Source organism: Tamandua tetradactyla, chromosome 10 (genome assembly GCF_023851605.1).
Source record: "Tamandua tetradactyla isolate mTamTet1 chromosome 10, mTamTet1.pri, whole genome shotgun sequence".
In the NCBI taxonomy this organism is placed as follows: domain Eukaryota; kingdom Metazoa; phylum Chordata; class Mammalia; order Pilosa; family Myrmecophagidae; genus Tamandua; species Tamandua tetradactyla.
In genome coordinates, this window is record NC_135336.1 from 13,640,972 (window position 1) to 13,929,329 (window position 288,358).

Below are 288,358 nucleotides of genomic sequence, written 5' to 3' on the forward strand. Positions count from 1 at the left end.
AAACAGGAGGCAGTGAGATGAATAAGCATAATAAGATACAATTAATTCAGTTCAAACCCCGGGTGTCCCAAATTCAAGCCCGAGGTCCCTCCATTTCAACTCTGAAACCTGGTTTGGGTCTATATGGAGTTACTTTGACAGGGGACAGGGGAAAGAGTGTTTTCCCAGGTTACAAAAGGTTAGAATTTGAACCCACTTCTGGATTTTATAAGGAAACAAAGATAGAGAGTGGGTTTTGGAACCCTGAACTTAGTCATGAAGGGGCCCAGCTGGGGTGGATGGAGGTTGCATGAGGATGGGGTGCAGCCTTCTCTCTCCACCACCCCATGGCAGAGATGGCAGAGAACTCATTGGTCCCCTGATCTCTCTCTCCACTCTCTGTGGCCTGAGATACCCTCCCTTCACATCATTTCTCTGCTCAATTCTGCTTGTTAACCCTCATTAGAACAAAGTAACCTGCATATACTGTATTAGCACAATGCTCACCAGTGTAACAAATCTCCAGGAGCTTAACCCTCCCCCCCCCAAAAAAAAAACCTGGTTTTCTGTGCCCACCCACTCAATGGTACCTCTCTTGACTCTTGCTGATCCTGCCAACTAAGTCCCAAGCACTGCCCTGGGCCGATGACACAGAAGGTTCAGGGATCCCGTGCTCTCCATTCCCTGCCCCTTTGTTCTCTTGTCTATAGCCTTGGCAAAGACACAACAGACTCCCCTCCCTGTTGAAGAGTGGTTTGTCAGTTCCCAGAGGCCAGAGACAAGGCGGAGACTCAGAAGCTAACCTTCAGTCTAACCTGCAGAATGATTTTGTTTTCCTCCTTTCTCATTCCAGAGACCCCCTATGGGGCTTTGTTTTTTATTTGCCCACCCGTGGCGCCAGGTCTCCCCATTCACACCTAGGCATGTTTGAATAAGAACCCAGTTGTTGGCTTTGGCAGCTCATTAAATTTTAGTAAGTGGAGGGGAAGAATCCAAGACTCTCAGGCAGGGAGTAAAGCTTAAAGGATCAAATTCTCTATCCTCCTGCCCATCCTTGGCTATTCTTTTCAGTATCTCGGTCTAGTGGGTTTTCTACCCCCCTACTTAAATACCTCCAATGATGGGGAGCTCACCACCTTCCTGGTTATTCTGTTTTTTCCTGGTGCAACTCAGACCAGGGCAGTGACCCCCAAGTTTGAACTGCAATCAGTCCCCCTGGACTTGTCATGCCTATAGTTCATGTTCCACCGTGTGGGGTCACAGGGAACAAATCTACCAGTCTTTCCCATGACAGCCTCTCAGGTATGTGCAAACAGCTCTCCTGTTTCCTGAGTCTTTTCTTCTCCAGGCCAAAGGTCCTCCACTCCCACCTATCTTCTCTGGGTGACATGGTTTTAGGTTCCCTCAGCAACTCGCTGCTGTTACCATGCCATCTGCAAACTTGCCTTTGCCTCCTGGGTATTCAGAGCCTTGACATTTTCCTAGCCCTCCCGGGGCCAGTCATTTCACGAAATTGGCTCCCACCCCCATAAAGCTGGCCATGCTCTTGGCAAATAGACACAGACCAGAAGCTTACTCAGCTGCAGCAGAGCAGAAAGGACTATGTCCGGTCCACCTCCATCACCTCCATGCCACTCACTACAATCGCTGGGGATTGGTGGGTGCTAAGGAAGTGTAGGGAAATTGAGTTGAATTAAGAGAGCTGGCTAGAAGCTTGCAAGACATTATAATTACATGGATTATAATCAATGTAATTGAACAGAGAGCTTTTTTTTTTTAAGGCCCCAGTTCTCATTGCAAACATGGAAAATAGAGAAGGTCCTCTCAGCTAAGGCATGTCTGTGGAGAGCCTGCTATGTGCAAGTTTCTGTGTTAGGTTTTAACCTAGGAACGGCTTTATATCTTCCCTTCCTCAAGGAAGGCACAGGATCAACATCCTGTCTTGTTTATTCCATTTTTGAAACACGCGTCTCAGAAAAACCGTTTAAATAAATCAGTTTGGAGAGCCCATTCTTGGACTTGAGAGCCACATGTGTATTCGTGACTCCGTGGAAAGGCAAAAGAATTGGCACCCGCTTCCCCAAGAAGGTGGTTGTTTTCTCTGGAGATTTGTGGCTTGTTTGATGTCACCCCAAGTGCCACTGGCCCAGGCACCCCTCTCAGCCCACCCCACCACCCTGCTCTGGGCTCCAGACCTTGACTTTCTCTTCAAAATAAACTGCCAAGAATTTTAACAATCCAGGGCAGGTCCTCACAAATCACAGAGGGGAGGAAAGGCTGCCCCAGCGGGGAGCATGAACCTGAGGTCAGCCGCAGGGTTTGCCATCAATTTCTTTGGTGACATTAGGCATGTCTCTCGGGAGCCAGGGCCCCAGGGTTGCATGAGCCCTAGAGACTCTAATGAATCAGAAGCGGTCCCCTGATGGTGATTTAGTTAGATAGGGCTCTTGTTTCCAGAAGCACTCCAGGTCTGAGAAATGGGGGGAAAAAATCTCATCACCAAGATGAAGATTTCAGAACCAAAGGTGCTCATTTGTGCATTTACTTTTAAATCTTAAAAGTTGTGGCAAAGATGACCTACTACTATTGCAAGCACAACAAAATCTCAGATGCTAGCACTCCTTGCTCTGAATTTTCTGAATCCTCCCCCCGGCAACTTTACGGAGGGCATGGGGGAAATTCGCCGAGCCTCCACACTGGCACGTCAGAATTTGGAAAAGATCTACAGAAACCTAATTAAAATATAACACAATTGTAAGAAATAGGAGCCTGTGCAATTTCACACAAGTCCTTCTGTGCGAAGAGGTGACTCCAATCCATTCTCTCAGCAGAAAGTGATCTGGCTTAGTTTCACAGATCTGTGAGAGCAAGGGACCTGCTGAAGACTAGGCCAACCAGAGTCACTCAGCAAAGACAAATGCCCTTTGTGACATTCAGGTTGCATTTGTCTGGGGTTCCCACACACACCCATGGAATATGGGGGATTAACAGTGAAAAATGACCTATTTTAACAGGTGCGCACTTGTGTGTAAGTGGGATTTATCTGAGCGTGGAATTATTTTAACATGGAAATAAGTTGTGGACATTCAGAAACATTAGTCTTTTGACCACACAGAATCAGACACATGGTCAACATTTGGGAGTTTCTCAGGACTTGAAACGGATGTGTGGGTTGGATTTTTCCAGAGGAAGTTATAATATCATAGGGAAATAAACACGAATGCCTACAAAACATGACTGTTCGTGTTTGAGCTTCTTCTTCAGAGCATGTCTCTTTTCCCAAAGGAAGAGAAAGCAAGGCTTTAAACATTACATCTGGTTAGGAAAGATCATTTTGACCATACAAAATAACAGCACCTGGTCAATACCTGGTTGTTTCCTAAAACTGTGGGTAACTATGTGACTCCTGAGACTCAGAGCTAGCACTCTGCAGCTCTGAAAGTTAGCATTATCCCATAGAACAACTGCTAAATAAGCTGAAAAGGAGATTAGACTTCAATTAGAGATATGAATGAAGCTGATCTGGTTAGGACTAAGGTTAATCAGGCTAAAAGGTAAAGGATTATACTGACTGTGCTTTAAACTTCAATTTTTAGGTGAAACCAAAGTAAGAGATGTTTATTTGGTGCAAAATTTATATTTTATGTAGCACACTATCTAATTTAACTTGTATGGTCAGTTTATTTGAACACCATAATTACATGGAAACTTGAATAGGGAATATGATCTTGTTAGTTTGTACAGGTTAGTGTGGTGCCCTGATAAATAAAAATACATTTGCAGTGTCCCTTTAAGGGACTGGGGCAAAATAGGGAAATATTAAACTTCCCCACCTGGGGAATTCCGGATATTCTCACAAGCATTGGGGACTGCCAATTTAATGGACTAAGCCTTCAATCTTGGGGCTTGCCCTTATGAAACTTACTCGCAAAGGAAAAGCTAAGCCTACTTATAATTATGCCTAAGAGTCACCCCCAGAGAACCGCTTTTGTTGATCAGATATGGCCTCTCTCTCGAAGCCAGCTCTGCTGGTAAACTCATTGCTTTCCTCCCTACGTGGGACATAACTCCCAGGGGTATAAATCTCCCTGGCAATGTGACCATGACTCCTGAGGATGAGCTAGGACCCAACACTGGGATTGAGAAAGTCTTCTTAACTAAAAGGGGAAAGAAAAATGAAACAAAGTTTCAGTGGCTGAGAGATTTTAAATAGAGTTGAGAGGATATTTTGGAGGTTATTCTTTTGCGTTATATGGATATCTCTTTTTAGCTTTTAGTGTATGAGGATAGTTCGAAGGAAATACTTGAAGCTGTTGAACTGTAATCCAGTGGCCTTGAGTTTTTTAAAAATACTTTTATTGAGAAATCTTCACACACATACAGTCCATCCATTGTATACAACCAGTGGCTCACAACTGCAACACATAGTTGTGTATTCATCACCATGATCAATTTTAGGACATTTGTATCACTCCAAAAAAAGAAATAAAAGGAAAAAAGAAAAATCTCATACATTCCAAACCCCTTGCCCCTTCCTCTTATTGACCACTAGTATTGTAATCTACTCAAGTTTTTACTCTTTATCCATTCCCCAATTATTTATTTGTTTGTTTATTTATTTCTTTATATCCTTATTTTTTTACGCATCTGCCCATACCCTAGATAGAAGTAGTGTCAGACACAAGGTTTTCACAATCACATGGTCACATTGTAAAAACTGTGTAGTTATACAATCAAGGTGAGTAGTCTTGATTCTTGATTGAAAATGATTGCATAACTATATGGCTTTTATGGTGTGACCGTGTGATTGTAAAAACCTTATGACTGACACTCCCTTTATCCAGTGTATGAACAGATGAGTAAGAAAATAAAGACAGTAAATAAATAAATAATGGGGGGTGGATAAGGGGTATGGGATGGCCTGGATATCCTTTTTTATTTTAATTTTTATTCTTATTTTGTCTGAGTAATGAAAATGTTCAAAAACTGATTGTGGTGATGAAGGGACAACTATATGATGATGCTGTGAACCACGGATTTTACACTTTGGATGATTATATGGTATGTGAATATATCTCAATAAAATTGCAAAACAAATAACAGCAAATACGGTAAATCCACATTTCTCGGCAGTGTCCCCGAAAGGTGCAGGGGAAGGGGGTCTGGTCACAGCGGAAAGGAGACGCCTGTCATAGGGCCGGGCACGGACCCTGTCTGGGTCATGGCCTGTGAAATGAGGCCAGTGTGCTTGCCTGCAGCCCACGTTACAAGGTTACTGAAAAGGACAAATTAGGTGATGAATGTGGAGGTGCTTTGTGAATTCAAACCACCATCCAGGCGTGGGTGAGGGTTGTCATGGAACAGTGGACCTGTCACTGCTGTGAAAGTGATTGGAAGCTGCACGTGCAGCTGGGCAGAGGGGGAGAGGAGGACCAGTGAGTCCCAGCGGTCTCAGGGAGAAGCTCATCTTTTTTTCTGGGTGGCTGCTGTTCTTTTCTGTGACTTGACTTTCCCAGGAATTGATTCAGGGGATTTGGGTATGGAAGACATCAGGGTAAGCACAGGGTGGAGAGAAGCATATTTTCTTAACAGATAAAGAATGGAAACCCGCCTTTTCTAAAGAGTAAGATGATACCTTTGAAGAGGACATTCCTAAAATAATCCTAAAGGTATGTTTTCAAAGCTTCTGCATCATGTTTTGTCGTGAAGAAATGCCTGGAAGAAACGCTGACTTCTGATCCATTATTTTTGGAGAAACACATTGGCCATGTAAGTGTGAGCAGGTTGTTTAAACTTTGCAAGGCTTGGCATCCTCATCTTTGAAAGGAGGACCCTGCCCCAGAGGCTGTGTGTGTGTACACGTGTGCGTGCTTACATATACATATATACATGCACATAACTATATATTATAGAATAGGGGAAATGTGTTCAGTTTGCTGAAGGACATTTTTCCTTTGTTTCTTCTGTTCTCTTCTCCACACAGATTGAGGCCATGGCTAAGGCGAGGTTATTCAGAAAGGGCCTGTAAATGGAAAGTTGTTTTCTAAGGCTAGGCTTTAAAAGGCTGTGGGTGAGAAAGGTTTAATCAGGGATGATAACTATGTCTGTTGATTCAATTCCTACTATGTGCCAGGCCTTCAATAAACAGTGTCATTATTTAATCCTACAGCCCCCTGGCAAGTAAGTATTTCTGTTGTTTCCATTTTGCAAACAAGCAAACAGAGGCTCAGAGATACCCACCAACTTGCCCAAGGTCACACAGCTGTAAGGGGGAGAGTGGGTTCAGTGCTCTGCTCTGTGTCTTCTGCAGGGTGGTCTCTCCCCAGCCCTGTGGCACAGAGAGCAGGGGACAGGACATGAGTCAGGGGTCCCTGGCTGTTCACAAAGAAAGGCAAGCTGGGTCTGAGCTGTTCTGCCTATGTTGAGCATGTGTGGGTTTTGCTTGTTTTTCTGAGGTCACTTAATGTTTAGTCATTTCTGCTCAGTTTTCCAATTCCCAGGCCCATCACTCTATCACTACCCAGCCTCATGGCCCCCAGTGCAGAAGTTCCCAGCTCCTGGCCTGCTCACCCCCTCTTCCAGTTCAGCTACCCGGGGTCCCCTTGTACACAGGCAGAGTTTGCAGTACCTGCGGTGAGGCCGATGGGCAGTGGGGACCTGGCCCTGGAGGCACGCGCATAAGACTCCAGCTGCCCGGGTGAGGGTGGAGGGGCTCTTGGCGCTGGCCACCCGGAAGAGAGGGCCTGCCTGGGCAGGACGGCGGGCTCGGCCTCTGGGCCGCGTGTTTACCATGGTCAGCCCCCAGGGGCCCTGTCAGCGCGGGCGGGCGGCTGCCCTGGGAGGGGAGGAGGGGGAAGGGGGGAAGGGGAAGGGGGGAGGGGGCGCTCTCTGTTGCTGATGAAAGCTGCCGACACCTTTTCACAGGAAGAGGAGGAAAGGAGGAGAGGCTCAGAGAGACTGCCGGGTCGCAGGCGTGATTGGACTTGTCTCCCACTTGGGGAGATGGAGACAAAGCCGGCGTCATCCCCGGAGTGAGTGACTGTTTTCATGCGCGGCCTCCGCGCCCGCCCGAAACGGCCGGGTCAGAGCGACGCCTTTGCTGCCTAGCAGTGGCCCTGGCCGGGGCGGACTGTCCCCATCCGCACGCGGGACTCCTGCGTGCAAGCGGAGAAGCCGCACCGCCGGGTCCTGTCCAGACTAGATTTTTGCAATGCACGTTCCCAAGATGAGAGGGTACATTCTGAAGACAGGGCATCAATCAGCCATGCCAACAAGACCCACAGTCACCTCAGATTATTAATGCCTCTGGCCTCCCTCTGGTCCTCCGCCCGTGCCGCTGGAATCCACCTTCAAGTTCTGACAGAGCCACTTACGACATCGTGTGTGGCCTCTAAGCGGCCGGTCACAGGTTTCCATGCCGAGGGGCCCCGCGCCCCAGGCCGGCGTGTCCCTTCCCAGCTCCCCGCCAAGTTTATCCTTTCCCTGGGGACCTTAAAGGCACCGGCGACGCTGAGGACGGGCTCAGGGCGGGCAGAACGGGGCAGTGAGAATGGGCTGGGGAGGCTCAGCCCAGGCCGGTTACTAATTCGGTCTTGGCCGCACCCTCGCTCCCGCGCCCCGGGCCTGAGCGCAGCTGGTTTCTCAAGGATGTGGGAAGCGGCTGAGCGAGGCTGCAGACCGGGCCCCTCCCGGCGCCGCCGGCCCCGGGCGCCTTGGCCACTGGAGTTCACCGCCTGCCCAGTCACCCGGGGAGAGCAGAAAGGTCAGTGAACTTCTGCCCGGTCAGGTGGGTTCCGGGAGTTGAAAACCAGCCGCCGGGGAGCCAATTCCACCTCTCACCCAGGCCCGGCCCATTCAGACATCTCCGCTTGGGTGCTCCCTGGACATTTACACCTTCAGAGCACCAGGCTGGGTCACATCGCTTTATCTTTTGAGGCCTCGGTTTCCCCATCTTTATCAGGAGATGACTGAACTAGAAGCGACTTTTCAGATACCTTTCTGCAGAGTGCAGTGGGGAAAGAGTGGGGGTGAGCTTTGAAATCAGAACTATCTGTGTTTAAATGCTGGCCCGGCTGTGTGCCACCAGCAGGCTCCTTAACCGCTCCCACCGTCAGTTTCCTCACCTGTAAAATAGGAGTAAATAACATGTGTTGTCAGATAGCGTTGGTATTCCTCTAGGCCAGGCTCTGCTCTGAGTGTTTTGTATGCGCTGACACTTCTAAATAGAAAGACAGCCCTCTGTGGGGTGGCCACAAAGGTGGAGAGTGGCTACATGCCTTCCCATGGCCGTGTAGCCAGCAAGTCCTCGATCTGGGCTATGACCCACAGTCACACCTTCACTATTATTACACTGCGTTTCTTCTCTAAGAGGACCCCGTAAATGTGAGCCCCTTTCCTTTTCCTTCCCTCTTCCAGTTCTCTATGCGCTCTAATTTGGCGACCAAAAGTACCATCCCCCTATTCCATTCCTAAAGTTTACATGACCATCCTTCTCTTCCCACATAGTCCCCGGTTGGCCCCTGCCATTCCCCCCCAAACCCCTTTTATCTCCATGTTTAATAACGTTCCAGATATTTGCTTGTGCAAATATCCTGGGGCAGAAGGGCTCCTGGAGGGAGGACTGAGAGAGGGAGGCCCACGGTGGCCCCCTCAGGGCAGGCTGCAGCAACAGTGCCTTCCTATATCTCTGGGCCAAAGTTTCTCTGCTTCACGTTCAAGGCCTCTGTCCAGTGTCAAACGGGGGCATGTGTCTGGACTGGGAGTGAGGTGGGGGCCTCCTGGGTGTGTGGAGAGTGCCACACAGCCCAGAGAGTTCACAGACTTCAGTGCCCCTCTCCAATGGGCCCTTTCACCCCCTACCTCACAGTCCCCCTCTGTTCCCCACTCTCAGGTGGCCCTTCACTTCCTCCCACAAATCTCTAAAATGCATTTCTTTTCCATTAATTTTTAAAAATACCTCCAATCCGTTCTGATTGATCCTGCCCTCTCTGTTTATAGAGGTTAGATCTACATCTAACCATTCTGTGCTAACAAAGAGATTTTCTGAACACCTAAGCAATTGCCAGGTCCTGTGCTAGACTCTGCTATAAGGGGACCCAGCTCTGCCTTCAAGGCATGCACAGTCCAATGCTGGGGAAAGGAAACATCATGTACACAGGTCACTGTACAACACGGAGAGTGAGGGGAGCTGCACAGTGTGGTTGGGAGTTCAAAGCAGGTGCCTGGGGGGGAGGAGGAGGGTCAGCACAGACTTACTCTATGGAGGTGTTATTTGAGTTGAGCCTCAAGGGCAGAGCTGGACATTCATGCACGGAAGGAAGGACTCTCTAGATGCAGGGAACAACAGGAGCAAGGCCAGCTTTATTCAGGGGGACACAAACATTGCTGTGGGGCCACGAGAGATGAGCCGGGTTAGTACGTTATCACTCTCGCCTCAGGCAGAGCTCTAAGCTTTAGAGCTCCCACAAACTGTACTCCTCAACACAGTTTCAGCAGCTGGAATGTGATCTGAATGGCGTGGATACTCAGAAACGCTGGGAGAGTTTCACGGGCTCTGCCACATGGGTCCTGCGGGAGAAGGAAGGAATTGGACTAAGAAGTGGCGGGTGGCCCTGGGAATTTCAGACCGTTCCTTCCTTCTGTGGTTCTTTCCAGCCATCATTTTCAAATCTTCGTTCTTAAGTTCCAACTCAGAAGGTACCTCCTACAACAAAGTCTTCTCAGTTTCCCTAGCTGGAGGACATTGCTCCCTCTTTCAAACTTTGGAGCTTCTTTAGAACTATCCCTTTCTTCTCCTACACCACTAAACACTCCTACACGTGTTATTTGTTGGTGTACTGGCTCACTCTTCCCTTTAGAACTACAGGGTCCATGAGGCATCTCTCAGCACTTCGTCCCTTCCTAACATCCTGCCACTGCATATATTATCTGTACAAGAAGTGTGTGCTGCCTGAGAAAGGAGCTTTAAAAAGAGGCCTCCTGGAGCCCCAGGAACTGCGTGCTGAGAGGTGGTTCGAGGTCCTGGGTGGGGCCTTGGACCTGTTCTGGCATTTCCTGGAGCTGTACTTATCTGACTCTGTGCCTACCTGGCAACTACCTTCTCTGCCCTCCAGAAATGCCTGTGACTTGATGCTAAAGCCCTGATAAGATGGAGTGCTCTGTTCACCTGACTCCCAGCATAATAAAACCTGCTGTCACTGCCTGAGTCATTCAGTGCAGCATTTCCTCCTCGGGTGTGTGTGTGTGTGTGTGTGTGCTTTAACCTTTCCCTCACATGAATTGAAGGCAGTAAGACCCGAAAATACAGCCGTCAGAGAGCTGTATGGACTCACTGGGCCTGCTGGAAAAAGGGAACTTCTTTCTCTCTAGTATTTTGGAGTATTCTTTCTTGAATCTCCTCACTCCAAAGTGGGTGACATCAGCAACGTGAAAACCTCTTTCCCTACTGATTTGCAAATACCTTGACTCCTTCTTTACTTCTTGAAATTGGAGCACGGTATCGAATGACTTTATGAGGCATTTATTGCACATTTGTACTTGCCCAGCAATGTTCTTGGTGATTTCAGGTTTACAAAAGAATTATGGCCCCTACTACCATCCAATGCTCAGCCCCAGCACACCCACAAGGCTTTAGTTCTCTGGACCAAGGCCAGAAACAGCCGCAGGGAACTGCCATCTCTCTCCTACAATTGCCTACACCTTCCCATCTCCAGCCAGGTGCTTGTTCAAGCTGTTCCCTCCACCCAGAATTCCCTTTCACCCCTAAAGTGCTTATGAAATTCTAACTTATCCTTTTATGGCCTCGCTGTAGGTTAGTAGTCATCAGGAAACAGGAACCAGTCTCCCACAATCAGAATTCCTTCCCACTCCCCTCCTGGCTCTCATTGCAGATTTCCCCTCTTATAGCACCGATCGGTGCTTCTGTCAAATGCTCCTTCACACACAGAGGCTGTGCTCATGCCGTGAAGAGAGAGAGATAAGTATCGCCAGAAATGGAGAGGCCCAGCTTCTGGTCCTGGCTTAGCCTGGAGGTAGATGCACGATTCTGGGCCTGGAGTCTTCCTCAGCAGACTCAGCTGTCCCAGCCCCAGTGAGGGGCTTGCCAGATAAGGGCTTCCTAATCCTGCCTCTGCCTAACCTTCTCCTGGGGTACTTGTTAAAAATGCAGAGTGCTGGCTCCCCTTCCAAACCTACCACATTACACTCTCAGAAGGAGGGACCTAGACTTTATATTTTAAAAAAGTTTCCCAGGCAATTTGTATACAACCTGCCCATGCTCACCAGGTTGGAGTCACTAGCCTAGAGGACTCTTAAAATGCTGTGACCTGGGGGGTGCGAGGGTATTTTAGTGGTAGAATTCTCACCTGCCATGTGGGAGACCCAGGTTCGATTCCTGGCCCATGCACTTCCCAAAACAAACAAACAAGCGAAAAACAAATGAACAAACAAAAATTCAATGAATGCTGCTGCAATAATGGGATCCTCACATGGAAAAATAATGAAATGTGACCCCCACCATACAGCATACAAAAAAAATATGCTATAACCTTGTGGTTAATGACAGGGAGGGGTAAAGGGTATGGGGATGTATGAGTCGTTTCTTTTTTCTCTTTATTTCTTTTTCTGGAGTGATGCAAATTTTCTAAAAATAATCATGGTGAAGAATACACAACTATGTGATGGTATCATGAGCCATTGGTCATATAATATGGTTGAGCTGTATGTGTGTGATTTCTCAATAAAGATATTTAAAATAAAATCCTAAGACCTTGTGGTTTCTTGAATGATCAGTTTCCCCACCCCACCCCCTTTAATTTGATGATTCCTCGGAATAAAATACATCAAAACCACCACCATAAATACAAGTCTGATGCTTAAATGGGAAAACCCCAGGACATGACTCTTGTTTCATGTCTCTCAAGGGGCTACTTTTTTTTGTAGACATATAAATACATCTGGATCTGAAGATTACCTGTAGTTGAAAACACATGCCTACCACCATCCATCACTCTGTGACGTTTCAGAGAAAGCCAAGCTGATGTCAGTTGGAAGGCAAATTTGCCTATTTTTCCTGAAATTTGCCTATTACCTATTTTTCCTGAAAAGTTCCTGAGGAAGTTTCTGTGTTCTCACTTACCTGTGTCACTCAGTGCGTACAACCCAGGAGGACTCTAGTTGGCCCCTCCCCGGAGGTGATGCAGGTTCCAGGTGACATCCCGTTTGTCCTCCTGGAACAGTTTCAGACAATGTCTCAGTGTGATTCTGGCTCCCTCAAAGCACCTCATTCCTGTTCATTTCTGAGCTGAGTTTCTAACTTTTTTGCCAATTCTGTGGACAACCACATTTCCTCTTAATAAAAATCGTTTTAAGTCAGAGTGGATTTCTATGATTTGCAGCTCAAAAACCTGACTAATACATCTATCATATACATTGTAAATATTTGTCCTGCAGAATAGAAGTCTCAGGGAGTTGTGACCTATGTAATGATAGCCGAAGGCTGCTGTGTGGAAGAGAAACAAACTGCTTCTATTGGCTCCAGAAGGCAAAACTGTAATGGGGAAAGCTTTGGGGAGAAATGACTTAACTCCACACAAGGGAGGACCTTCAGAGCTAGCCCTCAGGGACACAATAGGGGTGAAGCGAGCTTACTTCACTTGGAAGGTTCAGTGGAGGCTGTTCTCTTTGGTGAAGGATGCTGAAAAGGAAGGGTCCATTCATTAGATAAAGGTGCCTCTGCTTTTAAGATACATCTCCCTTTATAATTGGGTTTCAGTACAACTAAGGTACACCATCCCAAACATACAGCAAATTACTGAGGAATGCTCCTTCTGTCAGTCAATAGGTACTAAGTGTCCAGCAGATGTGAGACACTGGAGGCTCAAGGACTCATGAAGTACAGCCGGGTGGGGAGAGAATTACATGCAAACAATTATAATGCATTATGAGGAAGCGATGTACAAAGTGCCATGAAAACACGGAGAAGAGAGTCGGCAGGCCAGGGGGCAGGAACAGCAAGAAAAGCTGCAAATGCTAGTAAGTCCCCAGTCTGTTCTTACTGGATTTCATTTAACTCGTGGCATTTAATCAGACAGGTTTTCATATACAGCAGTTATTCTGTAGCTGGGTCAACATATGAAAAATGAATGGAAAAGCTAAGCAATTAATAGAGGATCCTAATCGATACAGATGAAAAAAATTTTCTAACAAATGAGAATTTCTCTTTCCACACTAGCTTGTTATCATTGGAATTATCCAGACAGCAGGCAGGCAGCCCTAGTAAGTACAAAGGGAAGGCTCAGTTATTGGCTGGCTTTGAGAGTGCATTTTCCTTGTCAAGAAAATGAGAGGATAGAATTCAAAGACCTCAGGTTCTACTTCAGTTCTACCCTCACTGGTTCTTAACCTCAACTCTCCACTTTTCTCTGAACGGTCACCATTAATTGAGTCAGTACTCAATATGCCAGACACTAAGAGCCTTGCAGATTTTATTTAGTCCTATTAACACTCCTGCAAAGTAGATATGGTTGTCCCTATTGTATAGATGGGAACACTGAGGTGCAGAAAACCTTAGCGATTTTCCTGAGATTACACAGTTTACAGGGATGGAACCAGGTTTCCCTGATCCCAGCAGCTCCTAACCACTGGATTACGCATTATGCGGTGCTGCTTTCCTTTGTGAGATACTGAATTCTCCTTGGAGGAGAAATGGGACAACCAGGAGGATGGGGTGGGAGATCGTAGATCAGACTGAAGGAAGTGTGAAGGATGCTTGGTGACTACAGCATAAGGACGATGGTGGAGGTTGGAGTCACAGAGAAATAATCTTGGTGGGGCAGGCTGATGCCCTGGAAAACTGCGAATGCTGGATTGTGGAATTTGGGTTTTATTCTCAATAAATGCCAATCTTTCAAGAATCTGTATGTCAGCAAATGATATAAACATGGCTATGATTTAGGATATTAGAAGAGTGGATTAGAGATGGAAGAGAGGTTAAGGCAGAAAGTATGAAACCAGTTAAGAAGCCCTTTGAAGTTGGAAGGACGTTGTTCTCCGTCTCTCTCCAGTGCCTTTCCCAGGGCTGGTGCTTAAACTCCCAAGAAGTTACTCCTCTCTGAGATGACTTCATGGAGACATCTGTCCTCATTCTCTGTGGGGAGACATCACCGATTCATAGAAATGCTTCCTGTTCTCATCAGATTCTTATTTAAGGGTCAATACTATGCTCTCTGACATAAGAATGGTGGGTGAGGACATAAGAGGTACAGGACACTTCCCACATGTCAGGTCCACCCCACCCAGCACCTTGGCTCTGTGGAGTCTCACACAGGCCCTGGGCCCTTTAATTCACAAGAGGATCAGAGAGTTCCAGTAAGCAACTCACAAGGGCTGCAGGGCTTTCAAAACTCAAAATTAAACGAGGGTCAAGGAAAGGATTTCTGTACCCAAAAAGAGGTTCAGCTCTGTCTCATCCTCCATTGAAAATATTCAGGACAGCTGATGCTCCCCAAAGAGGATGCAGGTCCCCAGAATCTGGAGCCAACAGCCAGGAAGTTGTCCTAGGGCAAGCAGACAGGGCCCCCATTGCCAGGGGCTTCCACCACAGACACTGTGAAAGCCGTTCCATGGAAAGGAGCGCGCCCGAAACCACTCCCTATGTACATGCGCTGGCTGCCTCTGTTCCCCATCCAAGCCCTGCCACCCATGGACCTTCCAGGGATCTGGTACTTCCAGCGTCACAGCTCTCACCTGGGAATCCTGGCCAAGGGTGTTTGCTGAGGAAATACATTCCTAGAGAAGTGCCTCCCTAGAGGCACTTGGAGACACTCAGACTCTCTGGGCTTAACGGGTGTTTAGGGGACAAGCCTGATCAGCTACCCCAGGCTTTGACTTGTTTTGCTGCGTCATTTAGCCTCTGTTTTAACAGCCTAGGTCACAGAATACTTACTGCTTTTCAAGAGTGCCAGTTTCATTGTTGGGAGGGAAGCATTTCTGTATTTTGAAGTTTCCCTACAGTTTCACCCACTATTAGCGCTGCCTTACCTCTCTGCGGACACAGAGGAGATCATCATTTGCCTCACTAGTACAGCATGAGCAGAGGGGAGGTGTGTCTGCTATCTACTGCTGAGTAACAAGACATTCCAAAATGTACTGCCTTAAAACAACAGTCATTTACTGTTATTCACAAGTCTTAGGTGAGCAGGATGGTTCTAATCTGAGCCAGGCTTGGCCTATTTTGGTTGGGCTCCCACTTATGTTCCTTGGGGACTAGCTGATCTAAGATGGCTTTAATCACACATCTAGCAGTTAGCAGGTTGCTGGCTGCCATAGTGCGGTGAGTGGACCTCATGCCTTTCACCATTTGGCCTCTTGGCTGGGTTGGTTCACATGGCAGCAGGCGGGATTCCAAGAGAATGACCTGGGGCATGCAAGTCTTCTTGAGGTTAAGCTTGAAACTTGCAAATGGTTCCCTTTATCATGTTCCATTGGCTAAAGCAAGTCACAGGCCAGGAGATAGACCCCTACTTCTTGATGGGAAGAGTTCAAAAGTCACATCACAAAGGATGTCAACACAGGAAGGGATGAAGAATTAGGGCCATTTTCATAATTAATCTCCCAGACGAGAAAAGAAAGAGGAAGCAACAAAGAAAAGGAACCACCTAGGCTTTGCTTATTAATTTTTCATAATCTTAACTTTTATGATTGTAAAGGAAAAATAAACCATAAGCACTGAAGAAAATTTGGTAACTACAGAAAAATATGAAAAAGAAAATAAATATTATCTATAATTCACTACACATTTTGGGGTATTTGTTTCCAGTCTTTTTCTATCTATGTGCATGTATATATTTTTGTAACAGCTTTGTTATGATGTAATTGCATATTGTTCCAATTTTGCTAGCTGCCAGAATGCAATATACCAGAAATGGAATGACTTAAAAAGGAGAATTTAATAAGTTACTAGCTTACAGTTCTAAGGCCAAGATAATGTCCCAATTACAACAAGTCTATAGAAATGTCCAATCAAAGGTATCCAGGGAAAGATACCTCGGTTCAAGAAGACCAATGAAGTTCAGGATTTCTCAACCGAGAAGGCACTTGGTGAACACAGTCCCAGTTTCTCTCTCGGCTGGAAGGGCACATGGCGAGCAAGGCATCATCTGCTAGCTTTCTCTCCTGACTTCCTGTTTCACGAAGCTCCCCAGGAGGCATTTTCCTTCTTCATCTCCAAAGGTCGGTTCGTGGACTCTCTGCTTCGTGGCAATGCAGCATTCTCTGCTCTCTTAATCTCTCTGAATCTCTCATTCTCCAAAATGTTTCCTCTTTTATAGGACTTCAGAAACTAATCAAAACTCAAATGGGTGGAGACATGCCTCTGTGGCTTAACAACCACTCTTGATTGGGTTACATCTCCAGGGAGATGATCTAATTATATACAGTATTGAATAGGGATTATTCTGCCTTTACAAAATGGGATCTTGATTGAAACATGGCTTTTCTAGGGGACATATATCCTTTCAAACCAGCACACACATACATACAATTCATTCCTTGAGATTTTTTGATAGATTCAGAGTTGTGCAACCATCACCATAATTGATTTTAGAAAATGTCCTAACCTCAGAAAGAAACTTCATACCCTTCAGTAGTTACCCCCATTTCCCCAGCCTCTGACCAACCCTAGCTAACCACTAATCAACTTTCTGTCTCTATAGATTTGCCTATTCTGAACATTTCATGTAAATGGACTCATGTAACATATGGACTTTTATGGCTGGCCTCTTTCACTTAGCATACTGTTCTCAAGGTTTACTCATATAGTGTGTGTCATTGCTTCATTTCTTTGTAATGCTAAATAAGATTCCAGTGTGTGGATATACCATATTTTATTTATCCATTCATCAATCGATGGACATTTAGGGTACTTCCACTTTTTAGCTATTATGAATATTGCTTCTATGAATATTTGCGTACAAGTTTTTGTATGGATGTATGTTTTCGTTTCTCTTGGTTGTATACCTAGAGGTAGAATATCTGGGTCATAACGTAACTCTATGCTTAACCTTTTGAGAAATTTATGGATTGTTTTCCAAAGCAGCTGCTCTGTTTTATAGTCCCACCAGGAGTCACAGTGTATGAGGGTACCATTATTTCTGCATCCTCACTAACACTTGTTATTATCTGTCTTTTCTATTGTGATAGTGGTATCTTATTGTGATTTTGATTTGTGTTTCCCTGATGGATAATTGAGCATCTTTTCATGTGTTTATTGGCCATTTACATACTTTAATTGAGGAAATGTCTATTCAGATCCTTTGCCTGTTTTAAAACTGTACTATTTGTCTTTGTTTTATTGAGTTGTAAGAGCTGTTTATATATTTTAGACACAGGTCAGCTATATGATTTGCAAAAACATTTCTTCCGTTCTATTGGTTTTTTTTTTCGCTTCCTTGATAGTGTCCTTTGTAGCACGAAAGTTTTAAATAATGATGAAATCCAATTTATCTATATATTTTTGTTGTTGCGTGTGTTTTTTCTGTCATCTGTAGGAGTCCTTTGCCAAATGAAAGATTACAAAGTTTACCCCTATGTTTTCTTCTAGGAGTTTCATAGTTTTAGCATTTGTATTTAGGTATTTGGTCCACATTTTTTTTTTCTTTGCATGGGCAGGCACTTGGAATCCAACCTGGGTCTCTGGCATGGCAGGCGAGAACTCTGCTTGCTGAGCCACTATGGCCCACCCTTGGTCCACTTTTTATGTTACCTTTTGTCTGTAGTGTGAGAAAGGGATCCAACTTCATTCTTCTGCATGTGAATAACCAGTTGTTCCAGGAACATTTATTGAAAAAACTATTTTTTTTGCGTCCCCACCCCACCCCACCCGGCCTGCCCAGCGCGCGCTGGGCCCGGGAAGGGGAGGACCCCCCGCCCGCCCCACCCCACCCCATCCCTACCAAAAAAAAAAAAAAAGAAAAAAGAAAAAACTATTTTTCACCAGTGAATTATTTTAGTATCCTTGTCAAAAAATCAATTAACCATAAATATGAGGGCTTATCTCTGGACTCTCAATTCTATTACATTGATCTATATGTCTGCCGTTATATCAGTATCACACCATCTTGATCATAGTATCTTTGTAGTAAGTTTTGAAATTAGGAAGTGTGAGTCCTTCAATTTTGTTCTTTCAGAAAATTATTTTGACTCTGTTGAGTTCCTTGAATATCTATACGAATTTTAAGATTAACTTATCAATTCTGCAAAGAAACCAGCTGGGATTTTGATAAGGATTGCATTGAATCTGTAGATCAGTTTGAAGAGTATTGCCATCTTAATATTAAGTACCTGATCATGGAATATCTTTCCATTTATTTAGATCTTCTTTAATTTCTTTCAATAATTTTTGTGTATGTATGCTATAAGGCAGGGTCACGTTTCATTCTTTTTCCATTTTAGTATCCCGTTATTGCAGCACCATTTGTTAAATTTTTTGTCATTGTTGTATTTGGTTTGTTTATTTGCCTCAATAATTTTTTATAGTTTTTAGAGCATAAGTTTTGCATTTCTTTTGTTAAACTTATTCCTCAGAATTTTATTCTTTTTTGATACCATGATAAAAGGAATTATTTTCTTAACTTCATTTTGCTAAACTCATCTATTAGCCTTTTTTTAGTGGATTTCTTAGAATTTTCTATATACGAAGGTGTGTAATTGGAAGATAGAGATGATTTTACTTCTTCCTCTCCAATATGAAAGTGTTTTATTTCATTTTCTGGACTACTTGACAGAAATGTTGAATAGAAGTAAAGCAGAAGGACATCCTTGTCTTGTTTCTGATCTTAAGGGGAAAATTTTCAATATTTCACAATCAAGTATGATGCTAGCTGCAGGTTTTTTTAATAGATGATCTTCATCCTTTCCATTCATTGTTGAATGTTTTTGTTTGTTTGTTTGTTTTTTAAAATTATCATGAAGGAGTGTTGGATTTTGCCAAATGCTTTTTCTGCATCTATGGAGATATCGTGTGTTTTTTGTTCTTTATTCTATTATTATGGTATAGTATATTAACTGATTTTCAGATGTTAAAGCAACCTTGCATTCCTGACATAAATCCCATTTGGTTGTTACATATAATCCTTTTATATGTTGCTTGATTTGATTTGCCAGTATTTTATTGAGGATTTTTGTGCCTTTGTCCTTGTAGACTTCTTCTCTTGTGATGTCTTTGTCTGGTTTTGATATCGTGGTAATAATAGCCTCATACAATGAGTTGATAAGTGTTCCCTTCTTTCCTTTTTCTTGGCAGAATTTGTATTAATCCTTTTTAAAATGTTTGTTGGAATTCATTAGTGAAGGCATCTGGGCCTGAGGTTTTCTTCGTGGCTAATTTTTAAATGACCAATTCAATCTCTTTACTTGTTATAGTTCTCTTTAGATTTTCTGTTTCTTCTTGAGTCAGTTTTGATAGTTTGTGTCATCTTTTTGGTCAAACAAGACCAAGACTATATACACCAAGCGCTCCATAGTCTGAAATTCATACAGGAGAAAGGAAGAAGATGGAGAGAAATAGAAAGGGGACATGTAGCATGAAGGGAGGGGAAAGGAGCAGATCCAGAAGAAAAGTAAGAAGAGGGACCAGAAGGCACATGTTCATGATAGTGGGTGTTACCAACAAATGACCCATGTCCACAAAAGACACCTACCCCACCGACTGCTCATCCTTGCCCGGTTTCTTATTCATCTGCTAGCTCCTTCAACAGTTTCCTTCAGCATCCTGGAAGAAGCTGCGGGGTATAGTAATTGATCAGATAGGGTCCCAGCCCTGGAGAAAATCACTGTTTAAGGCATTGGACACAAATGACTTGAATACAATGGAAGGGTTGGTAAAAAATCCATGCTATTTGGAAGTTAAAAGACAAGTGGATGAGGGGGCAGGAAGAAACTTTCAAAGCAGAGGATAGGCAAAGGCAGGGGACCTGGAAAGCAGGGACAGGTCAGGAATTGTTGCAATTGAGTTTGGCAGGAGCAGGGAGTGGGGGTGAGGGGAAACAGGGGGCGACAAGCCTGGAGAAGTGGTGCTCCAGAGAATTCAGGCTCTAACCACGATTGCTCATTGTAGGATGTTGAGGGGCAGGCTGGGGTGTGTCCTGGCTGAATGCGGGACCTCACATTTACAGCTTCAGCAGCCTTCACAACTGGCCTGAGGGTCCACCTTGCTTCAATCTTGCAGCCGAAGAAGATGTGGGCTGACCAAGAGTCCCCACACACCTTCAAGAAGGAGTATCTGCAGGTGACTCCCAGAATCAAGCCAGCACCCCAATCTGGACTTGCACTGAAGGCAGTTCTGAATATTTCCCTTTCTCTCTTGGCGAGAAACCCCACTAGCAAACAGGTGCCCAAGCTTCATTTCGTTCATGCAAATTTTGCTATAGGAATACAACTGTGGCTGCTCCTTAGAGCTCAAGAAATATGCATGGGTGCATTTTCTCAAGTTTAGTGCGGGTGGGTGAGGGGTGGGAGGTGGGGGAAGGTTGCATTGTTGCTCCAGCACTCCATGGCCATGGGTCTGTCAAGGTTTCCATGCAGGGGAAAGCGGGTGGAGCCTGGAGAGGAGGATTCCACTGGCTGGACCTTGGGCCCTTGAGATTCTGAGAGAAAGAGGTGTCACCCCACCCCACTGGACCTTATGCACAGCCTCTCCCCTCTGGAGAACAAAGGCTGTGGGCAAGGAGGAAAACAGATTAACATTGTAAAAGCTCACTGGGTCTTCAGCCAAGGAACAGCAAGTCCCAAACAAACTTACACAAGGTTAACTGAAGGGAAGCAGACCACAGAAACCTGTTAACAATAAAGAGAAAGCCATCAGGGGACTAGCCACGTCCTGTCTACAGCTATGGGCGAATAGACTCAGGAGCTATCTCCTGGGAGGAGCCCCCTTTGGTGGAACATTTAGACACACAGGAAGAGCGCGCACTATGGGGCCTTCCTCTCCATAGCACCACCTGGGTAGCAAGACAGTAACGTACACGAATTCAGAAACAGGACGCTGGCAACCAGGAATATGCAGGGGCCTCCCTTCCCTAAGCCACAGTTTCCCGGATTCAAAATGGATGGCATAATGTCTTCCGCCCACCACCATCCCTCCCCCTTTTCTTGTAGTGTCCCTGTATCACCCAGTTCGGTCTGGTGACCTCATTGAGCAGGAAAACCCTCTTAAAGCAGGTAGAGCCAGCACTGCTTCCTCCCTGCCCTGCACCACCTAGCCTGAGGGGCGCAGTCCTCAGTGTAAGTAAGTCCCCCAAGGCCACATGCAGCCCGTGCTTTGCCCCTGGAAGAGCTGGGAGGCTTGGCTTCTAGCTCCAGCTTGGCCACAAACCTAATCTGTGGTTTGTCATTTAGCACCTATGGGCCTCAGTTTTCTCTCTGTAAAAATCATTCAGGGGGTGGGCCACGGTGGCTCAGCAGGCAAGAATGCTTGCCTGCCATGCCAGAGGACCCGGGTTCGATTCCTAGTGCCTGCCCATGTTAAAAAAAAAAAAAAAAAAAAACATCATCCAGGGTCATATGATATTTGTGAGTTGCAGGGGTCGTTAGAGATCTGGTATGGGGGTTGGCAAATAATAGCCCCCTGGCCAAATCCATCTGCTGCCTCTTTTTGTAAATAAGGCTTTATTAGAACACAACTCATCATTTACACATTGCTCCTGTCCCTACAACAGAATTGGGTTGTGGAGATGGATTCTGTGTGACCCTCAAGTCTAAAATATTGCTATCTGGTCCTTTGCAGAAAAAGCTTGTTGACCACTCTTCTAGGACGACACTGTCATCTTACCAGCACGGCAGCCTGGCAAGACAAGAAATTTGCCAAAGCTCATAGAGTGAGTCAGGACAGAGGTTAGGACAGCCCAGCTTTCCTGATTAGAGTCAGGAGAAAGCTCTCACCTGGTCCAAAACTCTCTGTCCAATTCTAAACCTACTGAGGAGCTGTCTGGGGGAGAAAGCCTGTGCTGACAGAGGAGTGGATTCCCATAAAAGAATTCTGTGGGGCTGGGGCAGGGACTGCAGGCTTTCACCGCAGGAGACCATCCTGTTGAGTCCTGTGTGGCAGGGTGTGAGATGGGGCAGGGAGGGGAAACTGTGCCTCAGGGATGCTAAGCCAAAGAGCGGGGCCAGGTGGCTCTCTTGAAAGGCAGCTATGCTTCAGGTGGGAATCAGAGGAGAGTTGGCCTCTGTGGACATTTTAACCACAGGTCACAGATCTTGGTAAACTTTCGTTGGCTTTTGAACCACAGGGAGACATTTTTCTTGCCTCTTTGGTTTACTGGCTGTTTCCTCCTTCTGGCATTTATTAATCTGACTGGTTAACCATTGAACCCAACTGCAGACACCTCTTGTTTCAAATCCTGTTCTCCCTGTTGGCTTCAGAAAAGAGCTCCCACTAAACAAACCCACTTTTCTTCTCTTTCTTTTCACAGCCGGAGTTAAGTGATAAAGAGGGTAGGGTCAGGGGTGCCATGTTTGCTATAAAAGACACACCCCAAAACCTGTGCCCTGGGAGGGGAGGGGGCCTGTCCAATGCAGACCCACAATGCTCAGAAAGAAGTTGATCAGCTGCAACACAATAAGACAAAAACAAGCTAACTTAATTGGTGTGGGGCACATTTTGGAGAGGACATTTTAAAAGCTTGTCTGATTTCTCAATCATTCAGGACGGTATTATCTCCCGCTTCTAAACTGAATTGCTATTTTGCTTTAATTTCCCCAGGTAAAGGGGAATAATTTAGGCAAGAAGGAAAATCAGGGAAATGGAGGAGGAAAGAGAGACAGTAGCTATGGGAGGGAAGAAAAGGAAGAGTCTGTAGGCTCTGAAGTGAAAACAATTTCAGAGAAGAGACTTCTGAACAGAAAGGACTCGGAGTTTGACATTAGCTCTAATACCACTTTCCTTTGCTTTTCTAGAATTCACTGGAATATAAGCCCCACGTGGGCAGGGATTTTATTTGTCCACTGTTGTGTCCCCAGCCCCTAGAACAGTGGCTGGCATAGAGTAGGTGCTCCATTAGTCACTAAATGGACCGATGATGCTGAATTCACAGCCTGACCACTGACCACTGCCCTTCAGCAGCGGGTGGAGGCTCCATAGCTGTTTACTGGTTGCCCTTTGCCCAGAGGTCCCCCGAAGCTCCTCCCTGATGGGGTCAGAAGCCATGGCAAGTCATAGTCTACTTCGTGAGGAAAAGGAAGGCAGACTCTCTCCTGGAGCATTCAGGCCTGCTCCAGAGAAACATCACCCCCAGGGAGGGTAGTATTTCAACAAAGCACCAGGAGCATCCACACAGCTCTCGAGACAGCCCTTTCCATGTGAATTTCTGCCTCTCCCTAAGGGGTCATCTACCTATGGATGTTTTATTTTGACATAATGCCTACTAATTAGGGAGGACCTATTCTGGGTCAGACATTTTACCACATTGTCTCACTCAGGCCTTACAACAGCTTTCCTGGGGAGATATTATTACTGCCCTCCCCCCCCCATTTTATAGTTGAGAAAGTAAGAGATTAATGGGTTTAACCAAGGTCATACAACTCTGGAGAGGAGTCTGGATTGGTCCTTGGCTGGTCGGACCCCAAATTGGGGTTCTTCCCCCCAAACCGCACCTTCTGCCTTGACCCAGCTCTGTGGCCTTGGGCAAGTCCCCTCTGTTGGGGCCTCCATTTCTGTGCCCTCAAAGTCAGGAGGCCAAAGCAATCATTTTTAGAAAAATTTTCCACACATGGTTCTGTGAACAGGAGACTTCGTTTTTTAGTGGGCCACAACATAGTTTGATTTTTGGAAGTTGAAATAGCAACGTACTTTATTGGGAGCAGCTCAAAATGTTTTCTATCACCTGCCATGCTAGAGGCCCAGCTTCAATTCCAGCGCCTGCCCATGCAGGAAAAAAAAAAAGTTTTCTAATCACTCAGTTTGAGGAGGTTTGGGGACACCCTGCTAATCCTGGCCCTACAACCTTTTGTAAAGGGAAAAGGGCCAATTTTTAATCTGGGCCCCAGCCTCAGCCAGGCTCCCAGCACCAGCCTTCTCCTCCAGTTACAAGTGTGCACAACAGTCTGATCTTCTCCATTTGTTCTGTGCAGAAAGTGCTGTGACAGGGCCTTCTGGAGAGCTGAACAGGGGGCTACATGCAGTCAGGTAGGTAGTGAGCACGTGACCTCAGGCAGCCTCTCGGGTCCTGGCAACAAGCTTCCTTCTAAAGCTGAGTGGGTGGGAGGAGGTGGGGCAAGGCTAAAACCCTGGGGAGCCACCTGTGTGCCAGGCAGGCCCAGGGGTCTTGATCTTCTTGTTGGCCAATTGAGGAGACAGGGGACCTACAGATTCTTAGCACTGGAAGGAACCATAAAAATAAGTCAATACATGGTTTTCAAGATTTTCTTAGCTGTGGAATCCAGTGCATAAAGCAGGTAAAAGGCTATTATTGTATGGGATGGTACCACAAATGTGGCAAAGTGCTAAAATTTGGGTTCTCTAGGTATCTGGTTGGGGGTGGTGGTGGTATGTTGGCATTCTCTGTATGGGTTTTGTATTATATTTGTGATTGTCCTATAAATTTGAAATTATCTCAAAATAAAATGTTAAATAAACAGAAGTCCATCAGGCTAACAGCTTTCTTCTCCCTTCCCTCTAACCCATCCTGCTCACAGAAGCCTCCCCAGAACACAACCGTATTCTATTTTTATTGACCAGAATCCCCCAATTTTTCAGATGGAGAAACCCAGAGTCCTGTGAAGCAAGCCAGTCTCCAAGCTTGAGCACCCACTGGTTGCAGCCCTGGAGCTCACATCCAGAACCAAGTCCCTGTGTCTTGGTATATCAATGAGGCAGTTAAGAAAAGAGTTAAAGGATTGTATTGGTCCAGGCAGGACAGAACATATTATGTGGTTGCTTGAGGGTCAGGCATTTCGCTTGGGCAGCACTGAGAACAGACCTCACTGAGAGCAGGGCAATTTGTAATATCTGTGCAATGCTTTACTTTGGGCATTTGTTGAACCACAAGATCCATCTTCTTATCACAGTTTTCTATCTGCCTACCACCTCGCTCTTTTGTCTTTATTGCATCTGTTATGAAACCTCTTCCAGACCTCCAGATCCTTGATTACCTCACTTTCTTTAAGTCTGTAGCCCTCTCCTGGTTCATTTCTTTCCATATCCAGCCTTAAGCCTGGGATTCATCACTCTAAACAATCTCCTGCCAGTATCCCCAACCCCGGGGCAGCAACGCTCTGTGTGGAGATGGCTGCCAGTTCCACATCTCTGGCCTTGACCTTGCTCTGAAGTTTCTGAACCAGAACCCAGTTGCTGAGTGGGGCTGACCAATAGGTGAAAAAACTGACCTTAGCCAACAGTCAGGCCGGTTCCATGACCAGACCCTTCCCTGCCTGTTTCTCCATCTTCCCGCCTGCCCACCCCCCCCACCCCCTATGGTGTTTCTCAAGTCCCCCTTTTCACTAGAATTACCTAGAGAGCTTCTGAAACATTGAAAAGGCTGAACTCCACTCTGAAAGCAATTAAATCAGAGCCTCTGGGTATGGAGACCAAGCACTGGTATTTTTTTTAATGAAATTTTAAATTCAAATGTAACAGAATTTAAAATTACATTAAAAGTGTGGTGAATTTTCACAAAGTGAGCACCCACATACAACCATCACAAGAAAAATAAAACACTGCCAGCCACCCGAAGCCCCCTTCGTGCTCCCTCAGGCCCTCTCATCTCTCCTCCCCAGAACAGTAAAGCTCTCCTGAATTCTAATACCATGTATTTGTTTTGCCTGGTTTTTTGTTTGTGGTGGTGGTGTTACAGATGTTGTAGGTTTACAGAAAACTCATGCACAAAATACAGAGCTCCCATATACCACCCCAACATTAACACCTTGCATTAGCAGGGCACTTTGCTACAATTGATGAAAGAACATTTCTACAATTTTACTACCAACTAGATAGTCCATGGTTTAGAGTGTAGAGTCCTATGTTTATTTGTTAACTTTAATTCTAGCAACATATATACAATCTAAAATTTCTCCTTTCAACTACTTTCAAATATATAATTTGGTGCTGCTAACGGTTTTCATGATGTTGGGCTACCATCAACACCATCATTACCAAAACCTTTCCATCGTCCCAAGTAGAAACTGAACAATTGAAGCATTAATTCCCAGTCCCTATCCCCACTCGTCCCTGGTAACCAATATTCTGGTTTCTGATTCTATGAATCTTCTTCTAATTATTTCATATCAGTGAAATCATACAATATTTACCCTTTTGTGTCTGACTTATTTCACACAGCATGATGTCTTCAAGGTTCATCCATGTTGCATGCATCAAAACCCCATTCCCTTTTATGGCTGAATAATATTCCATCGTACGTATATCCCACATTTTATTAATCTATTCACTGTTTGACACTGGGCTGCTTCCATTTCTTGCCAATTGTGAACGATGCCATCATGAATATCAGCATGCAGCTATCTGTTCAATTCCCTGCTTACAATTTTCCTGGGTTTATATCTAGAATTAGGACTGCCGGGTCACATGTCAATTCTATACTTAACTTTCTGAGGAACCGACGAACTGTCTTCCACAGGTGCTACACCATTCCACATTCCCACCAACAATGAATGAGCATTCCTACTTCTCCCCATCCTCTCCAACACTTATAATTTCCAATTTTTTCAGTAGTGACAATCTAGTGGGTGCAAAATGGTATCCCTTTGTGGTCATGCCTTGCATTTCCCCAATAGCAAGTGATGCTGAGCATCTTCTCATGTGCTTCTTGGCCATTTGTATATCCTTTGGAGAAATGTCTATTCAAGTCTTTTGTTCATTTCATTTTTCAGTTGTGTTGTTTTCTTGTTGAGTTGCAGGGTTTCTTTATATATTCTGTATATGAAACCCTTATCGGATATGTATTTTCCAAGTATTTTCTCCATTGGGTAGGTTGTTTTACTTTCATAATAAAGTCCTCTGGTATACAAAGGTTTTTAATTTTGATGAGGTCCCATTTATCTATTTTTTGTTTGTTTGTTTCCTGTGTTCGGGTATAAAGTCCAAGAAACCATTACCCAATAGGAGGTCCTAAAGATGCTTCCCTATGTTTCCTTCTAGGAATTTTGCAGTCTTGGTTCTTATATTGAGGTCTTTGAACCATTTTCAGTTGATTTTGTATGCAGTGTGAAATAGGAGTCCTCTTCATTCTTTCGCACATGGTCATCCAGTTTTCCCAGCACCATTTGCTGAAGAGACCACTCTTTCCCAATTGGGTGGACTCGGCACCCTTGTCAAAAATCAGTTGGTCATAAATGTGAGGAATGATATCTGAATTCTCAATTCTACTCCATTGGTCTATATGTCCATCTTTGTGCTAGCACCATGCTGTGGCTTTGTAACGTGTTTTAAAATTGGGAAGCATGAGCCCTCCAACTTCGTTCTTCTTTTACAAGATGGCTTTAGCTATTCAGGTCCCCTTATCCCTCATATAAAATTTGATAATTGGCTTTTCCATTTCTGCAAAAAAAATAAAAGCTGTTGGAATTTTGATAGAGATTGCATTAAATCTGTAAATCTCTTTGGGTAGAATTGACATCTTAAAAATATGTTGTTTTCCAACCCATGAATACGGAATGCCCTTTCATTTATCTAAGTCTTTGATTTCTTTTAGCAATGTTTTGTAGTTTTCTATGTTCGAGTCCTTTATGTACTTGGTTAGATTCTTTCCTAGGTATTTGATTCTTTTAGTTGCTATTGTAAATGGAATTTTTTTTCTTGATTTCTCCTTCATTTTATTCATTACTGGGTATAGAAACTCTACTGATTTTTGCATGTTGATCTGGTAGCCCACCATTTTGCTGAATTCCTTTCTGAGCTCTAGTAACTTTATTGTGGATTTTTCAGGGCTTTCTGTATATAAGATCACGTCATCTGCAAATAGAGAAGGTTTCACTTCATCCTTTCTAATTTGTTTTGTCTGTTTTTGAATCTTCCGTAAGTGGAATCATAGAATATGTACTCTTTGTGTCTGTCTTCTTTTATTCAACATTTGTAAGATTCATTTTTGTTGTTTTGGGTAGCTGTTGCTCATTTATTTTCATTGATGAGTAGTATTCCACTGTCTGGCAATGCACACAAAATATATTTAAATATCCTACTATAGATAAACATATGAATTATTGCCAGTTTTAGTTCTTACAAATAATGCTGCTGTGAACATTCTTGTACATGTTGTTTTGATACATGTGTCTGCACTTCTGACGGGCATATATCTAGGAATGGAATCACTACAATATGCATATGTTCAGCTTTAAGTAGGTAACACCAAATAGTTTCTGAAGTGGTTGTACCACACTGGTGTTTTGTGAAAGCTCCCCAGATAATTCTACTGGGTGGCAAGATTGAGAACCCCTATCTTTGCCACCCGTTGCTTACTAAGAAATTGCAAAACCAGACTTACTGCCATCCGTACCCTAATATCCCTCCCTACCTCTAACAAAAGGACTATGGAATCTGTGCCTTGGAAGAGAGAGACTCCTGATAGTGTGGAAGAGAGCTACACAATTCCTGCTGCTCCAAATGAGCTAGTGCAAAGAAGAGGAAGGACATATGCCATGGGCTGCCCAGTGGCTGCCAAGCGAGAAATACTCCCAACTGTAAGGAGCTGGGGACTTGGAGAGCCAGCAGGGGCCCATGTCTGAGGGCTGCTCTGTAAGAAAAAGACAATCATCCTCCTAACGAGAGCTGTATTGTTGGAGGCTCCCAGAAGCCTGAAAAAAACAGAACGAGGCCAGGAACTTCCTTACCTGAAAAGAGGACTATCGAAAGAACTGGCCTGGCCCCCTTTCCCATGCCAAATTCTTCAAGACATTAGTATAGCCAGCATTAGTGGGGAGGCAATCTGTCCAAGATGCCACTAAGGAATAGGAAAGAGGGAAAGCAGTGCTTTTCCATTGCCTGATGGGAGTGGAGTGAGGGGGACCAGTGCACAGACAATTTTATGGCAATCCTATGAATCTTTTTTTAAACATTGAACTTCTCCATTTGTATATCTCACAGACAACTGAAATTCATCATGCCACAGAATGAATACATTATCTTACTCCTCTACAATCCTCCTCCTCAAAAAAAAAAGGAGAAAAACTTGTTTCTTCCCTTTTATTCCCTATATTGGCAGCACTGCCATGTACTGATCACCCAAACCCAAATCCTGAAAGTCTTCCAGACTCACTTTTTTCCCTCACCCCCACCTCATGTCATTAACAAATTCTGTCCATTCTACCTCCTGCACATTCCCTGGCTGAGCGTCTCCACTCTGCTCCCACTGCTGTGGCTTTTGCTCAGAGCTTGGCCATCCCTCCTCTGGACTGCAGCAATAGGCTCTTCTCTAGCCATCCTCCATCAATCACAGGCTCTGTCCTGGGAGTTCTCCAAACCTGGCCCCACCTTGTCACTCGGCTGTCAGTGTAATTGTCACTTCCACAGCAAGGCTTCACCATCTACCCACTAACTGCCCACCCAGGCATGAGTCAACATATTTTAGTTTTTTCATACTGGCAGTTATATCTTTTCCCTACTACTTATCACAAACTGAACCAATCTTATTGATTGACTTATTTACTAGTTTATTATCAGTTACATTCCTTCAGTATCAGAATACGAGCTCTGTGAGAGCAGAAACCGCCCCTGTCATGTTCTCCACTGTAGCCCCTTCTTCTAGAGCTGCACTGTCAAGATGGTGGCCACACGCCAGAGCTTTGGAAATGAGTCCAGTCTCAATTGAAGATGTGGTGTAAGTATAAATATGAAAAAATTAAGTTCACCTGTTCCTTTTTACTTTTTTAAAGTGGTGACTACAAATAAGGGGCCCACATTACATTTCCCTTGCACAGCACTGCTCTAGACCATTACAGGGCTCAATCAACAGGATGCTCCATGAACATTTGTTGAATGAATGAAAGTATTTGAGTGACATTTCTAAAAGGTACATGTCATCATCTAATTCCCCTGCTAAAAACTCATTACCGATTCCCCACTTTTGGCTGAACCAAATTTAAGCTCTACACCTAGCATATGAGGCCTTCATGAACACATCTTGGCCTCTGCCCCAACACAGATACACTGTCTCTTTGCACATGCATCTCTCTCTCTCCTCTACTGTGTTAGCAGTGAGCTCCCAGGCTTTTTTCAAGATGCAACTCAATGTACATACAGGCAGGATCACCTCACTCTGGTGGAGCCAGGAGTCTACTGTGATGTTCACCACCCCATGTCTCCTATCACATTGGGGTCATCACCTTACGCGTGCACCCTCATATTAGATTATGGCTTCCTGGGGGTGAGCAGGGCTGGGTCCTATTCGTCTTTTATTCTTCAAACCCAGCACAGTCCCTATATAAAAGGTGCCCAGTAAATGCTTATTATAATCTAGAGCCTTTAATGTGACTAAAATACAAATTTTAAATGCTTAAGTGCCCAGCTATGAAGAAAGAATCAAGTTTTATTCTAATGATCTATTCCTCCATAATAGCAGTAGCTTTATGCCATGGTGGATCCCTGTCTCTGTCTGGCAGGTCGGTGAAATGGTTGGGTTCATCTGATGCATAGTTTCCAGTGGGTCTGGTTACAGTCAGATGGAGGTTGGAGCTGGAAGTGCCTGAAGACTCAACTGGGCTGGACATCTGTTTTAGTTTCCTAGGCTGTTCAAGCAGATACCACGAAATGGGTTGACTTAAACAATGGGAGCTTATTAACTTACTATCTGGGGTCTAAAAGAAAGTCCAAATCAAGACATCATCAAGGCAATGCTTTCTCCCCTAAAGCTGTGGCATTCTGGGGCTGGCTGCTGGTGATCCTGGAGCCCTGAATTTATCATATGGCAAGGCATGTAGCAGAATCTCCTGGTCTCTTCCTTTTGGGTTCAGCTTCTTGCCTCCTGTGACTGGCCGGTTTTCTCTCTCTCTCTCTCTCTCTCTCTCTCTCTCTCTCTCTCTCTCTCTCTCTCTCTCTCTTTGTTAGAATTTTATTCCACTTGTAAAGTACTCCAGTAATAGAATTAAGACCCATCCTGATTGATGTGGGCCACACCTTATTAACTAAACTAACCTCATCAAAGTTCCTACTTACAATGGGTTCACACCCACAGGAATGTGTTAGATTTAGAACATGTTTTTTTCTGGGGAACATACAGCTCCAAGCCACCACATGACTAGTTGCAAGGACCTCAAAGCATGATGGTCTCAGGGTAACCAGACTTCTTAAGTGGTTTTCCTCAGAGTGGGACTGTCCACAACTGTAAGCCTCCCTCAGCTTGCACTGGAAGTCACAAAGCATTGCCTCTCCTGCATGCTCTTGGTCAAAAACAAGTTACAGAGCAGATTCAGGAGGAGTGGGATACAAGGACATGAATCCCAGGAGGTGCAGCTCTTGGGAGGCACCATCTTTGGATACCAGCTACCACCAATCTAATAGTAAACTCAAACTGGGAAAGACCAACGAAACTTGCCTACCTTAAGTATCTCTGGGAACAACACAGAGCAAAAATAAATACTCAATGCAAATATATACCTTTAATAATATCCTTTACTTAACAAAATATAATGCTTTGGACCACAGCTGTGCATCATAGTCTACAACCGTACACATCACAAGGGGAAACTTGCAGTGATTCAGGGCAAACTAACAGGTGTGAGTCTCTACAAAAGACAAGACAAGGAGAGCTTTAGAGAGTGGTCAGGGAAATGAATGAAGACTGTTCATCCAGGGAAGTCTCTACAGAGCATTTGCCTGATGATTGAGCAGCACTTTCCACATTTGGTACAGAGTTTGATGCTGGTTTTCTTTCCAATTCCCTTTCTTAATATTTGGACAGCTACCTAGAATGAAAGAAATGTGGCTGGAATTTAAAGACGGAACAGGAGTATGTAAGAATGCTCAACACTGTTACTTATAATACCAAACAATTAAGAAAGAACCTTGGTAACCAACAATAGAGGACTTACTTGAGTTGTTATATAACCATATGGTGGATCACTACGCAAACATTAAACACTGCTTAATGATATGATATAATGGCAAAGTGCATAACAAATTGTTAGGTGGAAAAAGAACCAGGATACAAAACTTTGCATAAAGTGTTCCAATTATGTTCAAACCTGTTAGTGCACTGAAGAAAATAGAAGTTTATATATCAAAACTTCAACAGCGGATATATCCAAGTAGCAGAATCATGGGAAATGTCTTAAAAGTTTCCTTGTTTGTACTTATTGTATTTTACAAGATTCATACAAAGAGTGTGTATTATTTTTATAATTAGAAAATAAAATTAAGAGGGAGATGCAACCCCATTGGAAGTTTGGGGCTTCGCAATGGCCCCAAGGTGCCCCAAAAGACTTTTAACATAGGGCTGCCAGGGATCAGTGTAAGCATCACTCTTTAGATCTGAGGTTTTATAAGCTACTTCCTTAGATCAATATTGCATGGTCTCACGTAAATTTTCTTAACTCCTCTAGACTTGAGTTATCTCCTCTGTAAAATTAAGGGGTTGGACTATGGGATTAAATGTACAGATATCTGTAGAACTTCAAAATTTACAAGCACTTTTCCTTATCTTCCTTGAGCCCCACAAAGGCCTGATGGCAGAAACCAAGCAGGGCTTATTGTCACCATTTGACACATCAGAAAGCAGAGGGTCAGGAAGGTAAGGCCAGTAGCCCAGGGTCACACCCATAAGCAAAGGTCAGGAATCCAAACAGGGTCTTCAGACTTCATGCCCAGAGCTCTATCTACTAAATCAGGGCTCCTTTTCTATAGGAACTGTTATAAAATCCCAGTCACAATTGTAGCCTTCTGAATGTGTGTAGGGTTTCTGTCTGCAGTGAAGGTTAAATTCTGATAATGGATGGTGGTGAGCACACTGCAACATCGTGAATATGATCAGTTCCACTGAATGGGATGCTCGGGCAGGGTTGGGATGGAAGGATTTTTGTTGTATATATATTTCTACAGTAAAAATTATAGACATTAAAGAGGAGATGACAGTTAAATGTAATACATAATACTGGATATGATCTACGAATGGAGGAGAAAATGCTCAAATAGACATTTTTGGGACATTAAAAATAGGAATGTAGGCTTTATATCAATGCTAAACTTCTTGAACTTGATAACTGTACTTAAAGTGATTACACAAATGAATATCATTATTCAAAATAAATGTACATCAAAGTGTTCAAGAATAAAAAAATTCCTGCCTTCTGAGACCACATGTACTAGGACTAATCTTACCTTCTCCTTTCTGTTCTTTAAGTATCTTAAAGGCAGCTCCTGTAAAGCATAATCTTCAGTACCACCTGCTCCTCTTCAATGGGCATTGTTTGGGGGCCATGCACCATTTTAGAATCTTAGAATTTCAGAACTGGAACAGATCTTTAAAGGTCATCTGCCCCGAGCAGCCCCTGTCAGCCTTTTATAGACACTCCCTCACCCAGTGCTCCCGACAGAGTGCAAGGAGCAGGAGACAGGGTGATAAAGGTGCCCTTTCCTCTACTGAGACTACAGACATATGCCCACTTACCTCAATTCAAAAAGGGACTGTTGAGACTGCAAAGCGCAAGGCAGCATGACTCCGGCCTTTTAACAGGGACAGCAGGCACAAAGGAAGGACCTGAAAGTTCCAGAGGGAAAGAAAACCAGAAAGGCCAAGACAACCCTCACACAGAGAAAGTCAGCTTAGAACAAACCCCAAGGGCCAAGAAGAAGGAAAAAAAAACCCTCTCCTGAGAGGGCCCTATTGTGTGTGCTCTGAGTCAAAAGAGCCTGGCTCTACTTAGGGGCTCCCCCACCTGCTGGGAGTCTCCAGAATGAGTCCTTTTTCTTCTGAGTTCAGAAAACTTCCTGCTTCTCTGCCCTGGTGCAGGGAGTCCCTCACTGAGCCTGTCAGCAAGGGCAAAGGGGCTTGGTAGCAGCGGGTGGCAGCTTGCTGGGACATTGGCATGGAGTTACTTAGTAAATACCACGGCTTTGATAATTTCTTGCTTCACTGGCCTCTTGGGATTCTTTCCATTTGCATCAAGAAAAAGAAGTTTTGCTTCCCTCTGCCCATGAAGTCAGCTGCTTTTATTTTGTGTAAGACTTACAGAAAGGGTTGTCTATTTCTAATACCAACCCATGGAGTGATATATTTTCAATAGGGAGCAAGCAAAATTAAAAAAAAAAAGAAACCTGCCCGCACCCCCCAAGTCTCAATTAAAGTTATGTTAATGTGGACATTTACAAAGCAGAAAACTCGACTCAGTTTGAAATAGAAACACTTTATAGTGGAATCCCTTTTGACCAAAATGGTTTATACACATGAAAACCGGTCAGGCATAAAAATCTTTTTGCATAAAACATAAAAAAACTGTTTGCCTCTCCAAGTAAAACCCATCGGCATTAATAAATGTTCCTTTGTTTATATCCAGCTTTTAAGAAGCCCTCAGAGAGAGCCTCTGAGGTTGCAAACCTTTGTTTCTGGGATTACACGAAAAGTATTTCATTTATGTCAAGGAAAGAAATTCCCACTAAATATATGCATCAAACTGGAAACCTCAGACTTCAGAAGTTATTTAGCCCAACTTGACTGCCCTACCCTATCTGCTGTCAGAGCCCCTCTTTTTTTTTTTAATTTTTTTATTGAGAAATCTTCACACACATACTTTCTGTACATAGTGCACAACCAGTGGCTCACAATATCATCACATAGTTGCATATTCATCACCATAATCATTTTTTAGAACATTTGCATCACTCTAGAAAAAGAAGTAAAAAGAGAAAAGAAAAAACTCATACACACCATACCCCTTTGCCCTCTCTCTCATTGACCACTAGTGTTTACATGTACCCAATTTATTTATTTATTTTTATCCATATTTCTCACTCATCTGTCCATACCCTGGGTGTAAGGAGCATCAGACACAAGATGTCAGAGCCCCTCTTGAATCGAATGAGTACCAACCTAGTGCGTAGGTTGAGAGGGACCTTGATGCATTTTCATTTCATAATCACAATCCTATGAGAGATGCTATCTCCATTTTCAAATGATGAGCCCAAGTTAAAAGAAGTCAAGAAATGGGTTCAAGGTCATAAAGCTGGTTAGGAGAGTTGGGCAGAAAATCAGACTCCTGAGCCAAGGACTTCTTTTATATTAGACTCTCTCCTTTCTGTGTGGTCATGCAGCCATTTCTCAAACCCTTTAATGATCAGAAACCCAACTCCCCAGGCAACCCATTTCAGTTTGAGGCTCTTTGGGTTGTTTTAGAGTAGTCTTCCCTGTACTGAGCTGAAGCCTGTTTCCTTGTCATCTCCAACCCTCAGTCTGAGAGCTACACCTTGGGCAGAAACCAGACCTGTCAATAAGGATGCACCCAAAGGGCATTCTTGAAGGCTAACGCTGGTGACCCACTTACTAGGAAGCGTTTCCAAGCTCTGGGTCAGAAGGTGAGAGTGACCTATAAGGAAACATCTCCTAGGACTGTGCCAGACTAAGCCCACAGCTTCTGCAGCTGCCAAGAATAATGTACAATAGGTTTCAGGAAGTATTGGAAGGTGGTTAATAAAAGAGGGGGAAGCAGACCATAAGCCAAAGCACCCACATCACAGATTCAGTTCATAGAATGACAGCTCAAGAGGGAGAGAGGCACATGTTCTGATAAGAGGTAAACTTGAGCTCCCACCCTGCATTTATCTGCAAGTCATTTCCTGGTTCTTGGTTGGCAGTGACATGGAAACCCAAGCCACAAAGGTCATGATTCTAGAAAGACCGCCGTGGAGGCTTTGCCAAGTTCCCAGTCAGTTACACACTCAGCCGCACATGAGCTGTTGGTGTTAGTCTCTCTTTAGAGTATGATCTTGTAGAGCAGGGGTTAGCAAAATATGGCCCATGGGCAAAATCAATTCCATTACTGGTTTTCAAAAATAAAGTTTATTGGAACACAGTCACATCCTTTCACTTTCATATTGTGTATGATTGTTTTCTCTACAACTGCAGGGTTGAGGAGTTGTAACAGAGACTGTATAGTACACCCAGCCTAAAACATTTACTATCTGTCCCTTTACAGAAAAATTTGTCAGACCCTATTCTAGAGAGTAAGGACAAGATCTTGTTCATCTCTGTATCTCTAGTGTAATAGCCTTAATTTCTACATCTCAGTTTCTTTATCTGTAAAATAGGCAATGATATCTTCATGGCAGAGTTGTGGTGAAATATAAAGAAGATACTTGAGATAATTGTGCTAAATGCTTATATTTGGGAACTATAAAGATGTATTGAGATATATTTATACTAAATGCTTAACACTGTGCCTGACATAGAATAGTTACTTAACTGGTATTTTGTGAATGAATGAAGTGGATGGTCAATCCACCCAAAAGGCAAGTTGCAAACTGTAAAATGCTCTGTAAGAGTGTGGTGGCATTATTATCTTTTCTGCAAAGTATGGAAGTGTTTTGCTTCAAAGCCTGCATTCTCTCTGGATTTCCTGACTCCGAGTTTATGAGTACATTCTACATACAGTCTTCCACAATTTAAGCTGGTTCGTATTCCAAGTTTTCCATGGCTCCTGTCCACCCCCCTCTCTTACCAACTTCCTCTAAGTACCAACCCCTAACTAAATCTTACACACTTGAAATAAAAGCTACCTAATACTGACTGCTGTGGTGGTTTTGTCCTAGGTCAGCCCAGCTAAGCTCAAATAACATTTCCTAGATGCCTCTTCTCTATATGGTCTATATTGATTGCTATGAGATTCAGGAGGCAAAAGGGAGGTAGCAATCACTACATATAAAGGTGACTACAGCGTCCCTGGTGCCATAACAGCCTGTGCACACACACACTGTCACTGATCAACTCCCTTACCTCCTGGGCATGGAGCAGCAGTCAGCTCAGCAACTCCTGAAGTTTCTGCTGCAGCTTGGGTCAGGCGTGTGTGCAGCAACATGGCAAAAAGTATAGGATTCTTCTGTAGACCACATACATTGTCAGTGATAGATGGGATGGAGATTCCCTCCACTCTTCCAGCCTTTCTTCCTGACTGCCCGCCCTGCAGCAGCCACCAAACACAGAAGCAACAAGTCTTCCCCAGACTTCTTCAGTAGCTCCCCTTTGTGATTCTTGGTTAGTAACTTTTCTCTTCTAGACCTCACTTCCCCAGCTTGTCTCACAATTATATAAGGTTCAATCCCTATAATAAACTTATTTCTTACCATTCAGAGTGTTCTACTTCTCTGATTAAATCTCAATTGATCAAGAAATCGGTACCAGAAGTGGTTCTAGTGCAAGAGAACTATCAGGATGAATTTTCTAAATTTGTTTTGGAATTCTTTTCTAGCATTGGCTCTCTGATCTGATTGTAAATATTGAAAGGCACTAAGGACGTGTTGCCAGTGGTAAGGAGTACACAAGTAGTCCATGGTATGCAGTGGCAACAGTTAGTTAGATTATCACCTGCAGACATGTGTAATTACATGTCTATGGAAGGTAAGGCTCTAAATGACTACACGGTTGCTGCCAAAGGACAATTTAGTGCAAATAAGAAGCATAAAGAGACAGGTGTGTAACTGCTCCTAAGTGTGCCAGAAAACTTAGGGAAAGAAAATAATGAGCTCAGGTCCTTAAATTACAATACAAAGTCTGGCAAAAGGACTAAAAAGCTTCTATAATTATACTAAAAGCAACCCTTTAGGGCCTGTGGTGAGAGAGTCAAGATTTCTGAAAGTCAGATCCAAAGTTTAATCTTGAACGTGACTGAATAACACAAAGTGAAGTCATTACTTTGCAATTTATCTTATGTTAGGAAATTGATTGAGAAGGAATGGGACCCTGAAGATTGAGGTAGAGACATATGGGCAGATTCAAATGATTTGAGGAGCTTGAACTCTTGAATTTTGCTGAGCTTCCTTTGTCAGTAGCAGCCACACTTCCTCCTAACTGAAGAGGCTAGTCTTTCCTTGTCTGAAGAAATGTCAGTGGCCTCCCATGATGTAGGAAACTGCTGCTTTTCCTCACGACCTACCCCTACCCCTTCTTATCATTTCCAGACCTATAACAGGACTCATGTTTTAGGAGGCCCCAGAGTTAAGGTTTAAAGTGAGACCCATGAGGAAATGTCATATACACCAAAATGCCAATTTACATTCACAGAAACCTGAGGAACATACTTGGAAATGGATATTAATGCTGCTGAATCAGAGTAGAAAGAACATAACTCTGGTTCAGGCTGAATATGTCAATATAGGTACACCAAGCACAGATCCTGAACCCAGTGTGTTACTTCAAGTAGCGTAGAGTGGCTCTAATGATTTATTGTTTGACTGACTAAAACCAGGACCCAGTGATGCTCTAGAGTGCATGCAATTGCAATACTAGAACTTTCTTAGTATTCTGTAAAGGAAGGTATCCAAGTTTTAGGGAGATCACCCACCCTTTCACTATTCCCCCAGAACAGCCCAGAGGACACGCCCTTCCTCAAGGCCTTGGATATTATGGCATGCTTAAGGAGCCCAGTATATTTGAAGAGCCTCTATTAACTAATATCTGTGGACCAGTAACGACAGTAAAAACAGACACCATGGAAGTGGGCTCCATGAATTTGAAGGGGATGATGGGATCCCCAGGTGGCATACACCAAATGAAAGACACTTAACCAGCAGAGACAAGGTGGATTTGGTTGCTATAATCGACAGCAGAGTCAAAGCAGCAATCAGAATGATTTGACCTGCAGAGATCTTTGGCATTGGCTAATTTATCAAGGTGTCTCTCATATTGAAATTGATAGGTGACCTTCTCAATTCTTACTTGATTTATATACACCACAAAGCTCTTGCTAGAACTTACTCGGTGAATAGAGGTGACATGATCACCACAGTAGAGAATCATGGCCCCTCAATCAATTCTCAGACATAAGCCAGTTTTCAATCCCAGAGACCCTTCAGTAGAAGGGAATTGGGTTCCCTGAGGGAGAAAACTACTATTCAAACCCTAATTTAAATAGTAAAAATTTCCTAGCTTTTCCCAAAGGGATCTAAGGTCATTTGCCAGTGTAACTGTATATTGGGGAAGGGAACATTATCAGACCTTTCAGGGATTACTAGGCAGTGACTCTGAACTGACACTAGTTTTGGGAGGCTCCAAATTTATGTAGTTCAGATCATCAATAGAGTTTGGGCTCAGGTCCATAGCACAGTGGGCTCGGTGTGTTCCCAAATATCCTGAGGCTATTTCCCCAGTTCTTGAATTGGTGATATTAGGAATAGATAGACTCAGCAACTGGTAGAAGGGCCACAATGGTTTCCTTGTCCGTGGAATAAGGGCTATTTTGAGAGGATAAGTCAAGTAGAAACCATTATAACCAACTCTACCTACAAAATAGTAAGCTAAAAGAAATATCACATTCCTGCAAGGATTGCAGAAATTAGTACTACTGTGATGGACTTGTAAAATACAGGGATGGAAAAAAAAAAGAAAAAAAATGCAAGGATGATGAATCTTTCCACATGCCCATCCAACTTGCTTGTTTGGCTTGTACCAGGATGAATGAATCTTGGAGAATATCAATGGATTATCGTAAACTTAATTGGAGGAGACTCCAATTACAGCTGCTTTTCCAGATATAGTCTTGTTACTGAAAAAAAGTCAACATAACCTTTGGCAGCTATTGATCTGGCAAACGCTCTTTTTCTCTATACCTATTAGTAAAGACCACCAGAAGCAGTTTGCTTTCAGCTAGCAGGAACAGCAATATACATTCACTGTCTTACCTCAGGTCTATATTAACTCCCAGTCTTCTATCATATTCTAATCTCAAAGGCCTTGCTAGCCTCTCCATTCCACAGAATGTTACACAGGCCTAATATGATGATGACATCATGCTGACTGGTCCTGGTGAGCCGGAAATAGCATCTACTCTGGATACTTTGATAAGAGAAGTGCCAGTAGAGGGTGTAAAATGAAGCCCATAAATTTCAGGGGCCACCTGTTTTGGTGAAATTTCCCAGGGTCTAGTGGTGTGGGATATTACATCCAAAGTGAAGAAGTTGTTGCATCTGGCCTTGCCTACCATTAAGGAAATGGCAGAATACCCAGTGAACCTTCTCTGATTTTGGAGCCAACTGTACTTCATTTGGGCATGCTACTTCAACTCATTTATCACGTAACCTGAAAGACTACCAGTTTTCCGTGGGGTCCAGAAAATGAGTAGACTTTGCAACATATCTAATCTACCACCTGAATGGACCATATCATCTAGCAAATCCAATTGTCCTTGAAGTGTCCGTGGCAGATAGGCTCCTATAGGAAAATCATAGCGCAGATCTTAGGTATTTGGGTGCAAAACTATGCTATATTCTGCAGATAGCTATTCTCCCTTTAAGAAACAGTGTTTGCCTTGCTACTGGGCCCTAATAGAGACTGAATGTTGACGGGCCACTGTTGAGGATTGAATCATATCTCTCACAAAAGACATAAGACCTTTGGTGATGTGATTAGTTAAGGTGTGGCCAAACTGAATGAGGGTGGGCCTTAATCTAACACAGCTGAAGTCCTAATAAGCAAAGGAAATTGGACATGAAAATAGAAATCAGAGGAGACAGAAAGAGACAGAGAGTCATGTGAGGGAGGCAGAGACTGAAAAACCATCAGAACTTCAGAAAAAACTTGCCTGCTGATAGCTTAATGTTGGACTTCCAGTTTCAAAAAACCTGTTGTTTAAGCCAACAAGTTTGGGGTATTTGTCATAGGCAGCTCTGTCAGACTGAAACAGCCACCAAGTTTCCATGAAACCTGAGCTAATTAGGTTTTGTCCTTGCGAATTCCAGTTTGTCCTTGCTCTCTTTTGTTTGATATCCTACTTGTCTTCTTAACAGCCTTTACTACTGCTTTATAGTGACTTCAGGCTACCACCAAATGCAGACTCTTACATTGACTTCTGCACCAGTGTCACTTACTGGAACGTGCTTAGTGTCTTTTCTCTGAGCCCCCCCACTGTCCTCTCCCAGATCTTCATTTCCCTAGTTTCTACCACAATTGTGATAGTCCAATTCCTATTAAAAATCCTTATTCCATATCACTAGGAGTTGTTCTGCTTTCCTCATGGGCCCTTATTGATACAACTATCCATTTTATTCATGACTGTGTATCATTTTCATAACAATTCTGCTAGATAGGTTTAATCTCTCCAGTTTTATAGAGGAAGAGGCAAAGAACAGATGCAATTTACCTAGTGCCTCACCCCTAGTCTATGGCAAGCCAGACTGTCTGTCTGACCCCAGAATTGGGCCACATTGCCACCTCTGGGGCCTGAGAGGAGCATAAGATCTTTGCGACACTGCATCCAGGTCCACCGTGGGCATTTGTTGTCTCTGCAGGCTTCTGGCCAACTCAGCAAGTCAGACTTCGGGATCTGCTCTCAGCCCTGTGCCCTTTTTTTGGTTCTTAATATTAAATTTCAAAGCATGTTTAAGTTATGAAATAATTCAAACCTGCAGAAAAAACCATAAAATAATATAGAAGACATTCTTGTACTTGTCATCCAAAATGTCCATATTTAGCATTTCTGCTTAACTTTATTTCCTTTCTTTAAAATATATATAAAAACAAAAAATAAGTTTGATAGTTGTTTGCTAACATCCACCAATACAGAAATGGAGAAAGAAGGGTCAGGTTCAAATGCAAAGAAATACTATATAGTAATTAAAATTAATAAAGTAGGTAAATATTTTGGATAAAAAATGAGCAAATTACAACTAAATAATAACAGTATAATTGGACTCATGCACATTTTAAGTCAAATAAACCCAACCTTTATTATACTCCACAGTGGTTCCAAAATCTTAAACACTTTTCCAGAGCTGTCCCCTCAGGGCTTCTACCATGATTCAGGACATACATAATTCTCTCCATTTCCATCTCAAAGACTTTTCTAAAATACCATTTTATCTCCTTACAACTCTGCCTCTTGACACCAGCAATCCACCTGGAGTCTATGCTTCACTCCTACCACCTAGCAGCTCTGTTCTATAACTCCGCTCAGGGGTTTACAATGACCTTTTGTATGTGAACTCATAATTGCAGGCTTTCCCCCCAAAATGTCATTTATTAGTCTTACTTACAAATATATATATATATATATATATATATATATTTTTTTTTTTTTTTTTTTTTTGCACGGGCAGGTACCGGGAATTGAACCCAGGTCTCCGGCATGGCAGGCGAGAATTCTGTCTGTGGAGCCACCGTGGCCTGCCTACAAATATCATTTTAGACCTGAAATTGATCTGCTATTATACCAACTTCCATTTATTTGTCTAGGGTAGCCCTTCAGACCTCCTGTCATCAAAAACAGAAATTAAGAAAGACAAGCATGTAAAGGTGAAAACATGGGAATGCATTACACAGCGATCTTCTGGTGGATGATGAGTGTGATTAACAGTACAAATATTAAAAAGCTCTTTCATGAACTAGAAGAAATGCATGACACTATTACAAGTAGTTAATAATGGAGGGGTATATGGGAGAAAATGTACCTATTGTAAACTATGGACTATGACTAACAGTAATATCACTTTTTTAGACACTAATATCTTAATATTCGTTCATCAGCAGTAACAAATGCACCATACCAATACTAGGGGTCCACAGTGGGGGGGGATAAGGGATATGGGATGTCTGAGGTTTCCCTTTCTATTTTTATTTAATCTGATTATTATTATTATTTTGGGGGTAATGGAATGTTCTCAAATTGATTGTGGTGATGATTGTACAACTATGTGATGATATAGGGAGCCAATGATTGCATACTTTGGATGGATTGTATGGTGTGTGAATATATCTTAATACAATTGCATTATAAATAAAAAGGCAGATAGACAAGCACACCAGATGTTGGTGAGTGTGTAGACAGGTGGGAATTTGCAGACACTGCTGGTGGGAGGATAAAATGGTATCACCACTGTAGAAGACTGTTTTGCCGTATCTGCTAAAGATGAAGACATGCACACCCTCTTCACAGTGCCCCATTTAAATGCCATCAAGACCTTTAGACCCTCAGGGACCCTGTGGAATAACTGATGCCCAGAAATACTAGGCCTATGAATACAGTGAATTCCAACAGCTTTACTAGGTGATTTGTTCAGTCCCTTTTATGGATGAGGAAACTAAGGCATGGAGAAGTTAAGTAACTTGCCTGTGGTCACTAACTAAGAAATTGAAAACCCAGGATCTGGACAGAGGCCTTCTGACTCTACAGCCTGTGGGCGTAACCTGCAAGCATCTACCATCCCCACACATTGCCTAAATTGGGGATCAGCACATACTGGGGAATTCGAAAATTCTCTCTCTCACTGTGGTAAACAATGTATTTTTTTCTCTTCCAAAATGTCTCTTAATTCTGTTCTTTGCTTTTAAGCTCTTGGCCTAAGTTGGGCAAACTTCATCCCTCACCTGGTGTTATGAGTTGAATTGTGCTCCTCCAAAAGATACACTGACATCTTAACCACCAATAACTCAGAATGCAACCTTATTTGGAAATGGGGTCACTGCAGATACAATTAGTTAAGTTAAGATGAGGTCGTACTGGACTAGGATGGGCCTTTAATCCAATATGGCTGTAGTCCTTAGAAGAGGAGAAGAGACACAGACACAGAGACACAGTGGAGAAGAAGGCCACGTGAAGATGGAGCAGGAGAGTGGAATTAAGCTGCCACAAGTCAAGGAATGCCTGGGCTGCCAGAAGTTAGACAAGAAGAAATTCTCCCTGCAGATTTTGAAGGGAGCACAGTCTTGCCAACACCTCAATTTCAGACTTCTACCCTCCAGAACTGTGACAGGATACATTTCTCTTATTTTAAACCACCTAGCTTATAGTAATTTCTTACAGCAGCCCTAGGAAACTAATGCTCTTGGTTTATAGAAAAAACTTCCTGTTTTCTCAATATCCAACTCCTTTCCCTCCACCTATAAATCCTTCGATGGCTCTCCAGTGCCTGCATATTCAACTACAGACCCTCACCATGACTTCCAAAGTCCTTTGTGACCTGGCTCCTCTCTTCTTCCAGTATTATCTACTTATTTCTTTGCATATTCTACCTGCCAGCAGCCTCAGGTTATCAACAGTGAAGACACATGCAGGGGACTTTTTAACCACAGTTTCTTTCTCTGCGGGCCCTGCCCCCTGGGCCCTATAAGACCCAGTGCCAATGCCAGCTCCTCTGGGAAGCATTCCCTGATACCTTCCAGCCAGAACACATCTTCTCCATCTCTCTATAGCTCTCTTGTAGTCTTCATCAGATGATATTTGCACAACTGTCACTCCCACTAGATTGTAACCTCTTGTGAACAGGGACTGTGTCTTATTTACTTCTTGATCCCAAAAGTTTGGCATAGTGCCTGACACATATTAGCTAATAAGTTAGTTAGTATAAAAGGTTGCTGCACCACCCACTTCAGTACATCCAAGGGAGAGGACATATATGGCGTGATGGCATCCTCTAGTCTTGACATTTTGGCTGGTTACTTCCAGAAGAAACAGCTAAAGCAGAAATCTGGTGGACAGAGACTTTTCCTGGCCAAGAGGAGACAACTGATACTGGGAGCAGCACAGAGAACTATTCATTGAGATGTGATTCTGGCTGGCTGCCCACCTAAAACTAAGATTTTCCCTGCTCCAGTCTGGGATTCCAATGACTCTGCCAAGGTGAATTGGGTCAGGACATGGAGAAGCGGAAAATTCCTCATTCACATTTCACTGGGAAATTTGAACCAGAAATCAATGCTTCAGGTCCAGCATGTCTCATTTTTTAAGACGGGACTCCCTGATTCTCCAGTCTGCCCTGAAAGGCGCTGTAGCAGGGACTGCACAAAGCCACCATGTAGACTTTCATGTGGCTTCCACTGCTAGAAAAACATGGTGTCTCACTGGATGCCTTCAGAAGACAGCTTCATTTAAAATCTTGCTTTCCTTCAAGGCAGGTCATGGAGACTATTTTTCAATGGGGAAACACATGCATAAATGCTGGAGAAATATCCATGTTTAACATTTTTGTTTTTGAGTCCTTTGGGTTTTTGCCCTTAAACAAATCATCCAGCATGATCCCATGACCTGAGACCTAGGCGTGGTTTTGTCTTGGTACTGAGCCATGGCCTTTAGAGAGAGGAACTCTGTCCCAGTTGGATGCCCATGTGAACACACATGCTAAAGCCTCGCTCTTACACAAACCAGCAGACCATATGGTGTGGCTAGAGTCTGTCACCTGTGGAGTCATTTGCAAAGAGCTGAGCTGGTATCTGACAATCTGCCTGCCTTTTAAATTAAAGCAACTCTTTTGAGAGAGATAAAGAAGTCTCTGAACTTGGGCAAAGAGGTGGTATCGAAGCTTTTGAGACACCCTGTGTCAGCATTAGCAGGAACATTAGAAATTGCTTTTGATAATCTTATCAATTTAACCAGGGCACTGAGGTCCAAAGAGGAAAATCTTAACACCAGTGTTTCATAAGGTCCCCCTGTATAAAATTTACCTGGAGAATGATCATAAGTGCTAATTCCTACTTCCTATCCCAGACTCAAAGTCTCTGAGGATTCCCTAAGGAACTGGGCTTTTAACTGGCTCCCCACGTGATGTGGATGCACCCTGAGGTTTGGAAACCTCTGCATAAGCTTGCTGATCTTTCCATTTAGACATGGGCTGGGTCCAACCTGCTCCCATGCCTTGGTCATTCTGCTACCTGACTCTGTTTGCTCATTCCTCTAACTCCCATAGCTCATCCTGGGCTCTTCTCAGCTCCAGACCACCTCTCTTCTCTTACAACATTCCCCCCTGGTCCCTCTCCCTCACACCCCAACCAGGGTCCTCAGCCTCCCAAGGTGCCAACACTAAGAGAGAGGAAACAGTACACTGCCTACAGGAGTATTCGAGCTGGAAGGGGTCCCAGAAAGGATTCATTCCTGTCCTCCTCCTGCCCTGGTCCCCATCCATACTTGTTCCTTCTTCTCTTTCCCCTTGGGTATTAAGTGATGACATTGCTCATGGAAGCACTGGTGCCTGCTGTTTCCAGAAGCAGGAAGTACTGTGTGGTCTCAAAACACTATAAGCTAAGAAGGGCTTTTAAGTTTGGGGACTCATTCAGGGCTTATAAAATGAGTCCATGGGTTATTTAAAAACAGAAACCACTTTGCCAAATATCTCTGTAGGCTTCTGGTATGTGTAGTTTAGAGTTTTGCTGAAGCCAGGCAATGGAGCTTTCATTATAATCTATCCCTTTCACCTACCCACTTCTAGCTACCAGCCACTCACTTAAGTGAGCGTCTTGAAATTCCTTGTGAGTTAGTGGTATTTAGTTGAAGGCAGGCCTTAAAGGGTGCAGAGAAAGGCAATAAAACACAGGGCTATAGATAAACTGGGGCCACATTCCTGCTTCATTTCTTATAACTGTGGGGTCAAAATCTTTCCTATTCTCCCTACAGCCTCGTTTCCTCATCTGAAAATATCTCCCTCACAAAGTAGGTAATATATTTAGATATTAGTACATAGTGATTGTCCCTTCCCTGTTCCTTCACATCATAAAGTGCTATTTCAGGCGATGTGTTGCAAAACATCTACATCTAGTCCCCTGCATTCTACGACTCTTTTTGGAAATGTGAGGGCCCTTCTGGAAAGAACTACAAGTTGCTGAAGATAGTAGAATAGTTTCAGAGTCAATACCATTGACATGACAGTACGTCAAATAAGTCTTAGGGATATCGTCAGTTATGGTGGCCACCTAAGAGGAACAGGGACCAAATTATTTTACCCAAGTTGGACTAGATAAGGTTCTTGATAAGGTTCTTGTCATTCTTATGATTCCATCATAACAAATTTGATCTGGCATTCAAGCCCCCTTACAATGACACTTTAACCTGTTTTGCATACTCATCTAGCATTACTCCTCTAAACCACATATTTCTTCCAAGCCATGCAGTTTACTGTGTCCCACACATATCATGCATCTTCCTGCGTTCAGAATTTTGTTTCTTTTTTTTAAAGTAGTTTTATTGAGATAAATTCACAAACCATATGATTCATCTGAAGTGTACAATCAATGTCTTCTGCTAAATTCACAGAGCTGTACATTCACCACCACAATCCATTCTAGAAAATTTTCACCCTCAAGAGTGTTCTCTTTGTTGTACAGTTTCATCCTCTGACTTTCCTTCTAGGGACATGCATGACCCTAAACTTTCCCTTTCAAGCCAATCCCACCACATACATCGCTGTTAATTACACCCACTATTATGTACTACCAGGACCACTATTCATTTCCAAATGTTGTAAATCAACATTATTACATATTCTGCACAAATCAAGCATCGGGTAGGTTCCCATTCTCAGCCCACATTCTATCTTCTCGTGACCTGTGTTCTAGATATTGACACCAAGAGTTTTCTAGTTATATTTAGTTCATATTAGTGAAGTCACACGGTATTTTTCCTTTGTGTCTGACTTATTTCACTCAACATAATGTCTTCAAGTTTCATCCATGTAGTTATATGCTTCATGATTTCATTTCTTCTTACAACTGCATAATATTCCATCATATGTATATACCACATTTTGTTTATCCTTTCATTGGATGATGGACACCTTTGGTGGTTTCCATCTTTTGGCCATTGTGAATAATGCTTCTGTGACCATCAGTGTGCAAATGTCTGTTTGCATCCCTGCTTTCAGTTCTTTTGAGTGTACACCTAGTAGTGGGACTGCTGGATCATATGGCAGTTCTATACTTAGCTTCCTGAAGAACTGCCAAGCTGCCTTCCACAGCGGCTGCACCATTCTACATTCCCACCAGCAATGAATAAGTGTTTCTGTTTCTCCATATCCTCTCCAACATTTGCAGTTTTCTGTTTTTTTAATAGTGGCCATTCTGGTAGGTATAACAGATTTTTCACTCTTGTATTTTGCGTTTCTCCTTCCTCTTTCTAATAACATGAAATCCATCCATCCTGTAGGACCTCTTCTATTAAGTTCTTTCTGCTTCCCTAGCTGGAGTATACCCCTCTAGCCTTCCAGCTCCATTTCTCTGAGTATTGATGTTTAAACGCCTTGTACTGTAGATATGTGGGAACACAACCTACCACATCAGGGTATGCTTTGATGGCAGATACCAGGTAATAAATTCTATCAAAATCCCCACAGCATCTAGTACCTGGTGGTTGTTCAGAAAATATTTTTTGATTGAGTGAAGGAATTCCAAGGATCAATACATATACACTAAGTTTTTATTTTTAGCCTTTTCTTATCTAGGGCATGTTAGCAAGAAGGAACAGGAATTTGAAATTCTCAAACAATTTCAAATAAAAAGAGGAGTTACTAAAAGGATACACAGGATTACCACTGACTTCCAAGGACAGGATGTGACAGTAACATTGGGTCACAAGGGGAAAAAAAATGTCTCTTCTCTTTGTCCTCCAAGGGGCTATGAGTCTCTTGTCTCTAACTCCTTCTGTCGGCTATCTGTCAGCTCCATTCTACTCCTGGCAGACTTGACCTCTCTGTAAGACTTAATTTCCCCTCTCCCGTAATTTAGGGTTGCCTGTAGCTCTGGCTTTACCATGCACAGTACTGGGCCTTGCCCAGTATCCCAGGGGATTTGAGTTAAAGCACTCCTCACTTGAATCTCTTTGTCTTGTTGACCAGCCTGTAGCTTGAAGCTATGTGTCCATCCCTGGATCAATCAGCTGATTGGGAGTAGAATCACGTGATAACAAAATGTCTTCCCAAGCCCATCCTTTTGGCAAGAGTCTAGGATGGGGGTGGGGATGGGGAGATGCTTCCCATAACTGGTCACTGGTTGGACAGTCATGCCTAAATTAATCTACTACAACAATCTCTACAAAAAGCAATTAAAGTGTTGATAGTTTTTCCAGAAGACCTCTGGCAGCTGCAGAATATGTCTCTGGAGCCTGTGGGAGGTAAAAGACTGCATACAGGTTGGCTCAATCTCCTTCAGGACCTTCTACTTGTAATTTTATTGCTCTCCCAAGAAACACAGCGATGAGTAGATCAGGAAGCCCCTGACTAGATGGAGATTTCTGGTCTGTTCTCTCAGGAGCCAGTGGAGGTGATGCTGGGTTTGACAAGATCACGTTCAAAGAAAAGGGAAGAGAGGAGAAATGCAGGGTATGCCCAAGAATCAGGTGCACACTCCCTAAGACATGAAGGGGAGACTGGAAGAGGGCACTGGGTGTCAGTTTGGGCAGCTTCAGGCTGCTGCCTCAGGGCACTGCCCTCTGGGAGAGCTACCCACAGGCATATGTGGGATCAGTTCATACAGAAGCTGGTGTTTTATAGAACCTTCAAATTGCTAAACCACTGCCTCTGTTCTTATAGTCCTAATTGGCTTAAAAATTGAAGGACTAATACCCTATAGCCAAACAGGTAGAACCATGTGCTACTATGTCTCTCTGACAAGTCTGGGTGGTCTGATAAAAACTACATTTCATTCACCATCATATTGCTGGTATTTGCCACCCACCAGGCTTTCCGGATTTGTGGGTTCTTTTCTACCACTTACGCATAAGGGGACATTAGGCAAGACTCAATCTTCCTAACAGAACTGACCTCCACGCTGCCTACCCCAATGCCATGAGACAAATGGTGGCAAAAGCTTTGTAAATCATGAGGAAGTGCAGGAGTTTGTAGGGATTATCCTCGATGTCCACCGCAGGGTTCACAGGGACAAGCTGTGGGCCTGGCTCAGGAGATCCAGGGGTAACGCCATTCTACCCATACCTACTTGGGTTTAACCGGTCTGATCACCAACTGTGCTGGCTGTGACCCTGTGCACTGCTGCCAGGAGCATCCTCCCTTGCCCATATGGATCCCTCCTCGGGCCAGGGCAATGGCTACACAGTGGCTGCCTACAGCTTCACATGAGATGCCTAAAAATCATAAAAGGAAGAGCAGATTCAGAGCTATTTTCCTAGGCTTCCCGTACGGTTGGTCTCAGTACTAAGACTCAAGGAGTGCTAGTGTGAGGACCCTTCTTCTTTCTGAAGCCCTTCATTCATTCATTCATTCATTCATTCACTCGCTCGCCACCTCATGCAAACAAGCAGGCAAGCGCTAGGCAAGGCTTTGCAAAGGTTCCCGGAGGAGCAGAGAGGAGGCACACCCATGCCACGCTCCAGGGAGAAGCGTCCTGCCTTGGTAACAGCTGAGCCTCCTCTTGAAGGAAATGACCAATCAAATGCCCCAGAGGAGGGCGGGGAGGGCTTTCCCAGCTGACACAAAACCTGGAGGTGAGTGAGAACACCATGACCTCAGGAAAGAACAAACTGTTCAGAGTGACTGGAGTGTAAAGGGCGAGGGAGCGTGGGCAGAGATAAGGCCAGGGTAAGAGGAACAAGCCAGACCAGGAAAGGCCTTAGAAGCCATGGTTTAGGTCCTGTTCCCAAAGATGCCTGAAATTCCACTGTTCAAACTTGATGGAGGTCACACAATTAACCCATGGAAAAGACCCCCATCCCCATTCCGCTTGGAGCCCTTAGCCCATTAGCCCATTCACTGTTAACTGAGTGCCCCCTCACTCAGCTGCCTCTGGTCACACACCCGGTCCTGGCCTTGACCAGGGTGCTGCGTGCAGGAGCCCAAGCCCTGAGGCAGGTCTGGAAAGATGCCTCCAAACACGGGTTCTGCTGCCTCTGGGAGGGCCTTTGTGCTGGGATGGGAAGACTCGCCAGGAGGCTGGCAGCCCACCTGAGGGCGGAAGGCTCTCGGAAAAGCGTTGCCTCTCCAGCCTTCCGTGGTTAATTTCCACTTTCCATAAAGACGTGTTCATTTACGCGACCGGGAGTGGGGGAGAACGCCTGATGGGGAACACATGGCTCCGCCACGGCGGCCGCTTTGATTCTTGCGGAGGCGCGACTGCAAACATCTTGCCGGTGCCTGCACCAGACGCTGCCTTGTGAGGCTCGAGGCGTGGGTTTGCATCGTGTGCCGGGGGCCTCCTGCTCACATGAAAGGCCGCGCGGGGCCGGGAACCATCCCCTTCCCAGAGGAGCGACTCTGGAGAGCGGCCGCCGGCGCTCCCCGCCCCCAGCCCCGCGCAGCCCGCCAGCCAGCCGCACCCCACGCGCTCACGCTCCGGCTTTCAGGAGGAGCCTGCGAGCCGCACAAAGGAAATGGCAAGACAGTGAGTCACGCAGAAGCTCATCTGCTGCCCGGGCTGCAGGCCCACAACAAGATCTTTGTGCTGCGCTCCAGGAAGACTGGCTGGAGGGAGACAGCGCATTTCAGGGCCCTGAGTAATGCTCGGGAGAGGAGAACAATCTCCGGCCGGAAGTGGGACCCGACTTCTGAGCCTCCCCTACACTCTGTTAGGCCAGCGGTGGGGGGACGCAGGCAAAGCTAGGGAGTGTGCTACTGGCTGCCATCACAGTCTGCAGCGGCCACTGGTGCACTCTCACGGAGCCTTTCTTGTCCCCTGTGAGGATGCATCCTACCTCGTGGGGACACACTGCCAGGTCCTTGCCAAGGTGTGCATTTGGATGAGTGGCTGGGTGGGTGGATGAAAGAATTCACACAAACACCGCATGTGAGCACCTAGCCCAGTGTCCTCATTTCACAAATGAGAAATGGAGGCCCGGAGATGTGAATGGCCCACCCCAGTTCCCACAGTGTTTAGGTGGCGGCTCTAGAGCTTGGGTGCCATGCCAGGCCTTCCGTGATCCACCGTGCAGCTGTTGTTTGGCTCCAGGATCAATAGAGGGCATGACCGAAGTGTGGACAGAGTTCAGATGGTGAGACCCAAAAAGCATGGGTAAGAGGAGGGCAGACTTGGGTGGTAAGAACTTAGCGGGGAGTGAGGAGTGGTACCAGAGCAAGGAGAGGCAGGACTCCCCAGGCCTAAGCAGGAGGAAGGGGTTGACACAGTGGGGAGAGAACAGGTGTTTGTCCGGCACCTAGTGTATGCCAGTCTTTGTCATTTAATCATTTACGCAACCCTGAGAGAGGTGTCTTCACAGACCAAGAGTCTTGCTGGGACATCAGTGCCCTCTGGGATGATCAGCTGCCAGCTCTGGCAGGGCCTCTTAAAGAGGCGGTGACCATGTGTCAAATTCAGGTTCTTGGCCTGGCAGGCCCAGAAATTCAATGCTGTCAGTGTGTGCAGAAGGAATCAATAGCTCAGGACCAACTTACGTCCACTCACACTCGAAGAGTCAGATGTGTAAGGCACTGCTACCAACCGTAACCTGCCAAACCCCAACCAAAACCATTCCAGCCAAACCTAAAGAACATCTAATGGTGTTATATAAGATTCTACAAAGGTTCCATGCACTAGGGTAATTTTCCAGAAACCTACAACCTCCAGATGGGTCCCTGGACCAGATAAGATCTGAAATACAAAGGGCCCAGCCTCTCCAGATCATCAGCTAGTTCCATCTCCCATACCATATTATCAACAGCCCCTTCCAACATGAAAAAGTTAGAATGGGCATAGCCCCTATACCCCTAAAGAGTGGGAGAAAGGTCAAAAATGATGGTGGAGTTATACAGAGATGGTAGGGTTTAACAAACGAGTATGATTGCTGAATCATTATTTTGATATTTCTTCTAGTCTCCAGATCTTAGAGCAGCTAGAAGTAAAAACCTAAAATTGTGGAATTGTAACTCATACCAAACTCTGAAATCTGTTCTACAACTAATTATTGTTGATGTGCTCTGAAATTTATTGCTTTTTTTTACGTATGTTATTTTTCACACACAAAAAAGAAAAATATATATATTTCTCTAGCCTCCAATGTTTTGGAGCAGCTGGAAGGAAAAATATGAAATTGTGGAATGGTAACCCATAACAAACTCTGAAATCTGTTCTGTAACTTACTTGTTGAAGTGTACTTTGAAAATCATTGCATTTTCTTTCTTTCTTTTCTTTGTATATATGCTATTTTTAACACAAAAAAAGTTAAAAAAAAAAAAAAAAGAGTCAGACATAAGTTACAAAGAGGCTGGGCTGCCCGATGATTACAGCCTTTCTCCCTGTGAGAAGGTGGACACGGGGAGTCAGGAAGACTGCTTGGGGGCATAGAAGCAGAACCAGAAGGAACAGAGTTTGTATTGGGTTGAATGCATCCCCCAGACCTCCATGTCTACCTGGAATGTGACCTGATTTGAAGATAGAGTGTTTGCAGAAGTAATCAGTTGAGGGTCAAGATGAGATCTTACTGGATTAGGGGAGACCCTAAATCTAATGACTGGCAGCCTCATAAAAAAGAGAGACAGACAGACAGAAACAGAAAGAAGGTCATGTGCAGATGGAGGCAGAAATTGGAGCTATGCAGCCATGAGCCAAGGAATGCCTAGGACCCCCAGAACCCAGAAGAGGCAAGTAAGGCTCCTTTCCCAGAGTCTTTGGAAGGAGTACAGCCCCACCAAAATGCTGATTTCAGACTTGAAATTTCAGAACCGTGAGAGAATATATTTCTGTCATTTTAAGCCTCCCAGTGTGTGGTTGTTTGTTACAGCAGCTGTAGGAAGCAGGGAGCCCATGCCAGGGAGCTCGGACCATCTATGGCCCTAGTGCCCACTGTGGGGGCTGCGACATGTTGCACGGGTGAGCCGGTGAGGCAGGGCCCTCCTCCCTGGGCAGCATGGCACAGAGGGGGCCTTTCTCAGTGACCCTCCTCTCCACCTGTGCTGCCCACGCTCCCCCTACTCCTGAGTTAGAACAACCTTCTCTCAGCTCAGGAAAAAAGAAGAAATTAATTGAAAGCTTCAGAAAAGCGAATACAGCCACGCTCCGGAGAGCATACCCTGGATGCCCTGATCGGAATCCAGAAGGTCCAGATCATGGCTTAGGGCGGATGCTGCTTTTGCGTAGACGGGATCTTTCCCTACTTTCTGGTGTTTCCTCATTCATCAGCAGGAGCTGACTGTGATTAAGGATGAGAGCGCTGGATGCTAACTACCAGACTTTCTAAATTAGCCCGAGTTTAAATGTGAGGAGCATAGAGGGTCAGTATCTCTGCACAAGGTCACATGGCTAGAAAGTGGTGGTGCCAAGATGCAAACCCACGGCATCCCACTCTCCTACCCCTGAAACTTAACAACAACAGTAAAGGCTACCAGCTGCTAAGGGCTTGCTACGAGCCAAGCATATGTGCCCAGTACTTTATGTGTGCTTTTTGCACGTATTCCTCCAGCCTCACCAATACGTTGTTCTTGTCCCCATTTTGCAGGTGAGGGGTGAATTGCAGAGCAGTGAAGAATCTTGCACAAACCAGAGTGTCCCAGCTCCTCGGTGTAGGAGCCAGATCTCAAACCAGTCTATCTGCCTCTATGTCCACACTCTTAGCTGCCTACTCCATGGCACAGCAAATGAAGATATCTGCACTAACCCCCAACACCCCTGCGTCCTGCCCTGGGGAGAAGCCGTCTGCGGCTCTGAACAGGCAGAGGGTGTAACAGCCTCACCATGGGGTGACCCAAGTGGAGAGTCACGCCCTGGGCTTTGCCAGTTGAGAGGTTAGGTTTGTGTCAGCTTCCCAGGGAGGAACAGGTTCAGGCAGTCTGACTTACAAAGTGACTCACCCCTCAAGGGAGGGAGCCAAACGGAAAGATTTGATTCACCTGTGAGATACACCAGCCGGAGTAAGATTGCGGTTAAGCACGCTGGCTGGGAAACCAGACACAGCTGGGTTTGGGCCGTCCACCGCTTCCCAGCCCCGGAACTTTGGACATGTTACGCTTTGAGTCCCAGTTTCTGCCTCTGAAAATGGGAGGTATTATGCCTGTCTTGAGCAGCAGCTGGAGCTTAAACAAGATGTTGTGTATAAAATGCCTGGTACAGTGATTGACTGTAGGAACTGCACAAATTTGTAATTCTTATAATGTTCACTATTATTATTGTCTGAAAACTGAGCTTGATTACCTGATAAGGTTCCCCCTGCCTGGTGGGCAGGTCCTCTCTTTAAAAGCGAAACCAAATCCTGGCCCTGAAGGCTGCCGGGAGAGCCCAGATTAGAGGGAGGGGGCTGACCCCTCAGCTTCTGATAGCTGCTGGAGCCGCCAACCCCTCATCTCGCCCCGGGCTCTGTGTGGCTGAATGCCTGCTGCTTTCTTCTCCTGGACAGAGCTGCTCATAATGCCAAGCTCTCCTTGTATCAATACTTCCTTCCCACTAAAGAGGGTGTAACTGCCACGTCACCTGTGCAGCCCCTGACAGGTAAATCTTTTTCCCCTTCCAAGGCTCTGGCCAAATGTCCCTTCATCTGGGAGACCGTCCCAGCTCCCCGGCCCCGGCAGAGTTAAATCTGTGACACAGTGATCATGCCTCAAGCCCCTTTCATATAGTGGGGACACAGCAGCGGAGAGCATAAATGAGGCTCCTCTCTTTCTGAAGCCCGAAGTCTAAAGGGACAATAGGCAAGCAAACAGGGACCTAAACTGAGTCACTACAGCTCCTGACTGCAAAGAAGGACGTGGCCGGAATGATGTGATGGAGAACCCTCGGACAGGGGAGGGGTGACGGAAGGCCCTTCGTGAAGGTGGCATCTACCCTGAGGTCTGAAGGATGAAAGGGAGCCAGCTGCGCCAGGGCTGGGAACAGAGGGGTCCCAGCATCTTGAAAAGGGAAAAAACTTGGTGTGCTTCTCATTGATCAGAAATTCAGTCTCGAGCCCATTGGGGGCAGGCAGGGGGAGGCGTGGATCCATTGAGATGATGAATCAGAACCAGATGGAGAACTTGGCCCCCTGGGCATCCAGTGGGATTTGTGATGGTGATATTACCTTTCCTGAGCACCTACCATGTGCAGGCACTTTGGGAGGCACTTCACACAAACTTCCTCTCTGAATCCCTACTCCTCGAGCCCACCCCCACCCCACCCAGCTGTGTGATCTCTAGGTGCTCTTGCCTTACTTCTCTGCAGGTCTCCCTGCGTGGCACACACACCCATTTTCCTAGCCTCCCACCCCCTCACACCCATTTGACTGGAAGCTCCTCTAAGGCAGGGATAGACTCCTAGGCATCTCAGAAAACCAGCACACAGCCCTGGAATAGAGTGCTGTCATATCTGTGAAGTTTGTTTTGTTTTGTTTGTGCATGGACAGGCACCGGGAATTGAACCCAGGTCTCTGGCATGGCAGGAGAGAATTCTGCCACTGAGCCACCATCACGACTGCCCTGAGCCACCATCACACCACCCTCTGTGGAGTTTTTTCATCACCATCATCTCTCTTTTTCAGCAGTTACAGTTTGGGCAGTCAGTAACTGAAGCCTGTGAAGATTGTAAAAAATACACCAGTGCCTCGCTGTGATTATTTAAGAAATGCCTCAATTGTGTTGGCAGCACATGTAGAAGTATCACTTAGATATACTTGTGATACTTCAAGTACTTAGCCAGTTCTGGGGATACTCTGCACAAGGGGCTTGTCATCCCGCTTTGCGGGTGACCATCCCAGAGCTGCCCTCAGAAGGAGTGGCATGGTCTAGACTGGCTTAACAGACCACACTGCAGAGAGCAGGAGTGAGTCATTTCCATTCAACACACCGCCATGGGCACCCACCGGGTGCTAGAGCCTGCAGCAGATATTGACACAAAAATGAATTCAGTGTCCTCTGCTCTACAGCGACTTCATGGCAGGGCTGCTCAAGGCTGTAATAGAGGCACACAGCATCGCATTGGGGAAACGGGGTTCGGCACAGTGGGGACCAGATCACAGAGGGCCTTGAATGCCAGGCCAAAGGCTTTGGACTTGAGTGTGTAATAGGGGTCGGGAAACCTAAAATGTGTTTTTCAGTTTAATTCTTTTCTTTTTTCCTTTTCTTTTTAAAAGCAGGATATTGTAAATAGCTCTGTATTTGGGAAGGACCCTTCTGGGAGAAAGTGAAGAAAATGACTGATGAAGGGAGTGTGGCCAGAGAAAGCCATTTGGGGTTGGGGTGAGGAGACTTGGTGATGGGAGGGGCTCGAGGCAGCTCTTTCTGTCCGTAGTGTGAGCATGAGTGGGCTAGGAGAGAGGGAGGGATCCCAGAATCATGAAAACGTGAGGTGTTGAGAAATAGCTGGGGGTGGGCAGAGGCGGGGCTGTTGCTGGGGAGGTGACAATCAAAGTTGACCAGCCCAAGACTCCAGAAACCAGAGACAACCGAGGTATCAGGTCGAATGGAAAAATACTGGGCTTGTGTTGGTTTCAGGTTCCTGTCTGATCTCTGTCACTGATGAGTTATATAATTTGAAACAAGTCATTTCATTCTCTGAACCTATGTCCTCATCTCAGCGACGGGAATGACAACCTCCAAATCTCAGACTGTAATAGATTAAAAGATGTGTGAAACACCTTTTGTGGAGCCCAGGACCGTCTCTACGGTCTTCAGCTGGAATTAATCTCTACTTTCTCCTTGCTGGAACCTACCTTATGTCACCACATGACCTCAGACAAATGACAGGCCTTCAACTCTGTGATTTCTAAAGACCTCCCTAGCTCAAAACTTCTAGGTTTCTATGACAAATTTAGGTCTACAGATCACTTGAATGAAGATATTTCTCTACCTCTACATAAAATCATATTCAGGCCTATAAATAATGAAGCTGTGTTGCATATTTATATGATCTCCGCAGACTGTGCAATCCATTCTGGTTTGATTTTTGAGTAAAAATGTCATTTATTACTTAAAGACAGACAGTAATGAAAAGGCAGCTATGTTATCGAGTTTCCCTTCGGTAGGTCTGTTCACCCCTCCCAACTTGAAATTTCCTTCACTGAAACCAATTGAGATGGTTTATTTGGAAAGCGGAACACCGAGGCGAGAGCGCCATTCAGGAAAACGGCTGGGGTGAGGGAATGGAAGGCCAGCAGATGACTTTTCCAAGCCTGCTGGAAAGGCATAAGCAGCCTTTTGAAGGGACTCTTACGTGAGGGCAATGAAACTGTAATGACAGTATGTGGGAGTCCAGGCGGTTGGCACCAGCGCCTCTGTGCACGGAGCATGGTCTCGAAACGAGCGAACCACGTGTGGTCTCCACCCTACAGGGAATCAGCTGCAGCTGAGCCAGGCTTAGAGGCGCTCTTGTTTCTAGAATCCCCAAATCAGAGTTCAGGGATCTAAAATGGAGGCAAGATGATCCTAGTGGTAAAGGGGATAGTTTCCTTACAAGAATAGATGCTACCAACTGGAGAATCTATTATGTACTTTTTCCCCCTTTTTTCCTTTTTGTCTGAGCTGGGAGCAATTTTGGAAAAGAATAGTCAGGTTTATGAATGACTTCTTCACATTAGCAAGGAGAAGGAGCCCCAGGTGTGGGGACGTAGAGGGGAGACGGTTCCACTCAGGAAGGCTAAAAGAGAGAACTCCATGAGGACAACGGTTTCATCTCTCTGAATGAAGCATGACCTGAATCCGTAGGTCTGTAAGATGTCCGAACTCCACATTAGTTGTGAGGGATGATTTCTCACAGGCAGAGGTTAGCACAAAGCTTGCAAGCTGGTAGTTTATTTGAGGAAGTGATTCCAGGAAACAGGAGTGAGTGGCTGGGAAGAGGGGAAAGCCAATGGAGGATAAATTATTGAGCTGGGCTGTCCAGGAGGAAGCTGCTGCTTGATGCCACAGGGGACCCCCTGAGGAGCAGTGAGGGGTGCGTTTACCCACAGGCTGGAGCCATTCATCGCATTGCTGTGGATTGTTAGTTCTCCCCACCACACGTGTCAGAATGATTAAATGGGTTCCCTCAGGCACTCCCCATGGTGGTGCAGAAAATCTCCAAAGGCACAAAGTGAGAGAAATTAGGTGCTGGGTGCTGCTTGGTTAACTGGTGGCCAAAGCATAGCTGGAATAAAAGGAAGGGCCGAAATATATAAGGCTCTACAAAGGTTCCATGCACTAGGGTAACTTTCCAGAAACCTGCAACCTCCAGATGGGTCCCTGGACCAGATTAAGTCCTGAAACCTAGAGGGCCCAGCCTCTCCAGAACACCAAGTAGTTCCATCTCCCTACTCCGTATTGTTGACAGCCCCTTCCAACATGAAAAAGTTAGAATGGCCATAGCCCTAAAGAGTGGGAGAAAGATCAAAAGTGATGACGGAGTCATACAGAGAAGGCAGGGTTTAACAAATGAGTATGAATGCTGAATCATTAAATTCATATTCCTTTTAGTCTTCAGTGTCTTAGAGCAGCTAGAAGTAAAAACTTAGAATTATGGAATTGCAACCCATACCAAACTCTGAAATCTATGGTATAACTAATTGTTCTGCTGTGCTTTGAAATTTATTTCTTTTTTATATACATGTTATTTTTCACAAAAAAGAAAAAACGTCAGTTATAATGATAAAAAAAAATTTGTTCCTTCTAGCCTCTCATTTTCTGGAGCAGCTAGAAGGAAAAATCTGAGATGATGATATGGTAGCTCATGATAAACTCTAGAATCTGTCCTGTAACTACTTGTTATAGAGTGCTTTGAAAACTATTGTTTTTTTCTTTCTTTGCTTTGTATATGTTATATTATGCAACAAAAAAAGTTAAAAATAAATAAATAAATAAAAAGAGGGTGTGCTGAGAGGACATAAGGCAGGCATATGAGGTCCCCCACACAGCAAATTAGTTAAGTCAGCACTCAGCAGCAAGCAATGATACACTTGCTGGGTCGAAGCTGGGCTCCAAACGCAGGGATAGAGACCTGGTCTAATTTAATATTTACTTGATATTTTTAGAAGATTCTGGAAAGATCATTTTCTTAAGAAGAGAAGGAAGGGAGGGAGGAAGAAAAAAAATTGCTAGAACCTCAGGCAGATGCAAATTTATTAGCTTTAAAAAACAAAACAAATGTAGAATTTTCTTTCTGTAAAAATTGAAAAGCTTATTCATGCTTATAATAAAACATTCAAATACTTAAAACACTATATACAATGAATAAGTTTTTCTCCTGTCCCAGTCTCTCTCTGCAGAGGCAATCACTGTAAGTTTCTTGTATATTCTTCCAAAAATATTTTATGCATATAAACATAGTTATATATTCCTTTAAAAATCACTGATTAAGATACACACATTATGGACTGTTTAAAATTTTTTTTCTGCATTGAAATTTGCTTCATGTCAGCATTTTTTAAAATGTGTTGATAATATTCCAGTAGAAGGGCTTTCATAATCTATTTAACCAGTCTCCTTTGGATGAACAATTAAGGTATTCCCCACCTCCCAGTTTTTTTCTCCTGAGTTACAATGATTTGTTGACCATGCATGTATGTTCTTCTGCTTGCACATGTGTAAGAACATTTGTAGGATATGTTTCTAGGAGGGAAACCATCATAAAAACATGTGCAGTTAAACTTTGAGTGGAGATTGCCAAATTGCTCTTCAAGGATGCCGTACAAATTTACACCTCGACCCCAGCGAGAAGAGTGCCAGAGTCAGCGAGGAGAGTGCCAGTGTCCGCAAGGAGAGTGCCAGTGTCCCTACCTTCTCACAAGCTTTTCTTTTTTTTTTTGCATGGGCAGGCACCGGGGAATTGAACCCGGGTCTCCGGCGTGGCAGGCGAGAACTCTGCCACTGAGCCACTGTGGCCTGCCCAGTATATTTTCAATTGTAAAAAATGAATCCGATTATTTTAATTTCCATCTGTTTACTTGAGTGGTAGTAGACATGGTGCCACGTGTATCAAGTCAGCTGTTGTTCTCTTTCTGAGATTGCCTAAGAGACAAAATAGAGACATACACACACTCTGGTATAGGCTGTGCCTGAGGGAAAAAAGGTTAACCTAAAATTCCCAGTGCAATCTGTGGCAACCACTGCACCAGAGGCTGGGTGACAGCAGGGGGCAAAGACTCCAGTATGTGGATTCAAAAAAAAACCCAGCAATTGAAATAATGTGCTTCATTGTCACCCTAAGAGGGGCTACAGAATGCCCCACAGTGGGGGCCATTCATGCATCTGACTTGGAGTGTCCTGGGAGACATCCTGGAGGAAGTGACCTTTCAGTTGAGACCTGGAGCTGAAGCGGGATTTGGAAGTTAAAGAGGCCCAGGAGATGGGGCAGAGAGCGTTCTCAGTAGGAGGTGGAAAGACTGCAAGTGAGAAGACCCAGAGGTGAGAGACAGCATTTGAACAAATGAAAGAAATCCTGAGGGGATGAAAATAGTGTGAGATGGGGGAGGGGACTGGTGGCATAAGGAGAAGTGTAGGGTGACCAACCATCTCCCACTTGCTGGGGCTGAGGGGAGCCGAGGGGAAGGCGCTTTCGGTGCTACGATGGGGAAAGTCCTAGGAGGCTGAGGCCAAGTTCTGGAGCTGCTTATAAACCATGCTAAGGAACTTAAACTTTATCTTAAGGGCAATAGTGAATAATTAGTATTTTGAACGAGGAAGTGACACGTGCAGAGTTACATTTTTAAAGGTCCAGCACTGTACCACTGGTATAATTTGGAGGGGGTTGGAGGGGGGCAGTGTGGGTGAGGCTGGAGAGGGCAAGACCAGCGGGAGGCAGTTTGCTGTCTGAGAGCTGGGAGGTGTAGTGCCTCCGCATTGGAGAAACAGAGCCATGGGCAGATTTGAGAACTATGTGGGAAGTAAAATCAACAGGCTTTAGTGACTAACTTGTTGTGGGAGTGATGTACACCTCCTCCTCACCCTGGGTGGCTCCAACCCCCTGCTGTGGGCCACACAGTCCCTCCCTGACCAGGCGCAGAGGTTCGCCTTGCTCCTTCTAGCCAATGACTTCTGAACAGGATTGTTCTGGAAGAGAAGGGAAGGGAAGGGGAGAAAGCAAATTCCCTTTGCCTGATCCTATATTCCATCCTTCTCCCTTGTGGACATGGCCCCCTATTCCCTCGGAACCCCAACATATTCTGGCAGCATCTAGCTCTCCAGCTCAGTGATGTTGTCCCTGGGTCCTGCCAGGGCTCCCCTGCCTCTTATCCCTTTTCTGTGCCATCTCTGATAGCCTGGAGCGCTTCAAGTGCCAAAGCCACGTGGGTTCCTTTGGAAAATGTAGAAAAACACCTCAACTCACCACTCGGTTTCATTACCCTCTGCTAGATAAGTCCCCCAGCAGTTCTTCTTGGGCTCAACATTCTTCAGAGTTCTGAATGAAACACCTTTACCATCGTGAACCTGGAGCAACCCTGTTCATGCCCTCTTCCCTCCCTCCGCGACCTGGGTTGGAAGATCAATCTGGGCGAAAAGTGCCATATGCTGCATGTAGGAATCCCTCCTCTCTTTTGTCTTTTTTATCAACTGGATCAAGCCTGTAATGCCCTGATTCTTATCCTCTTATGCTAAGTGATCTCCCAGGAGGCTCTTCTGACCCTAGCAGGGACTTCTGATTGCCCACTCCCATGAAACTCCAGCCTTAGCCACAGCTTAGGTTCAAATTGGACCCACTTCAATGATCTGGCTAAGCTTTCTGTTTTTAGGCCATTTCCCTCTCTCCTAAATGCACACTATATACAGTGGAGTTTTATTACCCAACCCTTGACTAAGACTTCTGTAATGCTGAATGCCAAGGAGGAGCAAAGGCTCTGTGGCAGAGGCAGGCAGGAGCCCATCTGCTAAGGTTCAAGTCCTGGCTGCAACCAGAAAAACAGCCTGCGATGCATTTCCCTCCTATGCTTCTTAGCCTTTAGACAGCTCATTCAATGATAATTTAAGGAAGAATTAGGTGAAGGGACAGTTAAGCTAACCTACGACCAGGAAACATGTCTATGAAGAGAGGTTTATCAGACAGTGGATATGTCTCCAGGGAACACTGGGAAACCCCATTACTGAAATATACAATGGGGTTAGACCAGGTCTTAGAGAAACTATACTGGCCTGGATAACTCAACCGTGCTGTCTCATTTGCCATCCTTTAAATTCCTAATTCTACTTCAAACGAGTGGACTATTTTTAAAAGAGGAGTGATGGGACGAGAAGGAGCTCGTCCAATTTATCAGAGTGGATGGAAAGTTCCTGCTGCAGGAGGCAGGTAAGGCCTTTGCTAACATTAATGGCAATAGGAAGCTTGGGACCCAGCTTAACCCGGGCATTTCAGGAGGGCTCTCCGCCCGGTATAAGGGACTATTTAGGCCTTTTTAGGAATTCCAAGAAGTGGCTCACAACTGCTCAGGGACAATCCTTCCCTCAGTTCCCCCACGGCCCCTCAGTCCCATGTGCGCCACTACCACACGAGGCACTAAAATCCGGGCCAGGAGGGTAGTCAAAGTGGGTGTCTTAGTTTGGCTGCTGTTACAAAATACCTCAAACTGGTGGCTTAAACCAACAGAAATATATTGCCTCACAGCTCTGGAGGCTGGAAGTCCAAAACCAGGTGTCAGCAAGTCCTTGCTTCATCTGATGCTGCAGGAGAGAATCCTTCTATGTCCCTTCTAGATTCTGGAGTTTACCAGCAATCCTTGGTATTCCTTGGCTCGTAGATGCATCTCTGCCTCCATCTCCACATGGATTTCTTTCTTGTTTTCGTCTTCACGTGGTGTTCTCCCCTCTGTTCTTGTCTTTGTCTCCTTTCCCCTCTTATAAGGGCAGCCGTCATAATCTAGTTTGGCATCATCTTAATCAACAATGTCTTCAAACAGCTTATTTCCAAATAAGGTTACAGTGACAGGGCAAGGGTGGGACTTGAACATGTCTGTTTTGAGGACACAATTAACCCATAACAGAGGGGAAGCAGAAGGGATCGCATGTTCTCAGGTTCCAGTCTGCCAGTCCATATGCAGTGGTGGCATGTAGGATGAGGGGCACAAACGCATTACTTTGACCCACCCCAGTTTCCGTGTTACTCTCCCTATGCCAGTGCCCAAGCCCCTATACTAGCGCTGTCCAGTAGAACTTTCCACAATAATATAAATGGTCTCTCTCTGTGCTCCAGCAGGGTGGCTGTTAGTCAACTGTGGCTAGTGAGCACTTGAAATGTGGCTAATGTGGCTGATGAACTGAGCTTTTCATTTTCTTTTATTCTACTTACTTTAATTTGCAGCCACAGGTACAAACGGCTCCCATGTTGGACAGCCCCACCCCCCACGTTGTCCTGTTCTGCTGGGCACTGCCATCTCCATTAGACATTCCCACCGATGCCCTGAATTCCTTGGGGCACCAAGGAGGTGGTCTGTGGGAGGAAAACATTTCCTTCCCCGCAGTCATGCTCTGGGGTTGCGATCCACAAGTGTTTCTTGTGGCTTTTTTTCTTTTATTTAAAAAAAAAATTAATTCTTAATGTTTCAGTGTGGCTCTGTACTTTCCACTGGGTCAGTGAATCCAAAGGGTGTGAGCCGGGATGCAGTTTTCAGAGACCTGAGACTAAAGCTTTGTTACTGGATAGACATACCTGGATCTTCTCCATCCAGTAGAAATCCTCTCTCAAGAGCCTCCTCAGCTCCCTGTCACTACCTTTTTCTAATGCCTGAAAACCAGCCCCTTCCTTCAAGAAGATCACAGACTACAGGAAAGACATGCAAATTATCTGCTCAGCAAGTCAAAATAGAACAAATGCTGTAAGACAAGTGCAAGGAACAGGCCGGGGCAGCACAGAGGAGTACGCAATTTTCTAGAGTAGTGGTCTCCAAAGTGTAGTCCCAGAACCAGCAGCTTCAGTGTCACCTGAAACTTGTTGGAAATGCAAATTCTTAGGCCCCGTCCAGACTACTGAATCAGACACTCCATGAGTGGGGCTCAGTAAGCTGTGCTTGAACAAGCCCTCCCCAGAGTCTGATGCCCTCTGTGAGAACCACTGCTGTAGAAGACTAAGGGTGGTGATGGGGGGTGGCAGAGGAAATAGAGGCGACTTCTCAGAAGAGCCCCTCACGAGTTTCCCCTTAAGCCTGCCGAGCAGTCCCGCAGGGCAGACGACAAAGGCAGGGGCTGCTGGCACCGAGGAGCCGCACTGAATGTTCACCATTATTGTCTGAGGCCTGCTGCCTTCAGATATGAGTTTAATAATTCCAGAACCATGATTTTATCAGTATTATATTGTTTAGAGTAAATGACAAAGTACTCTTTAAAGAGTCTAATGAAAATACTTTGTTGTTTTTTTTTTAAATAAGTTCTTGATTGGACTTGATTTGGTGTTCTAAATTTAACCAGGGAAGACAGTTTACAAAATTTACTAGATGAAATCACTCTGACTACTTTACATCCTTTGACTCCTTTAAAGAAGGCATGCAGCTTTTAGTGCGAAACTTCCATTCAAAGAGATTTAAAACAAAAAATGAATGGCTAAGACACTGCTTATTTCATTATTCCCTTCTCTTGGACATATATTTGCTCTATCAACTTTATTTTCTCTGTCATCCACCTTCCTTCCCTTTCCCCTCCTGGCTTTGAACAAGGAAACCAGCTAACCAAGCTTGTTAAAGTTGTGCAAAGTTAAGGATGAAGTTCTAAGCCAGAAACTTAGTTGGGATTCAAGTTCTACTGCTGCCTATTATTTAGCCCACTATTAAACTCTGAGTCTCCGTGTCCTCATTTATGATGTGGGGCTAAGAATGTGTTGAGGGACTAAACGAAATAAGGTGTAGAGTAGCTGGCACTCACTCAGTGTTTATTTCTACCTTCCTTTCCTTCTTCTAGGGTAAAGGTGGAGTGTTAAGGGCCCCAGCTCTGCACCAGGCTGGATTTCAATCCAGCACAGCCTTTTCTTTATTAGCTGTGTAACCTTAGGTGCATTATTTCACTTCTCCATGTCTCAGCTTCCTCATCCTTAAAACAGGGATGGCAAAAATAGTACCTATCTCATCTTGTAAGGATTAAAAATCTTGCTACATGTTAAGTATATAGAAATGAGTGCCTGAAGCTTAGGAGGCACTCACTATACATTAGCTAGTGTAATTGATGGCGTGATTATTATTATAATTATTAGTAGTCTCAGCTCCTATGAGAAGTACAATTTCCAGAGGAGTGTCCTGCTCAGAGCTAGGTCTCTTAACCATCCGCTATTACCCTAGAAGAAGGAAAGGTAGAAACAAACACTGAGGAGTGCCCTGCAGATACTCGCATGCATCAAAACTTTGAGTCTCGATGAGCTATTCTTAGCACCCTGTAATTATTTTCATGAAATAAAGACTCATGTTCCCTCCAGAACATTTTTATCATTTTTTGAGTTTTCCTACTATGTTCTGATGATTTTTTGTGGTTCACTTGGCTTATATGACATGGCAGCTATTTCTCCACCGATTCTACAAAATGATTTAAAGAAAATAGTCTAGGAAAAGAGGCACAGATGGACCACTTTGCTCCAAAAAGTATTTATGATGACAAACTAAAGAATCTAATTTTATGTTAGTTCATTCTATTCTTTTTGGATTTTTATCTATAATCCCTCAAAATATTGGTTGACAGTCAAATTGCTGCATTAAGTAAATCTTACTTTAATCCAGCAGGTCTGTAGGTATAGATACTTTTCTGAATTAAATCCTACCTTAGGGGGGTGCAAGGGTAGTTCAGTGGTAAATTCTTGCTCATCATGTGGGAGACCGGGTTTAATTCCCAGCCCATGCACTTCCCCCCAATAAAACAAACACACAAGTAAACAAACAAACAAACAACCAAACAAGCAAAAATTCAACCAATGGATCTGCAATAACGGGATGCTCATATGCAAAAATAACGAAACGTGACCCTACCATACAGCACACAAGAAAAAAAATTCCTGCCTTAAGAGTGGGGCATGGGAAATTTGGACAGGAAATTGAAGGGGGCTGGGTAGATAAATTCCTGTTTACATAATCTTGTATTACTTTTCTTATTACCAAATGAGCTGGAATTGAAATCCAAGACATTCTCTGCAGAAGTATTTTCCATTTATGAGATTTTGCACCCAGGAATAGGAAGAATTCAAATACTTCACCTTGGAACTCTGGGCTCTCTTGCCTCACATTTTATTACTTACTCCTAATTTTGTTTTCTCTCCTTCTACCAAATCAAGTCCCTTAAGCGTGACTTGCTTATTTCTTGCCTCTTGGTCTGTGCATGGATACTTATACTTGCAGATTCATGCAATGCTGCAGGACCCTTTCCAGCATGAACCTACCAGCCCAAAGCTCTCCCTAAGGCATCTCCTCCACACTACCTGACCAGCTTGTATCTCCCGACATGGTCTTTGAATTGCTCACTTATAATATCACTGAATTTTTCACTGAATTTTTCAAACCAGAATTCTCTATCAGTGGTTCTCAACCCTGCCTGTGAGTGAGAATAACCTGGAATTCTCTTAATAAATGCAGATGCCAGGCTGTACCACCATGCCAAGAAGATCTGATTCTCAAAGGATGGGGCCGAGGCATCAATGTTTTTCAAAAGCTCACAAAGCACACCAGGTTCTGAGGTTCACTCCCCCAGAAGGACAAAGCCTAAGTGAGTGTGAGTGTGAGTGTGAGTGTGAGTGCGCCTCTCAGTGTGTGAGGAGCCTTAGAGGGAGTCATGGAGACAAGATGCCACATAGGGGGCATGGCGATGGCACCGAAGCATGACCAGATGGAACGAGCCTCTTGTATTGCCCGATCTGATCAGAACATTCCAGACAAGTGACCAGCCTCTTTGATTCTCTGTAGAATTATCCAAGGCTTCTCCTCCATGAACGGAAGAGACGAGGGTTTTAAATCTACCAAAGCGTAAGGCATCGTACAGGTTCAATGGTGAATGGAAACTGGGCAAGATGCAAATAAGCATTAATGAAATTTTTTCTTGAAGTGTAAGAAAAAGAATTGGGAAAACTACTTTGGCTGAGACTTGAGAAGAGGGCCTGAGACATGAAAAGTCAGAGAAAAATGGGCCCCCAGGCACCACTGAGTCCAAAGATCACAAACCGGCAGGGCTCGGGCTGGGTCCTGAATGCACAGGTGTGGTGGGTTTGGCCTGTACCAAATTTTTACTTTTGAAAAATGAATTAACCTATGGGGCGGGCCATGGTGACTCAGCAGGCATAGTTCTCGCCTGCCATCCCAGAGATCCAGGTTCGATTCCCGGTGCCTGCCCACACGGAAAAAAAAAAATTACCTATGTTTGATAACAGGAAGATTTTGTTTTAAAAATCTAGATATCTACCTTCTCTTGAAAACTCTGAAGCACTAGCTAGACTTCCCCCACCTTCACCAAAGCAGCAAATGGTCGAAGGTAATTGACAGCTGCCCTCTCTGGACAGGGGTACATGTCCTCCAGGTAGCACCATCCCCACCCTTTCCACTGTGTGCCTGGCCTAGATTTTCCATTTCCTTCCTGGACCCTAAGAGAATTCTCACTGCTGATCCAGTGCAATGGTTCCAAGTGGAAAAAAAACTGAAATCTGTACAGTAGTTGGCTAAAGTGATGTGGTAAGTCAGGCTGGGAACTGAAAGTAGGACCCATGTCACATGACTCCTTGTCCTGAGCACTTTTTGCTGTCAGCCTGATTAAGGTATAATTGTCATACAATTGACTAAACATATTTAAAGTATATAATTTGATGAGTTGTGACATATGTATACATCCATGAAACCATCACCTCACTCAGGATAATGAACATATCCAGCATGCCCAAAAGTTTCCTTGTGGAAAAAGAGAGAAAGACATGGGAAGCAAGAAGCTGAACAACAAAACTAGAAGAGAAGAGAATGTAGCCCGAAGAGGCCTCATGTCATCCCTTCTTCCCTTTCCTCACTGTCCAAGCCTCCCTACCCCAAACCGCTGTTGTCTCTGGGAAATCACTAGTTTGCTTTCTGTCACTATAGTTTAGTTTGCATTTTCTAGAATTTTATGTAGATAGAATCATAAGCATGTACTCTTTCTTTATCTGGCTTCTTTCACTCAACGTTATGTTGAGATTCATTTTGTGTTGTGTGTATCAATAATTCATTCCTTTAGATAAATTATCTAAATAGTAATTTATAGCTGTATATACTTCCATCCCATGGAATTAAAAATTCTACAATTTTTAATCCAGTCTTCATATTGATGGACATTTAGGTTGTTTCCCTTTTGGGACTATTGAGAATAAATTTGCTATGAACACTCTTGTACAAGCCTTTGTCAGCACATAGACTTTCATTTCTGTTAGGTACATACCTGGGAGTGGAGTGACTGTATCATATGATAGGCATATGTTTATTTACTTATTTTTACTTAAAAAACTATTTTCCAAAATAATTTCACAAATTTACATTCCCACATGCAATTTTACATTCCCACATTCTAGTTGCTTCACATCAGCAGCAGCACTTGGTTTGTTCAGACTTTTTAATTTTTCCTTTTCTAGTGACAAAGTATTTCATTATGGTCATTTGAAGCTGTGTGTGTCCCAGACAAAACATGTTCTTAAATCTAATCCATTCCTGTGGGTGAGAAGCCATTGTAGGTAGGACCTCTTGATGAGGGTTGGGTATGGCCCAGCCCAGTAAGGATGTCTTAATTCTTTATGAAAGAATGAAATTCAGACAAAAAGTGGGAAAGACATGGGAAGCAAGAAGCTGAACATCAACAAAACTAGAAGAGAAGAGAATGTAGCCAGAAGAGGCCATCGTGTGCCTTGCCATGTGACAAGCTAAGAACCAAGTTCACTGGCAGCTGGCCTCAGAAAACCACAGTCTTTGGGGAGAAAGCATTGCCTTGATAGTGCCTTGATTTGGATTTCTTCCTAACCTCAAAACTGTGAGCCATTACATTTCCATTGTTTAAGATAAACTATTGCATGTATTTGTGTGAGCAGCTAAGGACACTAAAACAATCACTGTAGTTTTATTTTGTTCTTCCCTAATAAACAAGCATTTTCCCCTGTGCTCATTTGCCATTCATGTGTCTTCCTTGGTGAAATGTTTGATTAAAAAATTTTTGCCCATTTCTTTACTGGGTTGTTTACCTGATTAGTATTGAGTTGTTGAAGTTCTTTATATATTCTAAATATGAATTCCTTATCACATGGATGTATTGCAATATATTCTCCAGTCTGTTACCTACATCTTTAATTTTGCAACAGCAAAAGTTTTTAATTTTGAAGTCCAATTTCTTAGGGTTTTGGTTTGTTTGTTTTACGGTTCATGTTTTCTGTATCAGCTTCTAAGAAAACATTGTCAAAACCAAGATTGCTAAAATTCTCTTCTATGTTTTCTTCTAGACATTATACAACTCTCACCTGATCAGCACAGGTGGTAAATACGAATCTCATGCATTTGAACCACTTGGCCCAGGTGACATGATGAGTTAAGACCCCCACACTGGAACCAGGACCCATGTCACGTGACTCCTCATCCCGACCTCCTTTCACTTATTATTTTTATTTTTTTGGATTGAACTTAGTTACAGAATTGAGTTTATCATACTCCTTAATTCATAAATGTCCCATCAGCAGTAGTCCAAAGCAAGCCTCTGATTTTATTATTATTTTTTTACTTTTATAGCAGTGGTTATAAGATAAGTGTTATTTCTTATCTCCCAGTCCAAGCTGAGATTTTTTTTTTAATGTTTTTGTTGCATTGTGGAAAATAACATGTACAAAAAAGTAATACATTTTCAAGTACATTTTAACAAGTAGCTATACAACAGATTTTAAAGTTTGGTATCTGTTACAGTTCCATGATTTTTCATTTTTTCTTCTAACTGCTCCAAGACACTGGGGACCAAAAAAAATATCAATATATTGTTTCAGCAGTCATATTCATTTGTTATATCCTATCTTCTCTATTATACGCTTTCTTCTCTTTTTTTCTTTTTTGTGAAAAATAACATATATACGAAAAAGAAATAAATTTCAAAGTACATTGCAACAATTAGTTGTAGAACAGATTTCAGAGTTTGGTATGGGTTACAATTCCACAATTTTACGTTTTTATTTCTAGCTGCTCGAAGGGTACCGGAGACTAAAAGAAATATCAACATACTGATTCAGCACTCATACTCATTTGTTAAACCTGACCTTCTCTGTGTAACTCCACCATCACTTCGATCTTTCTCTCACTCTTTAGGGGTCTTTGGGCTATGGCCATTCTAATTGGTTGTGTTGGAAGAGGCTATCAGTAATATGGGGTGGGGGATGGAACTAGTTGATATTCTGGAAAGGCTGGCCCCTCTCAATTTCAGGACTTATCTGGTCCAGGGACCCATCTGGAGGTTACAGCTTTCTGTAAAGTTACCCTAGTGTATGGAACCTTTGTAGAATCTTATATAATGCCCTAGGTGTTCTTTAGGACTAGTAGGAATAGTTTTGTTTAGAATTTGGCAAGTTATGTTAGTAGCAATATGTAACTGAAGCTTGCATAAGAGTGACTTCCAGAGTAGCCTCTCGACTCTATTCAAATCTCTCAGCCACTGCTATCTTATTTGTTACACTTCTTTTCCCCCTTTTGGTCAGGATGGCATTGTTGATTCCATAGTGCCAGGGACAGGCTCATTCCTGGCAATCATCTCCCTTGCTATCAGGGAGACTTTATCCCTGGATGTCTTGTCCCATGTAGCAGGGAGGACCATGGTTTTACTTGCAGAGTTGGTCTTAGAGAGAGAGGCCACACCTGAGCAACAAAAGAGGTTCTCCAGAGGTGACTTTTAGTTATGCCTATAGGTAACGTAAGCTTCTCTGCTACATACAGAAGCTTTACAAGAGCAAGCCTCAAGATCAAGGGCCTGGCCTATTGATTTGGGTGTCCCTAATGTTGACACAGTATCCAGGGATTCCCTGATGGTAAAGTTTCATAGTTCCATATTGTTTCTCCCATTCCTCAAGGGACTTTGCCAATGCTTTTTGATTATCTGCTTAATATACTCTGGTATGTGTCCAGGCATTACATTAAACTATACAAGATTAAAGGCCCTCATTCTTATTCTGGGTTCCCTGTGTTTGAATTGTTTAAATGATCTATCCAGACAGGTTGAGTTTGATCATGCGCTACTGAAAATTTAGGTTCTGGACAAAATAAACCTTTCTTCCTTTGATCTCAAATAGTAGGGGAAGTTCTAAAATACAATGTCTTCCTTACCCCTGTATTCTGAATTACCTTAATTCTGGCCTGATTGGCTTTGTTAGCTCTAAGTGCCAGGTTATACAAATATAAAACAACCCCTCAAAGTCCGGAAATAACAATTGTCACTCCAGATTAAATGTGACTGCTGTTAGAGCTTACATTTCAGACCCCTGTTTTCTTATAAGTACTTTCAAAATGAGATCATACAATATTTGCTCTTTTGTTTCTGTCTTAGTTTGCCTCACCAAATGTCCCACAGGTTCATTCACATCATTGCATGCCTCACAACTTCATTCCTTTTTGTAGCAGCCCCATGTTTGATCATCTGTATACACCATCATTCACCAATCTACTTCTCAGTCAGTGTGTTTTCAGCCCCCTCCATCTGCTGGGCTTCATGTATTAAGCCCAAAGTCAACAGTCCATCAGTTTTAGATAATTTCATTGTTCCCAAGAGAAAGATAGCCAATAAACACACCCTCACCAATAGAAAATCCAAACCTCCCCCTAACTCTTGTCCCTACCCCCGGTATTGCTGTGGTACTGCTGATGTTTTCCTGTTCAACATCACCTATAGCATGCAATATCATTTTTCTCCCATACCCCGAAATTGCACTCTCTGTACAAGATTCCTACCTTTGCAGTAGTTCAACTAATCTAAATTTCTAGTGTTAATCAGTGGGACACATGGGTCTGTACAACTCCTTTCAATCATGTTCACCTTCAATATGGTATTACTTATAGATCCACTAGTGAACTGCCTTCCCTTTTATCTATTTGGCAGGCTGAGATTTTATATTTTGCTCTATAATACTGAGGTATAGCCATTAAATTACTTTTCCCAAACTCTTTTGCCAATCAGCTTCCTGGCAGGCTCTGCCATTGGGAAACACTGTTTGGAGACAGGAAAGGAGGACGAATAGAAGGGCTCCTTTCAGTGTTCCAGCTCCTAACAGCATCCCGCCTGCCACAGAGGCAGTCGCAGCTCCAGTCCCAGCTTCCTTCAGCACTCCCAGCACCAGCCACCAGCGCCTGCTGTGCCCTCACCCAGAGACTGGGCACCAAGTCTATACATCTCCTCCGAACTCAGTTCTGGGAACACCACCTCTGCCCTTTCATTCCACTGGTCCTATAGGTGGCAGATTATGTCTGTAGTTACCATATTTCAGCTATATTCATGGCTCCTTCCTAATCTCTTAGCCTTCCAAAACCCTATAACCAATTCACTGTATTAAATCGCTTCTTTGAAATATCTAGAGTGGTTTCTATTTTCCTGATTAGGCCCTGATTGATATATTATCCCCATTTCTTGCTGCTACATGGATACCCAACCTAGTGTATTTGATATATATCCTTGGATATGAATGGATCCTTGTAAAATATTGGTCTTTTTCAGTTGTATTTTCAATTTCTATAAATGCTATTGTGAAGAAACTCTCATTCTGTTTTTTTCTCTTCTATTCAAAACTATTTTTTAAGATCTGCTTATGTTATTGATGTACTTCTAGTTCACTGTTTTTGAATCCATGGCATACATCCCCCTCATTTTATTTATTCACTCTCCCAGAGATGGGCTCTGATAACATCACCAACTCCCAGCTACCAAACAACACCTCTAGGATGTGAGAGTCTCTACGGCATTTACCCCTGTGGATGAGGGGATGGGTCAGAGGCCACCTGCTTTCCTAAGTTAAGTACACACACTCAGGTGGTTCTGTAGAATGACAGTACTTGCAGTGCTTGAGGGTTCCTTTGTCCTTATATACTCACCAGTATTTATTATCGCACATTCCAATACTTGCTAATTAAATTCCGCAATTTTAATTAGAATTTATCTAATTATTAGTAAGGTTGCGCATCTCTTTGGGTACTTGTTAATCATATAGTTTCCCTTAGGACTTAGCTTTGACCATTTTTCTGTTGGTTGTCTTATCTTTTCCGTGTTGGTCTACAGGTGTTTCCGTGACAATTCTATTTTCACTTCCATCAGTTTAAGGCATTGCAATATTTTCTCTTCATTTGTTGCCCTTTTTTAATCTTTATTGAATGTATTCTTTGTTGAAGAAACAAATTTAATATTGTTGTAGCCAAATCCATCAATATCTTTCCCTAAATTTTATGCTTTGAAATTTCTCCTTAGGTGTCTTTCCTCACCCCAAGGTCAGAAATATATTATCTTTTCTTCTCTAGCTTTATAAATTTACTTTTGCTATGTAGGTCTTTCATCCATCTGGAATTCCCCTTTTACCTAGCATAAAGTAGGGATTTTAAATTTATTTTTTTTTCAAAGGGTGACTCATATTCCCAACACATCTGATCACTTTCCATTATATAAGTAGAACAGCCAGTCTCTCTTTTTTGTGAGAGAATTAGACCTCCATGATAAACAACCTAAAATGTTTTAAGTGAGGTTTGACTAAACTGTGACCATAAAAAATAAAACAGGGAAATGATCACGTGCTTCAAGATTCCTCACGAGGTGGATCCCCCCCATGCTATATAACTCCTCTCGTCTCATTATTCCACATTGCAGCACCTGACCATTTCAGAATACACCTTTGACTTCCCTCCCAGGGTTCCTTTCCCCTGACGATCTGCCTTCACACATGCCAACCCCAAGGAATGCCCTCCCTAGGCTACTTCCTTCTTCCCTGTGCCACACTCATCTCTCTGCAGCCTGCCGTGGGAATCTCTCCAGATCTAATCCTTTCAATGCTTCATCGGCACTGAAGTCGACACTGCCTTCAACGTCCTGGGCTCATTAAGCCCAGAGAGTGTGTGCATGTGTGTTTGTGTGTGTGTGTGTGTGTGTGTGTGTTGGGGGGGTGGTCAGAAAGATCTCCTGCTTTTCCAAGTTTATAAAACCCTTTCAGGTTCTCGCTCATGAACCCTACAAAGCATGCAGAGCAGTGAATATTTATGCATTCACAAATGAGGAAACTGAGGGTCTTGAAATTTAGACTCTGCCTGAGGTCATGCTACAGGAACAAGGAAAGGCTGAGACTAAAAGCCAGCTCTTCTGGTTCTAGACCAGTTCTCACTCAACATGTCACACTCCCTCTTGGTAGGTATATGAGGCCTGGCCCTGCAATTCAATGGAGAGCTCCTCAAGGGCAATGAAAGATCTTGAACCTCCAGAAAGTACTTGCTTCCCCTGATCCAAATAAACGGCAAGCACGGAGGTCACTGCACTCAGATCCTGAGGCTTGGACTCCTGCCCTTTTGCCTGAGGCACTTAAACTCTGCCCAGCCATGGAGCTTTTGGAGCACTGAATGCATCTTTTTCATAGCGCTGCTCATAACTCTATTTAGATAATCCCTGTGTCATTAGCATTTAACACCTGCCTTCCTCACTAGAATATAAGTTCCATCAAGGCAGAATCTCTGTCTTGTTATAATTGTGTCCTTAGTGTCAAGATCTATATTTGTTGAATGAATGAATGAAGTACATTAATGAACGGATGAATGAATGAGTGCATGAACGTTTCCCATACCTTCTCATCCACTGCTGAATAAACTCAATGAACTGAACCCCCATATTAGCAAGACTGCAATACATCCAGTTTCCAGGTCCTCCAGTGCCCAAGACCCTTGCTAAAGTACACCCTTTCCAGGTGGCACCATTTGCCACATGCCTTTTGGTCCTGCATGCAGGGTGGTCTGCAGCCCAGCCCAGGAACCAGTCCTACCAGAAGCACATTTCCTCCAGCCCGAGTTCTGCCTGATTGCTGCTTACTCTCCCTCACTGACCCTCTGACCCCCAACTCTGCCCCCAAAATGTCCCAGCAAACCCCATGTCCAATAACTTCCATATTAGGGCCGTATGTGGCTCCTTCTAGGACCCAGCCCCAAAGTCTGCACAAAACAGACTCTCAATACATGAGGATGAATAATGAGGTCTTTATCCTCTTGGGAGCCCAATTCTTAATCTGTCTCATGGACATGAATGGAAAACACATCTGATTGGTAAATGGGAAAAAATGCTTCCGACTTCCAGTAATGTGCCGAGCCCTGCCTGTGTTCAGAAATGTCAGCCGTCAGAGAACAAACACAACAGTGGCAAACAATATTACTTGAGTGATTACTCTGGAAAGGAACCTGGCCTCTGAGTGCTCCCTAGGATGTGAGCACGGGTAAGAGAGCCACTAGAATGTTCTCCCAAAGTACCCAGGCCCTGCCTAAGTGAGATTTCCATTTAGATGAGATGAGCAAATGCTAAGACACATAAAGGAACACACACACACACTCACACACATGGCACACATACAGAATTAATTTAGAATGGCAGTGTGGTTTTGAGTGCAGGCTTTGGAGCCATACAGAACAGAGTTCAAATTCTGCCTCTAATTTTTACTAACTTCTTTATCTTGCTAAGCTACTTTTCTGAATTTTTTTCCTCATCTAAAAACTGGGGTCATAATACCTCATAGTTGTTGCAAGGATTAGGCAAGATAGATAAACACCACTCCAGAAATGCAGAAAGTGGGAGACAAGCAGTGGCTGCCATTATTGTCAAAACTGCATTGTTACTATTTCAGCAGCTGAGTGCCTACATGTGGAGATGCTACAGAATGAAGATGTCGGGGAAGGCACCCTGAGAGAGGTGAGCTCAGAGCTCGGTTTGGGGAAAAGAAAAGAAAAGGTTTGGGAAGAGAGACGTGAGAAGAGTATTCCAGTTGGGAACAGGGGCCTTTGCGGACAGGGAGTGGAGTAGGATCACCTCCGGGTCCCAGCTCTGACTGTGGTCACTGCTGCATATTCCCAGGGGGCAGTCTTGCATTTCCTCCAGGACAAATGCAGTAACTTCCTTTTTATTTTTACTTTAAATTTCCACTAAAGTAGTCTTGGACATTCTGCCCCTCAGCCTGCTGGGCTCAGCCAGGAGGTACCTGTGCCCTTGGACACATCTCCATCCGGTTCTCCTCTTGTCAGGGCCCCAAAGGGACAAATCATGGCTAATGACTTAGTGGGAGGCAGATATCCCAGAGATTCAAATTGGAAGGCAATACTTGCCTTGTCTCTTAAATTTTTTTTTTTTTTTTTTTTTTTTTTTTTTTTTTTTTTTGGCATGGGCAGGCACCGGGAATCAAACCCAGGTCTCCAGCACGGCAGGCGAGAACTCTGCCTACTGAGCCACTGTGGCCCGCCCTCTTGTCTTCTAAATTTTAACAAGCCAAAGGAGATCTTTTTGTATTACAGTCCCTCTTGCCTGGGAAAAAGAGGACTATTTTGAGGACCTGTTCCTCAAATAGTTCCTCAAATGTGGTCCTGGGATAAGCAGAATGAGCGTCACCTAGAGCTTGTTAGAAATTCACTGAATCAGAATCTCCAGGGTGGGGCCCAAGGATCCATGTTTTAATTTCTCCAGGTGATATACCCTAAAATTGGAGGACAGATTTAAACCATGGTTTAGATAAGTCAGCATCTCTAGAACTAACATGCTTCACTTGTAGCTACCCTTCGCCTTGTGATGAAGAAAAAGTCTATTTCTATACAGGGAACAAGAAGTTCATTCACAAAACAGTTGCCAAAATTTTCATTTCAAAACATGGAAGAATTTTTGAGAACTCCCATGTAGACCAGCCAAGAATTATCAAAATATAAATCGGGCTTACAAATGGAGATACCTGAATGAAACTAAAGGTAGAGTTCTTTGATCGCAAACAAGAGAAGCAGAATCTCCCCATCTTAGGTACAAAAGGAATGTAGTGACAGATGCAGGGTCTGCCTTCAGAATCAGGAGAACGGCTGGAGAATCAGTCTCATCATAACCAGGAACTGAGGCAGGATCTAGGTAGCAGGAACTAATGGACAGTCTGGATAAGATGCAAGTTAATCAACTGCAGGGAGTCTCAAACCCACCAGTCCATTCAACGTGCAGATTCCCCAGTGGGAATGTGGTTGGCTGAGTCATGGTCACATGCCCAGCCCTTGGCCAGTGGAGGGCAGGCCACACCGACCCATGTGCCATGGCCCCCCAAGAGCATGCAGAGGTGGGAAATCAGGCTCCAGGCACGAGGGGGTGGATACTGACAGGCACAATGGGTGCCCCCTGCTTCCCCCGCTAGCTGGGTGTGAATGAAATCTGCAGGAGAAATCCAGATGTGTAAACCTTAGGAGAGATGAAAGGAAACATAGAAGTTTTCTTAGAGAGACTGGAGGAGTTCAAATGCTAGAAGAAACGGAGAAGACAACGGTATGATTTGGTATGGTTGTGAAGGCCAAAGGGAATAGTCTTGGATAACGACTTCAAGAAGCCCAGCTCCTGGAGTCTGACAGAGGCAGGCGCACTGCGTGCCCCTGAGAGCGGGAGGGAGGTACGGGTTCAAAGAGGTCTGGGCTGGGAAAGGATGCCACAGGGGACATGCTTTTTGGATGCAGGCTCTGCTTGCTGCACGGCCCCTCTAACACATGCCTGTGATCCGAGCACCCAGCAAGAAAGGATACCACTTCGTTGGGAGAATAGTGCTGGGGTGGGGTGGCACTGGGGCAGGGGAAGGAGACATGCAACTGCAAGGAACTGAAAGAGGCAATGATGCCAGAAGGGTCTAGAAACCAGCCACCAATGGCCACCATGAAAGAGCTGCTTTAAAAGAGAAATGAAAAGAGAAATGTTGAAAATACCAACTTCCATAGTAAGGTAAAAACAGATTACAGCCACTGAACTCCATTTAAAGGCGTTGGAAAGTATGGAGAAGAGAAAAATCATCAACATTTACTGAACACCTATGTGACAGGTATAATGCTAACCATTTTATTCACACCATGTAATTTAATCTGCAAAACAACCCCAAGATTCCTGCTTTACAAATATAGAGTTTTGGCGACTTGCTCACAGTCATGCAGATACTAACTGCCAAAGTCAGTGTTTGAACCAGGCATGTTTAACTTCAAAACCTATGCTGAATAACATGTTTGTTATTATTTATTAGCAAATTGAATTGTAAATTAAAGGTTTGTATTAGATGCTATCAGAAATCAAGCTTTGTTAGCACTACATGCATACACATTGTTTACAAGTAAATAAAGGATAAACTTGCAGTTCTCTGTGATGTTTGTGTAACTTTTAGATTTACTTTTTAATGTACATGGTAGGCATTTAATATTCCTAGTTGTCTGATAATTATACATTCATAGAGATATGTCTGGTTAGAAATACAAAATATATATGGTTATTTTAGATTCTGAAGTCTAAAGAGGATCTATCTGTGGTGGCTTATATCATGTACCCTAAGAAAAATATTTTTTCATCCCTGTGGCTATGAACCCATCATAAATAGGACCCTTTGATGAATAAGGATGGGTCTTAATCCCATCACTGAGAGTAAAGCCAGGGACACAGAGAGAAGCTGGAAGTCAAGGGAACTTAGAAGAGAAAGAAGATGCTGCCATACGTACTGCCACGAGACAGAAAAGCCAAGGAACCCCAAAGATTGCTGGCCAGCCAGAAGATACAACCCAGGGAGGAAGTAAGTCTTTTAGCCTCTGAAACTGTGAACCAAGCAATTTCTGTTGTTAAGCCAACCCATAGTGTGCTGTTTGTTTTAGCAGTCACTAAACTTAAACACCTTCCAAAATTATACACCTAAAATACACTTCACCAACAGTAGCATAAAACACCATGAAATGACAAAACTTCTAAGAAAAACCACAGACTATTTCAATGACAGATTAGGTGGAGCCCACACCTTCGTGTTTATTACACAATCAATGAAGTATTGAGCTGAGCCACCAACTCAACACTGTAGTAGGCCTATTTAACATTTCTCATTGTGAAATATAACATATATACAAAAAAGCAATAAATTTCAAAGCACATTGCAACAAGTAGTTAGAGAACAATTTTCAGATTGTTACAGTTCCACAATTTCAGTTTTTTTTCTTCTGGTTGCTCCAAGATGCTGAAGACTAAAAGAAATATCAAACTAATGATTCACCAGTCTTACTCATTTGTTAAATCTTATCTTCTCTGTTATTACTCCTCCTTCTTCTTTGATCCTTCTCCCAATCTTTAGGTGTATTTGAGCTATGCCCATTCTAACTTTTCATGTTGGAAAGGGCTGTCGATAATATGGAATAGGGGGATGGTACTAGTATGTTCTTAGAGAGGCTGGCCTACTGGTTTCAGGATTTGTCTGGCCTAGGAACCCATCTGGAGGTTGTAGGTTTCTGGAAAGTCATCACAGCATGTGAAACTTTTGTAGATAAGGCCTTAGGTGTTCTTTAGGGTAGACAGGAGCGGTTTTGGTTGGGGTTTGGTAAACCCTGGTGATTAGCAACTTCTAGCTGAAGCTAGCATAAGAGTAGCCTCCATAATAAGTAGCAGACTGATTTAAATATTGAGACCACGGCCCTACTATTTACCCACTATGGAGTATTTGTCCCCTGTCACAAAATCAGTGAGATTCTGATGTCATTCCAGAGAAATGGGGACCCAAAGAGAGAAACAACCAATGCAAGGCTTCAGGAGGCCCTCTGGGTGGGGTGCACCATCAGCATTTCCTTAGGAAGCCTTTTCATTCTTGTCTGAGACTTCCATTTGGCAGGGAACTGAGGGTGGCCTTCCTTGACCCACAAGCCAAAGGCCTACAGTCTAAATAAGATCCAGGCAAGAGGCGCTCTCCTCCCTCAGCCCCAGCCTAGGCAGGATTCCCTAACAACTATCACGCTCCTTGGTCAGTATTTTTAAAGCATCTCCTTCCACACCAGAACCCTGACACTTCCACTTGATATTTAGAAGCTGACAAGGTCCAGCCTCAGTCCATGCCCAGGGGACCCTCTGTCCTGTACCTACACACAGGCATGCATATTTGCTCTCTAGTGGTATTTCTGCATGTCTCACCAACCCTGAAGTGATCTAGAAAGTACAGTCTCTGCAAGATTTATTTTCTTGCTCATGCCAGTGTTTCGCAATGCGCTTTACATTTAGCAGGGGCTGAATAAATACCTAGTAAGATACTAAACAAACCAAATCCTGTGAATAGCTGTATAGAAGGATTCTCAGTGCCTAATTTAGAAACTCTTACTGGTGAATGTCTTGGAGTTCAGATAAGCATCTGTTTTTTAACAATCACCTCAGATTACAAGGGTTTAAGCAAAGTGTCTGGCATATGGTAAATTCAAATAAATATTGGTTGAGTGAATTAATGAACTGAAGAATGAATGCAAGAAAAGGAAGACTATAATAAGCATTCAGGGGTCCTCGTATGGATATTGAAAATTGAAAGTGAGATTGTGATGAATAGCTCCATTTCACAGTGAAATTCTTTAAAAATTCACATTTCCACAAGTAGCAGGAACAACTAAAATCCTTACATATATCACCCTAGGATCATTTTTCTCTATTATCAGTGTATCGGGAAAAAAGGTACCTTTAAAACTTTCTCAAGTTCTCTTAACTTTTTAAATTACCTTTTTTTATTTTTATTTTTTAAAGAAGAGGCCTTCTTTAAAAGGGGGAACTCTGAAATAGGATCTAACTATCAATAAATGCATTTTAATTCCTTCTTCTAAATTGCAAAGGTCAGACTACTTTCCAAGGTCTGGGTGTTTTCCTTAGTGAGGAAGATGTGCAAATTAGGAATTAAACGGTGAGGCAGACCTCGCCGTCTGGAAGCGCGGCCTCTTTGCTTTTTAATAGGCCTCTTTTCCATTTGGTTTGAGATAAAGTGGCCCCAGTTATTTCAGATTCCTTTAAAGCAAAAGATATCCATAAATTAAGCTACAGTCCCCTCCTTATTTCCCAGAGAAATTAAATTCTTACCTTAAATGACTTAAATCGCATTTCACAGGACCAGACAAAACTCCCCTTCTGTAGTATCACAAAAGACGGACGCAGCAGCACAGAATTTTGGAGCTAAAAAGATAAATAGAAATAGATATAAACACACACCCCACTAGCAAAATTCAATAGTAAGATCAAAGCTAAACTTTCTCCTTCACAGAGTTCCTGTTAAGATTTTTTTCCCTCTTCTGTGCCATAATCTGAGTCTCGGATACTTTCGCTCCTATTCAGTCTCAAGATCAAACAGCTCACACACATCTGCTGGTTTTTGGTGTTTTTTTTTTTTTTTTAAGGCATTCAATAATTGGTGGGGGTGAGGGGAGAAGAGGAGTTTGAGCATCAACATAAAGGCATCAGCAAAATAAACTACAACACTCCTTTCGGCCCATGGAAATGAAGGGCCTGTTGGGAGGTATGTGTATGTGAAGGTGCAAAAGTTTTGTAAAAGGAAATGCCAATGTGTTCCAAAGAGAAACTTAGCAGAAATACTTGCCTGGTATTTAAATTATATTTTTCTCCCCAATGGAAAACAGCATTTTATCTGGTTTAATTTTGCAAAAGGAATCCTGTCCCTAGGTCTATTTTGAGAGCAAGGATGTCAGAAGGCTGGTCTCAGGAAGCACGGTTCTCATATAGGAGCCAGGAAGGTATATTTAGGGGAGCAGAAAGCAAACTGTGGTCACTACGGAATAGTGAGCTTCTGGGGAAGTGCAGAGGAGGAGATGCTCAGCCATGCTGAGGGGACAGAGAAGGCATCATGGAGCAAGTGGCATTTACACTGGGCCTTGAAGAACACGTCGGCATTTGCTAGAAAGGTGTGTGCAACGTGTCCCAGGCAGGGAGGCCAGTAGGAACGGAGGGGTGCTGGGAAAATATGGGGCATGTTCAGAGCCCGGAGTAACTGGAGTGCAGGGCTGGGCTGGAGAACGATTGTGGAGAAGATGGTCTGTGACCCCAGGAAAATCCCAACAACGGGCACGGAGAGTAAAGGACATGGCATATGGCAATGTTATATTTGCTTATTCTCCACCTTCATCTGCCCTCTGGTTCCACTTTCTCCCTGCAATACCATCCTTCTGTTTTGGCAGCAGCATGCTAGTGTCCTCTGCTATAAAGGATGCAGTTTAAGCAAAGCAATGGCTGACCATGAAAATATCAATAACCTGTGATGAACCAAGCCTAAACCACCACCGTGGGCCAAGACTTCCTAGTCTCTGCTTCCACCTTCTCTGTGGGTTAAACAGTCCCTCCTCCAAAAGCCACTGAGCCCAGCTCTTAAGGGACTGCAGTCCTGGTCTCTCTAACTCTCTCGTAGTCACCCTTGAGCCAGCCCACTGCATTAATTGAGGAAGGTAATATTAGAGTCGTAACAAACAAGCCCCAAGTGTCAGATGGCTCAGTACATGCAGCCTGTGGTGGTGTGGAGCTGTTTGTTCCCCAGAAAAACATGTTCTTAAACATAATCCATTCCTGCAGGTGAGCACCCATCTTTTGATGAGGTTGCTTCAGTTAGACCCACCTGACTCAGGCTGGGTCTTCATCCTATTGCTGAAAGCCTTATAAAAAGCCACAGAGAGAGAGAGAGAAAAAAAAAAAAACTAGGGGGAACAGCTAGAAGTCAAAAGTCAGAGGAAGCGGGAAGAGGAAGGAGAAGCTACCATGTGCATTTCCATGTGGCAGAAGAGCCAAAGGCCAAGGCTCGCCAGCAGCCAGCCCCAGAATGCCAGTGTTCGGGGTTCTGGGAGAAAGCATCACCTTAATAACATCTTGACTTTGGATTTCTCCTAACCTCAAACTTGTGAGCCAATAAATTCCCATTGTTTAAGCCACCCCATTGCATGGTATTTGCTTTAACAGCCAGAACCCTAAAACACAGCCTAAGGGACCCAGGCTGCTTCCATCTGCCTGTACCTGAGGTGTGACTAGGACAAATCACTTCCCTTTCATGGACTTCAGATTCTTCACCTGCTTTACAGGAATATGTTCACATGCAAAATTTAGTAAATAATAACTATGATAAAAGCAGTTAATATCTATTAAATTCTTACAATGCAACAGACACTGTGCAATGTGTTTTTACGAGCACGATTTCTTTTAGTCTTCAAAACATCATTGACACAAAATTCTATCACTATTATATAATCATTATGGTTATCTCTTTTTACACATATAAGTAAGATACAACTGCAAAAGGCTATTCCTTGAACATGTCAAGCACACTCCCAACTCAAGGCATTTGCGCTTGCTAGTCCCTTTTTTAGATACTCTGCCCCAGGTATCAACAAAGCTTTCATTGTCCCTTCATTCAGATTTCTACCCTCATATCACCTCATCAGAAAGAAAATCTCACCACCTCTCTATCCAAAGTACTATCTCTACCCCTTCATCCTTCCCTATCCCCAGACCCTGCTTTACTGTTCTTTATGACATTTAACCCTGTGACATATTATGAATCGATACACTTATTTACTGTCAGTCTCCCCCAACTAGACTGTAAGCTTCATGAAAGCAGGAACTTTGCCCAATATGTTCACAGCTATCTTCCCAGTGCCCAAAACAGGTCTTGGCACATAGTAGGTGCTCAGTAAATATTTACTGAGTCAATGAATGACTCAATGAATGTGATCCATCCTTATACAGCAAATTCATGTGGAAGCCCCTTGATTACTTGTTTTTTCTTCTTCTTTGTAGGAGCTGTACTAAAACCCAATTATATTATTTAGAGGGCACTAGGTCTAAAACACTGACACCCTTCAAGCTTAGGGCAAAGAAATCTGCCAGCTGCAACCTGTCAGCTCTCTCCTGGTGAAAGGTTGGAGTGAGAACATGCTCCCTTCAGCTAGTTCCCAGGCATCTGGGTCGCCTGCAAAAGCCTTAATCAAGTTATCATACCTAGCCAGTGTCTCCTGGACCCTGTCACTTCTGAATGAGAAAAAATTTGCAGACAAATTTCTAGCAGCAGGAAATTGGCGCTCTCCTGCAAGGCTGCCTGAAAAGCACCTGCAGCATCAGTAGCCTCCCACCCGCTCCCGCTGGGAGCCAGCTCCAAATTAGAGCCCTGTGACTTTGGGATGGGCGTCTCCTCTGCTCACTCCCAGCCTACCTGCCCCTCCAAAGATGGGGAAGTACTGGGGCCCCGCCACTGCACTGGGCTAGGGTCAGAGAGGCCAGAAGCCCACATGCAGGGCTGGAGTGACTCCCTAATGGACCCAGCCCAGAAATCAAGAAGCCTATCACCACCAGCAAAACCTGCCCTCCACATTATCCTCATGCTCAGGGGCATTTGATTAAGTGCCAGGAGCGTCCATTTTAACTTAAACAAGAACCATCATTCGACCTCTTCCAGGAAGAAAGGGCTGTGGCCAGCCTCTGAGCCCCACTCATACATGCCCAACCGCTGTCACTTTTTAGCAAAACCTGTGAGAGTAACAAAAAAAAAAAGCACTTTTCCCACCCTCATCAGAAAGGATAACTATTTTTTTCCCTAGGAAAGGGAATGTTTTGCTGGAGAAAAAGAGCTGAGAGGATAAAGATATTGGCAGAACTTTAATGCTATAAATCTGATTAATTTACCTTGTGACACCCTCAACAAAAAAGTTAAGGGTCAGAGTCTTGCCTGTGAACTGACCTTTCACCTGTAGCCAGAGCAGTCCCAGTGGGGGTCTGAGCCGCCTATCTCAGCTACCTGCTGCTTCCCACAATGAGATTGGACACAGTTTTCAACATGACAGAGAACACCTCCAGAGCAACCAGCCTTTGTTCTTTCTGCCTGTGGCGTGGAAAGCGTCCAGGCCAACATCTCCACCTTCCAGCAGTCAGATAGGATCAGACAAGAGCTGACATCTCTGGGTCAGAGAAGAAGGAAGATGAAAATGGAGAGCTTTCTCTACTGTTCATTGGGTGAACATATATTTAAAAACCTATAGAATATACAGATATGAATGTCTTGGTCCTTGCCCCCTGAGAAACACAAGGAGCCATGGCCCTTTCTAAAATAGGATGCAACCAGTGCCTAAGTTTCTGGAAGCCTCTCCACGCGTGCTCGCAGGGTAAATGATTGAGAGTGATTTATACAAAGGAAAATGCTTAAGAGACAAAGTCTGGAATTCCCAGATTGGGGAACATCACAGAATGGTGTTCACAGTTCACTCTTAAATTACACCAATGCACAGAGAAGATCAGGTGACCCTTTCCCTGCTCCTCACACTTTTATGTTAAAAAAATTCTCAGATGAGGCAAAACTTCACGAGGCGTGAATAACTCATGGTGTAGTCCCAGTCACAGCAGCTTTTTGGGGTGTATGTGTGACCCCATGCAGGACACTTCCAGAGATTTCTGTGTTCCTGCATGTTGCCAGCAATGCTTGCAGCTTTCTAGTTTTGCATTTCATCTCCGCCTTAGCGGAATGTATAAATGGAGGGGAACATCTGGCAGAGATGACATAATGAAATGGAAAGCAGACGCTCAGTCAAGCATCACCGAGAGCTGTTTACCCGTGGCATTAACCTTTTGTTCAGCATTTGTCTTGTGGTGGGGTTGTGCCATGTTTTTCAATGCGTGTTGCTCCCCTGCTCTCCTAGAGGCACTCAATTTTTGCTGATTCAGCACTTCACACGCCTGGCAGAAGGCAGTTTTGAACAGCTGGCAGCCACAGAGGCTTGAAACTATCCCTTGGGTAGTTGAATTCGGCTCCCCATAGATTTACTGCAGCAACAGATGGGCCCAGGTGGACCCACGTGAGAAGCCCAAGCAAGCTCAGCTCCGTCTGCACGCTGAAAGGGTGTCTAGACAGGAGGCCAGGCACACTCACCTTCTAAATTCACTTCGAAATGACTCTAAGTGTGAAGATGTTTATTGCTGCTGAAAGGTCTGGAACATGCAGGCGAGACACCAGGAACTGCTTATGAAGAAAAGAGAGGGAAGGAAAGGGCAGGGGAAAAGGGAAAGGAAAGGAAGGGGAAGGAAAGGAAGGGAAGGGAAAGGAAGGGGAGGGAAGGGGAAGGAAGAGGGGAAAGAAGAGAAGGAAAGGAAAGGGAAGAAGGGAAGGGAAAGGAAGGAATGTCAAGGGAAGGGAAAGGGAAGGAAGGGAAGGGAAAAAGGAAAGGGAAGGGAATGGAAGGGAAGCAGAGGAAAGGAAAGGAAAGGGAAGGGGAGGGAAGGGGAGGGGAGGGGAGGGGAGGGGAGGGGAGGGGAGGGGAGGGGAGGGGAGGGGAGGGAAGGGAAGGGGAGGGAAGGGAAGGGAAGGGAAGGGAAGGGAAGGGAAGGGAAGGGAAGGGAAGGAAAGGAAAGGAAAGGAAAGGAAAGGAAAGGAAGGGGACTTGTCATAAAATGCACATGCCCAATTAGCATTAGCGAGATTCTCCCACACCTCTCTGGCCTGACCCGGTGTTGGTGACGGGAGCCCCAGGTAATCCCCCATGGCTCAGGACTAGGAACAATAAACCTTACGGTTCAGCCTAGAAGGGGCCTCTAACGGATCATTTAATACCAGACATGGCCCAAAAGGACGATGCTGCTGCTGTTGTTGTTGTTTTGACTGGGTTTTCCGGGAAGCCCGGCATATATGAAATAGAACAAGGGGTTTTATATGTGGAAATAGAATGGGGTAGAGAATGGGGAGCTGACGCTTTATTTGTGTAGAATTTCTATTGAGGTTGATTGTAAATGTTTGGACATGGATAGAGGTGATGGGAGCACATTGCTGTGAGTATAATTAACAGCACTGAATTACATCTGTGAATGTGGATAAAAGGGACCGTTTTAGGTCATGTATGTTACTAGAAGGAAGACTAGAGGATAAACACGGAACTGTATTAACAATGAACGCTGCAGTGGATGATATGTGTGGTAAATAGTACACATATCAGAATGGCCTTTCATGAATTAGAACAAATGTGCAACACCATTATAAGGTGTTATGAAAGGGTAGTATATGGCGAAAAATGCACCTAATGCAAACTATGGACTATAATTAACAGTACTATTTTGGTATTTTTAAAATATAAATAAATCTATAGAGACAGAATTATATTAATGGTTATGTAGGGTTGGGGAAGGGTAGAGGGATTGAGAAGTGATAGGGTTTTTCTTTTTTGAAAACTGGAAATGTTCTAAAATGGATGTGGTGATGAATGTACAACTCTGTGATTATACTAAAAGCCACTGGTTTTACACCTGGGATGGGTTGTATGGTGTGTGAATATATCTCAATAAAACCGCTTTACAAAAAAAAGTGAAGTGGTTCAGGTTGGAATAGAGGTAAGTGGTGGCCAGGACGCCCACCAGGAGAGACATTTCTTTCTCTTTCCCTCATGCCCCCACCCCAACCAGCCCACAAAAGGCACTGAGGTTGAAACCTACTGATATACTCCTCCACTTGTCCCTATCTGTGATTTAGTGACAGCACTGGGAACACAAACAGGTTTTGTGTCTCTTGGCCAGGCACTCTCCCCTCACACCCAGGCTTGGACATGACCATTTCCTGACTCTACAGAAGTTCAAAGGCTGCTGCAATTACTGGAGAAGCACACATCCCCAGGCTGCAGCTGGGGACATGCACTGTGTGAGGCTGAAATAGTCTGACACTCCTTCCAGCCCTAGATTCAGACAACTAGACTACGTCTGGTTGCCATACGTCTGGCATCGTCGAAATTTCATTTTATGCTCAAAACGTAAATGTCATAATAAGGGGAAAGCTGAATCCACTTATTCATTCAATGCTTATTAAAGAGTTTACTTGTGATTTAGTGATTTTTTTTAAAAAAAATAGAAAAGTGAAAGAGAACAACAAAACAATAAATCTGAGATTCTCCACGTGATTTATGGCCTGATTCCAGTTTTAGGACTATCTCAAGTAGGGTAGCCTCGACATGTTGAAAGATATATTTCAGTAAAGAAGTCAATGAGAGAACATGATACAAGCTGAACAGATGAACAATGTGTGAGCAAAAGAAGTTCCCTGCCTCTTAGAAAACATTGTTTTGGAAGATTGTCCAGATGTGCAATTTAATACCAGATTGGGCATCTGGTGAGACCCTGATTTGACAGTTTGGCAGGAAATATGAAGAAGAAACAAATGGCAATTTTAAAAAAATTGTAGAAAAGCTTGGTGCAATGACCCAGTGGATAAGTCCTGGAATGTCAGAAAGTCAGAGTCTATTGCCCATGAAGTAGCCGGGGCCCAGGAAGGTTCCAGAAGGGTGAGAAAAGGGAAGTTTCTTTGGTGAGCTCCAAGAGGCAATAAATGGCCGGGGAAGGCAGGCCAGCAAGTATGGCTAGTTCCTCTGATGGGGCTACAAGGCTGAGAAGAAATGGTTCTCCCAACCAGGGGATGTGGTTCAAGCCCATCTGACAGCTAGGTGCTGGCGGAGAACACAGGAAGCTGGCTGCCACCAGCCATTAGCACAAGCGGGAATAGTACTTCTCCCAAGCCTGGATCTAGTACACACTTCTGCAAATTCATTCTAGAAGTCTAACTAGAAGTCTAACTAAGGATAGTGCAGATACCCTCCTCTCTACTAGATATGAGTGTTAACATTGTACCTTGCTGTCTGTGGCTAAAAAATCACTTAAAAAATTTTTGGTGGCATAATTTGTATGTATTGAAATGCCCAATCTTAAGTGTTTTATTGGGTTTGACAAATGAATATACCTATATTAAGCCATACCCTGATCGAGACACAAAATATTTCTATCACCCCAGAAATTTCCCTCACCTCTTCCCCATCAATGCCTACATACACACATGTGAAGCAACCACTGCTCTGCTTTCTGTCACCACAGGTTAGATCTTCATTTATAAACCATCATATAGATGGAATCATATAGTGTGTTCTCTTTTCTGTCTGGCTTCACTAGGCATAATATTTGTGATATATCCAAGCTGTTGCATGTATCAATAGCACATTCCTTTTTTATTCAGAGTAGTAATCTGAATAAAACAAGTAACCGCAACTTGTTGTTTAGCCATTCACCTGTTGGACATCTAGGCTGTATACAGTTTTTAGCTATTGCGAATAAAACTGCTATGAGCATCCTTGCACAAGTCATTGGGTGGACACGTGATTTTATTTTTCTAGGTAAATATCTAGGAGAGGAATTGCTGGGTCGTAGTATGCTTAATTTTTTTCAGGAACTGCCAAACAGATTGCCAAAGTTGTTGTTTAGAAGTTCACACTTGACGTACAAATAGTACAGTATTTGCAGCTTCAATGTGTCCAAATCACTTTACTGGTGTGAAGTACAGGTGGAAATGGTGTGTGCAGGGGTGAGCTCAAGAGTCTGGAGGTTGGGAAATCATTGGGTCCTGTTTCCAGGTCTCTATCCTTATCTTTGAATGAACAGGTGATGTCTACGGGTAATTTTAGTTTTATTCTGGCATAATGAATCTTCTATTTTGTCACTTTCTGGGAAAGCAGAATAAAACAAAAAATTTATTATTCCCTTTAAAAGCCAGTATCTAATGTGTAATCTCCTAATAGAGTTGTGAGGTTTGGCACCTACCAGCTGAAGGCCCTGGGTTGGTTATGATTCTTCCAGCTGTAAGTTAACAAGAAATCTAATTCAAACTGACTTACATAACAAAGAGGAGTTATTGATTCATGTAAACGAAACAAGTGCAGAGGTGGAAGACAGGGTTTGGTCATTGGATGACCAAGGCTCCTGCTCCATCTTCCTGCAGTTCTCTCAGCTTTGTCCTACTGAACTACAGAATGACTTCATCCTCAGTCTCCTAATGAGATGCTGGCATTTCCAGGCTTTGCATCTACACATGACAGATGAAGAGAAACTGTCCTATCCAGTGGTTCTTTCTTAAGAATGAGGATATTCCTTTCCCAGAAGCTCCTAGAAAATCTCTTTTCATGTCACTTGGATTACATACCCTTGCCTGGCCAGTCTTTGTAGCCAGGATAAAGTCATAATGAATTTATTGGCATGGGTTGGGGTTCCTAGGCCAGTCAGTGATAAGAGTAATGGAATTGCCAATCCGTTAGACTTACCAATGCTACTAATGAAGTTAGGATGAGGTCAGCTCACCCTTAAGCTTCTCCTGTGTGGAGAAGAAGTAGATACCTTAAAAAAGGGCAAAAATGGACATTTGGTAGACAATCAGTGTCCACACTAGATCCCTGCTTCACAGGCATGGAAATTCACCACATGGCCCTTATGAGGGGATTCATGGAATCCTAAGGGATCATCCAGAAGATTTAGAATCAGAGGCAGTTTGGAAAGTGGGATAGATCAAATATGGTCACAAATTCTCTGCAGCTCCTCCCATCAAGTGATGTAGTCTATTTCCCCATCTCTTGAACCAGGGCTGGCCTTTTTTGAGCCATCAGAATATGGCAGAAGTCATGTTATTTGTGTTCCTTAGCCTAGACTTAAAGGGACCTTGCAGCTCCTCCCCTGTTCTCTCTCTCTTTTTTTTTTTTTTTTAACTTTTTTACTTGTATAATATAACATATATACAAAACAAAGAAAGAAAAAACAATAATTTTCAAAGCACTCTTCAACAAGAAGTTACAGAATAGATCCTAGAGTCTGTCATGGGTTACCATACAATCATCTCAGATTTTTCCTTCTAACTGCTCCAGAACATTGGAAGCTGGAAGTATTTTCATTTTATCTTCACAATTGCAATTTTTGTGAAAAATAACATATATACAAAAAAACAAACATCATAACAATTAGTTGTAGAATTCAGAGTTTTGTATAGGTTATAATTCCATAACTTTAGGTTTTTACTCTAGCTGCTCTAAGATACTGGAGGCTAAAAGAAATATAAGTATAATGATTCAGTAATTATACTCATTTGTTAAACTCTACCTTCTCTGTATAACTCCACCATCACCTTTGATCTTTTTCCCACTCTTTAGGGGTATTTGGGCTATGCCCATTCTAACTTTTTCATGTTGGAGGGGGCTGTGAATAATACCAGATGGGGGATGGAACTAGCTGATGTTCTAGAGAGGCTGGACCCTCTAGGTTTCAGGACTTATCTGGTGCAGGGACCCAACAGGAGGTTATAGGTTTCTGGAAAGTTACTCAATTGCATGGAAACTTCGTAGAATCTTATATATTGCCCTATGTGTTCTTTAGCATTGGCTAGAATTGTTTAGGTTTTGGTTTGGTAAGTAATGGTAGGCTGAAGCTTGTGTAAAAGTGATCTCCAGAGTAGCCTCTTGACTCTTTTGAACGCTCTCAGTCACTGATACCTTATTTGTTACACTTTTTTCCCCCTTTCAGTCAGGCTGGCATTGCTGATTGCATGGTACCAGGGCCAGACTCATCCCTGGGAGTCCTCTCCCACATTGCCAGAGAGACTTTCACCCCTGAATGTCATGTCCCACATAGTGGGGAGGGCAATGACATCACTTGCAGAATTGGGCTTAGAGAGAGTGAGGCCACTTCTAAGCAACAAAAGCGATCCTCCAGTATGAGCTCTTAGGCAAACCTATAGGTAGGCTAAGCTTCTCTGCTACATACATAAGCTTCACAAGAGCAAGTCTCAAATCTAGGGCTTGGTCTGTTGATTTGGGTGTCCCTAATGTTTGACACTGTATCAGGGGATTCCCCAGTGGTAAGGTTTAATAGTTTCATATTTTTCTTTCCATCCTTCAAGGGACTTTGCCAATACTTTTTGATTACCCCCCTGCTCTCTTTAAACACTCCCACCAATATATATGGGATCCTGAGATAGCCAATTGGATGATAAGAGACCACAAAGAGAGACAAGCCCAGCTGACAGCCACCACCAAGGTCCTAGGTACGTGCGTGAGCTACCTAGAGCCTCCTGCTCCAGTCAAGATGCTGGATGATTTCAGCCACACGACTGACCCATAACAAGACCAGCCAAACCTCTCAGTTGAGCTCAGCCAATCAGGAGAACTAGGAGAAAGAACAAATCATTGTTGTTTTGAGCCACTAAGGTTGGGGTGGTTTATTACATGGCAATAGATAACGGAGTCAGGACGGTCTCTAGTCGCAGATTGTCACTGAGCTATCAAGTATCCTTGCTACTTTCTGAGATATCAAGCAGCCCGTGCCATTTTTGAAGAGTTCAATTATACTGTTTTCCTACTATAAAGGCAGGTGCAGGGTCCTTAATGTTTCCATCCTTCAGCTGTAGTCCAATCCCCACCACTCACTGGGGTCCTAGAGAACAAGTTCAACCCCTTGACCACTTGAAAGCACTTCAGCTATCTGAAGTCACGCTCATCTTTCCATAAGAGATCCTGAACAATTCTAGTTCTCACAACCTTTTTCTAACTCTGATGAAACAGAAAATGATGAACCTAGAGGGCTAGGTCAGTTAGAAGCCCATTAAAAAGACCAAATGATGCCATGAGGCATCCCAGAAGCGTGGGGTCAAGGTCAAAATGTCCCCCAGGTAAAGTCTGAGCCAGACCTGTGGAAACACAAGTCAAGCTGGTCGGTGCAAAGGTGGACTTTCAGAAAAGACAGTTTGCCAGGCTGATGGAAGTTGAATGGGGCCTCAAGGAAAAAGCACCAGGGCTTCTGAAGGGGAAAGGGGCTGGTTCTCTCTCTCTCTCTGTGTGTGTGTGTGTGTGTGTAGGTGTGTGTGTAGGTGTGTGTGTGTACATGGTGAATATAAATAGGGACAGAATAAGGAGGGGTTGGTCCAAAAATCAGATCAGGAGAGGCTGCAAAGAGGAAGGAATAAGCAAGCAAGAGGGCCTGGACTTTGGTTTTGATTTAAGAGGAATGAGGCCAGCAAAGAAAGCTGAGCTGCTGCTCACTGAAGGCTGCTCAAAGGCCTGTGCTGGGTTAGCTGGAATTAAAGGGCCAAGACCCAGCAGACAGACAATACCTGGAAATCCTGTGTCCTGGAGGAGTCAGGGGCACATAGGGCAAGAGAAGCCAACTGCTCTCCATAATCTGCAGGCTGCCCTAGCCACCCCTCTTGCCTTCCCCACTGCCTTTCCACGGGAGTCCTGGGCCATGGGCCACTACAAGTAAGCTCATGCCCCCCACCAGAGAAAGAGGCTGGGGCTCCCGGCCCCAGGCCCTCAGGTGCTGGTTGAGCATGTGAGTCTCCCCCCAGGTGCCTTTAAGTGCCCCAGGGACAGGACTATATTTCCTTCTCTTTCTGTCATGAAGCATACTTGAGCACAGGGCCTGGTTTTTATGAGCCCTCAATAAATATTTGTCACAAGAACTTAGCTGCAGCCAAACAGAAACTGCACATTAACTCTCCTGGACAGGATCTCTTCAAGCAACTCCTTCTCAATCCCCTGAGTCTCGGCGGCCTCCAGGACTCCGCCCCCCACGCCCAGCCTCAGTGGGCCTCAGCAGTTGAGGGGCTATTCTGGGGAGCCCCTCTCCCACTGGCTTATGCAGGGTAGCTCTGTTCAGGATGCAGTTTTTCTAGTGGGGGGAGGGGGAAGGAAATGGAAGGTATATTTAGGGCTTTCCCTTGTGCCATATTCCCCTGTTCTCTATGACCCTACTTCACCTGAAGGAGGGGAGTCCCCTGCAAGCCCCCAGACCACACTGACAGGCTCGGCGGCCCAGAAGCAGGCAGCTATGGAGAAGGAAGTTCTATCCCGCTGGCCATCACCAGTACTGGGGGGTGGCCACTGCCTTCCTCCAGACACGGGAGCTCCACATGGGAAAATAACCGTGGAAAGATTATCTGCAGAAAGCAGTAGTATTTGAGCCCTGAAGCTAACTCCCACCTACCTCAAACCCTTAGGCCTTGCTCATAAAAATGCCATGCCTTAACTTTTCTTGGTGCCCTTTGTCTTCCTATCACAGCCTTGGTGGTATATATTTTTCCTGAAATTTTTACATTTTTTCCCCTCTCACAAATTATCTCCACACACCTGGATCTTGGAATGAGAAAATAAATTATTGAGTTATTTACAGCTCTTGCTTTAGAAAGTATATCAGGAAATCATTGCAATTCCTTAGATAGGGATTAAATGAATGCATTTAGTTTAAAACTTAATGTGGTCACTGCTAACACTATTTGCCTAAAAATGTAAAGATGCCTTTAATAGAGACAAGAAATACAAAGCCAGCTTTTCACTTATGATGAAACTATTAGTTTTAAACTCACCCTGTAAAGTCAAAGCATTGTATATGACATGGAAGGGGAAAGAAATGGAGTCAGTAAAAGCTATGCCATCAGAATCTTCAATTATCAAGCCTGAAACACAATCTCTGAGAACAACTAAGAAACAAAAGCATTCCACCGTAAAACCAAAATCTTAAGAACTGCAGATAATTTGGTCCGCCTGCTCTCATCGTTGAGAGGGAGAAACGGAGACTTGGAGGGCAGACGTGCTATATCCAAAATTAAAGGTGCTTATTTGTTTTCCTTTTCATACCCCAGAACCATGAACCCTCCAATAAGGGGCACTAAAACCCAATTCATTTGTTTCAAGCAAGGGGAGAGCTGAGCCCTATCCCACAGCCAGGAAGTCAGAGGCATAATCTGCTGGCATCTAACTGCTTCCACTTCCTCTACCAGCCACATGCTGCAGCGCGATAAGGGTTAACTCAGACGAGTCCCTGCACTCTTACAGCTGTGTGTGCTGAGGCGCATTTGTGAGCAACCCAGGATAAAGGCCCCTCAACATGTTCCGTCTCTTATCTTGATGGGAGGAGTGTTTGGTGCCCTTTGTGTAACCCCCAAAGCCTTGAGTCTGGCTGCGTGGTTGGCAAAGATTGTCTCCAGGCTGTGGCCGTTGCAAGAACTTTTGCAAAGATTAGGCGGTTTGATAAACCGATAAACTTGGAGCTGGAAGGGACTTTAGAGTTTGTCCAACTCAGCTCTCTCAACTTCTCTTTTTTTTTTTTTCTAACAGAGGAGAAAGTTGCTACTTAGAGAAGAAGCAGGAATCTACCCAAGGACACGCAGTGACTTAGCAATATTGAAGACAAAAAAAAAAAGTGGGATAGAGAGACAGTTCCTAAGCAGAGAGTTCCCTGTGCCCTATCCCAAAGGAGGGGCCTGCGGAGCCTTATGTTCACTAAGCACTTCCGGTGAGTCTCATGAGCAGGCAAGTGTGGGAAATGCTACCTGAGGAGGTCGGGCAGCAATCCTTCTACTTTGTCTCCATAGCATGGCATTCAAGCCTTTTCACTGTAAGAGCTCCGCTGGGCTAATTTCCTACTATTCCTCCATCATATTCCACTGTTTCAGCCTCACTGAACTTCTTGATGTTCACTTGTAGTCATAACAGTGAACGTGCTATCATTTGCTAGGTGCCCACCGTGCAAAGCACCACACAGGGATCATCCCATTGCATGCAATACCCCTCCGAGGCAGATGACGATAATTATGAAGAATCTGAGGGACAGGGAAGTGAGGCAGCTGGCCCATGGTCACAGAGCCTAAAGTCCTCACTTCCAATCCCTACACAGCGCCATCTCTATGAACACAATCTTCAGTTTTCTCACATGCGTCTTTGTTCATGTCATTTTCTCTGCAAGACTGATATCCCTCTTCCCATTATTTCTGCTTGAGCATATCTGATCCATTCTTCAAGGCCAGGTCAAATGCCAGCGCTGTCTTCCTGTGCCTACTGCATGGCACCCGTGACTTCTAACCTTGTATGGGAGGTAACTGTGGGCACCTTTCCCACCAGCCCCTGCCCCAGGCCATGCCTGGGTGACTGAATGGCCTCTCATCTGGTCTCTGCCCTCACTCCCTACAGACTAGTCTCCACACAGCAGCAGAAGTGACAGTTGTCTCTCCAGTGTTCATAAGCTCCAAAGGCTCCCCCTCTCCTGGTAGTAAACTCCCTCACTGTGCCCCATGCCACTTCTCCTCCTTGCTCCCTCGGCCCAAGCACACTGGCCTCCCTGCTGTTCCTCCAAAATGCCATGCACAGTTCTGCCTCGCCAGGGCGGCTGCCACTTTTGTGGAAAGAATTCAATGGGGAGACCAAGTCTCAAAGAGGGAAGTGCATTGTCCAAGGTCACGTGTGAGCCAGCAGAAGAGTAGGATGGGGCTGGGATCTCTCAGAGAATTCAGTCCCTCCGCTATTGGCCTATCTGACCAGCAGGTCCCAGGACCCATTCTTCTTTGTGTATGGATTTGTCCAACTTCTGCCATGTGCAGGCTGTGGCTGTGATCACAGGCAGGAAGCTTCATTTCAAAGCCTTAACTTCCCCAGGCGCAGTGGAGAGGGGGTAGGGGGAAGTGAAGGGAGCCAGAGAGTAAGACTGTAGCTGTTCTCCAAGGCCCCTTCGGAATCAAATTAATATTTGATGAAGGATTAAGATTTGCCACCTGACACCCCCCGAAAGGTAGATCCAAGTTTTGTGGGTGCTAAAACACAGGCAATTTTGAGGGACTTTATCTTTTAGAAAAAAACACAAAAAGATTACAAATATAAAATTAGGTACATACAGATATTTATTCAGAAAGCTGGCAAATATAATAAACATCTCAATATCCAAAAAATGACTTAGTACTTTTAGTAATTATTAATGTGAGGTGATTGATGCACCTCTATAATACTTTTTTTTTTTTTGCACCAGGAAACGAACCCGGGTCTCCAGCATGGCAGGCGAGCACTCTGCCACTGAGCCGTGGCCCATCCTTTTTGTACTTTTTGACTGACTTCTTATTGATTACTTCTTTAGATGATGATTTAGTTACAGTTAGATATTGCTGATTCTGTTCCAACCACTGCAATAAAGTGAGTCATACGAGTTTTTTGGTTTTCCAGAGCTTATAAAAGTGATGTTCACACTAGACTGTAGTCTGTGAAGTGTGCCATAGTATTATGTCTAAAAAAAACAACATTCATACCTTAATTTAAAAATACTTCATTGCTAAAAGTGCTGAATCATCTGAGGGTCTTGCCTCAATGTTAATGGCTATTGACTGATCAGGGCGATGATAGCTGAAGGTGGGGTGGCTGTGGTGATTTCTTTAAATAAAACAACAATGAAGTTTGCTGCATTGATGGACTCTTCCTTTCATGAAAATTTTCTCCGTAGCATGCAATGCTGTTTGAAAGCAGTCTACCAACAGTAGAAGTTCTTTCAGAATTGGAGTTGATCCCTTAAACCTGTCTCTGCTTTATCCACCAAGTTTATGTAATATTCTAAATCTCTGTGGACACATTTCAACAATGTTCACAGCCTTTTCACCAAGAGTTGATTCCATCTCAAATAAAAACATCCACATTCTTTGCTCATCCATAAGAGACAACTCCTCATCAATTCAAGTTTTATCATGAGATTGTAGCAATTCAGTCAAATCTTCAGGCTCCACTTCTAATCCCAGTTCTTTTTTTTATTTCTATCACATCTGCAGTGACTTCCTCCACTGCAGCCTTGAATTCCTCAAACCCATTCATGAGGGTCGGAATCAACTTCTTCCAAACTTCTGTTTATGTTGATATTTTTATCTCCTCCCATGAATCCTGAATGTTCTTAATGGCATCTAAAATGGTGAATCCTTTCTAGAGGTTTTCAATTTACTTTGCCCAGATCCATCACAGGAATCACAATCTATGGCAGCTATAGGCTTATGAAATATATTTCTTAAATAATAAGACTTGAAAATCAAAATGACTCCTTGACCCATGGGCTGCAGAATGGATGTGCCAGCAGGCATGAAAATAACATTTATCTCATTGTACATATCCATCAGAGCTCTTGGATGACCAGGTGCGTTGTCAATCAGCTGTTATATTTTGAACGAATCTTTTTTTCCAAGCAGCAGTTCTCAATAGTGGGCTTATAATATTTAATAAACCATTTTGTAGACAGATATACTTTCATTCACGCTTTGTCTTTCCATTTAAAGAGCACAGATAGAGTAGATTTAGCATCATTCTTAAGGGTCCTAGGATTTTCAGAATGGTAAATGAGCACTGACTTCAACTTAAAGTCACCACCTGCGTTAGCCCCCAAGAAGAGAGTCAGTACATCTTTGAAGCTGTGAAGCCAGTCAGTGACTTTCCCTCTCTAGCTATGAAACACCTAGATGGCATCTTCTTCCAATAAAAGGCTGTTTCATCTACATTAAAAATCTGTTATTTAGTGTAGCCACCTTCATCAATTATCTTAGCTAGATCTCCTAGAAAACTTGCTGCAGCTTCTCCATTAGCATCTGCTATTCCACCTTGCACTTTTATGTTATAGAGACGGCCTCTTTCCTTAAACTTCATGCACCAACCTCTGATGTCTTCAAACTTTTCTTCTGCAGCTTCCTTACCTCTCTCAGCCTTCTTAGAATTGAAGAGTTAGGAGAGTTAGGACCTTGTTCTGGATGAGGCTTGGCTATAGGGAATGCTGTGGCTTGTTCGATCTTTATCCAGACCAGTAAAACTTTCCCCATATCATCAATAATGCTGTTTCACTTTCTTAACATTCATTTGTTCACTGGAGTAAACTTTTAGTTTCTTCCAAGCACTTTTCCTTTGCATTCATAACTTGGCTAAGTGTTTGGCACAAGAGGCCTAGCTTTCAATCTATCTCAACTTTTGACGTGCCTTTCTCACTAAGCTTTATCATTTCTAGCTTTTGATTTAAAGTGAGAGACATGCAAGATTTTCTTTCATTTGAACACTTAGAGCCCATCATAGGGCTTTAATTAATTGTCTAAATTTCAATATTGTTGCATCCCAGGGAATAGGAGGCCAAGGAAAGGAAGAGAGATGGGAAAGGGCTAGTTGGTGGAGCCGTAAGAGCAAACACAGCATTTATCGTTTACACTCACTGTCATTCCCAGGCACAGTTCACACTGCCCCAAAACAATTACACTGTAACAAATATAATAATATTGAAAATTTCAAAATATTAAAAGAATGACTAAAATGTGACACAGAGACATGAAGTGAGCACACACTTTTGGAAAAAATGGTGACAAAAGACGTGCTTGATGTAGGATTGCCACAAACTTTCAATTTGTTAAAAAACACCGTATCTGGGCGGGCCGCGGTGGCTCAGCGGGCAAAGTGCTTGCCTGCCATGCCGGAGGACCTCGGTTCGATTCCCGGCCCCAGTCCATGTAAAAAACAAACAAACAAACAAAATACAATAAAACAAGAAAATGTTTAAAGATGTTTCCCTTTCTTCCTCCCTTCCTTCCTTCTCTCTGTCTTTCCTTCCTCCCTCTCTCTTAAAAAAAAAAAAAAAAAAAAAAAAAAAAACACCGTATCTGCAGAACACGATAAAGACAAGCTCAATAAAACAGGTTCCATTGTGTCTATATGGTCTTTACAATAGAGAAGAAAGGAAGATAATTTAGTATCTCTGCTAGTACAGTTGCCTGAAGTTTGCTTCTTTATTATTGAAAAGTTGGGATGCAAAAAGTTCATGATTTCTTACTCAATGTAATTACTTTTATAGTACTTGTACAGGTCTGTGTTTATAAACATAGAAATGTTGATAAATTCCATCCTACACAATTCCCATTTAAAAAGAAAAAATGATGGTGGGCCACGGTGGCTCAGCAGGCAGAGTTCTCACCTGCCATGCAGGAGACCTGGGTTTGATTCCCGGTGTCTGCCCATGCAAAAAAAAAAAAAAAAAAGAAAAAGAAAAAATGTATGGTGCATTTATAATAATAATAAATACTGTTTTGTTAAGTACTGGTCCTGACCAAGTATTATGAAGTTAAGTCCTCCATTTATAATTATATGTATGTGATGATTAGACACATTTTCCACAGGCTGGCTTTTAGCTCCAAACCTTGCAAACTTGGTTTCTTCTTCATTACTTACAAATCTCCTGTGCCAGTGTCATGGTTTAATTCTTTGGCCGGCAATTTGGGGTCATGACAGCAGGTGAGTTGGCACAAAGGGAGGAGGTGGTGTTCCTGAAAGTTACTTCTGCATCAGAAAAGTTAGAGATAATTTAATTGTTCACAGAAGGTGCCAGTGGAATATATTCCACTAAACCCAGACTAAAGGATCCTCAACTCAGGGTTCCCTTAGCTAGACTACACAACTGCTCTGGGCATTTTAACACCCCCTGATGGCACTGGGTGAGGTGGGGGGGGGGGGTATGATGGAAGGGAAGTCAGAGTGGAAATATACAGTTTTCTTAACCAATTCTGATTAAGATATCTGATTTGTGCAAATTATATGAAGAAAAATGGCAATGAGAACACTTAAAAGGGCTGATGAGAAGCATAAACTTCCTTGGCCTCCCTGTAAATGTACCCCTGCCCTGAAGACTGATGGGACTTCCCACTCCACCTATCTTTGTGAAAGGAACTTAGCCAGTGAGTTAAATCAAGGGAGGGAAGCCTCCTTGATCCCATATTAGTATATTTTCCTCTCTATGAAATAATTTCAGTAAACTCTAGGCAAGAGTTCAGCCATACAACAAAACCTTGATGAGTTCACTTGCAAGGGATTATGCAGAGACCTGCTTAAAATATTTGCCTTGTATTTCTTTCCCTGTGTTCAAAGTATCTTACCGTATTTTATAATCCTTAATCCTCTTGATATCCTTGTAGGACAGGTTGGTGGCAAGGATCATTCTTTATGGTATTGAAGTCATCTTTCAATCAGAGCCAAAATCTGGCTAAACAAATATAGTCAGTATATTTCTTAAGAAAAAAATAAAATCGAACATCGAAATCTTCTCTTATGTTTTCTGCCTACCTAAATACCATCTGTTGCTTGTATACCTGATGTACACAGCTTAATAGCAATAATTTCACTGGGTAGGTGACAACTATTTTTGAACGGGCAAATTTTTTAAACATTTAAATACTACCTGCTACCTTCTTAATGTACCTCCTTTTATCTTCTCAAAGGGATCATCAGAGTAAAATAGCTTCAAGATGAAAGAATGTGATTTGTCATACAGGGAACAGTCTGCTGTTCCTGTTGTCCAAGAGATGGCTGATACACATCTGAAGATAAATAGTTAATAAAGGTGTTTGGATTGCAACATCTGTTGCCATTCTTGGAAGTTGGGACTTAATTGCAGACTGGAGCATCAAATCTTCAGAGGGTTTGTAAGACAGAGATTGATTGGGGTCACCAGGTTACCCAGAAGTAAAATCCCAATCCTTATCTTTAAAATGCAGTGTCCAATTGATTCTCTCTGGATCATTACACACAGTACATGGAGGTAAAGCTAAGGAGAGAAGTGGTCAAATATTATCCTTTTCAGGATACTTTCAAAATAAACCACTGTGGTGCTTTAATTTTGGTGACAAGTTCAAAGTGGAGAGTCAGTTAAGGCTTAGAGATGGAAGGCAATATTGTGTTAATTAATATATCTCTCAGATTTACATTCAGTGGAAAGAAATAACAGTGATGATCCCTATCTGCTTTCCTGGCTTGGTGTCTGGACCACAGTTGCCAAATTTGTTCAGCCAAGTGCAACAGGGGGAAACCTCATCCTATAAACCATAGAGTCCCCCTGTCATCATTAATGTATAAAGTCAGAAGAATAACTTGATATGCTTCTATGATTAAGATATAATTGGCATTGATAGTCAGGGGATGCTGTTCAATCAGAAGGGTAGATAGGCGCTAAGAAAACTGAGTCCTGGTTAGGCTCCATTACTAAGTCACCACATGACTGTAAACAAGTCACCTTTCTTCTTACACTGCCGTGGATCCACCTTTAAAATGATGGAACGGACTCAAACATCTTCATTGCATTTCTCAGAATTTGATCTATTATCTTTATTTTGTTTGGTATCCATAATCTGGGTTTTAGTCAAAGCTTTACTTGAATGATTCTCACAGTACACCAGGCTGGAACTACGACCTCTGAATTTAAGACACCCTCCCAAAGAAAAAGCCCATCAACAAGAAAGCTAAGCCCTATTCAGAGGTATCATGGACCAAAGGGCTAAGAAACATGTTTCTCCAGCTCTGAATTTTACACTGATGATCAGTGCTTAGTTTCTTAAAGAAAAGATCCCAGAAAATCCTAAAGGGATGGTGGCATCATCAAAGACAAAATGCTACTTCTGGACTTGTGGCATCCTAGAAAACTTTAGCTTCACCAGCTGTTTTAGTTCCCTAGCTGCTGAGGCAAATACCATGTTGGCTAAAACAAGGCAAATTTATTAGCTTACAGTTTTGAGGCCAGGAAAATGTCCAGTTCAAGGCATGATCAAGGCAATGCTTCTTCCCCAAGACCGTGGTCATCTGGGGTTGGCTGTTGGGTGACCCTTGGTTCTTAGCCTGTCAGATGGTGTGCTGGTTTGAAACTGTCATGTACCCCCTAAAAGCCATCTTCTTTAATCCTCATTCAATATTGCTGTTTGAATGTTTCCATAGAAATGTGACTCATCCAATTGTGGGTGGTAACTTCTGATTAGCTGGTTTCCATGGAGAAACATCTCCACCTGTTCAAATAGGGTTGCTTACTGGAGCCCTTTAAGAGGGAACCATTTTGGAAAAAACTACAGTGCTGACAGAGCCCACACTGCCACAGATCTTTGAAGATGCAGAAGAAAAACACCCCAGGGAAGCCCTATGAAATCAGGAGAGAAAGTTAGCAGATGTTGCCATGTGCCTTTCCAGATGAGAGAAAAACCTTGAACTTCATCAGCCTTTTCTTTGGAGTTAAGTTTTCCTTCTCTGGATGTCTTAGTTTGCACATTTTCGTGGCTTTAGAACTGTAAACTTGCAATTTAATAAAATTTTTTTTTTAAAGTAATTCCATTTCTGGTATATTCCAGCAGCTTTAGCAAACTAAAACAGACTTTGGTACCAGAAGTTGGGTACTGCTATAGTTTGCAATATTGGAAGAGTTGTGACGAGCTTGAAAGAGAAGGCCTAGAATGTTTTGAAGAGACTGTTGGTAGAAATGTGGACTCTAAAGATACCCCTCATAGGTTCTTAGACAGCAATGATGCATGTGTTATTGCAAACTGGAAGGAAGGGGGTCCATGTTTTAAAGTGGCAGAAAATTTAGCAAAATTAACTACTGGTTTTAGACGGAAGGCAGATTTCAAAAGCCATGAACTCAGATATTTGGCAGAAGAGATTTCCAAATTCAATATAGAAAATGTGGCCTGGTTTCTCCTTGCAGCTTATATAGTGAAATGTGACAGGAAAGAGATAAGCTGAAAATTGAACTCTTGGGTACAAAGAAGCAAGAAATTGATGGTCTGGAAAATTGTGGACTTCCTGAAAGTGGATTTCTGAGAATAGTGCCCCACATGAGAATTTGATCAAACATGGAATCAGTTAGCCATTACAGTACAAGCAAGGATTTGAGATGGAGTTGTCCAGAAAAGATCTGTGGAAAGTCCTTTGGTTTGATGGGCATAATCCCAGCGTACTGCATAGAAAGCCAGTAGGGGTATTATGGGATCTGTATAAATGGAGCCACTGCCAGTCTGGGCTAAAAGGGGAAGAAAAGGGACAAATTGAAGGAAAAAGAACTTCAGAGGCAGAACCATGGAAGCTAAGGTCTGAAGCCAAGAAACCTTGGGCCAGGAGAATGAAGCCACCCTAGCACTTGGAGAGGGTGAGTTTGCCCCGAAGTCAGAGGGTGGGCCCTCCACCCTGACGTTCTGGAAGAGTTGTGCCGCAGGCCTTGGAGAGGGTGGAGTACATTTCTTGGGGATTGGGAAGAGCCTATCTGCCACCACACTGTTCTGAAGGGGTTGAGCATGTGTCCCAGAGATGGCAAGAGCCTGGGTGCTGCTGCGATGCTTGGAGATGGTAGAGCCAAGAAAAAGTGGTCTTCCCAGTGTCTTCCAAGATCACAAACTCCACGTCAGTGTTCAGAGAGAGCAGGACCGCTGCCTTGGAAAGGGTGGGACTGACACTTTCTAAAGCTCTGAGGATAAATGACTTTCAGGCTTTGAAATCTAATGGAGTTTGCCCTGAAGGTTTTCAGAACTGTTTGGGTCCATTGACTCCTGTGTTCCTTCTAATTTCTCCTTATAGAAATGGGAATATGTACCCTATGACTGTTCTTCCTTTGTATATTGGCAGAAGATAATTTGTCTTGAGTTTTACAGGTCCAGAGCCAGAGGGGAGTTTTTCCTTAGGACAGACCATGCCAGTAACTGATTTTGATGAAATTTTGTACTGTTTCTGGCTGTGTATTGCATTTATGTTTTTACTGAAATGGTTTAAGGCTTTGTGATATTGTGATGAAATGAATATATTTTGCATTTGGAAAGAACATGTCTTTTTGGAGTCTAAAGAATGAAATGTGAATAGTTTGAAACTGTCGTATACTCCAGAAAAGCTATGTTCTCTAATCCTCATTTGATATTTGGGTGCGATCTTTTTTATTGTTTCCATGAAAAATGTGACCGACCCAATTGTGGGTGGTAACTTTTGATTAGATGGTTTCCATGGAGATGTGTCTCCACCCATTCAAGGCAGGGTTGCTTACTGGAGCCCTTTAAGAGGGAACCATTTTGGAAAAAGCTACAGTGCCAACAGAGCCCACACACCCAGAGATCTTTGGTGATGCAGAAGGAAAGTGCTCCAGGGGAATCCTTATGAAATGAGGAGAGAAAGTTAGCAGATATCGCTATGTGCCTTCCCAGCTGAGAGAGAAACCCTGAACTTCATTGGCCTATCTTTAGAGTTAAGGTATCTTTATCTGGATGCCTTAGTTTGGGCATTTTCAAGGTTTTAGAACTGTAAACTTGCAACTTAATAAATTCCCTTTTTTAAAGCCACTCCGTTTTTGGTATATTGCATTCTGGCAGCTTTAACAAAGCAAAACACATGGTAAGTCAGAGCAGCATCTTCTGGTCTCTTCCTTCTCTTCCAGGTTCCATTCCAGTCTCTTGCGTACTGTGGCTTTTTCTCTCCTATCTGAACTCATTCTGTTTATAAAGGACTCCAGTAAAAGGATTAAGGCCCATCCTGATTGAGGTGGGTCACACTTCAATTGAAGTAGCCTCATCAGTAAGTAACTCCACTTACAATGGGCTCACATTTATAGGAATTGACTAAATTTAAGAACATGTTTTTCTGGGGTACAACCCACAGCACTAGACTTCCCTTTCTGACAGAAAGATGAACAAAAAAGTCAAATTTAGAAGAGAAATCCTAGTACCTAGAACCCCAATGAAGCCTATTACATGAAACCACTCAAATGTGGTAGTTAAGAGAGCCAACAGTATCCAGAATAGGGTCCTCTTAGATAGGACAATGTGAGAAAATATCTAGATGAGCTTGGTAACATATTTTATATGCTTAGAAAAGAAGAGAGACATTCAGGGGAATCTATTCATAGCCCTCTCTCTGTTTTTTTTTTGTACATGAAAGATCAGTATTTAGAAGCTGGGATTCTAGAGACCAAGAAATATCAGAAAGGGTCTCCCTGAAGAATCCTGCAACCTCAAGGTACCATTGATTACCCTGTCATATTAGAAATAAACTATTTTAAATTCATTTATATTTCATAATTATCAAATTGGAAATTTCATATCTTCTAACAAGGACCAAAAAATATAATAGTCTATATAAAACAGAAAACATTTAAGCTGTACTGTAACACATTTTACTAAACCTACTTGTGAGATAGTTGTGATGTAAAGCATTAGTCCATCTTTTTAAATTATTTTTTAATTTGGAAATTTACCTTTGGAGTTTTTACATAACCTTATCGTTTGTCCCATGCTTATCCCAGCCTCACTTTGGAAAAAGAAGAAACATGAAATCCATTTGTGGCACAGCTCCTTGCTCCTTTAAACGCACACACTCACGCCCACATGTACCTATCAGGTTCCTCCATAACTATCCCAATTCCTCTGCTCCTTTCTGAGCATCTCATGTGTTTGTTGCCTTAAAAGCTCCTGTACACCTTCAGAGATTTGGAAAGACTAAAGATTGCTTGTTTCCATTTAAAGGCAAGCATGCATTCTGCTGCCTGTTAATCCAGTAACATATTTATGCTGAATTGCATTGTAGGTCAAGAAAGAAGAGACTCATACCAAGGAGGCAGCTTGACTGTAGCCTCTCTTTTTCCTTCTTCCCAGCCAGGATGCCTTTGGCTGGCCCAGAACTCAGTATGTAGTGCAAGGCAGTCAGAGAATGGACTCCTTGGTGCTTGCACTAATCCTCCTCTTTACTGAATGAGCAAGTCAAGCTTTGGGGGGTGGGGTGGGAAGAAAATTATATAATTTGAGTTAATTGGTTTGGGGCTACCTAAAGCCCCAGCTGTCTTGAAGGGAATTGTCTGGTTTTTAAGACCCAATTAGAGACATTCAGCTGATGTAAAATAGATTTTATTCTTTTTTTTTTTTAGTCATTGTCAAGAGATTCAGTCCCTATACTATACCCAAAATGTCCTTTAATCACAACCCCCCTGAAACATGTCTGGAAGTAGGCATATCTAAAGGCATGGGAGAATATAAAAGCATGCTAACTAACTAGTTTATTTTACAGGTTCAAGAATGCAGCCTCTAGTGATAAGACAAACTCCTTTTCAACAACCATTCAGGTACTTTAAATGTGTGTTAGCTAATCAAATCATTTGAACAAATGCCCCAGCCTCTACCTTTCCCCCCTAAATCAGGATTGGTTGGACAGATCGAGAACCTCATGTTTGATCTCCTAGATCTTTGACAAAGTCTTTGTGTAATTTCCATTTGAACGATTAATGTGTAGGGAATGGCCATGGTGACATTAGCTTGCAAGCACTAGCAGTTTTAGATACCTGGGATTCAGATGGAGCAAGAATTGTTGCATGTTTAAAGCAATCTGAGATGTGCCTGCTTTCAAACCAACAGCTTATGCAAATGATACCTAACATAGATTTTTGTTAATGAGAACAAAAATCATTCCTTTTATTAGGTCCATGCAACTCTGAAAAAAATTAGAAGCAAGAATTGTAAAGTGCAAAGGTCGCACCTATTTTTGCAGAATAACTAAATGTATTTATGTAGCAGTTGAACAATTTAACTTTGTACCATGTACCTTTCAGGCACTGTAAAGAAAATAGAAATTAGTAAGACCATGTCCTTATCTTCAAAGAACTTTCAGTCATACAAGGGTGGAAGTGAATAAGACAATTCAGAAACAATGGAAAAGAGGAGGAAAACAAAAGAGAGGTACAGATACACATGCTAGAGGAAAAGAGGAGGGAGAGTGCTCATCCGGTGAGATTTTTAATGAACAAATAATGTTCAAAAGAGGTGCACAAAGGTGAAGCAGTTTTGCAGGAGGCCATATGGCTGGCACAGGAGAGACCAGTCTCTAGAACTCACGTCCTCTGACTCCTAGGCTGGGAATCTTCCAATGACTCCTTAGGCCTTTTACTCACATATACTGGCAGCAGAGCACCTGGCAGGTACTAGATTTTGTGGGGCTAAAATGAAGGGCATCAAAACAACCATCCACCCACCTTTGCAGCCTGAGTCTGACACCAACTTCCCAGCATAGTCTCTGAGTGGGGCCAAGAAAGAGGGGCTGGAAAAGCAGGCAGTCATAATCAAATAACAAACACTTGCTTGAGGCTGCCTTGGGCCAGAACTTTCTCTGAGGGCATTGAGTGTATTCATGCATATAAAATTTACAGCAACTCTGAGAGGTAGGCTATCCTCAATTCCTTTTTAGATAAGGAAGCAGAGAGTACAGAGGTCGGGTAGCTTCCCTGAAGCCACGCAATCAGTAAGAAACAGAACTGGGATTCAGAGCCCAGAGCCCACTCATCACCACTGCCCCATGCTGGCGTATTGGTCCCCTGATCTGTGAGTGTCCCTGTGGGTCTCAGTCTCCCCGTCTGAGATGCGTGGTTATTGAACTCCGGTCTCAGCACCATCCTCTAATTCTCCAAATGATTCGGTCTGACCTCTTTTGAATATGGCCTACTGGCCATCCCACCACCCCCTCATATTTTTACTTATGCCTCTTTAGTATTAAGTTCTGAAACAGTTTCAAAATCCAAAAGCCCTAAAGAAACTGAAAAGGAAGTCCAGCCACAACTCCTCCGTATTCCGAAGCAATAGGTGAAGAGTCCCTAAATGCAACCCGCTGAGATTAATCCCATCATTAGAATGTGCCGGGGGAGGGGGGCGGAGCTGCCTCTGTGGGGTCCTAATCGGAGCCCTTGTGGGAGCTGCCGCTTCTGAGAATTTTTCTCATTAACTCCTTGCAGGTGCACTGCGCCCCGACCGTAATTGGGCTCACGTCAGCCCGGCCCATCGGGGACCCCCAGCTGGAGAGCTCAGCTCAGGCTCCCTTTTTTTTTTTTTTTTTTTTTTTTTACTTTTCTTCCCTTCTTTCCTATTTATCTATTTCCCAGGTCAAACAACCGGGAAGACTAAATTCTAAACAGCTTTTGTGGTTTCTGCCCCTTCATCCTCTTTAAGTCAAAGAAGTGGGATTCAAAACAAAGTCAGGAGGCATCCATCTTCTGGGAAGTTAAACAAGGACGGCTGGTCAGAGAAGGCGGATAGGGTGCGTGTGTCAACACACACGCAACGGGATAAGGACACAACTGGAAAACACACCGACACGGAAGCCTCAGACCCAGTGGGGTTTCACTGGAGGGTAAGCCCCTGACAAAGCGGGGTGCCACCTCGGGGGAGACAGCAGCAGCAAACTAGCAAGGTGTGCTTCCTGTCTTAGGTGGGAGGTGAGCTTTACTCGGTCCACCCCACACACCTCGATTTGATTCTGGCCCCATGACTGTGGGGCAAAAGCTGAACCTCAAGGCAAAAGAAAAATCTGAGCCAACTTCATTCATTCACTCTTTCAACAAAATTCAGTGAATGCCTGCTACTCTGTGCCAAGAGCTGTTCTAGGTTCTGGGGATATGACAGTGAATAAAGTAGGTTCTGGGGATATGACAGTGAATAAAGCAGATGAAAATCTCTGCCTTAATGGAATTATATATTAGTAGAGGACTTAGATAATAAATAAAGGTATACTACCAGGTGGTGGTGAGAAGCACGAGGAGGGAAAATAAAATCAGGCAAGGAGCAGAGAAGTGTTGGAGGATGAGGAGGTGATATTTTAGATTGATTGGTCGGGGAGGTGACATTTGAATAAAGTAAGAATTTGAGTTGTGCAGTCATCTGGGGATAGAGCTGTCTGGGTAGAAGGAAGAGCAAGTGCAAAACTCTGAGGCAGGTGCAGCCTTGCCATGCAAGGAGGCTGCTGTGGCTGCATGCAATGGGGGAGGAAAGAATTTAGGAAATGCCAACCCTGGACCCTCTACTCTTGGAACAAGTCACTTAGGAGAGATGGGAGCAAAGCATCATCCTCAGAGGCTGCTAGGAGGAGCTTCTGTTGCTAAAATCTTTGCAATCCTTGAATAAAGTGCATTGTGTATTATAAAGGAGCAAGCTATTATTCATTCAATTGTGTATCCCATGATCTGCTCCTCATCTGCTCCCGAGAGACCCTCTGGATCTGAACCAAATTAGTGCTGTGCTCCAGAAACCATTTCTTTCTGTTATGCGAGAGAATTATTTTTCTTCTTTGTCAATTTGCAAAAAATAAATGCCTTGGCTGTGGTGTGCTGGTAAATGTTTAACTGGGTCTCTGCCGAGGAAAATATACATATGTATGTATATTATAAGTGTTTTTGATATCACAAAGGTAGCACACATATAATAAATTATGCAATACTATCTATTTTGTAAGTTCCACACAGTCAATTCCATCTCAGGATGCTTTCATTGATCGCTACTGAAATCTTGGGTCTGTAGCCAATACATGACTGTAATTGACAAATGAGTATAAGATCTGACATAAAAGTTGGTTGATATTTTTGTTCCAATTCATGAGTGAGACAAAAGTGAAACAATGATCATATGTCAGAACTTTACTCTTTTGTTGAAGATGTGGAAGGTTCTTTGCTGAATTGGATTCTAATTTTTGAATACTGAGAGACTATTTCCTCAACTTTTTGTCTATCCACACTGTATTCAAACATAATGGCTATAGACATGACACGCTTTCACGGGTAATTGCACGATTAATGTAAATATTAATATTGTTAGTATTTTTTTCAAGATCTCTGCTTCAGTTTCATCCTTTCTGAAGGAACTGGTGTGAAACAGATAACCATTTTCTAAAGGTGTTGGTACTGGGAGGGCCCACAGTGTCTCATCGAGATACCAGAGCTTCCCAGAAGGACAAACAAGGCAGCTTGGGCCAGTGAATACCTAAGCTCTGATCCTGCCACTGGATGTATAACGTAACACGTCAGGGCTGGAACAGAATTTTGAGGTTTCCCTTGAGTCCATCCTCCCATCCAACACCCTCCTTCTGGACCCTTGACCTGTTAACTGTTATTAAATCTATTAAGAATAATATAGTAAAATACCACCTTGGTATTTTGAGAATCATAGCAGTCAGTGAACCATATGCTCACCATTATATTTGAAAAGGATCCCAGTGGAATATGTTCTCTGCTATTGGTCTGGGTATCTGGGGGGTATGACACGAAAAAGCTAATAAAAAATATATCATGGAATCTGTCTCACTTTGAAGTCCTGCCTTGCAGGTATATACTGTCACACCCATAATGAGAGCTGTACAACTTTCTTCTAAGCCCTGTATTCATCCTTGCTGAACTGAGTAACAGTTCTTAAATACTGGAAAACTATTTCCTCAGTTTTGTGTGCTGTTCCCAATGTAAGGGCTATAGACATAAGAGACTTTCAACTTTAATTGACATTTGTAATATTTTCATTACTTTCTTCAGTCTAGGCATCAACAAAACAACGAATCACTCCCTGATTTAAAGCATTTATCAGTTTCCATGCTCCCTCCCCCAAAACTGCCATGCCATGTTACACTTCTGTGGTTTTGCTGAGTGTGTTTCTTCTTTCCAGAGCTCCTTTTCCCTTTCTCTACCTGTGAAATCAAGACAGATTCAATAGACACCTTCCTGTTCCTCTCAGGAACTTCTCTGAACTTCCACGGGTCTCTCTATCTCTAGCACTCTGGTGGACTAATGCTAATTTCTGTCATGAATTCCAATTGTTTGTGAGCTTCCTGAAGATCGGAGTAATATTGTTTCACGTTTGGATATGGCCTCTGAGTCCCCCACAGTGAGATAAATGACACATCCAGCCATCCCAGCCTCCGGAAGAAATGGCAATGAGGTGGAACTTAGATGCAGCCATGCCTCAGAGGACGGGCCATGCTTTGCCATCACCATGCAGCAAGCATACCAGCGTGCACCTTCTGTATTCTCAGCAGAGCTTGGTTGCAAAAATCACTAAAGGGAAACCTGAGTCACCTGAAAATTCCAGAACATAAGTAAATCATGTCCAGACCACACTTACTTTCGAAAGGGACAGACTCCATTGCCTAAACTTGCACATCATGGGCTTTACCTGCACTGCCAGCTGCCTGCATAATGAGATGGCGGACGTCAGCGGGATGTGTGCAGGGTGAAAAGCTGAGTTTTCCCATTGACATGAGTGAGTCACAGCATAATGATCATCCCAGGAACATTCATGACCGAGTCAGCCCAAGGCAGCAGTGCAGTAGAGTCCACAGTCATGAACTCGGGAGGCAGATGGCCAGGAGCCATCATTGGCCAGCTGTGTGACCTTGGGCAAATCCCTGATCCTCTCCAGTCTTGGTTTTCCCACCTGTAAAGTGAGAATCATAAGCACACCTATCTCATAGGGTTGATGTGAGGATTAAAATAGGTCACTATGAGTAAAGGGCTTAACACAATGCCTAAAATAAATATTTAATGAATGGTAGCTATCATTTTCAATAATAGAGGCGTGGCAGTGTGGAGAATGGGATAAGACAGGGGATAGGACAGTGGAGTAGAAGAGAAAGAGCACTACTAATTGGACTAGCACGGCCCTATCACTGTTTAACTCTGGGACAGGTGCAAAATCACTTTCCTTTGCTGAACCTCAATTTCTCCATCTGTAAAATGAGGTAGATGGATTAGATCAGGGTTTCCCAAACCAGCCTAAGCATTAAAGCTTTGGGGGATGCTTTTTAAAAAATCTAGGTTCTCAGGCCCCACTTCTGGTTTACTTCATCAGACCCTCAGACTGCAGAGCCCAGAAACATGATTCATGTTTTAGGTTCCCCAAATCACCTATGATTCTGATGCATCCACTTACTGTTTGAAACCTATCAGAGTCAAACAAAAGTCCCAATCTCAGGGACTTTGCATTTGCTGTTCTCTCAGCCTGGAAAGCTCTTTCCCTAAATATTTCTTTGGTTTACTCCCCCATTCAAGTCACTGGACAAATGTAACTTCCTCAGATATTTCTTTTTCCCTATAGCATTTCTCTCTCTGTGACTTGATTGAATAATTGTTCCTCTTCCCCATTAGAATGTAGAATTAATGAGGACAGGGACTGAGTTTTGTTCACCATGAAATCTGTTCTAGTTTGCTAGCTGCTGGAATGCAATATACCAGAAACAGAATGGCTTTTAAAAAGGGGAATTTAATGAGTTGCTAGTTTACAGTTCTAAGGCTGAGAAAATGTCCCAATTAAAACAAGTCTAAAGAAATGTCCAATCAAAGGCATCTAGGGAAAGATACCTTGATTCAAGAAGGCCGATGAAATTCAGGGTCTCTCTCTCAAGTGAGACGGCACATGGCGAACACAGTCAGGGCTTCTCTCTCAGCTGGAAGGGCACATGGCAAATACGATGTCATCTGCTAGCTTTGTCTCCTGGCTTCCTGTTTCATGAAGCTCCCTGGGAGGCGTTTTCCTTCTTTATCTCCAAAGGTCGCTGGCTGGTGGACTCTCTGCTTCGTGGCACTGCAGCATTCTCTGCTCTCTCTGAATCTCTTTCTCCAAAACGTTTCCTCTTTTATAGGACTCCAATAAACCAATCAAGACCCACCGAAATGGGAGGAGACATGTCATCCCTTAATCCAGTTTAACAACCACTCTTGACTAAATCACATCAACCAGGGAGATGATCTCATTACAGTTTCAAATATACAGTATTGAATAGGGATTATTCTACCTTTAAGAAATGGGATTTATATTAAAACATGGCTTTTCTTAGGGGGCATACTTCCTTTCAAACCAGCACAATATCTTAGCATCTCTAGAATAGTGCTTTTATCATTGGCAAAGTTATTATTATCAGTTTGAATCAACAAATGAATAGCTGAATAAATGAATGGACTGAATAAATGAATGAGTATATATCAACTGCACATCATACTCTAGGGCTAACAAAGCAGCAAGGAGGAGAAGGCAGGTAGACAGTCAGTCTGCCTAGCAAGGGAATCAGCAAGAGTTTCTCCTACTAGGAAAAACTTGAAACTAAAGCCCACTCACTGTAGGATATGCTTCTTTCCCATCTGAGGCAACTCCTCCAGGGAGAGGTTTTTAAATCTAGCTAATTTCCCAGAACTATATTTTGGGGTTTTATTGCACTCACATTTTCCAGGTGCTTATTTTTTTTCTTTTTTTTTTTTTAACATGGGCAGGCACCGGGAATCAAACCCAGGTCCTCTGGCATAGCAGGCAAGCATCCTTGCCTGCTGAGCCACTGTGGCCCGCCCGCAGGTGCTTATTTTTAGGGAAGATAATGACAAACTTTTTAGCAGTTATTTTATGGTAGGATGGGGAAGCATTTTGATTTCCATTATAGAACAAATATATACCAACAGACATGATGTCATTTGGTCTTTAAAAAGTGTATGAGCTGGAAAGTGTTTCCAAAAATATTTTAGGAGAGGTTCATAAATGATTAATACAATTTTTATATGTGGGTTATCTAAAAAATGCAGTATATATATGAAATTCTTTTGAATAGCACTGTATTTCCAGATTTCTGGGGTTTAAAAAAATAAGCATGCTGATCTGAGTCCATCAGCTTTAAAGAAAAAGTCCTTTTTTCTATAACATCTTGTTTGCACATTTGACTTTGTATTTCAAACATAGACTTTATTGGAAAGATTTAAATTATTTAATTGCTGGCCCAACCCAAACTGATCAATTTAAATACCCTATAAGCAGCTTCTATTTTTGACCAATTACCAAGCTTAAAGCCTCTCTTTTTCCCTTCTGAGTAGTATTTTTCCAAAGATTTTGGAAAGATATATGAGGTTGGATAATCTATGAACCTAAGGAGCAAATATTTCCATGATTAGAAAACATTCCATGAGGAGAAAATTCTACTGAATCGATTGTATTTGGGAAATATTACCTAAGCGAAAAATTTCAACAGAACTTGTTGTCTTTAATATGTTAATGTGCACGTGACTCTCAGGAAGATAAAAACAGATATGACACTTCCCAAAACAAGTTGATAAGGAAAAACTTTGTTTCCAAAATACCTTTCAACATCTTCTGGAACTAGCATTCCTTGGAACACAGATTAGGAAATTCTGGCCTAGAAAGGAGCCCTGAGGGAGTGGCTCAAATTTTCAGATAATATTATGTGTGTTTGTTTGTTTGTTTTGTGAGGAAACTGGAAGGCAAGTGTTGTAAGAATCACCCAGTGATTTTGCTGACCTTATTGAGATACAGAGATGTTTGCCCTCTGCCAAGCTCATGAGAAATGAAGGAGATGATATAGGTATATTTTTGGTATGAAGGGCTGGTTTGGAAAATATATGTATTAGTGAAATTAATCTTCTGGCCATGATGAAGTAAACTAGTATAGGGCATGTCCTCCTACCATATGCAATGATTAAACAGAACAGAACATATGAAGCAACTCTTTTTATGTATTGAACAATAGAAAGCAGAACTGTGACCTTTTTGAGAAGTACATAAGTAAGCACTACAAGCAATCTGGCTTTCTGCCTGGGGGCAGTTACCAGTTCATTGTACATGCAGGTTGATCACAAGCAGAGTATGGTAATCATGCTTCTTTGAGGAGGCAGAGATAGGAATTTGGGGATGCTGAATTTGCAGAGCAAGATACTAGAAAAGAGATAGCTGTGTATGAAGGGTACCAGAAGTCCATATTAGGGAATTTTTTCTAGGTTCTTGACTGAGAGCAGGGCCGCACATGAACTGGATAAAACTCTACTAAGCCTATCAGAGCACAGACTCTATGGGATGGTGTCTCTATTCAGCTTTCAGAGTTCCTCAATTTTGAAAGACTTTGGAGTTGCAGCCATGCAGAACAGAGACACCTGAACGAGCGTCTCATTCATTAACCTGAGACTCCAGAAATTATACACTACAGGAGAAAAGAACATGCTACAGAATAAGGACCATGTCCTAGGACTACAAACAGAACTGAAATATACCCATCCTAAATGACCCTTAACACAAGCCTCCCATAGATCACTAGTAGATCCTTACCACAAGCCTCCCCAGGAACCACAAGTAATCTAACTGCTTGCAAGAATACCACTCAATATCTATTAAGGAAAAAAATCACATAGTCTACACTCCTTAAAATGTATTATTCATAGTGCCTAGCATATGATTTTTTAAAAATGAGTAATTAAAAGAAAGAGGAAACTGTGACCTATAACCAAGTAAAATATCAGTCAACAGAGACAGACACAGAAATGATCCAGGTGGTGGATCTGGTATACAAAGACATTAAAATAGCAATTATTAATATTTTGAATGACTTCAAGGAAAAGGTGGCTATAATTAGTGGATAGATAGGGAATCTCATCAAAGAAATGAAAATTATAAAAATAATTTTCCAGGAAGATGGTGGAATAGGGTAGGCTGGATTCACCCCTACTCCATAGAACAAAATAGGGGCAGGATAAAAATGACTGGAACTGCAGTTCTGGGGCATGAGTGTTTCAAGAGAGTCTTCAATATTTCATAGGGAAGAGAGAGGTGGGGAGATCAGGACAGGGAGATCAGGGTGGGTCTGATTGGCCATGACCCCAACAGAGGTGGGCAGCAGTGCATGGAGAAGTGCAGATCTGAAGGAGTGGACTACCACTTTGCTCCATCTTGCACAAGGGACTGGCCAGGGGAACCTCCCCATGTGGTCTTGAAGCCAACAGTGCCTGTGGGGAGCCCAGAAATGTACCTAGTTGTCCACAGTGAATTAATGTGGATTAATTGCCCCACTGGGAGCCATGAATAGCTGTCATGTTGGGTGTGGTGAATGGTGGATCCTTTGGTACTGGATGCTGTGATCAGCTGCTCCACTAGGTGCAGCAATTGGCACACCTGTCCCATGTGCCAGGATCGACCCTCCCATCACCACACACTGTGAGCAGTGCCCCTGCCACACACCATCTTCCCAGTTAGCTGCCGCACTCAGTGAAAGGTGGGCCTGAGGGGAGGAGGTGTCTCAAGAGCACCACCTGCTAAGAAGAACCAGTAAGTGCATCTGAAAAACTCCCAATCTGCCTAGTTTTTTAAATATATATATTTTTCCATTTTTTTATTGTTATTGTTTTTTATTTTCTCTCTCTCCTGTGAACACCAGTCTGAGTTAATTACCGATATATCTTGGGGTGTCTACTTCTGACTTCAGGACTTACAATTGCTGAGTTATGTTTTATTTTGTTTTTAATTCTTTTTGGGGGGGGGGTATGTGCATGGGCCAGGAGCCGAGACCAGGTCTCTGGTGTGGCAGGTGGGCATTCTAACACTGTATCTATCCATGCACCCCTGCCCAGCTTTTAATAGACCTTAAAGTAGAATTGTATCCCCTATGTGAGATCCAAGCCTTGGTTTGGCGAAGAATTACTGACAAACCAAGTGCAAAAGGGAACCTTCAATGCAAAACCAAGGATATACAAAACTTTAGAAGAGTGAAGGAAACCAACTTGCAAAATAATCATATTAAGATAATCAAATGCACCAAACACAACAGAAAATCACACAGCATATGAATATCCAGGCAGAAATGGCCCAGCCAAAGGACCAAATCAGAATGCCAAAGAGGACACAAAATACAGAACAACTACTCAAAGATAGCTATAGAGAAATAAATAAATAAATAAAGAGAGTTATAAAGAAAAAATTAGGAAGATGCTAGAAGAACATAAAGAAGAATTTGAAAAATTAAATAGAAAAATAGCAGATCTCACAGAGATGAAAGATACGGTAGCTCCATATTAGAACTATATACACAATAACAGATTCAAAGAACCAGAGGAAAGAATAAATGAGCTAGAGGACAGAACAATTGAACTAGAGCACACAAAAGAACACATGGCAAGGAAGATGGAAAAAATGGAACTGGATCTTAGGGAAATGATGGACAACAAAAGGCACACAAATATAAGAATCATTAATTTCCTAGTTTGAAAGTTGCTAGAATGTGATAAACCACAAACAGGGGACTTTTAAAAAGGGGAATTTATTAAGTTGCAAGTTTACAGTTCTAAGGCTGTGAAAATGTCCAAACAGGTACCAGCAAGAGGATACCTCTACTCAAGAAAGGCTGATGAAGTTAGGAGTTTCTCTCTCAGCTGGGAGGGCACAAGGGGCGGTCTACTAGTTTCTCTTCCAGCTTCTTCTTTCATGAAGCTCCCCTGGAGGCATTTTCCTTCTTCATATCCAAAGGTCTCTGTCTACATGGGCTCTGAAGCTTTACCCAAAATGATTCCCTCCTAAAGAACTCTAGTAAACAACCCACTTTGAACGAGTGATGACACATCTCCATGGAAACCATCTAGTCAAAGATTACCACCCACAGTTGGGTAGGTCACATCTCCATGAACACAATCAAAAGGCTCCCACCTGACAATGTGGAATAAAGATTAAAGAGCTTCACTTTTTGGGAGTACACAACAGATTCAAATTAGCACAAATTAGTATCCCAGAAAGAGAAGAGAAGGTAAAAGGCTGGGAAAGTTGGTTGAAGATATAATCAGGGAAAATTTCCCATCCCTTATAAATGATATAAATGTGCAAATCAAAGAGGCCCAGTGAACCCTAAATAGAATAAATCCAAATAGGCCTACATCAAGACATATACTACTCAAATTATCAAATGTTCAAGAGAAGCAGAATGTCTTGAAAGTAGCATGAGAAAAGCGACCTACTACATACAAGGGAAAACATATTAAAACTGAGTTCAGACTACTCAACAGGCACCATGGAGGCAAGAAGGCAGCACGTATGATATATTTAAGATCCTGAATGAGAAAGGCATACAGCCAGGAATTCTTTATCCAGGCAAGTGGTCCTTGAAAATTGAGGGAGAGATCAAAATCTTCAAAGACAAACAAAGACTGAGAGAACTATTCAAAAAGAGACCTGGCCTACAAGAAACAATGAAGGGAGTTTTGTCAGCTGGAAAAAAAAAAAAGATAAGAGCGGGATGTCAGGAGGAGGGCACAGAATTGGAGAGGATCAGTAATAGTAAGTTAAAGGATAAAAAGAGAGGGAGGGAAAAGAATATATAGATTTGACAAATAAAAACTAAAGGATAAAATGGTAGATTCAGGAACTGCTTTTACAGTAATACTTTGAACATTAATGAACTAAACTTACCAATTAAAAGATAAAGATTTGCAGAATGGATTTAAAAATATCATCCATTTATATGCTGTTTATAAGAGATGCATCTTAGACCCAAGGACACAAATAGATTGAAAGTAGAAAGACAGAAAAAGATGTTCTAAACAAGCTTCAATCAAAAAAAAAAAAAGCAGGAATAGCTATACCAATATCAGATAAAATAAGCTTTAAATGTAAAGACGACATAAGAGACAAAAAAAAAGACACTACATGTTAATAAATAGGACAATAATTCACCAATAAAAAATCAAGGAGCTCCAAAGTACACGAAGCAAGCATTGGCAAAACTGAAGGGAGCTATAAACATTTCAACAATAGTGGGAAAGTTCAATACACCACTCTCCACTATAGATAGAACAACCAGACAGAGAATCAACAAGGAAATAGAAAGCCTTAACAATGTGATAAATGATTTAGACTAACAGACTTATGTAGATTATTATACCCCAAAACACCAGGATATACATTCTTCTCCAGTGCATATGGAACGCTCTCCAGGATAGTTCATATGGAGCACAAAAACAAGTCTTAATAAATTTAGTAAGATTGAAATTATTCAAAGCACTTTCTCTGACCACAGCAAAATGAAGCTGGAAATTAATAATCAACAAAGAACCAGAACTTTCACAAACATACGGAGATTAAACTACACCTTCTTAAATAATCAGCAGGTCAAGGAAGAAACTAGTAAATACCTGGAGATGAGTGATAATGAGAATACAACATTTCAGAATTTCTGGGATGCAGCAAAGGCAGCGTAGAGAAGAAAATTTATTGTCCTTGATGCCTGTATTAAAAAACAAGAATGAGCAAAAATAGAGGACCTAACTGCTTATCTGGAGAAATTAGAGAAAGAAGAGCAAAGTAACCATAAAGCAAATAAAGGAAAGAAATAACAAAGATTAAAGCAGAAATAAAACAATAGAAAGAATCAATAAAACCAAAAGTTGATTCTTTGAGAAAATCAATAAAATCAATGGACCCCTAGCCAGACTGACAAAGAAAAAGGGAGAGAGGATGCAAGTAAACAAAACAAAGAGTGAGGGAGGATCATTACCATGGATCCTGAAGAAATTTTTTAAAACCATAAGAAATGATAGATGAACAACTATATGCCAACAAACTACATGCTTTGATGAAATGAACAAATTCCTAGAAACACATGAATTACCTATCCTGACTTGAGAAGAAATAAAAGATCTCAACAAACTAATTACAAGTAAAAAGATTCAGTCAACAAAAATCTTCCCACAGAGAAAACAGCCCAGGACCAGGCAGGTTTACAGGGGACTTTTATCAAACATTCAAAAAGAACACCAATCCCGCTCAAACTCTTCCCCAAAAAAATGAGTAAAAAGGAATGCTACTAACTCAGTCTATGAAGCGAACATCACTTTAACACCAAAATGAAATAAAGATGCTACTAGACCAATCTCCCTACTGATCATAGATGTAAAAATATCAACAAAATACTAGCAAATCAAATCTAACAACACATTAAAAAAATGATATACCACGGCCAAGTGGGATTTATACTAGGAATGCAAGGGTGGTTCAACAAAAGGAAATCAATCAATGTAATACAGCACATTAACAAATCAAAAGGGAAAAATTGCATGATCATCCTAATTGATGTTGTAAAACATTCAACAAAATTCAATATCTGTTTCTGATAAAACACCTTAAAGGTAGGAATCAAAAGAAACTTCTTCAATATTTTTAAGGGCATGTATGAAAAACCTATAGCCAGCATCATACTTAATGGTGAAAGATTGAAAGCCTTCCTCCTAAGATTGGGAACAAGATAAGGAAGTCCACTTTCACCACTATTATTCAACATTTTACTAGAAGTAACTGGAGAGATTAAACAGGAGAAAGAAACAAAAGGCACCCAAATAGAAAAGAAAGAAGTAAAACATTCATTATTTGCTGATGTCATCATCCTACACTTGGAAAACCCTGAGAAATCTATGACAAAGCTACTTGAGCTAATAAACAAATACAGCAAAGTGGTGGGATACAAGATTAATGTACAACAAAAATCAATAATATTTCTATACACAGGTAATGACCTATTTGAGGAGATTATTAAGGAAAAAATTCCATTCAAAATAACAACCAAAAGAATCAGGTATCTAGGGAAAAAATCTAACCATAGATGTCAAGGACTTGTTCACAGAAAACTACAAAATATTGCTAAAAGAAATTTTTGAATGACTTAAATAGATGGAAAGATATTCCATGCTCATAGATAGGAAGGTTGAATGTCATTAAGATGTCAATTCTACCCAAATTGATCTACACATTCAATGCAATATCAATCAAAACCCCAACAACCTACTTTGAAGATATGGGAAGCTAGTTATCAATTTTTTTTTGGAGTGGAAAGAGACCCCAAATTGCTAAAGATATCCAAAAAAGAAGAGTAGAGTGGGAAGACTAACACTTCCTGACTTTAATGCTTACTATAAAGTCAAAGTGGTCAAAGAAACATAGTACAGACACAAAGATAGAAGTATCGACCAATGTAATTGAATCAAGAGTGCAGAGATAGACCAAAAAATCTATGGTCAATTGATCTTTGATAAGACCCCCAAATCCACTGAACTGGGACAGAATAGTCTTTTCAATAAATGGGCATGGGAGAATTGGACATCAACAGCTGAAAGAATTAAAGAGGACCCTACTTTACACCCTATAAAAAAATTAATTCAAAATGGATTAAAGACCTAAGTGTAAGAGTCAACTTCTAGAAGAAAATGTAGGGAAACATCTTCAAGACCCAGTAATAGGAGGTAGCATCTTAAATTTTACACCTAACGCACAAACAATGAAAGAAAAAAAATAGGTAAATGGGAATTCCTTAAGATAAAGAGCTTCTGTGCCTCAAAGGATTTTGTCAAAAAGATAAAGTGGCAAAAAACTCAATGGGAGAAAATATTTGGAAACTACATATCAGATAAAGGCTTGATATCCTGTGTGCATAAAGAAATTATACAACTCAACAATAAAAAGACAAACAACCCAATTATAAAATGAGCAGAGGATATGAATAGATACTTTATGAAGAGTAAATATAAATGGCTAAAAAACACATGAAGACATGATCATTTTCATTAGTTATAAGAGAAATGCAAATCAAGATGACAATGAGATATTACTTCAAATTGTAAAAATGTCTGCTACTAAACAAACAGAAAATTACAAATGTTGGAGAAGATGTGGAGGAATTAGAACACTTATTCACTGCTGGTAGGAGTGTATAGTGGTGCAGCCACTGTGGAAAAGAATTTAGTGATTCCTCAGAAAATTAAATATTGAGTTGCCCTATGACCCAGCAATACCAATACTTGGTATATACCCAGAAGAAGTGAAAACAGTGACATGAACAGACATTTGCACACCAATGTTCATAGTGGCACTATTCAAAATTACCAGAACGTGGAAACAATCCAAATGCCCATCAACAGACAAGTGTACAAACAAAATATGGTATATACATATTGTGTTAGCATTCTGTAGCAAAACAGAACTAACAGGAGAGATCTGTAAATATGAGATTTATATAGGTGCCTCACACAACCATGGGAATGCAAGAGTCCAATATCCTTAGGGCAGGCTGTGAAGCTGGTGGCTCTGATGAAGTATCTGGACGAACTCCACAGGAGAGGCTCACTGGCTGAAGAAGCAGTGAAAGAGTCTCTCTTTTTCCTTACAAGCCTTCAGCTAATTGGATTACCTCATTGTGGGAGACACATCTTAGTTGATCACAGATGTAATCAGACACAGATGTAACGAACTGACTGGTGATTTAATACATCAGCCTTCTGGTTTATCACCATCCATGAAATATCCTTGCAGCAACAGTCTGGCCAGTGCCTGCCTGACCAGACAACTGGGCATAATCATTTGGCCAAGTTGACATCAGAACCTAACCATCACAAATATGATGGAATATTATGCAGCAGCAAGACAAAATGAGGTCCAGAAGCATATGACAATGTGGATGAACCTTGAGGGCATAAAGCTGAGTGCAATAAATCAGACACAAAAAGAAAGATACTATATGATTTCACTATTATGACCCTGGTATAGGTAATCTCAGAGGTTACACTATAGAATATAGCAGACTGAGAAGGGCACAGAAGCTAGAGACAGGGGTATATGGCACAGCTACAAAAGGGAAGGACATTGAGAGGCACACAATGAACTGAATAAACCTTGGGGACAATGTGTTGTGCATAATAAGCCAGAAACAAAAGAAAAAATATGCTAAGGTCTTTTTCAGAAAATACTTATAAGAAAACTGGACTCTAGACTGTAAGTCCTTTTACCAGCCACACTTAGTCTGAAGTTGTAAATGTATTTCTAGATTCTGAGACACTGAGCTGTATGCGTATCAGCTGGTATTCCCCTGGAATTTTAAGTGACCCTGTGACACCTAAGACCCAGAAATGGAGTGCTGCATCCTGAGAGTTAGCATAGCTACATCCAAGAACAGTTAATGTAACAAAAAAAAAGATCAGGCCTCAATCAGAGATTTAAAAAAATTAGTTAATCTGGCTGAGAGTAAGGTAAATCAGAACAGAGGGTAAAGATGATAGTGTATGTACTCTAGACCTTCACCTACTGTATAAGACCATAAGCAGAGAGGTTTATTGTGTTGAGAACCTAAATTTTTTGTAACACAAAACCTAAATCAACCTATCTGGATAGTTCATTTAAACAACTCTGGAGTCCAGAATGGGAATGAGGTCTTGTAATTCTGTATACCTTAATGTAATACCAGGATACATCTCAGACTGGGTTGATCATTTAAAAGTATTGGCAGAGTCCCTTGAGGGTCTGAACAAAAATTAAAAGGACCTATTAAACTTTCACATCTGAGTGTGGCCTCTCTCTCTCAGCCAACACGACAAGCAAACTGACTGCCCTCCCACTCTGTACCTGGGACATGACTCCCAGGGGTGTGGACCTTCCTGGAAATGTGGGACAGAAATCCTGGAATGAGCTGAGACTCAGCACCAAGGGATTGACAAAACATTCTCGACCAAAAGGGGGAAGAGAGAAATAAGACAAAATTGTCAATGGCGGAGAGATTTCAAACAGAGTCAAGAGGTTATCCTGGAGGTTATTCTTATACATTAAATAGATATCACCTTTTTAGTTAAGACATAACAGAGAGGCTGGAGGGAACTGCCTGAAAATGTAGAGCCATGTTCCAGTGGCCATGTTTCTCGAAGATGATTGTGTAATAATATAGCTTTCGCAATGTGACTGTGTGATTGTGAAAACCTTGTGTCTGATGCTTCTTTTATCTACCTTATGGACAGATGAGTAAAACATATGGATTAAAAATAAATAAATATAGGAGGAACAAATGTCAGAATAAATTTAGTAGATTGAAATGCTGGTGATCAATGGATGGGAGGGGTAAGGGGTATGGTATGTATGAATTTTTCTTTCTGTTTTCTTTTCCTGAATTGATGCGAATGTTCTAGGAAATGATCATGATGATGAACATACAACTGTGTGATTAAAAAAAAGAATTTTCATATTGTATGTTGATTGCTTTTATTAATAAAAAATAAAAATAAAAAACTTTCCCATCTGAGAAACCCTCTCAACCATTGGGGACTCCCAAGAAAATAGGCCAAGCCCTGGATTTTGAGGCTTGTCCTTACGAAGCTTATTTCTGTAGTGGAGATGCTAAGACTACCTATAACAAGGTCTAAGATTTGCTTCTAGAAAACCTCTTTTATTTCTCAGATGTGACCTCTCTAAGTCCAATTCTGCAAGGAAAATCCTTATCCTCCCCCTGCTTGGGACATGACATTCAGGGGTGAAAGCCTCCCTGACAACGTGGGGATGAGTCTGGCCCTGGCACCAAGGGATCGACAACACCTTCCTGACCAAAAGGGGGAAGAAGTATAATAAAACAAGGCATAAATGGCTAAGAAAGATGAAACAGAGTCAAGAAGCTATTTTGGAGGCTACTCTTACACAAGCTTCAGTTACATAGTGCTAATTTTATTATGGTTTGCCAACCCCCAATCAACGTCACTCCTGCTGGCTCTTAAGAATGCCTAGGGCTCAAACTGAGACTCTACCAAGGTTTCATGCACTAGGCTTGCTTTCCTGGGACCTATAATTTACAGAGAGTTCCTAGGCCAGATACATCCTGAAGCCCAGAGGGACCAGCCTTTCCAAGATTATCAAATAATTACATCTCCTTAACCTTTAATGTTGATACCCCTTCTCAATATGAAAAAATCAGGATAGGCAATCTAAAGATCCCTATAGATTGGGAAAAGGATCAAAGGAGAAGGAGGAGTTACAACAGAGAAAACAGGATTTAATAAGTGAGTATGACTATTGAATCACCATAATGATATTTCTTCTAGCCTCCAGTGTTTTGGAGCAGCTAGAAGTAAAAATCTGAAATAGTGGAATGACAACCCATAACAAACTCTGAAATCTTTTCTGTAACTACTTGCTAAAGTATACTTTGAAAACTACTGCTTTTTCTTTCTTTTCTTTGTATATATGTTATATTTCACAATAAAAAAAGTTTGAAAAATAAAGAATTTCTAAAACTGAAAAACACAGTAGTGGAAATGAAAAACTAACTGGATGAGCTTAACATCAGATTGGAGATTGCAGAGAAAAGAGTCAATGAACCTGAATACAAATCAATAGAAATGATCAAATCTGAAAAACAGAGGGGAAAAAGGCCTAAATAAATGAATTCAGAGTCTTCCTGACACATAAATTATATGAATCACATGAGTATTTGGAGTCTCAGAAGGAGAGGAGAGAGCAAAATGGGCAAGAAAGAAAAATATTTGAAGAAATAATAACCGAAATTTTCCCACATTTTGTTAAAAAAAAATAAAACCTAAAGATTTAAGAAGCTTAGTGAATGAATCCCAGGAAAACAAATACGAAGTATTACTACAGACAAAAAAAAAAAAAAAAAGAACATTATAAAATGCATTGTTTCATCAGGTAGATATAACTATCCTAAATGATAGGTACCTAATAACAGAGCTTCAAAATACAAGAAGCAAAAACTGTCAGAAATAATGGGAAAATTGAAAAACCCACAATCATAGTTGCAGATGTCAACACATCTTTTACTTACTGATTAAAAATAAGTAGGCAGACCAATACCTCTAATGAATATACACGCAAAAATCCTCAACAAAATTCTAGCAAACCAAATCCAGCAACATATTAAAAGAATTATACATCATGACCAAGTAGGATTCATCCCAGGTATGCAAGGATGGTTCAACATAAGAAAATCAATTAATGTAATACACCATATCAGCAAATCAAAGAAGAAAAATCACATGATCATCTCAATTGATGCAGAGAAGGCAACAAGATTCAACATCCTTTCCTGTTGAAAACACTTCAAAGGATAGGAATACAAGGGAACTTCCTTAAAATGATAAAGGGAATATATGAAAAAACCACAGCTATATCATCCTCAATGGGGAAAAACTGAAAGCTTTCCCCCTAAGATCAGGAACAAGACAAGGATGTCCACTACACCACTGTTATTCAACATCGTGTTGGAAGTTCTAGCCAGAGCAATTAGACAAGAAAAAGAAATACAAGACATCAAAATTGGAAAGGAAGAAGTAAAACTATCACTGCTCGCAGATGATATGATACTATATGTCAAAAACCCTGAAAAATCCACAGGAAAACTACTAGAGCTAATAAACGAGTACAGCAAAGTGGGAGGTTACAAGATCAACATTCAAAAATATGTAGTGTTTCTATACACTAGTAATGAACAATCTGAGGGGGAAATCAAGAAACAAATTCCATTTCCAATTGCAACTAAAAGAATAAAATACTTAGAAATAAATTTAACTAAAGAGACAAAAGACCTATACAAAGAAAACTACAAGAAACTTTTAAAAGAAATCACAGAAGACCTAAATAGATGGAAGGGCATACCATGTTCATGGATTGGAAGACTAAATATAGTTAAGATGTCAGTTCTACCTAAATTGATTTATAGATTCAATGCAATACCAATCAAAATCCCAACAACTTACTTTTCAGAAAGAGAAAAAACAATAAGCAAATTTATCTGGAAGGGCAGGGTGCCCCGAATTGCTAAAAGTATCTTGAGGAAAAAAAACGAAGCTGGAGGTCTCATGCTGCCTGACTTTAAGGCATATTATGAAGCCACAGTGGTCAAAACAGCATGGTATTGGCATAAAGATAGATATATTGACCAATGGAATCAAATAGAGTGCTCAGATATAGACCCTCTCATCTATGGACATTTGATCTTTGATAAGGCAGTCAAGCCAACTCATTTGGGATGGAACAGTCTCTTCAATAAATGGTGCCTAGAGAACTGGATATTCATATGCAAAAGAATGAGAGAAGGACCCGTATCTCACACCCTATACAAAAGTTAACTCAAAATGGATCAAAGATCTAAACATTAGGTCTAAGACCATAAAACAGTTAGAGGAAAATGTAGGGAGATATCTTATAAATCTTATAATTGGAGGTGGTTTTATGGACCTTACACCTAAAGCAAGAGCACTGAAGAAAGAAAGAAAGAAATGGGAGCTCCTCAAAATTAAACACTTTTGTGCATCAAAGAACTTCATCAAGAAAGTAAAAAGACAGCCTACACAATGGGAGACAATATTTGGAAATGACATATCAGATAAAGGTCTAGTATCCAGAATTTATAAAGAGATTATTCAATTCAACAACAAAAAGACAGCCAATCCAATTACAAAATGGGAAAAAGACTTGAACAGACACTTCTCAGAAGAGGAAATACAAATGGCCAAAAGGCACATGAAGAGATGCTCAATGTCCCTGGCCATTAGAGAAATGCAAATCAAAACCACAATGAGATATCATCTCACACCCACCAGAATGGCCATTAGCAACAAAACAGAAAATGACAAGTGCTGGAGAGGATGCAGAGAAAGAGGCACACTTATTCACTGTTGGTGGGAATGTCAAATGGTGCAACCACTGTGGAAGGCAGTTTGGCGGTTCCTCAAAAAGCTGAATATAAAATTGCCATATGACCAGCAATACCATTGCTAGGTATCTACTCAGAGGACTTAAGGGCAAAGACACAAACGGACACTTGCACACCAATATTTATAACAGCATTATTTACAATTGCAAAGAGATGGAAACAGCCAAAATGTCCATCAACAGATGAGTGGCTAAACAAACTGTGGTATATACATACGATGGAATATTATGCAGCTTTAAGACAGAATAAACTTTTGAAGTATGTAACAACATGAATGGACCTTGAGAACATTATGCTGAGTGAGACTAGCCAAAAACTAAAGGACAAATACTGTATGGTCTCACTGATATGAACTGACATTAGTGAATAAACTTGGAATGTGTCATTGGTAACAGAGACCATCAGGAGATAGAAATAGGGCAAGATATTGGGTAATCAGAGCTGAAGGGATACAGATTGTGCAACAGGAATGGATACAAAAACTCAGAAATGAACAGCACAGTACTACCTAACTGTAATGTAATTATGTTAAAACACTGAATGAAGCTGTATGTGAGAATAACAGAGGGGGGAGGGCTGGGGACATAAACGAAATCAGAAAGAAAGATAGATGGTAAAGATCGAGATGGTATAATCTAGGAATGCCTAGAGTGTATAATAATAGTGAAATGTACAATGTACAAATTTTAAAAATGTTTTTGCATGAGGAAGAACAAAGGAATGTCATTATTGCAGGGTGCTGAAAATAGATAAAAATTAATACCTTAAAATGTCACCTTATGTGTGAGACTAAAGCAAAAAATGTTTGTTACAAAATTTATATTTTGACTAGAGCATTTTCTAATATAACTCATGTAGATAGTTTGATTGAATGTCATAAGTACTTGGAATCTCAGGTACGACATGAGATTTTGTTGGTTTGTTCAGAGTGATGCCCCGATGAATCCCAGAATAATTTGATCAGTGAGTGGAAAAGTATTTACAAACCTCCTTCAGGGAATGGTGAGAGTGGGGAGAAATTCAACTTCCCCAAGTTGAATTCTTGATATTCTCACAAACAGTGTGGACAACCAAAGCTATAGGCTGAGCCCCAAGTCTTGGGGTTTCTTCATATGAAACTTAACCCCACAAAGGATAGGTCAAGTCTACTCAAAATTTAGGCCTAAGAGTCACCCCCAAGAGAGCCTCTTTTGGTGCTCAGATGTGGCCTCTCTCTCCAGTCAACATGACGAGCAGTCTCACCACCCTCCCCCTCTCTGTGTGGGACATGACTCCCAGGGTGTGGGCCTTCCTGGCAACGTGGGACAGAGATCCTGGAATGAGCAGAGACTCAGCATCAAGGGACTGAGAAAAACCCTAGAATGAGCTGAGAATTAACATCAAGGGATTGAGAGAAACTTCTCGACCAAAGGGGGAAGAGTGAAAGGAGATTAAGTGTCAATGGCTGAGAGATTCCAAACAGGGTTGAGAGGTTATCGTGGAGGTTATCCTTATGCATTAAGTAGGTATCACCTTGTTGTTCAAGATGTAGTGGAGAGGCTGGAGGGAATTGCCTGAAAATGTAGAGCTGTGTTCCAGTAGCCATGTATCTTGATGATGATTGAACAATGATATAGCTTTCACAATAAGACTCTGTGAATGTGAAAACTTTGTGTCTGATGCTCCTTTGAGCTACTATATCAACAGAAGAGTAGAACATATGGAATAAAAATAAATAATAGGGGGGAACAAATGTTAAAATAAATTTAGTTTGAAATGCTAGTGGTAAATGAAAGCGAGGGGTAAGGGGTATGGTATGCACAATCTTTTTTTTCTCTATTATCATTTTATTTCTTCTTCTGTTGTCTTTTTATTCCTTTTTCTAAATCAATGCAAATGTTCTAAGAAATGATGAATATGCAACTATGTGATGATATTAAGAATTACTGATTATATATGTAGAATGGAATGATATCTTAATGTTTTGTTTGTTAATTTTTTTCATTAATAAAAAAAGTTAAAAAAATAAGTAGGCAAAAACTTAGTTCAGATAAAGAAAATTTGAAATAACTATCAACCAATTTGATCTAATAGACGTTTATAGAAAAACCACAACCACAGAAAACTCACTTTTTCCAGTACATAAGGAACACTTATCAAGATAGACCATGACCTGGCATAAAATGCCTTGATAAATTACAAAAGATTATACATTGAATGTATAATCTATAATCACTGGATTTAATTAAAAATAAATATCATTAGGAGACTTTAAAATCCTTAAAATGTTTGAAAATTTGAGTGCATACTACTACTTAACACTTAGAACAAAGAAAAATTATAAAACATTTCAGTGTGAATGAAAATGAATGTAAAACACATCATAGTTTATGAGTTACATCAGAAAACATAACAACTTTAAAAAGCTTATATGAGAAAAGTAGATTTAAAACTTAAAACCTCCTAGACTTCCAGGCCAAGATGGCAGCTTAACAATGTGCACATTTTAGTTTGTCCTCCAGAACAACTACTAAATAACCAGAAACAGCACAGAACAGTTCCTGGGGCCACATCAGTGGCCGGACATACAGCGTACCCTAGACTGGATCAGCTGGACCGGCTGTGAGCCTCCCCAAGCTGCGGTGGCCTGCACTCCTCCCCCACAGGCTGCTTCCCAGAGAGGAAAGGAAAGAAACTTTAACAGCAGCAGGGGCTGAATCCAACCAAACATCAATTGTGGAATTAATTCACAAATTCTTACTACTAAAAATAGGCCCCCAGCTCAGGTGAACCTGGTCAAAGTGGAGGTGGAGCATTTTTGCCCCAGCACCAAGTGGGCAGGGCTGATGGAAAAAGGAAAAAAGAAAAGAAGGAAACAAGAGGTTTTTGTGGCTGTGTTTCTAAAGAGGCTTGACTGCCTTTGGATACAGTGGTAGGGCTTCCCAGGCTGCAACTGCCCCAGACATAGGCATAAACAAGCTCGTTTGAGGGCTTGTCTGGAGCCTGGGCCTTCCCCAGGGGAGGAGTGAAGCCCCACCCAGGTGGAATCCCTCCCTCAAGGAATTCAGACACCAGAGCTTGGTAATTTGAAGCCATTAAAACCAGCCTACAAACTCTCCTCTGTCTCCACCACAGCCCCAGCAGGGAGAGTCTGCCCAAGTTAAAGGTACCGCATCATCTTATGCTGGTGGGACCTGCAGGCAGACAAGCACCACATACTGGGCAGGATAAGAAAAACAAAGTCCAGAGACTTCACAGGAAAGTCTGTCAACCTGCTGGGTCTCACCCTCAGGGAAAACTGATGCAGGTGACTCCTTCCTCCTGATAGGAGGCCAGTTTGATCTGGGAAAATCCAGCTGGGGTCTATAATACCTAAGCAGACCCTCCTAAGTGTGGGGGCAGGGGGAAGGCACCACACAAGCAGGGCAAGAAACAAGAAAACAAGAACTGAAAAATTCTCCTCTGTTAAACAAAACTTAAACTAGAGGTCCAGATAAAACTGAACTGAATGTCAAAGAACAGATAGACAACAAATTCATCCAGCAAGAAAACCCTAGGTAAAAGAAGTGAAAGCAATCTCCAGAATAAACTAACTAAGGCAATTAAATGCCTAGACGCCAGCAAAAAATAATAAATCACACTAGGAAAATTGAAGATATGGCCTAGTCAAAGGAACAAACCAACAATCCAAATGAGATACAGGAGCTGAAACAATTAATTCAGAATACGTGAACAGACATGGAAAACCTCATCAAAAACCAAATTAATAAATTGAGAGAGGATATAAAGAAGGCAAGGAATAAACAAAAAGAAGAAATCGAAAGTCTGAAAAAACAAATCACAGAACTTATGGGAATGAAAGGCACAGTAGAAGAGATGAAAAAAACAACGGAAGCCTACAATGGTAGATTTCAAGAGACAGAACATAGGGTTAGTGAACTGGAGGATGGAACATCTGAAATCTGGCAAGAAAAAGAAAATATAAGGGAAAAAATGGAAAAATATGAGCAGTGACTCAGGGAATTGAAAGACAATATGAAGCATATGAATATACATATTTTGGGTGTCCCAGAAGGAGAAAGAATGGAAAAGGAGGAGAAAAACTAATGGAGGAAATTATCACTGAAAATTTCCCAACTCTTATGAAAGACTTAAAATTACAGATCCAAGAACTGCAGCATACCCCAAAGAGAACAGATCCAAATAGACATACTCCAAGACATTTACTAATCAGAATGTCAGAGGTCAAAGAGAAAGAGAGGATCTTGAAAGCAGCAAGAGAAAAGCAATCCATCACGTACAAAGGAAACCCATCAAGACTATGTGTAAGTAGAACATATGGAATAAAAATAAAAATAAATAATAGGGGGAACAAATGTTAAAATAAATTCAGTTTGAAATGCTAGTGGTAAATGAAAGCGAGGGGTAAGGGGTATGGTATGTATAGTCTTTTTTTTTCTCTATTATCATTTTATTTCTTTTTCTGTTGTCTTTTTATTTCTTTTTCTAAATCGATGCAAATGTACTAAGAAATGATGAATATGCAACTATGTGATGATATTAAGAATTACTGATTGTATATGTAGAATGGAATGATATCTTAATGTTTTGTTTGTTAATTTTTTAAATTAATAAACAAAAGTTTAAAAAAATAAAAAAGACTATGTGTAGATCTCTCAGCAGAAACCATGGAGGCGAGAAGACAGTGGGATGATATATTTAAATTATTAAAAGAGAAAAACTGCCAACCAAGAATTCTATATCCAGCAAAATTTTCCTTCAAAAATGAGGGAGAAATTAAAACGTTTTCAGACAAAAAATCACTGAGAGAATTTGTGACCAAGAGACCAGCTCTGCAAGAAATACTAAAGGGAACACTAGAGACAGATACGAAGACAGAAGAGAGAGGTGTGGAGAAGAGTGTAGAAAGGAAGACTATGAGTAAAGGTAAAAAGAAGGAAAATTAGATATGACATATAAAATCCAGAAGGCAAAATAGTAGAAGAAAGTACTACCCGTGCAGTAATAACACTAAATGTTAATGGATTAAACTCCACAATCAAAAGACATAGACTGGCAAATTGGATTAGAAAACAGGACTCATCTATATGCTGTCTCTACTCAAAGGACATGAGTGCAAGGACACAAACAGACATTTGCACACCAATGTTTATAGCAGCATTATTCACAATTACCAAGAGATGGAAACAGCCAAAATGTCCATCAACAGATGAGTGGCTAAACAAACTGTGGTATATACATATGATGGAATATTATGCAGCTGTAAGACAGAATAAAGTTATGAAGTATGTAACAACATGGATGGACCTTAAGGACATTATGCTGAGTGTAAATAGCCAAAAACAAAAGGACAAATATTGTAAGGTCCCAATGATATTAACTGACATTAGTGAATAAACTTGGAATATTTCGTTGGTAACAGAGACTATCAGGAGATAGTAATAAGGTAAGATATTGGGTAATTGGAGCTGAGGGGAAACAGATTGTGTAACAGGACTGAATATAAAAACTCAGAAATGGACAGCAGAATGCTACCTAACTGTAATACAATTATGTTAAAACACTGAATGAAGCTGAGTGTGAGAAAGATAGAGGGAGGAGGGCTGAAGGCATAAATGTAACCTCAAAAAAAGATAGATGATAAAAATTGAGATGGTATAATCTAGGAATGCCTAGAGTGTATAATGATAGCAACTAAACGTACAAATTTAAAACACGGTTTTGCATGAGGAAGAACAAAAGAATGTCATTACTGCAGGGTGCTGAAAATAGATGGTAATTAATATTTTAAAATTTCAACCTATGTGTGAGACTTAAGCAAACAATGTTTATTTGGTACAAAATTTATATTTTGACTAGTGCATCTCCTAATATAACTTATGCAGATAGTTGGTTGAACAACATAAGTACATGGAACCTTGGGTAGGACATAAGATTTTGTTGGTTTGTCCAGAGTGATGCCCCGATGAATCCCAGAGTGATTTGATCAGTGAATGGAAAAGCATTTGCAAAGTCCCTTTTGGGGAATGGTGAGTATGGGGGAAAATTCAAACTCCCCAAGTTGAATTCTTGATATTCTCATAAGCAGTGTGGACAACCAAAGCTATAGGCTGAGCCTCCAGTCTTGGAGTTTGTTCATATGAAACAAAGGATAGGTTAAGCCTACTTAAAATTAGGCCTAAGAGTCACTCCCAACAGAACCTCCTTTGCTGCTCAGCTGTGGCCTTTCTCTCCAGCCAACACAACAAGCAAACTCACCACCCTCCCCCTGTCTACATGGGACATGACTCCCAGAGGTCGGACCTTCCTGGCAATGTGGGACAGAAATCCCAGAATGAGCTGAGACTCAGCATCAAGGGATTGAGGAAAACTCTAGAATGAGCTGAGACCCAGCATCAAGGGATTGAGAAAACCTTCTCAACCAAAAGAGGAAAGAGTGAAATGAGACAAAGTGTCAATGGCTGAGAGATTCCAAACAGAGTCGAGAGGTTATCTCAGCGGTTATTCTTACGCATTAAGTAGATATCACCTTGTTATCCAAGGTGTAATGGAGAGGCTGGAGGGAACTGCCTGAAAATGTAGAGCTGTGTTCCAGTAGCCATGTTTCTTCATGATGATTGTATAATGATATAGCTTTCACAATGTGACTATGTGATTGTGAAAACCTTGTGTCTGATGTTCCTTTTATCTACCTTGTCAATAGACAAGTAGAGCATATGGGATAAAAATAAATAATAGGGGGAACAAATGTTAAAATAAATTTAGTTTGAAATGCTAGTGATCAATGAGAGGGAGGGGTAAGGGGTATGGTATGTAAATTTTTTTTTCTGTTTTCATTTTATTTTTCTGTTGTCTTATTTCTTTCTCTGAATTGATGCAAATGTCCTAAGAAATTATCATGATGATGAATATGCAACTATGTGATGATAATGTGAATTACTGATTATGTATGTAGAATGGAATGAGCATATACTAAGAATGTTTGTGTTTCTTTCCTGTTATTTTTTTTAATTAATAAAAAATTTTTAAAAAACTTAAAACCTAAAGTTTCCAACTTAAGAATCTAGAAAAAGAAGAGTCAAATAAGCTTAAAGTAAGTAAAAAGTAGTAAAGAATAAAGATAAGAGCATAAATTAATTAGATAGAGGTTGGAAAACAGTAGATAAAATTAGCAAATCCAAAAGTTGATTAACCGAAATGATTTATACAATTACCAAACTCTTACATGATTGATCAAGAAAAAAATAGAAAACACAAATTACAAATATCAGGAATGAAAAAAGATAGCATCACTATAGACCTTACAATCATTAAAAGGATAAAAAGGAAATAGTCTGACCAATTTTCTTCTAATAAATTCTACAACTTATATGAAATGGGAATATTCCTTGAAAGATGTCAAAATGGAATCCCCCCAAATAAAGAAACTGAATAGCCCTATTTTTACTTTAAAATGTGAATTTGCTGTTAAATATCTTTTCACCAAGAAAATTCTATACCAAAAGTATTCACAGGTGAATTCATTCAAACATTACATGATGAAATAATGCATTCTTACACAAATGGAGGAGGCAAGATCACTTTTCCCCTAATTTTTGAAAGCCATCATACCCTGACAAATATATGAGGAAATATCACAGACCTAAATCCTTCATAAACATAGAAAAAAATGCTTAATAAATATTGATATTATGAAATCCAGCATTATATAAAAAGGATAATTCAGTATGACTAAATGAGATTTATTCTAATAATGCAAGGTTGATTTAACACTTAAAATATAATCAATTTTGAAAAAAACTGCATGATCATCTCAATTGACACAGAATGGGTATTTGACAAAATCCAGTACCCTTTTTGATAAAAACACTTAGGAAATTAGCAATAGATGGAAATTCCTCAACATAATAAAAAGCATGTATGAAAACCCACAGCTAGCATCATCCTTAGTGATGACAGAGTGAAAACTTTCTCTCTAAAATCTAGAACAAGACAAGGATGTCGAATATCACCACTGTCATTCAGCACTATACTGGACACTCTAGCCAGCACAATTAGGCAAGAAAAGTGAATGAAAGGCATCCAAATTGGAAAGAAGTAAATAAAACTTTCCTTATGTGCAGATGGCATGATCATATATATATAGAAAATCCTTTTTCAAAAATCCACAACAAAGCTACTAGAGCTTATAAACTAAATCAGTGATGTGACAGAGTACAAGATCAATATGCAATAATCAGTAGCATTTCTGTACACTAGTAATGAATAATCCGAAAAGGAAATTTTAAAAAATCCATTTACAATAGCAACTAAAAAATCAAATATCTAGGATTAATGCAAATGACTTCTACATGGAAAACTAAAATATTGTAAAAAGATATCAGATAAGACCTAAATAAATGTCAGGACATTCATTTTTGCATGGAATGTAAGATTAAATATTGTGAAGATGTCAACTCTACACAAAGTGATTTATTTACAGATTCATCATAATGTCAATAAATATTCCAAAGCCTTCTTTGTAGAAACAGGAAAGCCAATCATCAAATTTATAGGGAAGGAAAAAGCGCCCCAAACAGACAAAAGCATCTTGAAAAAGAAGAATGAAATTGAAGGACTCACGCTTCTAAATTTAAACTTTTACTACAAAACTACAGCAGTCATAACAACATGATATTGGCACAGGGACAGACATCTTGACCAATGGAATCAAATTGAGAGTTCAGAAATAAAACCTCTGTTTTTTATTTCTGATTTTTTATAAGGGTGCAATGTACACTCAATAGGTAAGGAGTACCCTCTTCAACAAATAATGTTAGGAAAACTGGATCTCCATATGCCAAAGAATGAAGGTGAACTCTTATTCCACACTCTATACAAAAAATTAACTCAAAATGGATCAAAGACCTAAATATAAAAACCAAAACTTGAAACTCTTGAAAGAAAATATAGGAAGCATCTTCAGGATCATGTGTTAAGCAATGGTTTCTGAGACTTTATACCAAAAGCATGAGCAACAAAAGAAAAAATAGGCAAATGGGACTTCATCAAAATTAAAAACTTCTGTGCATCACAGGACTTCATCATGAAAGTAAAAAGACAACCTAAAGAAGGGAAGAAAATATTGGAAATATTATATATATATATATATAAAATCCTCCAGTTCAAAAACAAAAAGACAAACAACCTAATTTTAAAGTGGGCAAAATGGGAATGAGCTATGACTTGGCATCATGGGATTCAGAAAGCCTTTTTGACCAAAAGGGGGGGAGAGAAAAATTAGACAAACTAAAATTTCACCTAGAGGGCCCAGACTCTTCAGAACATCAGATAGTTTCATCTCCTTATCCCATATTAGTGACAGATCCTTTCAACATGAAAAAATTAGAATGGCCATAGCCCAAACACCCCTAAAAAGAGCGATGGAAAAATTAAAGTTGATGGTGGAGTTATACAGAGAATATAGGATTTAACAAATGAATACGAATGCTGAATTATAAACTGATATCTCTTTTAGTCTCCAGTATCTTAGAGCAGCTAGAAGCAAAAATCCAAAATTGTTTCTTGACATATTGATGTCAATATGACATATTGATGTCTGAAATATGTTCTATAACTAATTGCGGTGCTGTGTTTTGAAATTTATTGCTTTTTTGTACATATGCTATTTTTCACAAAAAAAAATAAAGAAAAAAGTGATGATTAAAAAATATTTAAGCCTTCTAGCCTTCTATATTCTGGAGCAGCTAGAAGAAAAAGTCTGAGATGATGGCATGGTAGCCCATGACAAACTCTGGGATCTGTCCTGTAACTACTTGTTGAAGAGTGCTTTGAAAACTATTGCTTTGCTTTGCGTATATGTTATACCATATGATAAAAAGTAAAAAAAAAAATAAAGTTTCAGTGGCTGAGAGATATCAGAGCTGAGAGGTTATTCTGATTCTTATGCACTATATAGATATCCCTTTTTAGTTTGTGGTGTATTGGAGTGGCTAGAGAGAAGTACCTGAAACTATTGAACTCTATGCCAGTAGTCTTGATTCTTGAAGACAACTGCATAATTATATGACTTTTACAAAGTGACTGTGTGATTGTGAAAACTCTGTGGTTGACATGCCCTTTATCCAAGGTATGGCCAGATGGGTTAAAAAAAAAATAAGAACAAAGAATAAATAAATAATGAGGGGGAGGGGTAAAAAAAATCGGGTAGATTGTGATACTAGTGGTTAATGAGAGGGAAGGATAAAGGGTATAGGATAGATGGGGTTTTTCTTTTTTCTTTTCTTTTTCTGGAGTGATACATATGTTCTAAAAATGAACATGGTGATGAAGACACAAATATGAGGTGACTTGTGAGCCACTGACTGTATATTCTGAATGGACTATTTGACACAGGAAGATACCTCAATAAAAATATTTTTTAAAGATGGACGAAACTGATGTATCCCAGAGTCATCTGGGCTACATAGAGAATAAAAAAATATTTAGAAATCCCCTTGGGGGACTGGGGAGAAAGGAGGAAATATTAAACTTCCCCATCTGGTGAATTCCTGATAGGCTCACAAGCAGTGGAGACAACCAATTCAATAGGCTAGGCCCTCGATCTTGGGATTCTCCCCTATGAAACTTATTCCTGCAAAGGAGAAGCTAAGCCTAATTGCCCCAGGAACCTCTTTTGTTGCTCAGATGTGGCCTCTCTCTCTAAGCCAACCTGGCAGGTGAACTTACTGCCCTCCCCACCTAAATGTGACTGATTCCCAGGGGTGTAAATCTCCCTGGCAACATGGGACAGGACTCCTGGGATGAGCCAGAACTCAGCATCATAGGATTGAGAAAGACTTCTTGACCAAAAGGGGAAAGAGAGAAATGAGATTAAAAGTTTCTGCATTTGAGAGATTTCAAACAGAATCGAGACATTATCCTGGAGGTTATTCTTATGCTTTATATAGATATCCCTTTTTAGTTTACAGTGCATTGGAGTAGCTGGAGGGAAGTGCCTGAACCTGTTGAACTGTGTTCCAGTAGCCTTGATTCTTACATTTTGATTGAATGTACATTTGATTCTGTACATTTTACAATGTACACACTTTCACAATGTGACCGTGTGATTGTGAAAACCTTGTCCAAAGTATGTACAGATGAGTAAAAAAATAAGGATAAAAATAAATAAATAATAGGGTGAATAAAGGGTAAAAAAGATGGGTGTATTGAAATGCTAGTGGTCAATGAGAGGGAGGGTTAAAGAGTATGGATGTATGAATTTTTTCTTTTTTCTTTTTATTTCTTTTTCTGGAGTGATACAAATGTTCTAAAAATGATCATAGTGATGAATACATAACTATGTGATGATATTGTGAGCCACTTATTATATATACCATATATGGACTGTATATATGTGAAGATTTCTCAATAAAAATATTTTTTAATGGGCAAAAGACTTGAAAAGATATTTCTCCAAAGAAGATATACAAATGGCCAACAAATAACTAAAAATATGCTCAATTCAACATCATTAGCCATTGGAAATGCAAAGTAAAACCACAGTGGGATACCATTTAATACCCCAGAAGGGCTATTATTTACAAAATCAAAAATAGCAAGTGTTTGGGAGAATGCAGAAAACAAAAAATGCTCATGCATTGTTGGAGAGCATATAAAATGGTGCAGCTACTTTGCAAAACACTGTGGTGGTTCCTCAGAAAGCTAAGTATAGAATTAACATATGACCCAAGAATGTACCCCAAAGTATTAAAAGCAGGAACTCCAACAGATATTTACACACTAGTGTTCCTAGTGGCATTATACACAATCACCAAACTGTGAATAATTTGTGAGTAAATAATTTGTGAGAGAGTATGTCACCTCTCACCAGTTCTATTCAACACATTACTGGAGGTCCTAGCCAGTTCAACTAGGTGACTATAAATATTGGAAAGAATGAAGTAAAACTTACTTTTTTCTCAAGTAACATGAATATGTAATTAGAAAAATCCTAAGGGACCTACAAAGATCTAGTAAAGCTAATTAGGGAATTTAGATGGAAGAACTCAAGTGTCTGTCAACAGATGAATGGATAAACAAAATGTGGTATATACTTTTTACAATGGAATATTATTTGGCCATAAAAAGGAATGAAATTCTGATGCATGCTACAATATGAGAGAACTTTGAAGACATCATGTTGAGTGAAATAAGCAAGATAATAAAGGACAAAGATTGCAAAGATTTCACTGATATGAAATAATTAGAATAAACAAATCACACAATCAGAAACTATATCACAGGTTACTAGGGTAGGGATGTGGATGGCGAGTTAATATTTCTGTCTTTGGTGAGGAAAAGGTACTTGTAATGGATGGTGATGATGGGAGCACGGCATTGTGAATGCAATTAACACCACTGAGCTTTATACTTGAATGTGATTAAAAGGGGAAATTTGAGGTTGTGTATGTTACTAGAAAAAAATTTTTTTAAATCATAAAACGGTCAACACAAACCATGAACCCCAGTGTAAACTATGGACAATAGCTAACAGTATAATTATAATAATATAGCTTCATCAATTTCAACACAGTTACCACATTAAATTCACCAATAGGGAAAATTATGGGTGTTTCATGGAGGAAGTGTTGGGAGCTGAATTATGTTCCCCACAAAAGGTAAGTTCAGATAAGTCCAGGGGTTGTTCAGAGTTAGAATTCTCACCTGCCATGAGGGAGACCCAGTTTCGATTCCTGGTCCATGCACTTCCCAAACAAAAAAACAAGCAAACAAACAAAACCAAACAAGAAAAATTCAACAAATGCTGCTGCAATAACAGGATACTCACATGGAAACAGAATGAAATGTGACCCCCGCCATACAGCATACAGAATTTTTAAAAAAAGGTAAGTCCAGGTCCCAACCCCTGCTGTGAACTAATTTGTAAATAGGACCTTTGAAGATGGTATTATTTAAGGTGTGCCCAAACCTTAACAATAAGGCTGGAGTCCTTATAAGCAAAGGAAATCGCACAGAGAGAGATGTCACATTAGCCACTAGAAGCCGGAAGTCTATGAAACCTGGAAGAGAAAGGAGAAGATGCCACCACATGCATTGCCATGTGACAGAAAAGCCAAGGAACTCAAAAGATTGCTGAACAGCCCAAAGCTACTGACCCTGGCAGAAAGCTTCTAGCCTATGAAACTGTGAGCCAATAAATTCCTGTCCTTAAGCCAACCTATTGTATGGTGTTTGTTTTAGCAGCCAGGAAACTAAAACAGGAGGTATATGGGAAGTCCGTATTTTCAGCATGACTTTTCTGTAAACATACAGCTTCTCTAAGAATAACAAAAAAAAGCAATCAATTTTATTCACGACATTAACAGAATCACAGAGAAATGCCATATGATCATTTCAAAAATGAAGAAAAGGAACTTGAAAGGAATACATACCCATTCGGATTTTTAAAATCTCTCGGCGAACTAGGAATAAAGAGGCTGATAAAGGACAACTGTGAGAAATCTACAGCTAACAACACACCTAACAGCGGCCTACTGAACACTTTCTAAGATCTGGAACAAGGCAAGTATGTCATCTCTCACCGCTCCATCCCACACAGTACTAGAGGAGGTCCTGGCCAGTGTAATAAGGTGGAAAAACTAGCACCAAGACTGGACAGAAAGAAGTAAAGCTTTTTTTTTCAAACAACGTGACTACGTAATTAGAAAAATCCTGGGAGACCTAGAAAGATACAGTCGAGCTAATTAGGGAATTTAGCAACATAGCAATTGCAATGTCAAATATCGATTATATTTTATAGACTAACAAACAATTAGAAAATACAATTTTCAAAATACCATTTACAATGGCATCAAAATACACAAAACATTTAGGAATAAATTTGACAAATGATGTGCAAGATCTCTACATTTAAAATTACACGATTTTGTTGAGAAAAATAGAAAACAAATAAATAGAAATATAAACTGTGTTCATGCATTAAATACTCCATATTGTCAAGATACCAGTTCTTCCTCTCCTCAAATTCATCCACAGATTCAAAACATACTAATCAAAACGCCAACAAGCTTTTTTTTGTAGAAATTGGCAGGGTGAGTCCAAAATATATATGAAATTGCAAAGGAACTAGAGTGATCAAAAATTTTTTTTAAAAAAAGAGCAATATTAAGGGCCACACTATCTGATTTCAAGGCTTATTAAAATCCACAATAATTAAGTTAATGTGGTATTGGCATATAGACAAACAAAAAATAGTGTCAGAAACACAGCCACATGTACATAGTCAATCAACCAGGGCATCAGAGCAATTCAATAGGGAAAAGAAAGTCTTCATTGTATGAAGCTAGAACCACTGGGTAAAGGTGGGGAAGAAATCAACTTCAACCCTTACCTCAAACACACACACACACACACAAAAGAGCTGCTAAAAGAAACCAAAGAATATCTTCATATCCTTGGGTAAGGCAAGGATTTCTTAGATGAGACACAGAAAGCACTAACCAACAAAGAAAACTTTGAAATGTCGGACTTCATCAAAATAACAAATCTTTTGCTTATCAAATACACACCATTAAGAAAATGAAAACCATAGACAAGGAGAAAATATTTGTAATACCTATATAGTAGAAAGAACTTTTATGTGGAATATATAAAGAATACCTACCAATTAATAATAATGCACACCAACCAAAATGTGCAAAAGAACTTAAACAGAAACTTCAGGAAAGACACGCAAATAGCTGATAAGCACAGGGAAAGATGTTCAGCACCCTTAGTCAGAAGAGAAATGAAAATTAAAACCAGGAGATTATCACTTCACACCCATTAGAATAGTTAATATTAAAAAGACCAATAACACCAAATTTTGGGAAAGATGCAAAACTACTGGAATGCTCATATATTGCAGTTGAAAGTTGTGCCAGTGTGAATCAATTATGCGCCCCAGAAGAGCCATGTTTTAATCCTGACCCAATCTTGTGGGGTCGGCCATTTCTTTTAATCCTGATTGAATACTGTGGGGACATAACTTTTGATTAGATTATCTCCATGGGAGATGTGTCATGCCCAATTGTGGGTGTAACCTTTTGATTAGGTGGAGATGGGACTCCATCCATTTCAGGTGGTTCCTTTAAAAGAGAAGTCCTTTTTCAAAGCAGAGTCCTTTAAAAGAGGAAATATTTCGGAGAGAGCTTAGAGTTGACAGAGCAGAGCTGACCCAGCAGAGCTGACACAGATGCCGACACTTGGAGAACAGAGACACAGATGTTGGAGATGCTTGGAGCCCAGCAGCTGTTGCCATGAGATGTTAAGCAAGCCAGAGCCTGGAGAGAGCCAAGGGAAGCCAAGAGATGAAAGCCAGCCCAGGAGAAGTAAAGTGAGGAAGCCCCACAGGAACAGAGGCTGAAAGCAATGGAGCCTAGTAGCAATGGACCAGCTTGCCTGTCCCAGCTGACAGAGGTGTTCCAGATGTATTGGCTTTTCTTGAATTTAGATTTTCCTGGATGCCTTAATTTGGACATTTTCATAGGCTTAGAACTATAAACTTGTAACTTCTTATATTCCCTTTTTAAAAGCTGTTCCATTTCTAGTATATCACGTTCTGGCACCTTGCAAACAATACAGAAGTATAAGATGGCACGACTACTTTAGAAAACCATCAGTTTCTTATAAAGTTAAAGATGTCCTGCCCTATAACTCAGCAATTCCACTCTTAGGCAATGACTCAAGAAAAAGAAAAATTATGCTCACAAAAAGTCTTAAATAAGAATATTTATGGCAGCTTTGTTCATAAAAGACAAAACTGAAAAGAAAATGCTCATCAACGTAAGAAAGAATACATTGTAGTATAGTCAGGCAATGGAATCCTACTTATGAATAAAAGAATGAACACTCCATATCACGCACAAATTTCAAAAATACCATTTTGAGTGAAAGATGCCAGACACAAAAGAGTTCATACCATGAATACCATTTGTATGAAGCTCAACAACAGACAAAAAATAATCTATAGCAATAAAAATCAAAACAGTGGTCGCCTCCAGGTTGATGATTGACCGGATGGGGCACGGGACTTCTGAAGCGATACAAATACCGCACACCTTGATGGGGGGGTGAGTTACCTGGTTGCGATACACCCAATTGTACACTTAAGATCTGTGCGTGTCACTGCATGTAAAGTTTATCTCAGATTTAAAAAAAAAAATGAATGAATGAATGAAGAGAAGAGAATGAGAATGAGAAGGTAGACAAAAAACAAAATTACATTATCCTTCACTTGCCAGAGTGCGCACACACACACACACACACACACACACACACACACACACACAGACAACATAAATTTTCATTGTGAGCTGGGCCAGTCCTGCACAGAGCACATAGCCTGGCAAACTTTAAATTCATTCCAGTAGATACCCCAAATCTCAGTATCAGCCCGATCTTTCCTCTATTCATTTTGTTCTCTCCTGGGCTTTACTACCAAAACATGCACACTTGTTTGGAAAGAGAGAGAACAGAAACACTTACTCTGAATTTCACACTTTCCTAATCCGGGACAAATTGTACATTGTTGCCATGTTCAGATTTCATTTCCTGTCATGCTTCTCTTCTGAGAAGGAAACTAGAAAGGAAATGACTCTCAACTCCACCCTAGCCTCCCAAGTCTGGCCACCTCATTTGAATCTAGAGTTTGATTGATAGCAGAAAAAAAAATTTTTGTTTCAAGAATAAAAAATAGTTCTTATTTTTATCATAAGACAGCTCTTTAACGGACCTGAAACCACCTTCCCATTAAGGCTGGCCAAGTGATGTTCTCCACAGTCTCACCTCCCTTCATTACTAAAAGTCTACTGGTCACATTAAAAGTAAGCACATGGAAATGAATTTCCCCCTCTTCACATCTCTGTTCTTGGTTTCCATGGAAGAGGGCTAATTACCTTTTTAATAGCCCTAATTGATGGGCTTACAGATCATATCTTTCAGTTCCCACTTGTGTGTGAGTGAAGGGTGGGGGTGAGGCTGCCCTCGTTTTCTCTTGACCCCTCAGCTCCAGCTCTTCCTTATTGGAAAGAGGTTTGCTGGCTCTTGTGAAAGGACCCTGCCTTGTGCTCCTCTATTTGCAAGACTACCTGCAGCCATTGTGGGCTGACCAGGAAGCCTTGCTTTGTCTTGGCCAATTGACACAGCTGCACACTTGGTAAATAGACTCAGATGTTGAGCTTTTGTCTGAAGGATCTTTTCAGATTAATGCAGAGAGAATTAGTTCTAAAACTTAAGCTGGAGCCAGGATGAGTAGAATGGAATCGCGAGCCATTGAATTCACATCCACAAAATGAAACCAACTGTCTTACAAGGATGTTTACCCCCTGTTCCCTTTGGAAGTAACATGGAGGGGAGAGGTTTCACTCTGGCCAGCCTCAGAGTCTTTACTCAGGCCATTGTGAGGAGATCTGGCCAAAGATTACACAGGCTCCAGCTTCATTCTCCAAGGAGAGGTGGCCCTGCCGTTGTTAAGTAGATGCAATTACTGCAAAATATTTACTACAATTGATTCGGGTTTTCTTATGCCCAGATCCCAGGAGGCTGTGATAAATGGTGTAAGAGGGTTCATGGCTTACTGCAAAGACCATGTTACCACACTGGCAGACAGAGCAAGATGTGGACTCAGTGCCGATTAGCATCTCAGAGTCCTTCCTTCCTCGTCATTCATACCAGGCATCTGGGACAAAAGGATCAGCCTTAACTCCTAATTAGATGGTCAGTGCCTTAAGGGTGGTGGCCATCCATGGAATCCTGTGCCTGCCATTTCACTTAGCATGGGCTGGAATTTTAGTCCCAATTCTGTGATACAAACTGTAGGACTTGATACCACTCGGAGACTAACATATTTATTTCCCTCAAGCCATAGGTTGGAGATAACTGACCCTCTTTGCTAAAAGTATTATGTATGAAGTTGTGGAAAGAAATTTGGCTTTGATGGGGTCAGATCTGAATTTGGATCCTGCTTCTGTCACTTACTAGCCTTGCCATCTTAGGCAAATCATTGCTCTCAGCGAGACTCTCCTTATCATGACAGTTGAGATAGGTTCCCCCAACAAATTAGCTCTTCTTCTCCAACTCTCTACTTTTCAATCTTTTTTTTTTTTTTTTTTTTTTTTTGCATGGGCAGACACTGGGAATCAGACCCAGGTCTCTGGCATGGCAGGTGACCCAATCATTTTTTAAGGCTCAAAAGAGAAAGCAAATAGAAAAGCACCTAATGAGTTTTAAGGGGTGTGTGTGTGTGCGTGTGTGTGTGTGTGTGTGTGTGTGTGTGTGTGTGTGTGTGTGCATGTATGTTTATGGAGCAATGTTCCTAATTATAGTAAGCACACAAAAAATACTAAAGAATAAGGGGTGCAAGGGTAGTGCAGTGTTAGAATTCTCGCCTGCTATGTGGGAGGCCCGGGTTTGATTTCCAGCCCATGCACTTCCCAACAAACAAACAAACAAAAATTCAACAAACGGTGCTGCAGTAATGGAATACTCACATGGAAAAATAATGAAATGCGACCCCGCCATACAGCATACAAAAAAAAAAGAAGAATGGCACTGTAGGTGCCACCCCCAACACTACTAACCCAGTCAAACCCCTCCTTTTCCTCTTCCATCTCCTGTCTGGCTGCGACGCCATCCATCCATCACAAACACACTAACCTAAAAAAGAACTGCTGATACAGCAGGAGGGGTGAATCAAAAAGATGGTAGAGCACCCATCTCCGAGGAAAACAAATACCAACCTTCCAAAAGGGTGACAATTTTATAAATGAAATGCGCGCAGGGTGGTGTGTAGCATATTTCCAAAAGGAAGATATCCAAGGGCAGCTGCCTGCTCCTCGCTCCAGGCAATGAGATTTGGAGAAAATGCTGGTTCCTCTTTTGCTTTATGGAACACTAACTCATCTGGATTCCCCCTCCCATGTTCTCCCATGAAGCATGTGGTACTGAAGACACCCAGGCCAGCCCTGCCACCGGCTCTCTGTGGGTTTATGGCCCCCAATAGTGCAAAGATAAGAGGTTGGACTCTGTGAAACTAAGGGCCCTTCCCATGCCAAGTATCCAGGACTCTGATCCTTCTGCTACTTCCTGAAGGAAGGCTCTGAGGGCCAAAAGTGTGGGTTTTGAAACAGCTCCAATAATCAGGAAAAACGCTGACAGGATGGGACTGCGTTGTGGAAATCTAGACCAACCCACAGGTCGGGTCGGACCTCAAATTTTGACCAGCCTGCCGCATGCCACTTAGACTCTAAGAAACTTAACACTGGAAATGGGACAGGGGGAGGCCTGTGCTTTGGGAGATAATAAGAGAGATTGTGGCTGACTGAGTTTTAAGTTCCAACATATACCCCCTAGCTATACTCTGGTGCCACTATCCATTGTGACTTAGAAAGACACAGAGAAGAGAAACTTCTCACTGTGATGGTAGGACTCCAAGGGGGAAGAACACAGGAGTGGGACTCAGAAGAAATGCATTCCTTGGGCAAATGACCAAACCTCTCTGAGCCTCAGCTTCCTTCTCTTTCAAATGGGGATGGAATTCCTTCCTTCTTAACCTGCAATGGGTCAGGCCGTACAGTTAGATCATGAGCGGTTGGGGATGCTGCATTTCTTGCATGACCCACAAATCCCTCAATATAGAGGGAAGGATCGAGGCCCGTGTCATGTGGACAGGCCCATCCATCCAGGTGGATACTGAGCACAGATGACCTTGGAGATGTTGGGATGTCCCAGCATGTTTACCTTGCGAGTGTCAGCACACAGAACTGTGATGCTACATGTTCAGAGAGAAGAAGGAAGACAACATGAAATGATATTTTAGAATGCCAAGGCAGAGTAGAGTGCATTCAAACAGAAGACAAGAACGTCTAGGTGTTAAAAAGGATGAATGATCTGAGTATGTTTTAAGAAATACAAAGGGAGACTTACCAATAGCATGTGTCATCTACCTTGCTTTTATCATAGGGGTTAAAAAAAATTAAAAAAGCAATTAAGGAGCACCAGGCTGGGAGTCAGGAGGCCCTGGTACTAATTCTGATTCTTCCTCTCTTGGGGGCCTCGTGGTAGGTTAAATTATGTTCCTCAGCAAACACGCAGCTATGAACCTAGTCGGGGTCCCTGTAGGTGTGAACCCACTGGAAATAGGATATCTTCGAGATGTTATTTGTAGGTAGGATGTGGCCAGGTGAAGTGGGGTAGACCTTAACCCAGATGACAGGAGGCCTCATAAAGAGAAGGCCACAGGCAGAAGTAGGAAGTCAGAGGGAAGCTGGAAGAGAAAGGAGAGATGCCACTATGTGATGGGAAGCAGAGACAAAAGCCAAGAAACCCCAAGGATGGCCAGCATCCCACACTACAATACTATACTTTCTGGGGAAATGCAATACTTGATACTACCTTGATTTTGAATGTATCCTATCTTCCAAGCCAGGAGCCAATAAATTCCTGTGGTTAAAACCCATTTGTACTACTTGTGATAGCAGCTGAGACAGACTGAGACAGCCTCGATCTCTTCATCTTTAAGGAGAAGGGTGGGAGCAAAGGACTTCTAAGGACCCATCAGTCACCAATAGGCTGAATCACCCTAGAAATCAACTTAGTGTTTATCACCTGCATCCCAGACTTTTAAGCTTGATTTGGGAGAAAAAAGGAAAAGATTCTGGATCAGAAGCCATGAAGAGCTACTTTTGTTTTTGAGGGTGTTGGCCTTAAAGCTAATTTCCTAAATCTTACCCAGTGGGCCAGGTCCCAGACTCCTGCTTGGCTCCATCTGCCTAGGGTGGACAAAGGAGGCATTGGTAGGAGACTGGGACTGAGAACTCGGTGAGGCTGGATTTGTGTCTCCTAAATCCATGGGAAAACTCAGTGGGGCTGAGATTTGACCTGAGTTTTAAGAAATGAGCAGCAATTGTCCCAAAGGCAATGGGGGCAACCAGTTCATGCAAAATCAACAGTCCCCACAATTCATGGTGTGCTTGCACATCACACTCTGTAGTGGACTCCGGAGGCCACAAATAGACCCCAAAGTGGGTGATGGTTTAAACCCCATAGCCATTTATTTCATGCTCATAGGCAGGAGTGGAACAGCTGTCCTCCACCATTATTTAAATTTTTAAGTTGACTGAAGCTCTGCCATTTTTAACATTTGGCTTCAGGTGTGGCCCAGAGCATCTTCTCCACTCCAGTCAGCCAGGAAGGGCGAAGGCCCACTTCGCTCCCCACTCCTACCTCTCCCTCCCCCAAATTCCAGTGACTGGAACTTAATCGCATGATCATTTCCAACAGCAAGGACAGAGGTGGGAAATATGGCCTAGATGCGTGCCCAGGAAATGTGTGAGGACACGGGTTCTACAGAGCTGCCAGCTACCTCTGCCACAGTCTGCCCTTTCTGGATGGATGGGAAAGAAAACCAGCCAGAGGCCCAGGAAAGGTGAGCAACCGAGGAAGGGAGTTCCTGGCACCTGGGAGCAGCACTCAGGGCAGCCAGACAGGTTGACTCAAGTCCATTATTTTTTTTTTTCTTTTGCAAACCAGTTTTGATCTGATAAACTGAAGACCTCTGGAGCCCCACAGTGAAGGGGGCTCCATACTTCTCCCTTTTCGTTTGTGCCTTTTTACATGCAAGCCAGCAGGTCTCCCAGGGCTAAGCTCGGAAAGCGCCTCCCTGGCTTTCTTTCCCTAGCCCTGCCCTCAGCCCTGGGCCTCTCCTCCTGCCCTGTTTTCAGTCCCATTCCCCGGGCAAACCCTAAAGGGGCCAGGCCTGTCGCCTGGCCTGATGCCTCCGCTCAGCGCCCCGCCTGTCGGCCAAACTTTGGCCGTGAGCTACCGGGGGGGGAGCTGATTCAGGAGCTCGGCCCTGCCATGGAGCCACAGCCCAGCCCTGTGGCTTTGATGAGATTTCATCATCCTGCTTGGGTTGCTTGGCCGGGTGCCTCAGAGAGCTGCATTCACCAGGCTATCTGCATTCACCCCAGGCTATCTGCATTCACCAGGGAGAGGCACCTCCCCTCTGATTAGAGGGGACCCTGAGGTGAGGAGGGGAGGCTTGGGGCTCCCCAGGCTCTCCAGAAGGAGAACCGATCCCACGCCAAAGCCTTCTCCCTTCACCCAGCTTTCCCAAAGAGCAGAGACAAGATAAAGGGCGGAGAGAATTAACACTGAGCAAGTTGTTAATGATTTTATTGCATGTTAAATAAAATGTCTCAAATAAAACTACAGGAGACCTTCTTTAACCGTACCGGGCTGTAAATATGTATTAACTCAATTACTATCAGCAATTAAGGCCTAGTTTGGGAACAGTGGCCCGAGACAAAAAAAAAGACATCATCATCCTGGGAAATGAATCCAGAATAAAAGGAATTTATTCCACCTTAGCTAATGAGCAGCTGTATAGGGATGGAAATGAAGGTCTTTGGCTGAGAATTGCTTTTGACGGTTCGTACAAGGAGAGGAGAAAAGGTTCGCCTTTACGTAAAGCTCTCAGAAGCACATTAGGGACAATTGTTACAATGCAAATGAGGGAGACCGTTGTGTTTGGGTGGTTTCTGGGTTTAGTAAAAGGAGTAACATTTCAATTAGTGGGGAAGGAATGAGAACCTGCCTCAAAGAGCTTAATTGGCAACTTGGCTTTCCCATGGGGTTTTGAAGTAGCATCAGAGATGGAAGGTTTGCAGAGACGGGGCGGGGGCGGGGGGCGGGATAGAGCGAGTCACTATCGGGCCCTCAACTGTCGGTGTAAGAGGGCAAATGGGGGTGCGCAGAAGGCAAACCCCATAATGCTATGCAAATCACAGCCCTGCGCCGGCGCCACCCCCGTCTCCCGGGTCCCGCAGCCTTTCCCCCGCCACTTCACGCCGTCACCCCTCTCAGGGCGTCACAACCCGTCCCTTTCTAAAGCAGCCCGTCTCCATGAAACCGCTGCATTAAGGACGGCAGCCCTCACCTCACCAGTGTGGAATTCCTTTTTCCATCTCAAGAGTCCCTTTTACTGGGGCTCTAAGTCCAGCCCGGCAAACTGGGGAATTCAAACTCCTAATTGCAGTGAGTTATGGGGGGGAGGGGGGGTGCGGCGGCGAGACCCGGGGGGAGGGGGGGTGTAGCTGGATATTACATTTAAAAATGTGTGTTTTCTGCTGTGCGTGTGTTCAGGCCCTCAAGGATGTGATGGCTGAAGAGTCAGGGATGACCTTACTTTGAAGCAAGGGTTTTAAGTAACTTTTCGAGTCCTTTCAGATTTTACAAGCTGCCAAAGGCATCCGGGTGGTCATTTTCTCAGTGTTTCTCCTCTGTGCTATTGCTTTCGCACGAAGTCTGTGGCGGTGTAGCTCAGGCTGCAGAGTCACCCAAACCTTCACACATCTTGCCCGATTTGAGGGTGTTTTTGTTTTTATTCCTCTCAATACAGGCATCCACTCTGTATGAGTATGTATGCATATGTGGCGAACTCTTTTCTTTGGTAACGGGAAGGAACTCTCCAAAGGAAATGTTACAGATAATATGCCAAGATATTTGCTTGAAATGAAGTTTGGAAGAAAATTCAGCTCACCCTGTGTTTTAGTTGAAAGGCAACAATCTGACCCGGGGTTTGGAGAACTGTCCAAACCAAGCCCTCCTCAGCGGTGTGCCGGTCTCTCTGAGCTTGAAAAAATAACAGAATGAAGAACTCCCAAGTGACTCCATGACTTCCGCTGTCGGTTCTCTTGGTTTTGACTATCCACGTAAGCATCTGTGAATGTGGATGGGATTTAGTTGGAGGTCTTACGATTGGACTTTGGACTGGAGGGTGTACAAACCCTCATTGAAACATGAGGTCCCAAAGATGCTGGACCCAGAGTCATGAGTTCTCCCTCTATCCTCCCCTGTCCCGTGGGTGGCTTCTCCTGGAATGCTGGCTCATATCTCTGGAGCCTGTGGTTTGGGAACCACCATTAGCCAATGACAACAGGGCTGGGAGAGTTTAGTGTGGGTCTAAAATGGGAACTGGACCCACCCTCTGAGTAATGCTCATCCCTTAGCAGGTCTCCTGGTGGCCTGCTACTTAATGAGCCCTTCCCTCCATCCTGCCCTGGTTTCCTGTGTAGAAAACCCTCACTCCTCCTACACCTCCCCCTTTGCTGCTTCCTAGGAGTTGTGACTTATGGAAAACATGGCTTCTGTTTTGCATCCTGCATGTTCCTGCATCCTGGGAAAGTTGGGCCACCAAGTAGCCGCTGTGGCATGTCTAATCCCCATGCAGCTGTGAGGAGTGAGCCCCAGGGACTTAGCACAGCAACATCCACTCCTGATTACTGCTGTGAGTGGACAGGAATAACCTATGACTCAAGTCAGTCCTGAGATGGCTATTGACAGATGTCATGGCATGGCACAGAATTGGTTTTAAGTGTTGCAAAGGGCCTTAATGATGACAACTAATATCTGGAGGCCCAGAAAGGTGATGCAGCCTACTCAGGTACCTGCAGGGAATGAAGGGCAGAGCTGAGACCTCCACCCAGACTGGGGGACCAAGACCAGTGCCCTTCCTTCTAGTTACCCTGCGTTCCAGCTTTTACTTTCCAGGGAGTTTTGCTTTGGGTGTGGAAATTAGTTTGTAAAGCCCTGAAAAGGAAAAGAGCCCAGAGAAGTTGGCTGAGAGGCTAAAAGAACTCAGCGAGCATTTGCCATTGATCTCCCTACAATGGATGACCAAGACGTTATGACAGACCCCTGCCTTACCCAAGAGGCACTTGAAGTGCTTTCTCCTTGTATCTCCAAATCCCTCTACTAAAATCAAAGCTGCTCTAGGGTGATTTGGTTACTGCTTAGGAGAAAATTCTTGTCCTAGACCACTATTTTCAAAATGTATTTTTTGCTGTCCAAAATATTCCCACCTCCCGTATCACACAATCTGTTAAGGGCAAAAAGATAGGAGCTACAACCCCATTTTTAAAAAGAGGAAATGGGCTTAGAGAGACCAGTAACTTGCCCAAAGTCACTTTCCTCACAGGTAGCCCAGAAAGACCTAGAATCCAAGTCTTACAACACTTCCTAACATTCTAGCCACCAGCAGGAAACAACCTGGCTTAGAAAACAACCTCATTATTTACTCCTCACCTTTAGGGGACTATGACATCATCGTTCCTTTGAAATGTGACTGTTTGGACAGACGTTCGCATGCACTCATCAACACCTCCCCCCTCTCTTCCACCTAACTCAAGCAGGCACTGAAGAATATTCTGAGTCTTCAGGGTCCTCCATCCCAAACCCCCAGATTCCCTGGCAGCTAACGAGACTGCCGTCCTCACGCCGGGCTTGTCCTCCCCACCCGGGGTCCTGTACTGTGGGACTGGCCCTCCCAGAGCCTGGCGCCCAGCGGGCCCCAAGCCACGGTGTGGGATGGACCACAGCACTTTTCCACCTCCTACTTTAAAGAAACAGGACATGAGAGACTTCCTCAGTCAATCCCGGATTACAGAGAGGAGATAACATCTCTTCATCAATTCTGCTGCTTGGAAGTTTCTTCTGGAACATGTGGGGGGAGGTGGGGAGGAGATAAAGATGGAAAAGATGAGCTAAACCGGGATGTTCACTCCCCAGATGGAGTCCTGCCAGTAGAGCAGATAACGGAAAATATTCCAAAGAAGAGACACACAGCAAGCAAACCCCCAAATGAGAAAGGAAGACTCGCTTCCCCATCAATTTCACCAAAAACAAAAATGGAAAAGTCGTGAGATGTGTGAGATACGAGCTGCTTGTCTCTGACATGGGAGGCATGTATACCATTGAACTCACCCTTGAGATCTCTTGATAGTGAAAAAGACCTTTTTTTTTTAAGAGAAAAAGAGATGATTTTCCCTTGAACAATTCTATCTTTGTGTCCACCAAGCACACATAGACTTTTCTGTAGAATAATACATGAAGATCTTTAATTGCAACTTTGGGAGGTGTGTGTGTGTGTGTGTGTGTGTGTGTGTGTGTGTAGCCATGCTGTGTGTAGAATATTGTATCTTGGTTCAAACCCTCCCCCAACTCTCATGTGAAAACAGCAGTGGCCCCAAAACTGGTGTCCCTGCCCCAGGACTTGACTCTGACCTCCACCTTGCTATCTAAAATGCAGATCTGACCACTTCCTCCTTTGGTTGAAAACTGCCCAGGTCTTCCCACCGCCCACAAGATAAAACCCATCCCATAGATATAACGTCTTTGCCTCCCTCTCCAATCTCGAGGCTCATCATTTCCTGCCTCCTAGTTTATGTTCCAACAGGGCACGGTTGGTTATAGTTTCCTGCCCACACCATGTTCTTTCTCACCTCTGTGAGTCTACTCACACCTAAACCTCTGCCAGGAATCCCACCTGCCCCTCGCTTCCATCCTATCATTTCTGGGATTTAGTCTCTGGTGTCACCTCCTCCGGTCTGCCTTCCCTAACCTAGTCCACATCCTACTTGCCTCTTTGTTCCCCCACAATGTCCTGGGCAGACTCTATCTAGCACTTACCATCTTCTGTTATTATGTCTGTGTCTGCAACTACATATATATTCAACTTTAACGGAAGAGCATCAAGAAAGCAGCCCATTAACTATGCAACCTGTTGAAATTTTACTAATTTTAACCAGCAACCAGATCAAGCAGTGCCACTCTACTTTTGAGGTCAAGGTTGAGTTTTGTTCTTCTTTATAACCTCAGCCCAAGCACAGTGGCTGGTATGCAGCCAGTAAATAGTTGTTGAACAAATCAATAGATGGCTACTTCTTGGTCTCTTTTCCTCTGTTTGGCCCACCTATCTGTTCCACCAATTCCTACTTTATCTGGGGTGCCCAGTAGGGTAACTCATAATCCTTGCCCAGGCTTTGAGACCCTGAGCTCTGAGTGATGAGGGTTGCAAAGAAATGCTGGTAGTTGGAGTAAAGAGATGGGGAGAAGCTCGGCTGCTTGAGTACCAAACATGATTATGTAGCCTAGTAAGATCCAGGGCCTAGCTTTAAGAGAAAATAAAAATCTTTTCTCTTCATAAATTTGAAGCTATAATCTCAGCTGCCAAAGCAAGCTGCAGTAAGTTCAACAGTTAAGAAAAAATTAACAGGGAATAGGGTGTTAAGGCTTAGATTGTACAGAGTTTCTATTTGAGGTGATGGAGAAGTTTTGATCAGGGATGGTGGTGATACTACCACACGATTGTGAACATAATTAAAGCAACAAGACGTACATTTGAATTTGCCTAGAGGGGAAATTTTAGGTTATATATATGTTGCCAGAATAAAATTTAAAAAAAAACAATATAGGGCTGTATAACACAGTGAATCCTAATGTACCATAGACTGTCACTAATAGTACAATTATAATATTATTCTTTCATCAATTGTAAAAAAAAAAAATGTGCCACACTAATGCAAGGCGTTAATAATTGGGGTGTTATTATGGGAACCCTGTAGTTTCTGCATGATTTTTCTATAAGCCTACAACTTCTCTAATTTAAAAAAGTGCAAAAAAAAAAAAAAAAGGAACAAATTAAGTCACTAGAAAATAGCATATTTGAGCTTTTTTTGCATTAGATCTAAGAAAAAGGAATAAATGGTATTAATTTCTTCTGCTCTTGATTTCTGGTGTCAAGCATCAGTATCTGGAGCCACACCTGAGGAGCCAAGAATCTATTCTCCCTCCACCCAGGTCAGCCATCGTAGGGGTGTAACACAGAGTGGGTACTCCCTAAGCACTAATCTCCCCATGCACCCACTACTCTCAAAGTCCACAACAGGCAATTGTACCCACGGCATTTACCGACTACTTACTGTATGCCAGGCACAGTGCTGAGCAACCGCTTACATACATTGCTGCATTTATTACTCACAGCAACTTGCTCAGGTGGGTGATGCTATCCCCATTTTACAGATGAGAAAACTGAGTGACTGAAGCTGGGATAACCTTTATGCTATGCTCTTCCTCTCCTGTGTCCCTACGACTAACGAGAAGAGAAGGAAGTTGCTGTGTATCTACAGAAGTGATTTTCAACTAGGGGTGATTTTGCCTCCTAAGGGATATCTGGCAATGTCTGGAGAAATCTGGGGTTGTCACAACTCGGGGTGTGTGCTATGGACATGCAGCCAGGGGTGCTGCTGACCACCCACCTGACAGACAATGCATAAGACAGCAGCACCCAACAATGAATGGCCCCACCCAGAATGTCAGTAGTGCTGAGGTTGAGAACACCTGCTCTAGAGGGTTCCTCAACATGAATCTACAAGCCTGGGCACACCAGCCTGCCTGGATGGGGCCCCACTTAGTCCTGGGGAGCAGGGTAAGGGCAGGTCCATCTGGAGACTTGCTCCAGACTCTCGGTCTCTTTGCGGGGAACCCAAGGGCAGTGGTACCCAGGGCTGAAGCCAAAATTCTTGCTGTGGATTTCTCATGCAGAGTTGGAGCTCCACATTTATATTCACCCAAGACCTCATTCTGAAAATAATACTTCAGGAAGTTCATAGAGCACAAGGATTTAAACATTGAAGTCATCCTTTCCTTCCCATGGGCAGCATAAGGGGACAGGCAAGACAGAAGAGCACTTCTAGGTGAGAAATCAGTTTCCAACCCAAAGTTTCTTCAGCAAAAAGCTGTCTTGAATGAGTGCTCCTTGCAGAGGGGCATGTCATTTGAAGACCTACCAAACACCTATAGGTGACCCCAAGGAAGGTACATTCTGAGATTTTTCAGACCAATGACCAAGCCAAGGCGCCTGGACAGTGTGCCCCAGCCTCGGGGCCCATTCTCTGGCTTGAGGACAGACACAAAGCCACCCTGTTCCCGAGCCCAGACCTCTAATGAGCCTCGGCCCCCCACCTTCCCAGCATCCCCTGTTTACATTCTGTTCACAAGCTCCACATAAATCCCTGGGCTCCTGATCTGCACTTAATCCTGTTTCTATATATCCTTGAGATCAATCCATGTTAATAATAGTCATTCTGCGAGTACGAACTGTGTTTGCAGAATTCTGGGCCCCTTTGGTCTGGTGCCAACGAGAGAAAATATGGAAAGGGAAATCCAAACATTTACAAACATTCCAGAATTTTGGTTCAAGCTGCCCCAGTGTAAATAGGAGAGAGCCCAAGAGACACTAGTTTTCCTGGGACTTGCTTATTTTGTCCCAAATAAAGATTGGCTTTAAAAAAAAAAAAAATCCAAGTCCCAAGTCCCCATTTCTCCTTTGCTTCTTGGGAACTAAGAGGATCTTTTTCATGTCGTTTGCTTCAACGCTATTATATTTCTTCTGGGCTTTGAAACCGAGCCCCTCTCTTTGATGGATATTAGTAAAATGTGCTTTGGTGTCTCCCTAATGAACTTTCACTTGGAAAATAGCCCAAACAAGGAAGATGCTAGCAGTGTAATGATATTTTGTTTAAAGCAAAGAGAGACTCTCTCTTCTGGTTTCCCTCTCTTCGGTTCACCCCAGAGGAATAATCAGCCAAGAATCACAGATGGGATCATTTACAGTTTGACTTTCAAGCTCCCCAGCCCTTTCAGATTGTGTTTACTGGGTCAAAGGCTTCAGACCAGCCAGGGTGGGCCTCCTGATGGCCCCATCTTGTAGGCTCTCAGATACTCTGATTGGGATTAAACCAGTATTGATCTGTCAGAAAGTGATTGATGGAGAGGCTCCTTTGTGATGCTAGTAGTAAACTTGAGAGGATGGAAGGGTTCAGATGTGGAGGCAATATTCTTTAGGAGACCCTTCAGCCCTGTGTCTGCAGGGGCCTAGGACGGCAGTCTTGCAGTGATTACTAGCTAAACAAAAGGAAAGCCTACCCAAAATGGAAGACAGCTTGGCGCCACAGTAAAAACCTCTTTTAGTGGTGGTGTTTTTTTTTTTCTTCAACCATTGAAAATCTCCTCTGGGGAACAGTTTTCTAAAATCTAATCAACATTAATTTTCAAAATAAAAGAAAGCATAAAGAACATAAGTGAGTAATAAAACTCAAAGACACTAGATGGGCCAATGTTAATTTCTTGTTTTCCAACAATGGGTATTTCTTTAGGGTGTGATTGGCTGTCATAATTAATATTTTTGTGAACAAAATTATATGAGACTGGACAAATTACCAAAGAATAAATAAAGTGGCCAGGAGCACCTAATTCTCCAAACGGCCCAGGCAAAAAAAGAAGTGGATCGGACCTCAAGAAACCACATCTTCTCCTTGCTTCATCAATCGCTGATTATGGAGGCTTGGACAAAATGGGGACAGTTATCCAGGTGCTGTCGTTTGCGAGGTTGCCCTGAGGATGAACAAGTCCGTGTGGGTGACAGCACTATGGGATCCGTGATACGTGACTGATGACCATCTCTTGCCCTGGTGGGGTGGACTTTAGAAGCAGGGATATAAATATATCCCCCTTGGTCCATGTCACCCACAGGTCATCATTTATAATTGCCAGGAGTTCAGGATTTCTGACCCCACGCATTTATTTTTTTATTTGCTTGGTTGTTTTTCTTTGGCTGTTAAATGATCTTTCATTGAAATATTTTCCTTTGAAGTTCTTAACTATCTGGACATTCCACTGCACCACTGTTGATGTCATCCATGAGGTCATGAGGGTGGTGGCCATCCACACTGCAGTCCCCAGGAGCTCCTAATGGTTCCAGAGAGTTCTCTGGCTAAAGAGCAGTGCTGCATCTATTGGGCAATGTTGACAATTTCATCAGAAGTGGTATTTCCACTGTGCTTAATGTTCTTCTGCCTCCTCCTGTCTGAGTGGTTCTCTAAGGCCTTTGATGATCAGGGCAGAGGCAGAAGGTACCACCCCACTCTGGGCCTGTCTGTTCTGAATGGTCAGTTTCACCATAATCCTTAGATCTTTCCAGGCACCAGTTGCCTTGGCAATGCCGTTGCCAAAGCTTTTTGGAGACAGACCAAGGCTGCAGGTCTTGGGAGCCAGGACAGACGTGGCACCGACGTCCTCACTGGTGCAGTGCAGGTACACGACTTTGATTTCGTTGGGGTGTAACTCGGGCAGCATGTCAGGCGGCTGGTGTCAGATGGCCCCAGATGCAGGTAACTAAAGAAAGCTGACCCTCCTCTGAGCCAAGAAAAGACCCCTACGCTTTTGCTCCCATTGTTTATTCAGCCTGGAATGTCCACCTCCCATTTCTCCTGTATTTCTAAAATCCACTCCTCCCCCGAGGCTCACTTCAAGTGTCATCTCCTTTACAAGTCTCCCCGATTCTCTCACCCCCAATAAAAACAGCTAAACATTTTTTTTTAATCAGAAAAACAAAGCCATGCTCACTTGGAACTCTAACAGCACTTCTCTTACACCTTTCAGCAGTCTGCCTTCATTCAGGTATTTTGGTACACATCAAACCTCCCCGGCTACTCCAGAAGCTGCTCGGATGCAGAGACCATGTGAACTGTATTTTACAGCAGAGCCAAATAGGGTTCCTCATGCCAGTGGACGCTCACTACTTGCAGAAGAAATGAAAACTATTGTAGTCACATTCTTTATCAAAATTGTATTTAAAAGCAACCACAGGCAGTCCTCATTTTGCATAGTATCATGTTTACTGAAACTCGCACACATCAGAAGCGTGCCCTCACTTTGTAGCTGCCACAGGACTGCCATGTGAAATGAGGACACTATTCCAAGATGCACATGTTTTAGTGTACACAGTACTGTGCAACTAAGGAATGCCTGTATACCAAACAATAAATATGTAAAAAACCAAAATAAAAATACCAGCAAGTATTGTGCATTGAGGGCAGCCAGTCACATATATTAAACATAATGCGCATATGCCAACCCAGAAATCAGAACCTGGCAGAAAACAGCAATGCGTGTCCATTCTTAGGGTGAAAGGGGCTTTAGCAAATGAGTGACACTGTTTTTCCCATTTCAGATCCAGGACAGTGGCTATTTGTGGAAACCATTTCTGAGTAGAAGAGGGAAGCTGAAATACATAGCTTAGATGCTGAAAGGTGGTCATTTCTAGAATATTTTCACAGCTTCCAGGGACAATTCAACAGAACATTTATAATCTGGATGGTCCCAGAAATGCCTGTATATCATCTACATTCAAATAAACATCAGCCTCCCTGATGCCCTACTGCCTCCTGCAGTGAATACTTTGACTGGCATAGAGATACCCACAAAATAATACAATTTAAGCCTTTAAAGAACCCTGGACTGCAGAGAAAATCAATTTCAAAAGCTAAACATGCTGAGTTCATGTGCCCTGCAAAAGAAAGGGACACAGAAGTGATGGGAGATGGTGACAAACGCAAGTATAGCAACTTTAAAGGGAGTTGGGCTGCCTGACAATGTTGGAGCATGAGCCAGAGGTTAGAACAGCAGATCCAGGGTGAAGATGTTTTGATTGTGCTTTTGGTACAACTGCTGAGCTCCAGGAGACATCAGGAAAGCCACTTCTCTGGGCCTTGGTTCCTAGCACTTTCATGAAGAGTCAAAATGACAGCTGGCATTGAGTCACATTCAGAGCCCGCTAAAGGCAGGGCAGAATGGAACGAATGTGGTTTTGGAACATGCAAAGAAGGTCGATTTTCCAACTGGGCAGGTTAATTAACCTCTCCGAGACTCTCAGTCTCGTGGACAAGCAAAAAGAGCCATGAGGGGCAGGGCGGTCAGGAGCTCCGGGTGATGTCCCAGAGCCCCCATCCTACACTGGCAGCCTTGAGCAAACGACATCCACTCTCCTTATTTCTATTTCTTCACCAATAAAATGAGAATAATAAGTCCTTGCCATTTCCAGGATTGATGTATGGATTAAATGAGGATGTGAATTAAAATACTGCATAAAGTTCCAAACCAATATAAGGGATCCTTTGCAACACCGTCAATGGCTATTTGAAAACTAATCTAGTTCCCTAGCTTCAGAGCAGAAACAAGCAAGTAGACAACTGTGAATGACACATAAGAGCCTTAATTTACCTCCCTGCTCACATAGTTGCTGTAATACTCATTCTGAACACTTCCTGGAACTCCAGAATGACGCTCTCTCCCTTTAATACGTTTTATACTTTTGGGTATTTTTAAAGAGCTTTGCCACTGATTTAGCAGCTTCTCCTGAAATCTCTTTGGGGAGCCACTTTGGGGTTGTTGCTTCTGGAACCACTATAAACAAGAGGACTGTCTGGTCCCAAGAAGGAGGGCGGCAACGAGCCACGAAGGATTACAACCCCACAACACACTTTCCAAGGGCCTGCGCTGGCTTGGTCACTTCCCGCTCCTTTAGGCTGACAAAAAGCGGGTCCACAGAGCTTTCTTTCAGCTCAGTTCACCAACACACACTAAATCTGCCTGGTGTCTGCACCAAGAGGGAAAAACCCTGAGTACATGGAATGAGTACTCCACTAGGAGTCAGGAATGCTGTCATCTGTTCCTAGTTTTGCCACTTACCAGCTGTCCCAGTGTGCCTTCATATATAAAATGGACACACCATCTCCACCTCCACGGTGGCTGTGGGCCACAAATCAGACAAAACAGTGCATTGAAAATTGTAAAGTGCTGCAGCAATGCAAAGTGGCAAAATCGCTATCATTCGCCGGCTCCAGCGGTCCTCAACGCGCGCGAGGGTGGGGAAAAGACTCCAAGAGAACCAAGAGAACCGGATCAAAGGGCCCAGCTGGTAAAGGAAGAGTCAGCTGTAGGGCCTGAGCCTCTGGTATTGGCTGCCCAGGGAAAGCCAGAGGTTGAGATGAGCTCTCCTGGTGGGTAATAAAATGAGTTTACGTAGGGAGGAAGCAGGATGTATAAAGCCCAGGAGCCTGATCTGTTTCTGAGATCAAACAGAGCAGCATTGTACCGGGGTGTGGAGCTGATGTCAGCATCTAGAATGCTGGTCGGAATTGCCCTGGTTACGCAGCTGGACCGGAATAAGGCAAGTCTGTATCCGAACTCATTAATTTTTACAACCAACTGAACTGTTCTGTCTTTTTATTTGGGGGAGTGGGGGGGGCGGGGGGAGTCAGAGGAGGTGGTGCGGGGTGGGGGTACAACAAGAGAAGGAAGGGAAAAAGGAGGGGCTAGTATGTATGCAACAGGGGGCTGACCGCCAGCAGACACTATCTCATTATTCCCCAGCAAAACTCAGCTTCCAGCCTCCAGCCCCCTGGACGGTTAGGGAAAGTCACTGCAGCAGGTTCTGCCAGCGGAGGGAGAGAAACAGCCAATGAAATGTAAGGATAATTAGAGTGGCACAAGCCGCTCGCTCGAAGGAGTTCAGGTTATGTCAATGTTTCCATTATATGCCTCACTTTTCAGGGGTTTATAACGGAGCTATAAAAACTCATGCCAGCTGAGAATTTGGCAGGCCCGGGCGCAGCAACGGAGGGACTGTTTTTTAATTCAATTCAGCTGCTCTTAACTTGAGCAGGGCAGCACGTGGTACATTTGGATAACTCAAAGGGGCTGGTTCAGAGCTCTGAGCACTATTTTGCTGGCTGATCACCCCCTCCTCCTCCTGCCGTTTCTTTGTGCTTGTAAGAAAAGAAATAGCTTTATATAAATAGACCCCCAACACTTCCTGAGTCAAGAATCTGGGGGCATACTCCAAGTGCCGGTAATTAGGCTTTTCCCCATTCCTCAGAAGTATATGGGTCAATCCCCTTCCAGCAAATACACAAACCATTTCGCCGAAACCTCTGTGCAAAAAGCTTGCCAAGCCTCTGCAGATGAGCCATGAGATGCAGGAGCTGTTCCAGACAAATCAAAATATCTTGGGCAGCCCTTTTGTGTTGTCATGACAGGATTTGACGTCACTAATCAGTATTAGCCCCATTTCATCAGGTGGATTTGTTAGCCCCACAGACACAGAGTAAAGAGAGTCCTTTCTCCCTATTTTAGCCAATAGTCTATGAGTCAAATCCTGCTGGGTTCTTGACAGTCCAGTGCTAGGCTACCTCCACCATGAAGTCCTCCTTGATTCCCCAGCTAGAAGTCCTTGTTTTTACCTTTGGTCTCCTTTCTGCTCTTTTCCTCCAAGACTCATTATTCTATTTCAGTTATATGAGCATGTCTTACCTTTTTACTGTTTGATGAGCCTATAATGAAAGTGTTTTGAACTCATTATACTCTACGTGTCCCAAAGTACTGAACTTAGGTGGATGCTGCTCAGTAAATGTGGGTGGAATTAATGACAAGTAATTAATGAATGATGGTTATTCAGAAGCTGACTGCAGGGGGACAATAAAGCATGAGAATAGACAAAGGCGTATCAATCCCTTCTTCCCTAATAGAAAGAAAGACAGCAAGCACATCGAAGTGATTCCTCCCCTTTACTTATGGTAAATTTGATGCTACACTATAAAATGATAGGATGTGAGGTCAAGAGCCTCAACCAAAAATAGTAAGAAGATGCAAGCAAGAGCTTATATGTACATGTGCACATAACTATGCTAACAAAAAACTGTAAGATAACTATATTTTAAATATCCTACAAATGTGCCAATGTGCACTGGTTTTGCTCTCCATTTTAACCCAGTCCCCCAGCCCCTAATGCTGTGAGAGGGCTTTATAAACTGTGGATTAGTGATTGTGCAAAAAGAAAGGTCTTCATTAATACAACTGCTGCACACAGAGACCTTCAATCAGAAGTTGCTGAATGAACAAGCAAATGAATGACCTACTTAATGGAGATAACTAGTAGCACTGCTTCAGTTGCTGAAGAAAATTTTGTTGGTAATGGTAACTAATTTAGATTCCATCATAAACACCCCAGCAGCTAAGAGCTGGTAATGAATGGGATTTCAGTCTCCCCTCGGCTTCATGATGGTGGAATAGGCATATGTGTGATCTGAGGAATGATCTCTCTAATAAATCTGCACTATACTTGACAACTGGAGATAACAGAGCTAGGAGGCCCCAAGTATGATGAATGGGTCAGTGGGCTGAGAAGGTATATCAGAAGCAGAGGCTGGGATTGTTGCAAAAGGGTCTGGGTCCATTTGGATTCTGGAATTTTTCCTGTATTGCTCCATAATTTCTGTTTGATTATAACTTGGAGGCCATATCTATAAGTTAAAATGCAAGGCTTGGAACTGCTTCTTTTTATATTGAAGAAAATTTGAATAAGTGCAAGGTTGTCCATTACAAAAAAAAAGATGATCTCAATGTGACAAGATTAAATATATACTATGATATGTGATATTACATATAAGTAGGAAGAAATAATTAGAAAGGATGACTACAGGTCAGTGGAAAATGCAAAGAACTTGAAATCAGGAATCGTGAGTTGGTAAATAGATTCTGCCAGTAACTACTGTGTCACCTTCATTTTCCTGAGCCTCAGTCTCTTCATCTATGAAATGGGGTCAATTATTCCCTTTATGCTACCACTATCACAGAGCAATGATAAGTTTTATCAGTTAGGAGTGTGTTTGGCTACCAGTAACCAACACGTGGATTACGGCGGCTTCAACTGGAGAGCATTTTGCTCACACGGTAACAAATCTGGAGGCAGGTGTAGTGATATCTGTGAGCACCTGGATTCTTTCTGTATTTCCACCCGAACATCCTTGCCATCTCTTGGTTGCAAGACGGTCATTGCAGCTTCAGTATCATTTAGCATTTATGAAGAGGGAAAGAGCAAAAGTCCTCCTTTGTCAGCCAATTTGCCCTCTCTTTAGCAGCTCCCTCAGATTTATCAGTGGCCAGTGGAACTGATTTACCACTGCTAGTTTAGACCCCATATCATCCATCTTTTGGCGCCAGTAGAGACCTACTCCTGGAATCAAGGACTCCTTCTGTTAGCAGGGAAGCATGGATGGCTGTTGGGTAAGCCATCAACAGCCTCTGCCGCAGGGCAAAAGAAGAACAACAGAGGGTCTCAAAGAACTTGTTAGAAATGCAAATTCTCATGCCCCAACTCAGACCTACTGCATCAGAAACTCTGTTGCATCCAAAAGGGAACAATCCTGATAAATCTAGAACAACTCAATCTATTCAATAAATCTGTAAATTTATTGTTCCTTTATTGGGTGTTCAGCACCCTCTACAATTTTGCTCTGATCTATGTTCAATGCTTACCTTCCTTACAGCCCTTCGCCCTCCCCCACACACATCTGGGGCCCGAAGTATACCTTCTTTCTCCCTCCATCTTGGACATGCCACACAGCCTGCTACCTCAAAACCTCAACCCAAACCGTTCCTACTCTCCAGTATAGCCTCCTCTCCCTTTTCTACCTATTGAAACTTTATTACAAATAATCAGACAACTAAAATTTCCCAGGGTCTGGTACAGTGCATGAAACCAGTTTGACACTCAATATAATTTTCTGTATATTAAATACATAAAGGAATGCTCTTCCTTTACCAAGAAGCAACTCCAAGTATTCCTTTGTAAACCAACAGCATTTTGCTTGCCTTTCTGTTTTCTCAATCTCTCCTATGTTGACCCAGTACTTATGCCTCTGACTCCCAGGAAATCTGTAAACACCTACGAGCAAAGCTAGGATTCCTTTATCTGTTTATCCTTCACAGCACCTAGCATGAGATTTGACATTTAGTGTGTGCTCAAAAACTACATATGCAGAATTGAACTATATAACACAAAATCTACATCAATACTTCAAAGCACGGCACTTTTCAGCTAGCTGATAAATCCTACCATTTTTAATAAACAAAAGCCTGTTTCATACTGCCGCTGCTGATGTAGGAACAAACCTCTGGTTTGGATCATTCTGGTGGATTTTACCTTGCCCGTAGTTTAGCTAATCCAATTCGGAGAATTCAGCGTCACTGCTGGATGCTAAAATGGGGCCATTTGGGGAAGCTTAGCGGAAAACCTCTCAGTAGGAGTTATTGACGCACCTGCTGGATTGTCCATAATAAGTGGTACCAGCCAACTCAGTGTGACCCCCTCACACACCCTGTACCCTGGCCATTTCCTCCCCACCCAAATTTGTTGGATGGTCTCCAAGAATGTTTGGAAATTCAATATATTTTGCAGCTTCCAGGATGTGTCAACTTGAAAAGTGACCAGGAAATTTTTTTTTTAAAAGAACACCTTTTTATAATAAATTTGGATCTTGGAGGAATGGATAGGAAAGATTAGAAGGAACATATGAAAATGCTTACAATCTGGCACTTTCTAGACAGAAAATTAATTCTGTCCTCCTATCCATAAGCAATAATGCCACCAGCTCAAAGGAAGCTTATAAACACAAATATCAAAGAAGGCAGTAATAATATATTCAATTACTTTGTCACTTCGATTTGTCTCCTTATTTCTCAGTATTTTTTTTTTTTTTGGTCTTTTATTCCAAATAACCTAGCAACAAAGATTTATTGAGTATCTTCCATACCATGAAAGGTATGAATGGGGGAAAATAAGTGTATCAGTGGCTGAGAGAGTTCAAATAGTTGAGAGGCTACTCTGGAGGTCACTCTTACACATGCTTCAGTTAGACATTGCTACCTATCACAACTTGCCAAACCCCAACCAAAACCATTCCTGCCAATCCTAAAGAACACCTAAGCTGATAAATTAGATTCTACAAAGGTTCCATGCACTATGGTAACTTTCCAGAAACCTACAACCTCCAGATGGGTCTCTGGACCAGATAAGTCCTGAAACTTAGAGGGGCCAACCTCTCCAGAACATCAACTAATTCCATCCCCTTACCCCATATTAGTGACAGCCCTTTCCAACATGAAAAAGTTAGAATGGCCATAGCCCAAATATCCCTAAAGAGTGAGATAGAAAGATCAAAGGTGATGGGTGGAGTTATACTGAGAAGGGTTTAACACACGAGTATGATTAATGAATCATTATATTGATATTTCTTTTAGTCTCCAGTACCTTAGAGCAGCTAGAAGAAAGAACCTAAAATTGTGGAATTGTAACCCATACTAAACTCTGAAATCTGTCCTACAACTAATTGTTGCTCTGGTGCTTTGAAATTTATTGCTTTTTTTACATATGTTATTTTTCACAAAAAGAAAAAAAAGTTGATTTTGATGATAAAAAATATTTATTCCTTCTAGCCTCCAATGTTCTGGAGCAGCTGGAAGGAAAAATCTGAGAGGATGGTATGGTAGCCCATGAGAAACTCTGGGATCTCTCCTGAAACTACTTGTTGAAGAGTGCTTTGAAACTATTGCTTTTTTCTTTCTTTGCTTTGTATATATGTTGTATTATACAATAAAAAAATAGAAATGAAAAAGAATTAAGGTCAGCCATCTGTGACTGAAATGCAACACTAAACTTCAAGGGAGACTGAGAAATACGGTTTTTATTACAAGCAGCTATGTGTCCAAATGAAAAATAAAGAACTCTATTACTAAGAATAAAAACATGGATTTAGGGGGAACCACTACTACCAGCCTCTGCCATAGCTGAATAAAAATATATATTTTTCAGATCAGAAGGTCTCATTGAGATACAGCTTTCTCAATGTGACTGTGTGATTGTGAAAACCTTGTGTCTGATGCTCCTTATATCTACCTTATGGACAGATGGGTAAAACATATGGATTAAAAATAAATAAATAATAGGGGCAACAAATGCTAAAATAAATTTAGTAGATTAAAATGCTAGTGATCAATGAAGGGGAGGGGCAAAGGGTATGGTATGTATGAATTATTTTCTGTTTTCTTTTTATTTCTTTTTCTGAATTGATGCATATGTTCTAAGAAATGATCATGATGTTGAATATACAATTAGGTGATGATATTGTGAGCTATTGATTATATATCAAGAATGGAATGATCATATGATAGGAATGTTTGTGTTTGTATGTTGTTATGTTTAATTAATTAATATATATATATATATCATTGAGTACCATGCAAAATTACCACAAAAACATCACTTACTAGATGCACTCAAGTTCAAGAATCACAAAGGAATTTTACAATTATTTAGGCAGAAAAAAATCAGAGTACCTATAAAGGAAGAAAAATCAGGCTAGCCTCACATAACCCTATAATATCAAACATCAGATGACAATAGAGAAACCACTATAGTTTTACATGTAAAATGTCAACAGTCAAGAATTCTAAGCTCATCCAACTTCCATTCACATCTGAGGGAAATATAACAAAATGTTCAGCTAATCAGAGGCTCCTATGATATGTCACTCACATCCTTCTTGTAAAAAAGTACCAACTGAGAGATGAATTGAAAAAAAGAATGCAAAAGTTCTGATGAAATGGAAATTACTAAAGTCAGTTAAACACAGGATCAAATCTAAATTTTTTTAAAGTATGGTTGCAAAACAGCTTTTTGGGCTTTCTTGTATGCCATATGGTAGGGTCACATTTCATTATTTTCCCTGTGAGTATCCCGTTATTGCAGCACAATTTGTTGAATTTTTATTTGTATGTTTGTGTTTTGCTTGTTTGTTTGTTTGGGAAGTGCATGGCCGGGATGGAACCCAGGTCTCCTGTATGGTAGGCAAGAATTTTACTACTGAACTACCCTTGCACCTCCTCCAATTCACTGTTGTTGTTTTTTTGGCTTTTGTTTTTTGGTTTTTTGCATGGACAGGTACTGGGAATCAATGTCTCCAGCATGGCAGGCAACTCTGCCTACAGAGCCACCAGGGCCTGCCCCTAATTTACATTTGCTTTTGTTTGTTTGTTGTTTGCATGGGCAGGCACGGGGAAACAAACCCCCAACTCACTTTTAAACGCATTTTTAAGGAAAAGATAGACAGATGGATGAATAAATATGTGATAAAGCAAGTATATGGCAATGATGGAAACTAGTGGGAGGTAACTGGGTGTTCACTGTAAAATTCTTTCAATTACTTTGTATGTTTGAAATTTTTCATAAAATAAAATATAGGAGAAAAGCAATACCTGAGTCTAAAATCCCGAATTAAATAAATAGAACAAGAAAATGAGTAAAACAGGGAAGAAATGGGAAATAAAAGTGTGCTAATTTCTTAACCTTACTTTGGGGACAATCAATAGATACCATTTTTAAAAATCAATAATTAGGAAAATATATTTTTAAAACTTTCAAGGCAATCCAAATAGAATTTTAAAACAGGATATATACTTTCTATGTCACTAGTGAAAAAAAATACAAGCAACAGAGCAAAACATAAGTAAAAACCAAACAGTATTGGGAAAAAAAACCCACCAAAAGCATAAGCAACTTGATTGAAGTAAGCACTAATATAACTATGACAATAAATGTAAATACCTTAAAATCAGTATTAAAGACTAAACCTAATCTGTTCTACAACTAATTGTTGTGATGTATTTTGAAATTTATTGCTTATATATATATATATATATGTTATTTAAAGAGAAGAAGGAATATAACCGAGAAGATAGGATTTAACAAATGAGTATGAGTGCTGAATCATTATATTGATATTTCTGTTGGTCTCCAGTATCTTGGAGAAATTGGAAGAAAAAAATAAAAAATCATGGAACTGTAACCCATACCAAACTTTAAAATCTGTTCTGTTAAAAAAAAAAAAAAAAGAAACTAAACCTGTCAATATGCTGTTCCAAGATATATACCTAAAACAAAAAGAAAAAAAGTATCAGAAGAAAGAAAGATAAATTAGTAAACACCATACACACACAAATGCATAATCAGTAAATAAATCAGGATCCAATTTTCTTTATCAAAGTAGAATTTAAAGCAAAAAGCCTTATATGGAATTTAGATAAATATTGACAAAACAAACAACTCATAAAAATACATAACTGTCATGAACCTTTATGTACCACATAATATAGAGTAAAATATACAAAGCAAAAATTCTTAGAAATTTAGGTAAAATTGGTAGAAATATAATAGTAATGAGAGACTCTAAGACACTATCTTTCATAGCTCTGAGAGGTAATATACATATAATATATCAGTAAAAGTCACCCCAGGTGCATTACAACAAATGCAAAATTGATCAGAACAATAACCTTGCTCATTCTAGAGGCATATTTTTCTTAATGAAAGCATAACCATATGTGAGCTTGTTTGACATCCACATACCATGCATTTACACTTGGCTCATGCTGTCTACAAATCCCATTTGCATGAGTGCTGTTAACAAACCATTCCCCTTATACGTAAGATTAAAAACCTATAGCTATAACTGTGAGCTATAAAACCCAGAGAGGTATCACTGTTGATTCAGAGAACAAAGAAATAGTATGGGTTATGAGAAATGAAAACATTTCTTTAGGGAATTAGACTCCGAGATATTTCAAAGCAGTAAAAGATCAGATGATAGAATAAAGAGGTTTGGAATCCTCTAAGTTTTCTTTCATTTGCCAAGGCCGGATAATGCAAATAGGAATGAGACAGATGGAAGGAACAGTAAGTTTAGGGGAAAGTTGATGGATTTATGTGAGGACATGCTGAATCTGCAGTGATGACCAGACAGTTCAGTGGAGATGTTTTGCAGCTCATTGGAAATGTTGATTAGGCCTGGGTTGGCCATGTGGATTGGAGAGTGACCAACAAAAAAGAGAGTTCAAAACTGTTGAGCTGTATTCCAGCAGCCTTGATTCTTGAAGATGATTGTATAATGATAAAACTTTTACAATGTGACATGTGATTGTGAAAACCTTGTGTCTCTTGCTTCTTTCATCCAGGGTATGGACAAATGTATAAAAAAAATGGATAAAAAATAAATAAATAGTAGTGGGGGATAAAGGGTAAAATGAATTGACCACACTGGTGGTCAATGAGAGGGTGGGGTAAGGGGTGTGGGATGTATGAGCTTTTTCTTTTTTCTTTTTATTTATTTTTCTGGAGTGATGCACATGTTTCAAAAACTGGTCATGGTGATGAATATACAACTATGTGATGACACTGTGAGCCCCTGATTGTACACCATGTATGGACTGTATGTGTGTGAAGCTATGTCAATAAAAATATTTTTAAAAATTTAAAAAGTGAGTTCAAGCCACAGAATCCAAGTTGCATATGGAGACAATGAGTGGATATAGGATTAGCAAAGCCTGTTAAAGCCAGATGATGAGGACATGGAAAGCCAGGGGAGAAGTCCAGGCATGAGGTGGCTGGCAATGTAAAACCAGTAAAGGTCAGGGAAGCAAAGATCAGGGAAGTCACTGGAAAGCTAGGGGAGAAGTCCAGGCATGAGGTGGCTGGCAATGTAAAACCAGCAAAGATCAGGGAAGTCACTCTAATTATTAGGAAATTCTCAGACTGAGCCCAATTTGTCTCCCCAAGAGTGCATCAGCGGGCCTTCTTCTGCCTGTGAGGTAGTAACACAGAATGCATCTGCTCTCTCCTCCATGTGACAGGGAGAAAAGCAGAAACAACATGTGGCCTTCGTGCAATTCACAGGAAGAGCAAGAAAAGTCTTTCTGGAAGCACAACGTCCTCTAAGAAAATCCCTGAAAGCAGGAACACAAGCAGACATTTGCACTCCGATATTCATAGTGGCATTATTCATAATTGCCAAAAGATGGAAACAACCCAAGTGTCTATCAACCGATGAATAGATAAGCAAGATATAGTACATACAAATGATGGAATATTATTCAGCAGAAAAGAGGGATGAAGTCCTGAAACATGTGACAACTTGGAGAACCCTTGAGGACATTACGTTGAATGAAGTAAGTCGAACACAAAACAACAAATATTTTATGATCTCACTGATATGAGCTAATCATGTAAACTCACCGATGCAAAATAGAGACTATAGGTTATCGGGATGTAGAATGAGGCTAAAGAAGGGGGACCAGTTGCTCAATATGTGCAGAGTGTTTAACTAGGGCAAGCTTAAACGCCTGGAAATGGACAGAGGTGATGGTTGCACGTTATTGTGAAAAGAATTAACAGTGCTGAATGGTGCTGAGTGTGGTGGAAAGGGGAAGTTCAGAGTGAAGTGTGTCACCAGAAAGAAAGTTGGAGGTTAAAACACAGAAAGAAAGTTGGAGGTGTAACATGGTGAATCCTATGGTAGACAATGTCCATGATTAACTGTACAAATATGGAAATGTTTTTTTCATGACCTAGAGCAGGTGTACAACACTATTATATGGAGTGGATAATAGAGAGGTATACCGGAAAACGTACCTATTGCAAACTGCAGACTATTGTTAAAAGTAATATTTTAAAACTCTTTCATGAACAGCAGCAAATGTACTACAGCAACACTATGGGTCAATAAGGAATATGGGAGGGTTCGGGTTTTCTTTTTTCTTTTTATTTTCTGGATTAATAAAAATGTTCTAAATTTGGTCATGGGGCTGTGCGCACAGCCATGTGATGATACCATACACCAGGGACTGTATACTTTGGGTGGTTTCTATGCTGTGTGAATATATCTCAATAAAATTGCGTTTTTGAAAAAGAGGAAAAAAATAACAAAACACATGAAGATGGTACAACAAAAAATGATTAACACCAGTGAAAAAAAGTATAATAAAACAACTGTGGAATAAACCTCTTTCTCTCTTTGAAACTCTGGTGTCACAGAATTGATTCCTGTGCCCATCAGGCAGGGAGCTCGTTCTGTCTTGCATTAATTTGGTGATACAGATAGGAAAAGAAATTGTGTGAGTCTGACTGCCCAAAGCACTGGAGCCTCAGCTGACTGGGTGAACACAATAATCGAGCCCGCTTTGCCAGCTAGATTTATCTGTCCAGATGCTCAGTGGCTGGGTTATCATGTCCTGCTGGTGCCCCAGTCTCACCAGTGCATTTGAAGTGCTGAAGCAAGAAACAGTTCCAGGTCCAGACATCTGACTCTTTCCTCTCCTTGCTGGAAACTTATATCTGATTTGAAGACCTGATGTGAGTTTTGAGACCAGGAAACTGTCAAGATCAAGACCTCATCAAGGTTCTGGCTTGCTCAGCACCTCATGGGAAGGCACATGGCAAATTTGCTGGGCTCTCATTTCTAATAGCTCTCCAAGCATCTCTGTTAGCACCCGAAGCTTCTACAAATACCTGTCTGAATCTTCTCCAAAATGTTCCTCTGTTAAAAGGACTCCATGGGGTGCAAGGGAAGTTCAGTGGTAGAATTCTCGCCAGCCATGCAGGAGACCGGTTTTGATTCCCAGCCCATGCACTTCCCAAACAAACAAAGAAATCAACAAACACAAACAAAAAATTCAACAAATGGTGCTGCAGTAACAGGATACTCATATGTAAAAAGAATGAAATGTGACCCCACAATACAGCATACGAAAAAATAAAGGACTCCAATAAACTAATCAAGACCCATATTAAATGGGCAGAGTCATGTCCCCATCTAACAACTGGGTGCATCACAACTGGGTGTGTCACATCTCCATGGAAACAACTTCATCAAAAGATCCCACCCTACAATGCTGGATCAGAATTAAAAGAACATGACTGCTTCCACGGGATTGGATTAGGATTAAAGGAACATGGTTTTTCTGGGGGACATAATTTCAAGACAACACATTCCACTCTCTCGACCTCAAAAAGATATGTTCTTAGCCAAAAACTAAAAGACAAATACTGTATGGTCCCACTGATGTGAACCGACATTCGAGAATAAACTTGGAATATGTCATTGGTAACAGAGTCCAGCAGGAGTTAGAAACAGGGTAAGATAATGGGTAATTGGAGCTGAAGGGATACAGACTGTGCAACAGGACTAGATACAAAAACTCTAAAATGGACAACACAATAATACCTAATTGTAAAGTAATCATGTTAAAACACTGAATGAAGCTGCATCTGAGCTATAGGGTTTTTTTTTTGTTGTTGTTGTTGTTTTTTGTTTGTTTTTGTCTGTTTGTTTTGTTTTGTTTTTACTATTATTATTACTTTTATTTTTTTCTCTATATTAACATTCTTTATCTTTTTCTGTTGTGTTGCTAGTTCTTCTAAACCGATGCAAATGTACTAAGAAACGATGATCATGCATCTATGTGATGATGTTAAGAATTACTGATTGCATATGTAGAATGGTATGATTTCTAAATGTTGGGTTAATTTTTTTTTTCTTTTTTCCGTTAATTAATAAATAAATAAATAAATAAATAAATAAAAGATATGTTCTTTCCATACATAGAATATATTCATTCCATCACAATATCACACATGCCTTAAACCATTTCAGTAACAATACAGATACCATACAAAGTCAGAAACAATATAAAATCTCATAAAGTTGGTTACAGGCATGGTCTGTCCTGAAGTAAAATCCTCCTCTGGCTGTGGAACGTGAAACTAAGAACAGGTTATCTTCTATCAATGCACAAAGGAGGACAGTCATAGGATAAATATTCCCATTTCCATAAGCGGAAATGGAAAGGAAATCGGGGGTCACTGGATCTCCACAGTTCTGAAAATGTGCAGGGCAAACTCCATGAGATTTAAAAGTCTGAGAGTGACTTACCCTTGGGGCTTGAGTGAGTGACAGTCCCACCCTTTGCAAGGGCTTACGCAGTGGCCTTGCAATCTCCAAACACTGGAATGAGCGTTGCAACATTGGGGAACACTGGGAGACCACTTTCTTCTTGACTCCACACTCTCCAAACAATGGGGCAGCACCCCGACTCTCTTCCATCTCGGGGACACACGATCAACCCCTTCTAAACAATAATGTTTTGTTTAAATTTTTATTTTTATTCTTTTTATTTGGGGGGGATAATGAAAAATGTTCAAAAATTGACTGTGATGATGAATGCACTGCTATATGATGATACTGTGAACCGCTGATTGCAAAATTTGGATGATTATATGATATGTGAACATATAATATATTTCAATAAAATTGCATTGAAAAGTTAATGGATGCTAATGTTTATACATGTCTATGATATAATAAAATCAGTGACATGTATACTGTAAGTGGACAAATTTTATGCTATGTGAATTATGTATCAATAAAATTGTTCTCAGAAAGAAAAAAAAGGTGTGATGACAATAACAACAACAACAAAAATGCAAGGTGCCTACCTGCCTGCACGGAATCCCCCAGGGACTTATTTGAAGTATATTTACAAGGATAGCTGGGTTAGAGCCCAGCCCAGACTTCATGAATCAGATCTTAGGGTACTAGTGGTTCCTGAATTTCTAATGAGCTTCCCCAGTGGATTTTATGGGCATGACGGTCATAAAGCCACCAAGTCTACATTCTTTTTTTTTTTTATTAATTAAAGAAAAAAAAGAAATTAACACAACATTTAGAAATCATTCCATTCTACATATGCAATCAGTAATGCTTAACATCATCACATAGATGCATGATCATCGTTTCTTAGTACATTTGCATTGGTTTAGAAGAACTAGCAACACAACCGAAAAAGATATAGAATGTTAATATAGAGAAAAAAATAAAAATAATAAGAAGAAGAAGAAAAAGGAAAAAGAAAAAACAACAACAGACACAAACAAACAAACAAAAAAAACTATAGCTCAGATGCAGCTTCATTCAGTGTTTTAACATAATTACATTACAATTAGGTATTATTGTGCTGTCCATTTTTGAGTTTTTGTATCTAGTCCTGTTGCACAGTCTGTATCTCTTCAGCTCCAATTACCCATTATCTTACCCTGTTTCTAACTCCTGCTGGTCTCTGTTACCAATGACATATTCCAAGTTTATTCTCGAATGTCGGTTCACATCAGTGGGACCATACAGTATTTGTCCTTTAGTTTTTGGCTAGACTCACTCAGCCTAATGTTCTCTAGGTTCATCCATGTTATTACATGCTTCATAAGTTTATTCTGTCTTAAAGCTGCATAATATTCCATCGTATGTATATACCACAGTTTGTTTAGCCACTCGTCTGTTGATGGACATTTTGGCTGTTTCCATCTCTTTGCAATTATAAATAATGCTGCTATAAACATTGGTGTGCAAATGTCCGCTTGTGTCTTTGCCCTTAAGTCCTTTGAGTAGATACCTAGCAATGGTATTGCTGGGTCGTATGGCAATTCTATATTCAATTTTTTGAGGAACCGCCAAACTGCCTTCCACAGTGGTTGCACCATTTGACATTCCCACCAACAGTGGATAAGTGTGCCTCTTTCTCCGCATCCTCTCCAGCACTTGTCATTTCAAGTCTACATTCTTGATTAAACAACATGGGAAGTGTGAATCCAGAGCTTGTCCCCAAACTGGGGCAAATGGACCTGTGGTCAGACGAGGCAGGAAGCACCAGGTGCACCATCCTGCCGTCCGTCCCTAGGTCCCCATGTGCTCTCCTGGCCCCTCGTCATTGCCCTGCCCAGCCCAGAACGAGCTCTCCTAAAGGACGGCCCTCTGCCATTTTAATTTCCAAAACCTGTCATAAAAGCAGCCCTCCTCTCTTAATGAGATAATTGGTGCCATAATACCATTAAGAAGGTACCCTGGGTGTGCAGCTCAGTTCAGAAAGGCGTATTGCATGATTTACATTTCTTTTTTCAGCTGAGTCACTAGGCCTAGACCGGCTAAGTAATAAAATGTTGTTAATGAGCCAGAGTACAGGGCTCAGTTCATTCTAAACCGTAGCTTTCTAGCTAATCGATGCCTTGATTTCCCTCACTCCACTGTTCTTTTTCTTTGTTTTCTCTCTCTCCAAAATGCTAGAAAAGTAAAGAAACATACTCGACATCATATGGCAAAAGGGAAAACCTCTATAAAGGCTGATTCCCAGTCGGCATGTCAGACTAACATTCCAGGGGAAGCAGGACTCTTTACGTTCACAGCTGACCTCGTAGGTCCATTCCAGGCTCCGCTGAACCTAGAGGCCTGGAGAGGCCCAGTATGGAGACTCGTTGCATTTCTCCGTCCTGAAGTCTGTTGCTCTCTTGAGGAGCTTAGGGCAGGTCTGAGTTGGGATCATGGAGCCTTATAACCAAAACTGTAATTTTAGTAATCACCTGGAAGCTCACCAGAAATGCCGAATCCCACATCCCACCCCAAACCTACTGAATCAGAATCTGGGTTTTAACAAGATCCCCAAGCAATCCTTATACAATTTGAAATTTAAGAAACATTGGGGTAGAGCCTTCCAGAATACGTTTAAATGTCCCAGGCCTCCTGACATTTACCTACCAGAAGTAGTCCATGCCTACCCAGTGGCAGCATTGCTCTTTTCTTAAATATGGGCTGCTGTCATGGAAGAAAAAATAAATAAAGTGTGTGTGGGGGGGGGGCAGGTTACAATCAGAAAAGGCCAAGAAAAAGTACCTTGGGCTTGCGAAGTTCAAAACGCTGTATTTCATTTTGCTCATGCAACCACAGATCTCTCCAGCATCACACCCAAGGGCTGCAGCTCTACCTCTGCCAAGCCACAACTAAATGAAAAGCCAGAAGAAAAAACACTCTTTTGGACACAGGAGAGCCAAGAACTCCAATGCAGAGACCAACCTTCTAACCTCATGGAATCACAGCGTGTGGGGGCTGGAAGAGGCCTTAGAAGTCATTTCCCATCCTCTTCATCCCGCAGAACAAGGAACAGAGGCCACAGTGGGGCAAGTGATCTGTCCCAGCAGCCCATGCCCATTAGAGGCAGAGCAGGCTGGGATTGGGCCAAAGTTCCAACTCAGGTTCTCTCTCCATCACACCAGGAGACCTCAAGAAATGTGTGCAAGGACTACCACGGGGCAGATGTGCAAAAGCCACTGCTTCAAAAATCTGTACAATGTGAAACTATTCCTCAAAAGCAAATGCAACATTATACCATTGTAACCGCAGTGTAGACAAGTTATTCCAAAGAACAGTTTCAGCTGTTTGTCTCCAAATTACAAATCCCTGCAATATTATGCAGAAGGTGAGAACTAAACCAAACCAAGATTTTCTCAAAAACTTTGCCTGAACTCAGTACTTCATATTAGGAAATGGAATTGACCCTTTTCTTTTTATTCTCTTTCCATAGCAAGCAAAAGCTTCATTTCACCTTGCACACTTGCACCTTGAAAACCTCATCCATGTGAGAAGGCTGGTACCACAAACTGAGATGAAGTATCTCCACAGTTGACTGATGGTTCGGTTGAATGGTCCAACGTGACTGTTTATTATTTTTAATGCAATTTTATCGAAATATATTCACACACAATACAATCCAACCATTTAGTTTTAGTCAAAGAAACATAGTTCAACTCAACACCCGAATCAGAATAACATAAATGCCCCTTGCACCCAGAAGTCTCAACAAACAACGCCACAACCTGGCAGACCCCAAGGAACTCAGATCCAACATTGCCAAGTAAATACCAGTAGGAAAACCCACATAAGCAAACCTGGCATTAGGAGGTAGCTCCACAGAAGTTAGCTGGAAGAACCTCCATTCTCGCCCCTTTCCCTGCTACGGTCATAAGTCAAACGACCTTCTAATCTGAACAGGTCCCTCTGTACTGACCTTCACTTCCAGGCCCTCTAATCCTTACACTGTATAAAATACATATACATATGCCTCGGGCTCGCATTGCCTATGACAGTGAGGCTTTCTTACATCGAGGGCCCCTGGAATCACCTGTGTTTTGGGGCCTTTCCTTTGGTCCTGAGCACCCTGAAGCTTCTCTTAAATGAGGAAAATGGGGGAAAAAGGAAGAAGGAAAATGAAGCGCCCGGCACAGTGAAGTGAGTGACTTCTGTGTTTCCATGGTTTGTTTTCCACTGTTCTCCATGACCCCTGCAGATTCCCCTTATGAGTTAGTGTCCCGGAATGCCTCTTTATTAGGTGTCTGGAGAAGTAAAGCTGTCCTGATGCCAGCGCCCCCACACTGAGGACTTTATTAGTTTTTTAATTTTCTGTCTGGGTGCTCCTGCTGCATCAGACTTTCCACAGCTGTTAGCTGCTATTAAGTAAGGAGCCTCCTTGGGCCCTTTCCCCGCCCCTACCTCCTTCTTAATAACATGAGAAATTTCTGGACAGGCTACAGGGAGCCTTTAAAATAAAGATACTTTGTCTCTCTGGTGAGAAATTGTTGGGGGGTCTGGGTGGGGGTGGAGGGATGTGCTGCCATAAGAAAGGCTCCTTGTCCTGTCAGCCCCTTGGCTTGGAGTCGGGCAGCTCCGGCCCCGGTGGGGAGCAGCGTGGGGGACAGCAGTGAGAGCCCACCCTTTCAGCCATCCTGCCCAGCGTGCGGGGGGGGGGGGGCCAGGAGCGGCTCTGACTGGTCTGAGACGGCCTTGGAACCCAGCCCAGAGCTTGATGCCCGGTTCAAAGTGTTCCCTCCTGAGTGGACATGATAAGACCCGCAGCGAAGAATAAAACAGAACGACTTGCAAATGTTCCCCTCGTAGGCGCACAGCTGTGGTTCTCTACACCAGGCCGGACCGGCTCGCGGCTCCCCCCCACCCCCCCCCCCAGAGGGAAACGCTAATCACGCCCAGCTCCTGCACCCTCCCTGCCCGTGTCCCCGAGATGCCCCAGGCGGGATGGATGAGGGCTCGGCTTTTCACTGGAGCCCATGATGAGGGCTCGGCTTTTCACTGGATCCCATGATGAGAGCTCGGCTTTTCACTGGATCCCATGATGCAAATCCTAATTCGGCAGCAATCAGAAGACATTCCTGTATCCTTTCAAAAAAAAAAAAAATACAAGATTTTTAAATACATCCTGCATACCTACACACAGACACCAACGTATAATGAGACCAAGCAACTTGGCCCTTTCCCACATGGTGGAGACAGGTGAAGCTTGAAGCGCCCGTGAATCTGGAAGGTTCTCAAACCGCAAGGAACCTGTGGGCCCAGAGACTTCTTAGCATCCCTCCTGGCTCCAGCCTGCCCTGCAATTTGCTTTCCAGGGGCTGCCTAAAGCCTCCCTTCGAGGAGACCTTATTTGCAGGGTGGATGTGAATGCCTAGAGAGAAGAACACTCTTTGGTGATGCCCCCCTAGGGATCAATTTTGCCTCTCAGAGCAAGTTGGTATTTGGGGTTAATCCCTCTGTGGAAACACTGGGTTGAAAGCCTGGAGGAGGTCAGGGGTCTGATTACTGCTTCTGTTTACATATAAACTTCCTGGACAAGGAGACAATAGGAGGGCTGGGGGAGGGGGTGGGGAAGAAAAGAAAGAGGAGAATTTTTTTTTTAATTAAATGGCTTTCTCTCTTAAAATAAGAGTAAAATACAGCAAAGCTTATAGACTCAAGGTTCAATTTTAAGGGTGGTGTACAAATAATTCTTTTAAAATTTTCAGTCAGAATTTACAAAACGGACTCAAAGCACTTTTTGAAAGAAAATACCAACACATATATTTGTGTGCGTAGATATATTAAAAACAAAAGGGGAAGAAAGAAACCTTGTCAGTCATCTCCTGAGAACCAGGAGGATGCTCAGACAATCGCACCAGGACCTGCTTTGGTTTGGTCTCGTTGTGTTTCTGAGGGTGAGCTCAGATTTGATTTTTGTTGTTGTTGCTGGAGAAAATCATCATGAAAACTCTACAACAGGCAGTATCTGTGGTATTTAAGGCCAATTTTAAACTGCTAAACACACACGCGCGTGTGGGCACACACAGAAAACCTAAACCGTACACTTTCAAAAGAACTGAAAGAAAAAAAAAAACTTCCTTCACATGCTCAAAAGAACGCAAAGCAGGGCAGGCTGGTGGCTTAGCAGGCATGGAGCTGCTAGGTTTGGGCAAGTAAGGAAAGTTATGAGAAAAAAAGGAAAATGGTTACAGAAGAAAAGGCAGTTCATTTTTAAGATCTGTATCTTGAGCAATTAAAAAAACGATTTGATTCTAAAAGGCAAAATACTCACTTCTTTTTTAAGACGGAGTCTTTGCCACCCATCCTTAAGAACATTAAACAAAATATCTCTAAAGAAACTGTTGGAAACCCTATTGCTCAAGACATTTAAAACCAGGTAAGATTCAGGTGTGTAGGATTTACATCCAAGAACAGCCCATAAACCAGAAAGAGAGAGAGCACAACGAAATGCATACATGATCACTAGTTTTCTTTTGTGTTTCTACCAAGTGAGATTTTTGTAAGGCTTGTGCAGCTATTAATGAAGGAAGCTTCTCACTGATTACTCCTGTGAAATAAAAGTGCATCAGTTCTTCAATAAATTCTCTTCTTTCCACCTGGAGTCTCCAACTAAGAATTTTGGAAAGCCAAATTCCTGCATTTAGAAAATGAATTTGTGTATAAAAATGAATAAAAGTTTACATCAAATCCTGATAGGGTACTAATTATCCATTCAAAAAAATCAAGATAATTTCTAATGCTTTCATTTTTCTCAATAAATTCCGTGATTGATCATCTCCCTAATTTATTAATCCACTTGGTTCCTGCCTCGGCCTCTTGGCCTTTTTCCTCTTTTATCTCTCTCATCCCGTAAATGGGATGATTTCCTGATATTTTCTAGCAGAAATTCCTTCAGAGCGTCCAACACAGCAGGAAGGTGACTGGTTCAGTAGCAGAAATAAAAGGAGACGAGAGAATGAGGAGAAAGAAGGCCACAGACAAACAATTCAGCAACAGGCCAACAGACACAAAGTTCATGAGCTGAATAAGTTCGGAAATGCCATGACCCAAGGCCTGAAATGTTGAGGGGAGACCCAACACAAAAGGTCTATGTTTCTTAGGGACACCGATTTTCTGTCATCCCCCCTGCAGAATCACTTTTCAGAAAGGTGAGGTATTTAGCCAGGCTAAAGATGGGTGCTGAATAAGGGGAAAAGAATTCGGGGCTCACTGGCAAATATCAAAGGTTGACAGCGAGCAAGTGGTGAGTCAAAGGTGACATCAGACTGTGTTACGGGCAGAGGCAACACATAACAATGAGCCACCCTTTGGGTTTCAAAATGCCAAGAGGCTGGCCTCTGGCATCCGCAGTGGGCTATTGTTAGGATCATCATATAACCTTTTCCCCCAAGCCAGGCCAGTTTTTGAGAGTAAAAGGGAGGAGGCTATTAATAATTACACTGGGACAACCCATGCAAACCAGACTGCCCCAGGCAAATCAGGAACATCTGCTGATCCTAATTATGAATCACCCCAAAGTCTTTGAGATAAAGTTTAGTTATCCTTAGAATCTACTCCAGACAAGGCTGAGTCCCAGCCTATGTCTCCACATTTCTTCTGAGTCCACAGTTGAACATCCTTTTCCCCAATGGAAAAGCCTCTACAATGGAAACATGTGGGGCATGAGGAAGTTCTTGGTCAAATAAGTGTGGGAAATAGACTAACCCTACTCTCTTTCCATCTTCGAGTTTACAGTGTAGGTTAGCATATTAAAGGTTTTAAGAAGACTTGCAGTAAATTACTTGGTATTAGTCAACCTAGAGTTTTCCTGAAGATATTTGACCATAAGATCTTATGTCTTGCTGAGGGGACATTCAGGCAAATACTACTCTAAAACTATGGTGGCAAAATCCACACGGAAGGGCTGGGATTCAGGCACCCTTCTCTGGGACTTGGAGGCTGGCAGTGTATAGGGAGCTTCCGAGTTTAAAGACGATGCTACCAGATGTTCTACTGGGTGAGCACACCAAGGTGATGCCAAAAGGCCTGCAGAAATATGCCTGAAGCCATCTCAGGCCATAAGCAGGAACCCTTCATGTTCCTATTAATAGAGGTAAGCCTCCCCAGCACACTTGGATCTTGTTCCTCCAACAAGAATGGCAACAAGGACTGCATTTGATATTAAGGAAATGTGTCTCAGTTGAGACACAGAGAACCTCTATCTCCTGTAAGCATTTCCTCCACTTGGGGCCTGAGGCTCCACCCCCTGCATCCTGCCATGTCTCTGGCATGTGCATCCTCAGGGGAGTGCCTGAGAGAGTTTAGGTGATGCATTCCTAGTGAAAACAGCTCTAAACAACCACAAGGATGAATTCTTGTAAAGGAGGAGATAGGAGACTACAGAGACCGGGCAGAGGTGGCATAGGCACCAGATAAAGCCTGTGTCACTGGTGGGGTGGGGTGGGGGGGGGGATGGGACAATATGGACAGATGTTGCTGGTTTCCTGGACACGCCACAATTCTCACCTGGATTATCACAAAATCTCTAAAGGCACTTCTCCTGTGACTAGTCTGGCTATTCCTGTACTCTGCTTTGCAGCTAGAGGGATGTTTCTAAAACACAAACTCATCCAGGTCCTTCAGAGCATCTCACAGCGAGATGATCAATCCATCTGTGGGTAGGAAAGTCTTATGGGGGGTCATGTGATGTAAGAGAGAGAGAGCAAGAAAGCAGAGGGAGAGAGGTCAGAGGTTTCCATCAATAACAGTTCAAATTCCCTCACATGGTATCCAAGGGCCTTCAGCCAAGAGCTCTAAGAGGACTTCCAATCTCTCCTCCCCCTTCAATGCATCTACTTATCCCAGCTACTCTTTGATCTGTAAACACAGCACCACTTTCATAATCCCTTGCTCTCCCCAACACTGCTCTGTTTGTCCATAATATCCTTGTCTCCCTAGCAAAGTCTCACTCAGGTACTTTAAGGCCCATCTGAGCTTTCACCTGTTTTGCTGGGAAGACTTTACTTTCATGATGCAGAATCCAGGCCTTCCTCCTCTGTGGGCCAGAAAACCCTGGTTAGCATAATGGAAGTCTCCTTGAGGGACTCTGAGCTCCTGAAGGCAGGAAGCTGTCAAATTAATTTGTTTGTCCCTAGTGCCTACCCCAATACCTGTCATCTGAGCAATGCCCAGTTAATGTTGAATTCATGGAACAAGAAACAGCTCTCCATAGTATCACAGTCAAGATTCACACAGTTTCCCTCAGGCTTTAGTATTTTTACTTTGAATATTGAGGCACCAGAAAAATGTCTTTATGTTAAGAGTCTGAAGGAAATGGTGAAAATGATTGAAATGTGGAAATAGTCCAGGACTTGACAACCATGGCTGAGCAAAAAGATGTTGGCTGGAATTTTCCATGCTGTCAATTCATTTCCCAAGAGAAATGGGAGGGAAGCTCCATGGCTACAGCCATTTCAAAGGCAAGTAAACCCCACACCCTTCTGCCCCTCTCCAATGTCCATTACCTCTATGAGTTCCTCTGGAAGCAGGTAGAAACACTGAGACAGGCAGGCATCTCCGGCTCAAAGTGTAGGGATTTCTAAGAAAGAGGTAATATCCTCTTAGAAAGGGAAGTGTGGGAAGGAAGCAAAGTCTGAAGTGAGAGAAAAAATGGAAAATGACATCTGGAATGTGAGAAGAGGACCAGAAGACTTGACAATAAAAACACAGAGGTGGGCTGCGAGGGTAGTTCAGTGGTAGACTTCTCACCTGCCATAAGAGAGACCCGGGTTCGATTCCTGGTCCAATGCACTTCCCCAAAAACAAACAAACAAGCTAGCAAACAAATACAACAAACAAACAAAAAAATTCAATAAATGATGCTGCAATAACAGATACTCACATGGAAAAATAATGAAGTGCGACCCCACCATGCAGCATACAAAAAAACAACAAAACAGAAAAGAAATAGGGCTGCAAGTCATGCCAAAGTCCTTGTCAAAGAGGAAGAATCCAGCCCAAGGAGGTGCACGTGACCCGAACAGCAGAACACAGAGCTTGAGGTGGGAGGCATCTGACCACTTAGGCTGCGATGCTGAATAAGCAAGCCGGTATTTTTGCAGTTCTTGGTTCATTTCCAGCCATAAAATAGGGCTCAAGACCAATAGAAACAGTCCGAAACATTCCACATGCACCTTAAGGTAAAAGTAATTGTTATGAACAAATCCACACAATCTTGTGCCAAGAGTGACACATTGAAAATGAAAAAGGAACAGGAAACATGGAAAAGGGACAAGTCAAAAATGAGAATGGCAAATGCAGGTCATCCTCCCCTCCCAGCAAAACCAGAGGGAAGTGGAACTTTACCACACTTCGGAGGCTTATTAGTTAGGAGAAAGACTCAGCACAACAGTCCCAACAGATATTTTCATCGTAAATGAGGTGCTGGGAGCACTGACAAAAGGTCAAGGCAGGTATGGATCATAACTGCAAAATAAGCTCACAGCTTCTGGAAGACCTGGGGATTCACCCAGGTCAACCCCCTCCCATCTCTCAATCCCCTCCACACTGGCTGTTTTATGTGACAGGCTGCCACTTCCAGGGATCTTGATTTATAGAAAATTCTTCCTTACAGTAAGCCAAACTCTTACTCCCTGGGGGAGAAGGGGACAGGGAGAGGGCACAAAGGTTTATGATGAGGCTATCATTGGACCTGAGTCACACATCCTTACTCCCTTCCTCTCCACTTTGACCTGTACAGTGCTGAGATTTCACCTGTCAGTGCCTCTTCCTCTTCTTCAGTTCTCCACAAGTGCAACCACTGGCCCTCCAAAGGAAATCTTCACTCTGAGGGTACACCATCATACCCAATATGTGCCCCGAAATGAAAGGGTTCACAAAGAGCATCATGGAAGGTGGACAGTCCAAGTAAGGAAGCCTTTGTTTCCACATTAGTAAAATCAGATCCCAATGCTCCAAGGTTGGAAATGAAGGAAGCTCTCAGACTGGGCAGGGCTGACTGGTGTTATAGCATTCAACACCTGTTTCTGAGATCTTTCTTCTTTGTAAAGATCATGTAGCAATCCCACTGCTGACACATCAGGTCAGGAATTCAGCTGTCTCTCAATAAAAACCAAGCCCTCCAAGACTGGCAATGGACAGACACTCTCAAACAGGATTACAGCTAGAAGGAACCAAGTATATAAGTTTCAGACAAAAAAGCTCCTTGATTTTGTACAACTCTTTGCAGTTAAAAAAAAAAAAAGATTATTTTTGCCATCATCATCTCATTGGCCCTCACTTGTACATTCATCATTTAATTTGATTCTCAGCATAATCCAATGAAATACATAGGGCCAGAGTTATTTTATTTTTCCAGATGAAGGAACTGAGGTCCTAGAAGAAAGAAAGAGCTGGTTCTAGAACCAAGAGAACTAACATCTTTCTGATGATCATGCACTGACACACCAACAGTCTCCAAATGCCCACACCTTAATCACTTTATGCACACAGCCCAGTGAAGTGTCCTAAAAGTTGAGACTTTCTGGGGACCTCCTAGGGCTGTCTTGGGGTCCTGCAGCTCCAGCCCTGAACCCATGATGGCGCAGTGGCATCCTTTGAGATAAAGAGCCTAAAGCAGCACGCGGCCACACCCTGGGGCTCTGCCGGCCCTGCTGACTCAGGAGTATTCCCACGGGTGACTACAGACTGCTCCAGGCTGTTGCCCTGGGAGACATGGGAATCAGCAAGCAAAGAGCTGCCTGCCCTTCCCAGCCTCTCCGGAGCAATAGCTTAGCCCTGAAGCTGGCAAGCACCCACCACTTGGGTGTGACTCTCTGGGTGCCCAGCCCTGCAAGGCCATTCAGGTCTCAGTTCTGGGTAACACCCTCATGCTTCACCCCTCGGCATATGGGGGGAGAGTCATCAATCTGGTTGCAACCCAATCTCAGCAGCTGATTGGAACAGTGAACAGCAGAAATCTTAACCAGACCAACCCTTCCCAAAAGCTACTCAAATAGTTTTAAAGCTACTAACAGTCAAAGGATTGAACATCAGACTCGTGTAATGGGTCTGTTTTCTAAACAAGCTCATTTTCTCATCCACAATGGAATACACTTAGTGCTATGCTCTTCTAACTATTAACATCTTCAGACACTGTCAACCTGGGAAGACATTCCTGAAGTCATGATTCAATAAGTGTTTACGGGGTGCTTCACACAAACACCTAATGGGGGCTTGCCCTGAGCAAGGCACTATGCAAAGTGGGGTCTAAAGACACTGGAGAAGGTACTAAGCTACTTGGGTTCAAATTCCACTTCTCTTATTTAATAGCTTTGTGACCTTTGGCACACTCCTCAACTTCCCTATGCCTCAGTTTTCTTACCTGCAAAATGGGGATACTAATACCTAGCTCACAGAGTTATGAGAATGAACCAAGATGATCACAACTAAAAACTCAGAATGGTGCTCTGAATGCAGCAAGCCCTTGACAAACATTTAGCATTATTATTACAGGCATTTTCTCACTTAATCCATTTAGAAACCATTTGAGGTAGAAAATATTACTATGTCCATTCTACAAATGAGAAAAAGGGTTCAAAGATGGTTAGCAAGTTTCCCAAAGTCATAGTGCTAGTGAGAGGCAAACTCAAGACCCTAAACAGGTTTGTCTGGATCCAAGCTCGTAATCACTGCACCAGATCATGAAAATGCTTTGCAAGATCACACTGCATTACATGACAGGTGGGAACAGGAGGGAGCTAGTATTTATTGTGCTTCTATTAAGTGCCAGGCACTTGGTTTACAAATAGTAATGTAAGTAGACAAATAACTCTTAACTGGAATCAAAATATGATTAGGGCCTCACCAAATGCCACTGGAAGTCAGAGGAAGGCAAGTGGGGATCTTTCCAGGCCCTGCCTACTTGGCTTTCCCTCTTAGGGCTCCTCTTTTCTCTTCAGCTCCCAGGGTATCTCTGTGGATCCGGAGGTCAGGCAGCCTCCCAGCCCCTCTGGCTCTGGGCTTATGCAGGCAGCTACAGCAGGTTTTCTTTGCATCGAACCTTAAGAACAAAGCACAAACAAATATATAAGAGTCTCATTTAGGTTTCTCTCCACCTCACGCAGCCAGGTTTCCAGCAGTTTGAAGTTAGCATGCCCTGGTTCCACACTCAATAGCCAAGTATGGACTTAAAAAAAAAAAAGAAAGTTTTCTTACCTGTCTCAGTGGAGCATCTCAGGGAGCAAAATATATCAGAATTCCCTTCCAGGCACTTACCAGGATGAATCTTACTCAGAATACTAATTACACAGAAGAGATGCCAAGGCAAAGGTTTCCCTCCATCTTCACTAAAACCTAAAAATGTTGATTTGAAAGAACAGATTTAATATAAAAGTGAGAGAATTCAATCCAAATACTTTTCTTATAAAAATCTGGAAAGCATTTAAAAATACCTAACTTTAAAATGTTCTTTTTTGCATAATATAAACTTTTCTTAATTCATATAGATAGAAAACATATATATGCACATATACATATACACATAGATGTGCATGCACATGGAAAAGCAAGAAATAAAAACAAATATTAGTAGTGGTTATCTCTGAAGCATGGTCTTAGTGTAATTTTATTGTCTTCTCTATATATTTCTATATTTTACGAATCACATAAGTTGAGCTTATATTATTTTCTGTAATCTAGAAAAGATATCAAAATTATTATTTCAGTTTTAAATTAATGCAAGGGAAAACAGATTTGTTCATATTAGCAATATATATATATATATATATATATTTATCTTGTTTTGGCTGTCAAATGATCTTGAAATAGTTTCCTTTGAAGTTCTTAACTAGATGGGCATTCCATGGCACCACTGTTGATGTCATGAGGTCATGAGGGTGGCGGCCTGCTAAAGCAACCTGCATTTTAAACATATGAAAAAGTCTAAGAATTCAACTAAAATAGAGAAAGAACCAATTAAGAAAATTTTAAAATAAGTTGATAAACATAAAGGAGAGAAAAAATAAAAATGAAAAATAAACCATAAAGGAGAAAAGCCTATAATTTGCATTTCTAATCTAACTTCAATTTTGTTTAATATTTTTATTGAGAAATCTTCACACACACACATTCCATACATGGTGTACAGTCAATGGCTCACAGTATCATCACATAGTCACATGCTGTATTCATATCATTTTAGGACATCCATCACTCCAGAAGAAGAAAAAGACTCATACATCCTATACACCTTACCCATCCCTCTCATTGACCACCAGTATTTCAACCTACCCAATTTTTTTACCCTTTTTATCCTCCCCCATTATTTGTTTATTTCTTATCCATATTTTTTACTCATCTACCCATGCCCTGGATAAAAGGAGCATTAGACACAAGGTTTTCACAATCATATTGTCACACTGTAAAAGCTATATTGTTACACAATCATCTTCAAGAATCAAGGCTTCTGGAACACAGCTCTACAGTTTCAGGTACTTCCCTCCAGCCTCTCCAATACATCATAACCTAAAAAAGGATATCTATATAATGCATAAGAATAACCTCCAGGATAACCTCTCAATCCTATTTGAAATCTCTCAACCACTGAGAATTAATTTTATCTCATTTCGCTCTTCCCCCTTTTGGTCAAAAAGGCTTTCTCAATCCTATGCTGCCCGGTCCCGGCTCATCCCAGGAGTCATGTCCAATGTTGCCGGGGAGATTTACACCCCTGGGAGTCACATCACATGTGGTGTGGTGGGGAGGGGTGGGGTGGGGGGTTAGGGCAGTAAGTTCACCTGCTGAGTTGGCTTAGAGAGAGAGGCCATATCTGTTTAACTTAAATTTTGAAAAAGTACTAATGCTTGTCAGCAATGAACTCTGACTATTTATACCCTTTCCATAGGGTGAAAATGCTTGTTAATGTATCTCTAGCTCTAAGCAGTGGTGCTGAACCTTCAGGAGGAAGTGCATAGGTTCCTTTGAGAATCAGAGGAGAGATACAAACAATAAACCTTTCACCTAAAAGAGGAGAGACAGCATAAACTAACTCCCTCTCTGTCTCTCTCTCTCTCTCTCTCTCTCTCTCTCTCTCTCTCACACACACACACACACACACACACCACAAAAGTTTATACATAAATTTCCTAGAGAGCTGGATATCCATATGCAAAAGAAAGAAAGAAGACCCATATCTCACACCCTACACAAAAGTTAACTCAAAATGGATCAAAGATCTAAACATTAGGTCTAAGACCATAAAACAGTTAGAGGAAAATGTTGGGAGATAGCTTATGAATCTTACAATTGGAGGCAGTTTTATGGACCTTAAACCTAAAGCAAGAGCACTGAAGAAGGAAATAAATAAATGGGAACTCCTCAAAATTAAACACTTTTGTGCATCAAAGAACTTCATCAAGAAAGTAGAAAGACAGCCTACACAATGGGAAACAATATTTGGAAACGACATATCAGATAAAGGTCTAGTATCCAGAATTTATAAAGAGATTGTTCAACTCAACAACAAAAAGACAGCCAATCCAATTACAAAATGGGAAAAAGACTTGAATAGACACCTCTCAGAGGAGGAAATACAAATGGCCAAAAGGCACATGAAGAGATGCTCAATGTCCCTGGCCATTAGAGAAATACAGATCAAAACCACAATGAGATATCATCTCACACCCACCAGAATGGCCATTATCAACAAAACAGAAAATGACAAGTGCTGGAGAGGATGCGGAGAAAGAGGCACACTTATCCACTGTTGGTGGGAATGTCAAATGGTGCAACCACTGTGGAAGGCAGTTTGGCGGTTCCTCAAAAAGCTGAATATAGAATTGCCATACGACCCAGCAATACCATTGCTGGGAATCTACTCAAAGGAATTAAGGGCAAAAACTCAAACGGACATTTGCACACCAATGTTTATAGCAGCGTTATTTACAATTGCAAAGAGATGGAAACAGCCAAAATGTCCATCAACAGAAGAATGGCTAAACACACTGTGGTATATACATACGATGGAATATTATGCAGCTTTAAGACAGGATAAACTTATGAAGCATGTAATAACATGGATGGACCTAGAGAACATTATGCTGAGTGAGTCTAGCTAAAAACTAAAAGACAAATACTATATGGTCCCAATGATGTGAATCGACATTGAGAATAAACTTGGAATATGTCATTGGTAACAGAGTCCAGCAGGAGTTAGAAACAGGGTAAGATAATGGGTAACTGGAGCTGATGGGATACAGACTGTGCAACAGGACTAGATACAAAAACTCAAAAATGGACAGCACAATAATACCTAATTGTAAAGTAATCATGTTAAAACACTGAATGAAGCTGCATCTGAACTATAGGCTTTTGTTTTGTTTTGTTTTGTTTTGTTTTGTTTTGTTCTTACTATTATTACTTTTATTTTTTTTCTCTATATTAACATTCTATATCTTTTTCGGTTGTGTTGCTAGTTCTTCTAAACCATTGCAAATGTACTAAGAAACGATGATCATGCATCTATGTGATGATGTTAAGAATTACTGATTGCATATGTAGAATGGTATGATTTCTAAATGTTGGGTTAATTTCTTTTTTTCCGTTAATTAATAAAAAAAAAAAAAAATGAGGAGTGATTAAGACACTCCCAAACAAAAGCCAAGGGAGTTTGTCACAACTTGGCCAGCCCTACAAGAGATGCTTGAAGAGTTCTGCAGGTTGAAAGTAAAGGACAATAGAGAAAAGATAGAAGCAGTGTGATGAAATAAAGATCTCTAGTAAGAGTAATGATAGGGGAAAATGTAAATGCCAGTACTATTTTATTTTTGGCTTGAAACCCCTTTTTACTTCCTACAGGATCTAAGAGAAAAACCCCCAAAATGTAATGATAAATCACAACAAAGCCTTCCAGGTCAAAAAAGGGGAAAGAAGTGTATAAAGTAAGGCATCAATGGCTGAACTGTCTTGAGTCAAGAGACTATTTTGGAGGCTACTCTTATGCAATCATCAGTTAGATAGTTCTGCTTGCTATGGTTTGCTAAACCACAACCAGCATCACTCCTGTTGACTCTTAAGAATACCTAGGGTTCAAACTGAGATTCTATAAAGGTTTCATGCACTAAGTTTGCTTTCCTGGAACCTATAATACCTGGAGGGTTCCTAGGTTCCAGAACATAAATCCTGAAACCCAGACAGACCATCCTCTCCAAGATTATTAATTAAGTACATCCCCCTATCCTTTACCATTGACACCCTTCTCAACATGAAAAAGTCAGAATGAGTATTGTCTAAAGATCCCTATAGATTGAGAGAGATCAGAGGAGAAGGAGGAGATATAACAGAGAAAATAGGATTTAACAAATGAGTATGACTGCTGAATCACTAAATTAATATTCCTTCTTAGCCTTCAGTGTTTTGAAGCAGCTAGAAGGAAAAATTTGAGGTGGTAGAATGGTAGTCCATGACAAGTGTGCTTTGAAAATTATTGCTTTTTTTTTCTTTGCTTTGTATACATATTTTATAATAAAAAATGTTAAAAATGTAAAAAAAAAAAGTTTATACATAAATTTAGAGGCCCCAAGTCCATGAAACCCATCCATCTCCCTGGAAGCCCATGAAACACAGGTCAAAAACTTTTCCTTCAAGAATTTTCCTCTCCCACACTCCCCAGATTCTTGTATTATGAATAATTTCAAGCACACAGAACAGTTGAAAAAATAGAACGGTGGGCATCCATACACATTTCCTCTACAAGAACTAACAATTAACATTTTTGCAATATCAGGTTTCTACCTATATTGTTACTGAAACATTTGAAAACTGTAGGATTACAACACATCACACACGTGTATTTCAGCATGTCCTCCTAAGAATAAGGATGTTCTCCACAATTAGTCCATTAGCACCCCCAAGATTATTAACAATAATTCCATAATAGCATCTATTTTTTCATATAATAAACAATCAGGGAGAAGAACAAGACCCAGAAGAGTGAAAAAAGTCACAGACACTATTCTTCAAATATTGCTAAAATGCTGTCCTCAAAAGAGAATTGGAAAAAAAAAAAAAGAATTCAGTGCTCTGTCTTGTCTCTCTAGCATGTGTTGGGACAGTGGCTACCTCCCTATACCACACTGAGGGCCCAGATAGAACATCTGATCCTAACCTTTGGAGAAAATACCTCACTGGGCACTACCAGGGGCCAGTGGCTCTGACTTAGGGTGAGCGGCAGACACACACTGCCCAACTCTGTGAGGCAGACACAAAAACTCCAGCACAGAGAAAGTCAGTGGCCCATTCCATGCCCTCCTACTTACTCCCAACAGCACCTCACCTGCAAACACTATATCCATCAAATATTTCAACCAATTCATTCATGAGCTTCAACTTTCCCCCATTTCCCTTCCAACTCCAATCTTCAAGACAAAACAAGATTGGCTAAATTCAAGAATCAGATCTGACTGAGCCAGTTATTAATCCTTTCTATTCAGACTAGACTTGCTTTCACAACTTAGTGGCTTTCCATGGTAATTTCTAGATGCCAGGAAATGATGGAGTTCAAAGATGTAAAAATAAGCAAAGGAACCTCATCTTTGCCCCTCCACAACCTTCATACCAACCCCATATATACAAATCCTTTGAAGTTCCCTGTATTAGTTTCTGAGAGCTGCTATAGCAAATTATCACAACCTGGGGGGTTTGCAACAACACAGATGTTTGGTCTCACAGTTGTGGAGGCTAGTCGTCTGAAATCAAGGTGTCAGCAGGGCCTGCTCCCACCGAAGTTTAGGATTCATGAATGGGGCAGCTACCAAACCACATGTAAAAAGGAGCTCCACTGAGAGGGTGGAAAGTAGGGGTTTATAGAGGGCAGGCACAGAAGCAAGCAAGGAAATGTTCTGATTGCCTGACACTGTTTCCATTTTACATGGGGCAGTGGGGAGTGGTGGTCTTACAAAGCCTGCTGCATCCATTAGGGTTCACTCTTTGTGTTGTATAGTTCTATGGGTTTGTGTGTGTGAGTGTGTGTGTGTGTGTGTGTGTGTGTGTGCGGTAACATATACAGTCTAAAATGTTCCTTTTTATCCTTCCCCCATTCAGCCCCTGGTAACCTGTATTCTAGTTTCTAACCTTATGAATTTGCATATTCCGTATATTTCATATAAGTGAGACCATGCAGTATTTGTCCTTTTGCATTTGACTTACTCTATTCAACATATCTTCAAGGTTCATCCATTTTGTAGCATGTATCAGAACTTCATTTCTTTTCACAGTTGAGTAATATTCCATTGTATGTATATACCACGTTTTGTTTATCCATTCATCTGTTGCTCCTGCCTTTTTTTTTTTTTGTATGCTGTATGGCGGGGGTAACATTTTATTCTTTTTCTATGTGAGTATTCCATTATTGCAGCACCATTTGCTGAATTTTTTTGTTTATTTGTTTTTTCATTTGTTTGTTTAGGAAGTGTATGAGCCAAGAATTGAAACTGGGTCTCCCACATGGCAGGTAAGAATTCTACCACTGAACTACCTTTGCACCCCCTGCTCCTGCCTTTTTAGCAATTGTGAATAATACCATGAGGAACACCAGTGTGCAAATATCTGTTCATGTCCCTGCTTTCAATTCTTTCAGGTGTTTACCTAAAAGTGGGATGGCTGGATCATATAGTAATTCTATACCTAACTTTCTGAGGAATTGTCAATTGTTTTCCACAGCAGCTGCACATTTTACATGCCCACCAACAAAGAATGAGTGTGTTCTCCTAATCTTTACATCCATTTGAACATTGTTATTTGTCTGGTTTTGTAATAGCAGCCTTTCTAATAAATGTGAGGTGGCATTTTTTGCTGTTTTGATTTGCATTTCCCTGATGGCTAATGATTTTGAGCATCTTTTTATATGCTTATTATTCATTTGTGTATCTTCTTTGGATAAAAGTCTAAGTCTTTTCCCCATTTTTTTTATTGGGTTCTTTTTCTTTTTCTTATGAGTTGAGGAGGTTTTTATCCATTCTGGGTATTATACCTTATCAGATATTTGGTTTCCAAATGTTTTCTCCCATTCTGTGAATTATCTTCTTTTTTCTTTTTAATTTTTATTTTTATTGTGAAATATAACATATCTACAAAAAAGCACATTTTAAGAAGTAATTATAGAACAGATCCCAAAGCGTGGCACGGGCCACAGATCCTCTGTGGATTATCTTTTTACGTTCTCGATAAAATCCTTTGATGTACAAAAGTTTTTAATTTTGATAAAGGCCATTTATTCTTTTTGCTGTTGTTGCCCATGTTTTTGGTGGAAAGTCTAAGTAAATGCTGCCTTACTCAAGATTTGGAAGATGTTTTCCTATTTTTCTTCAAGGAGTTTTATAGTTTTACTTTTTATATCTAGATCTTTGGTCCAGTTTGAGTTAATTTCTGTACATGGTATGAGGTAGGGTCCGCCTTCATTCTTCTGCATATGGCTATCCAGTTTTCCCAGCGCCAACTGTTGAAGAGACTATTCTTCTTTCACTGAGTGGACTCTGCACCCTCGTCAAAGATCCCTTGGCCAAAAGTGTGAGGGTTTTATTTCTAAACACTGAATTCAGTAGAAATTGGTTTGTACGCCAGTACCATGCGATTTTGATTATTGTAGGTTTATAATAAGTTTTAAAATAAGGATGCGTGGGTGGGCCGCGGTGGCTCAGCGGGCAAAGTGCTTGCCTGCTATGCCAGAGGACCTCGGTTCGATTCCCGGCCCCAGCCCATGTAACAAAAAACGGAAAAACAAAATACAATAAAACAAGAAAATGTTTAAAAATGTTTCCCTTTCTTCCTTCCTTCCTTCCTTCCTTCTATCCTTCCTTCCTTCTCTCTGTCTTTCCTTAAAAAAAAAAAAAAAAAAAAAATAAGGATGCGTGAGTCCTCCAACTTCGTCCTTCTTTTTCAAGATGGTTTTGGCTATTTGGGGCTGCTTACCCTTCCATATAATGCAGCTGTTCTTTCAATATTCTTATTTAATTATTAGTCTCCAAATCCAATAGTCGAGCTCCTTGAGGACCACCATTCTGTCCTTTTCCACTTTGCATTCTCTGGTGGCAAAGTCTCTGATACAGAGTTCAAGCAAATCATATTTGTTGAGTTGAAGAACTGAAACCCTTTCTGATATCCCATAGTGGGGAAAACATCTCTGGAGGCTATTTGACTCGGGCTAACAAATATGCAAGCATCATTATTCTGGTGTCAGCTGAACAATTTGTTCCTTTAATGTGGTGTTTTAACCTCACTTTATATTCATTGTTCTGCCCTCTTTGATTTTACTGTAAGTGACTGAATTGACTTTTGATGTATTGCCAGCACACCATAAATTATGAGCCTCTTTCTTTAAGGTTGGAGAGGGGAGGAATTCTGCTTCCCTGTTCAGTTATTTCAGGCAAGGGTAGGAGCCGTTTTTCTGTGCCAGCAGCATCCTGATCATAATTCAGGATGTGCAACCAAAGGCAAACAGTTCCTCTTCAAATTCAATCAAATGGGAAGGAGCAAAGACCCAAACAAGAAAAGCCCGGTTCTCTTTTGTGTGCACAGCCAAGAAATCCTGGGAAGCTTGTGAGGATGGCGCCTTATCTCAGGCTTAGCAAGACTGAGCTTAAAGTTGTACTCAGAAAACTTCTGCCCTTCTTCAGAATGGGCCTCCAAACCTGGCCTAGCACAGCCACATTCTGTATAATCCCAAATGCACCTTGGTGGAAGTCATTTCCAAGCTATATGGGCAGCAGTTAACTAGAATTAAAATATCTGTTTTTATCTCTTCTCCCTGGACGAAAATTCTACATGCCACATTCATGCTCTTGATTTTGGCCTATGAAATGTCTAACATCTGGGCACTTCCTGTTTTGTTAATACATGGTACCACTTAGAACAGTGGTTTTTTACTCAATTCATTACGATCCACTAGTGTATTTTGAAATCAGTAAAGTGATAGGTGCCAGCACTTTTGCTTAAATGAAATAGAATAGAAAACATCCAAGTGCATCTTGCATATTGAAGATAAGTTTTGATTCATGAAATCTTGTTTTGGCTTTATATGTGTGCGTACGTGTCACTGGCTTGTGACAGAAAAGGTATCATGTAAGCCATAGTCCAAAAAAATATGAAACCCACTGCCTTAAAGAATCTAACCCACCAAACCAGAAAGTAACTCCTGCCAGCCCCCATGTTCCAGCTTTTGAGAGCACTATTTGCAATTACATTGGGAAACTCTATGAAACAATTCAACGCACACGAGATGAACAGCATTGAAGCAGAAGCTTCCATTCCCCTGTCAATCTCTTGGCACTTCTCCCGCCTGTTCAGGCCCCACAATGCCTGAAGCTCATCCCCCTGACTGCTGAGCCCTCATTTCCCCACTTTGGGAGAGCCTCCCACGGTGCACTTCCATCTTCCCGGGGCCCAAGGTTCCTTCTCAGTCGTCCTCGAAATCCCACAGCATTTCACAATCCTCTGAAACAGACTAACCACACATGGAGCTCCTGAAATCTTTGCAAAGGGAAAGGGGAAAAACCTGAATTCCTTTTACCACACATCTTCTTTATCTTTTTATACCAATGTGTCCCTTCCTATACAGTCTTCCAGTTGACAGTTTCGTCAGGAAGATGGTCACTCTGGCCTTCATTAAGGCTACTTCTTTGTTCATGTTTGTTGACTCTTCCAACCCCATGGTCCAATAATCTGGCAAATGTCCCACCACTGTGCCCTGGCTGCTGTACTGCCTGACTCATGGAACCGCGACCAGCTCTCCAAACCACACACAGTTAGGGACTGCAATAAGGCCAGCCAAATGGCACAGACAGGGGTGTGTACTTTGGACTCAGCAGAACTGGGTTCAAGTTTTGGTGCTTGTGATGGTTAGGTTCCAGTGTCAACTTGGCCAAATGATGGTGCCCAGTTGTCTGGTCAGGCAAGCCCTGGCCTGTTACTGCAAGGATATTTTCTAGCTGATTGATAAACCAGAAGGCTGGTTTATTAAATCATCAGTCAGTCGATTGCATCTGTGGCTGATTCCATCTACAATCAACTAGGGTATGTCTTTGGCAAATGAGAGAATCTAATCAGTTAGGTTTGACCCAATCAGTTGAAGACTTCAAAGGGAGAAAAAAGAATTTTCACTTCTTCAGCCAGCCAGCCTCTCCTGTGGAGTTCGTCTAGGAATTTCAATCAGAGTTGCCAGCTTCACAGCCTGCCCTACAGAATTTGTACTCTTGCATCCACATGGTTGTGTAAGACACTTTTATGGATCTCATATTTACAGATATCTCCTGTTGGTTCTGTTTCTCTAGAGAATCTTGACTAGTACAGCTTGGTGCTAGGAGTGGTTCATGAGAAACAGAATCTCAAAAATGGGTTTTTGCAATTGGTTTTCTACTTTGATTAGACTCAAAGGCACTAAGGACTCTATTTCCAATAATCAAGTTGGCCCTGATCATCCATGGCATGAGTTAGCAATAGAGATATGCAAAATCTCACCATTTGATTCTGCTAATTGTGTGCTTATACACGGCAAGACTCTGGGTGGGAGTGTTTTTGACACCTCAAGGGAGTTTTGTGGAGTTAAGGAGTATAATGATATTGGGTTGTGGTTCTTAGATACACTGGATACAGTTATGAGAGAAAGTGATGAACTGAGGGCTTCAAATTGACAACTTAAACACCATATGTAAGATGTCAAAGTCTCTATGTGTACTCTTAAAGAAAATCTTATTTCCTGTGGTCGCAGACTTGAGAACTCTGAAAACCAGATGCAGAATCTCATTATGCAAGTAGCAGATTTACATCATAAACTAAATTCTCCACCTTGCAGGGTGTCTGCTATCAAATTAAGAGCTTTGGTTTGAAAAGAATGGGAGATGAATACAACAAAAATACAGGGGCCTTCCACCTCAATGAAATGTCTAGGTGTCCAGTGGTGTGGGGCATGTCGAGATATCCCTTCTAAGATGAAGGATAAGCTATTGCATCTGGCTCTTACTATAACCAAAAAAGAGGCACAACACCTATTTGGCCTCTTTGGATTTTGGAGACAACACATTCGTCATTTGGGTATGCTACTGTGGCCCGTTTACTGATTGATCAGAGTAGCTGCTAGCTTTGAGTAGGGGAACAAGAGGAGGTTTCAAGACAGGTCCAGGCTACTGTGCAAGCTTCTCTGCCACTTGGGCCATATGATCCAGCAGAGCCAATGGTGCTGGAAGTGTCAGTGCAAGTGGAGATACTGTCAGGACCTTTAGTAGGCCCCTTAGGCTAATCACAATGCAAGTCCTTAGGATTTTGGAGTAAAGCCTTACCTCCACTGGAGCTAATTAGTCTCCTTTTGAGAAACAGCTTTTGGTCTGCTACTGGGTCTTAATAGAGATTGAACTCTTAACCATGGCCACCAAGTTACCATGACACCTGAGTTGCCTATCATGAGCTGGGTGTTGTCCAACACACCAATCAATAAGGGTGGGCATGCACAGCAGCACTCCATCATAAAATGGAAATGTCATATGAGAGGTAGGGCTTAAGTAGGTCCTGAAGCTACAAGTAAGTTACATGGTCCCCACTCCTGCCATTTTACTTTCTCTTCCCAACCCAGAGATATGGCCTCTTAGGGAATTCCACAAGAATTCAGTTGAGTTCCTCAGTTGCCTGAGGAAGAGAAAACTCAGGCCTGGTTTATAGATGCTTCTGCATGATATGCAGGTAACACCAAAAAGTGGACAGCTGAGACACTATGGCCCCTTTCTGAGATGTCCCTGAAGAACAGTGGTGAGGGGAAATCCTCTCGTAGGTAGAACTTCAAGCAGTGCACTTGGTTGTTCATTTTGTGTGGAAGAACTGGCCAGAGGTGTATTTGTATACTGACTTATGGGTGGTTGCTAATGGTTTGGCTGGATGGTCAGGGACTTGGCAGGAACATAATTGAGAAAATTGGTGACAGAGAGGTCAAGAGAAAAGGTATGTGGATAGACCATCCTGAGTGGACAAAAAACATGAAGATACGTTTGTACCAGAGGGTGACTTCAGCAGATGAAGGTTTTAGTAAGTGGATAAGTTCTGTGGATACAAGTCTTTCCCCAGCCACTCCTGCCACTGCTCAAAGGGCTTATGAACAAAGTGGGCAAAATGGTAGGGATGGAGGTTATGCTTAGGCTCAACAACATGGGCTTTTACTCATCAAGGCTGACCTGGCTACAGCCACTTTCCATCAAAGGGTGGAAATGGGAGTGGCACCACTCACTATAACCCCTAATAATCCACTAGAAAAATTTCTGAATCCTGTCCCTGTAACCTTAAGCTCAGTTAATCTAGAGGTCTTACTTATAAAAGAGGTAGACACAACAATGATTACATTGAACTGGAAATTAGGACTGCCACCTGACCACTTTGGGCTTCTCATGCCTCTGAATCAACAGCAAGGTAGTAGATTACTGAACTGGCTGGGGTGATTGATCCTGACTATCAATGGGAATAGGACTGCAACTACGTATTGGGGCTAAAGAAGAGTTTTCCTAGAATACAGGGGAGGTATCTCTTCGTAGTACCATGCCTTGTGATTAAAGTCAGTGGAAAAGTGCAACAACCCAATTCAGGCAGGACTACCAATGGCCCAGAAACTAACTTCAATAATGAAGGTTTGGGTCACCCCACCAAGCAATGAACCATGGCCAGCTGAATGCTTGCTGAGGGTAAAAGGAGCATGGAATGGGTAGTAGAAGAAGGTAGTAATAAATATGAACTACGACCATGTGACCAGTTACAGGAACAAGGTCAATAATGGTATAAATATTTCCTTCTTGTTTTGTTATGAGTATGTTTGTATTTGTACAGATGCCAGTTTGAAAGGATTATGTACCCTAGAAAAGCCATGTTTTAATTCTAATCCATCTTTTGGAAGCAGCCATTTCTTTTAATCCCTATTCAGTACTGTAGGTTGGAAACTTGATAAGATTATCTTGATAGCGAGAGCCACGAGAACCACAGAGCACAAGCAGATAGAGACCTTTGGAGATGAAGAAGGAATACGCCCCTGCGGGAGCTTCATAAAATAAGAAGCCTAGAGAGAAAGCTAACAGACAGTGCCTTTATAGTTGAGAGAAACCCTGAACATCATTGGCGTTCTTGAACCAAGGTATCTTTTCCTGGATGCCTTAGATTGGACATTTCTATAGCCTTGCTTTATCTAGGACATTTTCATGGCCTTAGAACTATAAACTTGTAACTTAATAAGTTCCCCTTTTTAAAAGCCTTTCTGTTTCTGGTATATCATGTCTAAGTTATAGGATATGAAGTTTAAGAGTGAATGTTACCTAAGGACTTGAACCCTATTCTGGAGAGATTTGGTGCATTTCTGGTTGTATGCAGGACAGTTGAGTATTTGTAGACAAACATATGTCCATTATTATAGTCTATTTAGATATGAAGAATGGTTTAAAGTGATGTGTATAACTGTTATGTTGACAAGGGGTGGACTGTGTTGGTTGGGTGTCACCTTGGCCAGGTGATGGTGCCCAGTTGTCTGGTCAAGCAAGTACTGGCCTGACTGCAAGGATATTTTGTGGCTAGTTGATAAACCAGGAGGCTGGTTTATTAATTCATCAGTCATTTGATTGCATCTGTGGCTCATTACATATATGAGCAACTAAGGGTGTATCATCTGCAAGCAAGATAATCCAATCAGTTAAAGATTTTTAAGAGAGAATTTTCCCTTCTTCAGCCAAGTCAGCCTCTCCTGTAGAACTCTTCAAGGAATCTCCTCAGAGTGGCTAGCCTCATGGTCTGCCCTACAGATTTTGGACTATTGCGTACCCACAGTTGCGTGAGACACTTTTATAAATCTCATATTTACAGATATTTCCTGTTGATTGTTTCTCTAGGGAATCCTGAGTGCTGTCACTCAACCTTGAGGAAATTATTTAACTTCTCTAAGCTTTATCTATAAAATCAAAACAATGCTAACACCCATCTCAAGGGAGATGTTCAAGCCTGTTTTAAAAAAAAAAAATTTGAAGTTTCTGTAATGAATCTTCCTTATGCATCTTAAGAGAAGACCTACTTTTACAGTGTTTTCAGAAATCTATATTACCTGGAAGAAAGTATATAAAACAGATTTTCTGGGAAAAAATGTGTCTAATAAGTCAAACCATTCCTAACACCTTAGAATTACAAAAAGAAAAAAAGGAGAGGAAAGAAGAGAAGGAGAGGGAGAATAGAGAAGGGAAGGGAAGGGAAAGGGAGGGGAGGGAAGGGGAGGGGAGGGGAGGGGAGGGGAGGGGAGGGAAGGGGAGGGGAGGGGAGGGAAGGGAATTCTACATCTAGACTGACCTCCTGCAACTGTGCCACAGAGGTCTTCACATTCTTGCTTTGCCATCAGACCATGCACGTGTATCTCTGTCATCAGCTTCATTTAGTTTGTCGGACCTGCAAATATATTCCAGCACAAAGGATTCACTTAACAGAAAGAAAACGTGTTGTTGAAAAAACTGCACTAGCATTTTCTTGAGTGATTTATGTCTAAGGAAGAAATGTCTCAATAACCCAAACTAATCAAGGTTGTATTTGATGGAACTGGGAGAATTATATCTGGAATTGGTGCTTTCTCTAAGGTGGCCATTGATGGTGTGGCATGAAAAACTATGTTGCTGATTTTTAATTGGTTTTAAAACCCTTCAATAAGGCATCTGTAGTTCACCAATAAGAAAAATACCTGTGTTTCCATTTTCTAAATGGTCAGAAAACAAACAGAAAATTCAGAGACTAAGAAATATCACTTATGTTTAAGTTTACTAGTGGTCAAAGAAATGCAAAAACAAAATTAAAACCACATATACTGTAATCAAATTTGTAAATATTGAAAAAGTGTAGGAATAATAAATCAGTCACTCTCCTTCTCTGCTGGGGGGACTAGAAAGGATAAGTCTTTCTGAAAGCATGTTGGCAATATAAACCAAAAACATCGGAAATTCCATATCCTTTAGATAGTAATTTAAATTCCATGAATACATCAAGAAAAATAAGGTATATATGTAGACATGTATATAAAAAAATTTTTTCTCTTTTTTAAATATTTTTATTGTGAAATATATAGGCAGAAAAGTGGTAAATTTCAAATTACAGCTTAACAAGTAATGATACAGCAAATTTAAAAGTATGGTATAGGTTACAATTCCACAATTTCAGGCATTTCCTTCTAGCTGTTCTAATATACTAGAAATTAATCAGAAATATCAATATAGTGATTCAGTAGTCACAACCATTTGTTAAATCTTATCTTCTCTGTTATATGTCCTCCCTTTCATTTGATCCTTCTCCCAATCTTCAGGGATATTTGGGCAATGACCATTCGAACTTTCTTTTTAATTGCTGCATATTATATATTTTACATACCATGTGTCATGGTCAGGTTCATGTGTCAACTTGGCCAGGTGGTGGTTCCCAGTCGTCTGGTCAGGCAAGTGCTGGCCTGTCTGCTGCTATGAGGACATTTCATGGACTTAAATCATGATTACATTGGCTGCATCCACAGCTGATTGTATTTGTAATCAGCTAAAAGGAGTGCCTTCTGCAATGAGTGACATTTAATCTAATCACCAGAAGGCTTTTCAGGAGGATTCAGAAGAGACAGTCACTCTTTCTGCTTCAGCCAGCCAGCCTCTCCTGTGGAGTTCATCCAGACCCTTCATTGGAATCGCCAGCTCCACAGCCTGCCCTGCAGATCTTGGGCCCTTAACATTCCCACGGTTGTCCAGACAGCCTTTCCTGAGAGTTCACTGAGCACCTTCATTGGAGATACCAGCTTGCGGCCTGCCCTACAGACCTTGGACTCTACATCCCCACAGTTATGAGACACTTTTATAAATTTTATATCTATGGATATCTCCTGCTGATTCTGTTTCTCTAGAGAACCTTAGCTAATCATCCAAAGTGTACAATCAATGGTTCACAATATCATCATATAACTGTGCAAAATGTTGTTTTTAATAGTGAAAAAATTGAAAGGAACCTAAATGTCTAATAAGGAAATTAATAAGTAAATTATGGTTCATCAATATAATGGCACATAACACACCCTTTTAAATCATATTTACAAAAACTTTAATGGCAAGGGAAAATTTGGGGTATAGAACTTTACATGCAGTATGTTCCAAATTAGGTACATAGAGATATGGATCGATGAAGGTGAAAATGAAATACACTAAAATATTAATAGCAGTTGTTTCTGGATGGTGGGATTATATTTTTACTAGTATGTGTTCTCAACTTTTTAAAGTGGATATGTATAACTTTTATGAATATGTCCTCTATTTACTGCTGTATTATACCAGAGCTCCAGTCAGGGTAGGTTGATTCATGCACATACGGTGAGCTGTCAACGCCACGTGCTGGGTGGTGTGGGAGATGCATGTATATGATCTTAAGGAGTAGGACACAAAGATGAACCATCTGTAAAAAGGGTATCAAGGCAATATATGATAATGAATAGAACAAAGGTTTTCATATCATGGGCGCTCAGTAAACTAACTGAACTTTAATAACAGATTAACAGACTGAGCAGTACATGTTACTGGAATCTGATGGACAAGAAACCTACGCACAGGAGAAAAGAACAGAGTCAGGGACGGGGTCATATAAGGACAGGTGATTGAATTGGACTGTTAAAAAAGTGGCTAACTTTGTGCAAGTATGGAAGATGGAAGACGAAAGCATTTGTGGTAGATGAAGGCATTTCTCACAGGCATCCCAGACATACATCCTGTGGCCTCAATGGCCTGGCACTTTCTACAAACTAATTTCAATCCATGTTAGAGCCTCCCTAAACGTTTCTCCTATTCCTGGAGCAAGCAGAAATGAATGGAAACACAGAACTGCTGGTCCATGCAGGCAAGTGACAACTGCTGTACAAAGCAAAGACAGTGAACTCTGCATGTCCTTCCTATGGCCATGGTTTAGTCTGACAGCTGCTGATGGACCCTGAGTTCTCAGGTTTACTGAACCTCCCTCCTCTGTACCATGCTTAAGAGTGCACCCATCTGTTGGTTTGTCCAGTGTAATGCCCCAGTATATCCCAGAGTAATTTGGGCAGTGAATAAAGAAGTATTTGTGAAGTCCCCTTGGGGGACTGAGGAGAAAGAAGGAAATATTCAACTTCCCCATGTGGAGAATTTCTGATATTCTCGCAAGCAGTGGAGACAACCAAATCAACAGGCTGAGCCCTCGATCTTGGAGTTTGCTCCTATGAAACTTATTCCTGCAAAGGACAAGCTAAACCTACTTAAAATTATACCTAAGAGTCACCCCTAGAGAACCTCTTTTATTGCTCAGATGTGGCCTCTCTCTCTAAGCCAACCTGGCAGGTGAACTCACTGCCCTCCCCACCTAAATGTGACATGACTCCCAGGGGTATAAATCTCCCTGGCAATGTGGGACAGGACTCTCAGGAATGAGCCTGGACCTGGCCTCACGGGATTGAGAAAGTCTTCTTGACCAAAAGGGTGAAGAGAGAAATGAGACAAAATAAAGTTTCAGCAGGTGAGAGATTTCAAACAGAGTTGAGAGGTTACTCTGGAGGTTATTCTTATGCATTATATAGATAATCCTTTTTAGTTTATTGTGTATTAGAGTGGCTGGAGGGAAGTACCTGAAACTGTTGAACAGTGTTCCAATAGCTTGATTTTTTTTTTTTTTTTTTGGCATGGGCAGGCTCTGGGAATCAAACCTGGGTCTCCCGCATGGCAGATGAGAATCCTGCCACTGAGCCACCGTTGCACCATTCAGTAGCCTTGAGTCTTAAAGATGACTGTATAAAGCTATAACTCCTACAATGTGACTGTGTGATTGTGAAAACCTTGCTTCTTATGTTCCTTTTATTCAGGGAATGGATAGATGAATTTTTAAAAAAAATGGATAAAAAAGAAACAAATAATAGGGGAGATAGGGAGTAAAATAAACTGAGCAGATAGAAATACTAGTGGTCAATGAGAGGGAGGGGCAAGGGGTATGGTATGTATGAGTTTTTCCTTTTTTCTTTTTATTTCTTTTTCTGGAGTGATACAACATTCTAAAAAAATGATCATGGTGATGAATACACAACTATGTGATGATATTGTGAGCCATTGATTGTACACCATGCAAAGAATGCAGGTGCATGAAGATTTGTCAATTGAAAGAAAAAGAGTGTGCCCATCATTTCCACATTCAATCTCACTTAATCTCCTACCTTCCAAGTGTAGTTTTCTTGATTACAGCTAAGAAAATGGAGGCTCAGTGAAGTAGAAGGATATGCTTAAGGTCAGAACTAACTAGTGGTAAAACTAAAGCTTAAACCCAACTTTTAATTTAGTCTAATGCTTTTTCGTACAATGTAAAACAGAACTGTGGTACATTACTGGAGAAATACCCTTGTCAGAAAACTGACTATCTCCTACCCTTTGCATCAAACAAACCAAGCCTTCCAACCCTGTCTGCATGCCTTCTGTGTCCAAAATTCCCTGTGTACGTCAGTACCTTTGGTCATATCAGGTGGAATGAGGGGACATCATATAGTAACACAAATAAAACATAATATGGTAGTTGAAGATTTTCAAAATCCCCTCTGTGCATTGTGTGTACATATATGCCTGGTTGGTTCCTGGTGGATTCCCCTTTGCTTCCATCAGATTCCCATAAAAAAATCTGTGAATCTAGAAAAGGTTAAAAATGACTGAGAGATAATTGCAATGCAACCAGGGTGGTCTCATCTGAACACTAAATTTAGTTCTGAGTTTCCTGGTCACCAGGGAATGTCAACAAAGTACAGCTTTAATGGCTATTACAGAGAGAAACATGATATTCAACAGTGATTAGTAGGGTTTTCTTATACTCTGATGGAGTTTATAAGCAAAGCATTGTAGATAAGACAAGACCTTTCTATTAGAAAATAGCCCCACCACCACCAAAATGTAAACACACACACACACACACACACACACACGTACACATTCATATGTATATATAATCTTAAGACAACTGAAAGCCAAAAAGGAAGTGGCCTCCTGTACTCCCGTCTTGTGGAGTTAAAGAGGCTAACACAAGACAAGAAGTAATCAGAAAGCAGGACATTTCTTTTTAGTTAGGGAACTTAAATTTTTTTAGAGAAATTTAGGAGTCTATACCATAAAATCAGAAGGCTATCTAAGAAGTCTAAACTACTCATTTAAAGATGGAAAAATTGAAGCCAAGAGAACATAGACTTGCTCCAAATATATCTGAAGAAAAACAAAAAAACTACATGTATAGTGTTGTTGAGTTTTGAACTGTGTCCCCCACAAAATGCATATTCAGTTCAACCCTTGGTGCTGTGGGTGTGAACCCATTTCTAAATAGGACCTTAGAAGATGGTAGGAGTGAAGGTGTGCCCAAATTGAATGAGGGTGAGCCTTAATCCAGTAAGGCTGAAGTCCTTATAAGCAAAGGAAATTGGACACAGACAGAGAAACCACAGAAGCAGCCAGAAGCTGGAAGTCAATAGAACTCAGAAAAGAAAGGAGAAGACAATGCCATCTGCCCCGCTGTGTGATGAAAAAGCCAAGGACAGGGCTCACTGACAGGCAGCGCCAGAATTCCACCATCTTTTGAGGGAAAGTATCACCCTCCCTGCTGATGCCTCAATTTTGTTTTTGTTCTAGCTTCAAAACAGTTAGCCAATCAATTACCCCCCTTTTTTTTTAACCAACCCATGTGTGGCATTTGTTTTAGCAGCCAGGAAATGGAAACAAGTGTATATTCCAAGATACTGGAGGTGCTCAACATGTCTTGCCGAAAAAGTTCCAATATGACTCATTTTTATGAATAGAAAAATTGTGGCTTTCATATTCGCATTCAAATAATTCATGTGCTGGAAGGCTAAAGCATTTCCGAGCTATGTAAAGGCTCCTGCTTGCCTGATCTGCTTTACTCTGTTAATCTATTAACTAAATCTTTCTGTAGAAACAATGCGGTGGTGAGTTGTTAGCCTCTTCCCAGATATGTGTTCCCAAATTCTGAACTGACAGAACCCTAATAAATATAGATTTGCTTTTGGTTTTTTTGTTGGTTCATTTGTTTTGCTTTGTTGTTTCTTATCTAGGGACTCCTTTTTCTCACTTTTTTTGTACCCTGGATAAAAAGAAGGTAAAAAAAAAAAAAAAAACATTCCTAGGTAAGTTTCCATGCACAAAACCAGCTGAACTGCAAAACTTCCCCAAGTCCTAAATTGCTCCCCTGAGCTGGTCTGTCTGAATATCTAGAGTTAAGAGATTTTTTCCACTTGGCTCTTTAAAATAACCATAATTAACAGTTATACAGAAGTGATATCGCATACAACAAGAGTCAGCAAATTATGGCCAGCAGGAGATGAGTAGTTGCAACAGAGACCATATGTCCCACAAAGACAAAAATATTTCCTAACTGGTCCTTTACAGAGAAAGTTTTCCATCTCTGATAAGCACTATCAGTTGAACCTCATAGCCACCTACTGAGAAGCAGCTCTTTGTTGAAAGTCACTAATACTTCAGTATTGAGAAGTATTTGAGATTCCTTCTGGAAAACTGCTTGCCAAGAGCACTCACATACTGGGGTCGAGGGAGAAATAGAGGCAGAGGACTGGAGGGACAAGGGTTAGAAAGACGAAAAAAAAAGAGAAAATGAGCTGAAAACTCGCAGTGTTAGAGCTCTCCTACTGAATGAGACTCCCAGATGCCAGAACTGTGGTTAGCTGTGCCTCACTTTCCCCAAATTTCCCCCTGCGTGCTCAGTGCTTGCACCGGCTCAGGAGAGGCAGTTGTGTGCATCTCGTCCCTGCTCCGTGTTCAGAAGCATCACCTTGAATGTTTGATATTGGCCACGATAGGAATATTTACAGCACAGAAATCAGTAAAAGCAACAACCCAGGGTCTCCTCGTCACCCAGACAATTGTCAAACACCAGTACACCACTGCATATAGTCACATAAGCATGGATATATAATTTCACATAAACGGCACCTGGCACACATTGCAGAGATGCTGCATGGGCTGACCACAGTCTTCCTCCAGCTGCAGGAGGGCGGGCTGCTGACGGCTCATAGCGGAATCCCTCCGTAGGAATTGCCTTAAGCTGAAGAGATCCAGGTCTGCTCCCTTTCCGGGGACAAACTGCATGCAATCACCGGTCAAGGCCAGGGTAAAAGGCCCTGACTCTTCGTCTCAATTCAAAACTGCTCCAAAGCTACCCTGGGATTCAGCTGATGCTTCTGATGCAACTGTATCGAGACAGATGGAGAGAGAGAGAGAGAGAGATTAAGGAAAAGAAGTCCCCTTGCCCACCACCAAACCCTCTCCTTCTTCTCCTATCTTGAGGTAACTGTTTTGGTTCATTTTTTTCTTTTTTTTGCTTAAGGTTCTTTCTAGATAATTTTTTTCAACTGAGGTACTCCAGTGGTACGTTCTTTTTCATCACCCTGGTTGGCTCTGGTCCTTCACAGAAGTCATCCCTCTCTTCAGGATTTCCCCGCTGCAGGTGAGAAGTGTGACAGCAATCTCTTTCCTTTTTCCTTTGTAATTAACATTTTCCTCTTTGTAATGAAGGGTGTAACAGGTTTTCTTTATACCAGCAGTTCAAGAATTTCACCAAGATGGGCTTAAATAGGTGGCTTTCAATCCTCATGACCCTGTGAGTTTTTAATCTTCAGACCCAAAGTCTTTCTCATTCAGGTCAATTATCTTCTAATATTTATTTAACTACTTCCTCCCTGTGGTAGTCAGGTTCAGGTGTCAACTTGGCCAGATGAAGATGCCTAATTCTATTGCTGTGGACATGAGCCAGTGGCATGTGAAGCTCAGATCTGTTGCTGATTACATCTGCAGTCGGCTAGGAGGTGTGCCTGCTGCAATGAATGATGTTTGATTTAATTGGCTGGTGCTTAAATGAGAGAGTTCAACCTAGTACAGCCCAAGCAGTTCAGCATACCTTATCTCAGCACTTGCAGCTCAGCCCAGGCCTTTGGAGATGCAGAAAGGAATCACCCCGCGGAAAGTTGTTGGAACCCAGAGGCCTGGAGAGAAGGCCAGCAGAGATCACCCTGTGCCCTCCCATGTAAGAAAGAACCTCAGTTGAAAGTTAGCTGCCTTTCCTCTGAAGAACTATACATTAACTAAATAAATCCCCTTTTATTGAAAACCAATCCATCTCTGGTGTGTTGCTGTCGGCAGCTAGCAAACTAGAACAGGCCCCTTCATCTGTTCACTTTTCTCCTGGAGCTCCTGGAATTATTTACCTTCTAGGTTCTCCGGACTTAGCCACCTAGTCTCTCATTTTGCCCTTATGAGTTCCATCTCTTCGTATTTTTGTTCCGCGTTTGGAATATTTCTTCTATTTGATCGTCTAAGTCCATATTCTGCTTTAATTCATCCAATGGGTATTTTATCTCAAAATACATTTATCAGTGGTAGAATGTTCACCTTTCAGGCAGGAGACCCGGGTTTGATTCCTAGACCACGCACCACCACCATCCCCCCAAAAAATACATTTTAGCTCCAGGAAGTCATGTGTTGCAACGTGTTGAATGTCTTTATTATTTTAAGCAGGTTTTCTGCTCTGGGGGTGTTACCTTCTTGAGCAGTCTGATCTGTGGGTTCTTCCTGTTCTCTTTCCACCTGCTGAGCCCCCTTAGGTGCAGACCTATTTTCTTCAGTCCTTTCTTAGAAGCTCAGCTCCAGCTTCTGGGGCTTCCTTAAGTGACCACAGTCCTGTGAGCCGTGGAAGGGATGCTTCTGTGTGCTGCATGACGGGAGGATGTCAGTCAGTCCAGCCAGGGGCAGAAAGGAAGCCCCTCTGCTGTCCCATGTTCTTCCAACTGTCTAGGGACCAAGGAAGTAAGCTCACATAGGCTGATGGAGCCCTTTCCTCAGGACCCACGGAATTCTGCAGCCAAATTCTGCCCTGGACTTTAGATTCTTATCTCCAAGTTCTCCAAACATTCGCTGAAAGGGGAGAAAGCCCTGCCCCGGCTCTTTTCACCAGGTCGCGCTCCTTGCTTCTCCAGGTATCACTCCCATCACCCCCAGAATTGTCAGGTTGGAGCTGGGAGCCAGGCCAAGTTCAAGGCACCATCTTACTAAAATCTCCATTCCACCCCCAAAACCTCCGACTAATGCGATCTGCTGCCCCTAGCAAAGGCCTACTTGACTTCTGAGGGGATTTAACTCTTTGCTTTCCACTGGGATCTTTGGGGAAGTAATTAAATATTTTGTAAAAACTAGTATTTACTTTTAAATTGTGTTCATTGGGAAAATAACTGGGTGAAAAAGGCAAAAAACAATGTATGTATACATTATATATTACCTATTATATTATGTTATGTATAAATTATATAAAATTACGTATTACTTATTATGTTATGTATAAATTATATAAAATTTTATATATACTATATCTACACCCACAGATATATTAAATATATTAAATATACCCAGGAAAATTCCTCAGGGACAAACACCAAATGGTTATTTCTAGATAATGAATTTATCAATAATTTTCATTGTCTTCTTTTCTCTGCTCTGAGTTGTCTAGGATTTCTTGTTATGAAAAATTTAAAAATCATTCCATTTTTAATTCAGTAAAATGTGTTATAAAATGTCACTTGACTCTCACAAGCATTTTTAGAGAGTGTGTGGAATGAGATTGCAAACAACCCTTGGTTTCTGAGTCTCAATTTCTTTGTCTGTAAAATGAGAGCCCATCTTAGGGATTCCATGTTCTCAGTGGACCCACCAGGCAGTTAGCAACCTCTGGGAGCAAAGGAGAAGCATGGACAGAAGCTTCTTGCCCAAGGTCACGCAAGCAGCTCCTTCCTATGCCGGCCCCAGGCCTGTCATGGGGTCCAGTAGAAAAGCTCAGCCACTCCTGATTCCCATGGTTTCCATAGCTGTCTGGTACTAGCCTAAATGGACTGGAAGGTCTCTCAGAGAAGAGAGAGACCTCTCTTCCAGTCTGCTGCTTCATCTCCAGCACCAAGAACACTGCCCAGCAACTGAGTAGCTTCTCAATAAACACTGACTGAATGAGTGAATGACTGCATGACCTCTCAGTTCATTTGATAATATAATGCATATTAGTACATGGTACTGATTTCGTCGGGGCCGTCTTTGGATTTGCAGTTCCATCTGAGTGAGGGGCCAAAATGCGATTTGTATGGGAAGATCTCCGCTTAACAAAGGGGGTCACAATTTGATGCGTTGAGGGAGTTATTAGCTCCTTTTGGTTCATTTAAAAAAAAAGAGAAAAAGCCCCTTTTGGCCTCTTTTCAAAGAGCTGAGTTCCCTGTGAGTGGAGGCGACCTGGAAGGGGCTAGCTAACTCCTGTAGGGGGTGACACGCAAGGGTTCCAGGCTGGCTATGAAGGGAAACCAGATGCCTCCTGCATATCTGTCTATTCAGACCCTATGGCCAAATGCAATTCTGGTTTTGGAGACACTATACAAATTTGTCTCTTTCCTCCAAAAGGGTTCGTCAACCCTGAAATCGTTTCTGAGCCTGCTAAACTCTCCTTTGAGTCAGCCAAGTATGATTCAAGGGAACAGCTGGGTGTGCCCTTGCAGCAACCAGGAAAGTGACAGGCAGCCCTCAAGAAAGCCTCCTTTGGGCACCCTGGGCTGGCCTGGGATCAGCTGAGGGACAATCTAACAGAACTGAGTCCCTGGTCCACGCCACGGGTATCTCAAAGGACCCACCCCCAGGAAGACATGTTGTAGGGTGGGTGAAAGCTAAAGTATTTAACACATACTGCGTGGGCCACTCAGAAATGATGTGGTGCCAGAGATAAGATATAAAGCAGGATCTGCAGGCTCTCTGCATTGGGTTGCTAGACGGTGGGGAAGGTCCCAGAATGGGGGCTGGGAAGCCAGTCCAGCAGGGAAACCCTCCAGAAGCTAAGAGCAGCAGCAGCTATTCAACAACTGGTGGAGATTTATGGACCAGGATGGCCACACCAGGCCATACCAGATAGACATCAGCCCTGCTCTCAAACCACCTCTGAGTTGGGCTGATGCTCTGGCAGACACTGCAACACCACTGCCCTGAGCCACATTTTATAGAGTTACTTTATTGGTCTCTTGTGTAACCCATAGCCACATCATAAAATTAAACACCCCGATCTGTATATCAGGTCCACTGAATTCTTGAGCCATGATTAGCCCTGGGCTTTTCCCTCTAGGGGTTGCATTACTACAACTGATCGAAAAAGAATCTTCACTGGGAGCAGTCAGATCCCTCAGAGGGACTCAGCCTGCTCTGCTGCATCAGTGTGTCACAGCGTTTCACCCTTTCTCTGTACCTCCTTTGCTACCTTCCTATCAGTCTCCCTCTGCGTCATTCATTCCCACGCCTGCCCCTTCCTCTCTGTGAATCCCCTCCCCTTCCTGGCTCTGTCTGTCTCCTGAGGGGACTCAGAACTGTGGGTACTCATACGCTTGCCTGGAGTTACTTGTTGGGGTAGCCCCAAATCACCCCAGAGACTAAATTTAGCCTATGTAAGATAACCCACATGGAGAGGTTATCTTTAGCTTGGCAGAGACTGGGAGTCAGTTTGGGCCATACCGTGAAACAGTCGAGGGAAAAGGAAAGGAGGGAGAGGAGGAAAGGAAACTAGCCTTGCAGAGTCTACAACGATGGTGCTGAAGGGTGCCCAGGTGGCAAAACACGAGGCTCTTTCGGGAATGCCCTGGAATAATGGGCTATTTCATTCCACCCCATGAACTAGGAACAGTTTTAATAGCAGAAAATATGGCGACGTCATAGGCAGGCAGTAGGAGACCACAAGCACACGTGCTCTTAAAAGAGAAAGAGGAACGACTCAGCACGCTCAGTGGTTTTCAAGCTTTCCCATTCATATCTGTTTACTACTTGTTCATTAGTTTTTTGCCTGCAGGTGCTAAAGATTTAAGACATAAGAAAAATGTATGGAAAAAATTCACCTGGAGAAAATCACATTACCTCAATTAGGGAAAAGGCCACTACTGTTTGATTTGAAAGGCGGGACACATCAGTGCCCAATGGGCTTAGCGTGAAAAGCTCCAGGACTATTTCTGACTATCCAAGAAAGGCCATAGACTATTCTCTTCCTGGGAAGAATGAAATAAAATAACTTTCCTCATTATCACCCTGATATACAACATTCTTCCTTTAACTCTCTAAAATCTTTCCCGCTATAGTTTCTTGTTGTGTGTGTGTGTGTGTGTGTGTGCGTTTTGTATGCTGTATGGAGAGTCATATTTCATTCCATTTTTCCATGTGAGCATCCCGTTATTGCAGCACCATTTGTAGATTTGTTTGTTTGTTTTTTTTTTCTTTCTTTCTTTGCTTTTGAACCCGGGTCTCCCGCATGGCATGCGAGAATTCTACTACTGAACTACCCTCGCACTCCCCCCCACTATAGTTTATATGCACAGTCCCTTATTTGACTTTCCTTAGAGAAGTTGATCAGAACACCTGCTATTATTAGGGGGAGGCAGGACCTGGGTCCTAGTTTGAACCTGAGCTGAACAGGGCCCTGACATACCTGGACACGTCTGAAGTCTGTGTGAGAGACAGAGGCACCTCTTGGGAAGGAACTCGTGCTGTGGGGAAGGAGACCTAAGGTGTCTGGATCAACCCGGTGAGACAGTCCTGCTCTTTGGAGGAGAAAAACGATGAATTCTGAGTATAGCATGGTCAAATATGATTTGGACATGTATCTGAGCCCTGTCAAGAGCTGAAAGGACCATTTTTGAGGAAATTGAAGCCCAGGCAGTAGAGCTTTGGGACCTCACTACTAGAATTTAACACAGGGGAGAGAGGCAAAGGACCTCCTTCCCCATTACCCAGAATGTGGCTCCAGAGAGCACGGAGGGGTTCCCGGCGGTCACTGGAGTATCCAACAGAAGGTCTCCAGACAACTCAGGCTGTTCAGAGGCTGGAAATCCTTTGCTATAGGCAAGCTCTAGGGTGTCGTGCCATGTAAAAGATCATCCATACAGAGGCACAGAAGAGGCTGGGGCACAGGGAATGGAGAATGGGGAGGTAGCTACAGATGACCAACTCAACGTACGTTACCACGTACTTGAGTAATTAAGTCACCTCTTCTCTTTGTCTTCCTTAGATTAAATGATGCCAGTTCCTTCACCTGGTCTATCAAAGTCAGCCATTATTTTATTGTTATAGAAGTACATATCGGTCCTTCTTATTATAGTAGAAGGTATCTTATTCACCTCTGTGACTCTCCCTTCTTCCAGTGTATAGCAGAGTAACCAACAGATTACATGACATTTATAAATAATAAGAGAATACCCAACAACTAATTTTTTTATCTCCATCAGTTATGCTCCTTATAATCAATCCTGACAGCATACTGGCACTTGCTAAAATGGCCCAACATTCTCTGTCCATATCCATTTTGTGGTCTGCTCTTTTTAGTACCGTGAGGCCAGACCAGTCTGTTCCCAGATAGTATTTGAGATGTGCAGGAATTATTACTACATAGTTTACATTACTAAATGTCATTCAGAATATACAGCACTAGATCTCTAATTTCTCAAGGTCAACGTAACTTAACCTTCTTATCCGGAATGTCAACAACCATGACAACGTCACCCTCACCTGCAAATGCATGGAGAACATTCACGACAACCTCAAATTGCATATTCGTGCATCTAACATCTCTTGTAGGAGGAGCACTTAAGGATGTACCTGAGAAGGGAGATGATGAGATGAGACTGGAGACAGAATTTTCACTGTATATTCTTTGGAGCATTTGAATTTTTAAGTCATGTGCACATATTAATTTTTCAATTAATTGTTTAAAAAGCTAGTTCTAAACAAACACAAAATACAACAAAGAACCAGACACAGCCCTGACCTCCTGAGAGCAGTGGCTCTGGCAGGTGCCTAAAATGATACGATACCCTTTGGAGTCAAATGTTCACTATGCCATTGGCCTTACAGTAAGCCATGCTGAAATGGAGATGGATTATGCAATGATCTGCCCGGCCCCTCACCCTCACAGTCCAATCCCCCTTAACTGGAGCAGCGTAGCTTCCGTTGGTTGATTCGATACTGTGTCCAGGACCCAGGACTAATCCTGTACCTAGTCTAGAAGGATTTTAAGGGACTCTGAGCCAGCAGCTTGGATGATGCACTCCTAGTGGCTGGGAGTGTTCTGTTCTTTCTGTTCTTTTGGCAGAGGGTGGTCCAGACCTTCTCCAGCAGGGGACACACATCATCTCCATTTTTAGCTCACTTGATAATGAAATCCATCAAGGCGTAAATGAATCACCTATAAGATCAGAAGTTTTCCAGCTCTCCCCATTGACTCACCAAATGCAGTTATGATGAACCTGTGCGCAGGATATTAAAGCAGACCTGGGGCAGAAGTGGGTAGGGAGGGAGGGAATATACCATTGCCTTCCAAAAGCTCACATACTAGTTATAAAGACAGAGGGAGGCCAAACCGAGAGAAGCTTTAATGCTTACAAGCAAATGTGATGGAGGAAAGGAGGAAGAAAGATTGCTTTCAGTCATTGGTAGGGAAATAAGGAGCCATCAGGGAAAGCTTCTGGGAGCGAATGACATTGTTGTTAAGCCTCCAGGTCTGGTGGGATTTCGGTAGCTACAGAGAGATCCTTCTAGATCAATGAAGTGGCCTGGGAAGGTGTTTCCATTTCTAAACTGCCGGTATGCAATGTACCAGAAATGGATTGGCTTTTACAAAGGGGATTTATGAAGTTACAAATTGTAATTCTAAGGTCCCCAAAATGCCCAGATTAAGATACCAATGAAAAGACCTTCTCAGGGGAAAGTCAGCTGTCTTCCAGGGTTCCTCTGTCACATGGGAAAGCACATGGCAATGTCTGCTGTCATTTTTTCCAGCTTCTGGTTTCAAATGGCTCACTCAGCTCCTGTGGGTCCTTCTTGCTTTTTCCTGGGGTATTTTCCTTCTTTGTCTGTAAACATCTCTAGGCTCTCTCTCTTAAAGGGCTCCAGGAAAGGATTAAGATCCACCTTCAGTTGGGTGGGTCATCTCTCCATGGAAACAACCTAAAGGTTCCCACCCACAATAGGTCTGTACCCACAAGATTAGATTAGAAGAATGTGGCTTTTCTGGGGGTACATAACAGTTTCAAACCAGCACAGAAGGTGATCCCATTTACCCAGTATATAAAGGCTCTGAACTTCTGCCCTCTCACTCTGTTGAGATAAAAATACAAAATGGAAAGTGAAAGGAGCAGGGGCCTGAGAACTCAGGACCAAAATGAGAAAGTTCTTGTTTAGAATTGACCTTCTCTCACCACTATGTCTGCCTGGTGAATATCTACTCTTCAAACCCCAATCCTAATGACACCTCCTCCAGGAAGCCCACCCTGACTCTCCCTGGCAGAGATGGTTGTTGTTTCAGTTGCACCCCCACCACTCTGCTCTTGAGAGTCCAAGAAACTGAGGGGTTAAATGCACAGGCGCTAGCCCCGTTCTGTCTGGGTTCAAATCCTGGTCAGCCACTTAAATTCCTGAGTCCTCTTAGGCAAGTCACTTCCCCTAGCTGGGCTTCAGAATTCCCATCTGTAAAAAGGCATAATAATGGTATCTCCCTGCTGAACTCACGGTGAGGATCAAACAAGTTAATGTCCCCAAAGCACTTAGAGCAGTGTCCACTTCAGACTCTGCTCCTGGTACTTAGAGCCCTGGACTGCTGTGACTCCCCACATGACTGTCAGCGACGTGGAGTCCCTTGAGGACTGTTTCTGAATCTCTCTCAGCAGTGTTTAGAGACGTCTGGCAAAGTAGGTGTTTACTCTCTTCTGAGGGGACCAAAAATATATAGTAATGTAAAGGGAGAGATAAAATAAGAGTCAAGTCCAAATGCAAAGATAAATACATGTAGGGGAAGTGATGGGAAAAGTGTAAGGAATATAGAAAAACAAAGTGGAGGATGAGAATTCCTTCAGCCTTCAGAGGAGAAAAATTCCTAGCATCCCTCTTTCATCTCCTAACAGGGTGACTGCGCATTTTTTGTTTGATATGTTTCTTTCTTTCCGACTTCCCGGGGCTATGACGCTGCCTCCCAGGCGGGGCACCCCGCCCACCCCAGCTTCTCCAGGTTCCGCGCCAGCCACCCTCCCCCACACACACACCCCCTCCCCTCCATGGCCAGGGCCAGGCCGCAGTGCTGACCTGGGCTCCCCGCGAGACCAGCGGCCGGGTGGCCGTCGCAGGGAGGAGCAGGAAGTGGGAGAAGCGGCTCCCGGGGCACCCGAGATCCTGAACTGCAGTTTCCAAAGCCCTGGCTGATCCTAATCAGTGTGGGAAAGGAGCTCGCCCGCTGCAGACGCCGCCTCCTCTCATAAACTTTATCCCCTTGCACAGCCCCTGATCAAGCACCATAAATCAACGAGCGTCAGCGGAGTGTGCCGCCCTGCCCCGGCTGCCGGCGCGCGCCCCGCCTCGGCCCCGCAGCCCCGGCGGGAAATGAATCACGCCAAGTTAAAAACAGCTCCACGTTCTCCTCCTCTCCAGACCAACGCCATCAATAATAATGTATTCTTCCCCTACTCCGATCCCCGCCCCCTCCCCCCAACCTTGAGTTTTATGGGTTCAGTAATGAGCCTGCATTAGGGTTCTGGCGGCACGGCCACCTCTCCTTGCCTGGGGAGTGAGAGTCAGTGTTTTGTTCTGGGTTATCCTTTTGCCTCCGGTCATGCTCCTTGGGCCTTGGGTCGGACCTGAGTGGCTCCATCCATTATCACAAATCCCCTTTGGTTTCCCCGACACAACAGAGACCGGCTGGAGCCGGGTGGGGAGGGCGTGGGGGAAGGGCGGCTTGAAGTCTCCAGCGGCAAAAGAGGAGGAATCTTTTGCCGTAAGTGGCTGTCGAGTCCCAGCAGGAGCGCCGGGCACCGGACATAACCTGCCACTGTCATGTCCAGAAGCAGAGGGAAGTGAGTGCAGTACTCTGATGGCAAGGGAAAGGAAGGACCGCTCTTTGCTTGAATAAGGATGTGCTGGAAAGCCCCTTAGAAGTTAAACTGTAGATCTCAATCACCATACTCTTTAGTTCTTGAAATTTTAACTTGGGGGTCCTGAGTTAACATAAGGTGTCATCTGGAGGCTACAGGGGTGTGTCTAGCCTGGCTCTGCTGCTTCCTAGCTCTGCCCTCCTGCAGGCCTCAGTTTCTTCCTAAGGCTGAGTGAATGCTCTCTGAAGGGTCCTCCAGCTCTGCCCCTGTGTGTAAAGCAACATCCTTCTTTCTTATAATTAGCTGCATTTCTGAGGTGCTTTGTCATCGGCTGCTCTGAAGAAACACTGTCAATGTTCACTTAGAAGAAAACCCTGGCAGAGATCGTCTCAGAAACCATCTCTGGTTAGTTCAGGGTAGCACTAGACTTCACCCCTCATGGAGGTTACAAAGGTTTCAGGGGCCCTCCAGCCAGAATGAGGCAAAAAGAAATTTAGAAATAAAAATCCAAGTGAGCTCAGTGTTAGCTCAGTACTCCCCTGGGCCCCTGCTGTTGGCTGCACTGTGGCCATGGCCCTGCTTCAGATGGGAGGGGCTGGTTGGCTCCACATGTCCAATCCAAGTCAAAGGTTTCCTCAATGCCAAGTGAGGCTGGGGAGGGAAGGCGCTCCTGAGGGCAGCTCTAGAGACAGCAGACCTAGGAGTCATGATAAGCTTCCCTTCGGTTTAACTCTCCCAAGGAATGTGGGTTGGGAGCTAACCCTCCCAACCCCGGCTGGAGAGGAGCTCACCCATGAAACAGAAATGAACAAAGACCTGGTTCTTCCAGAAGCCGTTGCTGCCACTCCAACTGTCCCAAGGGAATGAGAATGTAAGGTCCCAAACAGGCCCCATTTCCTGCTCTCAGGACAGAAGGCCCCTCAGTCTTGTTTCCTTCATTTGCATAATGTCAAGAAAAATGAGTCACACTGAATTGTCATTTGTTCAGAAATATTGGCAAGGGGTTCCCAACTCAAGAATTGACTTCTTGAGAAAGAACAAACCCTAATCCAACCACTTATGTGAACAGGATCAGCTCTCCACTCACTGGGCCTCAGTTTTCCCATCCATAAATCTTGATGATTTTTACAGTCTCTTTCTGCTCCTCCATACTATTAGGGAACTATCATGAGCAGAAGTGAGATTTTAAACTTTAGGGCACAGTTACAGGTAAGGAAAAGTTACCTCAACGTGAGTGATTGGGGATTATTCTTGTTTTCAATTTGGTCTGCTATTGAGGAGGTCAGCAACCAAATTAAAAAGGAGACTGCTCATTGAAAAGGACTGAACTTCAAAATTGGGCTAATCTGCAAATTATTTTACAAAGAAAAGACGTCTTAGCATAGTGACTCTGAATCTTTTATGGTGAGAGACCTTTGTAGAATCTGATGAAAATCACAGGCCCCCCTTTGCCCCAAATGCACATATAAATAAACATCTAGCAGGTCATTTCAGGACCTCCTGAAGAATCCCAACTCCGCAGGCTAGTAAAATGTTGAAACTCTTGTTTTGTAATCTGTAAAGAGGAAATGCTACTCGCCTCTGAACAGCATCATGGAGGAAGAGGAGAACAAATACACCTATGCTATTAAAATATGTTCATTCTTTGCCTGGCAGACATGGACCATTGATGCAATCCTATTGCCATCTTCTGCCAGAGTCAGTCTCCATTCTGCTTCATGCGATGCAGATTTCTTTACAAGACAGAAGCAGCCCTGTCTGAGAAATTCCCGAAGCAAACCTTTCTGGTAAGCCGGCACTATAAGTTTTCATACTTGCCTGTTAGAAACATAATGAGTCCCCATGGACACCAAAGGGAAGGCTGGAGGTTGCTCTGCAGGCGCTTAGAGGGTATTAATTGCCAGGGCAGGAATGTTCCAAACGATACTCTTGTGGCTCTAAAAATCAATATAACTTTCCAGAGGACCTGCCTTTTTCCCAGAGTAGGTCGTAATATTAGAGAAATTAAGTCATTGAAACAAAATGAAGGTATAGGGCAAAATCTTCTAACGAAGCTATCAGCTATGATATCAAATTAAGTCAGCCCATTTGGAGCAAGGAGCCAAGCCCCACTTTCGAAATCATCAATAAAACAAAGGGATTAGATTAGACTCTGTGGTCCTAAATCTTTCTAAATTCACAGTTCCTTTGAGAATCAGATGTAAGTTATGGCTCCTGGCCACCAAAATTGCACATGCCCTGGACACAAACCCTGGAGTACCCCGAGTACCCCACAGATTTTACTCACAATTTCAAGGGTCTTCCAGAATCTTGGTCGTTCGTTCATGGACCGCTGGACTCACAGAAGCCTAAACAACACGCTCTTTTAGGCTTCCTCTGTCTTAATCGTTGAAGACTTCTGGGATCTACAAAAGATTCGATCTGTGGCTTCAGGACGAGGCCCTTAACCATTTCTCAGAGCCTCTACAAAGGGAAGAAAAATCAAAGTGTTCTTCCCACAGCTGCTGTGAAAATAATCATGTTTAAACACTCAATTTAAGTTCTGTTCAAACAGCTGATCCAAACAGCAGCTCTAAAAGACAGTGGCCTGAAACTATAACTCAGTAGTTTTCTCATGCAAGGTGGAAGATAAAGAGGAACAATAGGCCTGGATGGCACAGGATAATGAATGGGGTTTGTTCAGAACATGCAGACACGGCAGTCCTGGGAGAAGTGAGTGCTAAGGGTTTCAGGAAAGCCCAAGTGAGCAGCAATCTCCCCTGCCTGGGAAGTGGTAAAAGAAACTTCTCAACAGGCAGAGGAGCTCTTTCTATAACACCTGTGGTATACACGTCCTGTTCATAAATCTTCTCTGCCCTCACCTGGGAGAGGATGCTATCTCCCCTCCTCAGGCTTGGCCATGCAATTTGTCCTGGTCTGTGAAATGAGCAGAAGTGACACAAGTCACTTCCAGGCAGAGGATTTAAGAGCCAATTCAAGGTTTACCATAAGCTCTTTTCCCTCTGCCACAAGGTTGGCAATATTCCAGATCCACTGCTTCATTAGCCTAGTACCAGAGAGAAGGTGACCTAGAGCAGTGCTGCTGTGGACTTGTTATGGACCTGAGGCAAATGCAAGAAACCAATCTTTCTCATTCCTGCAAAGGAAACACTAAGCCTACTTATAATTATGCCCAAGGGTCACCCCCAGAGAATCTCTTTTGTTGCTCAGATGTGGCCTCTTTCTGTAAGCCAACTTGGCAGGTGAACTCACTGCCTTCTCCCCTATATGGAACATGACTCCCAGGGGTGTAAATCTCCCTGGCAATGTGGGACAGGACTCTCAGGGGCGAGCCCGGACCTGGCTTCATAGGATTGAGGAAGCTTTTTGATCAAAAGAGGGAAGAGAGAAATGAGACAAAATAAAGTTTCCGTAGCTAAGAGATTTCAAACAGTTGAGAGGTTATCCTGGAGATTATTCTTATGCATTGTATAGATATTCTTTTTAGTTTATGGTGTATTGGTGTATTGGTGTGGTGCAAGAAAAGTACCTGAACCTGTTGAACTGTGTTCCAGTAGCCTTAATTCTTGAAGACAATTGTATTAACTATATAGCTTTTACAATGTGATTGTGTGATTGTGAAAACCTCGTGGCTGATGCTCCCTTTATCCAGGGTATGGACATATGAGTAAAAAAAAATAAGGGCAAACAATAAATAAATAATACAGAGGTGGGGATAAGGGGTTAAAAAAAAACATTGGGGTGGGCCGCGGTGGCTCAGCGGGCAAAGTGCTTGCCTGCTATGCCGGAGGACCTCGGTTCGATTCCCGGCCCCAGCCCATGTAACAAAAACGGAAAAACAAAATACAATAAAGCAAGAAAATGTTTGGAAATGTTTCCCTTTCTTCCTTCCTTCCTTCCTTCTATCCTTCCTTCCTTCTCTCTGTCTTTCCTTTAAAAAAAAAAAAAAAAAAAAAAAAACATTGGGGTAAATTGCAATACTGGTGGTCAATGAGAGGGAGGGGTAGGGTGTATGGGATGTATGTTTTTTTCCCTTTTTCTTTTTATTTCTTTTTTCTGGAGTGATGGATATTTTCTAAAAATGATAATGGTGATGAATACTCAACTATGCAATGCTATTGTGAGCCACTGATTGTATACTTTGGATGGACTGTATGTGCATGAAGATATCTCAATAAAAATATTGAATTAAAATAAAAGAAAAGAATAGAAACCAAGCTTTGGTGTAGTAAGCCATTATAATTTTGGAGTTATTTGTTATACACGTCCTGTTCATAAATCTTCTCTGCCCTCACCTGGGAGAGGATGCTATCTCCCCTCCTCAGACTTGGCCATGCAATTTGTCCTGGTACAAGTATCCCCCTGATACAGTATCCCCCTTCAGAATTGAACAGAGATGAGCAATCAGAATGGCCCTCGCTAACCTGCAGAGTTGCTGATTACAGCACCAGCCAACATTGGCAGGGGCCATGGGTGCACTCCTCACTCTTACCATCCTTCCCTCTCCCTGACACCGTCCTCTAGGTAGCCCTTCAGTCATCCCACCATAGCAGAGTATCATTCCTTTGTGAGTTCCTCCCTTTGACATAATTCTTTAAAGCACAAGCTGCAAACTAGTATACTAATGGATTGCAAAGAGCGCCTACCTTTCTTTCTGTGCAGTCCCCAGGGCAGGGCCTCAATTATGCTTAAAAGGGGCAGAATGCTAGCTCACAAAACCTGCCTGGTATGCTTCCTCTCCAGAGGAGATGCTAGCAATGAGAGAGTCTGAAAGCTCGACTATGGGCTAGGCAGAAACTGATGCCCAAAATAAATAGCTCCTGGAAACAAAGCTCAGGGGATAATGCATAGAATTTTAGAGTCTCAAAGATGAAGAGAGATCATGCAGTCCAATTCCTTCAGACAGAATCGTTACAGATATAAAAAAGCTTAAAGGATTTTTACATGTTTATTTTATCTTTTGTTGAGGACCCTGAGACCAAGAGAAGGGAGTGATCTTTTCAGGGTCACAGGGGTCGTAAGCCGAGCTGATTCCCACTCCACCTTCCAACACAAGAAGGTCCTTCCTGCTCAGCAAAACTCTGGCTGTGCAGCCTCTGTGGTGTCACCACCAGGCCTGGGAGCTCACTACCTAACAAGTCTGGCTGGCTGAGTTCCTTTGGACATCCTTGGCTCTCCTCATTTAGAGACAATACTCCGTATCATGTCAAACACACTGCAATACATGCTCATCCAACACAAATGTATTTTTTCCATAGATCTTTAATAATTTTTAGTTTCGAAAGTATTTACCTATAAGTAACTCATTTGCTTTTAGATTTTCTGCAGTGTTCTCAGTAATCACCATAGAAACGAAGGAAAATCTAACCAGATCGTTTCCAAATACAATGAAATTTTTATGAATACTGAATTAAATGATTCATAAGGTTGATATCACGTTTCTTTTTGTACAGATTTAATTACAATTTCATTCATTCTAAGTTTGCATGTTTTCGTTTTGTGTTTGTAAGTATTCAGGGAAGCCTTCCCACGAAGGAAGGTCGGGACAGAGGTTGTAGGTGAGGCAGGCAGAATGGGGGTGGAGGTGCATGAAATGTCTAGCACATGCCGTGCAGCTCTGGGGCTGAGTGTAGGTGAGGGAAGTGTCCAGAGTGGTTTGTTTGTTTTTTTAACTGAATTTTTTTTTTGTATGCTGTATGGTGGGGATCACATTTCATTCTTTTTCCATGTGAGTATACCGTTATTGCAGCACCATTTGTTGAATTTTGTGGTTGTTGTTGTTTGCATGTCTGTTTTGGGGAGTGCATGGGCAGGGAATCGAACCCAGGTCTCCAGCATAGCAGGCGAGAATCCTACCACTGAATTACCCTTGCATCCACCCCAGAGACTAGTTTTGGGGGGGCGGGCAGTGTGCATGGTCCGGGAATTGAACCCAAGTCTCCTGCATGAAAGGCGAGCATTCTACCACTGAACCACGCGGGCACCCACTGTTTTTTTAAGTGTCTATCCTAGGTCAGGTGCTGAGCCAGGCACTTCCATACCCATAATCTCCTCTAAGATGTGCAAAACAAGCTGGAGCCTGGCTACAAATGACTTCGCATGCCATTCTTACCCCCACCTTCCCCCTGGGCGGTCATGGGGGGCATTCCTGGTTCTGAATTCCTGCCTTTAAATAATTCGCTTGACATGGTTGGGAGTCCTGGCCGGCCCACACCCACTTCCATCTGTTTGTATGGCCCAGAGCCAGCTGAGATAGGGGCTTGCGCAGAATGGAAGATAAGGCAGGCATCGTTCTAGGGCCAGAGGAGGAGGGGGATCCTTCCCCCAGGAAATGTCTCTGCTGCACTGACCTGTGCCACCCAGGCCAGGGCACCCTTGTGGAAAGGATTTAAGTCTGCATTGCATTAAACACTTGAGGGAGGGAAAACTCATTCAAACATATATTTATTTGATTGGAACATCCAACCTCCACAGGCTACAAACAAGAAAGGCAGACAGGATTCTCAGTTGGTGCCTCTCCAAATGATTAGCCCACCAAGAAATATCAATGCACAGAATGATTCCACCGAGACTGTAGGAACGGAAATCAGCCTATATTGCAACCTCCCCTTTTAGGTTGAATTACACAGCAAGTGCCCCAGATGGGAAGAGGTATTAATTATCCCTATTTTAAGCCTGAGAGCAAAAGGGCCACTCCACTAGGATGCCCAGCTAGGAATAGAAGTAATCCAGAGGGCTAAAACCCAGGTCTTCAATCTCTAAGAAAGGCTCCCTTTCCATTCTACCCAGGCTGAACTCCCATTCAAAAGACTCACGCCTCTCAGAGAATGACGGGCACTTATCAAAAAGACACATGGCAGCTTGAAAGGACTCCCACTGTTCAAAACCTGGAACAATTTTATCTATTTATTTATTTAGTTAGTTCAGAAAATAAACAAATTAGTAATGAATGATAATATCAGTAATGGATGATAACCATGTAATAAAGGAGGAATCTATGAATTCATACTGATAGGAATAAATAAATGGAAAAAAGGAAAAAACTTTCCTTACAGTAAAGTGCCAATTAATAAATAAAGGAATGATGGAATTAGAAAAATCACTGTTTAGCAACCGTCATAAAAATAATTAATTCATCTGAGAAACATCAGTAGATGTTAAAATTAGTGAAAACCATAATTGTAGAGCAAATTTTTAATATTGCAGCAGTTTGCTGGAGGATAGAATTTTACCTAAAATTATTTTCATAAGTGGTATAGCAGTAATTTCAAATTTGAGACTTTAACCGTCATAAAAAATGGTCATATGCTTTCTCTGTAATGTCTGGAAATGGAAGCAATTTATTACAAACTTCTTCATGTTTTAATTTTTAAATAGAGCAAGCGTGTTGAATTTAAAATATGAGTAACCCCAACAATTTTCAGTCTGTGTTTTGCTCTGGCTGAACTTTGGTGTGTGTTCCTCATCCATCAGTTATTTGTGAGGGTGCTTCTTCTATATGAATATTGTTTCATGTTTGTATGGGAAAAATTGCAGCTAAATATTTTATTGTCCCCAGTTTGCAAAAGAAGCACAATTCTATTGCTTTGTCTTTGCTTCTAGTCATTAAATCATTGCATTTGCATTTTTAAAAAAAACTAGTGAATAAAAGTTTGATAAGCAATAGGAAATTGGTATAGTCTCAGATATCTCCATACAAAATACTTATTAATTTCAAAAGGAAAGAATAACTTTACAATAGAAAAACCTGACAGACACCACTTTAATTGGGTAAGCAAAGTGAACAATACCAATAATGGGTCAAAATGAAATCATGTGCCCCTCGATCGGATGCAGTGAGAACATGGCATCACTTTGGTGGTATTCCTGCCAAAAATGCATCACCTGTATCTAATCAGAGGACACATAAGACAAACCCAAACTGAGGGACAATTCTGCAAAATATGTAGTCTATAATATTCAAAAGTATCAAAGTTTGGTAGTCAAGGAAAGACCGAAGAACTATTCTGAGAGAAGGAAGCTGAAAAGGCATGACAGCTAAATGCAACAAGAGATTCAGGATTAGATCCCTTTACAATAGCAAACATTATTTAGTTAACTGTCAGAACTTGAATGGCATCTGATGATTAGATGGTAGAAATGCATCAATGTTAATTTCCTTATCCTGACAAATGTATTATGATTATATGGGTGAAAGTCCTTGCTAGGAGGAATTGCATGCTAAAGTCATCAGGTTCAGAAAATGAGTTACTGGAACTCTACTTGCAACCTTTCTGTAAGAATGACATTATTTCAACATAAAAATTATTTTAAAAGAAACTCAGACACAAATTAAAGGAGTGAGCATTAAACACATCTTTGTCGCTCCTTCCAGAAAATAAGCCGCATTCCTTGAAGACAGGGTGGCAGCCTGTTAGTTGAGGCAATTCGCTGCACAGTCATCCCTTGCTGGAAGCCCCATGTGCCCTGAATGTCTTACAAGCCACTCCCATATTCTCACTGGCTTAAACTGGTGATGTCTGATCACCATCTACAGTCAACCTTTAGTTAGCAGTGGCTTTCTCATTTTACCTTTAAATGTCCCAGACCCTTCCTATTCGATGAATAAATGTTCTAAACAGCAAAACACAGTTTAAATCTGTTGTGGACCCCAGAGAAGCCAAGTTCTTTGATCCTCATTCAGCATTGCTGGGTGGGAGCTTTTTGATCATTCCCAGGAGATGTGACCAACCCAATTGTAGGTGGTAACTTTTGATTAGACGGTTTCCATGGAAATGCATCTCCACCAATTCAACGTGGAGCCCTCTAAGAGGGAACCATTTTGGAAAAAGCTTTAGAACCACCACAACAGACAGAGCCAGCAGAACGGACAGAGCCCCAGGAAAGCCACTGATGATTCCTAAAGAGAAGCTAGCAGACATCGTCACGTACCTTTCCAGCTGAGAGAGAAATCCTGAACATCGTCGGCCTCCTTGAACCAAGGTATCTTTCTCTGGATGCCTTAACTTGGATATTTTCACATCCTTAGAACTGTAACCTTGCAACTTAATAAATTCACCTTGTGAAAGCCATTCTGTTTCAGGTATATCACATTCCAGCAGCTTGCAAACTAAAACAGATACTGAAATGGTTTTCTTCTAAGAGAACACTTTAATAAATGTTTTCTAAAAACAAAATCTAATTTTGCGATGTGAATGTTAATTTTCTTAAAAGGAGGACCACCAGAAGTAAATGTGTGATCACCTAGAGTGTAAGAAGAGCAAAAGCCAACACCAACCGACCTCCACAAGAACTATATACATTCCTGTGTTGACTTCTCCTATGCTCTCTGTGGCCCTCCTGCTAGATAATGTTTGCTGGTTTGAAACTGTTACGTACCCCAGAAAAGCCTTGTTCTTCTAATAATGATTCAATATCATTATTAGATATATGATCTAATCAAAAGGGGGGACCTTTTGATTAGGCTGTTTCCATGCAAATGTGACAAACTCAATTGTGAATGTGACCTTTTGATTAGGTGTACGTGTGACTCCACTCATTCAAGGTGGGTCTTGATTAGTTTACTGAAGTCCTTAAAAGAGCAGACACGGGGAAACATTTAAGAGAAAGCTTAGACACAGACATAAGGAGAGGCAGAGGAAAGTGCCAGAAAGACCCACAGGATCTCTGAGAGCCATTTGAAACCAGAAGCCAGGAAAGGAGCTCAGCAGACATTTCCGTGTGCCTTCCCATGAGATGCTAAGCAAGCCAGAACCCACACTTTTGACCCAGAGAAGCTAAGTGAGCGCCCACAGATGCTTAGAGAGGAAACTGCTGGCATAAGAAGCTGGAAGCAATGAAACCAGGAACAAGGACCAGCAGGTACAAGCCACATGCCTTCCCATGTGACAGGCATTGGCTTTTCTTGAGCCAAAGTGTCTTTCTCTGGATGCCTTAGTTGGGACATTTTTAAGGCCTTTGAACTGTAAACTTATAACTTAATAAATCTTCTTTATAAAAGCCAATTCAATTCTGGTATTTTGCATTTTGGCAACTTTAGCAAACTAAAACAAAGTGCATTTCCAATGAAATGTTGTATAGGACATGTCTCTTCTTTTCTACCCCATGATTGGTCTTTCCTTTGCCCCTCTCTGCCTCCCTCTCTGCTGCTCTTCCTCCCTCCTTCCTTCTTCATTGTCTTAATGCACCCAACATTATCTGGGTCTGTTAGAAAGTCTATTTTTCTTGCAGAACCTCCAAATTACACTTAAAACAACCCGAGGAAGGCAGAAGGGAGAGAAAAATGAAATTGTGAATAAGAGGAAACATGCAATTAGCATACCCATTTCCTTTGCATAAATGTGAGTGAAGTCCACAAACATCAAGATTCTGTCTATGCTCTGAGCTAGCTCAGATCTCTAGTTATTTCACCTCCTCTTTCTCAAAGAAATGATATGCCTGGGAGATGCTGCAAGTATTTCCGCTATATTCTACAAGAAGCTCTACTGACTCTCCATTTTCTCCATAGAAGTGGACCAGACTGGCGCCACCTGTGGTGCTTTGGCGCTAGCTGTATATAACCCAGAAAAACATGTTCTTAAACTTAATCTATTTCTGTGAGTGTGAACCCGTTCTAAGGACCTTTTGACCTTTGATTAAGACCACAATGGGTCTTAATCCTATTACTAGAGTCTATTTATAAATAGAATGTAACTCAGATCAATAGATTTTTAAAAGCCCAGGAAACAAGATACTGAAAGTCAGCAGACCTGTAAGAGAAGGGAGAGGCCAGGAGAGGCCACCATATGCATTGCCTTGTGACAGAAGAACCCAGGACCAAAGATCGCCAGCAGCCAGCCTTAGAACACTGTCTCCTGGATCTTGATGACATCTTGATTTGGACTCTTTTCTAATCCCAAAACTGTGAGCTAATACATTCCCATTGTTTAAGCCAAACTATTGCATGGTATTTGCTTAAAAGCAGACAAGGAACCTAAGATGCAAACTCACACTCCTGCTCAGATCAAAAAGTTCTTTTTAAAATTATTTAGAGCTTGGGAATTATGTTACAAATTATAGTTTGATTCCCAGATTAGCCGCACACAAGAAAAAGCTAAAACTAACGCATAATGTTATCGGTGTGCATGTTTTTGCACAATCGCATGCATGGGCATTGAAAACAATACCAGGAGAAAATGCACAGTTTATCCCCTTTATTACGCATCACCAGCTTTAATGGGCTAGCCTGGGAATTGTACTCCTATATTTACACTGTTTAACTAGGAAAAAGCAAATTGAATCCAACTTGGAACTTGGGCTTCTGAGCACAGCCCTCCACCATCTCACAGCCCCATCTCGCCTTACATCTAATCCCATCTCACCCTACAACTTCTTCCCTGAAAAGTACCTATTGAGAAGGTCTGATGGTTTGAAGCTCTATGTATCCCAGAAAAGATCGTATTCTTGAAGATAATCCATTCCTGTAGACTTATTGTGACCTTTTGATTAGGTTATTTCAGTACAGGCATGCCCCAGATTGGTATTAATTCTCTTACCGGAGTCCTTCATAAGAGATGACATTCAGAGAAGCACACGGAGAAGCTGAGCGAGAGAAGTCAGAGATGCTGAGAAAGAAAAAGAAACAGAAGCTAAGGAAGAAAGCCACAGATGGAGAATCCAGAAGCTGAAAGCAACAACAACAAAAAACCCGAGAGGGAAGGATGGACCAGCAGAGAACACCATGTGCCTTAACATGTGACAGGGAGTCCCATAGTCCCAGCAGCCTTTCTTCAGGAAGAAGGTATTGTCCTGTTGATGCCTTGATTTGGACATTTTCATGGCTTCAGAGCTGTAAACTTGTAAGCTAATAAATCCCCATTGTTAAAAGCCAGTCCATTACTGATATGTTGCATTTTAGCAATTTTAGCAAACCAAAACAGCAAAGGAAATCTCAACTTTTGGATACAAAGAGGCCTTCACTATCTCTCTTAAGCACATGTGTTCACACACATGGGCACTATGGGCGCGCACACACACACACAGCCCCACGTTTCTTCACCAGATTATGGCATTTACCTACTAAGGCGGCATCTTTAGGTGCTGGCTGTGAGTCACGTATTCCTAGTTCAGAGCCTACCCTTACATATGAGGGACCTACTGATGCTGGCTCCTTGTCTTGGAATTCTGATGTGCATAATAATAACTCTGATGGTGAAGGTTTCACACCAGGCCATGCTCGCTCACTTCCACAGGTGCAGATGCCAAGCCCACACTGAGCTTTATTATACTCTGATCTTCGTCTTGCTATAATGCTACTCCACACCTCATACCTCATAGCCCACACCTCCCACTCTCTTAGGCAGAATCTATTTCACTGAACCCAGAAAACATGACATTTTTTGGCAGAACATGAGGCCTAAAAGGGAATTTAGGAAAGCAGATATCATATGTCATTTTATCACTCTGTGTGTTTCTTGAAGGACAAGCTTCTAGTGATACCTGGGGGAATTCTCTTATTTAAAACATTTTTAGACTCTTCTATTTATCATAATAATGAGGAAAAGGAATAGAAGAGGAAGAACCCTCAAATAGCTAGTGGTACCAACTCATTGCTGTAACTGCGCTTACCTATAAATGTATTCGCGAGGACATGATTTAAGTTTCAAGAAATGGTAAGATCATGGCCAGGATGATCTCATTGAAAGCAAAAGTGTCCTTGAAATTCTTATGCTATGGCAGAAAATGAGGGTAAATCTGTCTGGTCTGCTCCCGACACGTTCTTCTACAAAACAAAGTTTCTAAAATAATTGCAGACACGGTGTAACATTTGCCAAACAGCTGTTCCTGGGAATGCCAAAAAGATAATCCTTGGGTCCTTCACAGTCTTTCATATTTTTTTCCTCTCTTCAGTGAATTCTGGACCCCATCCAGTTCATAGATGCATGCTTCAAAAGTTCAAAAAGTCTCTGCGAAGGAGACTTGATGTCACTGGAGGTCTAGTACACTTGTTCTACTGGCCTAGCTGAGAAAGCAGTTTATTGACTTCCTGGAGAAGGAATTCCCTAAACTCTGTTTCTTGAGGGCAAATGTCCAGGAAGACGAAGCTGCTCCTGGAGTTTGCCACCCCCTGGGATGTTCCTGGTCTGAATGCCCTCTCTCTAGGCCTGGGGTGGCTGCCATAGAGAATGGGTCCAACCCTAAGATGGGGAGTGGCAGATTTGTTGATCTTAGAGCTAGAAGAAAGCGCCAGAGGTCATTGGGCCCAGTACCCGCCCTTCAGACCTGTGGTCACCCCCACTGTCTAGCAGAGATAAGTTTGCTAGAAAACTAAATTCTTTCCATCAATAAACATGTTCAGAATCTTGTGGTATTTGAATACATATGACTTTATCCTTCATTCAAATGAGTTTAATGAAAGAATTTTGGACAGAGAAAAAAGGATTTTGAGTGTTTACATAGGCCTAGATATAAAACCTCGAGGTCAGCCCTTCCCTCAAATCTTCAAGATGCCAGTTCTCTGACGTTACTGCTTCTTAAATCTTCATCATCTGTCAGAGAACAAAGAGGACTGTTAATAGGAGAGGAGACAGAGGAGCATTCAATGTGACCACAGGGTCCGGAAAACAGACGCTCATCTGAGGCAGTGGCAACATGGAGAGAGAAAACGGTCACGGCTCTGTGGAGGTCCCAACAGACCAAGGCAGGCAGGCAGATTTCTGGCCATGGAGACATTGTTTCCTCTTGTCACCAGCCTTCTCCTGATATACCAAGGAATAAATTAGAAAGAGTCTTCAAAATGGAGTGCCTATTTCCAAACAATTGGCAGGGTTACAGAGTTTTTAAAAACAAACCCAACAGAAAGTGTGGTTGAGTTCATAGTGGCTCAGACTCTAAGGGGTTCCAGGTTAGTAGCAAATAAAGAGATGGCCTAGTTCAAGGAAGTCTGAGAGCTTACTCATGCCCAGACCTCTTCATCTGGGTTCTAAGGCTCTTCAGGTAAGATTATTGGAATCTAGACCAGCACTCACCAATAGAGATGTAACATGAGCCACACAGGAAATTTTAAATGCTCTTGTAGTTGCATTTAAAAAAAAAAATTGAAGAGACAGATGGAATTACTTTTAGAATACGTCTTATTTAACTCAATGTATCTAAAATATTATCATTTCAATGTGTGATTAATATTTACAAATTATCGATGTATTTTGCCTTCCTTTTTTTGTACTGCCTTCAAGCACTGGGGACTATTTGGCACTGACGGCAGATCTCAAATCAGACGAGCTGCATTTCTAGTGCTCCAGAACCACATGTGGCCAGCTGCTACCATATCAGACACGGCAGATCTGAAAAGTAGTCCAGTCCACACAGGCCCAGGAACTAACCCGCATTATGCTTCAAACAGAATTCTAAGCCTTTAATGGAAGAGCAGGATGGGCCTGAAATTAGAGAAATTTTGATGAGGTCCTCAGGAGCGGGGACTTCCAAGAGCTTTATGGAACCCTAGAGCAGCACAGAGATTTATGAATGGGGCTGTCAAATGGGTGCCTTTCCAAACTCAAGACCTTGAGCTAACACAGAGCTCTGACTTAGCAAACAGGATGGAGAAAGAGCTCTGGCCTCAGCCCTGTATTCTGCCACTGATAAGCTAGAACTTTGGCCAAATCATTTAAACCCAAGTCCAACAGGAATCAGATAGACATAATAAGAAATGTTATGTTACCTCCCTTTGCCTTTTTCTCCTTGCAGTTGACTTTTCTTGGAGTCCATCTCTGTAGGGGTAGGAAGGGGGATTTTTCCTGCAGACCAGTATGTGTATAATGATGGTGTGATACAAGGAAATATTTGTGGAGATAGAAAATTAACAGGAACAATAAACGGTTGGAATGCCCTTGAGGGTTGCTTGCTTTGGAAAGTTGTATGGGAAATGGGGCATCCCCAACTACCCAAAGGGTTTTAAAGGGTTAATCCATTTCTAGAGATAGAGTAAGTAACCTGAGAGATAAGCATAGATAAGCACCATAACAACGCAGGCTCCCTCCTGTAGCTTGTCTAGAGAGAAGTTCCCTAAATGTGTGGTTAATCAAAAGAATTCCATGGTTATCTACAAAGTCAAGTCTTGCTCTAGCAGCACATTCCTAACAATACTGACATCTCCCATTTACATATGACAGCCATAATTTATATGAAGTCATTTGAACTCAGCGACACCCTTGGGAGGTAGAAGAGAAAACCAAGGTTCCTAAGAGTTGGCAAAGCTACTGGGTTGCAGAAGATTTTCACTCCAGTCTTCTGACCTCAAATCTACATAAATACACAATGCACAGGATCCACTGATAACGGCTGTGTAATGTATGCCTGGCAGGTCAGAAATAAACATTTAATACAAGTCGGTTGAATGAATGAATGAAAAATAAGAAACCAAACGTCAAAACCGAATTTCTTTTAAATGCCCTAGAAGACGCCATTTACTAATTTCAGTTTGAGAATGTAAATCCTCAGGAAATGGATCAAAGTATCTTCACATAATTAACATTATTTATGAGCACCAACAACCTTTCTCTTTGTCTGGATTCTTGTATAAAACCATTATACGGAGGTGGTTTAAGTACAACGAACTCTCATTCTCCAGACGTCCCAAGAGCTGGTGTTTCATATGAGGTTAGGCAGCCTCCACTGGGTAAATGTCTTACCCACATATGACTCTGATCACAGGCGGTGGGGGTGCCTGGCCAGTCAGCCTCTGGCCTGTGCTTACCTCGTTTATCTGCAAGTGGGGATCTCCAGGTAAGAAGGTGCTGGAAAGGGGTGCCAAAGGAATTCAAAAGAGATAGCCAGGTAGGAAGAATAAACTAGTAAAGAGAGAAAATTGTCTGACTATAGATTATTTTTATCCTTCAAGTTCAAATCCACTTCCCCTAATTCTGGAGAGATAAAAGAATCACTCAGAGGATCTCACACACCGGTGTTCAAATTAGAAGAAACTCAGAGATAATGATAACTTGAATAACTAACATTTAGATGTGCCAGACATGATCTAACATGTATTAACTCATTTAATGCCCCAGAAGTTACACCTGTTGCATCCCTCTTCAGTTACCCCATTTTAAACTATACTGTGAGCAGGATATATCCAGCATACATAGTTTACAAATGGAGAAACTGAGGTCCAGTTCCTTGACACACAGCAAGTTACCAATAGAGCTGGTTCTGGGACCTGAGCCCTCTGTTTTTTGAGTCTGTACAGCGTGCTATGTGAGTAATTTTCAGCATCTCTACCTTTAGAGGACTCAGAACCAATAAGGGTGATAGTTGTAATTTTAACAGAGGTACACAAATGCCAGTGCCTCTTCTACTTAGTGGTCCTACTTGACATTTTCTAACTGAAGTCTCTCCTCCAACGCCTTGCCACACCCTTACATCTCAGCAGAGCACATAGTTGAGAACATGCGCTCTGAAGTTACACCGCTGTATAATTTTGAGCAAGTCTCGGTGCCTCAGTTTCCTCATCTAGAAAGTGAAACTGGTAACAGAACTTATATCTGGGGTTGTTAGGAGAATCAAGATGAGTTAATACGTTTAAAGCAAGTAAAACAGGGCATGGCACATGGTAAGCACAGTGTCTAAGTGTTTGATAAAATACTGGCTCATTAAACAGCTTCCTATCTTCATTCTCATCCTCTAATGTCAAAACACTCCTGCTAAAACAAAAGTCTATCTACCACCTGCCAGGTGCCACACTGCCTACAGCAGAGGTTCTCAAACTTGCACAAGAATCCCGAGCATTCACAAAATCAATCAAACTCATGAGTCACTCCCTGGATTCTGGAGTAGGAGGGCTGAGTTGGAGCTCAGGAGTCTATACTTTTAACACATGCCCATAAGGGATGTGTGATGTCGGTGGGCTGACCCCACAATCTGAACAGCATACAGCTCAAGTCCACTTTTGCCACAGCATCCAATATCCCAGGTCACCTGGCCTACCATTCCAGTTTCACTTCTCAAAACCCCATCCCCATAATCCATCCAGCCTGACAAGAGGCAGAGAAAATAAAAAGCCATGCTATCATCAAGCCCAATTGCATTTCTCCATATGACTGCTACATTATGTAAGGTTAGAAAAAAATAGCTGAGTTGACACCCAACAAAATCTCTATGGCCATGCCTGTGCGTCACCATGGGAACCACATCCCAGCAACGCAGTCCAGAATGAGCGTAAAAGTGGAGACAGACAAAACACATCATGTTTCGGAGTTCCTGTTCTCTTTCTGAATCACCCTTAGAGATCGGACCCCCATGTCTTCTCTTAAAATAACTCAAGGGATTGTCAGTTCTAAATTTGGGGAAAGGAAGGTGAGAAGGGACAGTGCAGAGAGAAAAGCAGTCCTGAAGCCAAGGGCACAACACACTGGTTGAGGAAAGTGGAAGCATTAAAGTTCTACGAGGGCTCCTTCACCAAACCCATTCATTCATCAAGAGAAAAAATATTGTTTTCCCTCTCATGACAAATCAGCCTAAATTAACTCAACATTAGACTCCCTAAAAGGTAAGTCTTGACTTAGTTGTGGTCTAGTCCAACAATTTTATAATCTTTTTCCAATTATAGAATCCAAGCACTTTTAAAAGGTATTTAGAATCAGGAGGAAAAAAAGTCCCCATATACCCTCAGGAAAGCTTCCTCTCAATGAATTGAGATCAAACCCTTTATTATTGTTTTTTAACCTAAAACTGACTTCCTCAACCACCAGAGGAGCAAACGCCATCTCTGCCCATTGAGAACCTTTCTTGATAAAGGAGAATTCGTACTCTGCTGGAGCTCAGATCCATCACTGCACAATTACCGGGTCAGATAAACATAAGAAACGTTGCTAAGATAAGCCTAGATCATGAAAAACTGGAAAAAGCAGCTTTACTGTTGAATCAGAGAATTTTCTTAAACAGAACCAGTTTGGGATAGAGTCAGAATACCAGCTGGAAGGAAGTTCTGCCTCTGCTAACGGCAGTCCGCTCCCCCTGTTGAGTGCAGTTTCCGTGGAGCAGTTTCTTAACATTCCCCAAGCAAAGAGCTGCCACCTGACCCAATCTATACCACTTGGACTCTTCTGGGGTTTTGACTGGGTAACACTGATGCCAGAAAGACGACCTGCATGTCATCCATCCCGCTGCACAGCCACAGAGGGGCCCCACCCAGGGCTTGCGAGCTGAATGTCAGCAGTTAACCAAGACTGGTTCTACTACTACATCTCTGAAATGCTTCCTATTCTGCCTGAGTTGCCAACAAACATTTTTATATTTCCTGCAGTCAAAAACTGCAATGGAAACACCTGCCTGCACCCAACTCATCCTAAATACCTCTATCCTCAAAGGGAGATAGAGGATGGAAGAGAATTCCTGGTGAAATGTCACAGTCCCCCACCCCCACCCCCCCTGCCAACAAATACACAGCTGCACATGTTGCAAAAGCCTTGCTAAAAATGCAGTCATCGTGTTTTTCAATGTGCCTTGCATTTTTTATATAAATTTATTCCAGAATTCAGTACAGCACTAGATAAAAAGTGCTTTCACCTCAAAAGTAACTGCAACATTTCTGCACACAGGACAAAACACATCATATAGCTCGCTGTGTTTCCCTCCTATTCATGTGAGCCTTTGGGTTCAGAGTTGAAATTATACTCAATCATAATGACTATACTAGTTTAGGATTTGAAGTAAATTTTCCCCTCCCCTCTTCCATTGTTTTGGATCTTTGATTTCATTTCAAGTATTCATAATAAAACACCTAAAATCTCTTTTTGGGAACAGGTAAGATGTAAATTACAAATAAATAAATAGACAGACATAGCTAACGTGATCAAGCAAGAAAGCAATCCCACAGTGATCTAAATTTAGCTACCAGAAGTATCTAATTTATTTCCTGGATTTATCTTGATTGGGGCTTGGGAAGAACATGGATTATCAAATAAAACAGGCCCCACCCCATCTTTCTGGATGCTTGCTAATGTTTTCATGTCCTTCCCAAATTCTGACACCATTATCTTCAAAGACCCATCTCAGACCCTTGAATTAGCTCTGCCAAGACATCTGCAGCATTCGTGAAACAGACCAGATTCCAACGCCGTCACTCAGAGATCCTGACTGCAAAAGGCGGTGCAGCACCCTTGCTTCTTACCAGAAAACCCGTGAAAAGTACAGGTCACACTGGTCTTTTGTTTTGCTTTGTTTTAATATATTTTTTTTAACTGAATGGGTGTACTCACCCGAAAGGGCTGGCCCCATCGAAAAAGTAATTCATAGGATGACCATTTGGTCTGAGAAAAGTGATCTTTGTTTTCCAAAGCGACTCTCCTGTCCCCAGGGCCTGAAAATAACACCAACACCAACGTCTCCCAAATCTGAGGAGCTATTGTATGAATGTGAATAAGTCAGTTACACTTTCTTTGCCTCGGGGAGGAGAAGGGGAAAAGAAAAAAACAAACAGGACGCCTCACATAAACCAGACCAGGGGACTGAAAAGCTTAATCTTTTCCACGGTCAGATGAAGGATGGTATGTAATTGCAAAATGGGTCACTGTACATTACTTAACTCCTATTGCACTTGAATTAGTTATAAAGTGACATTTTGACTGTTTCCTCCCTGTAATTCTCATCACTCCACCTGTCTAACATTTCCTTCCTCTCGCGGGCCCCTGGGGAGCAGGCCCCGCTTTGTGGGGTGGAGGCCACCCTGTACCCCATCAGGAACACCTGCCCAGGAAAGCGCTGCTAAAGCGTGCACAGGAGATTTCAAACACCTGCGGGACGCCAAGAGGTTAATCACCCCCAGAGCCTGGTCATTCAAGGGGTACCCATGGAAGAACAGAGAAAGTTCATCATAAAAAAGGAAAAGACTTGCAAATCCTTTCACCTCCTTGGAGTTCTCAGAGACCATAAAATAGACACATCCCTCCCAAACTGAGTGGTCACCCAGATTAAACACCCATCATCCAAAGGAAATGCAAAAAGCAGTAAGTGTACTGGGTGAGGGGAACAGGTTGCCAAGAACTGAGTTTTTTTTCTTTTTTTTAAAGAAGAGAGAGAAAGGAAAAAGACAATGGTCGCAAGCAAACTTAACTCCTACTGCACTAAGGCTGATGACAGGCAGAACTATTATGAGACGACACCCCACCCCTACCGCAGCCTCCCACCCCTGCTTTTTCCCTTGGGTTATAGCTAGAGGCTCAAATAGCATCATGTATGAGCTTCTCCAGGCAGCTTTTATACTCTAGCACCTACTTCACTTTAAGATAACTAGCTCTCCCAGAGAAGTTGCTCTCATGCATCTTCTTCTCTTTTAGAAAGATCCAGCTGCATTAACTGCCTGGAAGGTTAATGTCATTAAGTTCTTGTCATTAAGTGGAAGAGGGAGGAGGCTTGTCACTTCCTGAGCTGGTGCTGTGACACTGTGGTATAAAAGAGAGGAGTTAGTGCCAGGCCCGGGCACAGAGTCACCTCTGGCTCTGCCATTCTAAGTCAGCGCTTCTCATTTCTCTTTAAAGCACCCCAAACAAACAGCAGGAGGGAAATGAAATCACAGCCCTTGAGGCCTAGCAGCAAGGGCCCTGGGTATTCTATGCACTCCACCCTATCCTCCTCCCCGCCCCCACCTCAAGTGCAAACTTTCTATAAAGCATGTGGCTGATCGTACAAATTCATGCAGATTTTGCAGTTCACTACTTCATAATATACCTTTGTTTCACTATCAAAGATATTCTAAATTACATATCACTAAGTAAAATTATACTCCATGAAAATATACCAGGTTTTTCTGGTGGCTTTGTGTACCTCTTTAGGTCACCACACCCAAAGGGGACCGTGTACCCCCGTTTGAGGAGCATGGCCTTAGTGGCTTCTCTAGAAGAGGCAAAGGTCTTGCCAATCAGGCTGGAGGCACATTTGGGCAGCCACCCTATTTATTTCTATTTATTCTCAGTTGTCACTATAGAAAGGTTTTGATAGGTGAGCAGTGTTCCTAGAACTGGATGCAAAGGTTGAAGCTTCTCCAACAGAATACCTGGCTCTCCTTCCTCTGTCTCCCTCTTTCCACAGTCGGAGGCGCATGATCTGCTTATACTTAATCCCCCCAAACCTTAAAATGACCTCCAAAGCTCTATGTGATCTGGCATCTCCCCAGCTTTTCAGCCTCCTCTTGTCTTCCTCTGGATCACAGTGTTCTAGCTGTTGCTCTAAGGGGCCCTCATTAAAATGGAGGAAGGAGACATGCTGCAAATCCTGCTCCTTCACTAGGAAGTAAATGGTTCCACTCATGGTCTCTGTGGGCCTGAGGCCCTTCTCCACCAACCTGTCCAGGACCCCAGCTCATCTGAGACTTGATCTCTTAGGGCACTTCCTGTTACCAGTCCTCCTTCTTACCACCCATACTATACTGGAAAATATGGGTTGTGATGGTTTGAAAGGATGTACGTCCCCTAGAAAAGCCATGTTTTAATCAAGATCCCATTTCATAAAGGTAGAATAATCCCTATTCAATACTGTATGTTTGAAACTGTAATCAGATCATCTCCCTGGATGATGTGATTTAGTCAAGAGTGGTTGTTAAACTGGATTAGGTGACGACATGTCTCCACCCATTTGGGTGGGTCTTGATTGGTTTACTGGAGTCCTATAAAAGAGGAAACATTTTGGAGAATGGAGATTCAGAGAGAGCAGAGAATGCTGCAGCACCACGAGGGAGAGAGTCCATGAGCCAGTGACTTTTGGAGATGAAGAAGGAAAACACCTCCCGGTTTTTAGAAAGCTAGCAGATGATGCCGTGTTTGCCATGTGCCCTTCCAGCTGAGAGAGAAACCCTGACCTTGTTCACCATGTGCCTTTCCACTTGAGAGAGAAACTCTGAACTTCATCAGCCTTCTTGAACCAAGGTATCTTTCCCTGGATGCCTTAAATTGAACATTTCTATAGACTTGTTTTCACTGGGACACTTTCTCTGCCTTAGAACAGTAAACTAGCAACTTATTAAATTCCCCTTTTTAAAAGCCATTCTGTTTCTGGTATATTGCGTATCGGCAGCTAGCAAACTAGAACATGGGTGGTCTCCCCAGCACCCATTCCACCCCTTCCCTACTTCATAGCAGTCATGCCAGTTTTATACAATTGACTCCACCCTACTTCCAAGATCTAGATCCCTCAAGGTTTTCCTGTTTTCTTTCCATAATTAAGGAAAGGGCATATGAATTCAAATAATGCAATCAGATGAAGGCCCAGGATTTTATTTGATGACTGGAGAAGAAACAATCTGGGCTTTCTTTCTTTCTCTGCACATGGGCAGATATCCTGTGGACTCTTAGTAGCCATTGTGTAACCAGAATAGGATCCTATTTTAGGACGAAGCTGACATTATGGAAGGCAGAGCTGAGGGTACAGAAAGAAACTGGATCTTTGGTTACATCCCTGAGTTCCAGAATGAAAGTAAGGCTGATATCTATTCTCTAGAATGTTTATTCTGAAGAACCAATACATTTCCTCATCATTTAAGGCAGTTTTAGTTGATATAAAACAATTAATATATGCCCTGCCCTCATGGAGCTTACAATCCAATCAAGGAGAGAGAAAAATCATAACCTGATGCTTATGGGGCATGGAGCTGGGCATACCTAAGCCAAACTTGGGAGGTCAGGGCAGGATTCCTAGGAGAATTGACAGCTAGACCAAGATTTGACAGTGAAAAGAGTTAGGTAGGTACTGGGAGGGAAAGAAGAGAGTTCCACACAGAAAGAACAATACATGCAAATGCTTGAGGTAAGAGAGAACATGATACATTTATGCAATTAAAAACGGTCCTAACAATTTTGACCCTCTCTTTAAAAGCAGCCACTGAGGGGCTGATTACCCTATCCTGCCAGTCTTCATCCTTTCTAAATTACCTGCAGCCTGATGGCCAGACCCTTGTGCTATCTTCAGCTCAAAGGCATGAGCAGCGCAAGCAGAGGCAGCAGGTTCTGATCCACTGAGTCTCTGAAAGCCACACATACAGTCTATGCTCTGCACTCTCAGTACTAGCCTTAGACCTCCCTCAACCCATCTGACCCCAACCCTCCTTATCCGCCAGGATTTGCATATCAAGATACCAGGTCAAAGGACTCTGGCAGTATCCAGTTATTGGCTTACAGATTGCAAGGACTAAAGACTGTCTCTCTAACTCAAGCAAAGGTTTATTCCGATATTAGTTAGGGTAGGTGTAGGGCTCCAGCAAATAGACCCACAAGTCCATAATATTTTAAGTATAATCAGTGTTTGCAGGCGGCCCTCCTCCACTCAGGTTTGCAGGGATCCAGGCTGGATGAATACTCTGCCTTTAAAACATGAAGCTTTCATGGGCCCTTGAGCATTATCCTCTTTCAGTCAAAAGAGGAAAGGAGCAGGTAGGAGTGGCCTGAGATGGGTCAGGCTTGGGCGGGGCAGTCATCTCTCCGACTCACGTTCCATTGGCTAAACCTCAGTCATATGATCGCGTCTAACTGCAAAGGCTTATGGGAAATGTAGTCCAGCTATAAGACCAGGAAGACGAGGGCAAGATTGCCTTGAGCCTCTATAGCAGCCTCTACGACGGTTTGTGGTTCAGACTGAGACGAGTGACACTGTCCCAGGAAGATTAATAATTTACTCTTTCCCCTTCAATTCTTCTTTAAATATTTATTCAAAGTTTATTTTGAGGCAAGGCTTAGCGATGTGTGGAGATAGGTGGAGGGAGACAGCTGCTCTCTGGCCAGCAGAAACCCTTGCTCTGGCTCCCGCGCTTCCTCCAGATCTGAGAGAAGGTTCCCAGACCCTTCCTAGGCCCGTGTGAAGATGCAGCCTTCTCCTGATCCTCTTGTCGGTTAGAACCCTCGGGAGCAAGGCGTTCCAAAGGCTGAGCTGGGTCCTCTGGCCCTTGCATCAGGAATAACCTCGAGGAACTGCACAGTCTCGGCAAGAGAGGAGGGTGGCCCGGAGGCCAGGGGGAGGCAGCGCCCGGCCAGGTGAGGCCTTGAGAGCCACACCTGACTTCAGTTGTCAGAGCGCCTTCCCAGGCTGTGGGGCCAGCAGTGAAGAATCTGAAAGGACTACACGTGAGAGGGAACTCCGGGTAAAAGTGGCCAAGGTTGGGCCTCATCCCCAGCCAGTATCCCTTTTTGTGCTTTGGAAGTATTTATAACAGCTCCTGTAGCCACAGGGCACCCTTATTGCCCCCAGACCCTAAGTGAAGTAAAAAGGGACACAGACAGGAGATGTCCCCCCAGAAAGTTTTAGATCTGTCCTCTCCCTATTGTATTCCTCCAGGATCCCAAAATAAAGCCAGCCACCTGTCCTATAAACCAACATTTCATGAAATCTAGAGGAAAAAAAAAACCCTGAAAAATTAAAGTTATAATTTTATGTTGAATGACAAGCACTGTGATACACACTTGACATACATTGTTTGTATTTAATTCTCACCATGACATGAGGTAGATATTTCAGTCCCCATTCTACTAACGAGGAAACCAAAGTAACTGGCTCAAGTTCATACAGTTAGAAAGAGGTTGTGTCAGGGACTTCTGTCTGACTGCAAATACCTTATTATTATTATTAATTATCATCATTATTATATTTGTTTAGGTGCATAGTCTAGGAATCAAACCTAGATCTCCCACATGGAAGGTGAGCATTCTACCACTGACCCACCATACACCCCAAAAAAGTTATTCCTAACCTCTAAGCTCTGTGGCTCTGAGAACGGTCACTTGCTGGGTGGGGGCAAGGGAGTCCCTACCGGGCTGCCTCCTTGCCTCTGCAGCTTTCCTCTCCCACCGCTGGGGCCTATCTCCCTTGCTCACCCAATCCCAGGCTGACCACTCTCAGGGTGGCGCCGTCACCTCTATATGCAGGTACTTGGACCTCTACAGAGAGACTCTGCTCTGTCTGTTCAGTTGCTTTCAAGGCCTCTCAGGGGCATGAATTTCCCCCTGGGGCCTCTGTCAGGTCCCAGTGTCCTGCCTGCATCTGCTCACCGCAGTCTGAATTCCAGCGTTGATCTGCTGGGCCAAGCTACAGGAAAGCGGCATGCCTCTGGAATGCTAAAAGGAGCCTCAGGTGGCAGTGCTGACTGTGGGAACCCTCTCCTCCTTGCTCACTTGCTCAGGTGGCTCTGGAAGAGGCTTGAGATTGTACCCACATCTCAGGAACTGCAGCTTCTCCTCACCTCCCCATAGAAGCTCAAGGGGTAGAGGGAGCCTTCAATCACAGGTGTGTGTTATTAGCCCAGTACCCGGCCGATGGTCTGGCACCTGCTGTCACCTGGCAGCTGCCCTCGGTGGCTGCTTGGGCAAAACAGAGATTCTGCTTGATCTCCACCAGTTCAAAGAGCCCACGTGATGGAGTTGAGCCCTTAACAGCAGGAAAGAGTTAGGGTTTCATCTTGACCCTGCCACTATCTCCTTTCTGCTTGACCTTAGAGAAACCTAGCTTTCTCCTTTTAGGGAGAGGGCAGTTCTTAGGGGCTGCCAGTTTTAAAATTCACTAGAGAAAAAAAAAAAAGACATTTTAAATTGTGGGTTCTTCAGTGCCTCTCCATGGGTAGACTTAATTGATGCACCTGGCAGTTGTTTCTTGGCCCTTCTCTCCTAGAGGCAGTCAGCAGGTCTGGCTTCATTCTAATCCTTTTCTTTCTTTTTATTCTTAGGACAAACCCTGTGGATTAGTGTGGGAAGGAGCCCGTGAAGATCTCCTTGTGAAGGCTTGTCATTGAGCCTTCTTTACATTCCATCTAGTTACCTCCCCCACCCCACCCCCACCCCGCTCAAGGGCTTGGGGGAACAAGAGAGTCCATGCTCTAAGCCTTTCTCAGGGGGTTGTCCGGCCATCCCAACCTCTTCCCCCAACCTTTGTCCCCAGACCAGCTCTTATCTCCAAGACTGCCGAAAGGATTTGTCAGAGAAGGGCCAAGTGGGTGCCACAGCCGGTTTCCCAGGAGCCCTGGGTCGTGCCTGGCTTCTCTGCCAGGTTGGATTGCATGATAGTGTAGTTAAGAGATTTGCCAAAAAGTGCAGAGCTAGGGACGCCTCTCCCAGCGTGCTGGAAGATTAAGAGCAGGCCAAAGGGTGCAGAGTGGGGTCCTGAGGCTGAGAGCACACAGGGAGCCAAGGAGAGCACCTGGGGCCACCACCTTGGCAAGCTCCCGGCAGGCTCTGCTGACCCGCTCTGTGGAGCCTGTGAACCAAGCCCCCTTACCTCAGGAGCTTGGTTTACCTCATCTAGAAAATCGGCAGGTGTGGTTCTCTGAGACAGAGTAGGTGTCACATTGAATTGGTCTAAGGTTCCCTCCAACTTTGGGATTTTCTGACCACTTTACAATGAAGTGGGTTGAAAATGCCCCCCACCCAATGCCTCTTCCCCACGTGCTGGGGACATGCCAAGCCAAACCTCGGATACAGGGCCATGCTCTCCCTTGCCTCACAACTGCCTTCCTCAAGTACCCCTTTCTCCCCAGCCCCTGCCTGTGCCAAGGGAAATGGAGTTCAGACTGGTGTAATCCATTTACCTCATAGCCCACTAAAAATGGCCTCACAAAGGGGATCCGACATCTCCAAAGCCATGATGAGCCTTCCATGTGCTTCCTCTTTGGGACCAGAAAGTTTGACGTGACCCACGTTTCGGCCTCTAAAACTTTGTCTGGAGCAACCCCAGGAGTCTTATCTTCGGGGAACTACCTCCTCTCAGCCTCCACCGGATGCAGGGAGGTGGGTGTGGGGTGCAAACCTGTCACACCCACTGCCCTATGACAATCTCATCCTCCCAGTGGGGAGAGCCAGTCCCCACCGGTGTCAAGAAGTCAAAGCAAAGCTCCTTTTCCATGTGCTCTTTCTTCCTCGATGGCTTAGACTATGAAGTTGTCAGGAAGCATGGTCTAGTGCTTCAAGCTTCAGACAGACAGCCTGACCTCTGTCCTGGCGCCCTGGCCTGGCCTGGACCAGACACCGCACCCCCAGGGCTGTTTTTCCATCTGCAAAACAACGTGGACTTCTCTAAGCCGCCAAGGCCTCTGGCTGCAAAAACACAACCTCGCCCTTCTCCAGCAGCAGTTGGAGTTAGGAACTAGCCCCCCTTCAGGGGCAGAGAGTAATAGAGGGATGGAGTGGAGAGTAAGAAAGGGTTAATTGTGCAGTTAAGGGGGTGAGGGGACATAAAGGTTTCCATCTTCACCATTTCCACTGTCCTGGCCCTGAGGTGGAGGCTCCCAGATCTGGGGTCCCTGCAGGGAGGCCATTTCCCTCTGTAGGGGAACAGCCTGAGGTGCAGATGAAACAGAGGCACATTGTGGGTGGCTGCTGGGTGTCTCGGGGGATCAGCGACACCTTCCCCAGAGAAGCGCTTATGTAAGCATTCTGCTTCCCTCCCCCCGCCCCCTCCCCTTAAATAAGCAGGCAGTTTCCTCTTCCCCTGCCACCGCCCCAGCCCTCGCAGCTCCCAGCTGGGTCATTTTGCCCAGCTCAGCCTGCAGACTGACGTCTCATCTAGTTTCAGACCCCGACTTCCCGGGCTGTATCCGTCTTCTGCCACCTATGATTTCTCTTTTTAAACCTCCCTTTTACTTAGGAGGCTGTGAAGGGAAACACTGTCTCCCATTTGGGCCAGTGTGACAAGGGCTTCGGGAGTTCAGAAGCATGCGGCTGAGGCTGCTGAACCCTTCCAGTGGCCCTCTGCCAGGCCCCTGGTGAAGATTTTCATTTCATTTGATCCTCAGTTGGTCTCCTGCCACCCTGGCCAAACACGCCCAACGCAGCCGCCTGCAGTAGATTCAGAGCATCCCTGGCTCTTGGGCCAGCAGCTGAGTTTCACGCCACTGACACAGGGGTGGGGATTTCACTCCTGGGGGGAGCAAAGATGAATAGGGTAGAGGAGGGCAGACCACGGTGGCTCAGCAGGCAGAGTTCTCACCTGCCATGCCAGAGACCTGGCTTCAATTTTTGGTGCCTGCCCATGCAAAACAAAACAAAAATAGAGTAGTGGAGTCCAAGCATTTGAAGAGACAGTCATCCTTGCTCCAGAAAGCAAACCTATTGGAGGGGACCTCGGATTACATCTAAGATAGTGATTCTCAACCCTGGCTGACAGTTAGAATCCCCTGGAGAGCTTTGAGAATCCCTGATACCCAGGCTGCTGCCCAGACTGATTAAATTGGAATCTTTGGAGGTAGGGTACAGGCATCGGCTAACCTTGAGAGTCACTGATCTCAAACCATGGCCCCATTTTGCAGTTTGGGAACAGAGGAAACACAAATGACTTGCCTGAAGTCAAATAGCCATCAAATGTTTCCCCTCTGGTTGATTTAGGAAACAGTGTCTTACTCTTGGATGCATGACAGAATTATTTGGGGGAACTTTTAAGGTCTATAATACCAGGCAGACCTCATCCTGCACATTTTTATGTAATTGCTCTGGAGTGTGGCCTGGGTATAAGTCTTTTTTAAAGTTCCTCAAGCAATTCTAATTCATGTATAGCTACAATCCAAAGCCTGCTCTTCAGAGAGAGGAGGGACATGGGGGAAAAGAAAAGAATGCAAAGGAGTTCAAAGGAGGGAAAAGACGTTTCTGCAGGAAGAATCTTGGAATCTGTCAAAATAAATGTTGTTTGAGCTGGATCTCAAAGGAAACGTGGGATTTAGCTATGAGGAAGTAGTCAAAAGACTTCCCATGAGTGACACCGGCATGAGCAGAGCCCCACCGGAGGGGACAGAGAAGATGTAACAGCTGGGAATTGGATGAAACAGGTAAATATGGACTAGAGTAGAGGAGGCCTTGAATGCTACCCACAGGAGAATGACTGAGTTCTCCAGGCCAGTGGCCCTCCAATTTTTACATACATGGGAATTACCTGGAAGGCTTGTCGAAACAGACGGCTGGACCCCATCCCCAGAGGACCTGATTTGGTGGGTCTGAGGCGGGGCCTGAGAATCTGCATTTCCAACAAGTTCCCAGGTGATGCCGATGTAGCTGGTCCCCAGGACACACCTCACTAGGTGAAGGGGAATCGGAAAGTTTGGGGGAATCTGTGAGTAGAAGAGAGAGAGAGAGACGTGCTTTCGTAAGACAGGAGCATTCCTTTGCTGCAGAGGGGAGAAATGAGGAGCATCCTGGAAGTAAACACGAGGACTGCAGGCTAGAAGAAGCAAACGAGGTCCTGCAGGACGCCCAGGTAGTGGGGCTGGGCAGATGCTGACCAGAAGATGCATGCACAAACCCTGGGGCCCAACTGGGTTTGAAGGGAGGTGGAGGCAGATAGTCTGGGCCAGGGAGTTGAGGAAGTTGGACCATTTCGGGGGCCATGGTGTGACACCCAGAGCTGAGGAACAGGAGGAGGAGCAGGTGGGCAGCCTGAGGGACTGGCTGGGAGGTAAATACTGAACCCTTGCCTCAGGCTCCTGCCAAGAGTCTTTGACCTTTGACCCAGACCCAGGGTGTGCTAAAATGAAGTAGACTGCCCTGTTCTCCTATAAGTCACTGTTTCTGCCCTAAAATTCCTACCTTCCTGTGAGGGCTGGGGGTAGGGGGCTGAGCCAGCATCATCCTCTCTCGCCTCACAGAGCTTTGGGCCTGTTTCCCCTTCAGTCAACAGGGGAAGGTGTATCTCTTCAAGTCAAATCCAAGAGGCAAGGGAATTAAGCAGGGTTCTACTACTCTCTCTAAAATGCCTTCCCCCCACCCCCACCCCGTGCTGGTTTGAAGTGATGTATGTCCCCTAGAAAAGCCATGTTTTAAACTAAATCCCATTTTGTAAAGGCAGAATAATCCCTACTCAATACTCTATGTCTGAAACCATGATCAAATCATCTCCCTGGAGATGTGGTTTAATCAAGAGTGGTTGTTAAACTGGATTAGGTGGCGAAATGTCTCCACCCATTTGGGTGGGTTTTGATAAGTTTCTGGAGTCCTATAAAAGAGGAAACATTTTGGATTCAAAGCGATTCGGAGAGAACAGAGAATGCTGCAGCACCACGAAGCAGAGAGTCCACCAGCCAGTGACCTTTGGAGATAAAGAAGGAAAATGCCTCCTGGGGAGCTTTATGAAACAGGAAGCCAGGAGAGAAAGCTAACAGATGACACCGTGTTCACCATGTGCCCTTCCAGCCAAGAGAGAAGTCCTGATTGTGTTCGGCATGTGCCTTCTCACTTGAGAGAGAAACCCTGAACTTCATCAGTCTTCTCGAACCAAGGTATCTTTCCCTGGATGCCTTTGATTGGACATTTTCTCGGCCTTAGAACTGTAAACTAGCAACTTATTAAATTCCCCTTTTTAAAAGCCACTCTGTTTCTGGAAATTGCATTCTGGCAGCTAGCAAACTAGAACACCTCCAAACCTCACCTTTCCCCAGCCTTCACGCTTATAAAATGTGTTCCTAAAGCAGTGTTTCTTCATCTTGGCTGCACACTAGAATCACCCAGGGAGAATACCAGGGCTGCACCCCGAGCCAATGAAATTGGAATCCTTGGGGGAGGGAGGGGGCAGGCATCGGTATACTGTATAGCTTTCTGAGTATTTCCAGAGGGTAACCAGGCCTGGAAATTGCTGCCTGTAGAGTGTGTGAAGGTTGCCCACAGAGGATGTATGTGTGAAAACATCTTCTCCCAAAAGAAAGGTTGGAGTGTGTCTCCCACCACCTCCCACCCCCGTGTCTCCTCTTCACCCCCTCTCCCGTGGTCTGGGAGCTGGCCAAGGGCCCGGCCTGGCCTTTCTGACCTGCAGGCCTGCCGAGCAGGTGGGGGCAGGGAGGTGGCAGCCTGTCCTAGGAGGGAGGTGAGCCAAGGCCTGAAGTCCAGCAGGCAGGAATAAATGGGGGGGAGGGCCGTGGGGAGGGGGGAGGGGGGAGGAGGCTGAGGCTCAGAGCCAAAACCAAGAGAGACGTTTTGAGGAACCAAGAAAACCTCGTGGGAGGAACAATGGGTGTGGGTGATGCGGAGTGTTCTGTGTGAATTTTGGCAACGCCCGGCAACGCCCTCGGCTGTTCTTCCTGCATCCCACGAGTGAGGTGAAGCCGGGAGAAGGCAGAGTGTGGCAGGGCCATCTCCTGGCCCCACAGCTGAGAGAGAACAAAGGCCTGGGAAATGGAGCCAAGAGGTTCACCCAGAAGGTGGATTAACTCCAGGAACCCATCTGGATTTGGGGGGCCTGGAGTTTACACAATCTGGCCGGCCCTCTTTAAGAGAAAGAACACAAAACAACCAACACACAAGGAACGGGGCTGCCGAAGGCCCTTACCATGCAAGTGAGGGGCCCTGGTGTTAAGCTTCTGTAATATTTTGTGACAAGACGTTTCTTAAACGTTTGGTTTCCAAATCTTATAGTCGGCCCAGCACTGCACCTTGCGTGACCCCGTGGGCACTGTGACCTTTGAGTCACCCTGTCGGGCCCGGTTGTCCACTGTTATGGGTGAGGAGACCAAGGTGGGGAGAGGTTGTGCGGCCCTCACTCCAGGAATCCAGCGACCGTGCCTCGTTCACTCTCTCTCCACAGTGTCAGGACCTACTACACATCTAGGGCTGAGCTACGTGTGGTCCCCTCGGAAATGACCCCACCTCTGCCCTCAAGGAGCTCCAAATCTGTTGAGGAGGCTGAGCCTCAGGCAGCAATGGCAGCAGGAGGAGCAGAAAGCTGTGCCTGGGGTCTGTGAAGAAGGGTGGGAGGTACTTGCTTCCAGCAGTTAGGGCAGGCTACCCTGAAGAGGGAAAAAGAGAAAGGAGTCCGGAAGAACATGCAGAGCATCTATTTGCTGGTTAAGGTGAGTCTTCTGCAGAGGGAACAGCCCCAGTGATACTTATTAAACACCTACAATACACCAGGCCTAGGGCTAAGCATTATATGTATTGTCAATTAGTCTGCACAACACCCCACAAAAGGGGTCCTATTATTATAACCATTTTATGGATAAGGAAGTTGAGGTACAGGGAAATTGAGTCGCTTGCTGTCAATCTCACAGCTATTTAAGTAGCACGTCTGAGTTTTATACCCAGGCAGTCTGGTTCCAGAGCCTGAATAGGGATGAAACTATGAAGGGGACAGCTTGATGAGTTTGGGGAACTGCAAGGGCATCACATGCAGGAAGCACCAGAGGGGCCATTGAGAAGGATGGTGGGGGAAACTGAGAAGGGCAGGGGGTGATCTTGAAGGGTAGGTGAAGGAATTTGAGTTTGATCCTGTAAGAGGCAGGGGAGCTAGAGAAGGTATTTAAGGAAGAGCACGGCATGGTCATACCTAGGTTTTAGAAAGGTACATTAGTTTCCTAGCACTGCTGTCACGAAGTACCACCAACAACTGAAATTGGGCGGGGTGCGGTGGCTCAGCAGGCAGAGTTCTTGCCTGCCGTGCCGGAGACCCCGGTTCAATTCCCGGTGTCTGCCCATGCAAAAAAGAAGGAAAAAAGCAACAGAAATTTATTGTCTCGAAGTTGGAGGTTAGAAGTAAAAAATCAAGGTGTCAGCAGGGCCCTGCCCCCTAACAAGACTGGAGGAGAGACCCCTTTCCCACCTCTCCCAGCTTTAGTGGCCCCAGGTGTCCCTTGGCTTGTGGCAGCATGACACTAATCTCTGCCTCCATATTCACCTGGCCTCCTCCTCTGTGTCTTTCTGTGTCTCCAAGACTCCCGATCCTTAGAAGGACACCAGTCATTGGACTTAGGACCCACCCTAATCCAGTATGAACTCTTTTTTTAATTTTTTTTATTGTATAATATAACATATACACAAAGCAAAGAAAGATAAAAGCAATAATTTTCAAAGCCCTCTTCAACAAGTAGTTACAGGACACATCCCAGAGTTTGTCATGGGCTACCATACCATCTTCTCAGATTTTTCCTTCTAGCTGCTCTAGAATATAGAGGCTAGAAGGATTTTTCACAATCGACTTTTTTGTGTGTGTGTGAAAAATAATACATATACAGAAAAGCAGTAAGTTTCAAGGCACATTGCAATAATTAATTGTAGAGCAGATTTCAGAGTTTGGTTACAATTCCACCATTTTAGGTTTTTACTTCTAGCTGCTCCAAGATACTGAAGACTAAAAGACATATCAATATAACGATTCAGCAATCACACTCATTTGTTAAACCCTCCCTTCTCTGTGTAGCTCCACCATCACCTTTGATCTTTCTCCCACTCTTTAGGGGTATTTGGGCTATGCCCATTCTAACTTTTTCATGTTGGAAGGAGCTCTCAATAATGTGGGATAAGGGGATGGAACTAGTTGATGATGTTCTGGAGAGGCTGTCTCCCCCCCGCCCCCCCCCCGCTGCATTTCAGAACTTACTTGGTCCAGGGACCCACCTGGAGGTTGTAGGTTTCTAGAAAGTTACCCTAGTGCATGGAACCTTTGTAGCATCTTATATAATACCTTACGTGTTCTTTAGGATTGGCTGGAATAGAACAATGCTTGTTCTGTCTGACTCACGCAATTTCTGTAAATTTCAGACAGCACAATGTATGTGAAAAAAGACCTACAAGTGTTGTTGACAGTACAATGAAAACACAATCAACTGGTAGCCTGTGGAAACCAAGGGTGTATGCTTGAGCTAAAGTGGTTTCCTTTACCTTGCCACAGGCTCGCTGTTCACACCTGTCCCTTCTTCCCACCTCCTCATGAATGACCAAATACTCTCCCTTCGTCCAATTACAGCCCAAAGTGCCACCTCCTCCTCCTCGGAAGCCTTTCCTCAAACCCCAGGATGAAAGTAACCCTCCCCGAGTGAATGCAACGTTCCAGCTCTTCAGGGAGCTCACCTCTTTCTCTTTTTGATTGGCTGCCATTTTGTGTTTTGGTGCTCACTCCCCACGAGCTGCCTGATGGCCGGTGCCCTTCCTAGTCCCCTTTGCATCCTCCATGGGGCTGAACCGAGGAGCCAGCACAAAGGACACCTGCAGTACATTTTTATGAATTGACTGGTATACGGTGGGAGGGAACAGGCTGTGGGTCCACAGAGAAGTCTGGGAAGATCACAGACTTTGCCTAGAGAAACAGACTTTGCAGTAGGGGTTCTGGGTGTTGGCATGAGACAGTCAGGGGCCCAAGAGGTTCAAACAGCCTTTCCAATTCTACTCTTCCCCAAAGACAAACTTAGAAACAATAATGGTCAGAACAACTGTATTCACTAACAATTACTGTGTGCCCAACACTCTAATGAGGGCTTTCCTGACTTGTCTCACTTAACTCTCACAACAACCCTGTGAGGAGGGGATACGGAGCTCCAGCTCCCAACACAGCATGTGGCACAGAGATGGGGTTCAGTAAATTAAAATGGCAATTATAGAGGAGGCAACTGGGGTGCAGGAGGTGTGAGTTACTTCCCTCAGGTCATGCAGTTAGTAGCCAGGAGAGTGGAGATTCAAATCCCTCTGGCTTAATTACTCCTTCATCCCAAGTCTCATGAGAGAAAAGATGGCAGGTTGTGGACGCCATGAGGGGAAAAGCCAGGAGAGATCCCCAAATCCAGGGCTCCAGTTGGTGAGCCCTCCCCAGCCTGAAAAGTGTGAAGCATGAGTCACAGCTCCTCGCCCCCGCCCCCCAAATGGGAGGGGACAGTTACAGGGTCCAGGCTCATCAAACTCTAGCACATAAGGAGTAGTTGAGCTTTATTTGCTTAATGTTTTTCCAGACATTTCCTCATCCGCCATTCTTTTTTCTGGAAGATCTGGGAAATCAGCTGTATCGCAGATGCCCAGCTTGACAGAGCCTTGTTTACTGAAAAGGATGCAGTGGAGTCGCTGGGTTCTAAACCGGCCTGTTGAGGTTATGTCCCCTCCACCCTCAGCTCAGCTGGTTGAGAGAAGACAGCTCACAGGACAGAGAGGCTGAGAGTGTGCTGGGGAAAACCCACAGCCTCTCCCAGGCTACTCGCAGGAGAGAAGCATGTTCTCCTCGGGCAGATTCCAGAGCCCTCCACTGCCCTTGTAACGCCTGAAAAAGGCTTCCTGTGAAACTGGTTACCCTACAGGAAACTGATCGTGCTTCCTCTTCCTACCATGAGGGTGGGAAGAGGGGCTGCAATGACCCCCCAAATCCCAGTCTGGCCTCAGACACTGAGAAAGCTGCCTCAGGGCCCAGGCAAGCAGCCAGGAGATCCTGCCTGAAGGAATAATGTGTCTATTTGTCCCTTTTGTCTTCCAGTTTTTCCCTCCACTTCTCTTACGTTGCCTGTCACCTGTTTGAACCATCAGGAACCAGGCCCTTTGACTATTTCCCTGCTATAGTGGACGAGGAGAAAGAGGAACTGAGGTGATGGGCAGATCTAGCAAACCGCCACTTCTTAGGAAGAGATGTCGACGGGCCTGGAAAAATCATTTGTTTCCCCAACAACCTGGGCCTCTCGGTTCTGGCCTCAGTTATGCTACTCTCTTCTCTAGACAGGCAGCTGGACGTCTTGAAAACATGGCGGTATCAGGAGCCAGAGTAGCTGGTTCAGTATAGATAATCCCTCCGGGACTTTGGGCAGGTCCCAGAACTTTTCGCGGCCTCACCTTCCTCACCTACAATCAGAGGCAATGATATTACCTGCAGTACAGCATCCTCGGAGGTCTAGTGAGGGAATATGGGTGCAAATGCTTTGTAAATAGGAAAATAATGCACAGGTGGTTTATTTTAAGCTAAGCCAAGGAATTTGGCCAAGTTTTCCCATCTACAAAATGGGCATAATACTCCCTGCCTCACTTCCCTGAATATCAGGAGGACAGAAGGAGTAATATTTGCAGAGATCTTGGGTCAATTTTCCATTTTATCAACATCCAAAGCATCAGAAAATGAAAAACTTATTTCAGTCTTAAACAAGAGTACCTCAGCCAAGAACGATCCTGACACAAACACCAAAGACGAAATTAAATTATTTTTAATCTATCATATTCTCACACTCTAAAAACTCTTGATACATATTTCTAACTTAGCCTGAATATCTCTTTAACCAAAGCAACCCAATCCTCAAGCAGTTCTGTAAAGTATGACTCACAGAACATGTGCACCAGAAGCAATTCAGGAACTTGTGAAAAAAAAAACTCAGATTCTTGCAATTGAAAGAGAAACACTGGGAGACAGGGCCCAGGAAACTGTGCTTTACAGGCTCTTTAGGTGATTCTTCAGCACACTAAAGTTTGAGAGCCACTAATCTAGAAACCCCGGTCACACAAATCTCCCATCTGTTTATATTTTCACAGCAAATTCCTGGGCTCCCCAAAAGAAGAAGCTCGGTACGCAGAAATCTGCTGGGGCTCGGGCCATGTGACCCCAGTCTCCGAGGTCCCACACCCTCAGCTCTGATTCTGGAAAAGGCAGACATGAGAAGCTGGGTCCAGCCCCTTAAACAGGCCTTCTAGACTTGAGTCTAGACCGCAATGAGGTTGGCACATGGAGGCAGAACCGGTGCTCACTGAAGTAAGAAATAGGGAAACTGTGCCTGAAGGAGTGGAGGGTCTGCAGGTAACATCACTGCCAGGTTTCCAGGTAGCTGATCTAGGTCACAGGAACTGATGTTAGAGGGGGGCAGGAATCACCCATTCTTGCCTTTAATAAAGTTCTCCTAATGACTTAGATTTTTCATTTTAATCAGTATATGGTTGGCCCTGAGGTTCTGGAGACACGTCACCAATCGTGGAGAATTTGGAAGGACGGATGCATTATCAGGTGGCAGCTGACTTGGTCTATCAGTTAGCAGGACCCTATGACCCTTTCTACACAGTACCATGGTTGTGTCTGGAGATTTCCTACTTCCCTATTGGGCTGACCTCCCACTAATTGGTCGTAATGGCTTGAACTTTGCCATATTCCATGATGATTGCTGCAGCTTTTCGTCATTCTGTAAGAATGTGGGGAGGCTCTGAAAATGAACAAGCTTCCCAATTCCATTCCGACACTTGTTGGCAGCCCCAGCCCTGGTCAATGAGACAGGACAGCCACCACCTGCATTTTCAGAGGTAAGGAAACTAAGGCTCAGAGAGGTTAGAATAATTCCCAAAGCCACACAGGCATGTAATTCATGAATGGGACTCCAGGTCTTGACTAAAATTGCCTTCCAATACTATTTTCTTATTAAGATTAAGTCACAGAAACTTGGCTTTTGAGATACCTCTAGAAGCTTTATTCTCAGTAACTTGAAATCTATACAGCATTTCCTTCTTGTTTTCTAGCTGAAAACAATACTCTTATTTAATACATTGGGATATGAGTCAGGGTGACCAGCCACCCAGATTTGCCCAGGACGGTCTGGTTTCAATGCCAAAAGCCATCCATCCCAGGAAACCCCTGTATCCCAGGCAAATTCAGACAATTGGTCATCTCTGTGTGAGTTGAGATCACCACTTCCCTTCAAGGATCCTCCAGCTGCACAGGAATCCTGACTCCCCATTCAGACTCTGACTCACCTACGTCCTCTGTCTCCCCAAGAATTCAGGCTTTTCAGAGCAGACACGACACCGGGAATTCACTCCCCACCCAGCTGTGCAATTTGGTGAACTTCTGACTACAGTGGACCTAAAGCAAGGCAGGAGAGAGTATGTAGAAAGCCAGTAACATTAGATTTATCATTACCATTTTCCAAATGATCATATTCAAGAATTGGCTTTATTCAGCACTGATGCTAGAAGGGAAAAACTAGTTTGCTACACAAAGCATGCTCTAAACTTCATCTAGAGAAATAAAGGGAGTGTTACATGCACTCTTTACTGTGGTCACTGGAGCAGACAACGTGGATTAAGTTCCGAGTCTGTTATAGTTCTGTGACTGGGGCAAGTTCCTAATGATCTCTCTACACCTCAGTTTTCTCATTTGTAAAATGGAATTCATAATAGGGTCCACCTTATAGAGTGATTATGAGAATTCATATGTGTAAAGCATTAGAGAGAGCCAGCAGTAACTAATGTTAGCTGTGTGTTATCACCTCCAGAACCTACACACAAACCAAGCAGAGGATAATGAAAAATAGGTCTGTTTCCAAATAACTGGGAAAGGGAAAAGGGAGATTGGAAATCTACTTTCCCAGGATCTATTCTTTCTTTTTCCCTCTGAGAGTCACTGAACCCCCTCTGGCATTGTTTATTGTCTTTATCTTCCAGATCTGAGCTACCACAAATAAAAGAAAGAACCATCAACAGGATAATTAGTTGCCCCTCCCATTGGTTCAGTGCTTGATACATATCAAGTACTTTCACATATGTCACCTCACAAGATCTGTACACAACCACTTCCCATTAGAAATCAAGTTATTTTGCTCTCATTATCTGACAGTACTCAAGACTGAGACTCTACCATTTATTTCTTGCTCAGCTGGGTGCTGTGAAAGATGCAACAAAATGTAAGAAATGGGAGGAGCCAACTTTTGACATGTTTATTATTTACGTGAGGAATAAGTTATCAGTATGTAAAATTGTACATATCAAGTGCCAAATGACCTGGATATTCAATAAGGACAAGAGAAGGCAGAGAACACTATGAGGCAGGGTAATTAAGAAAGAGAAGAGGTAGCATTTATTGGATGCCTGCTGTATCACAGTTTTTTACACATATCTTATTCACTCTTCTGTAACATATACCCTCAGAACCCTCTAAACCTACTGTTTCCGTGTACTCCAGAAGACTTCAAACTGACAATATCTGCCTCTCTGGACCTGAGGACTTCTTCCAGACCTGGAAGAAGATGAGCTAAGAAATGAACAACTTTCAGAAAATTAACACCTTTGGAGTAGCAGGCTTCAACTAATGACTGAGAAGAGTTGGTGTTTAAATAACACAGCCCCTTCGTGCCTCTGGGATGAACATTTTTGCGGCATGGGCTTTCCATCTTTCCAAGTGTTTCTCTGGTAGGACTGAGCTATGGTTGCCCACAGGTGGTACATGGCTTGACAACAAACCCTTGATGGCTCAGCTTCCCTTCCCAGCAATGAAAATTGACTAAAACTGAGAGTGTTGATGATGATTGTACAGCTAAGCGAGGATAATGTGAGAGGTGGATTGTTTACTTTTGACATTGTACATGATGCCCAATGGATGGAGGTGGCTGAAGGATACATTGTGAAGTAGAATGGCAAACTGTGGTATACACATACGATGGAATATTGTGCAGCTACAGAAAGGAACGATGTCGTGAGGCATGCAACAAGGTGAATGAACCTGGGGGACATTGTGTGATGCTAAAGAAGCCAAAAACATTGCCCTCCCCCTTGTATGGGACATGACATCCATGCGTGAAAGTCTCCCTGGCTGCGTGAGAGATGACTCCCAGGGATGAGCCTGGCTCTGACACCACGGGATCAACAATGCCATACTGAACAAAAGGGGGAAAAGAAGTGTAACAAATAAGGTATCAGTGACTGAGAGAGTTCAAATAGAATGGAGAGGCTGCTCTGGAGGTCACTCTTACATAAGTTTCAGTTAGACATTGTTACCTATCATAACTTGCCAGACCCCAACCAAAACCAATCCTAAAGAACACCTGGGGCAGTATATAAGATTCTACAAAGGTTCCATGCACTAGGGTAACTTTCCAGAACCCTACAACCCCCAGAGGGGTCCCTTGTCCAGATAAGTCTTGAAACCTAGAGGGCCCAGTCTCTCCAGAACATCAGACAATTCCATCCCCCATCCCATATTATTGTCAGCCCCTTCCAACATGAAAAAGTTAGAATGGGTATAGCCCAAATACCCCTGAAGAGTGGGAGAAAGATCAAAGGTGATGGTGGAGTTATACAGAGAAGGTAGGGTCTAACAAGTGAGTATGAGTGCTGAATTATTATATTGATATTTCTTTTAGTCTCCAGCGTCTTGGAGCAACTAGAAGCAGAAACCTAAAATTGTGGAACTGTAACCCATACCGAAATCTGAAATCTATTCTATGACTACTTGTTACAATGTACTTTGAAATGTATTGCTTTTTTGTATATATGTTATATTTCACAGTAAAAAATAGTTTGAAAAAATATAACCAGGTTCTTCCGGGTCAAGATGGCAGCTTAACAACATGCGCGTTTTAGTTCGTCCTCCAGAACAACTACTAAATAACCAGAAACAGTACAGAACAGCTCCTGGGGCCACATCAGTGACCAGACACACAGCATACCCCAGTCTGGACCAGCTGGACCGGCTGCGAGCAACCCCCGAACCGTGAGTTCCCAAAGCTGCAGTGGCCAGTGCCCCTCCCCTACAGGCTGCTTCCCAGAGGGGAAAGGAAAGGACTTTACCAGCAGCAGGGACTGGGCACAATCAAACGGCAATTGTGGAACTAATTAACAAATTCTGACTACTAAAAATAGGCCCCCAGCTGAGGTGAACCTGATCAAAGTGGAGGTTGCTCATTTTTGCCCCGGCGCCAAGGGGGCAGGACTGACAGAAAAAGGGGGGAAAAAAAAGAAGGAAACAGAGGTTTTTGTGGCTGTGTATCTACAAAGGCTTGACTGCCTCTGGATACAGCGGCAGGACTTTTCAGGCTGCAACTGCCCCAGGCATAGGCAGAAGTGAACTCTTTTGGGGGCTTGTCTGGAGCCTGTGCCTTCCCCAGGGGAGGGGTGAAGCCCAACTCAGGTGGAATCCCTCCATCAAGGAATTCAGACACCAGGGCTTGATAATTTGAAGCCATTAAAATCAGCCTACAACCTCTCCTCTGTCTCCACCAAGCCCCCAACAGGGAGAGTCTGACAAAGTTAAAGGTACCGCATCATTTATGCTGGTGGGACCTGCAGTCAGACAAGCGCCACACACAAGGCAGGATAAGAAAAACAGAGTCCAGAGACTTCACAGGAAAGTCTTTAAACCTGCTGGGTCTCACCCTCAGGGAAAACCTACGCAGGTGACACTTTCCTCCTGATAGGAGGCTGGTTTGGTCTGGGAAAATCTGGCTGGCGTCTATAATATCTAAGTAGACCCTCCTAAGTGTGTGTGTGGGGGGGAGGAAGGCACCACACAAGCAGGGCAAGAAACAAGAAAACAAGAACTGAAAAATTCTCCTCTGTTAAACAAAACTTAGGTTAAAGGTCCAGATAAAGCTGAACGGAATGCCAAAGAACAGATAGACAACAAATTCATCCAGCAAGAAAACCCTAGATAAAAGAAGTGAAAGCAATCTCCAGAATAAACTAATTAAGGTAATTAAATGCCTAAACGCCAGCAAAAAATAACAAATCACACTAGGAAAATTGAAGATATGGCCCAGTCAAAGGAACAAACCAACAATTCAAATGACATACAGGAGCTGAAACAATTAATTCAGAATGTACGAATAGACATGGAAAACCTCATCAAAAACCAAATCAATGAATTGAGGGAGGATATAAAGAAGGAAAAGAAAGAACAAAAAGAAGAAACTGAAAGTCTGAAAAAAAAATCATAGAACTTATGGGAATGAAAGACACAGTAGAAGAGTTGAAAAAAACAATGGAAACCTACAATGGTAGATTTCGAGAGACAGAACATAGGATTTCAAAACTGGAGGACAGAACATCTGAAATCCAACAAGAAACAGAAACTATAGGAAAAAAATGGAAAAATATGAGCAGGGGCTCAGGGAATTGAAAGACAATATGAAGCGCATGAATATACGTGTTGTGGGTATCCCAGAAGAAGAGAAGGGAAAAGGAGGAGAAAAACTAATGGAAGAAATTATCACTGAAAATTTCCCAACTCTTATGAAAGACTTCAAATTACAGATCCAAGAGGTGCAGCATACCCCAAAGAGAACAGATCCAAATAGACATACTCCAAGACATTTACTAATCAGAATGTCAGAAGTCAAAGAGAAAGAGAGGATCTTGAAAGCAGCAAGAGAAAAGCAATCCATCACACACAAGGGAAGCCCAATAAGACTATGCGCAGATCTCTCAGCAGAAACCATGGAGGCAAGAAAACAGTAGGATAATATATTTAAATTATTAAAAGAGAAAAACTGCCAACAAAGAATTCTATATCCAGCAAAACTGTCCTTCAAAAATGGGGGAGAAATTAAAACATTTTCAGACAAAAAATCACAGAGAATTTGTGACCAAGAGACCAGCTCTGCAAGAAATACTAAAGGGAACACTAGAGACAGATACGAAGACAGAAGAGAGAGGTGTGGAGAAGAGTGTAGAAAGGAAGACTATGAGTAAAGATAAAAAGAAGGAAAATTAGATACGACATATAAAATCCAGAAGACAAAATAGTAGAAGAAAGTACTACCCATGCAGTAATAACACTGAATGTTAATGGATTAAACTCTCCAATCAAAAGACATAGTCTAGCAGAATGGATTAAAAAACAGGACCCATCTATATGCTGTCTCTACTCAAAGGACACGAGGCCAAAGATATAAATGGACATTTACCCACCAATGTTTATAGCAGCATTATTAACAATTACCAAGAGATGGAAACAGCCAAAATGTCCATCAACAGACAGTTGACTAAACAATCTGTGACATTTACATAAGATGGAATATTATGCAGTTGTAAGACAGAATAAAAGTTATAAAGTATGTAACAACATGAATGGACCTTAAGGACATTATGCTGAGTGTGATTAGCCAGAAACAAAAGGACAAATACTGTATGGTCTCACTGATATGAACTGACATTAGTGAATAAACTTGGAATATTTCCTTGGTAACAGAGACCATCAGGAGATAGAAATAGGGTAAGATATTGGGTAATTGGAGCTGAAGGGATACAGATTGTGCAACAGGACTGAATATAAAAACTCAGAAATGGACAGCACAGTACTACCTAACTATAATGTAATTATGTTAAAACACTGAATGAAGCTGCATGTGAGAATGATAGAGGAAGGAGGGCTGGGGACATAAATGAAATCAGAAAGATAGATGGTAAAGATCGAGATGGTATAATCTAGGAATGCCTAGAGTGTATAATAATAGTGAAATGTACAATGTACAAATTTTAAAAATGTTTTTGCATGAGGAAGAACAAAGGAATGTCATTATTGCAGGGTGCTGAAAATAGATGATAATTAATACTTTAAAATGTAACCTTATGTGTGAGACTAAAGCAAAAAATGTTTATTTGTTACAAAATTTATATTTTGACTAGAGCATTTCCTAATATAATTCATGTAGATAGTTTGATTGAATGTCATAAGTACTTGGAATCTCAGGTAGGACATGAGATCTTGTTGATTTGTCCAGAGTGATGCCCCGATGAATCCCAGAGTGATTTGATCAGTGACTGGAAAAGTATTTGCAAGCCCCCTTCAGGGAATGGTGAGAGTGGGGAGAAATTCAACTTCCCCAAGTTGAATTCTTGATATTCTCACAAGCAGTGTGGACAACCAAAGCTATAGGCTGAGCCCCCAGTCTTGGGGTTTGTTCATATGAAACTTAACCCCACAAAGGATAGGTCAAGTCTACTTAAAATTTAGGCCTAAGAGTCACCCCCAAGAGAGCCTCTTTTGTTGCTCAGATGTGGCCTCCCTCTCCAGCCAACATGACGAGCAGTCTCACCACCCTCCCCCTCTCTGCGTGGGACATGACTCCCAGGGTGTGGACCTTCCTGGCAACGTGGGACAGAGATCCTGGATGAGCTGAGATTCAGCATCAAGGGACTGAGAAAAACCCTAGAATGAGCTGAGAATTAACATCAAGGGATTGAGAGAAACTTCTTGACCAAAGGGGGAAGAGTGAAAGGAGACTAAGTGTCAATGGCTGAGGGATTCCAAACAGAGTTGAGAGGTTATCCTGGAGGTTATTCTTATGCATTAAGTAGATATCACCTTGTTGTTCAAGATGTAGCGGAGAGGCTGGAGGAAACTGCCTGAAAATGTAGAGCTGTGTTCCAGTAGCCATGTTTCTTGATGATGATTGAACAATGATATAGCTTTCACAATGAGACTCTGTGAATGTGAAAACCTTGTGTCTGATGCTCCTTTTAGCTACTATATCAACAGAAGAGTAGAACATATGGAATAAAAATAAATAATAGGGGAATGTTAAAATAAATTTAGTTTGAAATGCTAGTGGTAAATGAAAGCGAGGGGTAAGGGGTATGGTATGTATAATCTTTTTTTTTTCTCTGTTATCGTTTTATTTCTTTTTCTGTTGTCTTATCATTTCTTTTTCTAAATCAATGCAAATGTTCTAAGAAATGATGAATATGCAACTATGTGATGATATTAAGAATTACTGATTGTATATGTAGAATGGAATGATATCTTAATGTTTTGTTTGTTATTTTTTTAATTAATAAAAAAAGTTAAAAAAAAGTTTAAAAAAAAAATGGAGGTCACCTAAATTATTATGTGATCAGATTCTAATCTTTGCAACAAATGTCCTGAACTTTTTACTTTTTGAATAAAGTGTGTTAGAGGGCTAACTCAAATATATATATATATATATATATATATATATATAAAACCAAAAAAAAAAAAAAAGAAGAGTTTCCCTTCCCACATATCCTCTCCCTGTGTTCCCACCGCTTCCTAAATAAATACTTGCATTTACATTCTTGCCTCAGAGTATGCTTCTGGCAGAACCCAAAGACATCCTCCTATTTCCTGTGAAATAGATTAAAATTGTACCCGTTTCATTCATGAGAAAACTAAGACTCAAAAAGGTTGTGTAACTTGTCTAAGGTCACATAGCTAGTGAATGGGAGAACTCAGGTCTGAACTCATGCCCCTCTGACTCAGTCTCTCCTGCCAGCATACTGATAAAATTACCCAGCTCAGGGTGTCTTTTATAAGTTGTGATCATAGGTCACTAAATATCCCTACCCCCACCTCCAGCCCATTCAGGAAACTTAAAACTTTATCCAAATCAGGGCTAAAAAATAATAGGCCAATATCAGTAACTTGATCTCACTCAGTTCTTATCAACTCCCTATTTATCGTAAAATGCCTTAGCCCCACTGAATGAAGCTGAATGTGAGAATGATAGAGGGAGGAGGCCTGGGGGCACAAACGAAATCAAAAGGAAAGATAGACAATAAAGACTGAGATGGTATAATCTAGGAATGCTTAGAGCGTATAATGATAGTGATTAAATGTGCAAATTTAAAAATGTTTCTGCATGAGGAAGAACAAAGGAATGTCAATAATGCAGGGTGTTGAAAATAGATGGTAATTAATATTTTTAAACTTTAACATATGTCTAGACAAGCAAAAAATATTTATTTGGTACAAAATTTATATTTTGACTAGTGTATTTCCTAATATAACTTACGTGGACAGCTTAATCGAACACCATAGTATTTGGAACCTTGCGTAGGGCATCAGATTTTGTAGGTTTGTCCAGAGTGATGCCCAAATAAATCCCAGAGTGATTTGAACAGTGAACAGGGAAGTATTTGCAGAGTCCCCTAGGGGGAATGGTGAGAAAGGGGGAAAATTCAACTTCCCCAAATGGAGAATTCTTGATATTCTCACAGGCAGTGGGGACAGCCAAAGTAATAGGCCAAACCTCCAATCTTGGGGTTTGTTCATATGAAACTTAATCCCACAAAGGATAGGCTAAGCCTACTTAAAATTAGGCCTAAGAGTCACCCCCAAGAGAACCTCTTCTGTTGCTCAGATGTGGCCTCTCTCTCCACCGACACAGGAAGCAAACTCTCTGCCCTCCCCCTCTCTACGTGAGACATGACTCCCAGGGGTGTGGACCTTCCTGGCAACGTAGGACAGAAATCCCAGAATGAGCTGGAACTCAGCATCAAGGGATTGAGATAACCTTCTTGACGAAAAGGGGGAAGAGTGAAATGAGACAAAATAAAGTGTCAGTGGCTGAGAAATTCCAAACAGACTCGAGAGGTTATCCTGGAGGTTATTCTTATGCATTAAATAGATATCACCTTGTTAGTCAAGATGTAATGCAGAGGCTGTAGGGAACTGCCTGAAAATGTGGAGCTGTGCTCCGGTGGCCATGTTTCTTAAAAATAATTGTATAATGACATGGCTGTTGCAGTGTGACTGTGTGGTTGTGAGAGCCTTGTGTCTGATGCTCCTTTTGTCTACCTTATCGATGGACAAGTAAAACATATGGATTAAAAATTAATAAATAATAGGGGGAACAAATGTTAAAACAAATTTGGTAGATTGAAATGATGGTGCTCGGTGAAGGGGAGGAGCAAGGGGTATGGTACGTATGAATTTTTTTCTGTCTTCTTTGTATTGCTTTTTCTGAATTGATGCAGATGTTCTAAGAAATGATCATGATGATGAATATGCAACTATGTGATGATAATGTGAATTATTATTTATGTAGACCGGAATGATCATATGTTAAGAATGTTTGTATTTCTTTGTTGTCATATTTTATTAAAAAATTAAAAATTAATGAGAAAATTTTAAAAAAAAAGCCTTAGTCCTAGCTGCCCCCGTGAAATAAGTACAGGATGATGAAATAAGTACAGTGTAACTGGGGAGGAAATAGCCTTGAAGATATCTTATATTCTACATGTGAGGGTAGTGCAAACCAAGAAATAGGGAGAGTGCCCTTCTGCTATGTGGAATTGCTGAGAAAATATTATCTGAGCATTGTTAATCCAAGTCCAGAGAAAGTGGCTTTTGCAGGCAAAGCTCCAACTTGTGGCAATTTTTGCAAATCCTTCAGATTAAGATACTGTGCAGCCGTCGTGCTGGAATAAGTGTGACTGAATAGCTCGATGTGGAATTTAACTAAACAACCAAACCATAATTGGTAAGCTCGAAAGCTTTGCTGAGGCTCAGGGAGCTATCAATGAGCCCAGGTGAAGTTCTGGCTAAGTGAAAATGTAACTTGATCCAAGTTTTGAGCAAAATGGAATTGTCATGGACAGGAGCAGATGGGTGGGGTAAATCACATGAAATCCGCTTAATAAGTCACCCCCAAACTTAGTGGATTCAAACAGTACCATTTTATATCACAGTTTTGTGAGTCTGGACTTCAGGCTGGGCTTGGCCCAGTGATTCTATTCCATACGGCATCAGCTTAGGTGCTCAGAGACACTCAGCTAGTGGTGGGCTGGTCTGAAGAGTCTGAGATGGAAAACTCATGTCAGGCACCTTGGTGGACATGACTGGAAGGCAGGGCTCAGCTGGATTTGCTGACCAGAATCCTGCATCTGGCCTCTCCAGTTAGGTAGCCTCCAGGTAGCTAGACTTCTTATATAACTGCTTAGTATCCCAAGAGCAAGTCCCATGAACAAGGTAGAAGCTACTTGGCCTTTTCTGACCTTGCCTCAGAAAGTCACACAGGGTCACTTTTGCTGTACTATTTGTCAAAGTAGCCACAAGCTCACCTAGATTCACGGGGAAGGGACTCGAACCCAGTCTCTCCATGGTAAGAGTATGTAAAATTACAACCTCCCATTTGATTTAAAAACAAAGAATGAAGTCAGAGCCTGAAGGCTTCCTCTAAATCTGAGATTGTAGCTGCAGCTGCTTTGTCAAGGGATTTGTGACCTAGAGAGTGGAAGGAGGGAACTGTGAAGGGAGTGTTCTGGTTTGGCTAAAATCCAATCATGACTCGCATTGAAAACCAAAACCAACTCCACACTGTATCCTACAGAAAATGCCTTGTTCCAGCAAGCTCGCAAGGATCCCTAAGCTACTGCCGCTGCAGCCCACTGCTCTCCTGACAACGCTCCCTGCTTCCGGCTTTGCTTGGCTCGCTGACAGCTCTGCGCTCAGCACTGGCAGTCATAACTACAGCAGCTGAGTGAAGTGTTTCACCTGCTCTGGGACGTTGGTCCCTTGGAACTGAGAAAAAGGGAGGAGGCCAGCGTAGAAGGGTTTGGCTGATTTGAACATCCTGGCAATGTGCAAATCAGGCAGGAACCCGGAGCCTGAGAAAGAGCGCCTAGTATTGCTTAACACATCAAAGACCTACAGTTGAGGTCAGGCTCCAGGAGCCACTTTCACTAAATCCTGCATCATCCAGGGCAAGGCAACCGCGTGGGCTTGCAGCCTGAGGTCCCAGCTCAGTCGCCGAGCAGAGAACAGGAACTGTTCCTGACTCATCTATCAGTGTCTGGCACAGGTTATGTTCTCAAAAAGGGTCAATGGAATAAATAAAAGTCACTTATTACAGCTGTCACATGTTTGTACTTATTGCTTAATTTTTTTCTTTCTTTTTTAATTTTTTATGTCATTTACTACATTAGAGACCTATAAATGGAGCAATGAAAGGAAAGGAGAGGATGGGATCTGACACTGCTAGAAACAATTTTCTGACCTTGAATTGTGGCCCAGCCTTATGGCTAGGAGTGGTCTGGTCCTATAGAGACCCCCTCAGCCATGAGCAATCAACACACACTGAGTTTGGAAATTTTTTATATAGTCCTAATTGAACTCTTATTTTCCCTTCAAACGTGCATTTATTAAAGGGATGGATGGATGAAATTAACATTTCCTGGGAACTCACTATGTAGCCAACATGTCCCTACAAAAAACCCAAGGGATAGCTATATTCATCCTAATTTTCCCATGGAAGAGACCCGAATGAATCAAATGAAAACCCAGACTTGTCTATATCTCAGCTCCTTTTTCATGATTGCTCGACCTCCCAAGTGATTCTCCTCTCACCACCCACCCCATCACATGGACTAGAAACCTGGGAAGCAGTGTGGACTCCTCCCATGCTCTCGTGTCAGTCGGCAGACCACCCCATTCATTCTTCATCCTCAATGTTCCTCAGCATTCTTCCATCACTCACCTCATTTCAGGCTCCTCTGTCATTGCTTTCTTCCTTTGTCACCTGGGCCATCATGCCAACCGCTGGCCCAGCCCTTCTGTCCCCTCCGGTCCACCCTCCGCACCATAACCAGAGAAAGGTTTCTGAAACACAGACTTGACCATATGCCCATACAATGTCAATCAGTCCCCATAACCTATAGAATAAATGACAAGTAAGCCTGGTATTCAAGGTTTCCCACTATCTACTCACCGACATCCCCATCGCATCTACTGTTGCCCCCTTCCACCACTGTTTGACAAACCAGAGTCCACAGAACCCTGCACAACAGTCTGAGGGAGGAAGGGATTCAATATAATGATTTTGAAATTTTCTGTCTTTGCTTCAGGGGTAATCTAAGGAATAAAATATAGACACTACCTCCCTTCTTCTAAACCCTATCTTAATCTCTGTAATATTTCTATTCACGTTTCTGAACTTTGATGTCAAATAAACAACTGAAGTGACAGTTTTTAATTAGAGTTTCTCAAACTGGGGTCACAGATTCTGTAGGGGTTGCTTATGACTCTCAGAGGTGTTTGCTTATGGGCCCCCAAGTTCTTCCTTACACCCCACTGTACTACACTGCTGCATGTATGTGGGCCAGCTCACAAATTCCATTTTGGCTGCAACCCTGACTTCAGTGCCTTTGCTCACACTGACATTTCCACACCTTTCACACTCAGCTCCTACCCAACCCCTCACCCCCAACCCAACAGCTTCATTCCCCATATGACTAGGGACCACTCTGCCACAGAGCTCCAGATGTAAAGATTCTGCAAGCTGGAATGGGCATTATAGATCATCGAGTCTATTTCATTCATTTTACAGTTGGGAAAACCTAGGTCCAGGGAAAAGAAGTAAGAAACTAGGACTAGAAGCCAGCTCTCCTGACGCATTATATGGTTTTCTTTTTACATCTTGCAACACACTATTACTTTTCTTAAAGTTTAATCATTCATTTTTGCTTTGATTTCCTGGAATGGCTACATGCAGAATGGACCTTTGGCTTCCCTATAACCATGACTGATAGAGCCAGAAAGCCATAATAATTGTCTGATATGTTCATATGTCTGCAGCAGTATAATGAAATGTCCCCACGGGATCTGAATGCTGGAAGCATTTTTCTTTTCTGCATTGGACAATGAAGGCTGCTCCAATTAATGCCAGTCAGACCCCACTCACTCTAGAGAAGTCCAAAATTATATGATTTATTGGACTACTTTAATGTTCCAAAATCAAATTTTAAATATTTATACAAACCAGGACACTGTATTCAGGCAATACAGCAGCAATCTCAATGTTCTGAAATTAGTAAACATTTAATAAATGCGTGCTGAATGAATAGATGCCCCAAAGCCTGAAGCCTGGACACTCAAATACCAGTCTCATTCTGCTAACTAATCACCGGACCTTGGGAAAATCACTTTCCTCATTGATTCTCAATTTGTTCAGCTGTAAAATGAGACAGCTGAACAAGTCCATCTTCTTTAAGATAAATCCCTTGCAGCTCTAAAATTCTACAATTTCATGAAAACGCTAAATTTGTTTATGCATCAAAGGAAAAATTGGGGGAAGTTAGTATTTACTAACAGTTCTTATCTTATGCTCCACACTACTGTAGGTGCTTTCAATCCATTATGTATTTTAATTATCTTAGCTGTTGAGGAAAATATTATTATACTCTGTTTTTATGCTTGAGAAAACTGAAGATTTATTAACTTGAGAAGATCTCAACTTTTCAACCATGAAAAGTTGTAAAACAGGCAGAGCAAAACTGTGATCCCTTAGAGAAAGGATCAATGATATGGGCCCTAAAATATGCTGGCTTTATTTCTGGAGGCAGTTCCACAATAAGTTCAGGAGATGAAGAGCGGAGTTTGGGAAAGTTGAGGTAGTTTGAAATTGAGGATCACAATTTCAGAAAGGAGAGACCAACACAGAAAAACAGCACCAAAAATCTGCCAAGTTACCCCCATGAGCTTTGGCTGAATGCTTAGGTCACATGTCCATAAAATCAAACTCCACAAGAACAGGCTAAAAAGGAAAAATTTACCAAAGTGGTACAAGCTGAACAACCCAGAGCTCTCAGAAGGCTGAGGGAATTATTGCACTCCAACTAGCCAAAGTGCAGAGTTCCTGGTAATCCCCAGGGCATTCAGTAAAGACCCCAAAGAATTCACACTTAGTAATATGGTTAATCTAGTCCTTAGTGAAGTCTACTCTAAACCAACCACGGTAGCAAAGCTTAAAATCAGGATTCAAAGGGTGCAAACTGAACCACAAGTAACTTAACAATTACTTCCAAATCAAAGCTCAATGCTCTCTAAAAGAAGACAGCAAATTCCAAATATTTCATGATACGACATTCACCATGTCCACCATCTAATAAAAAATTACTAGACATGTCAAGAAGGAGGAAAGTGTGATCCATAGTCAAGAGGAAAATCAGTCAATAGAAGCAGACCCATAAGTGACAGAGATGATATACAATATTTAAGTAAATTGATAAGACCCAACAAAGAGTCATTTTCTGTAGGAAGTTCAAATATAAACCTATGCCTCTTGATTCCCATACAGCCCTCTTTTCATTACCTGTGCTCACCAGCTTCTCAGAATCTGTGGGAATTTATAGGGTTTTACTATAACAATTACAGCACAAGTTTCCTAAACTTCTGATCTGAACTTGAGTCAGGACCACTGAGAAACCTATAGAGGTAGACACAGAACTGAGGCCTATGAAGCTCAGCCTGTGACCAGGGACCAATACCAGCCATTCTCATGAGTAAAATTTTAACAGTTCTGCAGTAGAATCCTCTTCTTCCCCACCCGACTATGACACATGTGTTGAAATTCCACATGACCACTTCTGCGGCTTAAAAAGAGCATAAAAACCAGTGTGAGAACAGTGACTGGGAGCATACACCAGGACACCAGGCCTTAGCTTCAGCCCTGAGTGAGCGGCAACATAAGTAATGGGCAAAAGGAACAATGACAGTGCCATAGGCTCGGAAAGTTGCAACCATCCCCACCCTCTCCACTCCTTCTTTTCCCAGTGCTGGGGGTATATTCATGAATGTGCTGCCCATAAGTGCTTGTGAGAAAATGGTTCAAGGAACATAGACAGAGTGTCACCTCCCAGACTGGGGGTGCAGATTTCCTCCCTGCAATTTATTACACAAGTTGTTACCAAAGCAAATATCAAAGCCCAGCAATTTGCTAATTACAGGCGGGATCCTGGGCTTGTGGGCCCAATTAACCACTTGTTCCTCATTTTCTGTGTGTGACCCACCAACTGCACCCACAATTACCCACTTGTCTTTTAACTGCCCTGTGAGCTGGCTGACTCACCTCCAATTCACTCCCCCATCACCTCCAGATGGCCTTTGTTGTCTTTTTGCTCTCCAGGTTCCTCCACTCACCTATTATCTCTTTCTGCATCCCAGGCCAGCGTCTGGTTTCCCCAGGGTAGGGCTCCTACAAGATTTCTTGGTATTGCTCCTTGACAGCACTTGGAGCCTGTAAGGCAGGAGGCAGCTCCTGTTCGTCTGGGCATTCTTGTCTAGTACCCCAAGGAAGCTCAGACGGCTGTGGCCACATACGGTGTCTGCTCCCAGGCGGTCTCCACAGAAGGAGTTTGGAAAATTACAGCTTCTCTGGAGTGGGCCCCCTGCCAGAGTTCCTGCCCACACCCTCCATCAATGACTCCCTGGCTTCTTACCTCAGCTTGGGTGAGGGCTGGATCTGAGACGTAGGGCCAGTTGTAGAGATGAATGTCCCAGTAATGCTAGCACGAGCTTTGCAGAAAGACACAAGGTGGAGAAAGAGAAAAAAGTCTCATAACCTCTGCTTCATTAGACAGGCCACTGGCTGAACAAAGAATTTAGAACAAACTTGTTGGTGGCTCCTACTCTTTTTTTGAGTCACAAACCCCTTTGGAAATCTGATGAACGTTCTGGATCCTTTTCAGCAAGAAATGCTCGTATTCACTTACGCCATTTATTTGTGCAATCATTTGACAAATATTTATAGTATAGCTGGGCAATATGGCAGGCACCAAGGACATCAATGGATAAACAGACAAAAATCCCTGTTCTCATGGAGTTTCCATTCCAGCAGGGAGAGAGAGAGGCAATAAATAATAAATGTAGTAAGTAAGTAAAATAAATGCTACGGCAAAAGAAAAATTAGAGTAGGGTGAGAGAAAGAGAGAGAGAGATCAGTAGGAATGAGGTCATATTTTTAAATAGGCTGTGCCAACTCATCCTCATTCAGAAGTGAAATCTGAGCAAAGAATTGAAAGTAAGAGGCACATCCATGTAGCTAATGGGGAAAGAGTGCAGCAGCCAGAGGGTGGGGCTGTTTTGGGTTTGTCTGAGAAAAAGTGAGAGAAGCAGCATGGCTAGACTGGAGAGAGCAAGCAGATGAACTCGGAGTTGAAGTCAGTGAGGTGATGAGGGACGGATATCTAACAGGGCCTCACAGACGCTAAGGTCTTTGATTTTCATTCTGTTATATAAGAAGCCACTAGCGTGGTGAGGAATACACAATTATGTGACGATGTTGTGAGCCACTGATTGTACACCATGCATGGAATGCTTGTATATTAAGTTTTATCAATTAAAAAAAAAGGAGCCATTGGTGTGCTTTAATCAAAAGGTTGGCATGAAATGTTCCAAGAAATGGTCATGCTGATGAATACGCAACTATGTGATGATATTGTGAATTACTGATTACGGAACGATCAAAATAAAAATGTTTGCATTTGTTGGGTGTTTTTGTGATATTAAAAAAAAATTTTTTAATTAAAAAAAAAAAAGGTTGGCATGATTTGACCTAGAATTTAACCACCTTTGTGGCTGTGGTGGGGAGCAAATGTTCAAGCGAGAGATGATGGTGGCTTGGACAAGAACAGTGGCCGTGGGGAGTGGGAGAGGCGGTGGAGTTTCGATATATCTCAGATGGTTGATTCAAGAGGACTTCCTGAATGGATGTGGCGTGTGAGACAGATGTGCTTTTATACGTAATTTCACATGCAACTCCCTAAACTTCATCCATGGATGCACGGAAAGAGCCCTTTATCAAATAATAAAGGAAAGTGGTGATCACCAGAGAGGAAGGGAGAAGGGATTAGAATGAGTGGAAATTCTTTGCTGTATCTAAAATTTTCATTTCTTTTTAAAAATATATAAAAAGATATTCGAAGCAAATATGGCAAAACATTAACATCTGATGATCTGCGTGGTGGATAGCTGGAAGTCTGTTATGCTATCTTCTGTACATTTAAAATATTGCATAACTTAATAAAGAACTATTCGTCACAGGGTTTTCCCAAAAGCTTCCCACTTGTTTTGTCAGTGTGGTCATGAGAAATCAGTGAAATCAACTCAGCTAGTCATCCTGGCTGTAACATCTGTTTGAGTACTTGGGTGCCTCAGTTTGTCAGTACTGCCGTGACAAATATCACGTAATGGGCGGCTTACAAGGGGAATTTGCCTCAAGTTTTTGGAGGCAAGAAGCCCAGCATCAAGTTATCAGTTGGGTCGTGCTTTCTCCTGAAGTCTTTCCAGCAACCCTTCATCACATGGAGAGCTCTCTCCTTGCAGCTGCTCCTCTGATTTCTGCTGACTTCTGGCTTCTACTGAAATACATCTAAATTTCCTCCGCATAAATTATACGGACTCTAGTCTCATGGATTAAGACTCGCCCTGGTTCAATTTGGTCTCCTCTAAATAGGATCTTGAAAGACCCTATTTACAAATGAATTCACACCCACAGGACTGGGGTAGGGTGTTGGGCTTAGACATGTCTTTGTAGGGTGCACGATTCAATCTACCCCCTCGGGGATGGGAATATTTCATTTCCCTAACATGATTTCCCTTCCTTCAAGGAGCTCAGAGTCAAAGGTGAGATAAATGCAGACACAAAAACCACGCTCCACCAGACTCAGAGCCTAGAGGAAGCGAGTGACGGTCTTTGGGAAGGCTGGAAAAGGCCTCGGGGTTAAAGGCAACCTTTCAGCAGGACCCAGGGCCATCGGCCGACCGGGCCTTGCAGAGAGCAGGGAAGGTGCTTCCAGCTGGAGGCCACCATGTAAACAAAGCCACAGTGGTGGGTGAGTGCAGGACCCCAGCATCCACTCTACAAAAGCCCATTTTAAGGCGAGCAGGCAGGAAATTTCTTTGTCCCGGGTATTGAAATGCGGAGAAAAGACCAGATGGAGGTGTTTTCAGCACCCTGCAGGCACCCCAGTGGGACCGAGAGGCCCAGAGGAGGGACAGCTTGGTTCCGGGACAGACTACAGCAAGCAGAGGCAGAGGCAGGGGCACAGCTGAATTCTTACAAACCTACACAGAGTCATGCTGAGGCCCCCGGGGATTAAGGCTACTGAGGGTGAGCAGACTCTCCTTGCAGTCTTTGGGGGGTGGGGTGGGGCCTCTCCCAGAGCAAGGCACCCAGAAGCCTCCACAACCAGTTCCACCTCAGCCACCTTCAGGCCCCGACCTCTCCACGGCAAATTCCTAATGATCTATAGACCTTTCACTGAGCCTGGGGGACGGTCCTTGGCTGCCCACATTTTACAGAAACTCGCAGGGTCACAGTTCTGATTAGGTGCCAAGAGAACTGTTTCCCAGGCCATGGCTTTAACAAGACCATGCTTCCTAATTACTAGTTTTCTCCTAATTAAATAAAAAGTGGGGAGAGAACCCAGTGATGACTCCATCTTATAATGCTGCCTTCTATTTATGTGCGTCTGTCTTCAGAGTGCTTTGTATGTTATTGTATATGTTTTCCCCATAATATCCTTGTGATTTCTAGGGGTCGTTATTATTATACCATTTTACAGATGGGAAAAGGGATGCTGGTTGAGGTTAAGCAAAGTGTTCAAGCTCCTTCATTGGTTATGGTCAGTATTTTAAAGCTCTTATAAGAAAGCTTCCATATTTGGAAATAAAGTAATCCTCTGAGAAATAAACTAGGCAAAAGCAACACATGAATAATCATTCACTGCAAACCTTACGATAGTAATTAACACTTCAGTTCTTACAACAATCCTATAAACCAGATAGTACCACACCAATCTTACATACAAGGACAATGAGGTTCAGAGAGGTCAAGTAGCCTGTTTCAAGTTGCATAATAATAGTTGTAGTAATAGTAAAAGCGGAAGCTAATATTTATTGAGCACTTACCATGTGCCAGGCATTTCATATTTATCTACCCATTTTAAATCTTCCTATAACCCCATGAGGTGTTTATTAGTATTATCACCATTTTACCGATGATAAAACCAAAGCACAGACAAGTTAAGTAAGTTGTCCAAGGTCACACAGTAAGTGGCAGAGCCAGTATAGGGACCCACAAAGGCTACGCATATCTCACATATCAGGGTGCCACCTGAGAGAGTACCGTTTGTTAAGGATTGAACTGTAAGTGTGTCACTGAGAAAGCCTAAGCACGCTGACCCACGACTTCTCTGTGCCCTCATCTCTGTCCTCTGTAGTGGGTAGGGGGGTATCGGCTGCACTCCTGCCAGGCCTTTCGCTGTGTGGGTGGGTATTGGGGGAGTAAGGCGTGGGGAAAGGCCCTTTCTGCTTGACTAATGGCAAATGGGCTGGGTACTTTTCATCAGTATCAAACAGCACTGGAGAGGCTATTAACACAAAGACGGTGGGACTCAAGGGTAAGAATTAGCTTGGAAAGATAGCCAGACCTGTAAAAAGAATACCCGTTGGGGCAGGGGAGCTGGGGCTGAGGGGGAATAATACATCTGGCTCTTCCACAGCCCAGATAAACGAGTCCCCTCATTTCTAGAGCCTTGTCCTTCACTGGCCTCTCCCCTAAAACACCTTCGATGACTCATCCACCCCTCATACCCTATACCAGGAAGGAGATGTCCTAGTAGGGGACACAAATTCCGACTCCTTGATAGTCTGGCCAAAGTCTAGGCTGCTAAATTCAGGCTTTGGAGCCAGAACCTTCCAAGGGCCTGGCATATTCCTGGGACAGCACAGCTGAGACGAGACCCCTCCCCTGATTCCCAGGTGAGGCGAGGCCCTGGCTGGGCTGCCAAGTGGCACCTCCCTCTCTCATCCCTCTCTTCTCTTCTGGTAGCCCTCTGACTGTAATCCTTATCTCCTGTCACTGCCTGGCCAATCCTTTTCATAAAGGTCTAATTGTCAGGGAGCCCCTCTGTGAATGACAGGATGAAGAGTCAACACACTGCTGACCTGCCCAAAATGGACAGCCCATTCACAGTCGTAGTGAGCATGGGATCCCAGGAGTCTTTCCGTTTGAATCAGAGCATCTAGGAAGGTCCTGGCATTCTATGTCTGACTTCAAAACTTTCCAGACCCCTTTTCTCCACCCTGTTGAGATCTGTTGCTCTAGGAGAGGAATTCCAGGTGGAAAACATCTTTTTTCTGGCGAGTACAATGATTATGGGCACAGGCTCTGGAGCAAGACTGCCGAAATTCAAATCCCAACGCTACCATTCACCAGCTGTGTGACCTGAGGAAGTTGTTAAACCTCTCTGTGCCTGTTCTGTCACCTGTAAAATGGGGTCAGAAGAATCCCTGCCTCATAGGACTGTCATGAGAAGTCACGCTTAGAATAGTGCTTGACACAGAATAGTTGCTCACTAAATGGTACTGACGATTATGTGGCCCTTGAACTTCCTCTCTGGAAAGAATCCATCATTCTGAGAGTCAGGTTCCATTTTGAGCCCCAGTACCTCAGGCAAGTAAAGGCAACTCAGTAATGTGAAAACCTGGACCAGATTGGGGAGGGAGAATGAATATCAGAAAGGGTTTAAATATTTTCAGACCCTGTTGACTGTAAACATTTGCAGAAAAGGAAGAAAAGAGAGAAGAAAAGAAAAATAAAGGACAGAGGCTCACTCCAGGGAAAATTATGAACTACGCTCCCTCTGGTTTCGCCCAGGATCCGTGTGCTATATTTACACCCCAGCCTCCACCCCCGCCCTGGACTCGAGGCTCCCCTGCAGATGCTGAGACCCTTCAGAAATGTAAAACCAGGGAAGCAAAAGCTGGTGCGAGTTCCCAGCGCCTCTCAGGCACGCGGCACCTCTCCCCATCGGCAGCGCCTGCAATGCCAGCGGACTCGCCAAAGATGGAATTGTTTTGTTGGGAGCTCGGATTTCTCCCGCCGCGAGGCTGAGCCGGTGGCGCAGCTGCTCAGAGGTCACGCCCGATACACGTCCGCACAAGCCCGGGCGGGAGGTGAAGGGGTGGGGGCCGCGGGGGTGGGTCGCCTTCTCCAGAGAACCGCGGAGACTCTGGACCCATCTTCATTTCACAAACACGCAACCGGAGGAGGGGGCGTTCCTCTCCCACCTAAGAGTTTATTTTGGCAAAGCAAGAGGGACTGAAAACAAAACCCACCACACTAAGAAGAAATGTTTCTTTGAAAATTGCTAATTGTGAGCTTTTGACTATTGTTTTGGAATTCAGTCTTTATTGGATCTGGAGTTCTTTCTCAATATAATGGCTGAAGGAGGAAACCTAAATTTGCCATAGTAAATGACAGCTATTTAACCTTGAATGGTTAGTCTTCATTGTTTACTAAGTGAAATATTTGGGTTTAAATGCTTAGAGCCCTCTGCATATGATAAAAATAGAGGCACTGAACAGTTTAACCACCTGTGTTTTCCTTGGATTGCATACTTTCCATGATAAACAAGAAAACACAGATTGGAAATCCATTCATTCCTTCACTAGAAATGTTTCAGTTGGGGGTTATTTGTGTTTTCAATCAATGGATACGGAAAACAACCTTTGCAAGAATAAAATATTTCATGCGTGAAGATCCAAGACATGGATATCTGAGAGCTGCAAAGCTGTGCTCTTTCCACCCCGGTAAACCACTCCCAGTGTTGGAATATTTGAAAATAAATGGATGGTTAGGAGCATAGAAGCCTAGCTGTTCTTTTCCCATAATTTCCAAAATAGCTTTTGGGGGAGAGGCACAGGGTGGAAGGCACTCATTTCTACCGCTAGTGCTGCCTTTATCTTGCCGCATAGCCCTTTGTAAACCGGAGCCCCAGTTTCCCCCTCACTGAAATCAGACATTGTATCTAAGGCTAACAATTGAAGATTTATCCCCAGCTAAAAGCTCAGACTGTTCAGCCCATTTTTTTTTACATGACTTAATAGTAATCACCGTTTTCCAGGTTCCATTGATCCAAATCTGTGGTTCTCAAAACTGGCTGTACATTAGACCTTTAAAAAATACAGATACGCAGGTCACTCACCCTCAAGATTCTAACTTACTTGGTCTGAAGGGTGGCCCAGGCACACTTTTCAAAAGCTCTCCAGGTGAATAGGTAGCCGAGGTTAAATATTGATCTCACCTAGCAGAGTACTAATTTCATCTGCCCCAGTTGTGCTTTTATAGATGGAGTTGCTGTAACCGGAATTTCTTTTTATAATATCCAATAAAACTAGTTCAACCAGAGTCCACCTCAAAAGAGATTTGTATTTTCTATTTTGTTTAATTGTGGATTTTGCTTAAATGAGTGTAGGCGTCTCACCAAAGTTTCAAAATGCCATAAGAGTGGATGTGGGTTGCTGATGTAATGGTTGATTCTTTCCTCAGAGGCAGAGACAGAACAGTACTACAGTAACCAGAATGTTCTAGCTCAATCTGAGCCAATAAATTGGCCAGGTGAAAGAAATCACACAAAATATTTATTTAACCCAAGATACCTGTTCTCTGGTAATAGCCTGTTGCAGACCTGGCCTAGGAGACTGCCTGGGCTGGAGGGGAGAGAAGGATGGAGGTCTGCGTAAGAGGTCAGCCTGCAGCCATTTGGATCCCAAAGGCCCCAGACTATTTTATGTACTATTATTCTCTCATTTTGTCATTTATTAGAGGAGGCAAACTCTCCAAAGACCTCCATCTAAACATGACTGTGTTTCCCAGTGGTAACAGAAAGATTAACATTTCTGGGGACGGAATGGTTTGGATCTGGCCTTGCAGCTACAGTATTTACATTCCAGTAAAGTTCATCTGGATTAGTTGATATTCTCGTGAATGAATATGCAGCCCTTAATAAATAACGTTATCATCCAAAGAATGGGGGAAAACTTATCCTAATAAACTAAAGATGAAAACCCCAGAGAGAAGCAAACATGTCTTCTAATGTGAATTTCTATTAAAAACTCTTGAGTTAAAAAAAAATATTTCAGGACTAGAATGAGACAGAAGAAAACTGATTAAAGCTTGTTGACATGAGGAAACTGGGCAAAAAACATCTTGTCAGCCCAAATACATTGTCCTGCATAGATCAAAGATGGGTGTGTGTTTGTGTGTGTGTGTATGTGCTTAAAAAATGTTTTTAAAGCAGTCTAGGTAAGAGAAAGGGACTTTGAAGCAACGGGGAAGCTGTCACTTCTTGTGTGAAATACAAGTCAGATCAGAAATGCTGTCCTTGAGAAAAGGAGCTGATATTGAGGTTTCCAGAGCAGGAAAATGACTTTTTCATTTTAACTCTCTTAGTTGTAATGACATGTACTCCGAGTTTTGGGCCAGCAGTAGCCTTATTTCCTTTCTGTCGCTACCAATAAGCATTTACTGAGCACTTATTATGTACCAGGCTAACCGTAAAGATAATAAAGGAGTAAGACTCAGTTTCCTTCTCAAAAGCCCACCCTCAGGTGACATTGCTTACAGCGGGGACCCCTCTGAGGTATTAGCACAGACAGTTTCAGAAACTGATCTGAAGAATCCACTTGATCACAACTCGAGGCTTGGGGCACAAAGGATAACTTGAAAATGCCAACTGCTGCAAATTGCAGCAGGTTTTTATGGCGCATGTCAGAAATCAACCTGATATAACCAACAGTTCCAACCCAACAGAAGTTCCCTCAGCCTACTCCGTAAAGGACTGATGGAAGGTGCTGCGGAGAGGATGGAAATGAGTACGTCCGGGTCCTGGTTCACAATCAAGTTTCCAGATAAAAAGAAAACAAGAGGAGTAAACTTAAGGGTGCCTCATAGCACACAGCAAGCAAAAACTGCTTGCTAATTGGCTCTCTCCCAGAGACACTAGATAGAGAGATTTTTAGATGCTTTGGAAGAACAATGCTTTAAAAGTACAATAGGTCAAAACTCTGGAATAGCAAATTAGCTTTGGCAGCCTCTTAGTGACTGGCTGTCCTTCAGCAGATTGGCCTGATTAGTGAATAGATAAATGTTAACTGGTGAGCTTCTCTGTCTCTGACACAGATATTCAACCCTTTGCAGAGGTGTTTTAGGAGTTGTCAATTTGTAACTTAGGGGCTTTGGTATGAGGGAGGGGAAGGAAAAGTAGCAAAGTACTGTCACCTTTGAATTCAAAGTACAGATGCTGGTAAAAGCCTCACTATCCACCTGTAGGCAAGAGTTGGGGCCAAAAAGCATCCTTGCAGGAAATGCTACGTCATTGCTTTCATTTTATTGCTTAACTTCCCCAATCATTCAAGCCTGAATGGCAGTTACTATATCATAATTTTCAGGGGTCCCTGGTGTGTAGCCTTGCATCTCACAACCCAGCCGGAACCATTCGGTTTAGGTTCTCTGGTTGGGCCATGGCTCCCCAATTAGCCTGAGTCCCTGACACCGGAGATCACATTACCTCCCTCCTTTGCCTCTGCCACTGCTCCTAGCATAGGGTTGTTTGCATAATCTGAACTGAGCCTGGTTTGCCAGGGAAACCAGGCACAGTGTGAACACTAACTTTTATGGCCTGGGCTTCCCTATCCCCATCTGTGAAATGAATAGGAGGGGTTATGCATTCTTTGAGGCCCATCCCTAATATGCTATGAATGTGTGATTGCTAGCAAATGTCATATCATTTCTCCCCCCCCCCTCTCTCCACACACACACACATATATACCACCTTCCACCTCACTTTTCTTTCTCCTCCCTGTATTTGTGAAATAGCAGGCAACTCTACTGTCTGTAAAGTGTGGACAATGACAAACACACAACCTCAAATGTCTGTCATGATGCCTCTCCAGATGAAATGCTCCTAAGTCTGGCATTTTATCCTAAGAATATTCACATGAAATTGACCCCCTCCTCCCACTGAATACAAAACTGAGAGCCACATGTATGCAATTTTTTTTTTAAGTTTATAGGACAATGTCTCCTAAGATCACATATAATTCTCACAATAACCCCTCAATATTATTGGGCCCCTTTTGCAAAAGAGGCTCTGAGAGTTCAGTGCAGCTGTGTAGCTAGCTAGTAAGTTGTTTCCCACTCCTCAGAAACCAGCTGCCCCCTCCCTGGGGTGCCACTGGCACAGCTGCAGATCCTTCTGCTCTGAGTGGGAGGCAGGAAGGGAGTGGTTGGAGTTTCCAGTGGGAGACGGCCAGCAGGGATGTGAGCCTAGGAAAGAAGAAGGGAGAGGGGAAGGAGCTACATTCTTGCTACTGACAAAAGGTCTGCCAGCCTTCATCTGCCTTCAGCTCAGAGTGACTTACGCTTTCTGGGATTCAGAACCTGTGGCTTACTCTTCTGATCCCCTGCCACTTCCCTGGTCTCTCGTGCCCTCTCCCCTGCTTGGGCTTCCTTAAAAAGAATGTCCATTGCAATCTCTCTCCAGCTGTTTGATCTTTTTTAAATGTCTCTCATGTGTTGTGGCATGTGCTCCAACCAAAAAATAGACCTTGGGCATTCCGGAGGGGAAAACATATGAAATGCCAAAAGGCAGCCTCGTGCCAGGGGTAGGGGCAGTCTCTAGGTACGTATGATGACCAGATGTCCAGGATTTGCTGGGATGGTCTTAATTTAAAACATTCTAGCCTCTTTTTCCTATAACTTCCTTCACACTTGTCAGACCATGTGTCCCTATTTGAGGTTTGGAAAATAGAGTTACCACATGGATATCTGATACCCAAGTGTCAAACAGACCAGTGTCAGCATCCTGGGGTGGAAAGAGAACAGATATTAGAGCCAGATGGATGTTAGGTCAACCAGCACATTACATCTATGTGGCTTTACACAGTTTCTAAATCTTTCTGAGCCTCAGTTTCTTCATCTAGAAAATGACTAGTTTCTCTATAGGTCAGGCCCATAGATTTTGACTTATCAGTAAAACCACTGCTTACGGACATTTAATATCTTCCAGAGGTTTCCTTCATCCTGTCTGTACTGTTCTATTGTTTGGTGTAACTATCAGATTTTGGTCAACTCTGGTACAATTACTATTGAAAGCATTAACTTAAAGGTATGGTTCAGGATGCCATCTTAAACAGCCATGATAACAGCCACCAAAATATCCAAACAAACATAAAATGGCTTTTTTTCTTTCTGCCAATTGAATCCAAATCCTCCCTGTTCTTAAGGACGCAATACAAATCCATTCTCACTGTTCCCTGCAAGTTTCATGGGGGCCGATCATGCTCCAGCAGGAGGGTAGGGAGTGGTTTATGCGGATCACTGCTGCAGACTCCAGCTGCCTTTTGCCTCTGCTTGTCATCTCTCTCTCTCAATCTGCTTGCCCCAAGCCCAGTATGTGCACCTTCCTTGAGCTCCCACTGCCCCCCTCCCCACACACCCCTAATCTAATACTCAGGGGCTAAGGCAAACAATGGAAAGTGTGTCCACTTCGGAGCCATACAAGTGTCATACCTGTTCCTGGCACTGCACTAACCTGCTGTGTGACCTTAGCTGGTCACTTGGCCTTTCTCAGCCTCAGTGCCCTCAGTGGAACACTGGATTTAGGTTTCCCATATCTTGTGCCCATGGGAAGCATTTTCAAAGCCTTCTCGAGGCCATGTCATTAAGCACATGTTTTTTCTTCTACACCCAAACCTCAGCCCCTATTATGCAAACTGAGCATTCAAAGCCCTCCAAACACCCAAAATTAAAAGTCCTCCACGATCTGGCTATACCCCAAGCTTCCCAAACTTATTTCCCATCCAGTACAGGTTTTTGGCACCAGCCATCCCAGGCTCCTCTCCTGCCCTGGCCTCTGCACTCGTGCCCAAGCTATTCCCTTCACCAGGCCCTCTGCACTCCCATCCAAGCCCTCTCTCCACGGGACCTACCTGGACTGAGTCACACACACCTCGGCCATCACTGATCTCTCCCTCCTCAGAACCCTGTTTTTCTCATCACCTGTCATGCACAGGAAAACATTCACATAGTTGACACTATCTTGCTGACTCAGTGATTTCCCCAATGTGTGCTCGTTTTGCTCCTCCAATAGCAAAGCTCCTTGCTGGTATGATCACAGGGTCTGCATCACCCGTGAACCTCGCACAAAGCATTGCACACAGCAGTTGCTCAATATGAGCTTAGCTGGTTAAAAGTCACACCCCAAGGGAGGGGGAGCAGTGGTCCTAAAAGGAAAAGGGTCTATTCAGAGTGGCTGTGGAATGCATTTAGAGACACATATTCACCCTCACTGTGGCAAACTAACTGATATACCCCAGAAAAAAAACAGCTTCTTAATCTTAATCTGCACCTATGATCGTGACCAACATTGTACCCTGGACGTTTTGAAGATGTTCTGTTTTGTTAAGTTGAGCCCAACGGCATCAGGATTAGGCTTAATCCTATTTCCAGTGGCCTCATAGGGAGAAAGCCACCAGGGAGAAGTAGAAGCTGGAAGTCAGTGGAACCAGAAATGAAAGGAGAGGACATGGCCGTATGATAGAAAAGCTAAGGACCCTGACAGCCAACCCCAGAAAGCCGCTCTTCAGGGAGAAAGCACCACTTCGTTGACGCCTCCATTTTAAACTTTTCCTAACCCCAAAACCATGAGCCAATAAATTCCTGTTGTTCGAGCCAGCACATCTAGTTGTGTTTGTGATCACAGCCGGGAAACGCAGGCCCTGTTGACACATTCGCTTCTCTGTGCCGATTCTTGGCCCTGTCACCAGGTCCCCCACGGGACACTGAGAAGGTGCAAACACACAAAAGATGACCCACACAAATGTAGCAAAGAGATCCCCAACTACCTGGCTGGCCATCAGAGAGATAGATGGGCCATACTGAACTAGCCACTGAAAATATGTCATTTACTTATACTTACAGCATAGTTGCAAAAAAAAAAAAAAAACCCATACAGAGAATGCCAACATACCCCCACCCAGATACCCAGATCCACCAATTTTTAACACTTTGCCACATAGGCTATATCTGTATCTATCTATACATTAATTTATCTATTCGATCTGACTATTCATCTATTTTCTAAACATTTGGGTATAGGTTCCATACATCACGCTCCTTGAACATTAAATATCTCCGCATACTTTTCCAAAGAAGGGTACTGAGCATTTCGGCACTCCCCTAAACATCTAGGTACGTACTGTTTATCCAGCACCTGCTAGGTGCCTGCCCGTATGCACTTTAGATACACTATCAGCTGATCTTATCTCTATTTTACAGGTGAGAAAACTGAGGCTTAAGAAAGTTAAGTAACTTGCCCAAGGTCACTTGTCTGGTAAGTGAGATTCTGAGCCAGTGATAAATTGTACTTTAAAAACATTCACTTGCCGGCTCATTCAGCCAACGCAGAGCAGATACCACAAGCAGAAGCCCTGAATTATTGTTTGTGCGGCCTACAGAAAGGAGGGTAACATCATCTCTGTCCTTAAGGAAACATAGTGGTGAGGTAAGGGCAGGTAAACCATGAGTAGAAGTAACTGCAAATACAAAAAAAGGGGTGGAGAGTAAGCGCTTCAAAAATTGAAAAGACCCTAAAGAGTGGGATAGAAAGATCAAAGGTGATGGTGGAGTTATACAGAGAAGGTAGGGTTTAACCAACGAGTACGACTGCTGAATCATTATATTGTTATATCTTTTATTCTCCAGTATCTTACAGCAGTTAGAAGTAAAAACCTAAAATTGTGGCATTATAACCCATACCAAACTCTGAAATCTATTCCACAACTAATTATTGCTTTTTTGTATATATGCTATTTTTCATTAAAAAAAGAGAAAAAAGGTCGATTGTGATGATAAGAAAATATTTATTCCTTCTAGCCTCCAATGTTTTGGAGCAGCTAGTAGGAAAAGCCTGAGAAGATGGTATCTGTACTGTGACTACTTGTTGAAGAGGGCTTTGAAAACTATTGCTTTTTTTATTTCTTTTCTTTGTATATATGTTTTATTACACAATTAAAAAAGAGTTTAAACTTTTCCAAAAGAAAAAGAAGCATTTGTACCCTGATTGGGGGGATCTGGGAAGGTTCCACAGAAGAGGTGATGCTAGAACTGGACACTGAAGGACCAGCAGGAGCAGGGGGAAATAGAGAGGTGCTGGGTAGAGCACAGGGGTGAAGTGGGGCTTCACCAACCAGCACCTACCGCTTCCTGGCTGCTGCAGACCCAGAAAGGCAGAACCTCTGGCAGCAAGAGACTGACTTAGGCAAAGGAGTCCCAGGATACATGGTTTGTCCTGTCACCATCTGCCCCCTCCCAGCTTTTCTAGTTAAGGCATAAATCTCAATAGGGGCACCAGGCTGCTGAGAAGGGGCAAGATGCCCAGGAGGGGAGAGTCAGGATGTGGCAGAAGGAGTGCTGGACCTGGATCCTAGCAGCCGCTCTGTTGCCATCCAGCAGTGTGACCTTGGAAAAGCCTCTTGGAGTGGCTGGCCTTAGAAGGCCTTGGCATGCCTGATTTCTGAGCACCACGTGATTCCCACTAGCACGGGGTGCTGGGCTGGAGTTGTGGGTGTGCCAGAGAGAAGTGTAACCTGTGGAGCAGGTGTGAGTCTCCTTGGAGAGGTTGTTTCTGATCTGGGGGAGGCAGGTACTTTCAGGGCTTCCTGCCCTGAGCTCTCCAATCACTGAGCCCGACGTCAGGGTGGGCGCCCAGGGTGGGGCCAGGAAGGTGCTCCCCCCCACCACAAACCTCAGGCCCTTCCCACCGGGAGGTCCTCTTCTTTTGCCCATGAAACCACAGCCCCTCCCAGACCTTCATTCCCAGGCGCTTCTCAGAATGAGGTTCGCTCTCAGAAGACTGCTCTGTTCTGAAAGGGACTTCTGTGGGTGAAGACTTTACCCATTTAACAAAAGAAAACCAGATCAACCCGCAGAAATCTGAAGGGCAGGCAAAAAGGTCCAGCTGTGCTCCCCTTCCCTCTGCCTGCGGCCGCCAATCGCGCCCCCCACCCCCATCCCGCCCCCCTCCACCCCCCGCTTTGAGTCCCTCGGGGCTGGAAGGGCGCGGAGTGAGCGCCGGGGAGGGCGCGCGGGTCGCGGGAAGCCGGGTCTGCGGCCGGGGCGGGGACGGGGGCGGGGGCAGGGCCGGGCGCGCGCGCGCTCGGAAGTGCCCCCGGGCCGGCCTCCGCGGCAGGCGGCTCCTGTTTCCCGGCTCTCGCCCGGGCGGGCGCGGGGCAGCTGCTGGGAGGTGAGCAGAGCAGCGTTTTCCCACAGTCTGGGGCGGTGACACATGGCGCTCACACATTCCACAGCCGGCGGCCGCGCCAGGCCTGGCCGCGAGTCAAGGCAGCGCTGGGAGCTGCCGACAAGCAGGTTCCGACTTTGGCACCGGCCGCGGCCGCCTTCCCCGCGCCGGGCGGGGGCGGGAACGGGAGAGGACGGGGGAGGACAGAAAGGGGTAGGGTGGGGGGACAGAGAGGGGACGCAGACGTCTGCTCCTCCGGGCATCGCTGGCCTGCTTAACCGTTGCACGTCTAGACACGACTTCTCGGCAGAATTTTTTCGAATCCCAGCACGTGGCTTACGTAGGTGCAGAATGAATGTTGAATGAGTGAGTGGGTAGGCGAATGAATGAATGCTAACGGGGGCCTTAAGGGCACGCACACACAACTTGCCTATACAGTCAGTCTCCTTCTCCCAAGTGTTGGTTAACCCAGTGTGCAAGGGGAAAACTGGACTGAGGGCGGCAAAGTCACTTGGCAGGGGCCATTCGGCTCTTGTCTGTAGATGCAAATGGGAATTGCCAAAGGGGTTCTAACTGAACTAAAACCCTCCACCTCCGGATCTCCAGTGAGGGGACCTGCCAACTTGTGGCCAGGACCCACGCCCACAACTCTGCATTTATTGATTGGTTATGGAAGCCTTGATCACAGCCCAGTCTGGCAGCCATTTAATCAACACATATACAGCTCAAAAAAAAAAGGGCCCTCAGATCCTCAAGTGGGCATTTGTTCCTGTGGGTTGGCGAACATTTGTGTTTTCTGCTTTCCTAGGGCATATGTGTGGACTCCCTCCAGCTCTGTTACCCCCTAGAACTGCTTTTAACTAACCAGGGCTGAGGTCACGAGGAGGCTTCACGCACTTATAATCCCACAAAGCAAGGAACTCACCAAGCATCCCATGCTGGAGGTATGGAGACCCTGGGGACAGGAGGGGTTCAGGACCTTGTTGATGCCAGAGCTGTCTTACATAGCATGCCTTTAATTCTCACAACAATCCAGTGAGTAACATGATTGCCTCTCGTTGGCAATTAAGAAGACTGAGACTTAAATGAAATCACACAAAGGTCATGTAGCTATCAATGACTGAGCCTACGCTTGATCCCAGGTTTGTCTGACTACCAGGCCAGTGCTTTGTCAGGTAGGCCTGACAGTGTAGGTGCAGTTCAGATTACAGTCCACATGCACTCAATCCCCACCCCACCTGCACACCCCACGTGTGCACACACACTCGGCACTGCCCAACCCAACCTTCCAAGCAGAACCACACTTGGATTCTCAATGGTTCTGATTTTGGTAGAGCCTGGTAGGATTTTCAAACTTGGCTTTGCTCCCTGAAATAACTATCTCTACCCTCTAACTCCACAATCAATATATTTTCAACCATTGCAGCATAATCAAGGGGCAAAGAAGTCAATTGTGGAGATTCTAGATATCCTGTAAATTCAAGTTAATTCACTCAATCAGTTAGCATTCACTTAAACCTACTTTAGACCAGACACACCATGGACACAGATGGAGATAAGAGAGGGAACTAGGCACAGAGGGGGGGAAGAAGGTACAAAGGAAAATATAATCCAGAAAACCCAGTGCTCACATGGGGCTTCCATTCAGGCAGATAAGAGAGACTGATAAAGAGACAGTCACATTGTAGCATGATAAGAGAGGTATGGATTATATGCTGTACAGAGGTGAGAATGCTACTAGTAGAGATCCAGGAAAAGTTCCCTAAAGAGGTGGCATTTGTGCTGGGCCTTGAGGAATGAGTGGTTCTCCAGACAGAGGCAGTGGGAAGACCATTCCAGGCAGAGGAAATAAGAAATGAAAGGATGTGGCCCGCTTGGAGAACAGGGAGTAGATGTGAAGGCCCTGAGCACAGAGTAGCAATGAATGGCGGAAGAGTAGAGTAGAGTGGAAGGCAGAGACCATAATTAGGAGTCCTTGTGTGCTGAATGTGGTCTTTATCTGTCAAGCAAATGGAAAACAATGGAAGAGTTTAGACATGGGAATGACAAGACCAGGTTTTGGTTTTTGTTCTTTAGCAAAATAATTGTGAGGATGGATGCATGATGTCCACACTGGCTCATTAAATGACTGAGCAGATTGTGCACCATCCACATTGTCATCTACAATAGCTGGTGTCCCGGGTAGGGGACAGTGGTGGCCATATATTGTGGCCCTGGATAGCCATCCCTAGGTTAAGGTTAATTCTCAATTTCTGTTGCTCAATGAGCGGGTGCTTCCCACTCACACACGTACAGCAACACACAAACAGCCATATGTATGCACGTCCACACAAACACACATTTTTAAAAGTTTATCTGCCCCTTTCTGGAGAGACAATTCATTTTCTAATCCTGCTGAGTCTGGAACACACCTAAAAAGGATATTACACTTCAAGAGTCACAGTAAAGTTACAGTGATGATAGCAATGTGGTTTTGGGTTTTTTTGGTTGGTTGGTTTGTTTTTGGCCTCACCTGGCAAGAAATATTTTGGTTTTTTGTTTTGTTTTTATGATGACAAATAATTTTCAAATTTATCTCCTTTGTTTCTGTTTGCTTTAAATGCAAAGCTAAACCACAAATAGGTACAACCAAGACATTTCATCTCATATTTACACATTGCCACCGCCGCCTCCAATTCACTGACCAGGCAAGCACAGGGTGGGGTGTGGGGAAGATTTTCTTAGGTAGCAGCATCGTGAGGTCTGGGGTGGGGGAATCCTTCTCCTTGATAAGGGTGATGACAGGCTCTTATACTTGTGTCCATTCACCTGGGACCGGTCCAGAGCCCAGCCCCCACATCAAAGGTGAATGGGCTCTGAGACTCAGCTCCCGCCCTGGAGGGAGGAGGGTGGCAATGTGGTGTTTTGTTTTTGTGTGTTTTTTTTTTAAATATTTTTATTGAGAAATATCCACACATATACAGCCCACCCACATT

The 288,358-nt window shown here is 42.8% G+C and overlaps 4 long non-coding RNA genes and 1 pseudogene across 12 annotated transcripts; 1 reads left to right on the forward strand and 4 right to left on the reverse strand.

The window, feature by feature from the left end:
- Positions 1–11,896: 11,896 nt before the first annotated feature.
- Positions 11,897–147,007, reverse strand: LOC143647810 (uncharacterized). 2 transcript variants are annotated; one of them, XR_013158195.1, is made up of 3 exons: positions 146,826–147,007; positions 81,686–81,778; positions 11,897–12,206 (listed from the first exon to the last, which is right to left on the reverse strand). It is a non-coding gene; the product is annotated as an uncharacterized LOC143647810 (long non-coding RNA). The 2 variants fall into 2 exon arrangements; XR_013158196.1 differs by lacking the exon at positions 11,897–12,206 and adding an exon at positions 19,698–19,757.
- On the reverse strand, positions 31,582–33,995 carry LOC143647809 (uncharacterized). The gene is made up of 3 exons (XR_013158194.1): positions 33,853–33,995; positions 33,585–33,674; positions 31,582–31,884 (listed from the first exon to the last, which is right to left on the reverse strand). It is a non-coding gene; the product is annotated as an uncharacterized LOC143647809 (long non-coding RNA).
- A 3,940-nt stretch (positions 147,008–150,947) lies between the features above and the next one.
- On the forward strand, positions 150,948–153,874 carry LOC143647811 (uncharacterized). The gene is made up of 3 exons (XR_013158197.1): positions 150,948–151,122; positions 151,487–151,799; positions 153,178–153,874. It is a non-coding gene; the product is annotated as an uncharacterized LOC143647811 (long non-coding RNA).
- A 4,168-nt stretch (positions 153,875–158,042) lies between these two features.
- Positions 158,043–159,060, reverse strand: LOC143647812 (large ribosomal subunit protein uL11 pseudogene; annotated as a pseudogene).
- A 20,006-nt stretch (positions 159,061–179,066) lies between these two features.
- On the reverse strand, positions 179,067–217,786 carry LOC143648223 (uncharacterized). Of its 8 annotated transcripts, none has more exons than XR_013158464.1 (6): positions 217,595–217,786; positions 208,400–208,656; positions 201,726–201,821; positions 187,656–187,733; positions 187,246–187,440; positions 179,067–179,483 (listed from the first exon to the last, which is right to left on the reverse strand). It is a non-coding gene; the product is annotated as an uncharacterized LOC143648223 (long non-coding RNA). The 8 variants fall into 8 exon arrangements; XR_013158461.1 differs by adding an exon at positions 184,282–185,562 and having other exon boundaries at positions 187,246–188,296; XR_013158465.1 differs by adding an exon at positions 202,788–202,870 and having other exon boundaries at positions 187,246–188,296.
- Positions 217,787–288,358: the final 70,572 nt, after the last annotated feature.